This window comes from Sminthopsis crassicaudata, chromosome 1 (assembly GCF_048593235.1).
Source record: "Sminthopsis crassicaudata isolate SCR6 chromosome 1, ASM4859323v1, whole genome shotgun sequence".
NCBI lineage: Eukaryota > Metazoa > Chordata > Mammalia > Dasyuromorphia > Dasyuridae > Sminthopsis > Sminthopsis crassicaudata.
The window spans coordinates 261,702,061-261,990,418 of record NC_133617.1 but is presented as its reverse complement, the minus strand read 5'-3'; the positions used below and the strand labels follow the sequence as shown (position 1 = coordinate 261,990,418).

Here is a 288,358-nt window from a genome sequence, read left to right as displayed (position 1 = left end):
TGAAATTTATTTGTTTTTTTACTTTAACCTGTTGGGATCCAGCACTATATAAAAGCATTGATAAATATCTGAAAACTATCCATTAACACTTGGGAGGGCCTGGAGAACTCCTTAAAGATTGTTTTGTTGACTCCAATAGGTACTCCTAGCACTGAAAGCTTGGCAGCACCAACATAACAGGAAAATTTTACTATCTTAAAGAATTAGATGGCCTCTGCTATTCCTGCACTATGGAGAAAAGTAGAATAAATATATTTATATATTAATACCAATATTGTATTTGTATATTCTACCCTCATGTAAATTTCTTATTGAAGTCCTAGGAATTGTTATCTCTTAATTTCCTATCTTTCCCATTTCTCTCATCAATTAATCCATAAATCCTAAGCAAGTCTTATAACCTTTCTAGAGCATAGTTCTCCCCAAAGTAAAAATTAGGAGATTTTTTTCTTAGGGGACTAGAGAAATATTAAAATTCCTCATAATTTTAAAATCTTATACATCTAACATTAACCTAGATCTCCTTATACCTAAAATACAAAGCTGAAACAGGGAAAATGCTGGGGAAGAATGAAAGGAGGTAATTTGGAGCAGTATTTAAGTTGATTTGTGATTTCCTCATTAAGAAGCTTTTTTAAATAATGTACTTTGTACTCTATCCACATCTGCCTTGTTTGGCAGCTCTTACATGTCCTCTCATAGATCCATCTCAAGGGGCCCATTCAACATACTATTGCTTTTCTTGTGTTATATTGGCATTATATAAATACCAATAGATTGCCCACCAATTATCCTTCCCTTTTCCTAGATTATTGGCCCATTATGAATATCTGTTAGTACATTCTTTAAACCTTGAGTTTATTTGAATATAGTAGTGACAGTCACAGGGAAATAGAGAGCATGAATCTTTGAAACTGAATGCCTAAGGAATTCTGTATAATGGCAAACTATTAAATGTGTCTGATAAATTTACTGAGTTGCATTATAAAATGTCTGGTAATATAATTGTAATCTAGGGTTCAAGCCTAGGCATTTCATGTGATTATCCTCATGCCTGGAGAAAAGGCTTAGTCATGGTCTATGCTTGTGAGTTTTGAGGGATAGGAGGGATGTGGGGAGTATAACAAGAACTTGGAAAGAGGAGAGCTTCTTTTTCTGCCTTCCTACCTTGGCGTGCACACATACTCAGTTCTAGGCTTTCTCTTCATGAAAAGGTCTTTGGAGAGAGAGATAAACTCCAAGAAGTCAGTATGAAGAGGAGGAGCTGATACCTTGAGAATGTCCTCATTTATCACGTACCATATTAGAGATTGCTATCTTTCTTAAATTTCATTTCTATTATTATGAATATGGTGCTGTGTATACAGTGGATGCTTAATTCATATTTGTTCTATGATATATCAAGAGGCATGTCTCATATTTCTATTAGAGCTGTGTTATTATACAGTATTTAGAGACTGTAAATCCACAGCAACTTAGGGAATTTTCTGCGTTAAAAAATAGTGAAAAAGAATAACTACTTCATTTTCTTTGAGGCATGTTAGCTTTGTTTTAGAATAAAAAATGAAAGCCACAGAGCTTGATAAAATATGTGATTAAATTTGTGTTAAAATGATTATTTCTATTTCTAAGTAGTAGGATAACATCCCAGTATACTTAGAGCTAGGACTGGGTGCCATAGATTTCAATGAAGTTTCATTTTTTTACGGTAGTAGGACAGTGGACTCACATGTGGACTGTCACAGGGAAGAAGGATTTGATTGATTTTCTTTGGCCCTAATTAAATCAGAATTAAAATCACAGGTGGAAGTTGTTCAGATATAGCTGTGATAAGAGAAAAAGATATAAAATTCTGTTACCTAAAGTGCAATGGATTTCCTCAATAAGAAGGTTGTCCCTCCTTACTAGAGGTCTTGAATAAAAAAGTCTTTATGATTATCAGGGATGTGATAAAAGCAACTTATTCACAGAGGATTAAAAGTAAAACATCAGGATGGAAAGAACAACTAGAAAGTTCTGGGAAAGGCCTCCTGCAGGAATTGACAATTGATGAAGCCTTGAAGAAAGATGAATTTCTAAGAGTCTGAGTTGAGATGGTAGTTTCTTATAATATATTGATATTATATGGATACAAATGGACTGTCTTCATAGATTACTCATCTTTCTCCTTTCCTATGTTATTGGCCTATTAAAATATTTGTTAATATGTTCTTTGAACCATCTGGATATAGAAGTCAGTGTCACAGATACAGAAGATGGTACCTTCAGTTTGAGGAAAAGCAAAAAGGCTAATTTGGTTGGAAAATAGGGTACTGCCAGGGGACTAATATAGAAAGGCAGGTAGGAGCCAGATTGTGGGAGGCTTTAAATGAAGGCTGCGTTTATATTGTATTATAGAAGCAATAGGAAATCATTAAAGATTTTTCATGATGAATGACATTCTGGACTTCCTTTGCTTCAGAAATACTAATTTGGCAGCTATATGGAGAATACTTTGGAGAGAAAAGTGATTAAAAATAAGGAGACCAATTAGGAAGCTGATTGGATGTGTCGGGAAAGGAGGAAATCAAACCTGGGTAAGTGAGAGGATGATAAGGAATTTAAGGATAGGTTTTGCCAACTGTCTTCTGGACATCAAACTAAATATCTGGTAAATATCTCACACTCAAAATTCATTATCCTTCTTCCCAAGCCAACTCTCCTCTGTTCTGAACTCTTTCTTCCTTCCTTCTTTCCTTCCTTCCATCCTTCCTTCCTTCCTTTCTTCTTTTCTTCCAGATAAAGAACTGATGAACTCTTCCTAGCTGTGTGATCCTGGGCAAGTCACTTAACCCAATTGCCTCAGGGGAAAAAAAGAAGAAAAAAAGAACTGATAAACTCAATGCAGATTGAAGCATACTTTTACTTTATTCTTTTTCATGTTTTTCTCTTTCAACCAGTTTTCCTTTACAACTATGATTAATATGGGAAACTGTATCAGACTTCTTACCATCTATAAAAGAGGGGGAGAGAAGGGAGAGAGGAAGAAAAATTTGGAACTCAAAATCTTGTAAAAATAAATGCTAAAAATTCTCTTGACATGTAATTGAGGGAAAATACAATTATACAAAGAAAATGTGCTCTTTAAGTGAAGGGACTATTTTTTCCCTTTATTTATATCCCAACACTAAGCACTGTGTCTGCTGAGTACTTAATAAATGCCTTTCACTGACTGGAGTCCAAAAAAGAGATCAGAACTCTCTCAATTTGGGAAATAACTCTGTGGAGATAACCTAACCCATGGAATTGATGAGATTACTGAGGGATAATTAGAAAAAAGAAGGCAGTCTGGTATCTTGAGAAATACCCACTTTTAGTCTGCAAGAGGGATATAGATAAGGATTCACTGAAAGAGACTGTGGAGAAGAGGTCAAACAGAGAGGAGGAGACAATTACCAGGGGAAGGAGTTGACTGACAGTCAAAAGTTTAAGAGAAAAAAAGTCTTTTGTATTTGTAATCACTGTTAATCTTCCAAAATCTAGTTAATCGCTCTCAAATTATGAGGCTAGAAACTTAATTTCAAAGGATTGTGCAGTGAATGGAAGGAATAGAGGCAATGAGGAAATTTCATTCTTTCTGGCAGTTTAATTTTTAAAATGGGCCTGAATTCAAATGTGGTCTTAGACATGTAGTGGCTGCAAGACCCTGCATAAGTCATTTAACCTTAATATGCCTCAGTTTTCTCATCTGTAAAAATGAAGATAACAATACTATCTACCTCCCAGGGTTGAAGTAAGAACCAAATGAGATATTTAAAAAGCATTTTGCTTCATTCCTGAATCATAGTGGGTGATATATAAAATTGATATAATACTAATCATTATTATTACAAACATACGTATCTATAGAAAGATGGTATGAGAGGATGCCAGGATAAGGTGAAGGTGTTTACAGATAGAGGAGGTTCTACAATTGTTAGTAACCAGAAAGGAGATTGAAAGAGACTGAAGATGAGGGGGGAGAAAAAATAATTGAATAATCATGGTTGTAAGAACAAATAGAAAGTTATTCTTGGCAAGGAAAGGGTTACTTCCTGAGATGGGTTTGGTGTGTGGAGTAGGGTTGTATAGGGAACTTATGATTGATGGCTTCCATTTCTCAAAGTGGGAGGTGAGGTCCCTACTCAGTGGAATAGAGTCTAGAAGGGGAAAAAAAAACACTGTGGGAATAAGTTTTATGTGATATAAGCAGCCAGATAATCTTAGGATAGTCTCTTTTAAACTATGCTTGTAGTTTTTATTTTTCTTGGCTCGTGACTACTTAAAGATTCTTGAACAATTATTGTATTCCTCAGAATATCCCATATCATCTCTTTAAGTGTAAATGGATCATATGGCAAAATTTTAGATTTCTAATGTAAAATATTGAAATTGAACCTCAAATTATTTAATTTTTTATTGTTGTCATCATTTTTCTCTCAACAAGGTAATATCTAAATGAACCAAAGAAGTAGCTATTTTGGCTTGATTTTTTAAAGGCCTCCTAAAAGGGCTAGTCTACAACCTTTTTTTGTTAATCATTTTCCAATTCTTCTTTATGTTCTACCCTCTATGAAAATAGAAAATTATTAGTTAGCAAATTTCTTTAATAACTATTCTTAGGCTTTTGACTTTTGGTTTTCTAGACTAAACAACCATGATTTCTTTTATTTTCTATTTTTTTTTCTCTATTGCTAAAATAATATCCTCCCACATACCTTTCAGATTTTCCATGTTCAACATGAAATGTTAACGGCCAAGATTGGGGTTAGCCAACTACAAAGTGAAGAGTTTTGCTATCTCCATCTTTTGTGCAGTCCTTTCAATGACATTAACTTTTTATATGGTACTCATTATATTCTGTCCCCAGTTATTTTTAATTTTGTATTTGTGATTCACTTCATTTCCTCATCTTGTCACTCTTTATTTCTTTCCAGTCTTATATTTAATTATATTAAACTTCATTCTATATACTATTTTTCTACCTTTATTCTAAGGTGTTAACAATCTTACTCAATTTATTTTCATTTACTAACTCAACAGGAATATAATCCATTTGGATATCTGATGATTTCCGTATACAGATAACTCCCAAATCTGTAGCTCTTCCTCTAACTTCCATCAAGACTTATAATTCTGTATTTTCAAAAGCCTGTGAGACATTTGCCTTTCATTGCCCTATCATACATATAGATATAAAGTAAGAATAAAAAGATTACTACATAATCGTATCTGAAAAATATGTCTTTATTGCATTTTAAGTTCATTATTCTCAGAGGTATTGTGTTTTATCATTATTCTTTCCACTTGGGTTTTGTCATTGATCTGAATTATAAAGTCTCTCAAGTTTGTTTTTCTATAATGTTATTGAATGAATTGTTCCCTTAGTGCTGCTCATTTAACTCTGCATGAATTCAATAAGGTCTTTTCAGTTTCTTCTGAAATAGTCCATTTTATAACTTTATGGCACAGTGATATTCCATTAATTCTTGTACCACAAGGGTATTTACTTTCTGGGCATACTAATTCACAGTTAATCAACAGTGAACTAATGTGTATTTATAGCCCCTCCAAGATTCATCAATTCTTCTTTTTTTCTGTATGAGGTGGAGTTTCAAAGTTATTTTAATTCACATTTCTAGTTATTAGTGATATAGAGCATTTTTCATATGATTATAGAAAGCTTAGCTTTCTTTCTTTCAAAAATGTCTGTTCATATCCTTTAAGTGCTTTTCAATTGGAATGGCTCTCATTCTTTTGAATTTTGAATCTCCTGCTTATATATCTTGGAAGTGACACTTTTACCTAAGAAACATGTTGCAAAAATTTCCAGTTACCTGTCTCACTTTCAGGTTTATGGAAATTTTTAATTTTATATAATCAAAATTCTTTGTTTTACCTTGTGTGATCCTATTGCTTTAATCATGAACTCTTCCCCTGTCCACAGATCCTAGCTTCCTTGTTTCTCTAATTTTTTATGATATGATCTTTTATGCCTAGGTTATGTATAATTTGGAACTTGTTTTGGCGTATTGTGTGAAGTGATTGTTCAAAACAAAACTTTTGCCAGATTGCAGCCTAGTTTTCTAGCATTTTTTTTTTTTTTTGGTCAAATAGTGAGTCCTTTTCCTGGTGACTAGTGCTTTTGTTTCTTGTTTTGTCTTTTTAACACCATGCTATCGTGTTTTCTTGCTTTTCTATGATGTAGACCTAATATGTTGCACTGATTAACCTGTCTTTCTGCTTTTGTTTCTGTCTGCCTCTATCTCTCTTTCTCAGTCACTCTTTGTCTCTTCTGAGCTGGTAATAAATAGTTTTTATGATCACTGCTTTCTAATACAGTTTGAAATTTGGTGCTGAGAGGACTTCTTCCACTTATTTTTATTATTATTATTATCTTGAAATTATTGACATTTTGTTCCTCATGAATTTTTTTCTAGCTTTATAAACTTGGGAGTTTGCTACATGGATACTATATTTCAAGAAAAATTACACAAATCTATTAGAACAAGAGGACAGAGAAAAGATAGAAAATCTATTCATCACCTTCTGAAAAAACCCTTTAAAGAAAAGATTTCCAAAGAATATCACAGTCAAAATAAAGACCTCTCATATCAAGGGAAAAGTACTGCAAGCATCCACATAGAAGCAACTTTAGTACCAAGGAGCGTAGTCAGTATTATTCAAAACCTGGAACCTTCAGTTATAAATAAGAGATCTTAAAATATAGAATTTTTAAAGCAAAAGAGAGTCTTACAAATAAGAATAACTGGCCCTATAGACTTGAGTATCATCCAACATGAGAAAAAATGGATCTTTAAAGATCCATTAATGAAACAGAATTTTCAACCATTCCTGATGAAAGGATCAGAGCTGAATAGGAATCTTAAAATAAAAACAATTAAAAAAAAAATCAGAGAAACCTAGAAAGATAAATTTCCTTGAGCAAATGTGAACATCTATATGATAAGGTAATGAAAACATTCTAATAAAGGAAGCAGAAATAGATAATTTTTAAAAATCTTATTGTTTTCAAGATATCTTGACAAAGTTAAATAAGAAAAAGAGACTTAAGAGATAGATTGGTTCTGTTCTGAGGGTTTAAAGAAGGGCAAGAAAATGAATCACAAAAAATACTAATGTATAAAGGAGGAAAAGTGGGATAGAACTTTCTGATAATTATAACATATGAGAAGTGTATACAAGCACGGAAAAAGAGAGATACAGTGGCCTTATAGTGATGAATCTCATTCTTACTTGACACAAAATGGGGGTGAACACCACATACACACACAGTTTGATGTAGAAAAACATTAAACTCAGGATGTGAATTGTGGGAATAGAGAACATGGAAGAAGACAAAGGATAACATTAAAGAGAAAATACAAGCATAACAAACCATATGATCTTAAAGAGGAAAAAGTGGGGTGAAGAAAAGAAAACACAGATTATTATTATTGTTAATAATGATAATTGTTTTTATATAAGGGATTGCCTTAGATTGGCTCAGCCAATTAAGAAATAGCTGAACAAATGTAGTACATGATTATAATGAAATATTATTATACTCTAAAGAAAAAAATTATTTCAGAGAATCATGAATAATATGAACTGACATAGTGGTGTGAGTAGAACAAAGAATATCAACATTTTAAAAGAAAACAAATTTGAAAGACTTGAAAAATTTGACCAGCATAATGACCACTGCATTTTCAAAGGAACAAGGATGAAAAGCATCATCTACTTCCTGAGAGAGAGATAATGGCCACAAGGTATAGAAAGATGTGGCATATGGATATCTTTGAATGTGGCCACTGTATAGATTCATTTTGTTTGATCTTGGTTATTTGTTATAAGGATTTTGTTTACCTTTTAGTTTTATGAGGGTCTTGAGGTTAATAATAATAATTTCATATATATATATATATTTTATATGCATATATATGTGTATATATATATATATATATATATATATGTAAAGTGAGAGAGAGAGAGAGAGAGAGAGAGAGAGAGAGAGAGAGAGAGAGAGAGAGAGAAAGAGAGAGAGAGAGAACGAAAACCATCAAAATATTCTTTTAAATACACACAAGAGAACAGAAGAAAGCTCAGAAAGAAACACATATAAGCCGGAAAATTTTGAAAGTACTATGTTGAATTTGTTATGTATAGAATATATTATAATTTACCACATAATTATTTTATTGATTATATCTGAATTATATACAAATTTTATATTATATATTTCTAATTGTTGCTTTTAAATGTGTATTTAAAAGCATAAATAAGAAATGAAATTCAAAGTTTCATATAAAATCTTTTTCTGGGGGCAGCTAGGTGGCGCAATGGATAGAGCACCAGCCTTGAATTCAGGAGGACCGAGTTCAAATCTGGGCTCAGACACTTAACATTTCCTAGCTGTGTGACCCTGGGCAAGTCACTTAACCCCAGCCTCAGGAAAAAGAAAAATAAATAAAATAAAATAAAATAAAATCTTTTTCTGTTTTTTATGTGGAAATTCGTTTGAGTGTTTAATTTTTTTTTTTTTTTTAGCTCTGGATTTTTTTTTCTTTTTTATTAATTTTTATAATTATAACATTTTCTTTGACAGTACATATTCATAGGTAAAATTTTTTTTTTTTTTTTTTACAACATTATCCCTTGTACTCCCTTCTGTTCTGAGTTTTCCTCCTCCTTCCCTCCACTCCCTCCCCTAGATGGCAGGCATCCCCATACATATTAAATATCTTATAGTATATCCTAGGTACAATATATATGTGCAGAACCGAATTTTGTTGTTGTTGTTGCAAAGGAAGGATTGTATTCGGAAGTTAAAAATAATCTGGGAAGAGAAACAAAACAAAACAAAAAAAAACAATGCTCACAGTTTACATTGAGTGTTTAAATTAAAAATAAATTTAAAATTAGAAAATTCACAGATATTTGAGTGAATGAAAAAGATATATTAAGCATTTATTCTATGCTTAGCAATGAAGATATAGATACAAAATATAGATATAAAAACAAGTTCTTAAATTTTTCAAAGTTATTTGTCTTTCCAGTGTTGTTATTGTACAAATTATTCTCCAAGTTCTCACTTTACTTTGTTTCACTTCATAGGGTCTTCCCAGGTTTCTCAAAAATTATCTTTTTTTGGTCATTTTTTATGATTCAATGATGCTCCATTACAACCATCTAACAATTTTGTTCAGCGAGTTCTCAATTGATGGCCATCCCCTATTTACATTTTTTTGCCACCTGAAAAAAAGCTATAAATATTTTTGTAAATCCTTAGTTTTGTTTAGAGCTAATCTATCCCTTAATTTCTCCTATTTCCTTCTCACCTTTCCCTCCTGTTTCTTATAGAGTAAAAATATATTTTGGCACCCAAATCTGTTTTGGCTTCATTTGCCCCATTGATGAAAGTGAGGTTAAAGTATCGCCTATTCCCCCCTCCTTGTTGGTATAGTTTTCTATGTGTGCACCCAAATTACCCAAGATAAATTCTCCCATATTTCCTTCTCCCCATCAAAACATTAAAAATTTCCTAATCCATGTCCTATTCAACTCTTTGTGGTCACCATGACAATAATAGTGTTTTTATATTAGAATATAACATTTCATCCTTGATTAATTAATCCATTGTTATTATTTGTTCTCATTTGCTTTTTTCTATTTCTTTTTTTTTTTTTTTTTTTTTTTTTGTAGAGAGGACAATTTTTTTTTTTTCCTATAGAATTTATTTATTTATTTTTTTTTTATTGTATTTTATAATTATAACATTTTTTGACAGTACATATGCATGGGTAATTTTTTACAACATTATCCCTTGCACTTACTTCTATTCAGATTTTTTCCCTTCCTCCCCCAACCCCCTCCCCCAGATGGCAAGCAGTCTTATATATGTTAAATATATTACAGTATAATTTAGATACAATATATGTGTGTAGAACCGAATTTTTTGTTGCACAGGAAGAATTGGATTCCGAAGGTAAAAATAACAGTTTACATTCATTTCCCAGTGTTCCTTTTCTGGATGTAGCTGGTTCTGTCCATCATTAATCAATTGGAATTGGATTAGTTCTTCTCTATGTTGAAGAAATCCACTTCCATCAGCATACATCCTCGTACAGTATCATTGTTGAAGTGTATAATGATCTTCTGGTTCTGCTCGTTTCACTCAGCATCAGTTGATGTAAGTCTCTCCAAGCCTCTCTGTATTTCTCCTGTTGGTCATTTCTTATAGAACAATAATATTCCATAACATTCATATACCATAGTTTACCCAACCATTCTCCAATTGATGGACATCCATTCATCTTCCAGCTTCTAGCCACTATGAAAAGGGCTGCCACAAACATTTTGGCACATACAGGACCCTTTCCCTTCTCTAGTAGTTCCTTGGGGTATAAGCCCAGTAGTAGTATGGCTGGGTCAAAGGGTATGCACATTTTGATAACTTTTTGGGCATAATTCCAGATTGCTCTCCAGAATGGTTGGATTCTTTCACAACTCCACCAACAATGCATCAGTGTCCCAGTTTTCCCACAGCCCCTCCAACATTCATCGTTATTTGTTCCTGTCATCTTAGCCAATCTGACAGGTGTGTAATGATACCTCAGAGTTGTCTTAATTTGCATTTCTCTGATCAGTAGTGATTTGGAACACTCTTTCATATGAGTGGAAATAGTTTTAATTTCATCATCTGAAAATTGTCTGTTCATATCCTTTGACCATTTATCAATTGGAGAATGGCTTGATTTCTTATAAATTAAAGTCAATTCTCTGTATATTTTGGAGATGAGGCCTTTATCAGAACCTTTAACTGTAAAAATTTTTTCCCAATTTGTTACTTCCCTTCTAATCTTGTTTGCATTAGTTTTGTTTGTGCAGAAACTTTTTAATTTGGTGTAATCAAAATGTTCTATTTTGTGATCAATAATGGTCTCTAGTTCTCCCTTGGACACAAACTCCTTCCTCCTCCACAAGTCTGAGAGGTAAACCATCCCATGTTCCTCCAATTTATTTATGATTTCGTTCTTTATGCCTAAATCTTGGCCCCATTTTGATCTAATCTTAGTATGTGGTGTTAAATGTGGGTCCATGCCTAGTTTCTGCCATACTAATTTCCAGTTTTCCCAGCAGTTTTTGTCAAATAATGAATTCTTATCCCAAAATTTGGGATCTTTGGGTTTGTCAAAGATTAGATTGCTATTTTTATTCACTATCTTGTCCTGTGAACCTAACCTATGCCACTGATCAACTAGTCTATTTCTTAGCCAATACCAAATGGTTTTGGTGACTGTTGCTTTATAATATAGCTTTAAATCAGGTACACTTAGACCACCTTCCTCTGACTTTTTTTTCATTAGTTCCCTTGCAATTCTCGACCTTTTATTCTTCCATATGAATTTTGTTGTTATTTTTTCTAGGTCATTAAAATAGTTTCTTGGGAGTCTGATTGGTATAGCACTAAATAAATAGATTAGTTTGGGGAGTATTGTCATCTTTATTATATTCGCTCGGCCTATCCAAGAACATTGAATGTCTTTCCAATTATTTAAATCTGACTTTATTTTTGTGGCAAGTGTTTTGTAATTTTGCTCATATAATTCCTGACTCTCCTTTGGTAGATATATTCCCAAATATTTGATACTATCGACTGTTATTTTGAATGGAATTTCTCTTTGTATCTCTTGCTGTTGGATTGTGCTGGTAATGTATAAAAATCCTGAGGATTTATGTGGATTTATTTTGTATCCTGCGACTTTGCTAAAATTCTGAATTATTTCTAATAGCTTTTTAGCAGAGTCTTTGGGGTTCTCTAAGTATACCATCATGTCATCTGCAAAAAGTGACAATTTGATTTCTTCATTTCCTACTCTAATTCCTTGGATCTCTTTCTCAGCTCTTATTGCCAAGGCTAGAGTTTCTAGTACTATATTGAATAGTAATGGTGATAGTGGGCAACCTTGTTTCACTCCTGATCTTACAGGGAAAGGTTCTAGTTTATCACCATTACATATGATGTTTACTGAAGGTTTTAAATATATGCTCCTTATTATTTTAAGGAATAGTCCATTTATTCCTATACTCTCAAGCGTTTTTAGTAGGAATGGATGTTGGATTTTATCAAATGCCTTTTCTGCATCTATTGAGATGATCATATGGTTTTTATTAATTTGATTATTAATATGGTCAATTATACTAATAGTTTTCCTAATATTAAACCAGCCCTGCATTCCTGGTATAAATCCCACTTGGTCATAGTGTATTATCCTGGGGATGATTTTCTGAAGTCTATTTGCTAATATCTTATTTAAGATTTTAGCATCAATATTCATTAAGGAAATTGGTCTATAGTTTTCTTTCTCAGTTTTCGATCTACCTGGTTTAGGTATCAGTACCATGTCTGTGTCATAGAAGGAATTTGGTAGGACTCCTTCAATCCCTATTTTTTCAAATAGTTTACATAGCATTGGAATTAGTTGTTCTTTAAATGTTTGGTAGAATTCACCTGTAAATCCATCTGGTCCTGGGGACTTTTTCTTAGGAAGTTGGTTAATAGCTTGGTCTATTTCTTTTTCTGAGATGGGACTATTTAGACTACTTACTTCTTCCTCTGTTAATCTGGGCAAGCTATATTTTTGAAGGTATTCTTCCATTTCTTTTAAGTTACCGAATTTATCGGCATAAAGTTGAGCAAAGTAGCTCCTAAGTATTGTTCTAATTTCCTCTTCATTAGTGGTGAGTTCACCCTTTTCATTTTCAAGACTATCAATTTGCTTTTTCTCTTTCCTTTTTTTAATCAGGTTTACTAAGGGTTTGTCTATTTTGTTGGTTTTTTCATAAAACCAACTCTTAGTTTTATTAATTAATTCAATAGTTTTTTTACTTTCAATTTTATTAATCTCACCTTTTATTTTTTGAATTTCAAGTTTTGTGTTTGTCTGGGGGTTTTTAATTTGTTCCTTTTCTAGCAATTTTAGTTGTAAACCCAATTCGTTGGCCCTCTCTTTCTCTATTTTATGCAGGTAGGCCTGTAGAGATATAAAACTTCCCCTAATTACTGCTTTGGCTGTATCCCACACATTTTGGTATGATGTCTCATTATTGTCATTTTCTTGGGTGAAGTTATTAATTATGTCTATGATTTGCTGTTTTACCCAATCATTCTTTAGTATAAGATTATTTAGTTTCCAATTATTTTTTGGTCTATTTTCCCCTGGCTTTTTATTAAATGTTATTTTGATTGCATTATGGTCTGAAAAGGATGCATTTACTATTTCTGCCTTACTGCATTTGATTTTGAGGTTTTTATGCCCTAGTATATGATCAATTTTTGTATAGGTTCCATGAACTGCTGAGAAGAAAGTATATTCCTTTCTGTCTCCATTTAGCTTTCGCCAAAGATCTATCATATCAAACTTCTCTAGTATTCTATTTACCTCTTTGACTTCTTTCTTATTTATTTTGTGGTTTGATTTATCTAATTCTGATAGTGCAAGGTTGAGATCTCCCGCTATTATAGTTTTGCTATCTATTTCCTCTTGCAGCTCTCTTAATTTCTCTTTTAAGAATTTAGATGCTGCACCACTTGGTGCATACATGTTTAATATTGATACTGCTTCACTATTGATGCTTCCCTTTAGCAGGATATAATGCCCTTCCTTATCTCTTTTAATTAGATCAATTTTTGTTTTTGCTTGATCTGAGATGAGGATGGCTACTCCTGCTTTTTTGGTTTTGCCTGAAGCATAATAGATTCTGCTCCACCCTTTTACTTTTAGTTTGAATGTCTCATCCTGTTTCAGGTGTGTTTCCTGTAAACAACATATAGTAGGATTCTGACTTTTAATCCAGTCTGCTAACTGCTTCCTCTTTATGAGGCAGTTTGCCCCATTCACATTTATGGTTAGAAGGACTAATTCTATATTGCTTGCCATCCTATTAACCCCTGCTTATGCTTTTCCCCTTTCCTTCCCTTTTACCCTCCTATCCAGTATTAAACTGGTAAACACCACTTGCTTTTCACAGCCCTCCCTTTTTAGGATCCCTCCCCCACCTTAAAGATCCTCCCCTTATTTTACCCCTTTTCCTCGAAATTACTGTATTCCCTTCCCCTTAGCTTACTCCTTCCCTTTCACTTTTCAATGAAGTGGAAGAAGTTTCACCATAAATCGAATATGTCTATTGATACACGCTATGTTCATCTCCCTCCTTTCTTTCTCTCAGATATAATAGGTTACCTTTGCCTCTTCATGAGATGTAGTACCACCATTTTATACTTTTTTATGATATAATCTCCTTTCCACCTCTAGTTTCTAAGACAAATTGTACATATGTTCTTTACATATTTTTTTGACAGAAGTATAGTTCTCAAGATTTCTTTTTACCTTTTTTAGAAGTCTCTTGAGTTCTGTATTTGAAGATCAAACCTCTTATGTAGGTCTGGTTTTTTCATCAAAAATAGATGGAATTCATTTATTTCGTTAAATGTCCATCTTCTTCCCTGGAAAACGATGCTCATTCTTGCTGGGTAAGTTATTCTTGGCTGCATACCAAGTTCCTTAGCCTTTCGGAATATCATGTTCCAGGCCCTGCGTTCTTTTAATGTGGATGCTGCTAGATCCTGTGTTATCCTTATTGTGGATCCTCCATATCTGAATTGTTTTTTTCTAGCAGCTTCCAATATCTTTTCCTTTGTCTGATGGTTCTTGAACTTGGCCACTATATTTCTTGGCGTTTTGATTTTAGGGTCCCTTTCAGTAGGTGATCGATGAATTTTCTCAATGTCTATTTTACCCTCTGTTTCCAAAACGTCTGGGCAGTTCTCTTTGATAATTTCCTCGAAAATGGTGTCCAAGCTCTTTTTTTCCTCCCATTTTTCAGGGAGTCCGATTATTCTCAAATTGTCTCTCCTGGATCTGTTTTCCAGGTCTGTTGTCTTTCTGGTAAGGTACTTGACAGTCTTTTCAATTGTCTCATTTCTCTGGTTTTGCTTGACTCCCTCTTGGTTTCTCCTTGAGTCATTCATTTCTACTTGTTCCAGTCTAATTTTCAATGATGTATTTTCTTCACTCACTTTTTTTATATCTCTTTGTAATTGTCCAATTGAGTTTTTATCTTCTATGGAATTTTTTTCCATTTTATCCATTTTATTTTTTAGAGAGCTGATTTCTTTTTCCAGCTCTCTAATCCTGTTTTCCTTGGAGTTGTTTACCTTTTCCAGCTCACTAATCCTGTTTTCCTTGGAGTTGTTTACCTTTTCCAGCTCACTAATCTTGTTTCTCAATGATTTGATTTCTTTATCCATTCTGTCTTTGAATGCATGGGATGACTTCTCCAGGCTCTCTTGCCAAGCTTCCCTTTCCTTTTCCCATTTCTCTTCCAGCTCTCTTGTGAGAGCCTTTTTAATTTCCTCTATGAGGTTCTTTTGTATTGAGGAGCAGCTTATATCCCTCCCAGGGGATACATCTGGGGACAGTCTGTTCCTAGTCTCCTCTGCATTTGAAGTCTGCTCCCTCTCCACACAGAAGCTGTCAATGGTTAGAGCCCTTTTGAATTTTTTGTTCATTTTGTCAGAGTAGGAATCAAAGAAAACAAACTGACAAGAGAAACAATTGGTCTGTTTTGCGGGGGATAGGGCTGGATGGTATTAATGGGCTTCCTCTACAGACTGGGGGTAGGGCAGCAGAGAGCCACTAACAGAACAGCAATGACTGTACTGAGTCTGCGCTCTGAGGCTCCGAGAACGCACCGAGTCAGTCCAGGTGGGGGTTGGGGGTGGCCGGGCTCTGAGAGACGCTGGCTTTCTGGGGTTTTAATCTTCACCTCAGGTGTTTACACCCTCTCCGCTGCTCCTAGCTTGCTGCCAAGATGGAGCATCCACACTGGGGCAAAAGCCCTTTCGCAGAAACGGCAGAGATCACACCCCTCCCCCTCCGGTCTGAGCTGTGTGAGCTGCCTGTCTTGCTCTGGCTGTCTGCCCTCAGTCTGCACCCAGTCTGATTGACCCTCCCCCGAACAAACACAGACCTTTTCTGGCGACTTTCAAGGATGTCTTCTCTTGGTGATAATTTGTGGATTTCTTTCTGGGTCAAGCATTAAGTCAGAGGCTTGTCATGAAGTAAGTTCTGAGAGAAAACGAGGAGCTCAAGCAGCTGTCTGCCTCCACGCCGCCATCTTGGCCGGAAGTCCCCTGCTTTTTTCTATTTCTCTTGACTAGTATTTATATTTCAAGATTTCTATTTAATTCTGTTTCTTTATCAAGAATACTTGAAAATTCTCTTTTTACTGTAAATACATTTCTCTTTTATATGAATTTACTAACTTTTGTTTGATTTTTTTTGGTTATAAGATTATACCTTTTGTATTCTATAATATCATATTCCAAGGTTTTTGTTTTCATATGGTGAACCCTTTGCTCCTTTATAGTGAGATTGCTAGATCTTGTGTGATTCAGACTCTAGTTTCTTTATAATTGATTTTTTTTTTGCTAACTCCTTAGTTTGCTTAACTCCTTTTCTCTCTGGATTTTCTCTATTTTTCATTTTGAGTTTTCATTTTGAGATGTGTGTGTGTGTATGTGCTTTTCAGGAGGTGATTGGTAGATTCAATTCCTCCTGTTCTAAGAAGTATGGCTATTTTCTTTTGTGATTTCTTTAAATGCAATTTAGGATCCTTTTTTGGTAATAGTTTCTAGGTAGGTCAATAATTCTTCAATTATTTCTCCTTGTTCTAATTTCTTTCTTTCTTTCTTTTTTTTTTCCCTGAGGCTAGGGTTAAGTGACTTGCCCAGAGTCACACAGCTAGGAAGTGTTAAGTGTCTGAGACCAGATTTGAACTTGGGTCCTCCTGAATTCAAGGCTGGTGCTCTATCCACTGCGCCACCTAGCTGCCCCATCTTGTTGTAATTTCTATGTCACTTATTTTTGTTGAGTTTTTTTATACTTTCTTCAAATTTTTTTTTGTCTTTTGACTTTTTGCTTTAATTTTTCTTATTGTCTCGTAGAGTCTTTAATTTCTGTTTGGTATATTCTAATTATTAAGAAATCTATTGCTTAGATAAGTTTTTATAATTCTTGCACTAGGATATTAATTCTTTTTCTAATTCTTTCTCACATAGCTCTTATTTCATTTTCATTTTCCTCCATCACTCCACTCCCAGCACCTTCTCTTCTTTTCCAATTATTGCTTTTCTAGAAAATTAATTTATAAAATTATTTTAAATTTCTCTTAAAAAAAGATTTCCTTCATTTCTTCCCAATTAAACAAGTTAGTTAAACTTGTGCCCATGCTATGTTTTTCCTTCAGGCTCTGCAAATGCATTGTAATTAATTTCTTCTTTGGGGTATATGTCTTGACAGTTCTTGTTACCATAATAGCTTTTTATGCTGGGATTCTTTTTGTTTGTTCATTCTTTCAGCCTTCCTGGATTTCCTTTCTGCATTTCTGGAGATGATTACCAGGCTGTTTCTTGGTCTTCAGGGTATGGAGTGCTCTACTATTCTAGGATCTCAGAAGGCACATCAGGGTGGGAAATTGAAAATTGTTTCCACCTGTGTGCCCAAAGTGTTATGCTACAGTTTCCTTCAATTGTTCTACCTCAATTTCCCTGAATTGTTCTACTCAGTTTCCCTGAATTGTTCTACCTCAGTTTCCCTGAATTGTTCTACTTCAGTTTCCCTGAATTGTTCTACCTCAGTTTCCCTGAATTGTTCTACTCAGTTTCCCTGAATTGTTCTATCTCAGTTTCCCTGAATTGTTCTACCTCAGTTTCCCTGAATTGTTCTGCCTCAGTTTTCTTGTTGGCAACCCCCCCCCCTTCCTGACCATTAGGACTGATATAATTGTCAGGTGGGGAGTCCTGACAACTAGCATTCCATAGAGTTATAAAATGCAGATGGCTTATTTCAAGATAGGGTGGCACATCTTCTATTTTAGACATCCTGGCTCCTAGTCCTCCAAACTTATCAGTATTTATGATCCTTCCTTCCCCCTAATCTGTCAGAACCAAATTTATGGTCCATTCCTGGAAGTTCCTGCTCACCTGTACTCAGCTCCCCTGCCTTTGTTTCCCTTATCTCTGAAGCCCTATAAGAATCCCTGGAATCCCTTTCACACTGCTGGATACTTCAAGACATTAGTCCTATTCAGCCAATTAATCAAGTTATCTATTAAAAAATATTAAAAATCCTTTAATCTCTATCTTGCCTCAGTTTCTCTGGTATTACAAAAGCAGTCTGATCCAAGAGGAAGCTTAAGGAATGCCTTTTGGATATGAGCAACAGAACTATGGGTTTTCCCCTGGATGAAGCTCCAGTAGAATGTTGTTAGAAATTGTCAACTAGCAATTGTCAACTAATGTAGAAAGCTCTACATATTTAGAGTGAAGGAACTACAGATTGCCTTTTGATTTGGATTTCCAGTCCTAATTATTCTGCTAAAGGCTTTAGATGGGACTAGGGACTACATCTTAGAAGTTGTTTTACTTTTTATTGTCCTAGAGGCAATAGGAGCCATTTGGAAATTTTAAGTGAGGTGATTAGATATGTTATAGAATCATAGGATTAGATTATGTGACAGAATAATTAAGTAAAAGATGTACAGAAGGAGGAGATTGGAGGATAAATAAAAAAACAACCAAAAACATCAGAAGCAGCAGGCAATCCAACTTGATACATTAGCTTGACTTCTAAGTTTTCAATGACAGTGAAGAAGTATGTTGGCTTTAGTAAGAAGCCAAGGAATTGTGGAAGGATTATAAATTTTTGAATAAGACTGTTGCAATGTATTTCACCCTCAAATAATTGTTTCAAATTTTTCTTGGATTTGAAAAAAAAACAAAACAAAAACAAAATTTTCATACTGTAGATTATTCTCATTAAAGTAACCCTGTAATTCTGTTTTGAGAGGCAGTGTGAGAAAATGAATAGCAGGCCAGCTTTAGTATCAGAAAGATATTCAAGCCTTTCTTCTAACATATGTGCTCATAGCCAAGTGCTTAAGGCAAAGATGTGCTTGTAAACATTGCTTATAAACATTGAACACTTTGATTATACTGATACACTTTTAATTTTAGCCTGTATTAACAGCAACAACATTCAGTTCTGCACATATATATTGTACCTAGGATATACTATAAGATATTTAATATGTATGAGAATGCCTGCCATCTAGGGGAGGGGGTGGAGGGAAAGAGGGGAAAAACTCGGAACAGAAGGGATAATGTTGTAAAAAAAAATTACCTATGCATAGGTACTGTCAAAAAATGTTATAATTATAAAAATTAATAAAAAATATATAAATTTTAGCCTGTATTATTTACACTTTATCATTTTTTCAAATCTGGAAAACCAACAAAACACATTGATCACTGATTTGTAGCCTTTACTGATTTCTGCGGTAAAAATATTCACATTGAAATGTTAACAATGGTAGTAAGTAGAGTATTCTGATTTCAGAATATCCTGCCCCCAGACAACTCTCTAAGACAAGTTGTTGATCTGCTTAGGCAAAGAGAGTTTTTAAACTTAGAGCTACCCTCACCAATGAAGTCAAAAGACAGGAACAAAAACAATGTTATATTATTGATAATACAACTTAATATTAGCAAATTTAAATAGTTTAAGAATTTAAACTAACCTTAATGAGTTACACAGCCATACATGCATTTGTGCATATGTTTTAAGAAAATAGAATAACATACAGTCAAGAGTGAATTAAACTCTTTGACTTTTGGCAAATCATATTTTTGGAAAGTGCTTTGTTATTAAAACATTGTTCAATAGTTGGCTATATGTTTAAATTGTAAAATGACCAAAAAATGTAAAACTTTCATGAAGGATCTGAAGTAATTAAATCATAAAAAGTAAGCATCAGGAAGCACTGTGAGCTCTGTCCTCCCCAAAAAACTGTTTACAGACCTAGGACACACACTAGACTACATCCTGATCAGGAAATTAAAAAAAAAATCACAATGAGCCAGTTTTCCCACTGATTGGCTTAGGGAAATAGATGGAAAGGTATATAGATCTTTATAGGAGCATATCATGTTGAACACTCCAGCACAAGGGTAAAGCTATGTACCAGAGCAAGGGAAGTTGCTATATCCATACCAAAGCACTGATAGTGTCCACTATCCAGTTAGGGGGTAACAAATCCAGGGATGATTGAGAAGGATACAGGTACCCAGGTGTGTTATTCTGGGTAGGAAGCAATCACTGACCTTCAATTGGGTACCAAAAGCGAAGTTGAGAATCAAGCAGCAGAGGTATAGGTTAGGCCTTCTTTCCCCCAGGATTATCGCAAGGTCTCAGTTCCAGCTTCTAGCCTAGAATGAAGGCTGCAGAGGAACAATTGGAGCACAAATCTCAGGCAAAAGAGCTCTGCAATTAATTCTGTTCCTCAGAACCAGCTGGCTGCAAAGGGCTGAATCTAGCAGCAACAACTATTGCTTATTCCTAGATCCAGGCCAGAAATTTGCAGAGTTCAGACCAACAGTGTGGCAATCAGACTTTGTCCTGGATCTCAAATCCCTTTGGGATCACTGAAAGGTTGAGCTGTCTAGCTTGAGCTGTCCCTGAAATCATTAAATAATACGATGCAGTATTCCAAGAAAGCAGCCACAGGACCTCTTCAGAAGTGTGCAGACTCTATACTTAATATCAAGTATAAAGCCAGGAAGTGGACTGGAAGAATGAATAAAAAACCAAAAAAGAAAACCTAAAAAGCTGTGATGATGACAGAGACCCTGAAAGTACAAATAACACCAGGACATTTACAAATACTGCCTCGAAGAACATTATATTTTGGGCATGAATTAAACCTGAATTCCTAAAAGAGATGAAGCAAGAGTTTAAAAAATGTTAATAATGATTTTATAGTTCAGTGGATGGAGAATCAGTCCTGGAGTCAGTAGAATCTAGGTTCAGACATTGGACAGTTAGTCGATGTATGACCCTGGGCAAGTCAGCCCCAAATGCCATGCAAAATTTTTTAAAAACATATAAATTAAGTAAGAATGGTAGAGAAAAAATATTGGAAAAGAAATAGGAATTATGGAAGAATTGGAAAGGGGATTAACCACTTAGCACAAAACCTTGCCTAAGCAACAAACTCCATAAAAATTAGAATGGAGCATATAGAAACTAATGACTCCATTAGACAAGGCATTTTAAAACAAAGAAAAAAACTAGGAAAAATAGAAAGGAAATTAAGATATCTCATAATAGAAACAACTGATCTAGAAAACAAATCAGGGAAAAAATTAAATCATTATACTACCTGAATATAATGATCAAATCCCTCCCAATATCATAAATCTTAAAACTGCCTCCATCTTTTAGGATTAGAAAGCAGGGTAGAAGTAGAAAGACTCTACTGGTAACCTCCTGAAAGAAACCCTAAAATAATATCTCCCAGGAACATCATCACCAAAATCTAGAGTTTCCAGATCAAAGAAAAAAATACTTCAAGCTGCCAAAAAGAAAAAAAAATACCAAGAAGCCACAGTCAGAATCATACATTTAGCAACCACCACTTTAAATGAGTGGAGAGGTTGGAATATGATTATTCCAGAAGGCAAAAACTATAGTCTTACAATTAATAATAATTTACCCATTTTAAAGGAAGCAAAAATGTACCTTTAGTTAAAGAGAGGACTTTCAAGTATGTTCAATGAAGAGGCCAGAGCTGTGTAGAATCTTTAAAGTTCAGACGTAGGAGTTAGAAGAAATAAATAGATAAACACAAATGAACAAACATTAAGGACTCACCAAAGATAAAGGGTTTGTGTACAAATATGAGAAGATTATACATTTTCCCCTCTGAATCTAATTATCATGAATGGTCAAAGGAGTCTAATTAGATGAGTTGGGTATGTTTCTGTTATGTTTAGATGATCTCAGAAGAAGACCAGACAGGGAGGAATAGAGGACCACTATAAGGGGGTGGAGGAAGGAAAGAAAGATTAGGGAAATTTATCTCATTTAATTGGGGTGTACAAGTAGACCTCTATACCAGTGTGGAGGAAGTGGAAGGAGAGGCTGACATTTAAACTTCACTCTCAACTGGTTAAAGAGAGAAAGAAAACCTACACACAGTGTTTGCATATATACTTCAGTAATATATTTCACTAAACAGGAAATGGGAAGGAAAGTTGTCCAAAAATATTTATGGCTCTTTTTAAGGTGGCAAAAAATGGGAATTCAATGAGTTTCCATAAATTAGGGAATGACTGAACAATTTATGATATATAAATGTGATTTGATAGAATACAATTGTGTTGTAAAATATGATTAAAAAGGATGATTTCAGGAAAATTTGTAGGAATTTATGCACACTGAAATAAAAATAATCCAGAGAACAATTATATAATGACAACAATATGATAAAGACAAAAAACTCAGAGATAATTTTTTAATTTTGTTTTTTATTAATTTTTATAATTATAACATTTTCTTTGACAGTACATATGCATAGGTAGATTTTTTTTTTTTTTTTTACAACATTATCCCTTGTACTCCCTTCTGTTCCTAGTTTTTCCCCTCCTTCCACCCCCTCCCCCAGATGGCAGGCATTCCTATACATATTAAATATCTTATAGTATATCCTAGGTACAATATTTATGTGCAGAACTGAATTTTGTTGTTGTTGTTGTTGTTGCAAAGGAAGAATTGTATTCGCAAGGTAAAAATAATCTGGGAAGAGAAACAAAACAAAACAAAACAAAACAATGCTCACAGTTTACACTCATTTCCCAGTGTTCCTTTTCTGGATGTAGCTGATTCTGTCCATCATTGGTCAATTGGAATTGGATTAGCTCTTCTCTATGTTGAAGATATCCACTTCCATCAGAATACATCCTCATACAGTATCATTGTTGAAGTATATAATGATCCCCTAGTTCTGATCGTTTCACTCAGCATCAGTTGATGTAAGTCTCTCCAAGCCTCTCTGTAGTCCTCCTGTTGGTCATTTCTTACAGAACAATAATATTCCATAACATTCATATATCATAATATATCCAACCATTCTCCAATTGATGGACATCCATCAATCTTCCAGTTTCTAGCCACTACGAAAAGAGCTACCACAAACATTTTGGCACATACAGGTCCCTTTCCCTTCTTTAGTATTTCCTTGGGATATAAGCCCAGTAGTAGCACTGCTGGGTCAAAGGGTATGCACATTTTGATAAATTTTTGGGCATAATTCCAGATTGCTCTCCAGAATGGTTGGATTCTTTCACAACTCCACCAACAATGCATCAGTGTCCCAGTTTTCCCACAGCCCCTCCAACATTGATAGTTATTTGTTCCTGTCATCTTAGCCAATCTGACAGGTGGGTAATGATATCTCAGAGTTGTCTTAATTTGCATTTCTCTGATCAATAGTGATTCGGAACACTCTTTCATATGAGTGGAAATAGTTTTAATTTCATAACTGAAAATTGTCTGTTCATATCCTTTGACCATTTATCAATTGGAGAATGGCTTGATTTCTTATAAATTAAAGTCAATTCTCTGTATATTTTGGAGATGAGGCCTTTATCAGAACCTTTAACTGTAAAAATGTTTTCCCAATTTGTTACTTCGCTTCTAATCTTGTTTGCATTAGTTTTGTTTGTGCAGAAACTTTTTAATTAGGTGTAATCAAAATTTTCTATTTTGTGATCAATAATGGTCTCTAGTTCTCCCTTGGACACAAACTCCTTCCTCCTCCACAAGTCTGAGAGGTAAACCATCCCATGTTCCTCCAATTTATTTATGATTTCGTTCTTTATGCCTAAATCTTGGACCCATTTTGATCTTATCTTAGTATGTGGTGTTAAATGTGGGTCCATGCCTAGTTTCTGCCATACTAATTTCCAGTTTTCCCAGCAGTTTTTGTCAAATACTGAATTCTTATCCCAAAATTTGGGATCTTTGGGTTTGTCAAACACTAGATTGCTATTTTTATTCACTATCTTGCCCTGTGAACCTAACCTATGCCACTGATCAACTAGTCTATTAGCCAATACCAAATGGTTTTGGTGACTGTTGCTTTATAATATAGTTCTAGGTCAGGTACAGCTAGACCACCTTCATTTAATTTTTTTTTCATTACTTCCCTTGAAATTCTCGACCTTTTGTTGTTCCATATGAATTCTGTTGTTATTTTTTCTAGGTCATTAAAATAGTTTCTTGGGAGTCTGATTGGTATAGCACTAAATAAATAGCTTAGTTTAGGGAGTATTGTCATCTTAATTATATTCGCTCGGCCTATCCAAGAGCACTGAATGTCTTTCCAATTATTTAAATCTGACTTTATTTTTGCTCATATAATTCCTGACTATTCCTTGGTAGATGGATTTCCAAATATTTTATACTCTCAACATTTGTTTGGAATGGAATTTCTCTTTGTATCTCTTGCTGTTGCATTTTGTTGGTGATATATAAAAATGCTGAGGATTTATGTGGATTTATTTTGTATCCTGCAACTTTGCTAAAATTCTGTATTATTTCTATCTTTGGGATTCTCTAAATATACCATCATGTCATCTGCAAAGAGTGATAGTTTGATTTCCTCATTTCCTACTCTAATTCCTTGAATCTCTTTCTCAGCTCTTATTGCTGAGACTAGAGTTTCTAGTACTATATTGAATAGTAATGGTGATAGTGGGTTGTTTCACTCCAACTCAGAGATAATTAGGGACTCTCTTCAGGATAATGGTCAGTCACAATTCTAGAGGACTTTTCCTCATAGAAAAGTGGAGTCAGTTCAGAATTTATATAGATATAGATATATTTACACATAAAATATGTATATATATATATACTAGTTATATTGATAGAGAGATATAGATATGATCAATGTGGAAATTTGTTTTGCTTGACTATACATGTTTGTAACAAATGCTTTGTTTTTTCCCTCAATTTGTGATGGTGATGGTGGGGAAGGTTAGATCGAGGAAAAGAAAGAATGTGAAATTTTGCTAATTGGAAAAAAAACAAAATATAATTTTAAGAACCTCCCCAAAATAGATTGCATGAAAAAAATTTTTGATTTCCAGAACATAATTGTTTTTTCTTTAAATTATTTTGAATTGTTTTTTTAAGAAATTGTGATTTCTGGAAAGCTAAATTCTAGAAACAATCTTAGAAAAATGTTCATTATCCTTTGAGATACTTAAACTTGCTTTATTGCTGTGCTTTAAGTTTATTAGTGTCTTCAACTTCTGGTTGAAATATTTTGAGAAATACTGAGACTGTGAGGAAACAGATGTTTTGAATTTGTTTTATTGAGCCTCTTTCTTTACTGCCAAGATGTGGCTCTTGGTTATACCAGTTAAAGCTATCAGTTAATTGATTAGTTGCTATTCAACTAAATTAGATCTTTGGCTAACTGTGTCTTTTTAGGAATACCTTTAATCATGTAAACTTTCAGAAGTCTCTCTTGGCATTGACTTTTTAACTCTATAAAACCTGAGGTTGGTTGACTTCTACTAGCAATTTTACTTATTTTTGGGGGGGACCAGATACTAATAGGAAAACTGATGCCTTCATAATGAGAGTATGAATGGCTTAATGGATGGATTACCCTTATCACACTTTAAAAAAAAGAGAGATAGATAAAAATAATGAAGTTTTAAGGATATTAGAGATCCAAGTAGGAAATTGTTATGTTAAAGGTACACATAAAGACACATTCCTGAGCTGTTTTGTATAAAGCAAATTCATACACCAAATATGGAAGAAAGGAATAAAGATTTTTAAAATTTTATTTTAGAGATCCATTTAAAATAATCCATATTTGGTGTTCATTGGATGTTAAGCTGTTATTTTAATTGCTTAATAAGAGGTATGATTTTGAGGACCTATGGTGCAGTGGAAAGAACACTACCATTTATTCTCAGATAAATCACTTCTTTCTGGGCTTTAGCTTTTTTTCACATATAAAATGAAATACCAGGACTTAAAGTCTTTCCCAACTCTAAAAATCAAAAAAACTCTTATACACACACACACACACACACACACACACACATATATATGTATATATGTATAACTTTTACACAAGGGTCATTAACCTGAGGTCTTTGAACATGTTTAAAAATGTTTTTACAATATTTTAATTTAATTGTTTCCCTTTGTAATCTTATGTATTTTATTTTATGCCATTTAAAATCATTCTGAGAGGGGATCCTTAGGTTTCACCAAAATACCAAAAGGAGCCATGACAAAAAAAAAAAAAAGAGTTAGAATCTCTGATCTTTAAGAGCATTCCTAATAATATAACTGGGAAAGTAGACAAAGTCTTTTAATCTGGTATTTCTATGTGAAACTTAATGAGTGCTTAGATTCAGCATGATACTAAACTCAATGTTTAAAGTTAATTTTTTTCAACCTTGCAACAGTATTCAAGGTTCTGTGTTACAGAAATTTTAGATAAAGCAAGCTCTATGCTCTTGGAGCTTATAGAAAATGTAATCAATTCTGGTTTTTCTTGTGTAATATGATAAATGTATAGAAGAATTGCCCATGTTTAGCATATTGAATTGCTTGCTGTTTGGGGAAGGGAGGTTAGAAGGGAAGGAGAAAAATTTGGAACACAAGGTTTTGTAAGGATGAAGGCTGAAAACTACTTTTGCATATATTTTGAAAATAAAAAGATATTATTAAAAAAGAAATGTAAAAAATTGATAACTAAATATAATACAATCCATTTGAAATAATACATTAAATATAATATAGTCTCCTGAGATTAATTGATGCTGCTGAATACATAAGGGAGAAATAAGATGTCATGAGGATCAGGAGGAGTGTAGTCATTATTTGTAGAGGGAGGATCAAGGAGGCATCTAAAGAGGTGAAAGTTGTAGAAATTCATTAGTTAAGAGGGATTTGGAGGACAGTCTAAGAATATTGACCAATGACAGAAAAGCATAGGGGATGGCAAGTATTCACTCTGAGAGGAAGCAGTCAATAATCACTTATTAAGCATGTTTTATATGGCAGACACTGTGCTAAGCATTAAATTAAGGTAAAATAAAGTCAGGCCCTAGATAACAGGATACAGAATTTTCACTTTTTTCAGTCATCAATAGGAAGTCTCTGAAGATGTTTAACCAGAAGACTAACATATCCAATCTATGACTTCTTTGCCAATATTAGGAAGGTGAAAGAAGAAAGAAAGGAAATCTATTGCTAACTATTTTTATTCATCTTGGGCAGCTAATTGACCACTTGAAAGGAAGTTGAGTTTACTTCAAGGCAGTGTTGAAAAAAACTGAATTCAAGATCCTGGCAATATTTTTTATCTTTCTTTTTTGGAGGCAATTGGGGTTAGGTAATCTTTGTAGGATCAAGCAAATAGTAAGTGTCTGAGAGTAGATTTGAATCCAGGTTAATGCTCTATCCATTGCACCCTCTAGCTGCTCTGATTCTAACAATTTATAGTTGAATTATTTTCCCCAAATTTGGGATTTCTTTAGTATTATAAAATAAAAAAGTTTTTTTTTAACCTTTACATATCACATGCTATGTATCCATATTTTCAAGGTATCCTATTATACTTACATGCCTTTTTGCTTTTTTATTTTATTTTTGTTGAGGCAATTGGAGTTAAGTGACTTGCCCAGGGTCACACAGCTAGAAGTTAAGTGTCTGAGACCACATTTGAACTCAGGTCCTCCTGACTTCAGGGCTAATGCTCTATCCACTGCGCTACCTAGCTGCTCCTTTACATGCCTTTTATAAAAGTTAATCTCATGAAATTTCCAACATTTTGATTACTCATCTGTTGATAACTTTGCAATCAGGAAGAAGCCTCTTTAGGCATTCTCCCTTTCTAATGAGATATTTTGCATGCCAAACCCCTGGCACATTTATGCTCCTAAATTCAAGTTTTAGTGGATATAAAATGTAGGATCTTGGCTATAGATTTAATAATAATAATAATAACAATAGTGGAAATTTACAATTTGCTAAGCATTTTATAAATATAATGCATTTCAACCTCACAAAAATCATTAAGATAAGTACTATTGATATTATTATCTTCATTTTACAGAGAAGAAAAAGGAAGTCAGAGAAGGGAAATAATTTTCCTACATATAATTAATTAATGTTTGAAGATTCAAATCTAGGGCTTTTAAAATCCAGTGTTCCATCCACTTTGTCAAACTGAAGACCCCCTGATTAAAGAAGTACTGGGATAGCTCCCCCTCTATCTTTGTTTAGGTTGTCCAGATAGAACAAAAATTCTGAAATGGTAACCATGTGTCAGTGAAGGAGCAGCTAGAAAGTGCCATATCTGTAATCAGGAAGACTCATTTTCCTGAGTTCAAACCTGGCCTCAGACACTTGTACTAACTGTATGATTCTAGGCAAGTCATTTTATCCTGTTTGCCTCAGTTTCCTCATCTGCAAAGTGAGCTAGATAAATTACAAACCTTTCCAGTATCTTAGTTAGGAAAACCCCAAATTGGTTCACAAAAAGTAGGACATGACTGGAATTACTGAACAACAATATCAGTGATGTTCTTGGTAGATTCTACCTTTCAAAGTTTTTAGTGCAAACCAGATAGAGACCTGTTTAGGCTATCATTTATCCCTTAATCTGAGAAAAATTCTCAGAAATTTGTATACTTCTGAATCAGTTAGCCAAGGAATGGAGCCCTATCTGAATCACTGAAAATATAGATGTAAAAAGAAATAGATTTTGAGCCTTTTTATAATATCTTTGTTATGATAGTTTCAGTTCAGTGGTAAGCCTGGTCATGTTACCCAATTGTATATAAAAAAATTCTGTGGTGCTTTCCTAATCTTCTTCTTATTAGGGAAAGCTGAACTTCCAGTCGTGACAGGAGTCAAACAGTGATTTTAACCATGGTTTGCCCTGTAGTACCTCTCCCAGGGCAACTTGGAGAGCAGGGGGCATATTCTTGGCCCAAAAATACAATTCAGTTTATTTAAACTAAAAGTAGAAGAAAACTATCAAAATTTATGAAAAATTAGCAAAACTTTCAACAAAAACAAGTGTGATTTGGAGATGGTATAAGATAAGAATCTAAATTCTTCCAGCAACACCCTAACTGGAATTCTTAGAGAATGGAATGGAGTAGTTAATAACATTTATTTATTTATCTATCTACCTATTTATTTATTTTTGGAAGGGGGAAAGAAGAATTAGCTAAAGGCTAAATATTAATCTAATGGGTTTAGTCAAAAGTACAGTATCTTTTAATCTTTCTATAATTCAGAATTTGCATTGATTTCAGAGTTATCATAAAAACTAATTCTTATTATAAATTATATAAATATAGAAAGAAATTGAGTTGAATAAAAATGCCTGTATAATAGCCTAAAAAAACCTCAATGAGATTTTTCCTATTAAAAGCTGTTAAAGCTCAAATTTATATAGTTCTTTAAGATGTTTTTAAAAATATTGATATCTTTTAAAATATCTTTTCTGAATATTGCCTTTCCTTCCTCTTCCTTTTTTTCCTTCTCTTTCTTTCCTCTTCTCTCTTTTCCTTTCCTTTCAGTTTTTTTTTTCCTCATGAGATGGATCAAGGGAGCTATGTGACTGGAAAAAATCACCAACAAGTTTCCTCAACTGTAAAGGGGAATGATAAGAGCATCTGCTTTGAAAGGTCATTATGAGAATCAAATGAGATAAAACTTGTAAAGCTCTTAGCATAGTGCCTGACACATTGTAAGCACTCTATAAATGCTGATTCCTCTCCCTTTCCATATTCTAATCTATGGAAGAAGTCATAGAGTACTAGACTTAGAGTTGGATTTATTTTGAGTCTGAATCCAGCCTCAGCAATTTAAATTACTGTGTTATCAGCCAAGTCATATAATTGCTGAGCTTCACTTTACTGATAAAGAAAATGGGTCTAACAATAACTTTAGTACCTATCTCAAAGAGTCATTGGATAGGTTAAAGAAGGTAATCTATATAAAGCATTTTGCATACAGGAAAGCTCTATATAACTAATAGTTCCCATCTTTATTTAGATGCTATTATAGATCTAGGATCTGGGGCAAATCAGAAGTAACCTGATGTAAGACTCTGATGAGGAGGGGGAGATGGGATTTTATTTCTCTTCAGAACTGCTAGGGAAATTCTATAAATATGAATATATCTGATGTTAATCATTCCTATTATTGAAGTAGGACTTTCTGAGTAAATCAAAAGATTTAACCAGGGAGGTTAGTGGTTGTTTTCCAGCCACTCCCTTTCTTCATTGAAGACTAGGCCAAAATTTTGTAATGTTATTGGCCTGCCTACTACAAACTCCTGAGTCCTTGCTATATGTTCCCTAAAGGCACTATAAATAAAACTGAATTCTGACATTATTAACCTTATAGCAGTTCTACTATCTGGTCTATATATGCTCTGGGAATTCTATGAATGAATGACTTTTTAGATCCTGTATAAGGACTATATATTTTTCAATTTTACAATAGGTTTTTTTTTTTTTTATTCTTTCTGGTTTTGCAATTATTTCATGCAGACTTTCTCTCTCTCTCTCTCTCTCTCTCTCTCTCTCTCTCTCTCTCTCTCTCTCTCTCTTTCTCTCTCTCTCTCTCTCTCTGTGACTTGGCTGGATCAGAAAATTGTAATAAAATGCAATCCTTTGGAAGCTGACTAGAAGAAGCTGGGAACATTAATTACTTTCTTTTTATTCTTGGCAAGTGTTTTGTGGCACTAAAGCAGAGCAAGAATCCTGAGTGAGATTTTAAGAATAAGGACTTGGTTCCTGTTCATCTTAGCCTGACCTTGTTGTGTCTGTTTGGGGGTGGTATATACTAGTACAGCTCATTAAATCCTAGGTTTAGCGAGAAATAACACAATAGAGAACATTTAGCCTCACCCTCTCATATTAAAGAAGAACCTGAGGGGTGGAGAGGTGAAGAGACAACTAAAGTTACCTTGGCTGTAAGGGAATAGCTAAGATTTGAATCCACGCCTGATTCCAAATCCATCAGTTTTTCTGACAGCTATACCAAGTGGCTGCTCTTGTTAATTAATTAAACTTTTCATTTAAAAATGGGCCTCTCGTTTAATTTAATACACATTCTAAAAGCTAATTCTATTTTTCTCCACTTCTGTCAGTTCAATATTAAAAAGCATTGTAAATAAATGAGAGCATAGTGTGATCACACATTTATGCTTATCTTAAATCTGAAAGGACTCTAGAGATACAAATCATTGTTATTCCTAAAATAGTGATTTCTTTTTTAAAGTAATCTTTTCTCAAAATTGTAAAAGTTGATTTTTTTCCAAGGGTTGAATAAGTTGATATGTATATATTTTTGTTTTGGTTCATTTATATCTCTGATTTCAGCAATAATAAGAAAATTGTCTCTGCCATTGCCAATCTGGACAAATGTTCTTTTATTTATATACTCTTAGAGAGTGACTTGGGATACTGAGAGGTCAAGGGATTTTCCTAGGGAAACATAGCCAGAATTTGTCAGAGGTGGTAGAACTTGGAAGGCATCTCTCCACTTATTTTCCATGTTGCTTCTCAATGAAGTCCTTTGAATAAATGTATTTCTGTTTTAAGACTTAAAGAAAAGCCTAGAATACTGTTTTTGAACTTTTTTTTATTGCTAAGTAGAGAAACACATTTCTGTCATCTAATAGACCAAAACTAGTCCAGGAATCTGTTTTATCTCCTACTGTACCAGAACAATGATGTGCTCTGCACACCAGCTGGGTGTGCCATAAATACTCAAAGGGTAGTTGACAAAGAACCACAAAACTTAAATTTAATTTTTGAGTTGTGCCTTTACCTAACCTAGAGAAACAAAGGGAAATGCTACCTGTAAGTATGCATTTTATTTTTCTTAAAATATGCCTTTTTATTTAATTAATGGCTTTTAAAATTAATATTGTTATGGGCAAGTAGCTGTACTATATAGTTTCCATTTTTGAAAGAATTTCTGTAATATAGAAATTCTTTCAAACTATTCATCAGTACGTGTGTGATAATGTGAAAATATAGAGAATTCAAAGGAAATATTATTCTCAATTATAGTCCTCTCTTAAGTATATAGGAACTAATTATTCAATTTGTGGATTACTTAGGTATCTTTGTATCCTTTTGCCTGGTCATTATTATGACTATTATGTGTGCTGAAAGAAGAAAAATCCAAATTAGTTAAAATTGTTATTTCTTGGCAGCATTGAGAGAAGGGTGAAATTATTGACTAAGAGAAAATTACATGGCCTAAAGAGTTGCTTTGCTATTATGGTCCTTGAGTCCTACATTCCATCTAGGAGAGTCCTACATTCAATGCCGCATCATGCTCTGAGAAGAATGCTATATTAATTTCCTTATAAAATATTCTTTAATTCCCCAGGAGCTTCAGTAGCTCACTACATTTAAAAAGGCCCGAGTCTTCCTGCCAGAAATAAATTATCCTTAGTAAGTTTTGCTGCCATTGCCTGGTCCCGGATTGCATTCAAGAATTTTGCCTTGCTTTTTTTTCAGGGCCTTATTCAATGAGAATTAGAATATCCAAAGAAAGACTAATGCTACTACTTTTACTAACTACTAACTACCATCATTGCCACTTAGTTCATAATGACCATTTAAAGTAGGTGTTATTATTAATGCAGTTTTACCTATCAGGAGACTGAGGCTGAGAAAGATGAATTAACTTGGAACCAGGATCACCTAGCTTAAGTATTTGAGACAGAATTTGAACTCAGGTTTTTCTTTCTCCACCTCCAAGCACTCTACCTACTGAACCACTTAGTTGGGTTTTAAAATGAAACTTCCCTCTCTTCGATTACATACTCCCTCTACACTTCTCCTATCCCATTTTAAGAATCATAGATTCCTCTCTCTCTTCTCTTTATCCCTTCTTCTCATATATTCAAGTCCTATAAGTTTTACCTGAGTGATATCTTTTAGATAAATTCTCCTTTTTCCATTTCTATTGATACAACTCTATTACATTTATCCTTATTTCTAAGACCATCCTCAATTTGGCCCCCAGTTTAGTTTTCTATATATCTCCTTTTAATTTGTATTTTCATGCTATTCATGGCATATGAATATGCAAATGATCACCAGGGAAGTACTGGTTTGGGAACTCTTTTATTGACTTAATATTTACATCCCAGAAAGTTGCTTGAAACATAAAAAATAAAAGGATGTGCCCAGGGTTTGTGATACAGCTAATAAGTAAGAGAGAGAATTTGAATCCAAGTTTTTCTGGCTCCAACTCTGACATTCTACCCATTTACCACCATACTTCCTCTATTTTAAAATTAAAATTCTTATTAGTTATTACTTTCACATTTAACCTCCTTTTCTAAATAGTAAGATCTATGAGGAGGATGGAGATTTCTTCTCTGTAGCACCCAGCACAATAGACAAATAATAAGTATTTAATGAATTGCTTCTATTCTCATTATTTTAAAAGTACGATTCAGGTTTCCAAAATTTACCTATTTCCACAATTTCACTCAATGTTATAGTATGACTCTATTTGCAAAATCAACAGAATTATAAATCTGGATATTCTGAGCCACTCCACCCTCCTCCAAAGGGAAAAAAAAACAAAATAAAGCATATACCTATGTTTTGTTCATATACAAAAATGTATGTCTCATTCTGTATCTTGAATCCATGATTTTTTTTTTCTGGAGGTGAGTAGTCTACTGATCAAAATGACTAAGCTCTTTCAAAGTTACTTGACTTTACAAGGCTGTTGTCATTGTATAAATTCTTTTTCCAGTTCAGGTCACTTCACCCTGCATCACTTCCGACATGTCTTCCCAAGTTTATCTGAAGTCATTCCTTCATCATATCTAGTAGCCCAATTAATAATCTATTCTATTCTATTCATATTCCTTAATTTGTTTAGCTGTTCCCCAATTGTTGGCTATTTCCTTAGTTTTCAGATCCTTTCTACAATAGAAAGAGCTGCTATAAGTATTTTAGTCCATTTGGGTTCTTTCTTCTTTCTTTGAATTCTTTGAGATATCAACCTAGGGGTAATATCACTGGGCCAAAGGGTCTGCATAATTCAATAACTTTGGAGGCATAGTCCCAAATTGCTTTGAAGAATGCCTGGACCAGTTCAAAGTTTCAGCAACCATGCATTAATGTTTGCCCACAGCTCCTTCAGCACATTTGTCACTTTTTTTTACTTTTTTGGTCAACTTTGCCAATTTGAGGCATGTAGTAAAAACTTAGCATTTTTTTAATGTATATTGCTCTAATCAGTAGTGATCTGAAACATTTTTCACATATTTATTGCATTTCTTCCTTTGAAACTACAAGCTTATATCTTTGTTCCAATTTCTTCACTATCTTAGCTCAGCACCCCCTTCTCAGCAATGAAGCACTCTGATTGAAAATTAAAACAAATTCAAGAATAGAAGTCAAATCTCTAAATCTTAATCAGTTTTGTGCTTGCTAGCCATGTGACTTTAAACCCCTCTCTACATATGACACAATTAATTCAGCTGTCAAGGGCACTTGATGATTTTGAGGTTCTTTTGGCTGTACTATAGGGTAGCTTTTACAATGCCTAATCAAAATGATCTTTTTAACCTATTTTGCCTATAGTATTCTCCATTTCACTTCCTGTCATTTTCTTCTCACCTTACTTTTCAAGGTTTATATCTGTATCTATATTTATATCAATATTTATATCTATAAAATTTGTTACATCATTTCCTTCTACCAGTATACCTGTCATTGAGTTACAAAAACAAATTTATACAAAAGTTAAATGAGGGGGTTTGCATTCTTTTGGAAGGATGCTTTAAAAGACTCCTTTAAAGAGCAAGCTTTTCTTGTTTGTGTACAAAATGATTGCACATGTTTTATTAAGGTAAACCTTTCATTAAATACTAACCCATTTCTTTTACATTAAATGGGATATATGTTTGTTTAATTCATTAATACAACAAAAATATATTGAGCACATAGGTACTGGTTGAGATTTTTTATTTCTTAGAACATTTGTTTCCCTTTATTCTAATTGTGTCTTTCATTGGTCTCCATACAGATGGTTAATTTTTTAAAATTATGATATAGCAAAGTGTGACTTTTAAAAGTTTGTTCTCTACTTTAAAAAGTGCATACTTTCTTTTGGTTTTGCTTGTGAATTCTAATCATGATTTGATTACTGGAATTGAAATAGTGGTAAAGTTGGATAGAATGTTGGACCAGAGTCAGGCAGACAATTTCAAATCTGGCCTCAGATGATTGTTTTGTTTTGTTTTGTTTTTTTTTTATTTTGGACAAGTTATTCTTCTTCAGTTTCCTTGTCTATAAAAAGGACATAAAATAGCATCTATCACCAAGGTTTTTGTGAAAATCAATGATATATTATCTGGAAAACACTTGGCAAATGTTAAAGTGATATGTAAATGCCAATTATTATTATTGTCATATTTATAAGTTGCAATAATCTTTGTCATCAGTGTCTTTTAATTTTTGCTACTAAAAGCTCCTTCCTTCCACTTTTGAAGGAAAAGAAAGAATTTAACTGTCTGGAATACGTATAACTAAGCTGCTTGTTTTTAAACCCAAGAGACTTATGTAATTTTACATGGCAACATGTGCTAAAACTTTTGGAGGGCGGAGATAGAATGAAGAAACAAACATTTGTTCAAGCCTCAAAAGTGTGCTCTCCACTTTTCAAAAGAGCAATTTGTGAGCAAAACATATTCCAGGCCAATTTGGTCACTGTAGGATTCATAAGCTCACCCATTGGCCAGATTCTTCTCCACCCCAGACCTAAAGCTTATAAATATCTTGTTTAAATCATTGATTTAAGCAGCTCATTCCTTTCCAATATGGCTTTCATAGATGACATCTTTATGTGGCTAAATTCTTCCCCTTCTTCTTTCTCCCCCCCCCCTGCACTTTGGGCTTTCTTCCCGTTCCTGATGTTTTATATTGTAAATAAGTCCTTTAAAAAAAAGGTCCTTGCCCCTGAATTCAGGTTATTATGGAGATCAGTTCTTTCAAAATAATGCTGGAAAATCAAGAACATCCTTTTTCTTAAGATAAAAATAATGGTCTGGGTACATTTCTTAGTTGCATATCTGGATAGCTAGATCTATAATAATATCTTAGGATAATTTAGCAATTTGAATACATTGTTATTAAATGACATAAATATTAAGTTCTACCCCTTTCATTCTGTCTCAGTGGAGAAGATGTAAAAATATCTACATGCCTACTAAAATCATATCGATTTGAGCCATTGTTATATTAATATGCATTTTAAAATATGCATATCAGACTTGTCCTTGGGGGGAGATAGAATAGCTCATTTTTGATTAAGAAATTAGCACCACTTGTAATACTAAGTTATTTTCATTGATGCTTATTAAGTCAGCATATATTTCTTATAGATGAGCCAGAGTGCAACTAAAATTTTATGAAATTTCTTAAGTCCAGTCTTCCCTAGGCAAAATTTTCCCCTGTATTTTGACACCAATGCAAGATCTCTATCACTACAGAAAGCTGCCTTTCACATTATTATAATATTTCTTTCTTTCTTTCTTTCTTTCTTTCTTTCTTTCTTTCTTTCTTTCTTTCTTTCTTTCTTTCTTTCTTTCTTTCTTTCTTTCTTTCTTTCTTTCTTTCTTTCTTTCTTTCTTTCTTTCTTTCTTTCTTTCTTTCTTTCTTTCTTTCTTTCTTTCTTTCTTTCTTTCTTTCTTTTTGTTTCTTTAAATTAGCTTATCTAAAATTCTTCATCTAGATTTTGGGATTAGTCTATCACAACTATCCTTTCCATGATATAAGAAATTAGACAGGGATAATGATAAGCTTAAACCTTGGTTAGTGAAAATGAGATAGTAATGACTGTAGCAAATGATCAACTAACCAGCATTTCAGGAGAAACAATATATATACATACAGAAGTGTAAACAAACAAACAAAAAAGAACTTCCCCTTCCTTCCCGTAAGAGAGTCCTTGTATCTTTACAGAATGAAACAGTGCTGCAGACACCCTGGATATATTCATTAAAAAACATCACATAACTGGCTGGATGTTTAAGTGTAAATCCTGTGTAATGTTTTCTGTTAAAGTTTAACTTAAAATAATTTCAAGAGGATGAGACAGTTATGACTGCATCAATCCTTTGGCAAGCATTAATGATTTTGTATCATCTCTTCAGAATCTTCAAGTCTAAGGGACAGCTAGCTGGCATAGTGGATGAAGCATCAGTCCTGGAGAAAGGATGACCAGGGTTCAAATCCAGTTTCAGACATTAACACTCAGTAGATGTTCGACCCTGCCTTGCCAAAACAAAGAAACAAAAAGCAAACAAACAACAGCAACAACAACAACAACAACAACAAAACCACACACACACATAAACCCCTAAACCCTGAAATTTCAAGTCTATCCATGTTATACTTAAATAGCTGGATCCTAAACTACACAACAACCTAACAAAGTTCTAAGTGATATGAAAATAATTAACTAGCCCCAATGCAGCTACAGTTTGCTATTCAGAGTCCTTCAATTGCTCTCATATTGAAAATTTTAAAATAATATCATTATCATCAAAGGGAAATACTTCCAGTATTGTTCTTTATTGTTGTTTTTCAGTAGCTTCAGCTGTGTTCCATTCTTTGTAATCCCATTTGGGGTTTTCTTGTCAGAGATATTGGAGTGGTTTGCCACCTCCTTCTCCAGCTCATTTTACAGATAAGGAAACTGAGGCAAAAAGGTTAAGTGACTTTCCCAAGGTCACACAGCTAGTAAGTATCTGAGGCCAGATTTGAATTCAGAAAAATGAGTCTTCCTGATTCCAAGTCCAGTGCTCTAGCTCCATTGCTGTTCTCAAGCTTATAAAAAAATAAGATATCCAGACACCATTCCTGCTCATCCAAGTTTATGTTACAAAACACATTCTGATCTCTTTTTCCTACTATATTGGTTCAAATCTATGTTTTTCCCATCTGGTATTTTTGTAGGGTTTTTTACCCCCTCCCTCTCTGAATCATCTGGTATATCTCTGATATTTATGGCAATAGGGAAAACAGTTTGTTATATTGGAAAGATCACGAGCTCTGGACGCAAAGATCCGGAATTCAAATCATATCTCTAGTATTTACCTACTTATGGGTTTTGGAGCACTTACCTTTTCTCGAGCTTGGTTTCCTCATCTGTAAAATAAGATGTAAAATAAAACAGACAATTGATAAGGTCTTTTTAGCCTTATAACTAGGATTTTATGAGATTGGTGAGACCTTGGTTTAGAAGGTATCAGTCACATCCCTTCAATTTAGTAGCATTATTGAATTTCAGAACTATATTGACTATTCATTCAAGTCATACTTGGAATTCTCAAAAAAGTAATTGATGTTGTGCCCTAATTTCTTTTCATTTTCTCCAATATGGTACACCCTGATCATCTATTCCCTTTCTCTAACATTGCATTATTGCTACTCTTTTGTTGATGACTATTTGTGTGAAGTCAAATATGTGATTTTATAGACTCCATCTTGTCACTGATAAGTCCTAGGAGTATCTTTTCTATGTTTACCTTTAGAGAAAGTTTTGTAGAAGAGTGCATAGATTATGGAACCTGGAGTCAGGAAGAAAGATCTGAATTTAAATATGGCCCCAGATACTTCTTAATTGTGTAACCTTGGTCAAGTATTTAACTGATATCTGTTTGAGTTTCTTCTCCTGTAAAACAGAGATAGAACCTATCTCCCAGGGTTGCAGAGCTTATGTTAGTGCTGTAGGATAATTTTGTTCACTAGTAATACCGTGATGGGGTTGGATAATGTAAAAGGAATAGTTGTAGCAGCTTTAGCCTCATAAAGAATACCTATATTACTTGGAAATATGCTTAGAAGAATTGCACATGCTTAGCCTATATAGGATTACTTGTTTGGAGGAGGGGAAGAGAGGAAATATTTTGAATACAAGGTTTTGGAAAGGTGAATGTTGAAAACTATCTTTGAATGGATTTGGAAAAATAAAATACTATTTTTAAAAAGAGTATCTACATTATTTACTTGCTAGTATTCTGGAGAAATACCACACAGAATGCAGGATAGGAATAGATAGATAATCTTGTGATTTCATATACTCCCATGGCAGGAAACTCCTTCTACCAAGGCAAAAACCTAGAACAGTGAATAGGAAGGGAGGCAACAAAACATATCTAATGATGTCTGCTGGTACATATGGATTTAGATGGGAAGCTAGATGGTGTACTAGCATTGAATTCAAATCTGGCCTCAGACATTTAACACTTCCTAATTGTGTGACCCTGGGCAAGTCACTCAACCCCAATTGCCTCAAAAACAAACAAACAAACAAACATATGCATTTAGATAATGTTAATATGTGATTTTCTATGTCTTACTGATCTGGCAGCTAGGTGATACAATGGAGATAGATCACCAGGTTTATAGTCAAGAAGATTTATCTTCCTGAATTCAAATTGGCCTCAGATACTTATTAGTTGTATGACTCAGGAGAAGTCACTTAAACCTGTTTGCCTCAGTTTTCTCATTTGTAAAAATGAGCTGGAAAAGGAAATGGGAAATCACTCCAATTTCGATACCAAGAAAAGTTTAGTTAGGTTCATCAAAAGTTTGACATGACTGAATAATAACAGTCTTAATTAATTTGTTTAGTTAAATATTTTTATTTAAATATTTTATAATTACATTGTAATCTGGTTTGGTCTGCCCTTGGGAACATTATGGAATGCAATTTATAGATGTCATCTATGGCCCTGAGCAGTTTAGAGATTTGCTCCAGATTACACAGTCACTATGTGCCAGAAACAGGTTGTAGAAAGATATAAATGATAATGACTTTAAAAAAAAGTATTCACTAAAAACATCCGTTTATTTAGGCTATGGCATTTGGAACAAATAAAGAACTTTATTTGATGATGGGAACTGGGATAAATTCCAGGGTTTGGGATTAAAATGACAGAGTGGGTTGTAAAATATCTTTCCCTTCCCCCCCCTTGAAGACAAGAGTATAGATTAGAAATTCACAAGCTTTTTCTTCCCAAACCCTAATTTCAATTCTTCTGATCTTAAAATATTCCAAGTACTTGGCTTGACCTACTTCTTTTTGCTGAAATATGACATTACTGTTCATTTTCCCTCCCTTTAACTAATGCTCGTTGTTTTCTTTTCAAAAATGAAAGAGAGCTTTGTTCCATTCTGAGAGAGCAAACTAACTTGACTCTTCCAGCCATTCTTCTGTGGAAAAGGCAACACTTATGTGGTCACAAACATAAACCAATGAACCAGTGAATAAATTTTCAGGAGTATCCAAAGAAGCATTTGACTCTATCAGGTCAATGGGAAGTTAGAGGAATTTTGCTCCTTCCTGAGCTTTGGATTTATTATGGCTTTGAGAATATTTGTGAAACAACATGACTAATATGGAAATGTGTTCTGCATGACTGCACATGTAGAACTTATATCAAATTGCTTGACTTCTTAGGAGGGAGAGATGGAATTTGGAACTTGAAATTTAAAAAAAAATGTTAAGTGCTAAAATGTTTTTAAATGTGATTAGGGAAAAATAAAATATCATTTTGTAAAGGTATAAACTTAAGGATGATATCACAAATCAGCTGTTCTCTTATGCAGTTTTACCCTCCTCATTAATAGGTGATGAAGTTAAGCTGAACATTGAATTAGTATCCTAGCAAGAAATGGAGGTTAGGTGTGCTGGAGTCAGCTTGAACCAGTTTGCAAGATCTGAGTGTTAAATTTTTGGTGTGAATATTCACATCTCAAAAGTGGACAAAATGATAAAAATCAGGGCTTGATTTATAATTTTATTCATTTTTTAGATTTTTTATAAGTGATGGAAAATATTACTATAGTGCAGGTTAAATTTGAAATTGTATTTGAGTAATTTTTTTTTCTCTGAGAGCTTGTTATTAAATATTTGCCAGCATAGTACTAGTATATGGATTTTATAGGATATTGGGGCTGGCATGGTAACCTTAAAAAGGATCAAAAGAATAATATTTCAGAGAAAAATTTCACCTTTTGCACAATTTTATTGAGAGCTAAACTTGCCTTCTGATCAATGGAAATATGTATTCTTCCTTGACCAATACACATTCTTTTTTTATGGCACTTTGAAAAACCTGGACATAGGGGAAATTTAGCTAGGATGGAAAACAGGAATTGGGAAGAGTTTGAATACTAAGAGTCAAATCCTGATTTTGTTACTAAGCAACTGTAAGCCCTTGACAAATCACAATCTCTTAAACTCAGAGATTCCTCATGTGTAAAATGAAGGGCACCAACTAGGTGATACCTAAAACTTTATGATTCTGTGGTCTGCTATAAATACCTCTGATTTACTCAGGAAGTTAATCAGGATTTATTAAGTGTCTTCTATATGCAGGCAGTGTCTAAGCTCTGGTTATACAAAGAAAGGCAAAAAATAGCTATTATTCTTGAAAATTTCACATTCTAATGTATGAAAACAATTATGTACAAATAAGCTATGTACAAGATACATAAGAAGTAATCAACACAGGAAAGGAACAAAGATTTAGAGGGTTTGGGAAAGGCTTCCTTTTTCCATTTTGCTAAATCTATTTTTTTTTTAAAAGTAGTTTTCTTCAGTATATATATTTTCATATTTCACCATTTATAATTTTTAAAAGAATTGTTTTTTTCAGACAATTTCTGTGTTTCCTTTACAAAACTCTCATTTCCTTTCTCCATTTTTCTTCTAACTCTCTTTTAAGATCCCTTTTGAATTCTTCCAAGAGAGCGTTTTGAGATGGAGACCAGTTTATACCCCCTTGGAGGCTTCATCTGGAGGCTTTTTTGCCTTTAGTGTCCTCAAGATTTGGGTTCTGTTCTTCCCTCTCTCCATAAGAGTTATCTATGGTCAGAGATTTTTTTTTTTTTTTTTTTTACTCATTTTTAAAGGTTGAGGTCTGCTCCTAGGGCAAAAGAGAGAGATTGTCTCCAAGGCAACAAGGATTTTACATTGCCCTGGAGATGGTGCTGCCAACTCTTTTCCCACATTGGATGGGACATGGCCAAGTCATGCTTATTATTCTGGGGTTCAGGGACCCACTATTTGCATTCTGTAGTTGTATTGGAAGTCTCACAGCTAGTCTACTGATCCACTGGCTTCTGAACCAGGACAGAGTAGTCAATGCTAGCTTCCCACTGGATTCCTTGGCCTCTCTGCCCTGTTCCTCCCTGCTGCCACACATGCATTGAGTCATGTTCCCTCCCCTGCCCAATTGATACAGACCTTTTCTGAGGTCCTTCCAAGGTATCTTCTGCTGGAAATTTCTTACACTCCAAATATTTGAGGGTTCTGTCATTCCAAAATCTGTTCAGAGGCTTGATCTGGTGTTGATTCTGAAGGACACCAAGAAGAACTCAGACAAAATCCTATCTATTTTCCATCTTCTTGGCTCTGCCCCCCACTCTCCCTACAATGCTGAGAAAGTCTTGCTGTAGACTGCCAACTCCTCCAATTTATAGAATTCCCATTTTTCTCTCAGGGTACCATATGTGACACATGATCCTATAAAATAGGGGACAAGTGAGGAAGAGATTTAAAATTGGTATATTAGATATTACTAAAGTTTAACTTCTTGTTTATACAAAAATATAAATAGATCTAGTATTTTCTTCTGTGCCCTTGAGGTTTTTTGGAGAATACTTTGTAGTGTCCTACTTTGGAGAACACTAATGTAGATATTTATAGTTGTGAGAGAATTGTAGGAAAAGCACTTGATATGTTAGGGAACTTGGATTTGTGTGTGAAAACTACCATTTCTACCTTGTGTGATCTATATAGGCAATTCACATTTATATCCTGATTCTTGATCTTATCTATAAAAAGAGTTTAATAATATCTGTGCTCCTTCCCTCTCAAAATGGTTTTGAGTGAAGTGTTTTATGATCTTTAATGTACTGTAGAAAGGAGCTGGTGGTAGTATAGATCTACCTGTTACAATGGAGGTAAGGAATAGAATTGTCCATTTCTAACCTGGTAATGTTAGTTAGGCAAGGCAGAAGCAACAAGCACTTAATAAGTTCTTACTCTGTGCCAGACATTATTCTAAGCATTGGAGATGTAAATACAACTAAAAAAAATCCTTGCCTTCAAGGAGCATATGTTCCAATGAAGACAATATAAGACAAAATAAGGAAGCTGTAAAGTAAGGGAGGAGAGGGGAGGAAATAAGATGAGATGGGGATGATAACTTTTTACAATTTAAATAGATTTATTATTTATTTTAAACATTCTTTTCTTTTTAAATTTTGAGTTCCAATAGGCTTTCCCTTCTTTCCCTCTCCCACCCATTGAAAAAGCAAGAGAAATGACATCAATTACATACGTGAAATCATGTAAAACATGTTTCCATATTACCCATGTTAGAAAAGTAAAGAAAATAAAATGTTATACTTCAGTTTATCTCAGAGTTCATCAAATTCCTTACTGGATTTGGAAAGCATTTAAAATTTTTAAAAATTGTTTTGGATTACTGTAGTCAAGTCTTTCACAGTTATCATCATTTCAACATTGCTGTTATTGTATACAATGACCTCCCACTTTTCACTTTACTTTGCATCATTTTAGATGTATTTTTTTTCTGAGACTATCTATCACCCCCTTTGTCATTTCTTCAAGTACAATAGTATTCCATGACAATCACAAATCATAACTTGTTCAGCCATTCCCTAATTGTGCTAATCTTTATCCAGGGGGAACCCTGTTCTCCAGCAGCCATAAGCTCCATCTCTCCTTTCTGCCCTCAGAATGTGACCAGGTTCCCAGTTCCCTTGTGATCATCCACAAGCGTTCCTCTCAGCCCCTGTAACTGAGACCCAGAACTACTTCTGGGTAATAGAATTGCCAGTCAGTGCCAGGTGTTTAGTAAAGGGTCCCCTGTAATCTCTTTTTTGACCAGTTGTTTGACCCTCTTAGTGTCTCTCGCTAAGAGTTTCTGAAGTTGTTGCTGTTGCTGCTTCCTCCAAGGTCTGCCATTGGTGCTACTGTAATATTGAAGGGGCATGTGTTCTGAATAGACTTTATCCCTAATGCCACAGACCTCTCCTGCCAACCACCTAAGTTGTTTTAGGTTAGAAAAGTGTTTTATTCTGACCTTTTGTAGGCTCTGCTGCTTTAAAATTTGATTTAAGGTATTATTTTAAAGTTGTTTGGAGAGGAATATTGGTAGAGTTCAGATGGATTGTACTCTACCATCTTGGCTCCTGGGCATAGTGTTAGTGAAGTCACAAGCAAAGTTTGGAAGAGAATGAAATTTGGCCACTTGGACCCTTTCCCAAAATGGAAGCCCAAGGAAGTAACTTACCCAGTGAGGGACGGACAAGTACAATCTTTAGTTTTCTGAAGCATTAGCTTGGTCATGAATGACTCTATCCTTAGAGAGAAATTATTTATTGAATTGAGTTGAAAGATGTTGGTCCAAGGTATTAGTATTTTTGTTGATTTGCAGATTATTGGATAATTTTTCACCATGAGTGGAGGGGGGAATCAGAGGAGAAAGAAACAGTGAAGGAGAGAAAAAATGGAAAGAAAAGGAGAAAGGAAGAGGGAGAGAGAGAGAGAGAGAGAGAGAGAGAGAGAGAGAGAGAGAGAGAGAGAGAGAGAGAGAGAGAGAGAGAGAGAGATAAAGGGAGAGGAAGGGAGAGGAGAGAAATGGGGAAAGGGAGAGGGAAGGAGGGAAGGGGAGAGGGGGAGAGAGAACTGCAATGTAAAAATATCAGTTCTACCATTAAATTCCCCCTACTTTAATTTTTCATTTTTAGGTTATTCCTACTAGGTACCACAGAGCCTTTTCATTTTCCCACCAAACTTTCTAAGAAAGGTAATTTTGTTTTTGTGGATTTCACTGAAAAATATTTGTTGACGAAGTTCTCTTAAACTTAAACATCAATTACTGATAATGCACTTTTTAATAGTATTTTATTTTTCCAAATACATGCAAAGATAGATTTCAACAATAACCTTAGCAAAACCTTGGGGTTCCAAATTTTTCCTTCTCTCTCTCCCCTTTCTAAGACTCCAAGACAGCAAGCAATTAGATATAGGTTAAACATATTTCAATATTTGGCATGCTGCACAAGAAAAATCAAATTAAAAGGGGAAAAAAAAACATGAGAAAGAAGAAACAAAAACAAGCAAACAATAATAAACAAAGGTGATAATACTACACATTCTGTCTCTATAGTTCTCTCTCCAGATGTGGATAGTATTTTCCATTACAAATCTATTGGAATTGCCTTGAATCACCTCATGAAAAGAGCCAAATCTGTCACAATTAATCATCTCACAATCTCTTTGTTATTGTGTATAATATTCCCTTGATTGTTCTTGCTTCACTTAGCATTGGTTCACGTAAGTCTCTCCACAGGCTTTTCTGAAATCAGAATGCTCATCATTTTTGAAAGCACAATAATATTCCATTATATTCATAAGTTATAACTTTTTCAGCCATTTCCTAACTGATATGCTACTAATAAATTGCATCATCTGCCTTACAAACAATAATTAAAATTTTAAAAAAATAATAATGCATCATTTGTAAGAGATCAAAACTAGAGTCACCTGTTCCTGTTACTTTTGGCTTCTCTATTCTGGGTATCCAGGGTCAACCTTAATTCTATCAGGTTTACCAGTTACAATCTCTTCTCACTTTAACCTTAGTTCCAAAGCCCATTGATACGAGATTGTCTTTTACCAATGGGCTTTGGGATTGGCATTAAGAATTCTCTTCATGTTTGCTCACAAAACAAGGATTAAGCTCAGTTCTCTTAGGAAATAAATACTATTAGTCTTTTCTCTCTATCATGTCCTCATTCATCATAATTAACTGATTCTTCATTATTACAATTATAAAACATCAGTTAAATTGTAATTATTCATAATACTATTTCATCTTTGAGACTTCTTCACTAGATAACTAGAAGTTTCTTGACATTTTCACTTTTATCTTTGATTTTAGTAGGTTTGAGCAGTTCTGTCATTCACAACTTCTTGAAATATGACTTACATACATTCTATGTTTGAAGTTTTTGTGTTTTCTGATGATTTTGAGATTATAATCTATTAATAAATTGTCCTGGCTAATATGGAAAAAGAAAATGAACTTACATTGTTAGCAAAATATTGGCAAGTTGTGCTTGGCTAAAACTCTCATTGCCCTACTTATTAGTTTTTCTGAATGTTAGGAAGGAGTTTTAAAAAATTAGAGAGGAAAAAGCCGAATATGTTTTAGGTGACTGATTCTGTTTGAGGACGTTGATTTCAAAGATCTGTCTCTGTCTATTACTATTAGGAATTTTTTTATTTGCATATGTAAATCTTTCAATTAATATTTTGCTGCTTTTCAAAATATATATTAGGGAGAAGACTACAAGGGGATCTGAGGGGTATGTGCTATTCAAATGCATTTATTTGGGTCTGTTGCTCAGTAGAAAAAGCAGGTCTGTAAAATAGGGCTTTATTAAGAATGAGACCAAACCAAGATTGTAGAATGCCAACAATTTTTTTTAGCTAGTAAATATGAATGATTAATATAACATGTTTAAGGACATAAGTAATACTATTGAATAATCAAAGTTACAGACGAAGTTGCTGAAAAAAAAACCCAAACCATTTATTCCTTTTTTTGAAAATTTCAGTTATGTCTGTGTCTTTCTTAGGAGAACAATTCAAACAAAAGAAGTCCAATTATGTTGTTTTGGAATCTTATGGAGGACTGCCCAATCATTTATTTCATCAGGATCTAACATATACATATTAGGTGCTTAATAAAATGCTTTTTCTGTCTTCCCTTCTTTCCTCATCTCCAGTCCCCTTTGTTATGTTTAGATGGGCATAGAGGACGAATTCAGGTTAGTATTTGCTCTGAAGCTTCTTAGAGAGTTACTTGGTGGTTCTGAGAAGTCACGTCCTTGATCCAGAGTTCACAGCCAGTATGTATTGGAAACAGGGCTCTAACCCTTTCCAAACTTGTGGAATTGAATCTTTATTCAACTTTTTCTTGAAAACATTTAGCTTTCATCTCCAAATACTGAATATCAGATCAGCAGAGTTGCTGGCTGGCAAATTCCCTTAGGGAGAGACTGTGACAAAATATATGATTCAAAGGGTCTTAGTTCAGGGATACAGGATGTATAAAAAATAAGTAGAAGAATCCAGATGTCAACAAAACAAATAATTAGGGAAAGAAAGTACTGTCAATACAGTTTTAAGCAAGACTGTCCTTTTCCCACTGCCAAAATCAAATACATATCATTTGACTAATAAAGAAGTAATCTCATTTATTTAGAATTTTAAAGGTTTCTGAATGGATGTATTTTCCCCTTTTAATTTAAAGCAGATGGTGCAGTTCTTCAATATAAGTAGCAAGACCTTCATAAGATGCTGATTCTTTGGAAAATTAAAATTTCTGAATGATTCGTGATAGTGCTAGTGAGAAGTGCATTTTTTATTATCCTGCAGAATTGCCAAAGAATTTAATCTTCAGGTAAGCAGGAGGGGGAAGGATCCTTTAGCATTTTCTTTGCCATACCATGCTTCATTCAGGGCACCTACAACTCTGCCTGCTTTCAGCTCTGTGGAACAAGAAGCTCCTCTCTGGATAATCTCACCACCATAGTGCTAATTAAAGCTTTGTCTACCATCTCCTTCATCCTTCCTCTCCTCTCTGAAGAGTTGGAGGATAGAGTACTGAAATCTCAAAGCCTTCCTTTATAGAAATTGGACTTCCATTTTACTCTACTTCGTATCTGCAGATTTGCCGAGTTTCAACTCCACAGAACAAGGTGCCCCCACCAACTACAACCATCCCTCTTCCAGCTTCCTTTTGTGTGTTGTCTTCCCTCATTAGCTTGTAAGCTCCTTGAGGACAAGAACTGTCTTTTCTTTTTCTTATTTGTGTCCCCAGAATTTAGCCCATTTCCTGCTATAGAGTACGTGTTTAGTAAATATTTTTTGAATTGAATTGAATATAATTATAATCTTTACATTAGAATCACAGAACCAACATCATTCTTCAGTATACCACAATTCAGGCAATTAAGCACAGCTCTATTATGGTCCCAGGGTGGAGGCTATATTCATATTTGTTGGGAACATCTGAAAGAGGGAATTATTGCCATTTTCTGGGATCCACTTTCAATAACTTATCCTAATTGCCAGAATATCCAGTACAAGAGATCTTCAAACCTTTGACATTATAGACTATTAAATGACTTTAGAAGATATTGACAAAGTTATTGTTAACTCAAATGGTGCAAACGATTTTAGATTTAAATATGACTTTTCTTTGAATTCCATAACGCAAAATGCTTCTAAAATTATTTATCTTCTTTAAAGAATGCATTGTTCTCAAAGGTCTATTCTTGGACCTATTGTTGAATGTTGGTATACAAGATAATTAATTAAAGAAGAATAGAATAAAGTAGTTCAGTCATTTTCCATCATGTTAAATTCTTTGAGAGCCTATTGGAATTTTCTTGGCAAGACACTGAAGTGGTTTAGCATTTTCTTCTCCAGCTCATTTTACAGATGAGAAAACTGAAGAACATGGGGTTAAGTGACTTGCCTAGGATCATGCAGCTAAAAAATGAGACCAGATTTGAATTCAGAAAGAGAAATCGTTCTTACACTCTATCCGCTTGGCCACATAGCTGCTTCTTATAATATGATGCATGGATTTAGAGTTGGGAGTTCATGTAGTCCAACTCTCTCATTTTGCAGATTAAAAAAATAAAGGATACATAGAAAAGTGAAATAATTAACCTGAAATCACATAAGTTAATAAGTGACAAAGCTGGAATTTAAATCAACGTCTTCTGACTCTGAATCCATCAGATTTTCCACTACCATTTCTGTTCTTTTAAATATTCTTTGTACAAATTGTGGATAATAAACAAGAAGATACATACACATACACACATGCACACACACAAAGGTTTAATTTTAATACTGTAGATATCTCCAAGTTTTGATATGGCATAATTTATGATTAGGATGTAATTATAGTAGAAATCCCTTACTCAAAAGAAATAAATTAAATAAAAGTGATAGAATATCATTATATTAATATTTATCATACAATATGTAGGCATATTCATTTAGAGAAATTAAGGAATTATAAAGAGGAAAGAGGTGGATGTCAATAGAGGAATAAACAGAAGGAATTAACTCTCTTGCCCAAAAGAAAAAAAAAATAGATGATGAATATGGAAAGCAGAGCACAAATCAGAAATGGAAGGATAATATAATATTAATAAGAGGCTTCAATTAGCCTGCTAAAGCTATAATTTTATTCTTAAAAAATAGAAGAAATAATAAGAGGAATTTTTGAACTAGATTTTGTGCAACAAGAAAGAATCTAGAGATAAAATGTAAATGATGATTCTTAGTTTTTTTGGCTATATGAGGCTAGAGGAAATTAGTCACAATCTATAAATTTGGAAAATCATGTATCAAAGAATTTAAAAAGAAAATGGTTCCTTTGACCTAAATTTATTTTAAAACATTTTATTGATATATTTTATTTTTTATCTCCTACTTCATAGTACCCAGTGGTTTTTCTTCTTTGACATTAAAATGAAAAAAGAAGGAAAAAACCCAGAATTAATAAACACATGAACCGAAGTCTTTAGTATATGCAATAGTCATCTACCTTTGCAAGGAAGGAAAGGAAGTGCATTTTTTGAACTCTACCAGAATTTAGTTTCCTCTTTTGCTTATTTCCATTTACATTGTTGAGATCATTTTTATATTGTTTTGTTAGTTTTACTTATATCACTCTGCATCAGTTCATATATTTTCTATGCTTCCTTGAATTCTTTATATTTATCATTTCATATAATCCAGTACATTCCATTCCATTAATGTGCCATAGGTTAAGCTATTTCCCAGTCATTGATCATGGCCTAAAATTCTATGGTGGAAGTTTTAACAAGAAAAATGGTAGACTATCTAGAATGACAATCTGATGACATGGCTACAAATGAGAATGAAGAAAATGAGATGGCTATTTAACAGGATTATTATAAATCAAGGCTTCTTAAGCTTTTTTCACTTGCAACCCTTCTCTCATACATTTTTATGTGACCCCCATCTTGAATCTCAGCTAAGGTGTTTTTGGCAGAGTTTATACATACACAGTGCAAAGTGTGCATGTTGTGTGTTCAGAACTAAGGTTGCAATGAAGTCATTCAATGCAACACAGGCAAGTTCTGATAGAAACATCTCTGATTTATTATGCATTTGATTTATTTTTATTTGAAACTTAAACAGAAAATAGAAAAAAAACAGAAAAAATTATCATTTGCATAGCAGAACATATATGAGAGAATTCAAGATATGTAATAATAAATTTCCATTTCAAGAAAGCATATGTAATAATAAAACAGACTGTATTGAGAATTGTCCATCTTTTCTGTGCTTCCTTGTAGGTTTTCTTTTGTTCTATGCTATGAACTTTTATTTTTTGTTTATTCTTTCTCCTTCACTTTCTTACCTCCCATCCCTCCCCAAGCACAAATATATTTATGTTTACATATATGTTATATATATATATATATACACACACACACACACACACACACACACATAAACACAGACAGACAGACATATACGCATACATATATACACATTATATCTTTTCCCTAGCTCTGGTAACTCTTGTACTTTACTTCTGATTTTGCATTAATTTTTGGTCATTGCATTCAAAAACCTTTTACTGCTACCAGATTTTTCACCATCCCTACATTCAGTTACACAACCCCATGTGGGGTTGCGACCCATAGTTTAAGAAGCTTTAATGTAGATGACAAAAATATATTCGCTTTAGATTTTTAGAGAGATATTTCTAGTGGATGGAAGCAAAATAATTTTAAAATAGCATCCTGTTCCTGGAAAAGCAGTGCTAAAAATACAAAATCTTAATATGAACTAAGGCTGATGATGAATTCTAAGAAAAACAACAAATAAAAATTTTAAAAATCATTTTAAAAGCTATTCTGAGAACAACAATAACAAAAAGAAAAGAAAAAAAAAAGAAAAAAGAATAAGACTAGAACCTAGAGTGAATAGATTAGCATTAACAATGGGAGAAAAGTAGAACTATTCAACTCTTATTTTGTTTCTGTTTTGACTACCTGAAAAAATAATCTTCTAGGGGGAAAAATAGAGGGAAAATGCTGTGAGTTGAGAACTGAAAATTAAGATAAGTGAGATAAAGTTAAGAATCTCTTACCTGCCTTCAATTAATTAATTCCTCAAGCATCCAAGAATTACATTCCTGGGTTCTGAAAGAACTTATAGATTCCAACGCTAAACTGCTATTGATGACCTTTGAAAATCTGTGAAGAATGAGAGATATTGCAGGACTCGATATGGGCAAGTATTGTTTTAGATTTCAAAAAAGAGAAAAGAGAAAAGCCCTCAAACTATGAGGTAGTTTTAGTTCCTATTAAAATTCTGTAACATTATCTAAAGAAGATTGTTTATGAGCATCCATAAAAGGAAATTTGGAGATTTCTCAGTATGTATGGACTCATCATGGTCATGTCAGACTACATTTTCTCTTTTGACAGGTAGGTAAGTAGACAGGGCACTCAGTTTTCAGTAAAGCATTTGACAATTCATCATATATGACTTTCCAAAGCTGGGTAGTCCCTTACAATTCAGTCTGATATATTGCTCCCTCTGCTGTACAAATTGATGTACTTTTATTTCTCCATTAAGTGTCCCATCCTTTTCTGCTTCTATACTGTTGCTTATACAATTCTCTATATCCAAAATATCATCCCCCCCATCTTCAATTGTTATGCAGTTCCTACCTATCCTTTAACTTCATCGGACTTGTCACGTAATATTTTGCATTGTAGTCAGCGTTTTTGACTTATTCTCATGCTAAATTATGATTTCAAGAGGACAGGGATTGTGTCTTATGCAAACTTTGTGACTCCCTCAACACTTAGCATATTTATTAAGGATCACAGGAGATTCTTGTTCAGTGTTTCAATATATAAAATAACTAATTATTTTCTTCTTTTTGTTGTTAACATTTCTCTGCTTATTTCTGGATTGTTGGTAATTTTGAACTCGATGGGGTTCTTACCACCAGGAAAAATAGAATGTTGTGTTTGTTTGTCCAGAACTTCAGTAAGTGATCAGTACAGTGCCTGGTACATAATAAATGCCTAATAAATACTTGTTAATTTGATTTGTAGCTTACTTTTTTTTTCTTTTGAGGGCCACCAGCATTCAGTGTTTTTAATCCATCTAAAAAGTTTTACTTCACTAAATTGTTTTCCTTTTTTTGCAAAATATGCTTTTTTTTTTTTAAAAGGAAACTCTGTTTTGACCAGATCATTTTGAAAGTATTCCTCATAATAGTAAATCAGAACTTATTATGTTGTTGTTCAGTCATTTTCATTTGTGTCTGACTCTTTGTGCTCTATTTGGGGTTTTCTTGATAGAGATATTAGGGTGATTTGCCATTTCCTTCTCCAATTAATTTGATAGATGAGAAAACAGGCAAACAAGATTAACTGGCTGTTCCAGGATCACACAGCTAGTAAGTGTCTGATGGTAGATTTAAACTTATGAAGATGAATTTTCCTGGTTCGAGGCCCTGTATGCTATCCAATGTCCCATCTAGCTGTCCATTACTACAGAAGAGAATATAAATTTAATATTACTACATTATATAATATCAATATCCCTAGAACCATTTAAAGCTTTTTCTGTGTTTTTGTAGCTGTCTTTTTTTGGAATGAATTTTATGTTTCCATTCTTTTCAAAGTAAGACAATGATTTCTAAAAGGATATGATATTAGAGATTGGAATTCTGCATTAGGATTAGAGAAGGAGGACATTGAATGAATGAATAAAAAAAATTATGAAGTGCTACTATATTCAAAGCACTATGTGAGGTAATGGGGATACAAATAGAAAAGCAAGACAATTCCTTATTTTAAGAAGCTCCCACTCTAATGGGATAGGCAACATATATAGATAATTTCACAATTTTAATTTGAAAATCTTTGGCTATCTCCTTTAGGGTCTGGGGGGAAGTGGTTGTTCAGATAGTGGTGTGTATATTTTGTCTTGTAAGTATTGACTTGTATGGCCTATGTTTTCAAGGAACTGATATTTTTGGACAAGAGAATGACATACATGGCTATGCATTTATGAAAAAAAATCATTATCATTACTTGAATTTTATAATTTTCTCTCAATTAGTTTCATTGATATGCTATTTCCCCTTGATTGTGGATCTTTTAGTAAACAGAAAACATTAAGTTGTGAGAAATTTAGATGTCTTTAATGTATGATCATGGTATGGTGGAAAAAATGTTACTCATTGGGTCAGTAATACCTAAATTTATATCCACTTCTAACACTTACAATTTATAATTACAAGACCAATTAACCTCCAATTAATTAAGCTTTATAGCTTCTTATAACTTATCTATTTATTTTGATGGCACCACCATGTTTCCAGGCACCCATGTTTGCCCCATTGGAGTAGTCATCCATTACTCTTTACTGTCTCTCATCTACTCATTTGAATATTTAATCAATCACCAAATAGTGGTGATTCTCCTTGCTACAACATCTTTCATATAGACCATTTTCTCTCCATTCACACAGCCCACAATTCTACTTCAGGGAGTCATTAAACATCTCTAGACCTCAGTTTCCTCATTTATAAATCATAAATAATAATACTTGTAGTAGCTATCTCACAGAGAATATATGAGATTCTTCATACCATGACTTTGTCATTGGTTATACACAAATATCAGGTGGCATATTTACTTCTTCTTGAATAAAATGGCTACTTCTTATTATCTTTGCCTATGTATAATTTGTTTTTTACCTTGAAAGCGCCAAATTTGACATTATTTATATTTTTAAGTTACTATACAGAGTGTCCCAAATGTCATAGTGCAATTTAAGATTTCGTAATCTATAAAGTATACTAAGATATTTGGAACACTTTGTAAACAATAACAGCTCACAAATATGTAATGTTCTTAAGATTTACGTGAGAACTTTAGCAAGTCAGGTCAAGTATATTAACCGAATTTCATAGGTAAGGAGATAGAGATCCTAAATGTCTTTCTTAGTATTACATTATCAACATTTAAAATTATGACTAGAATTTGGGTCTTTTAATTCTTAGTCAAGTGGTTTTTCTATTATACTCAGAATTACAGTGTGAATAGGTAATCCATTGATAAAATTGCATTCTCAGCTGTTCTCACTTCTTGAGAAACAATAAAACACATGGTTTACAGTAGCAGTACCTTTAGCCCCTGGATTCCGTATGAGTAGAATGACCTGAGAAACCATACCTTTAGGCCTTAATAGAAGGATAAAGTTTATTTTAGTAGGATGATGGTTTTTTAAATTACCATGAAACTTGTCCCAAAGGCCTGGATCTATACCAGAAATGGGTAGTTGGATCAGCTAATAGATGAAGCAGTTGGATCTGATGAAAATATGGCCATAACATTTGTTCCCTCAGTGACTGCCAAGATTAATTGGACTTACTTGATGAGGTTGTACAAATGTCTCTTCCTCTATCTCTACTCCATACTCTTTCCACCTCTACTTCAAAGCCACATGCATCCTATCCAAAGTGATATGTTTGGTTTAGAGACTCACCTTTCCTACTTCAAGAATATTGTTGTTTTTTGGTTAACCCCTTCTTCAGTATATACAAAATAATGAATGAAATGGTGGAGCAACATGATGCATCCTTCCTACATATCAATATCAGCTTTGAAGGCAAAGGAAAAATAAGACAAAATCTGGGAAAATTAATCAGAATAACTTTGTGGATTGTGTTCCTCTACCTTAAGCACTGACTTAGCAGGAAAATTTGTTTTGATTCATAGAATTCAGTCTTCTGCCAAGTTGAATGGCATGCTTCTATTCAACATATTGAAGATTATCTGTATTCAGTTGTGATCAAGAAGTTCCAGCCAACATTTTCCAGCCTTCCAGTCTGTGGAGCCTTATTTGGCATAAATAAATACAATTTGTCTTTTCTTTTTAAAATTTTGAATTCTATTCATTATACTAAAATAATAATATCTTACATTCACATGAAAATTAATTACACATATATCTCATTAATATGACTCTTTTTAACCAGGTAGAGTTCTTGTGGAGGATTCATGCTTCATTTAACCTGTATGATAACCAAATATACTGACTCTAAATTTAATTCAATTCAATATTTATTAAGCACCTATAAAGTGTAGGATACTTTTTAAGGGGCTAAAGATAGAGAAAAGAACAAAACAGTTCTTGTCCTCAAGGAACTTAAAAATTTCTTTTTGGGACTAGGATGTATATATAGTATCCACATAAAGAAGTAAAGACAAGAAAATTTGAGAAAGAAGAGAATATTAATAGTTAGAAGGATCAGGGAAATCCATGGTGAAGGTAGGCAGTACCTGACTTTTGAAGTCAGGAATCTGTAAGACCAAATAAGGAATTACATCCTAGTCAATGGGAACAGCTTGAGTGAATGCATGGAAATAGGATAACTAGTTAGTCCAGTTTGGCATGAAAGGAAATAATGTGAAATACAGCTGGAAAGGTGGGGTGGAGCCAAACTGTGCAAGAGCACAAGCACAGGCTGAGGAGTTTATATGTTTTCCTAGAGGCAGTGGGGAGCCTTTGAAAATTTTCAAACTGGGAAGTAATAAAGTCACAGCCATGCCTTCGGAAGACTATTTTGGCAGCTGTGTGGAGGATGGGTTGGAGAGTTGAGATCAATTAAGAGGCTATTAAAATTGTACAAGTGAGTGGTAATGAGGGACTGAAATGAGATGCTGGCAGTGCAAGTGAAAAAGGAGATGGATGCAAGAATTGTTGTAGAGATAGAATTGTCACTGATGAGTGATTGGATTTGGAAAATAAGGTATAGGGAAAAATCTAACATGCCTCTGAGATTATGAACCTGATGACTAAAGGGTTGATGGTGTCCTCTGCAGAAAAAGGGAAGGGTGGCAAGAAGGCAGATGTAGGCAGCAAGATGATAGGCAGTTTTAGTTATTTTAGCCTGACATTGAAGTAATAGTCAGATGTGGTCTTTGAAAATGTGGGACTGGGGTTGAGACACATTAGGGCTTCATTGAGGGATGGATGATTATTGAACAAGTGGGAATAAATGAGTTCATCAAGTGAAAGCACACAGAGAGAGTAGGGTAGAAGTTCCAGGAAAGATCCTCTAGGATTGGTGGGAGGCAGAAATAATGGGGTAATGACTCATTCAGGAAAAGAACCTGAGAAGGAATGCTTAGATGGGAGAGAAGTATTGAGAGTATTCAAGAACAGATTGTGATCTATAGTAGAAGAAAGAACACTAGAGAGTCAAGAAGGATAAGGATTAAGAAAATGCTGGTGAATATTGAGCAACTAAGAAATAATTGATAACATCAGAGAAGAAATATCAATAGGTTGGATATCATGTTATAAGGAGTTAAGAGGTGAGTAAGGGTTGAATGAAAAAACTGAAATAAGTGTCTGTGTGAAGTTGACTAGGCCAGGACACAACTCTGAGGTACCACCTCACACCTAACAGATTGACTAATATGACAAAAAAAGAAAATAATAAATGTTGGAAGGGATGTGGGGAAACTGAGACATTAATGCACTTTTGGTAGAGATGTGAACTGATCCAGCTATACTGGAGAACAATTTGGAGCTTAGTCCAAATGGCTATAAAACTAGGCATAACCTTTGATCCACCATTTCTGTGACTAGGTCTATATCCCAAAGACATCAAAAAAAGGTGGGGAAGGCGGGAAAGAAGATATTTGTACAAAAATAGTTATAGTAGCTTTTTTGTGGTAGATAAAAATTAGAAATCAAGAGGATGCATATCAATTGTAGAATGGCACAGGCTGTGATATATGATTATGATAAAATATTGTAGTATAAGAAATGATAAGTAGGGAGATTTCAAAAAACCTCTAAAGATTTACAGGAATTGAACCAGAAGAACACTGTACACAGTAACAGCAATGTTGTATGAAGAATTGTGAATGATTTAGCTATTCTCAGTAATACAATAATCCAACACAATCCCAAAGGATTCATGATGAAGCATACTATCAACTTTGAGAGAAAGAACTGATACTGTCTGAACTGAAGTATGCTATCTTCCTTCTCTCTTTCTCTGCCTCCCTCCTGCCCTCCTTTCTGCCTTCCTTCTTCCCTCTTTTCCTTCCTTCCTTCTTCCCTCTCTCCTTCCCTCTTCCCTCCCTCCTTTCTTCTCTCCCTTTCTTCCTCCCTCTATCATTTCCTTCCTCCTTCTTTTCCTTTGTTCATCTATCCCTCCTTTCCTCTCTTCTTCCTTTCCTTCTTTTTTCCTTCTCTCCCTTCCTCCTTTCCTTCTTTCTTCCCTTCTTTTCTCCCTCCCTCCCTTCCTCCTTGTCTCTCTCCTTCCTTCTCTCCTTCTTTCCCTTTTCCCCTTCCTTCTTTCCTTTCTACACTATGTATATCTGTCTTCCAAGTAGTAACTTTTCATGATCTGTAATAGTTTATAGATTTCACATATTAATATTATGTCACTAAAGCACCTCCCAAAAAACTACTACATTTTCCAATGGGTGAAATTAAAATTGACTTTGGGACAGTCTCCCTCCATAGATCCAGCATTCTGAGACAAACCAGCCTTTTCTGTTTGCCAACAAGTTGTTGAATTGATACCATTCTTGTCCAAGAACTCTATTTCCTCTTTATTTTTTCTATTTTCAAAAAAAATGTTTTTCCTTACAGGATTTGTTAAAAGCAACCTACAGATCTGAAATCCAGATTTATTATGGAACAAAGAACAAACCACTTCTGGATTTTCAGGTTTGTAAAGAGTTGGCAGCAGCCATGTATTAATAACTACTGGATACATAGGAAGCTTAGAGGTAAGAAGATGAAAAAAACAAAACAAAACATGACCCTGGCTCGAGTATGGGTGCATTTCAAAGGAAGTGCATAATAATGGTGATTATCTAGACATTAGGAAAAATAGTAGCAAATGCTCTCCTAACTGTGGCCATCAATAACGTCCATTAAAAAAGCCAATGCTGCTCTGTAATGGAATTCTGCCTAACTTCATTAGTTTACAAAAAATTGAACTTTGATGTTTCATTTCTTTGCTAGCCCAAAATATTTTAAAGTATAGAGAAAGCTTGCTTTTAAAAAATGTAATAATTTACTTGTGTTCTTTGAGAGATTATGCCAAGAAAAAGGTTAGAGTAGAAACCCTGTGAAATTCCTCTTATCATTTAGATGCCTTCTGTCACTATTTCCTCTTCCACTCTTGTTTCACATGAAGAAGCAACATTTTTCTATTGTACTATTCATTGAACGAGTCTAGCACTCATGATCAACTCAAGTATCCAATAATCATTTATTATGGAATCAGAGAAATTCAGGATGCAAACTACTTAGGTCGAGATAAATTACAAATAAAGTCTCATATGGCAGATTTGAAATATTTAGCAGTCTCTTATTTCAAACTTCTAGGCTTTTGTGCCATGGTCACAACCTGGTTCATGATCTTTGGGGACCTGGGGACCTTGATTTTTAATCTTTTTCTCTATTCCTATTTCCAGGGTTGAGCCTAATTTTCCTTCAGCTCCCTACAACTGAAAAGCAAGATTTCTTTTCTTTTCTCCATGATGCTTTGGTTTTGATTCAAAACTTATATATAAACCAAATGACTCTCAACTTGACTTATGTTTTCCTAGACTATGCCCATAGGAAATATCTGACTAGTCTTTCTCTTGGCTCAATATTTTACTGTTTTCTTGAACTGTTCGTCTTCTGAATTTGGTTTCCTCCTAACTATTTTTTTAGCCCTTTCAGCTATAATTTCCTATCTTTAATACATTTTAAATTCCAAATTCTCTCAGTCTTTTCACTTTGGATCTATTTAGTGTGTGTGTCTGTTTGTGTGTCTCTGTATGTATGTCTGTTAGTTATTGTCAGTAGTAGCTTTTCTGCCACTAATTTTGATAAAAAGCCCTTTTAATTTAATCTTTACAACTCTGGTGTCATCAGTCAATGTAGGCTAGTCTAAGGATTCTCTCCCTTATTCACAATCATTTTTCATGGATACAAGTTGTTCAGATTCATATTAGTTTTGTTAAAAATAGCTATGGAATCATTCAATTTTTCTTTAAAAATACTTTTAACACATTTAAACTTTCTTCCCCATCCTCAAGCTTCTATCTCAAGCTATGATTGCTTTTATGGAAGGGTAGAGAGGGGAGATATGGCTCTGGTTTTGCAATTTTGCAATATACTCAAATCCATGACAATTGTTTTATAAAGAGTTTTTTTTTTTGCTTTAAGTGTATGTGTGTGTGTGTGTGTGTGTGTGTGTGTGTGTGTGTGTGTGTGTGTACACTTAGATAAATCTTGTTTGCTGGACTGGTAAAAACTCCATTTTCATATATTTTCACTATTCTAAGTATCTCTTAACTGGTAGGTGGTGGTGATGTTATTCAGTCATTTCTGCCTCTTTGTGACCCTATTTGGGCTTTTTTTGGCAAAGGTACGGAGTGGTTTACCATTTCCTTCTTCAGGTCATTTTACAAATGAGGAAACTTGGGTAAATAGGGTTGAGTGACTCATTGTTTGAAGTCCTATTTGGACTCAGAAGGATGAGCTTCTGCCTTCCTGGTCTGGTACTCTGTGCACTATGGCACCACCTCGCAGCTCCATCACTGGAACCACTGTTTCAGAATGTTTTCAGAATTTTCATTGTCTTGATAACCTAAACAAAGGTAATGCGTGAGATACCCCAGTGCTTCTTTAATATGGGGTCTTCAGTTTGACCAAGGGGGTGGGGCATTGGATTTGGGGTAAAAAAGCCCTAAGTTTGAATTTTACTTCTCACACTAATTGCGAGTAGACACTATTCTGATCTCTGTCCCCTTAACTGGTTCCTTCTGTCCTTTGGCATTGTCACCACTTTATTGTAGGATGTCATCACCTTATACCTAGGTGATAGAATAGCTTGGTGCTGAGTCTGCCTGCTTCGTCTCTCCTTATTACAATCCATTCTTCATTTAATCATCAAAATAATTTTCCTAAAGTACAGATTCAATCATGTCATTCCCTTATTCAATAAACTCCATTGGAATCCTTTTCCTTCCAGGATCAAATAGAAATGCCAGAGCATTCAAATCCCTTCATAATCTAGTCCCACTTCTACTTCTCCAGTCTTCTTACACCTTCTCTCCCAATGTGTATTCTTTGATCCAGTGACTGGACTCCTGACTGTCTCTTATTCTCCATTTCTTGGCTTTGGGCATTTTCTCGGAACACTCCCATATCTGCAATATTCTGTCTCCTTCCCTCCAAATGATGTCCTTGGAATTCTTTAAGTCTCAGCTAAAATTCCACTTTCTACACAAAGCCTTTCCCAGCCTCTTTTAAATTCAGTGGCTTCCTTTTGTTATTTTCTCTATATAGTTATTTGTATATATTTATTTGTATGTTGTTTCTCCCATTATATCTTAAGTTCTTTGAGGGTAGGAATTATCTTTTGTCTTTTTGTGTCCTCAGAACTTAGTACATAATAGATATATAATAAAGATTGATTGATGCTCTCATTCGTTATATAATATGGTGACATGGATTAAGTTGTAATGCCAAGAAGAGTGCACATTAAACCATTTGCAATACTTTCTCCTATCCACTGCTCTATCCACTGCACCACCTAGCTGCCCCCCATTTGCAATACTTTTTAAGGTAGCCTTGAATCAGTTTTAGGAGGAAATACATTTTGATGTTTTATCAGTTTGTGCTCCATATTTTGGGATGAAAAAATTTTGGGTGTTGTTTTTATATTTGATACAGTTTAATTTTTAAAATTCTTAGGAAACCATTAAAATGGGACAAAAAACTTATCTGAAATTTCATAAAATTGTCTGTCATCAATTACTTTTGAAGGAAAGTGGCTTGATTTCAGGAAATTTTCAGAGCTTGAAATCTAGCTGCTTCTAGGAAATTATTTGCCTTTAATGCTGTCTGAAAGGATATAATTTGTGTGATGGAAAGAATTACCTTAACACCCAATTGAATGTTATCTTTGTGGACAAAAGCAAAGAATGAAAACAACCAGGATTGATTCTTCTACATAAAATCAGGAAACTGTTATTTTTCTCCATCTTTTTTAGTATTATGGGTGTGCAGAAATACTTTTCAGCCATCCAGAAAGCTGGTATTGTTGAGTTCTTTGCAACTATTTGGATTCATGATATCAGTTATTTTCCTTTACTTTGATAGTGCATTTTTCAGATTCTGATTTGTCAAATATGTAGGAGCTAATCTTTTTTTCATCATTCATGTATGATCCTTTTAGATCTTCTCCATAATTTTCAGTATTTTATTCAGCTATGTACTGGATCCTAAGGAAAGTTTTTGTTATGTAGCAAAGACTTGAATTGAAAGGAATATAACCTTATTATATAATACAGCTTCTTTCCAATGTCAGAATAGCAAGTCTTTATGATCTGCATGATCTCTAGCACTGATCTTGGAATATAAAATCTGATGATTTTGAGATATCAGTTTTTTTTTTTTTTTTAGGGGGTGGGGGGGACAAGGGAAGTACAGGCAATCAGGAATGACTTGCCCAGGATTATGTAGTTAATAAGTGAACTCAGGAAATCCTGGCTCCAGGGCTCTATCCACTGTGCCATCTGGCTATCCCGACCTGTTACTTTTTATAAGTGATGTATAATATATAATAACATAATAAATCTTATGTATGTAATGTATGTAATTACATATTATATATGTAATATATAATAAGACTCCCTTGAGTTTTTAAATTATTTAATATGTGATTTTGGAGTAAGGCCCAGAGAATATAGAATTCCTAACTTAGAATATTTTGATGAAGAGATGAAAAATTTTACCTAGCCATTTGTTTATATCTAATTGCCCATTTTTCTGCTGCCATTTGGATAAATACATTTTTTGAACAGTTTAACTCAAATTGGACAGCTAAGAGGAAGAAGTATGGAACTGACACAATTGCTGAGGGATTAAAAAGAATTTCATAAATGTTTCTATTGTGTTTTTATTTTCTTTCTTTAAAAATCATTTTAAACTGTTATCTGTGAGAATTCAGAATGAAGATGGCTAAATTTAACCTTGTCATTAACTTGATTGAACACTAGATGGCGAAGTTCTATGAAGAAAAATTTCATGCACTTTTTTTTTTTTTTTTTTTTTTTTGGATCTCTCTCTAGAAGAGGGATAGTTTTGGCTTTTTAAATTTTCTATAGTCAAATGAAACTAGACTTGCTATTTTAAAATGAAAACTTTATTTCAACTTTTGCAAGATAGTCCAATAAATAATATTTAACACATCTTTTCTTTTTTTTGGGAGGGGCGTCTCAAAACACTGTCTTTATGGATAAGTAAGCACAGGAAGGGATAACATACCTCAGTATCCCATAGAGTCACCACAGGAAGGAAGAGTTATAAAATATGACAGAAACACTCTAAGGAAATACAAGTTCACACATATAGGACCTGAAGAAATAGCTCTCCTAAAAATTGTGACTGAGGAAAGCCTGATATCCACTACACTAGAGAGCAGATTTCGAAAGATTCTGAGGAGTTACTTGATAGGGGTCTTTGGCACCTAAGGGAAATCAATCCAGGAAGGATCAGAATCTTTTAATAAAATTCTGAAGACACAAAGGCACAAAAATTTCAATGAGAAAGAAAAAAACAAAAATTGTATAAAGATAACATGTCACAGTCTTGTGTACTGTTAGGAGTGCTAAATCAAAAGGGACTGAGGCTGATGAAGACACACAAGCAGCTCACCAACCAATTTATATTTTTCACATGACCTTTGCAGAATATGTAAATAAGAGCGAAAAAGAGTTATTGGACATAAAAAACATATTATGGTCCTGCAAAAAAGACTCTTAGGTGTGCTAAATTTCAAAAGGAGTTGAGGTTGATGAGGAAATCTAAAACCAACAACTAAACTAAACTAAAACCAACAACAACCCAAAGTTGTTACCTTAAGGAAAAGAGGAGAATCAAAAAAATACTGGGATCAATGAATGAATTGTCTGAATGGAATGACAAATAAACATCACAACAAAGAAAGTTGAGCTACCAAATTCTTATTTTATTCCTCTTTTATTTGTCAAGGTGAATGACTTTTGGATTGGAAAGCACAAAACACAGTAGCCAATTAGGATGTTGGCAATATCCAAAATAAGTAATAAGATAGTAAGAAAATACTTAGTTGACCATGACCAATTGTTCCTACTATGTGGCAGGAACTGTGCCGAATGCTATGAATACAAAAATGAACATGATGAATTCAGGTTACCTTGAGCAGATGAACTATATTCTTGGGAAAAGAGGGAAATGGCAGGTGTAACTGATCTTTGAAAGGGAGAGATACTACAGAACTGAAGAAAGTAAGTTTCCTGAATTTCAAAAAATTAGATCTTACAAGTTATTGTTCAGTGGACTTGAACTTTATTTCTGGAGAAATTCTAGAACTGATTATTAAAGGCATAAAGAACATCTGAAAAATAAAATAATCATAATGATCCAGTGCAGTTTACCAGAAGTAGGTCACGACTAATTATATTTTTTCTCCTGAGCTAGTATATTAGAGGAATTCTGCATGCATTGTTTGCTTGGACTTTAGCAGAGCATTTGATGGAATGGATCACATTCTTGTGCCAAAGAAGAAGAGATGAGAGGCAAAAGGTGATAGCTGAGTCTAAAATTAGTTGAATGGATGGGCTCAAAGAAGCCATTAATGATTCAATGTGAGTTTGAGAGATTTTTAGTGTAGCTCCCCAGGGATCTTTATCTTTTATCCTGTGCTATTTATCATTTTTAAGAAACTAATAACTTGAATAAATGTGTAGCTGGCATGACTATCAAATTTCCAGAGGACAAAAAGCTATGAAAGACTGACACAATGGATGAAAGAATCAGCTTCAAGCATAGAATGCTGGGCTGAATATAATGAAGAAGTTCAATCAGGATACATGTAAAGTCTTATTATTTAGTTAAAAAAATCAATGGCGCAAGTTTGTTTAACAAGATTGTTAAACCATAGTTGGAAAACAACTTGTTAAAAAAATTCTGATGGTGTTAGTGGATTACAAGTGTAATATGAGTAAATGATTTCCTCAGGCAGTCAGGAAAGCCATTATGATAGTGGCTGCTTGGAAAAACTTAGTTTATAGGAATAAAGTTGTGGTTTATAATCCACCCTGTTCAGACCACATCTGGAGTCTCCAGTTCTTGGATTGAATCTTATTGTTTGAAGATAAAAATTTAGAATACTTAATCTGGAAAAGAGAAGGGATAAACTGGGCATGATGGTGCATTCCTGTAATCCCTAAAATTGGGTAGTTGAATCTAGTAGATCAGTTGAACTTTGCTAAAACCGATCAGATGTTCACATTAAGTTCAATACCAACATGTTGAACTACCTCTTTGCGCTGTAATGGAACCACTGGACTGTGTAAGGAGGAGTGACTTGGACAAAGTGAAAAAAAGAAATTCAAGCCTTCTGTGCCAGTCAGTGGTGGGGCTGGGCCAGTAAATGATTGAGACACTTCCAGAGTAAAGACTGGAGGGAGAAGAGGGAGAGAGAAGTGAAGGGAGAGAAGGAAAGGGAGGAGATGAGGGATGTGAAGATGGGCGAGAAGGAAGGAAAAGGAAAAAGAAGGGATAGGGGAGAAGAGAAGTAAGATGGGAAGAGATGGGAGGAAGAGTGGGAGGAGAGAAAAAAAAAGAAAAAAAAAGAGAAAAGGAAAAGGAAAGGGGAAAGGGGAATGTAGAGGGAGAAAGAACAGAGCAGGCAAAAATTCTGGGAGGAAAATAATTGCACATAACTTTGAATTACTTTTATGTGAAGGTGATGAGATTTGGAAAGGAGATAGCTTAAGATCAAAAATATCAACAGGAAATTCCTTTTTTGGGAGAGACTGAAGGAGATAACAATAGAGAATTTTTGTCTTATTTACAACAACAGAGAATTCTTGTATTATTGACAAATATCTCCGGAACCTCTTGATAACTTTTCTGTGCAAACATTGTTTTGATGACTCTAGTCATCATGTATGTATATAAGGAAGGCTGAAAAATGAAATCTTTGCATTTGGTGTATACCAGCCAAATGCCCGTCAACTGACGTCCCCTTTTTCAGGCATTTTGGGTCTTCCTGAAGGCCAAATGCCTTTCTATCCCTTTATTATCAATAAAGACTTTGTTTCCATACAGCATTAAGTAGCAAATTCCTTTGCTGTCAAACCCCCGCCCTTGGTTACTTTGGGGAAGGAAGGAGAGAGAGAAAAGGAACTGATCCATCTCAGTTTAGAACCTCAGTTTACTCCTCATCAGAGGGATTGAATTTCTTCTGTTAGAATAGATTAAATTAAATGTATTCTGCTCTAGAAGCAGAATCAGGAATAATGATTTGAAGCTGCAATAAGGCAAATTTGGGCTTATGAGAGGAAAACCATGCTAACAATGAGAGCTGTCCAAAAGGGAAATGAATGGGCTGCCTTAGGAGGTAATAGGTCTCCCTTCACTGGAAGTCTTTAAGTAAAGAGATTAAATGGCCATTTATCTCTTATGTTATAATAGGATTTCCATTCAGGTATGAATTGAACTAATGTCTTCTGATGTTTCTTCCATCTTTCAAATTCTACAATGTGTGAATCTGTGAAATCAGGCTTTTTATAATAAATCATAGTTCTGATAATGAAAACTATAACATCCCACCTCAACACCTTATTTCTCTTTAGTCCTGTTGTTCAGTCACGTCCAATTCTTTGTGACCCTACTTGGAATTTTCTTGACAAAGACACTGGAATATTTGGTCATTTTGTTCTTCAGTTCATTTTACAGATGGGAAAACTGAGGCAAATAGAGTTAATTGACTTGTCCAAAGTCACAGAGCTAGTAAGTATCTGAGGCCATATTTGAACTCAAAAACATGAGTTTTCCTGACTCCAGACCTGGCATTCCATCCTCTGTGTCACTTAGTTGGTCATCTTTAGTCCTAGTTCTTACTTATTGATATCAGATATAGCATGGCTAATAACAGGTTTCTAAAGAGTTAATGGATAAAAACCCTGTGCCTAATTTAAAATAATTTGGTGGCATATTATTCCTTTGGATCTACTTATTTCATTTGCATTTGTGTGTCTTATAGTGTGTTTATGAATTGTTCATATTCATTATTTCTTAGTCTATGGGAATCACAGACAGTTTTTTTCAATCATTTCCCAAATGAGAGGTATTTCCTTTTTTTTTTTTTTAAGTACTCTGTTATTAGAGTGCTGAATCAATATTTTGATTTATGATGGGCTTTTGTTTATGTCTTTGATATCCCCGAGATCAAAGTAGTAGAATCACCTCATAGTAGGATAGGTGGCTCAAAGCTTTGAACAATTAAATCAATTTTTCGTGCTTAATTCCAAATCAGTAAGTTGAGTGATGTGCCACTTCCCAGATATGTTTTCCTTCCTGTTCTTCTATAGAACTTTCACCATTGAATAGTTGGGGGAGATGGGAAAGGGAATTTTTTTTGCCATCCTTCACAATTTGCCTAGTATGGCAAATCTCAGACTTGCTTTAATCTGGAATGTAACTCCTTATCAAATAAAGATAAGGATAAGGGCAGCTAGGTGGTGCAGTGATAGAGTGCCAGCCCTAGAGTCAGGAGGAGCTGAATTTGAATCCACATCTAAACACTTACTAGCTCTATGACCCTGAGTATGTCATTAAACTATGTTGACTTCGCTTCTTCATCTTTAAAGTGAGCTGGAGAAGGAAATGGCAAACCACTCTAGTATCTCTTCCAGGAAATCCCCAAATGGAGTCACAAAGAATGGACATAACTGAAGTAACTGGATAACACATTTCTTTTAAGAAACAATATGATGAAAAATTACCCATGCTTATGTTTTGTATATAAAAAAGTATAATAAAAAATAAAATAAAAAAGAAACAATATGATGTAGTGGACAAATTTTTGGATATATCAGGAGAACCTAAATTTAAATTTTCTCTCTGATACCTAATAGCTGTACAATATAGATCAGGTAAGTCATTTAAATTAATTGAATCTTACTGTATCAATGCTATTACTATTTGGATATCTGTTTTTGTATTTATGCATTATAGAGGGGAAACCATCACTTTTTATATCACACATATATTTTCCAGATCTGAATCAAGGATTCTTTGAAATGACCTTTGATCTTTGGCTAGAGGGAAAAAAAAATGGTTTTACACCTCTATTCTAAGTCTTTTTAAATATTCTTTGAGATAATTTTGAGCCTTCTAAAAAATGGGTCTATATCCATTTCAGCATGTAGCATTGTGATCAAATTTCAGAAGCACTAGAATAGTGTGTGAATTAGCTCACTAAGGAATAATGTTATCCATAAATTCTAGGGCAGATTTTTCCATGTCCGACTCATCTGACTCTTTGACATTGGGAATTTCAGACTTTTGTGTTTTGTGTCCTCAAAGGAAATGCGAAATTTGTGAATCCTTCCTCACATGCCCTCTGCTCCTTCTCCCCACCTACCAACCACTGAATAAACTTTCATGAAATGTTTTTGATATTTTTAAACATGTTGACAGATTAAGAGCTGCTCCTTGATGGGATGAGGATTTGGGATGTGATCTTCTTTGGTATGAAATTCACTCTAAATGGCCTGGATTTAGATGGATTAATAGTACAAAATTTCCCACAGTAAAAAGCCATTTCCTAGAGGATATTTGTATTTCTTTCTCATATACATAGGGAAGAATAGTCTAGGTACTTTTTAATATTTATCTTCCCTCACTTCTCTGTATTCATTGTTGTTTCTTATGCCATATCAATATTACATTTATGTACCACAATTTGTTTAATAATTCCCCAAGCAACAGATATCTACTTTGTTACCAGTCCTTTGCTACCAAAAAAGGAAAGGAACCTCTTGTAATGATTACTTATTTTTCTCAGCAGCATGTTATCCCAGGAACTTCTGCTATCAGATTTCCTTTTTGCCTGGTTGTATTTCCACCTTGCTTCCAAATTATCTCTTTTAGTTTACCATCAACAGCTTTCATATTTCCTTCAATATCAACATTCCCATTCAACAGACAATTCAACTAAACAAATTTGTCTTAAGTGTGTGTTGTATGGAGTGTAGTGTAAGAGAAATCAAATCTAGATATAGATCTCTGCCTCAATGGAACATGCAGTCTTGTAGGGAGATGTGTCATGAAATAACCGAATTAAAATAATCTAGGTTGATAATGTGGATAATGATGGAGCAGGAAGATCATTATTAATCTTTTAATAGCTTTTATAGAATGGCTTTCCCACATAAGTTTACTTTGTCTCCTTCCACTACAAGGTAGAGGTAGTGGAGAGAAAATATGGGTAGAATAAATGTCAGTTTTGCCTACTTTTACTACTTTTTTCCTATGAAATTTTTTGTTGTAATAGAATGTTTTCTGGGTAGGGGAGGCAGACTATATCTAAAAATGGATTGCTAAATAAATTAAAGCAATAAAGAATGAAATAAAATTTTAAGAGGATAAACCCGATTCGGGACATATTACTTTTGGGGTGCCAGCCATTCAAGTAGAAATGCTCTGAGGCAGTTGGAGATATGTAGTTCTACCCATGTCATTCTCCTCCTTAAACTTCTCTGGTTCCCTTTCACCTCCAGGATCAAATTTTGTTTTTGTCATTCATCACATAACCTACCCTCTTCCTATCTTTCTAGCCTTCTTATACTTTACTCCCAGCCACATACCTTTGGATTTAATGACAGTTACCTTCTTGCTGTTTCACAAAGATGAGAGTCCATCTCTGAGCTCCAGGTTTTTTCTCTGAAGGTTCCCATGCCTGAAATGTTCTTTTTCTATAACTCTATCTACTGAGTTTCCTGACTTCCTTTGAATTCCAACCAAAATCTTATCTTTTATAGCCTTTTACAATCCTTCTTGATGCTAGTGCCTTCACTTTGTCAATGTTTTCCTGTTTATCCTGAATTAAGCTTGTTTGTATATCTATATATACATATATAGATATATGTAGATATCTATATCTATATCTATATATATCTTGCATGCTGCTTCTCCAATTAAAATTGAAGGTCTTTGAAGGCAGGGGATAGTTTTTTTTTTTTTCTTCTTCTTTTTGTATCCCTAGCACAGCACAGTGCCTGGCACATATTAGCCACTTAATGTTTCCTGATTGACTTGGACTGAAACTCAGCTAAGTTATCATAGCTACATATACAAATTTGGGGATCCTAGGAATAGAGATAATAATTGATGCTATGTTACTAAGTGGTTTTACTAAGGAAAACAAAGAGAAATTCAAAGATTTATAACCTTGGGGAATGCCCACATTAAAGGAAAATGAGGAGGAAGAGGAGAAAAATTAATCAATTTGAAGAGGTTGATGAAAGCCAAGAGAAAGTGGTGCCCTAAAAACCAAAGCAGGAAAGAATTCTCCCAAAAAAGAGGCGAATAAGAACCATTGGACTTTATAATTAAGAGGACTTTGGAAGGACCAACTTACATAAAATAGTGGAAATAGGTCTGAGATTACAAGTCACTGAAAAAAGAATAGAAGAATCATATGCTCACATTTTCTAGCAATGGAGAAGAGGAGAAGGCAGATGCTATAGTTTGAGAAAGTCCTTGGGCAAATAGTTAAGGGAAGGTTTTCATAATTAAAAAGACCTTGCCAAGGAAGGATGATCTAGGAGATGATGCCTGGAACAGACTGAAGGGGATATAATCTGACCATAGGAATAGCCGTTTAGTAAAGAAGGGAAAGAAAAGGGGCAGCTAGGTAGTGCAGTGGATAGAGCAGCAGCCCTGAATTCAGGAGGACCTAAGTTCAAATTCGAGCTCAAATCTGATCTTAGATACTTAATACTTCTTAGCTGTGTGACTCTGGGCAAGTCACTTAAGCCCAACTGCCTCAGCCAAAAAAAAAAAAAAAAAAAAAAAAAAAAAGGAAAGAAAAGAAAATAGAGAGATTACAAAAGGAATTTGAGAGATTCCTTCTAAATGTACTTCAGAGTTTTTTGAAGTAGGAAGCCAAGAAATGAGTTGTTAACTGTGGGGCCTATAGAATGAGAATAATAGCACATCTTTTAAGGTTGTTGTGAGGCTCAAATAAGAAAATAGAAAAGTACTTAGCACAGTGCTTGACACATAGTAAGTATAAAAATGTTATTTTGATTTTTATCCCCTTCTAGTGTGGAACTTTTTGGCTGCAATCTATCTTGTCACTTTTTTAACCATCAAAGCTCTGCTTCAGTCAAGTTTGATGAAAGAGTTACATAGATTTTTTTTTGAATGACTGGATTTCAACCTAGTTTACCTCTGTTAGTGAAGGGGAAGTGGTCATACAACATGCCATCAACTCTCCTATGAGCAGAGATTTAGAACTAAGAGAACTTTATAACTTCATTTTATAAAAGAGGAAATTAAGGCACAGAGAAGTGAAATGTTTGCCTAAACCCCCAGAGCTCTTGATTCCAAATCTCATACTACTTTACAACACTAAATAGCAACATATTTTTGTTCATTTAAGGCAGCCATGTTATCCTGGTAGTGGCCAAAACCTTAGTATGGTGATGTTTTATGCTTTAAAAATAAAACTAGCCAGATGTCACATTTTTTGCTTTGTTTTATGGTAAGAAGCTACCCTGGGATGGTTGAATTGTACTGTTGACAACATTATACACCAGCTATTTCTGGCCAGAATCGTTCTGACAACAATGAAATGTAAAGGGTCAACATCATTTTCACTGTCAGCTTAACCTTCAAGAAGAAAAGATAGTCGATTGTGGCAGCTTTTGAAAACTTATGACATTTTGGGGGGGAATTTCTAGTCTTAAATATTTGTATTTATAAAAACACAGGAAATTAAATTGTGAATCTTTCCTCCTACACATGCCTCAGATTAAAACTCTTCTTGGGATAATATTGTATCAGTACCACATCTTTGGTGTGTATGGTTTAAACTCAAAACTGATGTTATCAAAACATTTTTGACAGTGTAGTCTCTCTGGACTGTGTATAATCTTCAGAAGTATGTGTGGAGGAGAGGACAATATGATTCTCATTCCAGATTTTCAAGACTCATGTCCCCCAAATCATCAATCTCTGAGCTCTTCCAGATTTCTCGGTGTGTTTTGTATGAACAACATTTGGGGTTTTATTTACTACTCCAGTATTTAGATTTACGAGTATCCAGTTGAACTAAGGAATTTTGGTGACAAGGATATTTTATCCACTTTAAAAAGGGAAGCCACTATAGCCTCTGCTTTAGTCCTGTAAGAATATTTCCATTAAACAAGAGCAAGAATTACAGCAAGATTCAATTTTATTCAACTTGTGGTTAAAGCTCAAAAGAATAAACTCAGTGGTATTGGATTCCACTTTTTTCTTGATGGACAGGCATGGGGAAGGGCAGAGGAGAGGCGGGGTAATGGTGAAAGGAGAAATTGAGGACGATATGCAATGTTTTACTTTCATAGGATCCTAAATTTAGAACAGGGAAGAATCTCAGAGTGTAACCTCTTCCTTTTATAGATAAGAAAACTGAGGCTCAGGGAAAATAAAAGACTTACTCACAGTCACGTAGCAGCAGAGCTGAGTTTTGAACCAGGTCTTCTGATATTAATTTCAACACCCTTGTTCCTTCTCCCCTAAGAGCTGTTCATAGCTGAGAAAGTTAGTAGCTCAGCAGTTGCCACAAGGGCGAGGACATAATGCCATAGAATTAAATTACATTTCCATTCTTCCAATTTTTGGACCTGTATGATTCAGATACCTAGGTGGTAAGTTCCTTCCAAACTACTTTTACCCTGTGTTGAATATACTCGGTAAAGGCAAAGGACTGAGGAAAAAGAGAAGTTGAAGTAGGTGATAAAGGCAGAATCTTGAACAAGTTTAAAAATTGTTAACATTTTATTAGGTACCCATGATATGGTTTGCCATGTTAGAATACAAATACAACTACTCCTTTTTTCAATCATATACTTTGCTGGGATAGGGCTCATTTACTCCAGGATTGTCAAAATAAAATACCAACAGCACCCTCTAAAAATTCTGCTTATTTCTGATATAGTGTTTGCCATAAAAAGAAGGGTCAATCTTTTTTTTTGGCTTTGAGGAAGAAGTGGGATGGGGCCAGGATGGCTATGCACCTAAGAGTTGTTTTGGAGCTCTGAATTACCTAGGGAATAGGGTTGTTATTAAAGAGGGTCTGCCACTGACTCAAGGAAACCATCAAGCCAGTTTTCATTCTGTGTTTAAGCCATCATTTTGTTCATCTAGGCTGGATCACCATTTCTTCCCAACTTAAAACATCCACTCTACCTGGGAACAATTGCAAGATTCCCATTCCAGATTTTCAAGACTCATATCCCCCAAATCATCAGACTCTGAGCTCTTCCAGATTTCTCTGTGTGTTTTGTATGAGCAACATTTGGGGTTTTATTCACTACTCAAGTATTTAGATTTACAAGCATCCAATTAAATTAAGGAATTTTGGTGACCTTATTGGTAAGCTAGGGCCCTCATCAGAGTAAATGCCAAGATAGAAAAATTTTACCAGAACATTTCCTCAGATGTAACATGTGTGTATGTGTAACATGTATGTATCCAGTAAATTATTGCAGATATCAGTACATTACACAACCCTCTCTCTCAGTCCCTGATTTTGTCTATCAGTTATGAACTACCTCAAAATGACATTCTCAGAAGCCTGGAAGAGATTTTAAGGAAAAGGAAGAGAATTGGGTTGTCCCATGTAAAGTAGGATGTTTCTCTAGCATATATGACAGACAGAAGAGTTGTAGGCAAGATAGAAAGGAACAAAACGGATGAAGAAGAAAGATCTTATGACAGGTCAGGTTTTCAGGAAAAGATTATCAGAAAATGAAAGGGGGAAATAATAAAAGGAGGAAGACCTGAAAGACAATGGAGCCATGGAGAAATATTAGGAAACCATGGATTATCTTTTAGAGGTTAGTAGAAGTGTTTTCACATTGTGAATCTCAACTTGATCTCCAAATTATTGTGCATTATTCTAATAGTGCTGAGATGACAATTACAGTATTTATGGACACAATAAATAAAAAGGTATTGGCTGTGAAAATCCTGCTTGAATGCAATACTATACCTATAAATATAGAATACATGCAGACATGACATTTGGAAATGTTAACCATAGAATGTTTTAGACAAGACATATTTTACAAAACCATTGGGAAAGAATGGAGATATAGGGTAAAAAAACAAACCTGTGATTGGACTACTGTTTTCCATTAATATCCAAAATTTAAAATGACAATGGCTCTCAGCAATTAATTTTGAAGCCTGTGGGAAAAGAAATGGTCTATTTTGCACTCATGAAAGGATATTTAGACCTCTAAGTGATCAATTTCTTTTTTTTACTTTATTCCTGATATTACCAAGTTGTATAAGTAGAATTGGAAATTAGTCACTTTAATCAAGCAGCTCTAGGGAATCAATGACATTGTTTTTTTTTTTTTTCTCCTGCCATTTGTCTTTTTTTTTTTTAATGTTGACAGTATTTGGGAAGGTAACACACATAGAAAATGTTGTTTTTAAAAAATGTTATCAAACCAGTGCATGTTGAAATAAAAACATTCAAACAATAGACATATTAAATATTTACATGGTAATATAAGTGAAATGTTATAAGAATGAGGTTTTCTTTTTTTTGGTCATCCAATGTTGATAGTAGAAAAATTTAGTAAACAAAAATATGTCTTTTCAAGCCTTATATCACAGACAGTAAATATAGCAATTCCCGAAACTTTGCTTCTGGCTACAAATAGTCCTATACAAATCTCCAATTACTTAAAAATCATAGTCTGAATCATGAAAAACAAATCAATCCATTTATGCAAATACTATGATGCAGTTAACATTAAACATTTGGTAATAAAAATGCCTCTTCAATCACTGTAAGCAGCTAAAGAAATAGTCTTTCCATTTTCTTTTCCAAAATATCTTAACTGAATAGCAAGAGTAAGTTCTTATAGACACCATAATCATATTGCTGTTTCTAATGCCCAGATCATCAAAGGTTATGAAAATTTCCATACATTGGGGATTATGGTTTGTCTCTAGAATATAGATCTTTAAAATATAACACTGACATTAAAATGAGAAATCTTGGTCCTTTCTACTGAAGAAAAGACTGCTGCTGAACTGTACCTGCAGCAGAATGATGTTTATGGGACTAGGCTTTGAGAGTGGGAATGGGTATTTCTCAGCCACTAACTTCATGTTGGACATAGGTAGTTTGATGATATTTCCCCATCCTTTTTAAATGAGTGCAAATCTATGGAAAATACAAAGCGGTCCTGCAAGAGTATAACCATTGATGGTGACATTATAAATGAATACATTTGATTTGAAAACAATTGTTGTGGGCCACAATTTGCTGATATGAATCACATTTAAAGTAATTATCACATCCCCACCTAGAAAGGCAGGGTTAGAATGTGTATATTTTAATTGGGATCTATTTTTTCCCTTCTAAGTTTGGATTCATATTTTGGCTTAGATAGATAAGGTTAGTAGTAGATGAGTAGTTTATCCTCTGAGCTAGTCAGTCCCCAGTTTTTTTTTCAATTCTGTTCCACCAGTCAAAAACAGGGTATCTCTTTCTGGGTAAAGTATACAGAATCTTCCTGAGTTATTTCAGCCTTTACTTTCAGGAACCAGGCGCAGTGGCTAATCCAGGCACATTGAAATAACTTGTGCAACCAGTTTTTTGGGTGTGTGTGTGTGTGTGTGTGTGTGTGTGTGTGTGTGTACACTGTGGCATCTGAATATGTCAATTGGGAAAAAAAGCATTCCTTTGTTCTAAGGCTGTTGTTGATATTGCCCCTCTGTTGCTGTGTAGAAGTCATCCAGCACACTCTGTAAATAATCAAATGTTGGCCTTTCTTCTGCTTTCTCCTTCCAGCACATTTTCATGATGTCATAGAGCTCGTCTGGACAGTTTTCCATGCGTGGCATCCTGTATCCCTGCCCCAGAGCCATCATCACATCAGCATTAGTCCTCCCTGAGGCAAACAAAACACACCGTTCAGAAAACCAGCCTAAGGATGTCTGCTCTCAAGTACGGCGCTGTTCTCCTGTTACCCACGTACTGCAGCTATTAACATAAGCAAGTTTTAAAGGCTAAGGAGACTGCTCTGACAGACTGAAAATATACATTTTCAGTCTTAGGTTTCCAAGGTAGTATTTAGCCTGCCAAATATTTCAGAATGAGGCATTGGGGAAATAAGACTGTGTGTGCCCCAAGAGCCAGCAAAGTTTGTAGAAAGCAAGCCTTTTTGCTCAGTCTCATCCAATTTCCTTTAATGATTTGAACTAATGTATGCTGGAGTTCATCTATCTGGGGCATTTGTTCTCTTTCTTTTAAGAGCCCACCCATCCATTCCCAGCTGTCAAAACTCTCCTCCTAGCCTTTTCAATTCTCTTGTTCCTTCTATCCTTCTTATTTACACTCTTGGGTTATATCAACACTTTCCAAGTCAAATCAAAGTTTGTAAAATTGCCCAGAAAAGTGGGGGGTTGGATTACTCTGTCAAACCTATCTGGGTCATTCAAACAAAAGTGGGTTCTTTTAATCCCTAGGATGAGTCCAACTTATCAAATGCCATGCATGGTATGGGTGCTGGATTCAGCATCAGAGGACCTGGATTCAAATCTTGGCTGTATCACTTACTACTTGTGTGACCTCAGGTAAACCACTTAACATCTCTGGTAAGTTTGGGCCTCTGGGCCTCAATTTGCTCATCTGTGTATTGAGGACAGTTTCCAGCTCTAAATTTATGATCCTATGATTTGCTTTCAAACTTACAGATTCTGATGACTTGGGTGAGATCAATTGTCTATATATAACACAATCTATAAACTCATCTATAAAAGTCATCTTTTAACAAAAGGGGATAGAGGTAAATGAACTTAAGTCATGTCACATTATCTATAGTCAGCCTTTTTCTATTAAATGATATTTTATTTCTTCTAATTACATGTAATTAAAATTTTTAACAGTAATTAAATTTATTTTTTTTAGTTTTGAGTTACCTTCCTCTCTTACTCTCCTCCTATGATGGTAAACAATTTGATATAGATTAAATATTTTCAGCTTTTTTTTTTCCAAATTAACTTCTTAGTCTATCTGGAGTATCTTTTACTTAAATTTGTTGGTAAATGGAATAGCAAGATTAAGAAAGTTTCACAAATACTGGAACTATGAGAATTTAGGAGAAATGGTTGAATCTCTAGGGCTATTTGAAAAGCCTGATTTGTTGATTTTTGACAATGAGGTGACTCTTCACACATCAAGGATTTAGTTTAGTATTTCCAGAAGAGATCATCCATTACTTGAACAAGGATCTGGCACCAGAAGCATAAAGGTGTTCACAGTCAGTAAGTGAAAGGTGCTAACAATGCAATTCAATAAACATTTATTAGAAGCTTACTGTGTGCAAGGCACTTTGCTAGGTAGGCACCAGGACTAAAAAGAAAAGAAAACAGTCCTTGTCTTTGGGTTTACATTTTATTGAATAGAATAGATGGATCAAGCAGGGTTGAATTCACTAAATATTGTTGAGAATCTACTCTGAAAAGACAACGGTCTAGACACTACAATGAGCTATCCTGGTGTTGTTCCTCACCAATGCTAGACATATAATATAAATTGAATTTTTTAAAAACTCTATACAGCAGCAATGGAATAGTCTTTAATTCATGTTTTTACTTTATTGTAGTTTACAAATTACTATAGTAGAAGTATTATTAACTCCATTTTACAGATGAGAAAACTGAGGCTTTATAATGTTAAGTGGCTCACCTAGGGATGCATGGTTATAAAGTACCAGAGCTGGGGACCAACCCAGGCTTCCTGACTAAAAATCCAGAGTAATTTCTAACAAATTATATCATTACCTAATAATTTGAAAAATCTAAATACTGGAACTGAGAAAATAGCCATGGCTCTCATAAAGATTCCACTTTTGGAGATATGGTTATGTATTGCTGGTATGCATTTCTTTGGTTTATTTTAAAACACATACATATATATTATATAAAAATTATATATATATACATATGTATATTTATGTATCTATGCTGTATACCTCTATCAATTGATTGATATATCTTTGATAGACCTCTCAAAAAATAATGGGCTTTACACTATTTTCCCTTCTTCCTTTCTTTCCCCTTTCTAAATTTCATGCAAGTGACAGATGAATCTTCCTACTGCACAGATCTGATCACAATACCCTTATATTAAAACAAAACAAAATAGTGTCAGTTACTGCCTTTTCCTACTAGGAAACATTTTCTTTAGTCTGACATTGAAAGTCCTTTGCAATTTGGCATAATTTTACTTTTCCAGTCTTTCTCCCATCCCCTGTCGTACACATTATGTGCTTTTATTTGTTTTATGTTCCAGCCACACTTGACTCCCAGCTGTTTCCCTATTTTGTCCTCCTCCCTCCTGCCCATGCATTTGCTCAGGTCATCTCCACACGTCTGGACTCGTTCACACTCTCTTCCTTTAAAGGCCCATCTGAGGCATTATCTCTTCCACAAAACCTTCCCTGAACTCTCCATTCCACTGAAAGTTATTTCTCCCTCCTCAAAATCCATTTGTCTGGATCATTTCTTTGTCCTACTCACATTCTATCCTTATTAGGTCACAAGACTCTTGAGGGCAAGAATTGTGTCATTTTTTTCATCTATATATCTAACACAATTCCTTGCATATAGTTAATCAATAAATGTTGGGGCAATGGGAAAAATGTGCTCAAATGATCTCACTAGAGAAATCAATCAAAGAAAAGGGAGAGAATTTATAATTTGAAAGCTAGTAAAGTAAAAAAAAAAAAAAAGACCAGTCTTTCAATTTTCCCATGTGCATAGTGCTTTATAGGAACAGCCTGTAGCTCCAAAAGACCTAGAAGGATTTTTTTTTTTAGTTTAATGACAATAAAGGTTTTGAGGTGTCTCTCCTCACTAGCTTGTAATTGTAGCTATTCACTTGCTAATTGTTAGTGATGTTTCTACTGCCGCTTCATTATTCTGATACATTTGGCCAGCTATGTTTTTTGTTTTTAATAGGAATCCACTACTTCTGGTATTGGTGTTTGGTCTTTTGCTGGCTTCTATTCCATTTAGCTGGGTTTTTAAAATTATGTATACAATTTAAAAAACTATATATTGTATTGGTGATGCTTTTTCTTCCGTATAAACCATGTGAAATATTGGCTTATTGTGTAAGCTTCTAGGGGTAAAGGCATGTACTTATGTACTATGTCAGAATTATGTTAGAATGTTGTAGCTGTAAAGCATCTTACAAATAATCTCATTTAAAAGCCTGGCTATAGAAAATGCTCTGTGTAGTAACAATCAGGTGGTGACAGCACAATTAAGACCACCCCTTATCTCTGCTATAGATTTACCATTAGAGGTTCTTGGGTAAACTCTAACAGACAGATCTGGGGAAGAAAGTTTGAGCAGTTTCCTTCAAACTAATGCAGCATTTAGGGATGTATGCATTCAATCTGCCTCCTTCAGTTACAATTCTGAGACATGGGAGACACTGGCATGGGACTGCTCAGCATCGTGTATGTGTATCAAACAAGGTAATGTGCTCTATAAGCAAAGTAGGATTGCATTAGCTCAAAGGAAATGTGAGATGGGCCAAGTGAGAGATAACTCCTCCCTAACTATGCATGTGGAGTATTTGTACCCAACCTATGGTACAGCCTTCCAAGTTGACATTGCTCTAATCAGCGATAGTTGGACAGACTGAGCCCAATATCATGATGTCATTGTAGTTCTCTTCAATCACTCAGGATAGCAATGCCAAGGACCCTTCTAAGGGATGAAGCCCCTGAAGGAGGCCACAGATGGTTTTCTGGAAAATCCAAACATTATAATCTAAGCAACACTTTGAATAAATGTTCTAGATCTTGACAGCAGTCCTAGATCTCAATAGTAATTTTTATGATAAAATTTTTTTTTTTGCCTACTCTTACCTCAGTAGCATACTATCTGAATATATACAGGATAGGAATTTACTTAATGGAAAGCTTCACAAAACGTCAATCTCTGAAACTCAAGGAAAAAATTTGCACAACTTTCTTTATTCGGGGTTTCTGTTCACCGCAGAAGAGCTGTGGTATTTCCAATACTCTAACTTTTGTATTTAACTTTATTCGCTTGGACCAATTTCAGAAGAAAGGAATGCTTTTACTTCTGTTAAGTTCCAGGTTTCCAGCTGGGGAAGTCCAATATTCAGTATAATATATGCAAAACAATTGCAGATTTACGTGGGGATTTCTCTTCCCTTTTGTTCTAGGATGTTCCTGATTAAGTAAATAAGGTCAGGAGGCTCCCATGGAAGCAACTTCCTCTTGAGGGTTTTCTGCTCCCATCCCCATCCCCAGCTCTTTTTCTCATCATTCATATGTACCCTCCTGACATCCATTTTTTGAAGTTCTTTCTTTTTTTTTGGCAGTGAAGCAGCAGCTTCTGAGTACCCAGACAGAATAAAACATAACTAGGGAGTAGCTGATGATCTGGCATGCTGTCACTGGCTGGTTTGCCACATGGAAGAAAAGAAATAATCTGGCTGACACAGTAAAAAAAGAGCACTTACTCTACGGTTATAAAATCTAGATTCAAATGTTTGTTTACATGCTTACTATTTATATAGGCAACCTTCTTGATCTCAGTTTTCTCATCTGTAAAATGAGTTGGTTGGGCTGGATGGCCTCTGAGATCCCTTTTAGGTCCAAGGCATCAAGCTGGCACAGTAAGAAGACTGGACTTCAGAGTAAGTAAGACAGTTCAAATTCTACCTCAGACACTTGGCTTGTGATCTTGAATAAGTCATTTAACCTCTCTCAGTCCCAGTTTCCTCATATGTAAAGTGAGCACGCATACCTCACAGAGTTTTTTGTGAAAATAAGATAATATAGGTACAAGGCTTTGTTTTGTTTGCTTTGCAAAGTGCTAGAAAAAGCGTAGGTATTATTAAATTTATTGTCCTACATATACTTTTCACATATGCCAGGCAAGCATGGAGGTTGGGATAGAGAGAGAAAAGAAAGAGGAAGAAGAGAAAGAGAAAGAGGAACAAGATCATGATGATGATAGCAACAGACTAAGGATGGAATAATGTAAAGACAGAAGAAGAAACAGTCCCTCAGATGGAGAAGTCAGTAATGCTCCTGGGCTCAGGAATCCTTAAAAGCATTCACGTTAATCACCTTTGCTCCAAGTACCTTTGTGCAAACATCCCTGTAAACCTCACGTTGTTACACAAAAGACTTTAAGAGAAGGGTGATCTCTCATACAAGAACTGGTCAAAACTTCTAATTCTATCATAATGTTAAAGGATCCACTTTTAATACCATTTGTGCCTAGAATGTTGTTCAAAGTAAACATATTAAGTCAAACTTAGAGAAATGGTAATCTGGTGTTATGCTGGCAGAAATATTATAATTTTCTTCTGATAAAGAATTTGGAGCTTTTGGAATAAGAACATTTCCCCAACATATCTTAGCACTGATTCTAGAATGAATCCCAAGGTTCATCCAGTCTAATCCCCTTCATTTTGTAGATAAAAAAAAGTCAGGTCCATGGACACTCAGCAACTTGACCAAACTCACACAAATAGTGTCAGTAGTGGGATTTCAACCCAGTCTTTACATCCCAGTTAGTGTTCTTCCCACTGTATCATATGCTTTTAAACCCCATGTGCCAAAATATAAGTGAGAGAGCGAGCATTGGATGAAAGTTGAGAAAGAGGTGCCTGTCTGGGCCATTGTTACTGTGATGTAGAAATAACAGATTTCTGTGCTTTGAATTATGCTGGTAAATCAAAGGATCTTGAGAGTGATAATAAAAAAGCATAAAATTTCTAGAAGCGGAAGGATGTTTGACCTTTGATTTGCTAAATGGTCTTGTAGAAATAGACATATTCGGATGCCCAAGAAGTCAGAAAGCTACAATTTTTTTATACTTTAACAAAAAAAGGCAAGTGAGCAAAAAGCAACATGATCTGGAAAAAATCTTAAAAAAAAAAAGAAAATCAGTTTCAAGACTAGTGCTGACATCAGTGTCCATTCATTCCTCTTCTATATATGTGTGCACATTACAATAAGTTGGTGCTTTCAAATAATTGAAGTACTCTTCTACTACTACTACTACTACTACTACTACTACTACTACTACTACTACTACTACTACTACTACTACTACTACTACATACTCCTTTTCATTATAAGACTCTTGTTACAATTCCAAGCCCAAGAAGTTGCCTTATTTATCTTTATCAGAATAGCTAAGCTACTGGTAGTCAAAGAAAGAGTTAGGAGGTTCCTCAAAAGTCACCCATTTCAATCTATGCCCAAACAAGAATTCCCTTTATGACATGCTAGTCTCCAACTTACTTTTCGAATTCTGTCCTGTTCTACTGCTCCTTTTAATTCATTTTTCTTTTCCACACATGCCAGGAAGCAAAACAACAACATATCAAAGAATGAACACATCTGAATGGATAACAAACAGGCTTACAGTACCTGGATAGGGAATTTTCCCATAGGTTACAATTTCATATAGGAGAATTCCAAAGGACCATACATCTGATTTAATAGTAAAATATCCAAAGTTTATTGCCTCTGGAGCTGTCCACTTAATAGGGAACTTCGCACCTATGGAACAAGACATATTTAGTTATGAGCAATTGGAAAAATGTTAGCCTATACCTAGGAGGAAATAATCCTTTTTTTTTTTTTTAAATATATTGTAGTTAAATATTTTTAAAATATAAACCATTGGAGATATTAGCTCCCTCAAAGTCTCCAAAAAAGATTGTTCAATTCTTTTACTTATAAGTGAGAAAGCAGATTTAAGTTGTGTATTAATAATTCTCAGCAAATCTTAGGGTTTCCATTGCCATAAATGATTTCTATAAAAGTGTTATAAGGGATGAAGATTTTAATATTCACAAAAGTCAAAGCAAAGAGTATTAACTTAGGAAGAACTGCTAATGTCTTTCTGCTGTCAACAAATCAAATGATTTAGGCTTGAATTATAATTTGGAGCACTTGAGAAACATTGAAGATGATGGAATTTTCATTAAGTATATTTTGCAGAGAGCTGACCCTTCAAAATACAACTTAACTTTGGTATTTTGTGTGGTACTAGATCAAAATTCAAAGTGAAGAGAGCACTATTATTTACATGACTAATTTCAATGAAATATGAAAGAATGAAATGAAACTTGAAAGTGAAAAAAATTCAAAGGGCTGTTTTTATAATGTAGCTAGTCCATCAGTCCAAGTTCAGCTACTTGTTTGTACTAGCCCCACCTTTAAACTTGATAAAATGTAATAGTGGAGCTAGAGAAACTACCCAAAATGAGTAGGTCTCTGTAGGCAGAGAGTTATCTTTTAACATAACAGAGGTAGATATAGAACAAAGTGCAACCAAATTTTGAAGTTATTTCTTTATCAATTAAGTTGGGCCAATTCTTCCAAATGGCATCAGAAACAAATACATATGGCACACTCTTATAAAAGAAACAATCTGAGCCAACTGAGATACTATCAAAATAGTAGTCCTTTTAGAATGAGACAAGATAATAAAAAAATAATCCTCATTTTGTTCATGAGAACATGAACAAATGTTATATCATATCGTATATCATATCATAGGAGTATCATAGTATGATAGAAGAACAGTTAAAAGGATATGGATTTTGTCCTAAACCTCACCTATGTCCTTATTTTTTTAACCTATATCTTTATTGATGACAAAGAACAGGTAGGACTCAAAAACAGTATTGGGCATGATGTACAAAGAATTTTTCAAGTTTTTTGTTCTCAATTTTTTAATGTGCTGGAAATTTATTTCTGCTCCTTGATCTTTAGTTAGTTAATATGCAATATCTGAACTAGGTTAGGAAAGCAGGTTAATTTGCAAGATTATGTTGAATTAAGTGAACATTATAGTAACAACTTCACATTTTGATTTCTTATATAAAGACTGGTTTAAATTATGCTTTTGGAGATAGACTTAATGTTAGTAACATTTCCTATGTAGTTAAGAAAAGATTGCTTTGATATCTAATTAAGCAAAAAACTTTTTAAGAAACCCCAAATTTTATTGTGCAAAAACCATTTTTGTTAGTTGCTTAATTAGAGGGAAAATTGTAGTTTGTGTTAAATTTCTAATTAAAATCATCTGGAGTCAATCAAGATGGCAATTTTAAAAAAGCAACTTATGACTTATAAGAATGGCAAATTAAACAGATGATTGTGGCACATCCACCAAGACGTTTTTTAAAAAAGACATCCACCTCATAATCTATATATGACACAAACTTGAAAATCATCACCATACCTTCTCTTGCTGTATACTCATTATCTTCAATAATCCGAGCAAGGCCAAAATCAGCGATTTTGCACATCAGTGAATCTGAAACGAGAACATTAGCTGCCCTCAGATCTCGATGGATGTAATTCTTCCTCTCGATGTATGCCATTCCTTCTGCTATCTGTAACAAGAAAAAAGAGCTCTCATTTTCTGTCCTTAGCACATTCTGCAGGACCAATAATATGAAAAAACAAAAACAGCCATTTCAAATTAATTATCAATATTTTTTTGATTATTATCAATAAACAAACCAGAAGTGATGTTGTAAAGACTTCTGGAAATACCATACTTTCTAACATTTTAATGAAGATAAATCTTTTCCTTCTTAATGTAATATTGCATTTTTATTGCTTCAGAGATTCTCTAAAAGTAGAAAACCTTCAAGCTACAGTAGTATTGTTCCTTTTCACAAAGGAAATAGAAGAAGCAGGAATGGGATGTGAGTAACTAGAAGAAATAAATTAATGGATAAAAATTAACTAATGAACCAAAATGGGTCTATCTAAAGAATCATTTGCTTAATACAATGGGCTTTATATTTTAGATTAGTAAACAGCTCTAGTTCTTTGTCTTTTAAAAGCTTTTACAGCTTACCTATTTTAAACAGAATTTTAGTTTAACAAAGAATGGAAACAGACATTGAAAATGTAAGTAAAATGATAAGATTAGACATATTATTGTCACTACAAATTTATATGATGACAACAACAATAATATAAAAAAATTTACAAAGCAGGGAATAATAGTAACTTCAAAAGGCAGATAACAAAACATACCCTTCCACTTCTTGAGAAGTAATGAACTTGAGATGTGTGTTCTCAAACATTGCTTATACATTGATTTATTTTGATAGATTATATGTATTTGTTACAAGGAAGGGGTGGAAAATGGTATTGCAGAGAGAATGTTAGTGTAGAAAGCTTTAAAAGAGCATCAATAAGACATTTTTAAAAATGCAAAAAAGAAAGAAAAAAAATAACATTTTTATCATCACCCTGTTAAATTATATATATATATATATATATATATATATATATATATATATATATATATATATATATATACACACACATGCATGTGCACACACACATAAACTTTTTTTAAATGTGCAGTATATAGTTTCTTACACAAACTTCTTATAATTCTTTTTAAAAATATATATGGAAATGTATGTGTTGAGGATTAAGTTCCCAAAACAAAATTACCAAAAAATTTTTCAAAAAGAAGAAAACAAAATCTGCTGTAGTCCCAAACATGATTTCCAAGAATAATAGTACCAATTCAAAAGTTAAGTAAAATCCTTGTTTTAAAGCCTTTGAAGAATGTGTTAAGCTCATTAATAGGCAAACTATCAAATTAGTTAGCTTACCATAATTCAGTTCAATAAAACACTTTATGAATTTACTCCAGAATGAGGTTTAGTATTTCATGATATCCTCTGAATTGCCTTTTTTTTTGAGTATTAACAAGATCCATGATTTAAAAAAACAACCTCCAATCTACTACATGCTGATGAGAATTAGGTAAGGGGTAACCCTTTTTGGTTTGGCACAAGAATACATAGTTAAATGCAGCCTAGTGACGGCGCTGAGTCCCCTGTAAAGGAATTTACAAGGCCCGAAAACCTAGATTGATAAAAAAAGGTTTATTTGGGGTTTGGAAGTAAGGATAAAGGTAGAAAGACGCTAGGGCCAGAGGTGGTTGCGGGCAGACAGGAACCCTTACATGGCCAGAAGGATACCATGTTTGGGGCTCCTGCAAAGAATGGGCTCCAGGGTCCCCTTTTTTATAATGGGGTTGTGGGGGTTGGGGAAACCTGAGCAGATCATTAGAATGGGGGTTGGGACAGCCCAAGTTAGCTCAGATCCAGTGGGGGCTGGGAAAGCCCAGATATCATTGGAATTCAAAAGGGTGCTTTTGACCAGGATTTGTGAATCAAAGATGCTAGCTTCTTCAGCCATGGAGGGGAGGGGTTGGGAATCAGAAAGGAATCTTAAAGGGACCTCAACCCACATCAATACTAGGCTCTGAAAATGTAAGTTTGAAAATGGCACAATCCTTTGGAAAGGAGATTGATTCAATATATATAAAAATAAATAAGATAACAGTTTATATCATTTTTAGCTAAAGGATGGGGAGTGAGAATAGAAATAGAAAGTGTGGAAAAAAAGTTTTAGATGATTACTTTACCCATAAATACTACTTTCTATGACAATTCACCCTAATTAAAAATATCTAAATGTCACCTTAATATATAATATGCAATTTAATTTATGGATAACTGATTATTTAATTTACTAGTTTATTTTTGAATAGCTCCATAGAAATTGTAGTTCTTATCTAAATTACCTTGTATTGTATATCTAAGGGTAAAAGCCAGAAAATGGTGTCATTGTGTAGAATTGGAAGCTTCACCTGTACCTGGCATTTGCAGCAATTCTTAACTTAGCAGAGTTTCATGACCTCACATCAGATCACTGACCCCTTCTTGATACAAAAAAAAAAGTTAAAAAAATTTCCAAGCAAGAGAGACTGATTTCCACATATTTTTTTTGGAAACTATCACTTAAAACAATTTGTATATTCATATCTATCTATTGACATATACTCATACATATACATGTGTATAGATATACATATACACTTTTCATTCTTGTAGTTTAGAACTGGCAGCTTTTTTGTTCCTGTATGAACATATTGAGTTCATATGGTTATTTGTTCATTTCAAATGAAAAGACATTTGAAATCAGGAATGTTATAATTACTAAATTAATCAATATCTAACATTTATATAGCAATGAAGCTTTACAAAGTGTTTTACATATATTATTCCATTAGATTTCACAACTTCCAGGTAACTGCTATTATAATTCTCATTTTACAGATGAAGCACCCAGGCACAAAGAACTTGGAGGACTTGCCCAAGGTCACACACCTAGTTAAGTATCTGAGGCAGGATTCAAACTCAGGACTTCCTGACTCCAAGCACAATTCCCAAATATTCTAATAAGTTTGAGAATACCCTCAAAAAAGGGATGAAATAAAAGAAAATATGATGATATGAATTATTTGATTTCTTTGATCTTTAGGCAAAAACTCTGGACAAAAATGATGAGTCACTAAGAGGTTGTGATCTACTGTGGAAGAGCCAGGGTTTTTCCCACTAATGGCTAATGAAATCTATTTCTGTTACAAAACATTTTACATACATTATTTCATGTGACCCATATGACTATTCTTGGATATAAGCAAGAAAGATAGTATGAATATAATTTTGAAACAAATAACTGACAGAGAAGTAAGATTCAGAGTAGAGTGCTGAAACCCAAGTTTTTTAACTTCAAATTCAATGTTCTCATTAGACCATACTGTTGCTAAAATGCTAAATAAAAAGTGTTCTATTATTCCCTTCTATTCTCCATCTCTGTTTCTATCTCTCCCTCCCTACCTTCTTCTCTCTCCTTCACTTCCTCTCTCCATCTCCCCCTTCCCCATTCTCCCCTCTCTTTGTCTCTCTATCCCCTTCCCCTCCAGATAAACATAAGCCATGGAAAAATTCCTCTATTTTTGGCTATCCTCCCTCAAGTACCATTTTAGAACTATTATTGTACAAGAAAGCCAAACTAATGATTTTCATTCACCCTCAACTATTAATTGTCTTAAGTTTCATTCACCAAGAAGAGATTGTAGATATTCCTAAATTAACTGCCAAGTACTCACACCCATAACAAGTGAACAATGATCATCCCTGTGGGGTTAGTTTGTCCTATGTAAGAACAAAAACAGAAATAGCAATTTATAGGTGAATCAATTCCTTTGAAATATTATTTATGTTTCCTTAACCTTTGAATAGTCTAAGTAGGGATTCCAAAGAAACTTTCCAAGAAAGTATAAAAGAGATTGATCTCTTTCCTCAGCAGGAAGTACAACTTAACAAAGTAAAAAACTTCTCTATCCAGATATGGTAGGTAAAAAAAAAGGGTGACAGCAATAAAAATGTTTTTTAAAAATAATGAATGGAAATTGGGAGGTAAGGCTAAAAAACTAATTTAGAAAAAAAATGATTTCATGTTTGGTTTAATAAAGTAGTTTTTTATGTTGAAAAGAATGATGGACTAGAGCCATAAAGAAAGCTGGTTTCTACTATTGATTCTGTGGTTAGCTATAGGACTTCAGTAAAATCACTTCAATTATTATATATCTGGGCCTCCATTTCCCTATCTAGAAAACGAGAAAGATAGACTAGAAAATTCTTAATGGTCTCATTCAGCTAAAATATTCAATTACTAGACACTATGTGATCACTAATGATCTTTCTTCTTTAAAATTTTAAAGATGAAAGATTTAAAGATTAAAATCTTTGATCTTTAACAATTTAATGGACTGGGGAGTGGACCCTGAATTACTAACCATTGAGGAATAAATGGATGGTGAGAAAACAGAGACCAAGATCTTGCAGGTGAAAAAGTTCTTCTGGGATGGATACAGAAAGAGAAATTTGAGATGGGTAAGGAGGCTTCTACCTTTTTTTAAATTTTTAAATTAATTTTTATAATTATAATATTTTCTTTGACAGTACATATTCATAGGTAATTTTTTTTACAACATTATCCGTTGTACTCCCTTCTGTTCCAAATTTTTCCCCTCCTTCCCTCCACCCCCTCCCCTAGATGGCAGGCATTCCCATACATATTAAATATTTTATAGTATATCCTAGGTGCTTCTACCTTTTTTGAAGGTGAATTGATGAGATGAAAGCTATCTGGAATAGGTTGGGGACTTGAAGAAGTTTAAGAAAAACTTTAATAGGTAATGTGGAATGTAACAAAGTCAATAATAGTTGAATAAAAAGGGTATGATTTTTTTTCCCAAGATAGCATGACTCTGAGGTAGAGTTGTATAAGGGTAACAGCAGTTAGCCTGGAAGTCAGTAAGATGTGAGTTAAAGTCTTGTCTGACTGGTGTAACTCTGGGCAAATCATATAGCCCCTCCGTGTCTTGAAACTAAGAGTAGAAGTACAAAAACAGGTGCTAAGCTGTATTTGTAGAGGGGGCTTCCCCCATGGTATTTTGATACATAAATGGAATCACATCTTACAAAAAAAAATACTCTATTTTAATATGTAGAAAAAATTCCTGTTTTAAATTACATTCATATTCTTAGAGTTGGATCTTTTCTGATTCTAATTGTTGGTCCAACTGATCAATTAGTTGTTAGAATTCGAGGTGGTACAGTGGATAGAGTGCAAGCAAATACAGAGTCAGGAAGACCTGAGTTCAAATACAGCCTCAGACACTAGCTGTGGGTGACTGTGGGCAAGTCACTTAACTCTGTTTGCTTCGGTTCCTCATCTGTAAAATGAAATAGAGAAGGAAATGGCAAACCACACCAGTATTTTTGCCAAGACAGCTCCAAATGAGGACATGACTGAAATGAATGAACAATAAAAGTGACAGAGCTGGTTAAATGCTTATCAGTTTCAACAGCAGCTTTAGTCTTAGTATATTGCCAAAAGTATAAAGATAGATAGCCTTAGAGAAAAAAAAAAAGAAAAAAAACTTGATTTTTACTCTAGATGCCTTCTTCTTTCTTATACTTCATTTCTAAATCTCTTGATATGGTAGTAATTACTTCATATCCAAATATGGATTTCAGATTTTTTTTTTCTCAAAAGAAATTTTTTTTAAAAGAAAAAAATAGCTCATCCACCATTTGTAAAGCCTTTTCAGATTTGCAAAGCACTTTTATGGATGTTATCTCAGTTGCTCCTCATAGCAACCTTATCAATTTTCAAACGCTAAGTTTACTATGCTCATTGACTAGTATGTTTTATGTACTAAATCTATTCACTCTATATTTTATCCAGCAGCAGATAACTTTAGATGAGATCTGGTATTGCCATACTACTTTCATATATATATATTTTCATTAATTCCCTTAATATTCTTGACCTTTTGTTCTTTCAGATGAATTTTATTGTTATTTTTTTCTAGTTCTATTAGATAGTTTTTTGATAGTTCAATTGGTATGGCACTAAGTAAATTAGTTTAGGCAGAACTGTCATTTTTATTATGTTCGCTCAGCCTACCCATGAGCAACTAATCTTTTTCTATTGTCTATATCTGACTTGATTTGTGTGAAAAGCATTTTGTAATTGTGTTATATAATTGCTAGTTTTGTATTGGCAAGTACATTCCTAAGTATTTTATTTTGTCTAAAATTAATTTAAATGGAATTTCTCTATTTCTTGCTGCTGGGCTTTGTTGGTCATATTATTCTATCAATTCTCAAAATAAAAAGGAGATCATGAGAGGTCACCTACATTGTTCTTGAGTTCAATTTACCAAGTTCAAATGAATTATATCCTGAAATTATTTAAAGAAATGGCAGATGTAATTATTGGCCCATTATGAATGATCTTTGAAAGATCAAATCTTTATTTTATTCCTTAAAAGAAATTGAGAGACAGCAGACTATAGGCCAGGGTTCATTTTTGATTCTGGCACAATTCTAACATATTAATACTAAGTGAAGGTTAACTGAATCTAGATAGAAGTGTTAGGCCCAGGCTCTTCCTAGTATGTCCTGAACAAAATTAATATGTAATTTGGAAGTGTTTAACAAAATACATAAAATTATAATAAAAACATAAATAATGCTCATTTGTGGTTTTCTAAGTCAGTCTGCAGGAATCAATTTCCATTTGTGTATGATGCCACTGATTAGAAAAAAAAGGAATGAGCTGATTTCAAAGTGGAAAGTCAAGTTACATAAGACTAACTAAACTAATTTTCTTTGTTGACAGAGTTACTAAACTATTAATCAGTGAAATGCAATATATATAGTTTACTTTTGTTTGCATGTTCACATCCCCATAGTCAGGGACTGTCTTCTGCCTCTCTTCATAGCTCCAGACCTTATTTAGAACAGTGCCTGTTGTGTAGCAGATGCTTAATATTTACTTATTAGCAATTATTAATATTAGCAAAGCTTTTTGACAAGACATCTCACACTATTCTTGTGGAATAGCTAAAGAGATGTGAGCTATAATTAAGTAGATTGGCTAGACCCAAAGAGTAGAAGTCATTGTTGGTCTGAAGTCAACTTCAAAGGAATCAACTCCAATAGAATGTACTTTGAGATAGGTAATGTAAGTTACCATTCCCATTTTACAGAGAAGAAAAATGAGGCTCAGGTTGAATGACTTGTCCACAAACAGTTAACAACTAATTTTATGTGTTTAGAGGAGGGAGCTAAAGCCAAGAAAGGTTATATGCCTTGTCCCAATTAACATAGTAAGCTTCTTCAGTGGAATTTGAATCCATGTGCTCTGACTCTAGTTGTTGTTCAGTCACATCTGATTCTTTGTGACCACATTTGGGGGATTCTTGGCAAAAAAAGAATGTTTTGTCATATCCTTGTTCAAATCATTTTATGGATGAGGAAACCAAGATAAATAAGGTAAAGTGACTTGCCCAGAGTCACACAACTGGTAGATATCTGAGACTGCATTTGAACTCATGCCTTCTGACTCCAGGCCCAAGACTCTGTCCCCTGTGCCACCTATCTGTCTTTGGGTTGTTATACATTAAAATAATAATGAATGAGCAACTATATCCAAGAAATTAAAAAGAAAGTCTTCTTCATGAATACAGGCCAGACAGAGTTGGTTTAGATCGCAGATTGGACAAATTGAATTTGGAATAGCATTAGAAAAAAGAAAAAGAAAGACCTTCAGTGAAACAGGGAAAGTAAAGAGGGTTTTGCCCACTGAGTCAAAGAATAAAAACAGAAGGGACTGGAGTGTTATACCTCTTAATACTTCCTGTGGTAATGAGGCTAGTGCCCTGTCAGAGTGAAAAGTATAAAACTAAAAATAAAATATAAAATCATACCGATCCTTTCATCCAAAGAGCACTGAGTACTTTGTAAAAAAATAAAGAAAAAGAAAAAAGAACAATTTGCAGGTGTGATTGTTTAGTTATTAATAATTTGGGGGTGGAATGGAATTATGAAGAAAGAGAAAAGTTCATGGGATTGAGAATGAGGAAGTATGCTAGTTTTTAAAATGGAAAATAAGGTTGATTCTTTAAATTATAGATCAGATTTTCACAGGGGCAACTTTATGAACACTTAGAAATAAAAGTAGTGTCCACTATTTAAAAATATGGTTAAGGATGGGACCAAACCTGGGACTTGATCACCTAATTGATACAAGCAAGTTAGGCTTACACCCTTAAGGGAATTGTTTATAGTATGAAGGGATTAAGTGTTTCATTTAGGTCAGAGACAAAACTCAAACCCAGGTCTTTTTGGTTCAAAGAACAATTCTCTATATACTATATTCTGCTGCCACATAAGGAAGTATGGTTCATTGATAAACAATCATATCAGACTAACTTCTTTGCTTTTGGAGTTTTATCAGAGTTACTTAGAAAAGTTAATAACATTTCTATAGACAAAGCATATCTAGGTTTCAGTGAAGAATCTGATAAAATCTTTCACAGTGTCCAGTGTAAGATACCACATCCTGACATATTTAAAGTGATTTGGCAATAATTCACAGACTGAATAGTTACTATGAGCCTTGGACTAAGTATTGCATAAGATTAAAAATAAAAATAAATACTAAGGTGGAATCCTTGCCTTGTGGTCAAGATGGACAGTTAAAGACTGGATGATGGTCCAGTTGGTTGGTTTTAGAATAGGAGCAATGACCAGGGCCAAAGGTCAATGTTTAATGAACTGAATTATTCTGAAGCTAGGTTTATAATAAAAAGCCTTTGGGCTTTATTCTTGGTCTGGTTATGGTCAACATTTTCATCAGTGTTATAGGAGATAATAAGCAAGCAATGCTTATATTTGTAGCTCATCCCAGCTGGGAAACATTGTTAATAATTTGACAGAATTGTTATCCCAATGGATCTTAACAGACTAAAATAATGTACTATAAATGATAAAATTAAATTCAATATTGATGGATACAAGATTCTGTACTTGGATTAGGAAACAGACACAATTCATTAAGGACAGAGTAAATGCGGCATGGCAAAAAAGGAGTTCATGGGAAAAAGATTAGAGAATTTCTGTGAACTGCCTACTCATTAAGTCAAAGGTGTGATATGGGAGCCAAAAGAATTAAGGTGATCTTAGCATACATGAACAGAAGGATTTGAGCCATGCTGCATTATTTATTGGTCTGACAATATCTGTTGTATTATGTCCAGTTTTGGGCATCACATTTTCAGAAATATATTGATTAGAAATTTGTCCTAGATCATCAGCCAAATGTATACACTCAATGAATCTTTTAAACAGAATAGCTGCACTATTGTTGAGTCAAGTCTTTTGTGTGACTTTTTATGTACATATATACACATTTATGCACATATTGATATTTATGTTGAAAACATTTATATGAATAGATATAGTGAGTTAGCATTCACTATGTATACAAAACATCCACTATGTGTATTCATGTAAATGTTTCCAATATAGTGTTAGAGTATGTATTTCACTTATTCCTTAGCATATTAGCCACTGGGGGACAAAGACAGTGTTTCTTCAATGTAGCATACTGAATGGAACAGTTTCCTGAAAGTAGCATCCATGTACAGCTACTGGCTAAGAATCCTGGAAGCATAAAAATTAACTGACTGTGGTTAGAAATTCTCTAGAGAACTTCAGGGAAGAAAAGCTGTAGATAAACTGTAAGATACCACATCCTGACATATTTAAAGTGATTTGGCAATAATTCACAGACTGAATAGTTACTATGAGCCTTGGACTAAGTATTGCATAAGATTAAAAATAAAAATAAATACTAAGGTGGAATCCTTGCCTTCAAACAATGACATCAGTATGCATAAAACAAAGAGGGCAGTAATCTATAATGAAGTACTCAGTGGTATGATACAGCAAAAAATCAAGTCATTGTGGGTGAGAATTATCAGAAAAGATTTTGTTGAATAAGAAGTGGTGCTTGAGCTGGATGTCAAAGGATGAGTTAGACTACTAAAGCAAAGGTGCTAGGAATGAGGGAAGTTTTCAGGAGAGGGCAATGGAGAATTCAACTAACTAGAACAAAAGTTCTGCCTTGGGAAGTAATGGTAAATAAGATTGGACAGATCATTGAGTCCATAATATGGAGGCTTTAAAAACCCTAGCTTCCTTTACTAAGATCTGAATCTGGTGCTTCACTAGGTCATGGAGGAGGTCCTGGATTCCATGCCCAGAGTGTTGCACTCATACGGCTATGGCTGAAATCACACCCAGTCCAGAAGGCTCCAAATGAAGGCTAAACAAGATTGTGATTCTGTTGTCAAAAAACAACTGCTGGCTCTGTCCAGCAGGATATGAAGGCTCATCATTAGAATATTGGTTGCTTGATCTCCCTTCCCACTCCCCTCCTTGTCATGAAACGCTTTCAAATCATGGAAGAATTGCAGTCCAACTGATGAAAGAATACTCATGGCAATGTAAGCTATTTAACATGCACAGAAATCATAAACTTTAACTGGAAGGCACTCAGGATTCATCCAGTCCAATGCATACATGAACTAGAAGCTAATCTTTCCTGTTGACTATGTCTAGTAGAATGTAAACTTCTTGAAGGGCCTACATAATAATAATAAGCATTTATTTGATTTTATGGTTAATGCTTTGTCTATCTTATCTAATGTGATAGATTCATAACCCAAATCTACCATTAGTGCTATAAAGTTCTCAAAGGAAAGCAAAAGAAATTCAATAAGAAAGACAGAGACAGTGAAAGTTAGAGACAGAGTCAGAGAGAGCTTTTAGACATAATGTGACACACCCGTGATAACTTCCTATATACTGATGTCATTCCAAGAATTTGTTTCCTTTTGCCCAGACAAAAAAAGTTTAATTTTACACAATTTTTCAAATGACTGTGTATCATGTTTTCCTGTTTTGTAATTATTACAACAATTTTAGCTGAATCTATCCATTTTGTGTGTCCATTTATTTTTCAGTCTCAGCAGGACTATAATAAAGAGATGGAGATTAAAATTATAATTTATATATTTAATGAATGAATTCTATATTAATTGTTTATACTTTTTATGTGTTTTAGTCAGTTTAATATTCTTAGATTAATATATTTATTATTTAATCAAACTCCTAGAAAGTAGTGACCTTGTCTTTTTAATTTTATAAAGTACTATACATATGGAAGCTTAATCAGTGCTTTCTAATGCAAATTGTCAACACAACTTGATCCTAAAAGAACCAGATTTCTTTTCACTAGTGATAACAATAGTAAAAATGGAACATATACTTAAGGTATCATAGCTACTAGAAAAGAATATTGGTCTTGGAATCTGAGGACTGGGCTGGAACCTTGTGTCTGCTATTTACTACCTTTGACATCTCAGATGAGTCACAAACTTTCTGAGCCTCAGTTTCCTCACCTGTAAAATGAAAGAGTAGACTAAATTTTCTCCATAGTCTCTTTCAGCTCAGCTCTAAATCTATGATACTGGCTATTTTACAAAAGGAAGTCAAATATATTCATACTTAGGCAAATTTAGAGCTGAAAAGGACCTTGGTGAAAATCTAAATTAATCCTTCCATTTTTTCATAAAGGAGGAAAGTGAGGTTTGCAAGAATAAAGTGTCTCACTGAAGTCATAATTTTGTAGTAAAGGCAGGACTAACAGGATATAGGCTATTTTCCATGCCAGTGAAGTTCTAATTTGAATGTTAGTCTCTATTACAAGTTCACTAAATGTTTAAAACAGACATTCCATTGAAAAATACTAATATGCTGTATAAAAAAATGAACTTGATGATATTAAAAATAGATTTGCACAAAATAGTAAAGAGTAAAGTAGACAAAACCAAGAGAACATTGTATAAAGTAAGAGCAATATTGTTTTAAAATTTTTGAAAAAGAAAAAATCCTAATGATAAAGGATATTCATTACAGATATTCTGTATAGGTAAAATTGCTAAATTCAGGTAAAAATAGTACAGCAGTGCTTTCATAAATTGCCTTTAAAAAAGATTGATTGACTGTTTCTTGCTAAGGAAGTTCCATTTGCTTGATAATGACAGTAAGGTCTGATATTCTGAACAGAAGGAAAACAAGCAGCTAAAAAGGGGAAGAAACACTGAATAGTCACTGAAGCATCACTTACCAGAAATGGTTTTCTATTGTACCTGGGAAACTGAATCACAAAAGGAGAACCGCCAATAGGGCTGAACACAGAGCTGGGGATTCATTCATTCTGGGTTTTTAGTTTGGTATCAATCTGACAGAGGTAGAGTCTTAGTATAAAGGTTAAATGCTTCCCTTCTGTCTCCACCCCCTTTTAGGTAAATAGGATAGTAACATCACTTCCCACATTAGGAACTTGTGAGAATTTATTTGAATCAATTTAATAAATATTAATTGCCTACCATGTGCTAAGTGCTGGGGATACAAAAAAGAACTAAAATACAATCCACGTTCTCATGGAGTTTACAGACTAAACGGAGAGAGAAATGCAAACAAAGATATACAAAGCAAGTTATATAGAGGATAGATGGAAATAATTAATAGAGAAAAGGCATCGGAATTAAAGAGGATTAGGGAACACTTCTTGTAAGAAACAGGATTTTAGATGGGGCTTAAAGGAAGTTAGGGTAGTCAGTAATTAGAGGAAGAAGGAGTATATTCCAGGCATGGGGAATAGGCAGAGAAAATGTCCAGAGCCAAGATATGGAATGTCTTGTTCATGGAAAAACAAGGTGGCCACTGTCACTACATTGTATAGGGGAGTCATTGTGTCAGGGAGTGAAATCCAAGAAGCCTGGAAAAGTAGTCTTAAGTTATAAAGGAATTTGAGCGCCAAACAGCATTTTGTATTTGCTTCTGAAAGTAATAAGAAGCTGCTAGAATTAATTGAATAGAAAGGTGACATGATAAGACTTGCATTCTAGGAAAATCAGTTTAGTGGCTGAATGGATGGAGTGGGAAAAGACTTAGGGCAGATAGATCCATCAAACAGGACATTGTAGTAATCAAGGTGTGAAATGAGGAAAGGGCTTACACCAGAGTGGTGGCAGTGTCAGAAAAAAGAAGGAGGCATATTTAGGAAATGCTACAAAGGTGAAATCAACTGGCCTTTTGACAACAGTTTAGATTGGGGAGAGGGGAGAAGGGTGAGAGATAGTGAGGAATCCAGAATGATTCCTACTTTGTGATCTTGAAGGACTGGAAAGATGATATTGCCCTCTAGAGAAATAAGAAAGGCAAGAGGAGGAGATTTTAGGGAGAAAGATGAAGGGCTGTGTTTTGAACATAGTGAATTTAAGATGTCTACTGCATATCTAATTTGATACGTGTGGAAGGCAGTTGAAAAGATGAGATTGGAGGTCAGCAGAGACTTAAGTAGGTAAGACAGATTTGGGAAACATCAACATAGAGATTATAGTTATGTCCATGGAAGCTGATAACATCACCCAGTGAAGTAATATAGGGAGAGAAGAGAAGAGGGCCCAGGGCAGAATCTTGAGGGATACCTATAGTTAGAAGGTCACCCAACTGCTTCAAGTATCTCTTCTTCTTTTTTTTTTTAACCATTTCACTCCAAACTCATTTCCCAATCAATGAAGTTACTAAACTTTTGTTATGTTCTTGAAGAAATATATCTTCAACTCACAAAGCTTTAATTCCATTCTCTGTGAATTAGAATTTTTCAATCCTGTTTTCAGTGAAATTCAAAGGAAGAAAAATTAATAGAACATGACATATAGCTATCTCTTTTAAAAATTATACCAAGATTGAAAAAATTGGTTAATAAGGAAAAAAATCAACCATCATATATAATTTGTCTATGTCAAGACCTTTTCTTGATGGAACCTTGGCCCACCAAAGTTATTTGATTTTGCCAGCTTTTGAGGATCTTGGCTAAGCTCCTCTCAATGACCCTATGGCACCACTGTATCACAGTCCCATCTTTAGTAACCAGCATTGACACAAGAGCATTTAAATTAACATCTTATTCTTGACTACCTTACTTTTTTCTACTTCTAGCAATGTCTTACCTAAGTTACATGAACAAAATCACCACAGTAGTGGAAATTATAAAGAATAACTAAATTCTTTGGGCAGGGAGGAGTTGGAGATGGGGGATAGGAAGGCATATTTGAGGAAAAAGCAGAAAGTCTCAGTGATTTGAAAAGGACATCAGAGTTAATAGGGAAACTCCATAGAATATAAAGAAGGAAAAGAAGGGAATACCAAAAGAAAGTAGAAATAGATTTTGTTCTGTTAATACTGGTGGAATTTATAAACACTTAAAAACAATTTTGATTTTCAGAGATACTACAGAAACAACTTCATAACATAATGCAAGGGGAAAATACAGATAAATATCATAGTGTACTCTAACCCTTAATGATAATATAGCAAACCCAACCTATATTGTTTTTAATACTTTTATTGCAATTAGGTTATGCTGACACTAGGTGGCAATATGGCTTTAATTCAGGTGGTATGAATCATGGTGTCAAATGCAAATAGAAATAATGGGTACTAAATCATACACAAAGATCTCTATGGCCTACAGAATGACTTAGAAAACATATTAACATTTATATTCTTTTGTATTTTTATATATCTTGTTAAATATTTCCCAATTAAATGCATCTAGAAATGAATTAACTGTCTTCTTTTCAGTGAAATGAACTTCTAAGTAAAAACTGATGCTTTTGATCAGTAATTCCCAAACATTGTCAATCACAACAAATCTCCTGTGTTTTTATCAACAGAATTCAGTTAGTATGTTCTTGCCTAATTCATCCTGAATCCCTTCTAGAAACCAGATTTCTTAATTTTGACATTTTTGACCTACTTGTAGTCAAAAGCCCTGTGTAGCTTTTCTCCATTGTTTGCTATGATACTTCAGCTTTAGGGAATCATTCCTTTAAATGATTGTATGACTTGGATCATATCACAGAATCTTGGACTTGGATTATATCTCAGGTACATTTAACACAATTCTAGATGACATTTCACACAGTCTGAAGTGAACCAGAATCCCTCTCCAACCATCAATGACAAATGTTCATCTACTTAGAATGAAGGAACTCATCACTACCTGATGGGCCAATCCTAAATAACAACAACATTTGATCTCATTTTATCCTCGTAATTACCTGGGAGGTATGTGCTTTTATTATTCCTATTTTGCAGATAAAGAAAGGTGAAGTGACTTTACCCAGAATAAAACATGTGAGTGTCTGAGGTAAGATTTAAACTCGGATCTTCCTCACTCTAAATATTACATGTTATATCCATTTCCCCACTTTGTAGTCACCTCTAATTATTGGGACATTTTTCCTTACTGAGAATTGCATCTCTGCCAATCTTGCCATTGTTTCTATTTCTGCCCTCAAGGACCAATCAGCATAATTTTTCTACTTGGAAATCCCTCAGTTACTTGAAAACAGTTATCTTATCCCCATTATTTCCCCCACCCCCAGTTCCTCCATTATGTGAGTAGGCTTTTAAGATTACATGTGGCTGTTCTTGAGCGTGCTACTGGTTATTAAGCTATAGATTCAAGAGATCGTGGCCAGAGACCTTTGAAGGCCTCAGAGGAGGTGAGCTGGATAGAGTTGACACTGCAAAGGTCAGTGGTCAAAGGTACTCTGTTGGGCCTAGGGCAGAATAGTAATTGTAACTGCCAGGAGGGCATGTTACAAATGGCCTAAAGTTTATTCTTCTCATTATTCTGATCACCATCTTCCGAATGAGCTCTAATTTATGAAGGCTATTCCTAAAATGTGATGGTGCAAATTGAGCATAATTCTTGAAATATGCTTTGACCAGATCAGATTTCAATAATCAATTAACATTTATTAAACACCTATTATGTGTCAGACAATATGTTAAGTGCTAGGAATACCAAAAAATGATAAAAGACAGTCTCAAGGAATCTATAATCTAATGAAGAAAACAATATGCCAATATATACAAAGCAAGCTTCATATATACAAGATGCAGAGGAAATAATTCATAAAGAGAAGGTTCGAGAATTAAGACAGAAAAAAAGTCTATCCTCTCATTCTATAAATTATGACACTCTTAATGATTAGTTTTATCTTTCTGGTCCATTAAAAAAGAGGAATACAGATAAGGTGATTTCAAACTTTTCTAATTCTATATAGCTTTGTGATTGTATGATTACTCTTTTTTTATCCCCTACTGCTTAAACAAGTCCTCACAGGTATTGAGAACCATGCTTATAAATAAAAATTAGAAGAGCTCTAAAATTTTACTTCATCCATATCATATTGGCAAAAATGATGAAAATGATAAAAAGAAGAAAATGATAAATATTTAAAGATCTATGATGTAGTTTGAAATTATTCCAAATAGTCAATAAAACAATTTGGAACTTTGCTAGAAAAGTAATTAAATTGTACATACCATTTGATTCCAATAAATATATTAGAGAAACACCTAAAGAGAGTCAAAGCTAGAAGGAAAGATTCCATATACACAAAAATATTTAGCAGCATTTTTGTTTTTACAAATAAGCAATCAAAAATTAGAAATTAAGATGCCCAATAGCTGTGAAAATGTTGAATAAATTTCAACCTATTAGTGTAATTGAATAATGTTGCACAGCAAGAAGATATATATGAAAAAATTATTTCAGTTTTTTGGCTTTTGTATCCCCAGTGCCTAACACATAGTAAGTGCTTAATAAATATTTGTCAGTTAATCACTTGAGCTGGTATTGATTGAAGTAAATAGACCAAGAGAACAATTTACACAGTGACTACAATAATGTCAAAAAAAAACATTATTGAAAAACACCACAACTCTAATAAACAATTTTGATGACAAAGAAAGCTGGTGAGGGAAAACTCATCCTTCTCAGCAAAGAAGTGATTCAAGAGAATGAATGGTGGATTTGGAGTTGACCAGGGTTCAAAGCCACGTATTACATATGTGGTCTTGGGAAAGGTATTTTACCATTCTAAGTTTCAGTTTTCTCTTCTGTTAAATGAGGAAATTGTATTCTACTAGCTCTAAATCTGTATGTTATTAAAAAGTACTAAATAAGACACATGTTGTCAACTATATCCAGGTTTGTACCTGACACATAGAAGAAGTCTAATAAATGTTTACAGATTGGGTAACTTGTACAAGAGAAGATTCAAAGGCAGTGGTGATAGGGGAGGAAGGGTTTCAGGAAGTGATAGTGATATAAAAAAGGCATCAATAAAGCATCTATTTTTAAAAAGGAGAACTAGAAGTGAGAAGTACATATAGCATCTATGTGCTGAGAACATAAAACTCCCTCAGGGCTTGGTCTCTCTAATAAGGAAATAATCTCTCTTTTCACTGAAAGAAGAATGAAAGTATCCCTTTTATTTGCAGGATAAGTGAAGCTCTATAGCAAATCTGATTAGAATTAGGAATGACCTAGTTAGTGTCATACTGGAAGGAAAAGGGTTTTGGCCAAAAGGGCTAGAAGTCAAGTTGGGAAGAGGTTACTCCTGAATATCAGAAAAGCTTTTCCTTCCCTAACTATTCAAAATCAGGAAGTGATGACATCATGGCTCATACAGTGTGATGTTGTAATGTGTATTCACCCAACTTCCTGTTTCCATTGGGGAGGGGAGGGGAAATTGTGGACTGAAGAATCTAAGGTTTCTTCTTGCGAGGAGGGTAGATGAACCATAGAGCTTTGGGGAACAGTTCTCTGCAACTCGCCCTATAATAGACAACCTCATCAAAATTATACTTTGTTTATTCAGACAAACCGTCCTCTTTCTTCCCATCACACTCTCAACTTGATATACTTAAACTTTTATTGGGAAATCTGAAAACATTTTGACTGTAATCTCATGTATGCTACAGAATTTCCCAATTCTATGTTGATGGTTATTGTGGAAGCAAAGAAAGACTGGTAAGATATTATGCAATCTAAATTGCTATGTATTAGTTTCCCCCAGAACTTAAGCACCATAATTTATCTAAGCATTTCTGTCTTTTCCCTGATATTTTTAGTGGGAAGACCAGAGAAAGATAACAAAGACAGAATTATATAAGCATCTGAGAATCTGATAAATAAAACATGAGTACTTGACAGGTATTCTTTAAGGACATATAAGAGTGAGTTCTGACTAGCTTTCCTTGCTCTTTACCCTATTCAGAAACAACCAGTAGGATGTTTCTGCAGTTTAACCCTTTATATATTCAGACAAAGTGAATTTTACTTATTTTTTTTATGGGAGACAATCAGGGTTATGTGACTTGCCCAAATTATATAGCTAGTAAATATCTGAGGCTGGATTTGAACTCTTCTTGACTCTATGGCCAGTGCTCTATCCACTGTGCCAAAATCACATTCTATTTAGAGAAACTTCAATTAACATTCTTCCATTCATTCAACAAGTATTTAAAAGCCTACAATGGTCCAGGAGTTGTAGTAGGTACCAGAGATTCAAAAAACAAAAACAAAATAGTCCCTGTTATACAGAGACTTACATTCTATTGGAAGAAAGTAACGTACATTAAGTATAATAAATGTTGAATGCTTGTTGACCTACTTGAAACTAGGAACAATCAGAAGAGGCCTTGTGTTAAACCTTGAGAAAAACCAGAGATTGCAAGAAGCTGAGAAGAAAGAAGAAGGTAGTCTAGGCATAGGAGACAATCTATACAAAGACCTAAAGTTAAGAGAAGGAATTTTGTGTGTAAAGAATGCAACATTCTAGAATATAAGGGAAGTAGTATGAAATAAGTTTGGCACGGTAGGTTAGAGGGCTTTAAATGTTCCATCTATTTACAGAGGAATTTGTATTTTGTTCTAACATACACAGGAACCCACTAGAATTTCTTGAGCATGGGAGTGACATGATCAGACCTCTGAATGAGAAGTATCTATCTGGAAGTTCTGTGAAGAACAGACCGGAAAGAAGAGAAACAGGAAGATCAATTAAACTATTACAATTGTCTAGCTGAGAGGTGACAAGGGTCGAAACTTAATGATGGTGGTATGAATGGAGAGAAGGCAAACAATGAAAGAAGTATTTAGGAGAGAGAACTGATGTGGCAAGGTGACTGATGGGACTTTGTAAAGGATAGGAAAAAGTTAGGAATAACTGGTACAGATTCTGCTCAAAGCAGAGGGAGGGAGGGGAATGAAATGAGAGGGAAATTATGAAGGAGAAACATTTTCTTGTTTTTTTTTCACCCAAAATATACTTGTAAGCTCCTTGAAGAGAGGGATTATTCCATTATTTCTGGATTTCCAGTGCCTAGCATTTTTCTATGAAAGACTGTATATAACTCCATCCTCCCACTTTAGCATGGCATCAAGGGGCTTTTCCATTCATCCCTTATGATAGCACAGATGTGTCCTGATAGGTCACCATCTCAGAATACCTACTTGGCCCCATATACCCACTGTAGAAGGGTACTGTTTATATTCTGACCTCTGACAAATCATTTCTCATTCAGATCTGAAGCTACTTAAACTAGGTCAGCAATGGTGGTATGTATGGCTGTGAAGAGAAGCAAGGTTTACTTCCTCTGTTCAACCCTAACCTACATTAATAGTGGTGATTCATTAAAACTTCCCAATCCCTTGGTTATAATTAATAGCTAAAACTCCTGTCCAATATTAAATTGCATATATTATTGAATTAAAGATGTTGGTAAAATGTATCCTGCATAGTAACCAACATCACCATATCATTTCCTATGAATATGATTTGTAATTTACAAAAGATCCTTTTCAGAGTTTTCCTGTAAAATGCTTTTGAGATGAAGGTCTTAAGGAGAAATAAAGGGGGACAGGGCAGGAGATAAAAAATGAAAAATATATTTCTCCCAGAATTTTAATAATTTTGTTTTAGGTTACTTTATACTTTCTTAAGATAAGATTGTAACAATTCAATATAAGGAAAATGGCCTTCCCTTCACACATCATCATATACATCAATACAGAGGATTAAACAAACACAAAACTCTCTATATATCTGAAAGACATAAGGAAACTGTCAGAAGTCAACAGTTATGGAGAAATCTTCAAAAATATGCTATGTTAACAGGAAGTCAGGTGTATTTGCAAATTGCTTCTGCTTTCATCTATACTCACATATATTATATTTAAAAAAAACAAGTAAACAAAAAATAGTGGCCACTATTGGAAAGATTACAGCTCAATTAAAATCTCTAAGAAACATGTGACTAGTCACTCTAGTATACAAGAAGAAATGGGAAAAAAACCCTTCAATTATCATTGTTTTCTTGAAAATATGAACTAGTCAGCTTGGTAGTACCAGTAGCAGACATGTGTTTGTATAATTTGGTGCTTTAATTGACTAGCATTCAATTAGTTCTCATAAATTCCCCATGAGGAAAGCAATTCAGTTCTATTTTTCTCATTTTTCCAGGTGTGGAAGTGACTAAAAAGAGGTTAATTGCCCTAAGGGAAGATGTCTGAAACTATGACTCTAAAAAAGCTCTTTATAAGAACATACAAAATAACTCTCATTTCCATAAAAATAAAATGAAATCATGGGTAATCCAGTTCTACTAGTCTGAAGAATAAGCATATTTAATACATTAATACAACCACTCAGAAATAACCATTTTTCTTTTCTCCTAAGGATTTGAATGTACATTTCCCCAAGGCCATTACATGGCTATTACATGGGGAAATACTGAAAGGAAATCTGGCTCCCTAGAATAATACATTTTACAATATCCATCACAAAATTCAAGGATAGAAAATATTCATAAACTAGCACATGCTTAAATTTTTAGTAAATTTACCTGTGCTGAAAAGTCAATTAGCTTTGGAAGCAGCAATTTTCCACCTTCATCACTCTTCAGGAAATCCAGCAAACTCCCTGTTTACAGAATAAGAAGTCAGTGCTATTTCTCCCTGCCCTGGGGGGGGGTCCACTCTTAAATTTTATGGATAGATATTCCCTCTGTCTCTGCTTTTCTAATACTATTTATGTGTCTCTGTTTCTCCATCTATCTATGACTATTTCTGTATCTTGGTGTTTCTTAGTTTCTGTTAGTCTTGTCTAAAAGCTAAATGACTATTAGCTATTACATTTTCTGAATGCTCCAATAAAAACAATACAAAAATAAAAATCATCATGTTTCCTTCTCCCACCCCTCCCATTTTTAATATTAATATTATTATTAGGGAATTATTATGATTAGGTAAGCAGCATGGTGAAGTGAACAGAGTGCTGAATTTAAAGCTAGAAGATTTGGGTTCTAATTCTGGTTTGGGTAAGTACTCCTTGACTCCTTCAAACTCCTTGTCAATAAAAATGAAGAATTTCAATTAGATGGGCTCAATTACCCATTTCTAAATCAAGATTTCTGTAAATTGATAGTTTTGTTTTCTGGTTTAGATTAAACTACTGAATTTCTACTAAAGTAAAATGAATCTGGTTTGAAGAGGAGTAGGATCCTGCAACAGAAGGGGAAGTTTTCCCGCCCAAAAAAAGCACAGAATTCTGAAAATTGGACTGATTTTGGTTGATTGATCTCTAGCATTATTAATATGAACAGTAACATTTCTGATTAGCTCAATGACAACAATTTAACCATTTCATCATTGTTCCCAGGACTTCTTAATTTCTCAATAATATTAATACATTTATTTCATTTTTCCCCTACAGCTGTTCTCTGGTCCATCTGACCATTTCTCAGTAATTTTATTTCTGGGTAGACATATGAAGAAAGCAATTAGGTGATTGCTTTATAGTTTTTCATCTTTTTTTTTTAATTTCACAAGAATAAGACTCTGCTGGATGATTAAAGAAATTGAAATTTTAAAATATTAGAGTTGCTTGCTACTTCCTGCCACCAAAGCTTATTTCTTAAAACATCAATTCTTCCAATAATATAATACAGCAATGAATCAGAGAACCCCACAAAATTCAAAGTAATCATAATAGGCAAGCCAAAGGATACCAGAAATATATCAAATATTGAGTTAAGTAAGCTTCAATAAGATTTACAACTATTACTAAATCATTAAAGGTTTTGAAAAGGAAGGTCTTGTCAAATAACAAGAACTAGGCATAATAAGCATGGGAACTTAAGTTTTTCACTAATACCTTCAAGCTACCTTGTCCTTTATCTAAGATTGATAAAAGAAAATGGATAAGGATTGCACAGAATGAAAAGATATATCTATATATCTACCTATGTTTATATATATATATATATATGCATGTATATATAGGTATGTGTGTATATTTTATGTATATATCTGGTTATATAGACAAATGGTTGAAAGCCTATATTAAGGTGGTAGAACCAGTGAATTATCAAGGTCCATAGATAATACAAAAAGATACAAAATTAACTAGTTTGGGAATATAGAGTTCACATTTTAAAACTATACAACAAAAATACTCCTATTTGGATATTAATCTAAGAAAATGAGTATCAGATTTTTCAATATTTCCAAATATACATGATTGTTACATGTCCCGCTACTTCATGTCTTAATAGATGGTCTTTGGGTTAGTCAACATAGATGAATCAATTCCCATAGCCAAGAAAACATTCATAATTTGGTAGGCAAAATAAGCTTCCCTCATTGGTACACTGACAATAAATACTTGCCCTCAAAACTGGTCCCACTTATTTACTGACATTTTCTAGAATTTGTGTATTACTAACTTGACTTTGAGAACTTGAGGTCTTTCCCATGTCATGAAGAGGGATCGATATGGGACTTTGGTGGAATTGTTTAATGCGATTTAAAATACACTTACTGGGATAAATTGTAGATGCTTACCTTTTGCCATGTATTCTGTAATGATATAAATGGGCTCCTCTTTGGTAACTACAGCATAAAGTCTCACTAACTTGTCGTGCTGAAGTGTTTTCATGAGATTGGCTTCTTCTAGAAATGCTTGTACAGACATGGTTCCTGGCTTCAGAGTTTTCACAGCCACTTTGGTGCTATTGTTATAGTAGCCTAGGGAGGGTAGAGGAGTGAGAGAAAAGGATGAGGGTGGCTATACTTATTCCACAAATAATCATGGAATTGTGTATTAATAGACTACAGTTAGATTAAAATTTTACTAACAATAACTTATACTTATTGTACTTTACAATTTACAGAGCACTTTTATGATCCTCATAATAATTCTGCTAGATTAATAGTGCAAATCTTATTATCCCTATTTTGCAAATGGAGAAACTGAAGTTAAGCAGGGTTAAGTGATTTACTCAAGGATGCACAGCTTAATAGCAGAAATAAAATTCCAACTGATACCTGCATGACAAGCACAGTGTCCCATTACTAACCTATAGTTACTAACCTATATACACTCATATAAGTAGACAAATATAGGTAATATTGAAGCTAGTTATATTTTACTTGGGATTCTTTTTTTACTATATATGTAGAATGAATAAAAATTTACCTAAGTTGAATAGATAAGCTGTATTTGGTTTTTATTTTCTAAACCCGAAATTTGGAAAAAAGAAAAAGAAAAAAATAACCCAATGGAAACAATATCTATATACAACTTTATTATATGAACAATTCAATGTTCCAAAAAATTTGAAAGATAGAGGTGATTAAGAAATAGATGCTATTGCTGTTATTGGGATTATATCCCAAAGAAATACTAAAGAGTGGAAAGGGACCTGTATGTGCCAAAATGTTTGTGGCAGCTCTTTTTGTTGTAGCTAGAAACTGGAAGTTGAATGGATGTCCATCAGTTGGAGAATGGTTGGGTAAATTGTGGTATATGAAGGTTATGGAATATTATTGCTCTGTAAGAAATGACCAGCAGGAGGAATACAGAGAGGCTTGGAGAGACTTACATCAACTGTTGCTGAGTGAAATGAGCAGAACCAGAAGATCACTGTACACTTCAACAACAATACTGTATGAGGATGTATTCTGATGGAAGTGGAAATCTTCAACATAAAGAAGATCCAACTCACTTCCAGTTGATCAATGATGGACAGAAATAACCACACCCAGAGAAGGAACACTGGGAAGCGAATGTAAATTGTTAGCACTACTGTCTATCTGCCCAGGTTACTTATACCTTCGGAAGCTAATAATTAATGTGCAACAAGAAAATGGTATTTATACACATATATTGTATCTAGGTTATATTGTAACACATGTAAAATGTATGGGATTACCTGCCATCGGGGGGAGGGAGTGGAGGGAGGGAGGGGATAATTTGGAAAAATGAATTAAAAAAAAAAAAGAAATAGATGCTAGCTATTATAACTAGCAAAAAGTAATTAAATTTTTCACATTTTCCTTACTATTTCATTTTGCTTTTTTTGTTTATTGAACAATGTTCAACATTCAATTTAGTGTTTAATAGTAGCTCACTGACAAAAACAGTTTAACTTCCCTATCTATAAAATATTTTAAATCTGATTTGTGTTCCAGTATGCAGTAACTGTGGTAAAATCTGTTCTGGGCTTTTCCCCAGAATATTCATTTTTCTCACATTCCTGAAATTTTATCCAAATATTTTTGGGATGTTTTGGTGGCTAGATATCAGTAATGCAGCTCTTCTGCCTTTCTGAAAATAAACAGAGCATGCTCAGGCTCCTTGAACCTATGACCTCCTTTTCCATTGACATACAGTTCCTGTTCCTTTCTTGTTTCTGCTTGGCAGCCAATAACTGTCTGCATAGAAGACTTCACATTTAAATTCCTTATGAAGATATTTCGGAAGTATTCAGGAAGGTAAATATAACTCAGGTTTTTATTTTTCTTATGAGTTACTGCGAACCTTTATAAAGCCCGTATTTTGGCAGACCCAGAACAATACTGATTGATGGAAGTGAACTCTGACCACCCAGATGGAATACATAATCTATAGAATTTGGCTCAAAAACCATCCATGGGAAACAAAAGCCTAAATCTGCTTGATTTCACTGCTCACAGTTTTCAAAACCATTTGTTCTACTAGTAACTCAAAAGGAGGATAGGATTCAGACTGGAAGAAACTTTAGGGATAATCACAAGTTATTGCAAATTGGTTCAAATACTTCTCATAGTGTCACTTGGTATATTTATTTCTCTAATATAAAAGAATCTTTTGTTGATACCAAGATAGCAGAACACAAAAAGGTACTTCTAAGGAGCAAGGTTAGTAGTCTAGTTTAACCAGTCCTTGAAAGGATGGGTAGTAAACTCTACTTTCTGCATAGATTCTTGCACATTAACTCTATTAATACAAATGGATAGCAGCATTTGCCCAGGAATAAAGAAAACATAAATAAAAAGTATAACTTCCAACACATATTTAGATTTCTTAGTCTTTGCTTCTCTGGGGTGACTAACTTAATTCAATTCACTAAGTATTTATCAATAACAATAGCTAATATTTATATAATATATTGAGGTTTTAAAATCACATGCACACATATGTAAAATCTCACTTGAGCCTCATAATAACACTGAACTAAGTACTATTATCCCCATTTTACAAGTGAGAAAACTGAGGCTGAGAGGTTAAATTATTTACCCAGTATCACACAGCATCTACTACATATACAATGCTATGCTAAGTACTGATAAAGATACTAACATAAGGTAATGGTTCTGACTTTATATGACTAAGGAGAGGCATTAGAACTTTTGTATATGAAAACAATTCTATATTGCACCATATTTTCATAGTTACACAACTGACAAAGATGTGGAAGATGAAATATTGAATAATTTATTATGTGTTTATTATATTTAAAAATTGACTCAGTAGAGCCAAATGAAGTCTTAAAAGCTCTCTTCCAATAAGAAGTCTCCTATAAAAACATTAAGATTTTTTGATAGATACAATCATAGAGATAAATTTGTTTGCCAGCCCTCTGAGTAAGAGGGACATAAAAGAATAACTATGTTGGCCAAATAGCATTGCCCAAATAGAAGAGATATCCTCTATAGAAATTTACTTTGTAAGTGACATTGTACAAACATTATCAAGTCTCAGGACACACCAGAACCTCTTCAATATAACAGAATCCGCCATCCAGAAAATCCTGTTTTATTTCCCCAAAAGACAAGTAGGCAAAATCAAAATAACTTTTTGTTGATTGATCCCTTCCAAAATTTTTTTTTCTTATAGATTGTACAGTTCCTAAAGCACAGTGATTACTTTGTTTATATCTGGGTATCATCAGAGTCAAGCTTAGTGATAAAAACTTAGTATTGAATGTTTTCTGTAAATGTAAACACCACTACACTACACCACACCAAACCCACCTAAAGAAAGGTAACTGGGGATTTGGTGCAGAAGGTATTCAAAGAATGTAAAACAGACTACAGAAAGGAGACTACAAAGTTTATATAGGGACAGCAAGCATGAAATTCAGCTCAAGTGGTTTATATACCAAGGGAAGTAGGAGATAAAGATGACTAGGTATGTTGGCTTAAGAAATTTCTAGAGAAATTTTTAATGATCCCAGATATATAGGTATATATGTGTGTGTAAGTATATATATATATATATATATATATATATATATATATATATATATATATATATATATATAAACATTTATTGATTATAAATCATAGTTTTGTGATCCCCACATTCAGTTATAAAACCCTATATAGGGTCATAATTCATAGTTTAAGAAACTTTGCTCTAGAGATTGGAATGCCAACCAAAGAATTTGAACTTCACTCAGAAAATAAATATGTGTAGACCCATTTGAGTTGCAGTGAATTAAAATAAGATACCATTTAAGGATTCTGGACAGAGGAATGAGAAGTGAGAAGTCTAACTGATTTGTGCATAATGAAGACAATCTGATAGCAATGTGTAGATGTTTTGAATGAGGAAGAGAATGGAAATAGAAAAACCAGGTGAGTGATAACTAAGACTATTACTAGGATGATAGCAGGGGTAACAGAGAGCAGGGGAGTAGATTTGACTCAGTTTGTGGAAATGGAAATTAGGCTTGATAACTGATCAGACATGAGAGAAAGAAGAATAAAAGATAACAAGATTTCAAATTTAGGGGTTCTAGCTGAATGACAATACTAGTGACAGAAACTATGAAATCCAAAGAAGAGCAGATTGAGGAGAAGGAGGTAAAAAGTTCAACTTGGAGTCTGTTATGTTTGTGATGTTAGCAAAACATTTATATAGAGATGCCCTGAAGATGGTTGAAGATGTGAGTCTGGAGCCTGAGAAAAAGAAGTCAAAGATAGAGATAAAGATTTTATTGTTGCTCAGTTATTTTCTATTCCTGTCCAACTCTTTGTGACTCCATTTGGGAGTCTTCTGTGATAGTCATGGCAGCAAATTAGATTGAAAAGAGAGAATGAAGAAAGAGAATTTGGGGTTGGGCAGAAGAAAAAGGGTCAGTAAAAGACATAAAGAACTAACTAAAGATATGGGAGAAAAACCAGTGACTGTTGGTATTTGAAGTAAATTGGGGAGAATATCTAGAAAAATTGTTCATCAACTTTAGAAAGTTTAAGGATAAGGACTCAAAAAAGGCTATTTGATTTCAAAATTAGGAAGAAAATGATACCTTTGAAGAATAGTGTGAACAGAATTACTGGAGTACAGAAATGAGACTTCAAGGACTTGAGAAGAGAGTAGACACCTTTTTAAAGGAGTCTGGTAATAATCTCAGAAGAGGAGAGGAATGAGATTGTAGCTTGCTGGAAAATAGCATAGCACAGTAGAATGCTAGGATTGAAATCTGGATGACCTCAGTTTAAAACTAAAACTATATGATTACAGAACAATTTCCTCACCTATAAAATGAGGATAATGTCTAGAGTATCTACCTCATAGAAATGAAAGTTAAATTAAGTAACTTGGTATAACTTTAAGGTGCTATGCAACTATTAATTATAATTAAAAGGCTTTTTAAGTATTGGGGAGATCCAATACTATTTGCAGCAAGATGAGGAGCTATTGGAGGAAGGGCAAGAAATTGAAGAATCATAAAAGGTTCCTAGGAAAAAACACCAAAGGAAGGAAGTCACAGGTGGGTGATAATGCTCAAGTCCCATTTATGCATTTCAATTCATTCAATTCAATGCATTCAATACATTTATATATGTATGAGGCAATATACTAGGTCATAGTGAAGAATGAAAAAAAATCCCTGTGATTCAGAGGAAGATTGTTTTCAATCTATTAAAAAAATCATTAAACACCTATTATGTGCCAGGTATCCTCCTAGGCTGAATTTCTCATTTAGTCATTTCTTAATATACAATATTATTATATTTTATAGTCATATGCCACAGTATTTTTTGTCCATCCCTTCATTTATGCTGACATCAACATTTACTGTCACAAAGAATATTATTAATATTTGGGGATATATTGGATTTTTGTATCTGTCTTTGACTTCCCTGTGATTAGCTGTAGGGATGCTGGATTAAAAAGTATAGATAATTTAGTAATTTCTCTTAGATAATTCCAGATTTATATCCTGAATAACTAGATAGTTTCAAAGCCCTCTCAAGAGTGAATCAAAGCTTCTTCAATATTGACTATTCCCATTTTTTATTTTCTTTGCAAGTTTACATAATGAAACCTCAGGTTTTTTTTTTTTATTTCCATTGTTCTTACTCTGGTGACAAAGAATTAGAAACTGAGGGAATGACCATCATTTGGGAGATGACTAAACAAATTATGGTATATGAATACTATGGAATACTTTGTACTGGAAGAAATGATAGAGGGGAGAGCTTCAGAAAAACCTGTGTGAGCTGATGCTGAGTGAAATAAACAGAAGCAAGAGAGTAGTGTGTGTGTGTGTGTGTGTGTGTGTGTGTGTGTGTGTGTGTGTGTATAAAACTATAATAATATAAAAAAAGGTCACCAAAATGAAGGTTGAAGACAGGGATAAAAAAATGAAAGTCCTAAAAAAGGGATAACAAAACATACATCTTCTCTCACATTCAGGATACAGGCGGACTACTAGGATGTACTATTGTTACAGTTTGATATTTTTACGTAGATGTATTTCTTTGTCAAGGGGAAGGGATCATTCTGGAAAGGAGGAAGAAATGAAGAAAAAAGAAAGAGGAGGAGGAGAAGAAGAGGCAGAAATAGTAGCAGTAGCAGCAGCAGCAGTAGTAGTAATAGTATTAGAGTAGTAATACAATTTGCAGTCAGAAGACCTAAATTTTCTCTTCTTCCACTAATTACATGCTCTCAAATAATTTACCTCATTGAGGTTTCAATTTCTTAATATGTGAAATGAGAGATCCTATTAGTTGATTCATTCACTTATTCATTCAACCAAAAATATATACTGAGCACCTACAAGCAACTATTAAATACTGACAAATGAGACATGGTTCCTGATCTCAATGAGTTTTCTATCTCATAAGAAGAAATATAACAGATATAAAATAAGTAAAATAATGATGGAATGCATAAGTATATAAAGAACTCTGCTGTTAAGAATGCCTTCCATCTTGAACATTCAAAATTTCCAACTCATCAATTATTATTGTGTTCCAAACTCTATTTTACTGACATAAAATTAGGCAAAATTTTATTAGCTCAATAAGGACGACATTTCTCAGTAGGCAAATCAACACTGAGAATAAAAGTTTTGAAATTGATTAAAGCAAAACAAAACAAAATAAAAAGCCTACTCAGAAAACCCCAAAATCTACCAATTTAAAAACTTACTCCTGCAAGTAAAACATGCAGCCCCTCCCTCCCTCCCTCCCTCTCTCTCTTTCTCCCTCTCTCTCCTCTCCTCCTTCTCTCTCTCTCTCTCTCTCTCTCTCTCTCTCTCTCTCTCTCTCTCTCTCTCTCCCCTCTCTCTCTCTCCATCTGTCTTCCCCTTTAAATATAAAAGGCTTTTCAACAACTTCTAATTTGTATTTCAAGTTCTTAATGAAAATAAGTAGCACAGAAAGTAGTACCTGCAACCAAAATTATCAGTTCTGTCTTCACTTAGACAAATATCTCCCCTATCATTCAAACTAGAATTTAATTCAATTAATTCTGTGACCAGAGAGATTTTTTCCCAGGGACTTTCCCCAATTCTTTCCTAGTTCTTCAACTTTCCCATTATCTACTCTCCCTTAATTCTTAGAGCTGATGAATTTCTAGAGTCTCTGATTACTCTATTGCCAGAAAGACAATGTTTTCCTACCTTCTGAAGGGGAAGGACATTGTCTAATTTGAACTAACATCAATTGCAACAACGGTTTTCCTTTTTATCTAATTGTTTAAAGTCTATATTCTTTTCAACAAATATTCCATTCTAGATTTTTTTGTGTTGAGGAAGAAGGCCTGGGGAATGTAGAAGAAGCAGGAAGAATTAAAAACAAGAAGGGCCTAAATGGCCAAAGCAGTGACTGGAACCTATTTAAGGAAATTTTAGAACTCCACAAGGTCATCCCCTAGTGGGGATGTATAGTGTATTCCAAATTCTCATCATTAGAATGATATTGAGTGAAAGAAAAATAGAAATGATAATGCCTTGAAGGACTTTTAGAAATTATCTGGTGCAAGGTTCTTAACTTGGGGTCCAAGTACTTTTTTTGTAAAAAACAAAAAACAACAACAACAAAAAACCCTTACACCTATTTTAGTATAATCCTATGTACTGGTACCCTATCCTTGGTAATAAGTATTTTATTGCATAAATTTAAAATATTATTCTGAGTAGTGGTCAATGACAAAGAGGTCCAGATTAAGAAGCACTAATCTAATCCAAATCCCTAATTTTACAGATAAGATAGCTAAAGCTTAGAGAACAGGAGTAAAATATTATTTACTGAAGATAATTGTTAAAATGCACACATCATTTAGGAAAGAGAAAAAGCAAAAACCTTTATTATGTAATAATTTTGCTAATATAGATATTGGAAAAGATTTGAGACATGAGTTCAAGATGCATGAAATGGAAGAAAAGAATCCAAGGTAAAAATTCTAGAACAAATGAGATTGGGAAAAAGATGCATAGATGAAAGAAGATTGGCCTCAGGGAAGAATAAGGATAGTTAAAAAATTTAACATGTATTATTAAGGGTTTCCTCTGTATGTAATGTAGAGATAATAAGACATTAAGCTTTTTTCAGGGATGGGGTTCCAGCATTTGGTGATGGAAGAGAGAATCATAAGCAAGTGCAACACAGGTTTATCCAGTTTATTTTCAAGGAAACAATTAATCCCATGAGATGGGGACATGTCTGTATTGCTACTTGGTGATTCTATTTTCTATTTGTCAGCTAGTGGACAAAATTATTTCTCTACTGAAAGATTTCCTTTTATGTTCTATTTTGATTCAGTATGGCTTGCTGCTATCAAAAAGTCAAGACTATTCTGCAACATAAGCCTTAACACACGGGAAAGATAGAAAATACAAAATCAATAAAATCATGTCCTAGATTATTTTCTCCCAACAGCCACCTAAAGAAAATAATAATTCATGAGATTACAAAACTGATTTGTATTATATTAGGAAAATCCATAAAACATAAAAATATGGTCTTTTCCCTAAGAAATAATTTTTCCCCACCAAAATTATAATAAAAGAGAGACAAAAGCAAGATACAAAAAAGGAATCTTTTGGTGTTATATTTCAAAACTAGAAGAGATTAAGTTATAAATTCTTTTAAAATGCTTTGCAGAGAGTTGCCAAAAGAGCCAGAGTTACATGATATTAGTTAGCTAAAAAGTTTGATGGGAGATAAACTATGTTTCACAAGGTCAGAAAAAAATTATCAGAAAATACTGTAACTGCTAAAAATATTAACATTTGCTAATAAAGCTTATAGTTAAGACAATCAGTAAAATAGTTAATTGCATGTTTCTCAGGGATATTGTCACCATTAACATAATAACAATAATTCAACATGATGAGATATGAGTTCATAATCACGCCTACATGGCCTATTTATATAGCACTAAGAATCAAATATTACTTTTGCCAAGGTTATTTACTAGAGGCCTCCAGTTTCAAAAACAGTAGTCACTGGACTTTCAACATCAACACAAATGGAAGATGGATTTTTTTGATCATTCCAAGATGTGATAAAAACTTTCTTTCTGAGTGACACTGGATGATAGTTAAAAATGCAAAAGGAAAAGCCTACACTGCAGTTTGAATGTACTTGTTAAAGATGGCCTATTTATATTTGCTAAACACTGGAGTCAAGAAGACCTGAGTTCAAATATGCCCTCACACACTAGTTGTGTGACTCTGGGCAAGTCACTTAACTCTGTTGACCTCAGTTTCCTCATATATAAAATGAGCTGAAGAAGGAAATGGCAAAAACCATTCCAGTATCTTTGCCAAAAAAAAAAAAAAAAAAAAAACAGAGGTCACAAAAAGTCAGACATAACTAAAAAGTGACTGAACAACAAAACACTGAAAAATGAATTTTTTTTTTGTTTTTTAAGCATGTAGTTGAGTTAGAAATTTGATTAAATTTACAGAAATAATAGAAACTATGTATATGATTTCTTTGACATAGGGAAATTCTAGGATAAGGAAAACCCCTTTACCATGGCAGGTAAGTACCTTTTTTTTTTTTTTTTTTTTTTTTTTTTAAACATAATCTTAGTGAAGGTCATTGAAAGGTGAAGGGGATATAAACCCAGACAGCAAGAAATCTGATATAGGTTAAACACATGCAATCCTTTTAAACATATTTTCATATTTGTCATGTTTTGTAAGAAAATCATACCAAAAAGGAAAAAAACAAACATGAGAAAGAAAACGCAAACAAAGGAAAAAAAGGTGACTAGCTCTTCACATGACAAGGATGCAGTGAAAGTACCAAAACGTTTCCCAACCAAATTGAAATTTTATCTACAAGAATTTCTCTTTCTTCAGCAAACAAATCTCAGAACCAAAGAGTGAGAGGAAATGTAGTGCTTAGCTTCACTATACAACAATTTTCCCCAGTGTAACAATCCACAGAGGAAAACATTTTGCCCCAGTTAGACGTCAAGAAGAACACATAAACAAGAGGAAACATCTTGAGGAGAAATAGTCTCTTTATTCTTCCCCCTCCCCCTGAACTGGTCACTTCCTAGTATTTATTAATTACCTTTTCAGACAAAAATATTACAAACTATAACAAACTACCCCTGTTTCAAGCATATTTTTCATTTTTAACAAAAATATTTGTTTATTCATTTGACTCAGTAGGAAATTTTTTAATTTTTGCTTATAATAAATAAGAAAATATTACCTTTCTCCATAGATTCTTTTAAAAAACACATTACTCAGATCCTCAATTGAATATATTTTAATGTGTTTAATTTTTTAAAAGTATTCATGTCCTCAATAGGAATGAGAAATTAAAAAATACATTATTAAATCATATTTTCTTACCTACATTAAATCATATTGCTATATTCATTGGATGCTATTTCTATGTTAAATGTATTCAGTATATTTGTTAATTTCATTGCTTACAAAAATGTATCCTGAGTAAAGGCCAAAATCACAGGAGTAAATCAGCAATAATTTCTAAGTCTCATTTTTAGTGGTATATTTTATAATATTGTCTCCTCCCACTTTTTAAAAACAAACATCATATGCACAATATACATATACACACATATATGTTGATATACACATATGTGTATAAACACATGCAAAAATAATTTCCTTGCCTGAACCCATATTATCTTCAAGATAGGGTGTGCCAGATAAAGAAAATCCCTCTACTAACTGTGTGCAGGAAATGGGAAACTACTCCAATAACTTTGCCAAGAAAACTCCAAATGAGGTCATGAAGAGTCAGACATGACTGAAATGACCGAACAACAATGCAAACTGACAACTATTTTGCAATTTATAATATAAAATATAATATATATATGTATATATATAAATATATAATATAATATAATAATATAATATAAAAAGCAACCTGAGCACTGAAAAGTTAAGTTAAAAAAAGGTAAAGTAAAAGTTAAGTATCTTGTCCATGGTCATATAGCCAGTAATAGTGAGTTAGAGCATTTTCGTATGTTTATAAGCAGCTTGATTAGTTTATATGAAAACTGTTCATATCTCTTTATCATTTATCAATTGAGGAATGGCTCTCATTTTTTTTTTTTATAAATCTGACTCAGTTTCCTATGTTTGAGAAATCACTGTTTCTTATCAGAGACACTTTACTATTGCTAACTGTATTTTCCCCATTTATTCTGTTCTTTCTCCTTTTATCCTCTCTCTCCTCAAAAGTATTTTTGCTTCTGACCACTCCCGTCTCCAATATGCCCTTCCTTCTATCATCTCCCCCATCTCCCTTTTCTTATGCCCTTTCTCTCCTACTTTTCTCAGGGAAAGGTAGATTGCATTGAGTGTGTATGTTATTTCCTCTTTACACAAATTCTGATAAGAATAAGGTTCACTCCCTCCCCTTCATCTCCTCTACCCTTTCTCTTTTTCTTCTCTCACTTCTTAATTTCATTTTTAAAAGGTATTATCCCTTCATATTCAAGTTAACATTTGTGCCTCTGTCTATATATACACTCCTCCTAACTGCCCTAATAATGAGAAAGTTTTTATGAGTAACACATCATACTCCCATATAGGAATATAAACAGATTAACATTATTAAGTCCCTTAGGATTTCCCTTTCCTGATTATTCCCTTATGATTCACCTGAATCCTATATTTGAAAATCAAATTTTTTTATTCAGCTCTGGTCTTTTCATCACAAATGCTTGAAAGTCCCCTATTTCACAAAAGACCCAACTTTTTCCCCTGAAGGATTATACGCAGTTTTGCTGGGTAGGTCATTCTTGGTTATAATCCTTTGCTCTCTAGAATAACATATTCCAAGCCCTCTGATTCTTTAATGTAGAAGCTGATAAATCTTGTGTATCCTTTGACTTTGGTTTCATTATACTTGAATTATTTCTTTCTGATTCTTGCAATATTTTTTCTCCTTGATTGTGACATCCTAAGATTCAGTGCCACATGGCATCACTGGGAGAACATGAGTACTAAAACTGGATTTTTGTGGCTATAATATTCTTTTTTTTCATCTTGGAACCTCATTCAAGAGTGATCAGTGGATTCTTTCAATTTCTATTTTACCCTCACATAGTTTTCTTTAATAATTTATTGAAAGAAAATTATGTGAGGGTAAAATAGATTTTTTTAAATCATGGCTTTCAGGTTTTTAAATTATCTTGCCTGGATTTATTTTCCAGTTCATTTGTTTTTCCAATAAAATATTTCACATTGTTTTCTATATTTTCATTCTTTTGGTTTTATTTTATTGTTTTTTGATTTTGTATAAAGTCATTAGCTTTCATTTGCTCAATTCTAATTTTTAAGGAATTATTTTCCTTGGTGAGCTTTTGAACCTCCTTTTCCATTTGGCTAATTTTGCTTTTTAAGTCATTTTCCTCTTCATTAGCTTTTTGTACTTACTTTTGTATCACTCTCATTTCTCTTCTTAATTTTTCCTCCACCTCTTTTACTTGATTTCAAAGACCCTGTGCAGCTCTTCCATTGCCTGAAACTAATTCTTATTTTTCTTGGATACTTTGGATGTAGAAGCTTTGACTTTATTATTTTCTTCTGATTGTGTATTTTGATCTTCCTTGTCATCATGGTAATTTTCTATGGTTGGAATTTTTTTCTATCATTTGCTCATTTTCCCAGCCTATCACTCAGCTTTTAAGACTTTGTTAAAGTAAGACTCTTTTTCTAGGGTAGAGAATGCAGTGAATCCAGGTTCAGGGGTTTTGTGCAGGTATTCAGAAATCCTTTTAGGAACTTTTAATTTTTCAGTTTTTTCACGATGGTATGACTCAAGAAGAGGTATATTTGCCTATACTCTGGTCTGTGAGAGACCACAAGTACTTCTTTCTTCCCTGGGACTGTGAGGAGGATCCCTGATCCACACTGGCTGTAAGTTCTAGTGTACTAATGCTCCCCTTTGCCCTGGAACTGTGAGCTAGGATCATGTCCTACATCTGAGTATGAGAAAAGCAATAAAGTTTTGTTTCAAGGCTAGTAAAGTGACCTCTTTGTCACCAGATGCTTGAGCCCACTCTCCTGTGCCAGGGGAGTCTGTAGGCTGAGATTTCCAGAAAATGTTGTTCCTGCCACAACCTTTACTACCTCTGCTGCTGTTGATTCAGTGGCTCCCAAGGCCTAGTGCTGCTTTGCTGGGACTACTATGCTCTCCAATCCTGGTACAATATACCTTTCCTGCTGACTTTTTTTCAGTTGGTTGAAAAATTGCTTGACTTTTTACTAAAATTTGTTTAGTCATTACTTATTTCAAGGTATTTGGAGGGGTTTAGGAGAAAATTCAGGTAAGTTCTTTCTTTACTCCATCATCCTGGTTTCATCTCTTTCCAGACTCTGATTTTTGCTAATTATATACATCCTTGATATTGTCTTCCTTCCTCATAACTACTTCCTCACAAGTTACTGTCAATTATATACTACACAGCCTTACCCTACCTATGTATTTTTCCATTATTTTTGGAAATCAATACAACCTTGATTATTCTAAAATTGTGATATCCTAAGATTCAGTGCCACATGGCATCATTGGGAGAAGATGTACTAAAAATGGATTTTTGTGGAAAAGAGCACCTTGAGACCATCAAGAGTGCCATGAAGTTTCTTCCTTAAAACCTAGCCTTTCCTACTATCCAATTCTGGGCCCAGTTCATTGTCCATATTCATAGTTGAAATAACATCCTTTTGTATCCGCTTTGTTTTTACAACTGTGGAAGATTAGATTAATCTCTTTTGCATTACTGTGAATTTTTACTGAGGAAGTTTTGCTTTCTCTGACCAACTTCATATTCTAAAGTGCCACTGTCTCTTCTTCACAATATGGACAAAGGAGCTAGAACCCAAATGTGGTTCTTTAAATATTAATAATGTAATCACATCTTTCCAGAAATTCCAGAAGATTAGTTCCATTTTGCATCTGTAGTCTTTCTGATTTTATTTACAAATGGTATCTAGAAGAGGGATTTAAGTGGATCTCACACCAAGTTCCTTGAATTCTCATTTTTTTCCCTGTTATGCTTGTAATGTTTTTTGAACTGATTCTACTCATAATCCTAATCCTCAATTAATTTTACAAATAATCTTTTCATGAAAATAGATGTTCTTCTTTGCTACCCTCTCTTTCCAATTGGCGAGGAAATTAATCTTTTCTGATTGTGTGGTATAGGGGACTTTTTCTATTTCCTCAAGTGTTTTGTATTGATTACCTAAGAAATGATAAGGATCAATGTTTCTACTTTTATATACTCATTTTTCAGAGCAGATAACACTTGGAATAGTTGAGACTGGAAATGCTGCAACTGCACATTGTTTCTTCTGCCTATCTTTATAATACCTTCCATTTTAATATTTAATTTGATCTCTCTTTTGACCAGTCAATAATAATTAAAGTATAGATCAAAGTAGGGAAGCATTAATAAAAAGAGAAAAGAGGTAAATAGGAGGCAGTTTGGTATAATAGAATTGATGTTACCTTCAGAGTCAGAGAACAGCGATTAAAACCCTATTTATACTATTTATTATCTATGGCTTTGGCCCACTCCCTTTATTTCTCTGGATCTCATAATTCTGATTTGTAAAATGAGAGGTTGAATTATATGATCTCTAAGATCCACTTCCTCTTTAAAACTCTGATTCATATGACCTGTGATCCATGTTTTACAGACTTATTCAAAATGAACTTTTATCTCTTAATAGTATTAAATTTATTGCTTCCTGTCACTCACATTGGAACCCTCAGTCCTATTTTATGCTTCTCAGATTGAGTAACTAGAAACCATTAAGGCTAATACCATGAACAGAAGAGCTAATTAGCTGAAAAATAAGTTTATAGGTTTAAGGAAGAAAAACCAGCAGGAGTTAGCATGACAGAATGGTTAGCATGAGGTCAGGAGAATTGGGTTCAAATAATTCTTTTGCTGCTTATTACCTATATGATCTTAAACAAGTAACTTAAAACTTCCTTAGCCTCACTTTATTTATCTGTAATGTGGAGACAGAGGGGACAATGGACAATTTCTAAAGTTCCTTAAAATTCTAAATTTATAAACTTATGAAATAACTGAAAGAAATGACATCTAGGTAAAGATAATTAAGAATTGGGAAGGAAGAGTTAGTATAGCTGATTTTAAGAAAACAGTTGGGTTGTCTAGATCCCTGACAGGACCAAGGAACCTGAGCTGCAGATAGTTAGTCCTTAACATAAGCAGTATATATGGAAGATGAACTTTTAGAGGTTAAAAAGGTCCATATGTGAGAAGCAAGAGAAAATTAATTATAACCCTAATAATCCAGAGCCTTTAGAATAAAAGAGTCAAATCAGCAAATTAGAACATCTGGGAACAATCATAAAGTTCATAAGGTTTTTGGACTTTCTTAAAAGCTTGACAGAAAATTTGGGGAAAATATAATATATAGTTATCATATCTCCTTAAATTGCTAATCTTATATATTGGCAGAACTTCCTAAAAACAATTTTCTTTTTTCATCATTTATACCCACAATCTCACTGATACTTGTTCCTCCTGACTGATAAAAGTCTGTACACAGAATGCTTGCCCCAGCTCCTCCCTTTTCTCTAGTAAGTGACCTAGATGCTTCTTTTGACAAGTGTTATCAGTCACATCTCTAACACCTAATGCTCCATGAGTAGTGGAATTTGGATGCCACTTGTTTTAAATGGTGATGGCTAGTCTTGTCCTTCCTACCGACATGCAAAATTGTCATTTTGTGTGCTTTTAGTCTGACTTCAATATTGAATATCTTTAAGTCCTTTATGAAATCAAGAAAAATCACTTTATACATTTTACTTAAATTGCCATTTACTGTTTTCTTCTTTGATAATTATATTCTTCCTTCCCCTCAGCAAATAGCTAAAGCATATATCCAATCTGGATATTAGAACATAATTCCACCTATCACTTATTGAAATGGGGGAAAATATATTGAGAGAGAACTGCTACTTGTGCAGAATTAGAAAGGAAAGATGATCTTGAGATGCAAAGGCCTCAGTGCAAAATGGCAACAACATAGGACTTGGAGTCTAGAAAGGCCTATGTTTGTAAACAAGAGAGATAGAAATTCATGAGAATAAAAGGGATAATTTTTATTATATAAAATAATGTTTTTATAGTAACAAAACTAATGTAGTTAAAATTAGAAGAAAAGAAAGAAACTGGGAAAAACTTTATTGGAAGTTTCTTTGATAAATTTTCAAATAACATAGATAACTAAGCTGAGTTTATAAAAATAAGAGTCATTCAGCAATTAACAAATGGCCAACGGATATGAATAGGCAGGGGAAAAATTTTTCAGAGGAGGAAATCAAAGCTATTAATAGTAATATGAAAAAATACTCTAAATCATTAATAATTAAAGAAATTAAAATTAAAATACTTCTGAGATGTTATTTCCCATGAGTTAGATTACCTAAGTTGACAGGAAATGAAATAATAAACATTGGAGGATATGTGGGAAAATAAGTACACTAAGTCACTGTTGGTAGAGTTGTGAGCTAGTCCAATGATTCTGGAGAACAATTTGGAACTATCTGCTTGATAGATGGCAATAAAGTAAGTGGTAGTGATCTAGCAGAAGATTCTTCTTTTAGAATTAGTCCCATTAAAAAAAAAAGACCTTAAAGAAAGTAAGAGTTTGTCTTGAAACTCCCTCCTCTCCTTTTCTATTTCATATTCCTTCTCTTCAGTTATCCAGGGTCTTTTACTCCTCAAAGTCTTTTACAAAGCTAAAGTGATCCAAAAAAAAATTCTTAGTTTCAAGCCTTCATATATGACTTTTCTGTATCTCTGCAATATTTTATTTTAAAAGAATTAAAGGGAGATAGAAACGATTAAGACAGAATTACTGAAGTTCTATTAATGTCAAAATTCTGTCATTTACTCCCATTGATCATTGGCATATTACTTACTTAAACTTCTCTCAGCCTCAGTCCCAGTTCTCTGAATGTGCTCCTACTTTACTGCATATAAAGCCTGCTCTGAATTCATATAACCTTTATTAATGACATAGAATAATGTTAAATATTTCTTCAGTTCATCTAGTTTAGGGAAAAATAGTCATTCAAAACTGTAGCACAACAGTCAAAAACAAAATTTCCTGTTTTTTTCTCTTAACTGGTTATTTAAAAAGAAAACTATTCAAAGGGGAAATGGATACAAGATAGGAATCATTTTGCCCCTGTATCTTATCAGCTAAAGAAGGAAAAAAGATGTATTTTCCAAACTGTTCCTTATCTTCACAGGGAATAAAGGAAGGCAACTGAAGTGTTGTCACTGAAACTATTTAATATTTTGTATTATCATATGCTAAAACATATATAAAGAAAGTTCTCTTATTCTTATTCTCATTACATTTTTAACATTCCAAATAATATAATCTACAATGTGGGAGAGATTTGTATATGATCCTTTGACCACTCACCCATCCAGACTTCTCCAAATTGTCCAGCTCCAAGCTTTTTCACTAGCTTAATTGATTCACGGGGAATTTCCCAAGCATCTTTATCCCATGGTTTTTGTGGTTTTGGACTAATACATGCCTTCTCAAGCCTTCTGCACAGACCATCTGGCTGCTCTAAATTTTAAAGAAAAAACTCATTAAAATAGGATTTTGCAGTTGCATCATATTCAGAAATTCTATATTTTAAATTGGAAGTATTTACCTCAGAATTGCCCTATCCTATAATTATAAAGTTTTCCTTTAAGTGGGTATTAATTTGGGAAGTTTCTAAATGAAAAGACTTTATTTTTCTTGTTATTGTTTTAAAAATTTTTGATAGTTATTTTAAAAGATGGAGGGTAACTATTCTGTGGCTCTCTCTTGATGGAGATGGATTATGACAAACCACACTGAAAATATACAAATACCTATTCCAGTGTATTGTGTTAATGAGAGCATTCATAATGCCGTAATAACCACTGACAATGGTGATATCCATAACTAGGACACTAATAATAATGACATATACTAAACATATAAATAATATAATAATTAATATATAAAACATATAATAATAAGGACATAATAATGACAACAATTGCACAGACATGAAACAGACAGAGAACTGAAGTAAACTAATAAAAATGGTGAAGTAGGATAGGTGACCAGAATTAAGACAGATGCAAGAAATGAGAAGAAATTTGAATGGACAAGACTTGGCAACTGAATGTGGGATGAGGAAGATGAAATTGTGAAGCTAAGTCATTAAATAGTTGTGTCCTCAACAGAGAGAAGGAATAAACAATGTGTACCACAATGATGTACACTGATTGTACAGAATATGTGTTCATTTGTATTTTCTTCCCTTAAAAGAAAATATTAAAAATCTTTCTAAGGTCCATCAGAAAAAGAATACTTTAGATAAAACTCAATCAACTTGTCTCTCTGATAATTGAATTAGGACAGTATAATACTTAAACATTAGTGTTTTCTTATTAACAGCAACAGTATATGGGATATTAACTGATAGATATGTGTATCCCAAGATATTATAAATTACCAAGATCATTAAAAGTAAAGAAGTATTTGCTTTTTTAAAGATAAGTAGCTAAAGATTTAAATATAAAAAGCATTTTCTATTATTAACTATTAAAATACTTGTGTTTTCTTTCTCTACTTACTTTGATAATGCTTAATCATGTCACTGATACAGGGGAAAGTAATTCTTGGAGATATGTAATAACCTCCATTGTCCAGACTTCTAATTTTGTAGTGCTTAATCACATCACCATGCAGTGGGTCATAATCTCGGACAGAGAGAGAGTAACTTCCTATGGGAAAATAGGTTAAGAAAATTTCATTTTATTTTACATTATAGAAAATATATGTTATTACATATAATAAATGTAAATTAAACTTAAAACTTTTCCCACTTATCCTTTAAAAAATGAAATTTTGTCAATCTTTTATCTTTACATTGTTTTCCCCAATAGACTCCTTTTCTTTATGAGGGCAATTCCCTCATAATAAAGAATTTTTAACCAACTTATCCAGAAAAAAAAAAGAAAAAAAAAAGCCTGACATTATATTCAGTGTCCCACACTCATAGTTCCCTTGTCTCTGCAAAGAAACTGGAGCATTGCTTGCTGGCTTTTTCTTTCTCATTTCCCCCCTTTTTGATCTAATTTTTCTTGAGAAGCATGATAAATATGGAAATATATGTAGAAGAATTGCACATGTTTAACACATTGTATTATTTGCTGTCTAGGGGATGAGGGTGAGGGAAAGGGAGGGAGAAAAATATGTAACACAAGGTTTTGCAAAGGTGAATGTTGAAAACTATCTTTGCATGAATTTTGAAAATCAAAAGGTATTAAAAAAGAAATTGGAGGAAATATATTCTCGTATATGTTCTTTGGGTTAAATTTTGGGTATTATAATTCCATGAGATTCAGTTTTGATTGTTATCATTTTGTTGTTCTTTCCAACTGCACTAGTGTAATCATTGTATACTTTGTTTTCCTAGTTCTGCTTACTTTACTTTAGACCATTCTTATGGTCCTTCAATACTTTGCTATAGTCATCATATTCATCTTTTTTTAGAGCCAAGCAACACTGTATTACATTTATGTCTTACATATTTTACTGCTCTCTAAACTGTGTTTACTTTGCTTCTAGTTCTTTTCTATTAAAAATATTGTATAATATTTTCATACACACACACACACACACACACACACACACACACACACACACACACACACACACACACACACGGCTTTTAAAAAAACTTTTCACTTCTAGGATATTTGCCTAAAAATGGGCTCTCTAGATCAAAAGGTTTAGAGACATTAGCATATTTCTTAGTATAAGTTCAAATTGCTTTATGTTAATGATCAAATTTTAAGATCTAGATGTTTTAAAATATTCTTTCAAAATATTTGAAAGATAAACAGTATCAACTCTTTTAAAAAAACTTACCTAACATATTATTTTTATTCTCTCATAAAGGATTTCTTCCATTTCTTTTTAAAATAAATAGAAATATAACTTCCTGATTTATTTTCTTTTAATAATAATAGCTAACATTTATATAATACTTACGATGCAACAGGTATTGTTAATTTTACTTTATTACTTTTTATTTACTTTGTTTATAACTTTATTACTAATTTTACTAATATTACCTCTTTAGGCTCTCACATCAACCTTTTTTTTTCCCCCCCCCTGAAGCTGGGGTTAAGTGACTTGCCCAGGGTCACACAGCTAGGAAGTGTTAAGTGTCTGAGAGCAGATTTGAACTCAGGTCCTCCTGAATTCAAGGCTGGTGCTCTATCCACTGCACCACCTAGCTGCCCCTCTCACATCAACCTTGAGAGTAGATACTATTATTTCTCCCATTTTACAGATGAAAGAACTGAGGGAAATGGTTTTAAAAAATGAGTAAATGTCTAGTTCTGTATTTGAACTTAGATATTCTTGATTCTAGTTCCAGCACTCCATCTTTTGTGTCACCTAGTTACCTTTATAAAATATTTGAATGTTTGGAAAATATTTTAAAGACTCATACATTGTAAGAAGTAATCACCTTTATAAAAATGGCTTATTTTTATTGTTTTTATACTATGCATAACAATTCAATTTTTTTTATTGTAATTCAGAACTATTTTCAAGTTCTGAATACAAGAATTTCTTAGAAAAAAAAAGAGCAAATTGTACATGGAGCTTCAAATTTCCATCATTTATAACTGGTTTTTAAAATTATATAATAAATTCAGCACATAGTTCCAAAGTTCCCCTTTGCCTCCCCTAGTCTCCTTGCTTTCCTTCCAAATCTCAGTTTTTCTGTTCATCTTTAAATGTTTTACTGACACATTTAAAAAATGTATCACCATTACTAGCTCTCTTTTTCAAACCATTTTTCTGTCTTTCCTTCCTCCCCCATTTTAAACCTTCTTTTGGGGACCAAAAAAACTCATATTATCTCTTCTCAAAATAACATTGTAAAAGCCTACTCTTTCTATAATCTCCCAAATTTTAAAGTTTTAAGCTTTTGCTTGTTCTTCACTTAGTTAAGTTTAAAATAGCTTCAGTAAACTGCTTCAGGAATACTTTTTAAAAAATAAAATAAATGTGTCCTACCTTTTAATGTTTCACTTTCTCGGATAAGAAATGCTCCTGCACTATTTCCTGGTGCCAGAAGTTGTCTTTCAGCATCTTTCCGGGTTATATCCTTAAAGAACCATCTGAAAAGGAAATTTGAAACAGTTTATTGATGTTATTTCCTTGGGAAGGAATGGTATAAATAAAGTACAAATACAATAATAATGCATCAGTTAAATGAAATTTTGGAAGAACTTACTCTTCTGTTTCCAAGGTATTGAGTTTTGCTACATAATTGCTGGGAATGAAACCTTCTTTCTTGGATATAAGAGATCTAGCTTTCCACCATTCTCCATGTCTAGAAGAAAAAGATGTATAAAAGAATGTTCATATCAATAATTCAAGAACTAGTTATTGCTCTTTTTGGTAGATTAAACTAGAACTCCAGAATTTGAGTAATAACATTATTCTCCTCTTTCTTGAGTCCAAACATAAGTTGAATATGGACTTTATGTAGAGCATTGATTCATAAGCCCAAATATGAGTCACTTTATTTAGTGTTACACAAAGCAGTTTTAATGGATCATACTACCATATTTTAGAAACACACATACATACATGTATTCAGGTATAAATCAGTTATTTAGTTCAATTCAGTTGAGAGATGTATCACTATTCTTCTGACAAATTTTAAAAATAAAAGGAAAATGAGATAAGTGAGCAAATGTCACCCTTTTGTGTTATATTAACTCCATTATTTACCTGGTTTTTATTTTAATGTTCATTGTAGGAAAACTCTGAATAAAAAAATTCCAATGTAATGAGTCATTTCCTCCTTCTCCAATTTTTATAAAGAAGTTATATATAGAACCAACTATATGTTATGTGTGTCTGTGTGAGGGGAAACAAATAAAAGATGAGAACTAATTTATATAATTTGCTTCCTCTTGGGATCATTGAGAAATATGAACTGCCTACTCAAATGCCTTCATTCTATTATAGAATAGGGGAAAAAGTCTTTGGCTACAATATGCATGGCAATCTTTACAGTTTTCCCTCATCAAATCTATTCAATAATTGAAATGATGAGCATATATATACACCAAGCAGGTTGGTATGTCCTAGAGATAGCTAAGATTAAAACATGTGGAATGTAATTCTCAGGTCAGGAGCTAGTCTTCTACTACTCTAAATAAATGAGATAGAGTAGGAGGGGTTAGGGAAATGAGATACTAAGTATCTATCAAAGTTACAGTATTAATGCTAAGTATGGGCTTCCCAAATAAGAGTGGTTGGTTTTTTATCTTTATTTACTTTAAATTTATAAAACCAAGTTAAGGGTTGTTTTTTTTTTTTTAAGTAAAAAGCAGTATCCTTAATAATGCTTGAAGCCTGCTCAAGCAAAAAAAATTCCTAAAGTTGTACAACAGATGAAAACAAATGACATTTTTCTACAAAGTAAAACTAGCTAGAGAGTTCTACCAGTCAAACTTAAAATTCAAAAACAGTTACTTTGACCTTGCACTATCTGAGTACCAAACTGCACTAGTGGTAAAAGACAGAAAGTTTCACTTTCACATGACCAGATTCAGATTAACATTGAGTTACTATAAGATAAAGGCTGTGGATAAAATGGGTATGGGAATCAAAGGCCAGAAGTTGCAATGGGAAAATACTTACTCTTCAAGGATTTTCAGTTTTTCTCCTTTCTTGAAAGATAAATCATCAGGGTGAAGGCCCTCATAGGCATATAAGGCTACTACCACATTCCCTTGCTCTTCCGGATCTGTTAATGAATAACTCAAGTGAAAATACCTAAAAGATAAACCCTCAGAAACATTGATCAAATGCCTGTTCTGTGCACAATAATGAGTCAGTAACTATACAGAGGTATTTTAAAAGGAATGACACATAATTCCTACCCTTGGGGAATAAAGGAATGGACAGTCTACAAGGATCCACATGAAGAAGTAGATGTAATTATTTGCAACAGCATAGGGCATATACAAAAACTAAGGGGAAGTTACTTTATAATGGACCTGAAGACATACCTTTGTTTTGAAACCTTTGTCCAGGTAAAAGTTGAGTGCCTTGATTGAGCACCTACAAAGAGAATATGTGTTAAGCATCTCTTCACAATAATGCTTTTTCTGGATCATATCTGTGTTCCATATAGTGCTTTTATACTAACAGTGGCAATTGGGATGTAAATATGATGCTTCTATTTTAAAAAAAGAGAAAACCATAACTGCAAATTCTGAAAACTCATGTTCAATAACAGCTTATGGTATTGAGCAGAACTGGGGTAGAAGGTGGGACTTGAGAGGGATCCTTTGAGAAGACAGGATAAAGTGCCAAATGGAGGTTCTCACCAGTGTGAAGCAATTTGCCTGTGATGTCAAAAATCCACAGAGAAATATTTGATGACCACTGGTCTCCAGGATGTTTTTATTTTCTTTGTTTGGAAGTGAAAAAAGTAGAACATAGTGATGGGAAGGAATGGGTACAATGATTCAGGAAGCCTCTAATGCTTCTTGAAAGATAGATTGAGTGTAAAGTGATCACAAATCCTTTAATTTTATTTCATTGATCATTTGATTAAAGTGATTTAATATAAATTGTATGAAGTATGGACTGTTAAAAAACGAAAGAACCTACCATCCCCAGGCTGATGGAATTCTATCATGAATGCTAAGGCTTTGTTGGGTTTTTTTAACCTGTCTATAATAATTAAATTAGCTTTAAGTATACTTTTTCATTTGGAATCCCTTTTATACTAATTTCTTGATTGTTAAAATTTGTAGAATTAATGCAGTGTTTGTTTATATAAGACTTGAAGAAAATAATCCAAAAATAAAAAAGACTAAAATCTTGAGACTAGAATAACTCATGTTATACAGCTATTATTATTTAGTTGCCTCTTTGAATGATTTTCAAATAGGTCATTAATTTATACTTTTAAAATGAGACAATCTGAATTTTATATGCATTATTAGCTGTTGACATCCTATTTTTAGTAATCAGAACACAATATGTATATAGAGTACCTAAAATGTATAAAGCCTTTACATTTATTGTCTCACCTGATTTTCTCAATAACCTTATAAATGTCCAGTTATTATTGCCATTTTACAAATTAGGAAAACTAGGCTCAGAGAGATTAAGTGATCTGTGCTAATCTTACCATAAATGTCAAAGTTTAGACTCAAACTCAGCACCCCACATCTAAAACTTTCCTTGATCCTATGCTGTCCCACCTTTTTTGACATAAGTTATGACTATTAATTTTTAGTTGATTTTTAAATTTATATTACATTTCTATTTCTATTTTTTATTTATATTGTAGTCTATTATTTTTCTATTATATCTATTTCTATTATTCTATTATATTTCTATTACATTCTATTATTTATTCATTGATGTTTTTGTTCATTTACTCTTTTGACCTGTGGTGTATATTTTCACGATTGGTCTAGCATGTAAGTAATTACCATGGTCATCAATTAGAGAAAAGCCACTTGATAATAAGAAATAGAAATCATGATCTTTACCTCCATAGTCAAAGGTGCCAACTGAAACACCATAGTGCATTGTAAATTATTATTAAATTTTCAACAATATTTAGCTATTTGTGATTTATAAATTAAGTGATTTTTAACCTCATTATTAATGAAAAAAATTTATAAAGCAGTTGGTTTCTTCCTATTAAAAATTAAATTAAGCACATTTCCATATTCTCCTTTACCTAGTAGTTGCAGTCCAACAGAATTGAAAATGCAAATACAATTAAAAAGCACTTGATTTAAAACATTCAATTTATGTTGAATGTGCTAAGAAAGAAGGATGTGATTTTGCATGGGAATTTTAATATCTCATAATGAGAGAAATAGGTATCATTCACTTTTATCCCCATATTTCTTTGGCTTTCTATTTATAAAGACAATGATTTGACTGTGGCAAATACAATTCCATGAGATTTGTATTCATAGGAGAAATATTATAACTTCAAAAAAAATCCAAGACATGCAATCTGTTTAATTTTTGTACCTTCTCACCTTCTATCACATCTCACTTTAGTCACTCTTAACCTTCCTCTCAAAAAACTTTCCTCTAACTCATAAATCCTCAAAAAACTTCTATACATGTCTAGTACCTGAAAAATTACCAACTAAAACCAAAATATTTACATTTTTACATAATGATTGTAGGAGACAGGAAACTATAAAAATTGTATAGCTCTCCAAAATATTTTATATTATAGAGATATTGTTTAAAATGTCCTTAGTGGTTAGGTACTGAATGATGCTATTAAACTATACTATAAAAGAATATGTGATTGATTTTTTTTTGGTGGTGACAGGATATGAAGAGGAGGACATAGAAGGTTTAATATCAAGTACATTTAAGGTCCCTATTCCTATTTTTTTTTCTTCCCAAGAAATGTAGTTTAACTTCTTTCTTAGCCAAAACCTTTATGGAAAGAATGAAAATGAAACATCATTGATTCTATTGTTATAAAAGCTTGACTAGGGCTTCCAGTAACAAAGAATGAATATATTTAATTTTTTAAAAATTCAATAAAAAAAAAGGCTTCTGCCCTATACTAAAAATTAAATTCTTTTCTTTAATGAGCTTGAATGGGAGGGGAGAATACAAGGGAAAGATAGGTAGGAAAGAAGGGTTGCTTGATAATATTTTAGATGTATTTTGCATTTTAGCTACACCTTGCATTAGGGGTATTGTGCTAATCTCACTATATAGTCTAATACAAACTTTTTTCCTTTACAGAATAGCAGGTTCATTCTCTTGAGTTTAAAGTGTTTGGTTTGGTTTTTTTTTTTACCATCAGTGACATAAATTTTTTTCTCAATGTACAAAAAAGAATGGAATTGTCATTACACAATAAATGGCCAGATATCTATATATCTGCCTTTTTACATGCCTTTAGAAAGGTTGAATTACAAAACAAATCACTTGAGAACCAATCAATCAAGATGACATCTACATTCATATGTTCTCAATTGAATTTTAATTATTCCAGTCATGCTTGGATCTTGTTCTTGGAATTCTCCCCTGAGACTATCTACTTACTGGCCTTTGCTGTTTATTGGACGTTGGATCTCTCACATAAATAGTTCGGTCAGTATTACGTACTGGTTGGGTCTTCAAATCTATTCCATCGTGAGGTGGATTGTCTTTTCTTTTTGATTTTATACATCCCATATTTCCTGTTGGAACAAAAAAGCATTTAACTTTTTAACCCTACTAGAACTGATTTTTCATTTAATCATCACATATGCAATTAATGATATTATCAATTCACAATTCTCCATTTATATCATAGCTGGTCAATAAAGTTGTATATGGATACTACCAATAACATTAGTAAGAATGTACTTGCTCAAATTACAAAACACTTGCCACAAAAATAAAGTCAGACTTAAATAATTGGAAAGACATTAAGTCTTGGATAGGCCGAGCGAATATAATAAAGATGACAATACTCCCTAAACTAATCTATTTATTTAGTGCTATACCAATCAGACTCCCAAGAAACTATTTTAATGACCTAGAAAAAATAACAACAAAATTCATATGGAAGAACATAAGATCGAGAATTTCAAGGGAATTAATGAAAAAAAAAAATCAAATGAAGGTGGCCTAGCTATACCTGATCTAAAACCATATTATAAAGCAGCAGAAACCAAAACCATTTGGTATTGGCTAAGAAATAGACTAGTTGATCAGTGGAATAGGTTAGGTTCACAGGACAACATAGTGAATAAATATAGCAATCTAGTGTTTGACAAACCCAAAGATCCCAACTTTTGGGATAAGAATTCATTATTTGACAAAAACTGCTGGGAAAACTGGAAAGTAGTATGACAGAAACTAGGCATGTTCCCATACTTAACACCACATACTAAGATAAGATCAAAATGGGTCCATGATTTAGGCATAAAGAACGAGATCATAAATAAATTAGAGAAACATAGGATAGTTTACCTCTCAGGCTTGTGGAGGAGGAAGGAATTTGTAACCAAAGGAGAACTAGAGATCATTATTGGTCACAAAATAGAAAATTTTGATTACATCAAATTAAAAAGCTTTTGCACAAACAAAACTAATGCAAACAAGATTAGAAGGGAAGTAACAAATTGGGAAAATATTTTTTTACAGTTAAAGGTTCTGATAAAGGCCTCATCTCCAAAATATACAGAGAATTGACTCTAATTTATAAGAAATATATGAGGATGTATTCTAATTGAAGTGGATATCTTCAACAAAGAGAAGATCTAACTCAGATCCAATTGATCAATGATGGACAGAATCAGTTACACTCAGAGAAGGAACATTGGGAAATGAGTGTAAACTGTTTGCATTTTTGTTTTTCTTCCCAGGTTATTTTTACCTTCTAAATCCATTTCTTCCTTAGCAACAACAACAACAGTTTCGGTTCTGCACACATATATTGTATCTAGGATATACTATAACATATTTAATATGTATGGGAATGCATACCATCTAGGGGAGGGGGTGGAGGGAAGGAGGGGAAAATTCAGAACAGAAGGAAGTGGAAGGGATAATGTAAAAATTACCTATGCATATGTACTGTCAAAAAAAAGTTATAATTATAAAATTAATTTTAAAAAAAGAATGTAATTGCTCCTTCTGTAGGGATTATCAAATAAGCAGAAAAGCAAATTCCAGGCATTAAGAAGCACATAATAAAATTTTTAAAAAGTAATTTAATTTAATAATAATTTTAACTTTACTAGGAGCTTACTAAGAGGCAACATGACTTAGTGATAGTGTATTGTGAGCTAATAAGTACTGTATTCAATCCCAGCTCAGATATCTCTTAAATATGTGCCATTGAGCAAATCCCTTAACCTGTGTTTGCCAGTTTTCTCATCTGTAAAATGGTAATAATAATAGTACCTACCTCCCAGGGTTGTTGTGAGGCTAAAATTAGATGATATTTGAAAAGTTCTTAGTAAATTTTAAGATATTATAGAAAAATAAGCTATTATTATTGATGAAAAGTATTCTGATATTAGGACTCCCCTAGGTATTAAATCACAGATTCCTGGTTGTGTTACAATTAAAAAGGTTATTTTGAAAATAATATTTTAATTTTTTCATAATGGTAAAAATAAAGATATAGATGTTATTAATTTTGAAGAATGACTAATAAACACGAAATTCACATATCATTACTTTTAGAGATAATTTAGTCTAATTATCTCATTTTACAGATGAAAAAATTGAGGTTCAGATTGAGAAAGTAATTTGTAGGAAGTCAATAAGACTTAAACAAAATTAGGATTAGAACTCAGGTCTACCAATTTTTTTTTTCAATCAGCACTCTTTCCAATATGCAACACTGCCTCTCTTCTTGGATCTACATTGAATTTTTGTCCAGAAACCATTTCCTTTTTTTCCCAATAGTATTTTATTTTTCCAAATACATGAAAAAATAGTTTTCAACATTTCATTTTCTAAGACTTTGGATTCCAATTTTTTCTACCTCTCTCTTACCTCCTCCCTCCCCAAGACAGCAAGCAATATGATATAGGTTAAATATGTTCAATTCATTTAAACATATTTCCATATTTGTCATGTTGTACAAGAAAAATCAGACCAAAAGAGAAAAAAACCACAAGAAAGAAAAAAAAACAAAAAAGATGAAGATATTATGCTTCAATCCATATTCAGTCTCCATAGTTCTCTCTCAGGATGCAAATGGCATCCAGAAACCATTTCTTAAAAAATTGTAATCTTCCTCTCTGCCAGATATTAGGGTTTGCTAATTTTCATTAAGGTTATCATCATATTAAAAGTCACTGTTAAAAGCCTACCATAAGGCTTTGGCATAAAGAAGTAAAAACAGGCTTCATTTAATTCTTCTTCCATTAGTTGGCACACACACATATGCATAAATAAGGATTACTTGTTCTAAATGTTTATTTGTTCAATGAAGAAATCCTTCCATTGTGAAGAGAAAGGGAATGATTATGGTATCTCTGGAATTTTTATAGAAAATATATCTTGGGATCCTCAACAGCTATCTAGCATCTATTATAAGATAGGCACTGTACTAAGTATTGGGGATACAAAGAAAGTTCAACAACAACAAAAAAACCTCAAATCTATTCTTAAGGAGCTCAAGTCTAATGGACAAGACAAAATGCTAACAACTATGTAAAAATACACTATATAGAGAATATATCAGAAATAATCAACAGAGAGAAGGCACACGAATTAGCAAGGGGGATCAAAAAGGTCTTCTTCAGAATATAAGATTTTAGCTGGGAGCTCTGGAAATAAACTGTTTGTTTGGAGGAACAGCAAGGAGACCAGTGTCACTAGAGCAGAAGATGTGAGGAGTGGTGTAAGGTGTAAGAAGACTAGAAATGGGGTGGTGGTGGTACAGATTGTGAAGGATTTTTGAAAGCTAGAGAATTTTATACATTTCATCCTGAAAGTTTGTTTACTAGGGAGGGTGCTCCATTCAGACCTATGTTTTAGGATCACTTTGACAGCTGAGTGGAAAATAGAATGGCAGAGATTTGTATCAGGTAAACCAACACTATTTCAAAATAGTTTATGCCTAAAGGGAAGCACCAGTGTCAGAGGAGAATAGGGAGCAGAAATGCTCTGAAGGTGCAATAGACAGAAGTTGGCTACAGGTTGGATATGGGACTTGAGAGTGAGGAGTTGAGGATGACATTTAGGTTGCAATCCTAGCTTTGACAGGAATAGGGAAATCTGGAAGACCATGGATTTGGGGAGAAGTTAATAAGTTCAGTTTTAGACTTTTTTAATTTGAAATGTCTACAAGACATCCTATTTGAGATGTCAAATAGTTGAAGAGATAAGACTGGAGATCAGCAAAGAGGTTAGGGATGGAAAAGTAGATCTGAAAGTGATTGGTATGGGAACAATAATTGATCACTTCATCATGACACTAAAGCCTTTAAATTATTCATTTTATTATTCAATTTGTTTCAATTATTCAATTTATAGAAAAACAAAGAACTGAATATTTCTTTCCTAACAAACCCCAACTCAAGTAAGCCTTGAGCACATGACCAATACTATTCTCCATATTCCTAGATTTAAAACACTTAAAAACAAATTGCCAACTCAGAACTTTCAAGAGTCTTACTAATTTAAACCCTGAGTCTTCATCTCTTACTTCTAATGAGAAAAGAAATGAAAGTTTCTCTCTTTTTTAACCTAAAAATTGCCCTTTATCTCAATTACTAAATGAGAGATCGCCGAAAACAAAACTACTGTCTTACCACAACTTCCTAAAATTCAAAAACTGAGCCTTCTTAGGAATGACAACCATCCATCTTGTGCCCACTAGAAGCTCAGAACTTTCCCCTTTTGTAAAGAGAGGTATGGCCTTATTGATGTAACATGGTTAATCACTCAATAAGCACAGAGTAAGTTTAATATACTGTTCCACAATTTTTTTTTAAAAAGCAATACAAGAAATTGGTTAAATTAGGCCAAAGAGAAGTATGGGAAAACCAGATTTGAATGATGATATTCCTAAATGAAAATGATCTTGAAATTCATTAATAGGTTTAACTATTTAAAGAGTTCCTGCAATGAAATTTTATCTGTAGAATGCCATACTGGCTTTTAAAATTTCTTTCCATTAGCAGTTTGCATAATTCAGGTTTTGCTTTTACTTACTCAAATAGAAAAAAAAAAAGGTATCCATAATAGCATACCATTTATTTTCCTGTTAACCACTTATTTCTGCCTAATGGAATATAAACTTCTGCATCATTAATTTCCAACTTCCAGACAATATGCAAATTAGAACTCATAAGAACTTGCAGAAGATTCTTAGGAAATGATAGGTTCCCATAACTTCCAGAAAAACAAAAGTGGGGCTAGTACCCAGTAAACTTTTTCAATGAGCATGCCAGACAAAGAAAAATTATCTGCAAAATCAGTCCTGTCTCCAACAGCTAAAAGTAGCCAATCATTCTCTAACCATCAAGTCCACAGGGATAGACAAAATCACTATTTTCACTACCAGTGCAGACTTTTGAGGTAGGGTCTGGGATAATGGAAAGCAAGTTACCTGGGGCTGAATAGCAGGTATGAGAATGAAAGCTAAATCAGATAGAGATTGACTCATAGTTTTATTTTGGGAATTTCACATTTAATGCAAAGGTAGGAAGTTTAGAATGGTGTGCTTAGAATCCAAAGATATTATTAATCATTATGATACTTAATTCTCAAGTTAGTTCTGAATGCTTTAATCATTTTCTGACATAATATTTCTATCTTTTTTTCTTGAGAAGGCAACGTGATACCATGGAACAAGCCTAACGTGGATTCAGAGGAACTGGCTTCAAATACTTCCTCTGGTGTTTATGAGTCTAATTTGGGGTTTGCTTAATTTATTTTAGCCTCAATTTCCTCATTTGTAAAATGAAAGGGTTGAACTATGCATCTTATAGTTCTATAAGGTCCTTTCAAGTTCTGGATGAATCTAGATTTGATCTTAATATTTGATCTTAAGTTTCTCATTTACTTCAAGAATGTGTTTTGGACAGACTTCTTTTTACTACCAGAGGAAACAAGAATTTGTTATTGACATTCATCATCTTACTTAGCTTTGAATGCTGTTCAATTATTTTACTAGTGCAGTGTATTGGAGAGACCACTGGAAATACATAAAAATATTATTTATTATGATTAGGTTAAGTGTATACCAGAAACAGAGAGTTAGTTCAACATCAAAGAAACTAAACATAAACCATATTAATAACAAAAACAATAAAAATTACATATTTATGTGAGCAAATAAAAACATTCTGATAAAATGCAACACATTTTCAAAATACTATTTAAAATCAAGAGCTAGCATTAATTGTAAAGAAGAAGCAAGGGTATAATTATTTGATTAAGTTTTAGAAACAATAGCTAGTACAAAAAGTAAGCTGAAGGAATGAACATTAGTAAATATAACTTCAAGATTTTTTTACTGGATGATACCATAGTTTATTGAAAATCTTAGATATTCAATGAAAAAATAATAATTGTCATAAGGTATCAAGATATGGAATAGATACACAAAATCAACCTTTAGATATATTACTAGCAAAATCTAACAAGAAAGAGGAAAAAATTTCCATGCAAAATCATAAAATACGTTAGCTATCAAGAATCGTTTCACAAAGATACACTCAAAACCATGAAGCACTTTACATACATAAAGGAATACAAGAAATTGGAAAGAAATTAATTGTTTATGATTGGACAATACCTTACAGATTTAGTGCCATATCGAACTACTAAGAGTTTTACTTGAGACACTTAGATAAAATCACAACAAACTACATCTGGGGGGAAATAAAATAATAAAATTGATGGGAGGAAATGACTGAAGTCTAGTATTACCATAACTCAATTAGATGATAGAGCAGTAACTAGTAACTATTTGGTACTGGATAAAAGTTAGAAAAGTTGATCAGTGGAAGAGACTGGAAAAGCAAGATCTCGAAGTGATAGAACAGAGTCATTTGGTATTTGACAAAATTAAGATACCAACTATAGAGGATCAAGATTTCCAATTTAACAAAAACAGCTAGGAAAACTAAAAAATGCTGTTGTCTGAAATTAGGTTTAGATAAATGTCTTATAACACAATAAATTCCAAATGAATATATGATCTAAATGTCACATTATTTTAAAAAAGATGACTATAAGATGGGACCTAGCAAAACTGTATGTGAGTGGACAATTCTTAACTTTTTAGTTCTTAAAAAATTGATAAATAAAAGATAAAATGGGCAATTTGAATTACATTAAATAGAAGCACTTTTGCACAAATAAAATCAATGCGTCTAGAATTAGAAGAGAAATAGTTAATCAAGAAGAACAATTTGGAGCAAATATCTTTGTTAAAGGTCTGATATTCAAGACATGTAGGAAACTTATATAAATATTATGAACAAGAATCGCTCTCCAATAGATGAGTGGTGAAAAGATATGAACAGGTAGTTTTCAAGAGACAAAATGTTACCTGTCAATAATCATAAGAAAATGCTCAAAATTACTATTATAATTAGAAATGTAAACAAAATAACTTTGATATTTTACTTCATTTTCAACAGATTGGAAAAGATGAGAATAATTTAATGATAGTGAAGTTGTGGGAAGATACATTCATTAATACATTGTTAGTGAGAGTTGGTTGAATTGACCCAACAATTCTAGAAAATTAAAATTCTAATTTTAAAAGGTAAAACATACATATCATTTGACCCAGTAATACAAGTACGTATATAACTCAAGAAAGTCTAAGAAAAAAGGGAAAGGTGTTTATATTTAAGTTTTTTATCTGACAAAATTATATCACATAAATGTAGTTATTATGCATTAAGAAATTACAAATATGAAGAATTCAGAGAAACTTGGGAAGACCTGTATGAACTGATGCAGAGCACAGTAATTAGAATTTGGACAATTTTCATAGTGACCATAATAGTGTAAAAGAAAATAACACTGAAAAGACTTCATAATTAAGCATCTAGTCATTTACATCAAAGGACTGATGATGAAGTATGTCTACTACCTCTCAATAGAAAGTGTCAAACTATTTAAAGTAGAGTAAAAAGGATAGAAGTAAAGTTAGATTCTACCACTTATTACCACCTCTCTGATACTGAGCAAGCCACTTAACCCATCTATGTCTCCATTTCTTCATCTGTGAAATTGTGGGTTGAAGACTTGTAATGTCTCTTCATTTGTTAGATAACAGTAAATATATTTGTTAGATGAGAGCAGAGAAGGCATACATTTCATATATGACTAATATGGCAATGTGTTTTGCTTGACTATGAACCTATTTGTTACAAGAATAAGATTCTAATTGAATAGAGGTAGAAGTCATTGTGAAGTTACAGTGATAATAAAAAAAGACTTCAATAAATATCTGCATTTTTAAATGAAAGAAAAATAAGAAGGAATAGTGGACATAGTCAGGAGAGCTTTGGATTTGAATCTCATTTTGGACACCACACATAACTCAGTTGATTCATCTTTAAAAAAAGGAAAAAATATCAATCTCTCTCTCTCTCTCTCTCTCTCTCTCTCTCTCTCTCTGTTTCTCTCTCTCTCTCTCTCTGTTTCTCTCTCTGTCTCTATCTTTCTCTCTCTTTCTCTCTCTCTCTCAATATATATATGTATATATATATATATATACACACACACACACACAGACATGCGTACTCATATATTCACTTTTATGAACCCACATCTACTCAACATTAAGTCCAGTAATCTTATAGATTACAGCAGCTTTTTCTCCTAAATGATAAGGTGCTTATGTATGTAATGTGATTTAAGCCCTAGATCAGATGATATTTTTTATTCTTTAATGGAATGGAGATAGGTCTGGTTAGAACAAATCCTAAATCTGTACTCTGACACTCCCAGTAAAGAACTTGGTCCTTTGGTGTATAGGTTGATTTCTTTTAAATGCTACAAGAGGAGGTTTAGAAAAATAGAAAAATGGGATGCTATAACCAAAACAAACTAAACCAATACCAAAAATCCCATAAATAGTAATAGAAGGAAGAGAGAAAAGATATGAGAGAAGAAATATGCTATAGAAATCACATATTTTGGGTAATTCCTTGGTTCTCCCCTACCCCAAAAGAGCAGCGAGAATAGAATATCTTTAAAAGAGAGACTACTTCTGGCTTGTTCTCTTCCTTTGACTCAACTTGTGGCAAATAGCTCTTTCCCTCTAATGAGGAATATGAGAGAAGCCATCATTCTTTCACCCAGCCCAAAATGTCATACTTAGCTCAAGGGGTTAAAGTACATATGTTGGTTTAGGTGAGTCCCTAATTCTCCATCTGTTTTGTGTTTTTGCCTTAAGTATAGGTTATGGAACCTATATACTTATGATTATCTATACACTATATAGTGATTCCAGGATAAATGTGTCTAGACTTGAAAGAAAAAGAAATAAACAGATAAAGATTTTCATGTGGATAATTTGTGTAATTATCATCTATAATCTAGACTGAGCCAGACAGTAACAAGAGAAAGGAATTTGCATATTTTTATCTAGCTGTTCAGAATTTTTAAAAATCTTTCCTAGAAGTATGATGCTAGAATAAAGAAATAACTCTAAAGTTAGTGAGAAGAAGTAGGAATATGAGAAATTAAAAGTGTAACAATGAAATAATTATATTTCAAACATCTTCTCTCCTAAAGCCTTTCACAACATCCCAACCTCATCTTCCCAGCTGAGGACCACCTATACTCATACTTTTAAAAAATAGAGCATTCCCAGAAGTTCTATCTTTTTCTCTTCTCATTTCCTACCTTCCCAACGTCAGTCATTCTCCTTCTTTCATCTCTAAATCTTTTACTCCATCCTCTAAAGAAGTGGTCCTTCTCTTTACCAAATCTAATCCCTGTATATATACTCTCAATACTCTCCCCTTCTATTACTGAAAGATACTTTTTAAAAATTCCAACAAATTTCATTAGATTGCTGACCTGTTTTAAATATTTACATAACTCTTAGTTGGGCAATTTTAAACAGAGGAAGAGAAATGTAGATTGCTGAAACAATTGGGGATTTTTGGTTTTGTTTTTCTCAATAAAAAGGAACTTTCAAAATTTAGCTCATGAAAACTAACCAATGAGAGAAATATTTAAAGTAGCAGCCAAATAATCTATATTAACTAGCAAATATTTATATGTTACATTTATCCTATCTTCCTTTTCTGCTGGTACTCCTTGACTACTAAACCTCAATTGAATCCTCTTCATGCTCACACCACAGTTGTGTAATTTCTCTCCTATAATGTTCTAAAGGGCACCTGTTCCAATCTTTCTCTTCATTGTTAAGAGATGGCCTTTTTATCTTACTAAATACACTCATCAAGATGGGCAACTTCCTCAAATCTCCTCCTTCATTCTCCTAAATCAATGTGCTCAAATATGTTTGGAACAGTAGGGATGGCATATAGGAATTAGATACCTAATAAGTGAATAGGGGAAAGATTTGACCACAACTCTCCTGATTCTTAGCATATCAATTAAACTTGCTTTTATAATATCTTTTTTTTTTATAAATTTCAATTAAATGCATGTATATATTCTATATAAATTGCAAATCCAATTAGAATTCTATGTTATGCTAGTAAAATAACCACAAAAATCATGCAGCTTAAACTTGCTTTCAATGAGAAGAAAGTTAGAATAGATTCCATTTTCTTGGACATAGTAGCAGCTTCTTAGTGTATCTCATGAAATTTCCTTGTAAAAAAAAAGAGCTCCTTACTGAAGTTAATAAACAAATCATGAAGGAAGCACATAGAAGTATCTCAAGAAGTATCTTGGTGGTGGTTCTCATTTTTAAAGGTCTTATACTACATACATATATACTATTCATAGTATGGTTTCTTTTTCAAGGATCAGCTCAGGGGTCATTTTTTCCCTGACCTTCTTTCTTCAAACCCCCATAAAAAGTGTTCTCTTTTCACAAATCATCATAAAGTACTTTTTTCTGGATTTATCAATTTCCCCTATCATAATCTATATTATATTTGTGTACACCACATCTTTTTGAACAGACTATAAGCTCTGTGAAGGCAGATTTGATTTGTTTTGTTTTAACAGCAATCTTTTAATTTCCTGCCTCTAGCATCATATCTTACAAATAATCAATTCAACAAATGGTTTTAAATATACCTATTGGTAGGATGCAAATCAGGCAGTCAGAAAATAAATAATTGTCAATGAATTCTTTTGTTTCTTAGAAATTAAATTAAATTAAACCTAAATTCTTAGCTTTCTAGAATTGCAAGGAACCTTTACAGCCATTCTATAAGACTCTACATGAACCACTGAATTCTTCTACTTCACAATTCCTCAGTAAATAAAGACAAAAATCCCACAAAAGTTAAATCGGTGTGCATGTGCTATTGTTGCTATCATAGTCAATTTTTTTCAAGCAGCATTTTGAGCTAAGATCATATTTGGGGGAAAGTAACGATCAACAATGGTTTGTAGTACATAGTGATATTTTTTTCCTTTTTGATTCAGATCCAGAATCTTAAAATTTTGCAAAGAGTTTTTTGTATGTCATTTCATTTGGTTCTTACAGTTAACCTGGGAGGCAAGTACTATTATTATCTCCATTACAGATGAGGCCAAGTGAAGGTCTCATGATTTGTTCAAGGTCACAGCAGATAAGTGTCTGAAGGAGGATTTGAACTCAGATCTTACTGATTTTAAATGACTCTAAATATTGAACATTTATTTATTGGCTTAAGGTTTGCAAAGCACTTTACATATATTCTCATTTGATCCCCACAATTATCCTCACCAAGCTTTCAGATAAATATTTATCTTTCCCATTTTACAGATGAGGAAACTGAGACTGAAATTAAATGACTTGATCAATATTATCTATTAGATCTCCAAGACAATACTACAACTCAGAGCTTCCTTATTTCAAGTCCTATAGCGTAAGCTCACATCACCCAGCATGAAGAATTGCTACATATTTATCTCAATCTAGATAAAGATGTAGGGGCTTAGAGTATAACACTTATGCCTCCAATTCCATGGAAAGAATATTTTTCAATACAGAAAATTTTAACCTGAGGTCTTTAAGTCCCCACTCCTATATTTTGGTAACTATATTTGAATATATTATTGTAATTGGTCTTCTTGATAATCCTGGCCTTTATCTGATGCATTTGAAACTTTATTCTGAGAAGAGGTATTTAAGGTTTACCAGACTGCTTAATGGGTTCAACACACACACATATATGCGTGTACATACACATATACTGTCACTAACACATACATGGTTAAAATTTTTTGCTTTAATATATATTCTTTGGATACTTAATTCTTGTGCATGGATTTCCTTTTCATTTACTGATGTAGATGTTTGTTTTCATTTATTTAGAGAGGCATTTGCTACCAAATGAAAGATAAAGAATGGGCAGAAAAATTGATCATTTTCTCCTAATTTTTAAATTAGTCTGAGAAAGCCTTAATTCCCATTGCTAATTGGGAATTGGCCCTAATTTAATTAACATATTCCATGGTTAGCACTGAAATTTTCATAACATGTTTTCTGACAAGTTTCAATTAAATGCATATTTAAATTTTAATACCATATACTATAAGTGGCTAATTAGATAAAAATTATATATTATGCCAGTAAAATAGCTACAAGAGTCATACAGATTATAAAAGAGTGGGGGAAAGTTTGATTTATCAAAAGAGAATTAAGATAAAAATTTAAAAAGAGCAATGTACTTAGGGTTAATGAAAAGCTCCTATAATCAGAATAAAAGCTCCTATAATCAGATAAACTTGACTCATAAGAACAAACATTAAGTAAATGCTACCTCAATAGATCATTTGTTTAATTATGTCAGCTTGATATTGAATAGTTAATAATTCATCAGCTGTACCTTGAATTTTTCATTATAAACTATCTAAATCACACAATTTTACATGACTTTTAAGAATGAGGTTTAGTATTAATGCAATTATTCAATAATAGAAAACAGAATTTCCAAATATATCAACCCCTATTTTTATAGAGCCTACACGCATAGAGTGTAAGCAAATGCCACACTAAAAAGACAAATCTTCAAAACTCCACACAAGAGCTGCAAAATCAACTTTAATTTGAGGAATAGATTCAAAATAGCACTCAGGAGGTAATAGGAAATGTTTTGTAGTCAGAAGAACAAGGTTATCAAAAGATAAAAACCATAAATTAAAATACAGAGATAAAACTAAATGGCTATACCAAATATGGTAAGAACAGTTCACAGTACAGAAATAAAGGAAGTTAACTCCCTTTTCATAGCAATCAATAAGGGCCATAATTTTTATTATTTATTTTTGACATTTCTTTTCTTTTTAAATTTTGAGTTGCAAATTCTCTTTCTCACATTTCTTTCCTACCCACTAAGTAGACAAACAATATATTATCAATTATATATGTGAAAACATTCAAAATATATTTCTATATTAGCCATATTGCAAAAAACAAAAAAATGGAGAAAAGTATACTTCAATTTGTATTAAGAATTCATCAGTTCTCTCTCTAGAAGCAGATAGCATTTTCCCCCTCATGCATCCTTTGGAATTGTCTTAGATCATTGTACTGATCAGAGTAGCCACGTCTTTCACAAGGGATTTTTACAACATTCACTGGTGCACAACGAATGACCTCTTGATTCTTCTCACTTTACTTTGCATGAATTCAGCTGTATCTAAATCCAGCCCCCTTAATCTCTTTCTGACCAGTTGTTTGACCTCCTTAATATTTCTGGGTTAAAAGCTCCCAAAGTTGTTTCTGTGGCTGATGCCACTACATATGTGCAATTTGGACAGATCTCCACACTGGAGTCACAGTCCTCTCTTATGGACCTCCTAAATTTTCTTAGGCTGAAAAAAATGCCATCATCTTGGTGCTACATCTCTCATAATCCTTTTTGCATTTAATGGGTTATGTGGACTGTTGATATTTTAAATGCAAGATAATATCAGATAGTATGAGGTAGGTTTATAGGAAGGAGAAATACACCAGTAATAATGAAGAACAAGAGAAAAATAGTGGCTTCTTATTCAGAATAAGCAGCACTTGGACAAAATGTGATGTATAAAGGGACAGGTCAATTCTCCGAGAGCCTCCACAGCTTTGGATCATAACATCTGAAGGAGTTGCAGGGCGGCCTTTGCTGACAGAGGTGTTGTGGCCTGGGAATGAAATAAATTGGAGGCAGAGGGAAAAGGTCAGAGAAAAGCAACTGCCTCTCAGTATCCTTGTATCATCCTCTCACAAGGAGATCCATTCTGGGTTGGATGTCCAGCAGCCACTGTCAGATGGCTCCCATATATTCCAACAGTAATGCAACTGTATTAGAAAGTATTCTGAAACAAAACTGAAGGACATGAGAGAGTGCTAGTAGTTCATTAATGTTTGAGGTTTAGTGGTATAGAAAGCCAGTTGTTATTTTGTCTTATAAGTTTATAGAGGTCAGTTACTAAGAAAGTGGAACTAGTGCTTTATAGGTTGACCATAGTGCTATGTTGTATGAAAGCAGTAAATAAATGTTCTTGATGATTATGACTGTGAATATTACAGAAGGGTTTTGATTTGACAAATTAAGTATCCAGTTTCAAGGACTTAAGTAAACAAAAATTTGTTCTTTGGCTTTCAATTGCAGGCTTCCTAGGGAATATTTTGGCTGTTTGCCTTTCTTTTCAGGATGACTGATTTTCAGAATTAAATTTCCTTCATTCTCATCATGAAAAAACTTACATAATACCCACACCTATACCATGCCACAAAAAGAATCACATAGTCTCTATTCTCTAGAACATGGCATCACTCCCTGACACATATTAACATCTCTTTCCTTACTTTAAAGTGTCACAGTTCTTGGAAAAATTCCATGCTTACACTTAGTCACTACTCACTTCTTTTCTCTACTCTTTGTCATCTGGCTTCTACCACTACCATTCTTTTGAAACTGTTCTCTTAAAGCTCATCTAATTTAGCAATCTCTCAAATACCTGAAGCCATTGGTTTTTGCCAGTCCTCATCCTTCTTAATTTCTCTAGAATGATATCTTGTCATTCTTCAATTCAATGGTAATCAGTAATTCTGAGCATAGTTCAAAGTCTGAAAACATAATACCTTTTCAGTCTTATATTACTCCTCTCTCCTCTCTTCTGAGCCCCCTATCCATGTTATTTCTTATTCCTGGAATCCTGAATTTTTACATATATTTTAAAGTCTAGCTCAAAACCCACACACTCCAGGAAGCCATTCCCTAATCCAATCTGTCAGCAACAATTTTAGCAATTTATCCTTTAATTTCATAAAATACTTCATTTTTAAGCATTCTTATGTATTCACCATACATTATATTTATTTGAACTTCATCCTTCAGTACATAGGACTCCTTTTCAGTCTCTTTTTCTGCATCATCATTCATATCAAATTCTCTTATAGATGTGCCCACAGATGTGCACTGGGACCTTTTTCCTCTTCTTTTTCTATGTACTTCCTTTTGGTAACTTCACTGGCTTAATTATCATCTCTATAAAGATGAATCCTAGCTGGTCTTGAATATTTTATTAGCATCTAGAATTTAGCATGTTTAAAACAGAATTATCTTTCCCCCAAAACCTTCTTCTCTGTAGAATGTTTCTATGAGCAACAACAAGATTATGTGATGATCAACTCTAAAATTTGGTTCTTTCCCCAATTTTTGAAAGCATTTTCTTCAATTAATTTAACTCCATGAAATTTATCCTTTCTATACCAAGGTTTATTTTTTCAATTGACTTTGTCCTCTTCTCACCTAGTTCTGTTACAATGAAATTTTTAAATGAAGTACTATTCTTTTCATACTCAAGGCATTTGTTTAAAGGGAAAAAGGAAACTAGATAAAAGAATCAGAGTGAAGAGAAGAAAATTTTACTTAAGATATATATGAATATTATGTATATGCTTATATTGTATATATATACGTACACAAGTAAACATAATTCAAACATTCAGTTGAGGTGAAAGAGGAAATAGTTGCTCTAATGGTTTCTAGCTGCTAAAGGAGAACAAATATTAAAATTCTGAATTCTCTAAAATTCCATGCTTATGTGGAGATCATGGATCAGTTTATTTTAGTAAGCTCTAGAGTACATTCTTATTGTGACCAGTCAACATATAGGGTACTAACAACTAGATACATATATAATATGCAATATAATATATAAAATGCATATCTACATATCTACATATATGTGTATGTATTTGTATGTATACATATGCAGGTATAAGCTACATTACTGCCTGAAGTTTATTCCTAGGGCCAAAATAAAAAGTGGCTAAATAAGTCCATATTCTTTTATTCTTTCAGTGAAACCTATGTCTCCTTATTGCACTCTATTCTCCATATAGTCATTACAATGAATTGTAAATTGATTCCAAATCTCATGAGAAGTTATATGTTTTTCAAGGAGAATTCAGAGGAATTGTTCCTACCGATATGGTGTATGTGCATGTGTTTTTATATAGTTCTCCTTTCTGAAATCAGGAAGTAAACTTCATCCATACTGTGTGTAACTTAATCCTAAAGGTCAGATGGTAAATAGGTACATCTTTCACTTATATCATTAGAGACATATTTTGTTTTAAAATTGTAACTTTTACAGATTTCCATAAGTATAAATGGCACTTACACATTAAATATTTTACATGTTTAGAATTTTCTAGAAAACAAATGAAAATTTGAAACTTAAATTTCATAACTATCTTATAAATACAAATTCTTTTCATTTTCTCTTTTATTTTATCCCCCTCTTTTCTCAAAGTATGCTTTACTCTCCTTCAACAACTTCTTTGGGAACTCCCTCTACTCTTCCTCATTTCATATCAATAAGATGCTTTCTGCACCTATCTCCTCCTTTCATCTCTATTTCACATGAAAAAGTGGCCCTACTCTTTACTGAGGAGCTAATCCCTTTACCTGCACAAGTGAACCTGTTAGACCCCATCTTCTTTAACACATTGTCCCTCTACTATCTCCACTTTGATTCATTTTAATGTGTCTCTATTGGTTCCTTCCTACAAAAATGTCCATGTCTTCCCCACCCTCAAAAACCCCTCACTTCCATCCCTACTAATGATCTTCCTATATCTTTTCTGTCATTTGCAGCTAAACTTCTTGACAGGACCATCTATATAATAGACTTCACTTTCTTTCCTCTCATATTCTTAACTTCTCACAATTTGGCTTTGGACTTTATCATTCCATCAAACTGATCTCTCTAAAGTTACCAATTATTTGCTAAATCCAATGTGTTTTTCTCAACCCTCATTTTCCTTAACCTCTGGGTAGTATTTTTTTTTTTTTTCTTCCCCTGAAGCTGGGGTTAAGTGACTTGCCCAGGGTCACACAGCTAGGAAGTGTTAAGTGTCCGAGACCAGATTTGAAATTCAGGTCCTCCTGAATTCAGGGCTGGTGCTCTATCCACTGCACCACCTAGCTGCCCTTATCTCCCTATAGTCTTTTATGCTGCTAATCACTCTCTCCTTGATACTCTTCTCATTTTGGGACACTACTACTTCATTCTCCTGACTGACTGCTCTATTTCTATTTCCTTTATTGGTTCCTTGTCCAGATCTTGCCATAGGTGTCCCTCAGAGTTCTGTCCTGAGACCTTTTTTTAACCCTTTTATCCTATTTTACTTGGAAATCTCAATTTTCATGGGATTAATCACTATTTCTATGCTGACAATTCTCAAGTCTACCAATCCTGCCCCAAATTTTCTTGATTTCCATTCTCAAATCTCCAACTGTCTTTCAGATATCTCGAACTAGATGTATCTTAGCTCAATATTTATTATTTATTTCTTTTTATTTATTAACTTTTCCCAAAATTCTTCCCCTTGATACTTCTTTTTTTACTATCAAGGCACCATCTCACCAGTTTCTCAATCTCACAAACTAGGTGTCATCCTCCATCCTGATTATTTCTCAATCCAAAATCCAATCTGTTACCAAAGCCTGTTGATTTGTACCAATTGAATAGACCCCCTTTCCCTATCTCCAATACTGCCCCTCTCTTGGGAAGCCCTTCATCCTCACATACCTGGACTGTTGAAGTAGCCTGTTGATGGGATTGCATGCCTCAGGTCTTTCCCCATTCTAATTCATCTTGTTCAATTAGCCACCAAAGTGATTCTCCTAATGTGTATATCTTACCATGTTACTTCCTATCCAATACATTCTAGAAGCTCCCTATCTCCCTCCTCCAGGACCAAATACAAAATCCTGTTAGGTATTCAAAACCTTTTATAAACTACTCTTCTCCACTCCCAGTCTTCTTACATCTTACTTTCTGCCAAGCATTCTTCAATACAGGGTTACTAGCCTCCTTGCTGTTTCCTGTCCAAGATACCCTTTCAACTCTGCATTTTCTATGGTTGTCCTTAACACATATCTTATACTGACCCCAGATGGATCTGGAGGAGAAAGTGGGCCAGGTGACCTTACACAGTCCTCTCTAACTTAAATCCAACTCACTTGCATGCCATAGCCCTGAAGACATGGTCCTCTTTGATAATGAAGGACAAACAATATTTAGCGTGTTTGTACATATTTGTTTGCTTGTTGTTTCCCCCATGAGGTTGTGAGTTTTTGAGGTCAGAGTGTCTTTCACCTCATTTTTCATGGCCAGCATTTAGCACTATGCCTGGATAATAGTAACTGTTTAACAAATACTTATTGACTGACTAAATGACTGATCTTCTGACTCTTTTATGCAGTTAGATTTTTTAGCATTTGTTTGCCCATAAAGCCTCTATTCCTGTAGTCATGAGTCTTTGTTCTTCCTCATTCCCTTTTAATAAGATCTCTTACTATGCAGCCAGAGCTTTCCTCTTCCCTCACTCTCTTGCCAATTGTTCTTCCTTTAATAAGTTCTTTTTCTTTGTAATAATAACTTACCTATTATTTACCTTCTGAATGGTTGATCTATACCTTGGTAATTTCCCAGTGCTATTAGAAAATCTTCATTATTATTTTGTTTTATCATTTGAATACAATTCCAGCAATTTTAGACTATAGAGTAAATAGAATAAAACAGGCAAGGTGGAAAATAACAAAAAATAGACTCTCGATTTAATTTTGGAACTCATGATGAAAATGTTTGAATTAAGACATAAACCAAACAATGAATGATTTCTAGCTCCCAGGAAGTATATGTATTAAAATTCTATACTCTTCAAAATGTCATGTCCAGGGCCATATTCCTGATAATACAAATTTAATTACTGCTTTAAAAGATTCTCTTGGTGACTTTAGTCAGGATTTAGAATAAAAATCACATTATAAACATATTTAATATTTATAATTAGATACCCTTAAGTCACTGGGAGGAACTTTTATTTCCATGTCAATAATTAGGAATATCTACAAGTGACAATTTGGGAAGGAAGAAAATACAATTTTGAAAATCAAGGGAGTCTTTTGCTTCTATATTTGAAGGAACTAACTCTTAAGTGGTCTAAATCAGGTATAGATCAGGTACAGAATTTCAAGGTTGTCTGTTTCAAGAGTCTAATCCAATTTCTCTTATTAGGCATCGTGTTCCTTCTTTCCTGCATGCTTAAAATGTTCTCCTTTCTTTGGCTTCTTTCAATATTTAATTAATATCCTGTCTTCTGCAAAAACACTTTTCCCAGTTCTCCTTAATGCTTTTTCTTAATTGATTATCTCCAGTTTATGCTGTATATCTCCTGCATGTTATCTTCCCCATTAGATCCCTTTGTGGGAAAGGATAATTTGTGTTTCGTGGTATCCCGAGTCCTTGGCACAATGCCTGGTACATAGTAACTGCTTAATAAATTCTTGTTGACTTGACTTTTTAAGGAAACCCTGAAAAAATGTCCATCCCTTTCAATTAAATGCTTCTCCTCTCTCACCATGAGGAGTAAATTCCTACAATCAAAGTCTGTATTTGATTTTAAGATTTTGTTGTTGTTGTTGTTGCTGAGTTGAAATTGAACTCTTTCTGATTTCTATTTTCTTCAGCAACATAGAAATAGATCCTTTTTCTAATCTACATGGTTTGTCTAATAACTTAAAAAGACTCCGTTTCCCCTTTTATTTTTTTCTCTAATCTGATTATATTCAGAGTTCCTGTAACCATTTCTCACAGAACATAGTTTTTCAAGTTCCTTTACATCTTAATTTTTGCAAAACACATACACACATCTATATGGCATAACATATGAGAACACACTGGATTAAAAAACCGGTATTTTTATTTCAGTTCTAACAGGTTTGTGTTACCAAGAGAAAGTCATTTAATCTCTGTGAGTAAAATTTTCTTCTCTATGGAATGTGGGTTATAATACCACATAAGATTACCTTAAAGTACCATAAAATTGTAAGCTAAGCCATGCACATTAGAGATGCAGAGTCTTGAACCTAGAGTCAGGAGTACCAGAGTTCAAATCTGCCTCAAACATTTGTTAGGTATGTAATCCTAGGCAAATAATTGCTCAGCCTCAAGTTTTTTTCCCCATGTGTAAAAGAAAGATAATAAGAGCATATATATATATATATATATATATATATATATATATATATATATATATATATATATATATATATATGTATATATATACACACATATATATACATATATGTATAGGTGTGTGTGTGTGTGTGTGTGTGTGTGTGTGTGTGTGTGTGTGTGTAATATTACAATTAATGAGATAATGGAGAAAGAAACTAGGATAGAAAACTGAAACTAGAGTCAGAAAGAATCTTCTTCCTAAATTCAAATCTCGATTCAGACACCTACCAGCTATGGAACTCTAAACAAGTCACTTAGCCTTGTTTGTCTTGCTTCCTTCAGCTTTAAAATGGACTGAAGAAGGAAATAGCAAACTGGTCTAGTATGTTTTCCAAAAAAACCTTGAATGGGGTCACAAAGAGTCAGACACAAATGAAATGAGTCCGGAAAGCTTGAATTCAAATCCAGCTTCCTACACTTTCTAGCTATATGGTCCTGGGCAAGTCACTGCATTTGTTTGCCTCAATTTCCTCATATGTAAAATGGGCTGGAGAAGGAAAAAGTAAGGCACTGAAGTATTTTTGCCAAGAAAATCCCAAATGGAGTCATAAAGAGTTAGCCATAACTGAAACCACTGTACCACAATAACTAACTAGTAGTGTTTTGCAATGCAGGTCAGTAAAAATCTAAGCCTAGGTTTCTTGATCTGTAAAATGTGAATAATAATAGCACCCACCTTGCCTAGTTATGAGGATCAGATGAGATAATCTGTGTGAAGCACTCTATAAAAGTTTAAGCTACATGTGTGCTAGGTAGTGACTACAATAAAGTTAAATAGATGTCAAGAGGAAGATGTCTCTCTCCAGCCATTTGGAAATTGTATTGTTTAATTTAGCACAGAGGGAAGGATTTATGCCTTCCTCTGAAACACCTGGCATTAATTAATCATTTTCAGAGACAGAATACTAAAACAGAACAAAAGCTCCAAAAGAACAATTTACATGATAGCACTTATTCAATTACAAGCACTTTCCTAAATCTGAATGTCTCTCTAAATTCAGATTTATTGGATGGATGGATGGATGGATGGATGGATGGATGGATGGATGGATGGATGGATGGATGAATAGTGACTGTATGTGTGCCTTTATTTCTATATGGAACTTCTATGTGAAGAAATTCCTTCTTATGAATATAGATGAACATTTATTGAGCAATATATAATCTTAGAGGATAGAGCTTGGAGCATTATAAGTTAAGTGACTTTCCCAGGATCACATAGCTAATATATGTTCATATATGATATTTGAACCTAGGCTTTCCTAATTTAAAGACTCAATCTCTATCCACCATACTATAATACCTCTTTATTAGAAAATTAGCATTTAGAGTTCTTTTAGATTTGAATGGGTTTTATATGCTTACTCATTTGATCCTCACAAGAATCCTGTGAGTTAGATGCTATCACCCCCATTTTACAGATAAGAAAACTAAGGCAAAGAGATTAAGTGAGAAGCCCAGGTTCTGAGACAGGATAGACAGGCTGACAGAAATAGCCAGATAGCCAAACAAGAAGATACTGGAATATATGTTCACAGGGATAATACAGTCTTCTAATTTGGCCATTTTCCTATTCATTAACATTTCCCCAGAGGGTTTCCTCAGAGAAGAGTATGCTCAAACTATTGGCTTTTTTGTCATTATCATAGACTTGGTGGAATAATGCATTTGAGGACTACCTATAAGATTTATTTCAAACTATAACCTCAATCTTGCTCTTCCGAAACAAACTAGATTAATCTGACAAAGATCAGAACAAACAAATTAATTACTTGCATCATTTTTATATTATTTTTACTTCTCAACTGGCTTCCTAGAAGGATACTTATGGAATACAACAACTAATCTTACACCGTTAATATTTTAACATAAAAACCAACTATTATTACATTTTCTCTCAGTGTTTTTATCTTTTCTCTCAGTATTTAGATAATTTCTCATTCTATACCCACTCTCTATACTTCCTAAGGAGGAAAAGTAAATGTGTGATAGTATTCTTCAAGAATTTTGAAGGGCTTATATAAAGAAAAGGGATTAGATTTGTTTTGATTGGCTTGAGAAGGCAGAACTAGGAAAAAAGTAAATGTAAGTTGCAAAGAAACAAATTTAGGCATGGAATAAGCTGCTTCAGGAGGAAGTTAGTCTTCTGGCGGTCTTCAAGTAAAGATCAGGCACTCTCTTGTCCAATAATATAGAAGAGAATCCTATTTACTTATGGACTAGGATAGATAGTCTTTAAGTTAACTTCCAACTCAGATTAAATTATGTTATTTTCTTCAATGAGCAATCAGTTAAGTACAATAATTATTGTTGTTGAAGTAATTTCAGTTTTGTTTGACTTTTCATGACCCTATTTGGGGTTTTCCTCAACAAAGATATTGGTTTGCCATTTTTTCTCAGTTCACTTTACAAAGAAGGAAACTGAAGCCTACAGAGATGATTTATTTTCCCAGGGTCAAATAATAATTAAGTGTTTGAGGCTGGATTTGAATTCCAGAAGAGGAGAATTCCTGACTCTGCCCTGGCTCTCTAACCATTTTGCCAGCTAGCTGTCCCTAGTGTTAAATCCCTCACTATAACATTGTTGGTCAGAAACTAGAATGCAAATTGGGTACCTCTCAGGATATAGCTTTTTCTATTTTGTATGAGCTGTATGAGCTCTATCCTATTTTTGCAAAACACCTTTATACCTTGCTCTTTACCTGTAAGTCTCCTCATCTTCTTTAGAAAGAAGGCATGTGTACTTTAGATAATTTAACTTGAGTGGAATTTCACATAGCAGGAATATGAATCTTCTCCCAGTGCAACACTGTTATTCACTTCTGGCCCCCATCATTCTTGTGTCATAGATGTTTGTGAACAGCTAGTGCTACTCCACCCCACAAAGCTCAGGGAAGCGTGTGACCTGTATAGTCTGGCCACAAAAGAAATAGGAAATAGAAAGGCAAGTCATTTTTGAGCCTTTTTCTGAACTGTACAAAAAATAAGAAAGGAAAAAAAAACCTAACAACTCAGTGTAAGCTTCCTCTTGAGAGGCACACTATCCAGGCCCTGAAAAATAAAGGGACACATAGAACTCCTTCACCTTATATTGTCCAAAATTGAAAACTGGAGCCATTAGAGAAAAGAAGTAAGTTCCTTCAGCTATCTGAAAGAACCTTTATATGGAAGGTAGGGAAGCTATGAGCCTTAGATGAAATAGCAGAGTAAAAAAGCCCAGAAAATTCAGACTTTACCTGAAATTATTATAAAGTTCAAACAGCCCAAGTTATTTCATTTTTTAAAAAAGTAATACAAAGTATTACCCTTCCAATGTAATGTTTCCATGATGTAGTTTTCTTGAAAATTGGCACTATACTTTGATAAATGGGACGTGGAGAGCAGTGACAGCAATGGAAAGAGACATGAGAGTGAGCAACTGGGAAATGCGTAGGAAGCAGCTGGGAGCCACAATGATGATATGTGGGAAGAAGAAACAGTAAAGAAAAACATATGCTGCCTACTAAGTACAGATAACAGTGGTAGTGGACTGATGAAATATCTAGAAGAGAACAGAGAACAGACCAAAGACTGGAGGATGGTCTGATCAAGGAGCAACAAAGCACCAGACCCCAATGTGAGAGAGCAAATCTAAATCTTGCCTCTTGTTGGCATGTCCATAGGCAAGGATTAAATACAACATGAGAATGGGAATGACCCACTGGAAGAAAGAATGGCTTTAATCTTGATTCCTTGGCAAACACTAACTTATTTCAATTTGTGAAGGTAAAGCCCAGCCCATTACCAGCATTTTGTAATACTACATAGCTTCTCTTGGAAAGGCAAAAGTCCATTGCAATGAAGAGAGCTTTTTGACTTAATGAGTCCAATGTGCATCTTTAATTTGTTAAATAAAATCTGTTCTAAGTTTAATATCCTATGAGCCTGATGCTTGCTTTAGGAAAGCTGATAATCATCCCTTAGGGAAGGGGAAACATTAATGTTCTTGGATACCATCTGGGTGAGGGCAGATAAGCCAAAAAGAAAAATGAGAGATTCCCCAAAATATAACAGGTCATTCATATCAAAAGTTGACTCAAGATGAACAAATTTTTCTTGTATCTCATGAAAGGGATTTGCTATTCTGATGAAACAAACAAACAAACTAGAAGCAGCTTCCAATCTTTCAAGTAGCTTATATTCTAAAATTCTGTTTATACATTAACTTTTAGAATTTGCCTGAATTATGGGGGAATGAGCACTACAATTGGGAATTAGGAGGACATAACTTTGAGTCCTGTCAGCCACTGTCATAGACAAGACAACCTCTTTCTGAACTTATTTCCATATCTATAAAACAAAAATGATAATAGTTCTACCACTTACCCCACAGAGCTGTTGTGAGGAAACTACTCTGTAAATTGAAATGGATTTATATATCTACATAGATCTATCTACATAAATGTGATTTATAATAACTCATTATCCTATATATCATATTAATATATTATATTTAGGTATGTTTCCATACTGCTTTGGTATTGGAAATGATTAGCGGGTTGATTTAGAAAAACATGGAAAGATTCAGACCTGTGAAAGAAAATGCTACCCACCTTTACAGAAATAGATGATCATAGCATGTTCTTACATATATGTGTATATTTATAAGTATCTATGTAGGGTGTGTGTCCATGCTTAATTGTAAATATAGAGTGGGGAAGGGAAGAAATAAAGTAAAAAGTGCACAAAAGAAAACCAACTAGGAAGCAAAGAACCAGGCAGCTTTGAAAATAATATGTAATATTTTTGTATACGTTTTCTTGAAATTTTTATTTTTTTTTATATTATTTTATTTTAAAATTTATTTTTATTTTATATTAAATATTAAATTAAAATTTATTTTTATTTTATATTAAATCCTCTCTTATGGTACATAACAAATTTTCTCATTTTTTACTTAAGATTAAACTTTAAAAATTACTTTATCTTATTTTATAACACATTGTTTTATGAATCATGTTGGGAGAGAAAAATCAGAGCAAATTGGAAAAACCATGAGAGAGATTAAAAAAAAAAAAAACCAGAAAAAAGTTAATAAAGCATGTGTTGATTTATATTAGTTGTCTTAGTTCTTTTTCTGGATGTGGATGGTATATTCTGTCCAAAGTCTGTTGGGATTTCTTTGGATCACTGAGATCACTGAGAAGAACCAAGTTTTTCATAGTTGGTCAATTGTACATGCTTGCTATTATTGTGTACAATGTATTCCTGATACTGCTTGTTTCACTCAGCATCAGGTCATGTAAATCTTTTTAAACCTTTCTAAAATCAATTTGTTCATAATTTTTAATAGAATAACAATATTCCATTATTTTATATACCATAACTTGTTTAACCATTTCCCAAATGATGGGTATCTACTCATTTTCCAATTCTTTGCTCTCACAAAAAGAGCACTACAAATAGTTTTGCATATATGGATTTTTCCCCTCCTTTATGATTTGCTTGGGATATAGACCCAGTAATGGAACTGCTGGATCAAAGGCTGGATCATTTCACAATTCTCCAGCAATGCATTAGTGCCACAGTTTTCCCACATGGCCTCCAAAATTTATCATTATCTTTTCCTTTTATCTTAGACAATCTGAGAGGTATGAGATGGTACTTCAGAATTGTTTTAATTTGCATTCTCTAGTCAATGGTGATTTAGAACTTTTTTTTTTTTCATATACCTGTAGGTGGACATTGCAATTTGAAAATTTGAAAATAGTCTGTTCATATCTTTTGACCGTTTATCAATTAGGGAATGACTTAAATTTTTATACATTTGTCAGTTCTTTATATATTTTAGAAATGAGACCTTTATCAGAAATACTGGCTGTAAAGATTTTTCTCCCAGCTTTGTACTTCCCTTTTAATCTTGTTTCTGTTGGTTCTGTTTGTGCAAAACCTTTTAAATTTAATATAATCAAAGTTGTCTATTTTGTTTTGCATGTTCTCTACTTCTTCTTCAGTCATAAATTCCTCCCTTGTCCAAAGATCTGATAGGCAAATTATCCCTTGTTCTCCTAATTTGTTTATGGTATCATCCTTTATGCCCAAATCAAGTCATGACATTTTTTCTCATGTCACATTCTCCTATTAAACAATTTTCAGAAAATTAAAAAAAAAAACACCAAAAGGCAAGGGAGAGAACCATGTGTTGTGTAAGCAGGCTGGGCATGTTAGTGTAGACAGCTACTAAAATATGAAAGAGTCCAGAGGATGAAAAAGGTGATCAGAATACTTAAATCATGTATTGATTTGCCTTATCTCCACTAGAACATAAACTACTTGAGCAGGGATTACTTTCTTTTTTTTCTTTGTATCCCCAGGAACTAGCACAGTGCCTATAAGTTAAACAAGCATTTAAGTGTCTATTATGTGCCAGACACTGGTGCTAGGCACTAGGGATATATTTTTTAAAAAGACAAAAACACAGTCCCTCCCCAAAATATGTTCACAATACAAAACATGCAAAAAACCACATAGAAACAAAATACAGGCAGAATGAATTAGAGATTAAAAAAAAAAAAAGTTAAGGCACTGTAATGCAGAAAGGCTTTCCATTCAAGGAGGGACTTTAGCTAAAACCTGAAGGGAGCAAAGGGGCTAGAAGGGAGAGATGAGGCAGAAGAGTATTCCCGTCATGGAATTCAATCCATGAAAACTCTCTGAGTCTGGAATATTCTTATAGAAAGAAGAATAAGTAGATTAGTATCAATGCATTATGGAGTGTGTGAAGAGGGAAGTAAAGTATAATAGGAGAAAGAGATGGAGAGGGTCAGATTATAAAGGGCTTTGAATACCAAACAGAAGATTGTATGAACCAGGAAGTGACAGAGCCACTGGAGTTTACCAAATTGGGGGACAATGGGTAGAAGGAAATATAGGTAACTAACAAGTAGCTCATAAACACAAATCATGATAACTTAAAATTTTGTTGATTATCAAATCCCACTGATCACTAACTCATTTGGCTTTTGTACATTTGAAACTTCTCTCCATTGTTAATGACAAAGTGACTTGATCAGACCTACACTTTAAGACAATTTGCCAACTAAATAGAGGACAGACTGGAGTGGGGAGAGACTTGAGTTAGGGAGATTGAGAAGCTATTGCAATGTCCACTCATGAGGTAATAAGGGCCAAGAGAGAAGTGGCCAAATAAGAGAGATGTTGCAAAGAATCAACAAGACTTGACAACTGACTGAATATGGAGAGTGAGAAATCAAGGATGACACTTAACACTTAACCCTTTTTCTGGGACTTAGCTATTTACAAACAGCTCTGTGGTCTTAGATAGAGCACAGTCTGGAACCAGGGAGACCTGAATTCAAGTCTGGCCTCAGATATTTGCTAGTTGGACAAGTCATTTAACCTCAGTTTGCCCCAGTTTCCTCAATTATAAAATGGACAAAATAATAGCACCTACTTCTCAGGGTTGTTATAATAATCAAATGAAATATTTGCAAAGTGCTTAGCACAGTGCCTGGCAAATACATACTATATAAATACTACTTATAAATAATAATAATAAATTTATTCACTTAAAGCAAATGCCATTGGCATAGTAAATAAACTTTCTTCTGACTTGAAGTCACAAAGTCCTAGGTTCAAATACTGATTTAGACACTTTCTAGCTCTATGACCCTGGTTAGGTCACTCTCTCAACCTTAGGTTTCTCATCTATAAAATGGGGATAAAAGTAGTATCAATTTCACAAATTGTTATATGAAATTAAATTTGTTAATATCTATAAAGTGTTATAAACTCAAAGTGACATATAAATATTTATTATTATTATTATTATTATTATTATATGTCAGGCAGTATGATAGACTTTGGGTACAAAGAATTAAAGAAAAACATTATTTACCTTCAAGGAACTTAAAGTCTACATTGCCAGATAAATAGATACAAAAATTGTCCAAAGTAAATGACAGACAATTTGGGAAACTGGGAGAGAGTACTGACACTTGGGAGCATCAGGATCTCCTAACCCTCACTCCAGAGGTTGCATCTGGAACTGAGTTTTAAAATGTCAGGGATTTCAAGAGATAGAAGTGAGGAGATAGTGTATATTCCAGGCATAGGCATAGAAGACTATATCTGAGATTAGCTAATAGATCTATATGACTACAGTGTTTAATGAGGGAAAGAAAGCCAAAAAATATTCTGGAAAGCTAAATCCATCTAAGATGACCAGCAACCACATTCAAGTTAAACATAGTACAATGCAAGTATCAGATTAAATTGATGAAATGAAACATAAGGCAGCACCATCTGTTCTTTAGTGACTGATAAGAATTTTTAAAAACCATGCAACTCCAAAAGTTTCCAAAAATGCTTCTGATAACAGTCAAAGTAATAGATTAAAATAGTCATCACAAAAACATGAAGAAAATCTCATAACCAACTCATCTAAATTTAGAAACTTATCCCTATTCCCCATCTTGATTATTATTAAATTATTACTAAATCAACTCAAGTGATATTCCTGGCACAGCTAGGAGGCTAATAGCTTAAATATGAAAATTCTAAGTTATCTTTGAATTCTGTTGGTCACCAAATACCACTGATCAGTAAGTAAGTGACTCAGCTAGCTTTTGCATATTTGAAAATTGGCTCCAGTTAATGACAAAATGAATGGGAAGAGGTTGAAAAAGATTACTTGACATTTTTCCTTCCTTTTTCTAAAGAAAATTTTTATATCTCTTGCTCTAAAAATAATTCCTTTCCAGGTCTAAAAAATTATTGGATACATATGACAAGCTTTGTGATGATAGTATGTATTTCAACCTTGGATTTGATTCTCATTTAAACTTTCATTAGAATGAGGTAACTAAAACTTGACTCCAGGGAACCATCATTTAAGGTTAAAAATAGTATGTTTCCTATCTGGAGCAGTCCAAAGACCACCATCCTCTTGCCTTGCACTTCATTACTCTCCACCATTTGGGAATTCAAGGGATAGGACAGATGCCCTCAAAAGAAGGAATTAATTTTAGGACTTCCAAAGGACTGGGAGAAGGAAGTGGGTTACACCCTTTTTTTGATGGATTGCACTCAAAGTCCTCTGTGTATCCCTCCATTCATAATTCAGCTGTTTTTGCTCACAAGTGAAAATATTCCCAATCTATCTCTGACTCTCACTCAATCCATTAGAAATAAAAATAAATTAAAAGACTAACCCAGAATGCTTCCTTGGTGCATCATAAACAGTGAGAACCAGAAGGTTGAAAGCAATCTAAGAGATTTTCTAGTCTAAATCAACTGATGGTTTACATATAAGAGATCTGAAGAGCTTGTGTGATTTGCTCATGATCACACAGCAATCATATAAAAAACAAGAGTATATCTAAAGTCATGTCTTTTAGGTCAGAATCCTTTGCACTCTACTCAATGCCCTGAAGTTGAATGACATTGCAAAATGTATGTACCCCTCCTAAAATCTATTTCAAAGTGCTAAAGAAAATTAATCTTTCTATCATCGATAATTTAGAATAAGAATGTTTCCTCCTTTTCCCTACATTCTTTAATTTGTTGGATAATTTATGGAAATAACTGATTGTCTTATTTTTGTCTTTCAATAACATAACATTTGGCACGTAGTAAGAGCTTAACAGATACTTGTTGAGTATAGGAATAAAATTAATTCATTTTCAGTGTGCATACAGATGTAAGATGTCCCTAAGTAACAGTAAAGCCATAGACAGCCTTACATTATAGAACTGTTGCTGTTTGCTCAATTGTTTCAGTCATACCCAACTCTTCATGGCCCCATTTTGGGAATTTTCTTGGTAAAAATACCGGAGCATTTTCTTCTCTGGTATATCTTACAAATAAACAACTGAAACAAATAGGGTTAAGTCACTTGCTCAGGATCTCAAATCCAGCAAATATGTAAGGCCATATTTGAACTCAGGTCTTCCTGACTCCAAATCCTGTATTGTATCCACTGTGCCACTTAGCTGTCCTTCTGAAGGAGGACCTAAAAGCAAGCCCATCCAGTCATTTTGTCTAAAATTCCCTTGGTCACCTTCTTTGGGTAAATGGGTAACATTTGTATCAATGGGCTAAGTATGCAATAACAGTTGCTATGTCATTTTCTTCGAACTAAATGGGTATAACAAGATACTGTACAGTGTCCAAAACATAATAAGAAATAAGTATTAAATATCTATCAAGTGATTCATTTGGTCCTCTAATAGAATGCAATTCTTCTAAGTGACCTACTAAGCCATTAACAGGAATTAATCATCCAGTTTCACTGGACCTGAAGTTTTCCTAATTTGCACAACGAAAAAACCTCCAAGATTCCTTCTATCTCTACAATTCTATGGTCAAATAGCCACTTAGACTTATAATTACATAGACTATTGCAGCTAAAAGGCTCCTGTGAGATCTCTAGAACACAGCCTCATTCCATCCCCAATATATGTCACATATAGAAATCTTATAAAGTAACAAAGGTATGTTCATTATTTTACAGCCATATTTCATAGAAACCCTAGGACCAGAATCATACTTTTAGGAAAATAAGGACAGCTCTTTGGGTTTTAATATCTGAGATATTAAACTATTGAAAAAATAAAATGTTTACCCTAGTAGTCCAGTTTTTGAATGTTTGACTTCATGGTAGAACAGGAAACCACACGACAAATGAGGAAGGGAAAGTATCTGTCATCTTACATATATGAAAACTTCTGTCTATTAGGGCAACTATTTCTGAGATGATTGAACTTACAAAGTCTTCCCCTGCTATGAAAGATAAATGTATTTATAATACATGCCACTATTGTTTAAACTATTAGCCTGACTCTTTAGGATTGAGAAATGATCTGCTCTTTCAATCAATAAGCGATTGTTAATCACTTACAAAATGACCAGGCACTTTGTTCTTCGCACTCTTCAGAGTTATAAACATAGGTAGAGAGAACATAAGAATGATTTCACTTCCCACAATGAAAAAAAATCCTCCTAAACCCTGCTACTTAACAATTAGACAAGGGGTAGCCAGGTGGCGCAGTGGATAGAGCACCAGCCCTGAAGTTAGGAGGACCAAAGTTCAAATCTGGTCTCAGACACTTCTAGCTGTGTGACCCTGGGCAAGTCACTAAATCCCAGTTGCCTCAAAAAAAAAAAAAAAAAAAAAAAAAAAAAAGCAAACAATTAGACAAGAAGAAAACCAGTAATCATGGCTCTATTACTTAACATTCTTTCAAATTTGGGAAGCAGTGAAGGGAGAATGGACAGTTTGGACAAGAAGGTATGATACAGAAAGGACCTCAATTTAATTTAATTTAAAATACCGCAATCCAAACCCTCCCTCAGTTATTACCTGTGAGACCTAAGAGGTTACTTAATCTCTCTGGAAACAAATTACTTATTTTGAGAGTCAATGTGCTGTAGATAGAATTTTGGACTTGGAGACTGAAAAATTCCATTAGATTTGGGTTCAAATCTCACCTCAGATACTTTTTAATTGATCCTGGGAACATTACTTAACCTCTTTGCACCTCAGTTTCTTCATATGTAAAACAATGGGGTTGTGGCAGCTAGATGGTGCAGTGGATAGAGGGCCGGCCCTGAAGTCAGGAGGACCTGAGTTCAAATCTGACCTCAGACATTTAACAATTCCTAACTGTGTGACCCTGGGCAAGCCATTTAATGACATTTCAGCAAAAACAAAACAAAACAAAACAAAAATAGGGTTACACTTGATATTCTCTAAGGTTTATTCCAGGAAATCTATGATTCTATGATAGTATATTCCTTTGGATTTTTCCAAGATGCCCCTACACTAGACAGCTTTCTTTCCCTTCTCCCTGCTTTTCAGCTTCCTCTTGTGTGTTGTCTTCCCTTATCAGACTGCATGTTTCTAGAGGGCAGGAATTCTCTCTCTCTTTTTCATATTTGTACTTTGCAAATCTTAACTGCATACATGATAATTATTATCATTATATTTTATAATATATTCCAAAGAGCAGCTTATATTTATTTGCCTTTTTCAAATACTATAAGTTTTTTATCCATTACAAAACTTTTTGTTGTTTCCCTTATTTAGAAATTCTTTCTACCTTGCTGTTTACAATAATTTTTTAAAAGATCAAATATTTTATTATTGATAACTAGTGTTACTTTGTTAGCTTTGTATAAAATGTACTCCTTGTAAAAGCCTCAGGATACAAATGTACAAGATCAAAAAATGATAATAAAGGTCTCCTAACAAAAGATTTCCTGGCTAACTAGATTAGACAATACAGTAAAGGAAAGTAAACATACTAATTACATAAGTACAGGACTTTACATTGACAAATTATTTAACTGTAATCTTTTAGAATCTAATCCTTGCAAAGGTGAAATTCAGAACTCTTAGCAGAAGGCTTTATTACAAAGTCCCTTGATCTTTCTCCTCTGTATTCTCTTCATAAAATTACCTTATATATTGAGAAATATTTGATGAAGATCCTGCAGGAGAATTGGGAAAGGAAGGAGGACATCAGGTCCATAAAATGGAGTTGCCTGAGATCCTGGAGCTCTAGTAGGTCCAAGTGATCCTAAGCTAAGAGGCCACTTCTGAAGGAACAATTTTATTTCAGGCAGAAATAGAAACTGTCTTCATGAAGCTAGGAAGCTGGTAGCCTGTGTTTAAATGGGAAAGAGGTAGAATCTTACTAGAGGAATACTCAAAGATGAACACTGAACAGCCATATAACAAAGCCAAGCTTAGATGCCAATTGGAAGAAGGGGTAAACAAGTCTAGCCTTACTTAAGGGTTGAACCAGTTAAGAACTTGGTTAACTTGTGAATATAGGTATATATTAGGGGTATAACCAGTAACTTATGAGTATATTACTTAAGAGTAGAACTAACTTGAGTAGTGGTACTCAGATTTAATTTTTAAATACTTATCAAATGATTAATTACTCAAAAATTACAGACATTTCTGAGATACTGAAGACTAAGTAAATGATCAAGTCAACAAATAAAAAACATTTATGTTCAGGGTACCAGGCACTGTACTCAAAATACAAAGAAGGGCAAAAATAAGCCCCTGTTCTCAAGGAGTTCACAGTTCCAATGATGGAGGCAATAGATCAATATCTGTGTAAAACTATATACAAAATAAATTGGATATAATCAAGAGAAGGAAAACACTAGCATTAAAGGAGATTGGGAAAAGCTTCATGCAGAAGGTGGACTTTTAACTGAGCACTGAAAGAAGTAAGGAGATAAAGCAGGAGTGAATTCCAAGCAGAGGGTGGGGGGGCAGTAAGTTAAAAAGAAGAATCAGGAAATGAAGTGTCTTATTCAAAAAGCAGGAAGGAGGTCACTGCTTGGGAATAAGATAATAAGCTTCAAAAGGAGGATGAGAGGTTATGAAGAACTTTATCAAACTGAGATTTTTATATTTGATCCCAGAGGCATCGGGAAGCCACTGAAGTTTATTGATTAGGAAGTTTGATTCAGTCTTTAGAAAGATCAATTTGAGTTTGAGTAAAGGATGTATCACAAAAGATTTGAGGCAGGGAGACCAATCAGGAGGTTATTGAAATAGATGATGAAGCCCACACTAAGATGCTGGTAGTGTCAGATGAGAGAAGAGGGCAAATTGAATGATGTTAGGGAAATAGAATCAACAGGACTTGCCAAATAATTAGATATGAGGGGAGGAAAGGAGAGTTAAAGAGTTAAAAAATGGCACATACATAGAAAGGTTGGGTGACAGGGCAGAGCATAGCACCCTTGTCAGTAATAGGGAAATTAGGAAGAGGAAGAGGAAAAGGGGAAGACTGAAAAATAAATTTTTAGTTCCACATTAAGGTGATTTGGAGCTCATTTGACCTTTGCTTGAAGATCCTTTTTTTTCTCTTTTGGTATAAACTAATAGTGATTGTTCCCTTCTAGATTCTTCCAATTTCTTCTCAGAACTAAAATATATACTTCTAATAACAACTTTACTAATTCTGAACTGAGTGGTAAAACCACATTTTCTTATTTTTTCTTTTCTGATGAGACAAACTATATTTATTAAATTAAAAGATTACATGTTAGTTATTTTGACCAGTAAGAATTATCCAATATTCCACAAGGTATTGTCTGTAGTTTTTAACTTTTCCAAATGCAATTTATTCAAAAGGAAACCACATTTTCTTGTAAAACAATATGCTACTACTTCATTTATGGTACAATATGAACCCACTGAGTAAAATATTTACCAATATTTGTAAAGTGCTTAACACAGTGACTGCCACATAGTAGGCACTTAAATATTGTTTATTACCATCATCACAGTGCTTAGTATTATACCTTGTGAGGAATATGGACAATCTGAACATGTCTAGAGAAAATGATGAACAGCATGATATCATGTGGAGGAAATGGAAAAAATAATGGCAATATTTCATTTAAGGGAGAGAAGACTTAAGAGAGAAAGTTGTGTAGAAGTAGTCAGAAGTCACTCAGATGCAAGAGGGATTCAACTTACTGTGCTTGACATGTGCAGATTTAACCCAAAATATTGGTCTCCATTGTTTTCTATGTTACTTTGGGTAAATCATGTGATCCCTTAAGGCTTTAGTTTATTTATATTTAAAAAGGGAATAGAAATACTCATATCACCTTTCTCATAGGGTTTTTTTTGTGTGTGTGTGTGTGTGAATAAAATACTTTGAAAACCTTAGAGTTCTATGTAAATTTATCATATCATCATTATCACTACCATAAATATTATTAAAATGCCCAACACCCTGCTGAATCCAATAGTGGCAAAATCTATACTTTTTGAAATTTTAAACTCCTTCCCTCTTTTTAAAGAAAAGGGATTTTGGTCTTTTTCTCTATAAAAAGAATAATAACTCTAGGAACTATGAAATTAGAATTGATAAGGTTTAATACAATTATAAATTAAAAAATTATTCCAACTTCATATTATAACCTGGAAAATAGACATTTAAAATCCTTTTAAAAAGTATTTTAAAAACTTTCCCTAATTAGGATGTAACTTATAAATTGTAAAATGGAACACTAGCTGAAAGCTATTTTAGGATGTGATTTAGAAATACATTTAGTGATTTGCATGTTGGTCCTTTGAGAATAGAGACCATTTGAGAGATTTTTCCACTGGGTTAAGATTTTTGTTTTACTCTTTTAAAGCTAAAATTTAGCATCTGTAAAAGAAGTTAAATGATACCATTAGTAATAAAATAAAAATAAAAGAACTTAAGATTCCTCTTTTCTGACAAAGATAGAAATTTCCCATATTTACAATAAAACAACAATGGATCTGTAGTAAAAAGTTTCCATATCTGAGCCATTATAAGATTTACTTTTTCATTCAACAATCATTAATTCATCCAAACTAGGAGGATATAAAAATGAAGGAGACATGGTTCCTGCCCTCAAAGAGTTTATAATTAACAGATCATGTTGTCATAGAGTTATTAACTATATTGTGATATGATGAGAGGTCCAATCAGTTTGGGTTATGGGAGGCAATTAGAAGTAAAGATTTTCTGAGGGAGATAGTTGAAGGAAAGGTTATTCATGAAGGAGCTTTCATTTAAGGGGCATTTTGAATGATGGATAGAATATTTCAACAGATAGGAAATGGAAGATGCATAGATGAAGATATAGAGGAAAGAAGATTCCACCAAAAAAACTATGCTAAAATCTGAGAATATAAGACTGAAATGCTAGGATTTTATTCAAATGTAAACGAGTCATAAAGGTTAATGAGCAGCAAAGTGATATCACCAGCTCGAAAATGATTATTCCAAATCAAGGAGTAGTTTAAAACACAACAGGAAGTGACTGGAGATGGATAGAGCAGCTAAAAACCCATAACAACAGTATGAGGGAAAACATACAAAATGATTCTGTAATGAGTTATATAAATTTCAGTTATTATTTGAATAGAATATAAGATTATTAAGGTAAAAGATTATTATTTTTAAAATTTTGTCTTTTAATTATTTAATAAATGTGTGTTGGATTGGTTTAAATAGGAGTCATCCAGGCAGAAATAATTAGTGAATTAAGTAGAGTTAAGTAGAATTCCCCATTCCATGGGAATGGAATAATTAAATGAATCTGTGATGTCATCAACATGTTTTCTACCCCTATGATACAGCTTGCAACCCATCTATGTCTGACCATTCTTGTTAATGTCTTCTCATAAGTTTACTATTGGGAATCAATGCAATGTATTAGGACACTTTCTTGTTCCCTCCACTGACAGGATGGACACCAGTGGAACATTCAGGTTGTCCCTGTTAAGACTCACGTTCCTCACATGACCAGTTCTTTTTTCATTAGATATTTTCCCTTCCAGTTCTTCTTCAAAGCTTCATATTTCACAGTCTTATTATTAACACAGATAGTATGTGATTGGTTTTTTTTTTTTAATGGTGTTTGGGGGAGAAATTTAGTCATTAAAGGGATTCCTTAAAGATGGCATAAAGTCCTCTAGATATTAATGTTTATGGATAGTACTGTTCCTACCATTTGAAATACTCTAACATAGCAGAGCTTTCCAGAAAAGATCTATAACCATTCAAAAGTGTTTGGAATAACCATTTGCACAGGAGAAATCTAGTGGACGAAAAATGATCTGTTCTAACATATTGCTAAATGGAAAAATGTATAGATCTTTTTCATCTATATCTGTATCTATATCTGGAACAGATATAGTACATATGAATGAGTGGGAGAACAAGGTAGAATGCCTTTAGAAAATTACAATGCTTTAATCACCCAAAAGGGTCTAGAAATAAATTGAAGAGGCACTGCTGAAGTAAAAAGTGAGAGACCTTTATATTTTAATTTGAAAGTCATGGGAAAGGAAGAAAGCAACTCTTATTAAGATTTGGTATACAACTACAAGATTCTGTATATACTCTGAAAGAGTTAAATATTTCTGAAAAATGGATATAAGCTAATTGCTATAATTTTTACTTACAAAAAATAACATCTATGTGAACTAAATAATTTTAGAATCAAAATCATTTGCTTGTGTATTTTTTTCTGGTGCAGACATTCTTTCCCTTCCAGTAACGTACTGTATTTTTAAGCTGCAACATTTCAAAATGGCATTCATAGTGATTCTGGCTTAATTCCAGATTTATACCTAGGTCCAGCTGTCATGTGTATCTACTATTTCTGCTTTATTAATCCCTATCAGTCTTTATGCCTCAGACTTTTCCCAAAATGCAATCTTCCTGAAGGTGCTGTAAGGGCTACAGATCATCTTAGAGGGAAGAGATGTTAAAGCTAAGAAAAAAGGGAAGGCAGAGGGGGGGACCAAGAAAGTAGAGTAGATAAGCATACTATTTCCCTGTTATGTAACATGCAATTCCCCTTCTGGCCCCATAAAACAGCTGTTTAAAGTTTCCAACTCTGGCCTCCAAGCTCCTTAGAACTCTTCAAAGAATTCTTCTGAGGTCTCAACCTCTTTCATGATAAAACCACTGCTTTATGAATGCTAGAACAAAATGCATGAGGACTTTTTTTAGCAGAAGATAGAGAAAAGAGGCAAAACTACTTCAAATAAATGGACTTTTATGCAATTATTTTAATAATTGTATTTAAATTGATTTTCTGATATGTCTTCAAAACAGAAATCTTGTGCCAAGGGGAAAATAACTTTGGCAACTTTAACTCCACAGTCTAGGACACCCAGAATCCAAAAAATAAATTAAATTAAATTTTAAAACCTCCAAACTCAGGACCTTGCATTCATTCAGCACTTTTTCCCATCTTTCATGCTACCTGCAGCAAAACTGCACCAGCACACCCAAGAATGTATCACAGGTTTACAATAAAACCCAACCGTATACTCCCTTATATTTCCTTCCCTCAGGCTGGTAGAGTTTGAATAGCTAAGAAAGCCAGTCAGTAGTCATAATCCCTTAGACCAATGCTGCAAAGCTCTAGACTGCTAGTGCCAGAGCAGACAACCCTAGAACACGGGTGGAGTAGCTGAATTACCACTGTGGGACAGGAAACCTCATAATACCAGAATGGTTACTAGAGTAAAACCCCATCATGCCACCATGGCCACTCTTTGAACTGCTGGTGATATCAAAGAACAAGGGGCAGAGAGACAAATACAAGATAGCAGGGCAGAACACTTTCTGTGGTGAGAATGGTGTTTTTGCAGCATTCCACTAAACATGAGGAAGGTGATTGAGGTATTTTGAGATATAGCTCCCCAGGAAACTATCATCAGAAAAAACAAAGTCAGAAAGTGAAAAGAAGATAATTTGGGAATGAGGGGGAGAAGATTAAAATTTCTAAAGATATCAGGGGAAAAAATCAAAGACTTTTAACATAAGCAGATAATGTAAGAGAGAATACATTAGCAAAGCAATTCTTCAGATTTAGTAAACAAGTCTAAGCATCTATGAATAAATACTTCAAAATAAAGGAAAATGATTAAACATTTAATGAGACAGAGAAACCTGTGGAATATGAGGATATGGAACAACAACATGGCTAAAATGTTTGTTGCAGCCCTTTTTGTAGTGTCAAGGAACTATAAACTAAGCGGATGCCCATCAATTGGGAAATGGCTGAATGAGATAGTATGTATGGCTGTAATGGAATATTATTGTTCTATAAGAAATGATGAGCAGGCTGATTTTAGAGAGGCCTGGAGAGATATAAAATGATGCTAGGTGAAGTGAGTAGAACCAAGAGAATTTTATACAAAACAACAAGATTATATGATGGTCAACTCTGATGGACATGGCTCTTTTCAACAATGAGGTGATTCAGTTCAATTCCAACATCAGAGAGAGGACTATGGGAATTGAATGTGGATCAATCACCTTTTTTGCTATTGTTTTTTTTTTTCTTTTTTTCTTTTTCTCTTTTTCTTTTCTTTTTTTTTTCCTGGAGGCAATTGGGGTTAAATGACTTGCCCAGGGTCACACAGCTAGGAAGAGTTAAGTATTTGAGGTCATATTTGAATTCATGTCCTCCTGGCTTCTGATGCTCTATTCACTGCGCCCCTCTTTTTATTTTCTTTCTCATTTTTTTTGACCTGAACTTTCTTGTGTAACATGATGGAAATATGTATAAAAGAACTACACATGTTTAACATATTATTGGATATATTGGATTACTTGCTAAGGGGTGGGGAGAAGGGAATGAGCAAAAATTTGGAACACAAAGTTTTGCAAGGGTGAATATTGAAAACTATCTTTGCATATATTTTGAAAATATAAAGCTATTATTTAAAAAAAAAGAATCACAGCATATTATTCTTGAGTGTTTTTTTCAAAGAAACATGAGTAGAATATAATTTAAATAATAGACAAAAAGAAAATGAAATATCAATTGAAATAATTTAATTATCACTTCCAGAAAAAAAAGCCTATAAACTATAGGTTTTAAATTTAACAATTCAGTTCAGAAACAAGTGCTACATATGATCTAAGGAAGAGAAGAAGCATTTATATAGCACCTATTATTTGCCAGGAACTATGCTAAAATATTTATTAATATTATCTAATTTGGTCCTCACAATTGTGATAGGTATTGTTATCTCCATTTTGCCACTGAGAAAAATGAGGCAGAGATGAAATGACTTGATCAAATCACTTGTGTTAAAGCAAGCATTTGAGCTTGAATTTGAACTCAGATCTTCTTGACTCCAAACTTAATACTTTCTCAGCACTTTATCCATTATACCACCTTATACCTTACTGCATTATTGGAAGAAAAATCTTTAAATACAAAGAAAGGGAATTTAAAATTAAACAAGACTATTATGTGCATACACAAAAACATATAGGAAGGAATGAAATAATGTTTTCAGAAGAGCAATGTTGCTTAGGATTCAGGTCAGGATTCATGTACCACCCAGCAAATCAGAGTTTAACAATACTTGAAAAAGATGAACTTCTAATGCAAATGTTTTTTGAAACATTTTTAGGAAAAAAAAAACAGAACTGAGGAGATTATTTGCTTCTTGAATATCCTAAATACTAGAAAAAAGAAATAGTTTTTTTTTTAAATGCAGCAGCCAAGGGCAACAACAATGGTGACAGCAGGGTGACCACGAAGAAGCTTTCTTCTTAAAAGTACATTAGGAGACAAGGGTGAAGGCACAAGTCTGATGGGATATAACAGTTAAAAATGGGCATGGGCATTATAAACACAACCTGATAATACCTGCCTACAGGTGAGACTACATTATAGCATGGGAAGGTTCAGGAAAAAGGAGAAAGTAGAAAAAGGGTTTTGAAAAGAATATGTTATATATTAGGGTTGAATCAAGGTGTAGTAATGAAGGGGAAATCTCTGTTTTCAGAAGGAGAACCTACAAGAGAATAAGTGAAGAGGATGTAGAAAAGATTGAAAAGGTGGAAGGGGAAGGAAGAGACTTAGCTTTGATGGTAAGAGGATGTTTCACTGATGAATGCTCCCATGGGTGAAAAGAAATGGTCTATGAAGGGATTTGGGTATCTTGTGTTACTTATGGCCTAGGAGATTTGGTATGTGAAAAACCTAATTATTCTTTATGGGAGGGAGTGGGGAGTTAAAATTCCTGGGAGCAACTGGCAACTGTGGCATGGGAGAACATGGGCTCAGGGAGAAAGTTTTGTGGTAAATGGGCTGGGGGAAAGGCAAGAAGGAGAAGGTTGCATGTCAGGAATATAAGGTACGGGTCAATACCCTCTGTGATACCAGCAATAAATAATACTGTTCTGGGAAGTAAGCACAATGGGAAAGGGAATTCACTGGGCAAGCTCTACAAGCTCTACAGAAACTGTCTTGAAAAGCCTACCTAGAACAGATACCTCGAAAGCTTTGCTTTTGCTTTTGCTTTTATATAAGGAATATAAGGAAAAAACAAGATTCCAAACAATTACAGAGATCAAGAACTAGAGAATGAGGGTCTGGAATAGACAGCAAGAGAGGGTAAATAATTAAGGGAATAAGAGAAACCCTCTTGCTGAAAGGGGCACAAAGAAATGAAACAAAAAATCTAATGATTAAGAGCACTTGAAGGGAGGAAAGGAATAAGAAATTTAAAGTATATGGTCAAATAAAATCAAGAGACAAAAAGGAACTAATAAGCAATACCCCAAAGAAAAAGGGGGCAAAAAATAATAGTGGATTAGCTATAAGAGAAAGTGAGCTAGTATTAACAAGGCTCCCTTTAAAAAAAAGTAAAGGTAAAATAATTGAAAGAACATATTATTGTGCATTTAGTAGAAGAGAGGGCAAAATCATAACTTAAAAACAACAATATTAGAGAGTGTGAAATATAAACCTTACTCTCACAATTTAAAATCTGAATGGATTAAATGACACAATAAAGCAAAAAAGAATAATAGACTAGATAAAAAAAAAACAAAATCTTACTATTGGCTGGCCATACATTAAAAAAAAAACCCAGTATTTAAAGGAAGTCTCAGACCCCAAAATGCTCTCTTAGCCACAGACACAAGAAAAGATCCAGATTCCAGACTCCATCTTTGACCAGCCACATGACCCCTCTGACTCCTTCACTCCTCCACCAAGATCAAGGTGGTCTTGAGGTCCTCCAGAGAGCTAGTCCAGACATTACATGTCACAGAAGTTGAATCCTTTAATCAATTCATTTTCCTATTACCTTTGAATGCATCACTATTGAAACTTGCATTGGGTATATATAGCATATAGAAATAAGCTCCAGGCAATGTAGAAGACAAACAAGGACTCCTGACGCAAGCTTAGCTAAACATGGAAAAAGGTAATGATGAGTGAATGAACTAAAAATGAATGAATGACAAGGCATTTAGGCCACTTTTGACCTACACATAGAAAAAGATTATGATGAATGAATGAACGAGTAATTTCCCTTCCTCAAAGAACTTATATTGTAATTGACACAGCATATATATATATATATATATATATATACATATATATATTAACCAGGGAAGGATATTTTGGTTTTGAAATGAATATCTTAAAAAACATTATCTCATGTGAATTTCACAACAGCCCTGTCATAAAGGATTCTTATTTACCAGATTTGGAAACTGAGATTCAAAGAGACAAAGTGGCTCATCCAGAATCTTATAACTAACATAGTTGGGATCCAAACTTAAGTCCTTTTCCAGCATAGCTAAAGGCCAGAAAATTGCTCAAGTATGCATAAGAAGGAGCAGCATATAATAGTGCCAAGAAATTAACCAATAAGAAGAATATCAAGATTGAAGAATGTAGAACCAAGTCAACAATCAACATCAGAATGGGAAAAGAAGCAAAGAATTCAAAAACTCTACTCTGACTACTGATCTCCCTGACTTGCTTTAAGCTCCAACTAAAATCTCACCTTTTGCAGAAAGCCTTCCCTAACCCCTCTTAATTCTAATGTTTTACCTCTTTTAATTATTTCCTATTTCTTCTGTATACAGGTATACCTTACTTGATTGTGATCCACTTTATTGCACTTTACAGATATTTCATTTTTTACAAATTGAAGGTTTGTGACAATCCTGAATCAAACAAGTTTATTGGAGCCATTTTCCCAACAGCATCAGTTCACATTGTATCTCTGTGTCACATTTGGGTAATTCTCATGGTATTTCAAGCTTTTTCATTATTTTTAGTATCTGTTGTGGTGATTTGTTATTGGTGATTTTTTATTTTATTATTGTATCTGTTTTGGAGAATACCAAACTGAGCCTATATAAGGCAGTAAACTTGATTGATAAATGCTTTGTGTGTTCTGACTGCTCACTAACCAGTCATTCCCCATCTCTCTATTTCCTCCGGCCTTCCTATTTCCTGAGACATGACAATATTGAAATTAGGCCAATAAATAATCCTACAATGACCTCTAACTGTTCAAGTGAAATGAAGAGTTAGTTTGTCTGTAATGCAAAATTCATTGTTGTCATATTTTGAGCCACCTCATCCCTCAACAACCACCACCTTAATTCCAGGCACCATGACTCTCAAAGAATATCACTTTTTTAAGTTGCAATTTTTTAATTTTTTAAGTTGTATTTTTTGGTTGCAATTAAGAGGGATTGTGATCTACATCCGTTTATTTGTTTGGTATTTTCCAATTTTAAAAACAGTTTCACATACTAGAATGTTTAGTTTATAGTTTATCACAAAAGAAAGTCTCCTATTAAGGAGACAGGGCTAGTATCACGATCTTTATTTATTTATTTTGCAGATAAGGAAACTAAAAACTTAGTAAAGATGAAATGACAATCAATAAATACTGACTGAAGTGGGACCAGACCTGAAGTTGACTCAGATCTAATATGCTGCTAATCAGCAATTAGTCAAAAGCTTCTAAGATCCCTTTTAAGCTGTAAGTCTTTAATCCTATGATCCTAAAAATTTCTACTGAAGGGATATAATATGTAAATAAGTGTATCAGGTATTTTCAAAGAAGAAACAGGGTGGTCAAAAAAGACATTAGTGGGGGCAGCTAGGTGACACAATGGATAGAGCACCAACCCTGAATTCAGGAGGACCTGAGTTCAAATCTGATCCTTAACACAGAACACTTCCCAGCTATGTGACCTTGGGCAAGTCACTTAACCCCAATTGCCTCAGGGGAAAAAAAAAGACAGTGGAGTGGGTGGTATCCAGCTTGATTCTTGGAAGGAAAATAAGGGTAAAAACAGGATGAGAAAGGGAGGGACCATATTCCAGGGTTAGAGGAAATGGAAATGCATAGAAACCTATGAAATATTGATATAATGATGAATTAGCAAATGAGCATCTAGTTCTAAGAGCATGTTCAGTGAACTCATAGATTTTTGGTGAGTTAATCTAAATTAATCTAGCAATTGCAACTACTCAACTAAACACAAGAGTGACCTCTGTTCATCAGCAATGCTGAGATTGAGAGCAAACTGTGAAGCAGTAGTGAGGGGATGGGATTTTGTACAGCAACCTTTTTAAGTCTGAGCTGATTTTTCCCTAGGAACGAGTTGGTAAAGAAGACAATATGTTCCACATTTGGGAAGGGTGTTTTTATATTCCTGTTCTTGCTATACATTCTCAGGAAATGTCATTTCGTAAAAACTAGTTGATATTAATGAATTAAGTGATATAATTGGATAATTAAACACCAGGTCACTCAAAAATATTAGGAGATTGTTAGGATTACTAAGTGAGAACTCAGGTTGTCTGGATGGTGACAAGGTGAGAATTCAGGTTTTCTGGACAATTACAAGGTGAGAACTCAGGTTGACTTGATAGAGGGGGCAAGCTCATTGGCTGGGGTGGTTCTTCCCAGAAGCCCTTGCATTATCCCACGCCCATTCTCTGGGAGGATAAAAAGAGACAGCACTGGGCGCAGAGAGCAGATCGGCCTGGAGAAGGATAAGAGCTGGAGGAGATTCAGAGCCAGGATTCAAGAAGAGAAGACTCTGAATTGCATCAGGCTTGACGGGGCTCTCTGCAGGAAGGGAAGTCACTTCTTTGGACAAGAGTTAACAGCAACTGCCTGGAGACAATGGTTCGTTACAGGAAGAAGAATCTGTCTGAGAGATTTGAGTAGACACAGCAGATCTCTTCCCAGAGAGCGATCCAGCAGCTTCTAGAGACGACAGCTCGCTACACTTGGCGCCCAACGTGGGGCGCCAATTGTTGCGAGCTGTCGTCTCTAGAAGCTGCCGGATCGCTCTCTGGGAAGAGATCTGCTGTGTCTACTCAAATCTTTCAGACAGATTCTTCTTCCTGTAGTGAACCGTTGTCTCCAGGCAGTTGCTGTTAACTCTTGTCCTTAGAAGTGACTTCCCTTCCTGCAGAGAGCCCCGTCAGGCCTGATGTAATGCAGAGAGTCTTCTTCTTTCTCTGAGAGTCCTCTCTTTTATTCTCCCAGAGAATGGGCGTGGGATAATGCAAGGGCTTCTGGGAAGAACCACCCCAGCCAATGAGCTTGCCCCCTCTATCAAGTCAACCTGAGTTCTCACCTTGTAATTGTCCAGAAAACCTGAATTCTCACCTTGTCACCATCCAGACAACCTGAGTTCTCACTTAGTAATCCTAACAGGAGATAATTATGTGATTAATATTGGGTACTATATTAGAAAGATACCCCAAATCATTCAGGGCCATCCCTAGCATTCTGAGAAAGAACTATAAAACTTTGGGTAGCCAACTTCTTAGTTAAGAGAGGTAGTTGAGATAAGGATCCCGAGTCTCACTACACTGAACCAAGGAACATGTTGTCATCTAATTTGGCTGGAATGCTATGAAAGAGTAATGTCAAATCTAGAAGCAATAGGTAGTCACTAAAGTGGTATGTCTAGAGACACAGACAATCCTGTACCTCAGGAAAATAAACCAAATGACAAAAGAAGGCTATCCATACAAAAAATAAAGATGAGGACAGTGTATTTAACTTGGAGAAGACAGTCATCTTCAAGAATTTGAAGATCTTCCTATCACATAGAAGAGGAATAAAATTTTCTTAGCTCCAGAGGGAAAAACTAGTAGTAGTGAGAAAACTTCAGAAGCAAATTTAGACTTATCATAAGGAAAAAAGTTTCCTAATGTTTGGAATTACTCAAAAGTGGAATAAAAGCCTTAAAATGTAGTGGGTTCAACTGGGAAGTGAATGTAAATTGTTAGCACTACTGTCTATCTACCCAGGTTACGTATACCTTCGGAAGCTAATACTTAATATGCAACAAGAAAATGGTATTTACACACATATATTGTATCTAGGTTATATTGTAACACATATAAAATGTATGGGATTACCTGTCATCAGGGGGAGGGAGTGGAGGGAGGGAGGGGATAATTTGGAAAAATGAATACAAGGGATAATATTATAAAAAAAAAATAATTAATTAAAAAAAAGTAGTGGGTTCAGGGCACCTAGATGGCACAGTGTAATAAAGCACTGGCCCTGGAATTAGGAGGACCTGAGTTGAAATGTAGCCTCAAAACTTTAACACTTCCTAGTTGTGTGACCTTGGGCAAGTCACCTTAACTCCATTTGCCTCACCAAAATAGAGAAGGAGTGGGTTCCCTTTCAAAGGAAGCCTCTTTATGTAACACTGAATAATTACTTTTCAAGTATATTTCAGAGGATATTTTTGTTCAAATCAGGACTAAGTGACTTCAAATATCCCTTCCTATTCTGATATTCTATAATTCTACAAAGATTATTTGGGCATCAGTGTGAAGGATGAAGAAAATCAGAGGAGGAAGCTTAATGATAGGAAAACCAATTATAAGAAAAGTACAATAGTCCAGGCTAGAGTGCTTAATTAAAGGCTAGGTAACAGAGACCTACAGTGTGTGAGATCATGATGCCAGCAGAAAGGAATTTTCCCTAATGATGTTTCTACTCTTAAATTATGACCATATTTATTTATGGCTGTTCATAAAATGCATATCTCTTTTTCAATCGTAGCTTTTATTTACCAGATATATACATGGGTAATTTTACAGCATTGACAATTGCCAAACCTTTTGTTCCAATTTTTCTCCTCCTTCCCCCCACCCCCTCCCCCAGATGGCAGGTTAACCAATACATGTTAAATATGTTAAAGTATAAATTAAATACAACATATGTAATGTATGTCTCTTATAAGGCAAATATTATCATAAAGAAATAATGAATCAATAGTTCACATATTACTGACAACCCATTTATTATTTATACTTTACATCTAAAATATATATGATATAGACAAAATAAAAATAAAATAAGAATTCATATGAAATTTATATAAACAATTTTATTATATTTAAAAACAAGAACAATGTGACCTGTTAAATACACATACTAGAACCATGTTGTAATGAAAAAATGGACATGAATATGGTTTACAGAGCAAATTTGTAATCAAAGGTAGCTCTAATACTAGTTATGTAACATTGTCATTTAATTTTTCTGATTCTCTTTTTCTATATTAGTGAAAAAATATGTAAACTTTCTACATGAGTAGAGTACTACTCTACGGAGGCAACTATTTTTTAAATTGTGAAGAGCTATATAAATGAGTGATTTATTACTAGTACTATTATAATTATTGCTATGGCCCTTAAATATAGATGAAAAAATGTTACAAATCAAGTTATGTCCCTTTTCCAAAATAAAATAAAACTCCTACAGGTATAGTAAAAGCCCAACTGCACTTTATACTGCTAATAACATCTAGTACCAATAATATCAATTAAGCCTACTCTGGTAAAGAAGATCAAAGAAGATATATTTTAAACAATGTGTTTAAATACTTACAATATTTTAAACAATTTAAACAATAGTTTAAATATTACTTTCAAATATCTTATTAGAGATTTGCGGTGAGTCACAATTATCACATATACATTCTACTTCCCCCCACAAGACTCACACATTTTAATTTGTAAATCCATCATACTATGCCTAGATATGAATGGAAAATAAGATAAATGACTTCAACATTTACTATGCCCACCTACTAAAAGGTATCTTAAAATTATTATTATTATAGCTTTTTATTTACAAGATATATGCATGGGTATTTTTTCAGCATTGACAGTTGAAAAACCTTTTGTTCCAACCCCTCCTCTAGATAGCAGGCAAATCAATACATGTTAAATATGTTAAAGTATATGTTAAATACATTAGATGTAAATAGTATAAGATTCTAAATATCATTGAAATTGAATACTGCAAAATTATGAAGAACATACTTAACTCCCAAAAAAAAGAGAGATAAGAATACATCTTTCCTTGTGCCTTTGAAAAGAATATAATACATAGACATGGAACACTGCATGTAATATCATATTTTTAAAATATATTTATTAGTTTTGCTGATTTTTACCTCTTCCTCTATTCTTTTTGCTTCTTTTTCAAATGAATTATTACAAAGGATGGTTTTCTGGGAATAAATACCCAAGGAAATTTGTTATTCTTAAGTCATTTTTCAGTCTTTTCTTTTCTGATTCTTTGTGACCCCATTTGAGATTTTCTTGATAAAGATAATGGAGTGGTTTGCCATTTCCTTCTCCACTTCATTTTATAGTTGAGGAACTGAGGTAAACAGGGTAAAGTGACTTGTCCAAGGCCACACAGCTAGTAAGTGTCTTGAGTTCAAATCTGAACTCAAGAAGATGAATCTTTCTGACTTCAGGCCAAGTGTTCTATCCACTCTCCCACCTAGCTGCCCAGAGAAAATTTAGATGATGTAAAAATAAAAGATATCAATTAAATATTTTTTAAAATGTACACGCACATAATTACAAGGCATTTGTTTTGCTGCAAGACAACTGCCCTGGAGAGCTTTTAGAACCTATACAGTTTGTATACACATATATAGAGAGAGCCATATGTGTGTATACATACACATACACACATATATATGTGTATGCCTATATTTATGTATGCTTTATACATACATATCAATTCCCATTTTTCAAAAAAACTCTAGAGGACACAACAATATTTCTTGTATAAGAATTAAAAAAAAATAAACTCCTACTTTCATTACCTTATCTTGTACAGATGATTTTTTTCCCCCTTAACCACAATAATTAATAAAACTTTTCTCTTAAGAACAGAACTGGGCAGCTGGGTGAAGCAGTGTATAGTGTTCCATGCCTGGAGCTAGGAAAATGTGTAAGTTCAAATCTGGCTTCAGAGACTTATCGGTGACCCTGAGCAAATCACTTACTCCCATTTGCCTCAGTTTCCTCACCTGTAAAACGAGCTAGAGAAAGAAATGACAAACTACTCCTATATCTCTACCAAGAAAACCCAAATGGGATCACAGAGAGTCAGATATGACTAAAACAACTCAACAACAACAACAACAACAAAAGGACAGGATGGATATGACCTATATGGACAAGATATCTGAATAGAAAAAATTGTAGGTCTTTGTTAAGTATCAGCATATTACAAAAACACAAAAGCAATTTGCAGAAATTCTTGAACACCTGAATTTGTTTTTTTGTATTACTTTTAATGTTCTTTGAAAAGCAACCAACCAAGAATTGTTTATGTTCTTAACCTCAATTATGTCTAGTATTGTGCCCTGCACATAGGTGCCCAATAAAGAATTATTGACTGAATCAATATGAATGACTAGATTTTTTTTTTTAAAAATCTCTTATCATTTAAATAAAGCTTGGTTTATTATAAATAAAGTCTATTTATTATACAACTGGTTGATTAGTCCTAGGAGGACAGTAGATTGAACAAACCTAGTAATTCAGCCAGAAAAGTCCTCCTAATAATAATCTTTACAAACTCTGAGCAAAATCTGTTAAGAAAAATATTTTGCCTCAATTCTCTGTCATGGGTTGACAAGCAAAAAACTAAACAATATGCTTCAAATACTTGCACAGGCATAGAAAATTATAGCACTGGTGACATTAAATAGCATCAAAGGCAATTCTCCATTTTCTGGACAATTCTTTCCTTTTCCTCTACCTTCCATCTCAGTTTCCTTTGTTTCATTTTTTCCTTTGATTTTAATTTTTATCTATGTAGTCTGTTTCTTCCTCTCATCTGCTTAGGACATAGCGAGAGAGGGGAGAGAGAGAAAGGGAGCGGGAGAGGGAAAAGGAGAGAGAGAAGAGAGAGAAGAGAGGAGGAGGGAGGGGCAACTTCTCTTTTTAATCCAGATCTGTCTGTTTAGTTCTGGAGTTTGTGATTTGTAATTTTAAACTGGTGTTTGGTCCTTCTTTTTCAGTTGGGGGAGGTCAATATGGTTTTAGGATATTTACAACTGCCATAGCTGAGATAAGTAGGAAATGGGAGAGGGAGAGAAAACATTTAATTTCAGTAGAATAAGAAAACTGTGAATAACTTCTGCCTTTCTTCTCTTTCTAACATGCTAATTAAGAATTCCTGCAGGCTACATATTTACTTAGTTTTAAAATATAAAATTATTTAATGATATATAATTAATACAATGAATATGATATATAACATTTTTATTTATATATTAATAGTCATTATTTCATATATCATATGACACGTTAGTATATAATCATCATACTTATAACATTTTTATAACACATTTCATTAAATATTTCCCAACTACATTTTAAGCTGACTCAGGATACACTAACAGTGTTGGGTGCCTGCAGTCCCAAGTTTAGTCCTCTGAACTAAACAAGTTTCTAAAATTTTAAGTTGCAGAGAAGGTGTCTGACCTGCAATGGCAGAGGGAATTTCTTCATTAAGGAGTACTTAACACCAAAGAAATAATGGGTCCAATCCCTATCCCTAGCCTTATGAAATAAGTCAGCTTTCTCAACACTATGGTAAAGTGATTTTATGTTGTTGTTGTCTGTCTTTGTTCTCAAAGAGGACCATGATATATCAGGGAGGTGATGTCATGACTTGCAAGTAATTTGGATTTAAGTGAGGGAAGGCTGTGTAAGGTCACTCTGCCTTACTTTAACTATTCCAAGCAAATAATGCATAAATTTCCATTAGGGCAGAAATTTGGCCCACTACAATGTATCACTCTATTCCACATAGTACCTAATCATGTAACACATATTGTATTATGTGTATATGTGAAGCAGATAGACTTATATTTTGTAACTCATTTTAGTAACTCTACTTAAACAGAGCTTTTTAATGAATTTATTTTGTTAATTTCAGTAGCTCTAATAACAAGTGTTTATACCTTCTACCCACAGAATATCTTCAACAAGCCAATAAACCTCTTTTGAACCAAAGGGTAGATAGATACAGCTAATAACAAATTTTCAAATTGTGTTCCTAGACCTCTACCTGGACAGTTTCAAGAGGAATTCTGACAAATATTTTGGTCCAAAGCTGAAAGAAATTCTGCCCAAAAATGATATTAACATCCTTTAAGCTAGATGTTAAATGATGATTTCACATTAGCCCAGGGAAACTTTTTTATGTGATACTTCCATTATTGATCTTCCTCTATCCAAATTAGCTTTGGGTAAACTTTGTTTAAAAATATGTTCTAATAATCCACAAATATATAGGAATAGTGTAGATATTTATTTGAGTTCATCACTAGAATCTAACTCGCAAATGAAGAGAGGAGGAAAATGAACAGCTATGGACAAATTTTCTGGATTGGCAGGTTTATTTTTGATTAAGACTAATACATAGATCTTTGTTGCCACTCTCTGATTGCTAAATTTCTTCTTCAGTAATAACTTTTAGAAGGCATTGGATTTATCATTAAAGGATCTGGGTTTGACCTAGAGTTTTATTACTTACTAACACAACATTAAACAAATCTGTATCTCTTACACTTCTCTTTCCTCATCTGTAAAATGGGAGGACTGAATGAGATTATCTTTTAAGTGTATTCCAACTTAAAATTTTGTAATCTTAAAATTAAGGCACAATTTAACCTGTAAAATGAGAATAATTCCTGTAACACCAGACATCATAGGATTTCAGTTAGGATCAAAAGAAATAACACCTGTGATTTGCCAAGGTCATATAACTAAGTGATACAGGGTTTAGATTAAACAATAAGGGAACTCAGTTGTATTCAAATCCCATCTTTATTACTTTTATGACTTTGGACAAGCCACTAAATTTCTCTGGTCCATTTTCCTCATTTTTAAAATAAGAGGGCTGGGCTGAGTAAATACTAATATTTTGAAGTAACTGGCACAATTTATAGACTGCTGGATCTGGATTCAGGAAGTTTGGTTGTTATTTAGTCATTTAAGTTCTATTTGACTCTTCCTGGCCCCATCTGGGTTATTCTTGGCAAAGATCCAGAAGTGGTTTGTCATTTCCTTCTCCAGATCATGTTACAGATGAAGAAACTGAGGCAAATAAGGTGAAGTGTCTTGCCCAGGGATCACAACTAAGGTTTAAGAGCAGATTTGGACTCAAGAAGATGAGTTTTTCTGGACTACAACAGATGAATATTACTCAAGTAGAAGTAGGAGCTCAAAAAAAGATCGCAGAACATCAGATGCAAGATTTTAGTCATTGAAAAAGACATTCACAAATGTTACCTTCCACAACCTAACTGACAAAGAAGGCAGCAACAACACAATCCCATATTTACATCTGTCCTTCCAATTGTATTTAATCTGTGATACAGACCAAGCAGGAAATAAACTATAATAAGAACTTCTACTCTTGCTCAGGCATTCCTTAAAGCTTTGTTCTTTTTGTTGTTTTGTCTGTTTTCTCTTCCTGATTATCTCATCTGTTCTTTTGTGCAATTGTCTTTTAAATCTGTATCTTCATTCCCAACCTCTTCCCTTGAGTCCCATATTTAAATTCTCCTGATGATAGATCAGATTCAAAGCCTATCACTTCTTCTACCATTTCCTCCCAAAGCCCCATTTATCTACCTCTCCCAACTTCATTATTTCTGCTCAGTTCCCATTACAAGATTCAGAAAACCTTTGAATCTTCCCTCTTACTCTTGACATTTACCTCTTAAATTCATCTACTTGGCTTCAACCCACCTATCTGGTCTTATTTTATTACATTCTTTCTCACATACTCTATGATCCAGCCAGACAAGACTAATACTGTCCCTGATCTAATCCTTCTTCAGCTTTTGTGAATTTTGTGAACATTTAATATATATTCCCACTTTATTTCTACTTGTAGAACTCTTTTCTTCCAGTGCAGGTGCCACATGTGCTAAGGAGGTAATCCATCTTTCTCCAAATATCTTTGCAACCTCCATTCATTTAACTCACATTCATTATAACTACTTTTGTAAATAACACATTCCTCACCCACTTCAGGTCTGAAAGCTTATTTAGTAAATGAGACTGGGTGCTTTAGAAAACATTTTGACATCTTCAGAACCCACAACTTAATAAATACTTTTTTAATTGAAGTTTTTCCCAATAAACTTCTCCCTTAGCCATTCTGCTTACTCCACAATCATTCCTCATGCCCATGTTTCCCTTCCTTTTTTGGTTTCTCTAACTACTGAGAGAGGAAAAAAAAAGAGTTTTGGGGACAGTCTAAAGAAGGTAATTATAAGGATACTCAATGAAGCATATTTTTGTCAATTCTATAAGATGAAAGATGACATTTGGAAATGAGACACATTTTTTCTTCATCAATTTAGATACAAAGTTCTCCTATGTTGAAAGGATGCAAAGAAGGATATCCAACAAAACAAAAAGATGGAAGATAAAACAGTAATAATAGCTATATCCAAAAGAATAAAATATGCCTCCAAAAGGTCATAAAGTGATTCATCCCACCAAAGGAAGCATATAACAAAACCACATGGTACTGGCTAAGAAACAGAGTGATGAATTACTGAAATAGGTTAGATACACATGACACAATAACCAATGACTATAGTAATCTAGTGTTTGATAATCCCTCAAACTCTAGCTTCTGAGATAGGAACACAGTAAAGTTGCTGGAAAAAGTGGGAAATAATGTCAGAAATTTGGCATAAATCTATATCTCACACCCCATAGCAAAACAAGGTCAAAAATGAGTACATGATTTTTGTGTAAAGAGTAAAAATTCTATAAGCAAATTAGGAGAGCAATGGATAGTCTACCTATCAGAATTTTGGAAAACGAGGTGGGGGTTGGTGGCCAAAGAGGAACAATAGAACATTATGAAATATAAAATGGACAATTCTGATTACAATAAATTAAAAAAGGTTTTGCACAAATAAAATCAATACAGCCAAGATTAGAAGGGAATCAGAAAGCTGGGAAAAATTTATTTTACAGCCAGTGTATATGATAAAGGTCTCACATATATAAAGAACTGAATCAAATTTCTAATACAAATCATCCCCCAATTGGTTAATGGTCTGATATGAACAGACCATTTTCAAATGAAGAAATTAAAGCTCTTTAGTGTAATATGAAAAAAATGCTCTAAATCACTATCCAGTAGAGAAATGCAAACTAAGAGAACTCTGAAGTACCCCCTCACACCTCTCAGATTGGCTTTGTAGCAGTTATTTTTGTGGTGACAAAGAATTGCAAAATGAGTAGATGCCCATCAATTGGGGAATGGCTAAATAAGTTATGCTGTGTAAATGTAATGGAATAAATCTGATTTAGAAAGACCTGGAAAGATTTACATGAACTGATGCTGAGAAAAACAAACAGAACCAGGAAAACATTGTACACAGCAAATAGTAAGCTTGTGTGATGAACAGCTATGACAGACTTGGTTCTTTTCAGCAGTTCTGTGATTGAAATCAATCCCAAAAAACATTGAATGGAAAAATACCATCTGCATCCAAAGAGAGAACTGTTTCCCTCCTATTCTTCTGGATTTTTTCCTCGTGTTTTTCTCTTTTATTCTAATTTTTCTTTCTCAACATTATCCATAAGGAAATAAGTAAAAAAATGGAAGATATATGTATAATCAAAAATGTTGTGTTTTTTACATGTAACTGGTGGAGATAATTAAAAAAAAAAAAAAAAGAAGTATATTCCCAGGTTTCTCTAAAGAAGAAAGCTACAATGATTATAATCAAAATTTTGGAAGCAGACATTTTGGGTTCTCTGTTCCTATTTATAGTTAGGTACACATGAAGTCATTATCCCCTATTTCACAGAATTACAAATCTGAAAAGTAGTCTCCCTAGCAAGTAAGCTCAGTTGTCCAATCAATAAATCAACAAATTTATGCTAAGATTTTTTTTTATATATATAAGGCATCAATTCTATCGAAGGAATACTAACTGCCTAGAAATGAACATTTCCTACTAAAGAAGGGAAAGGGTCCTGTATGTGCCAAAATGTTTGTGGCAGCCCTTTTTGTAGTGACTAGAAACTGGAAAATGAACGTGCAATTCTTCTATACACATTTTCACAATTGTGCTGTTCAAGAAAAATCAGATCAAAAAGGGGAAAAAATGAGAAAAAAAATTCAATGAAACAAAATAAAAAGTGAAAATACTATGTTGTGATCCACACTCAGTCCCCATAGTCCTCTCTCTGGGGGCAGATATCTCCCCTCATCATAAGGCCTTGGAATTGGACTGAATTACCTCACTGTTGAAAAGACCATCAGAAATGATCATCACATAACCTTGCTATTTCTGTGTACAATGTTCTCCTGGTTCTACTCATTTCATTTAGTATCAGTTCATATAAGTCTCTTCAGGTCTCTCTGAAATCATCCTGCTAATCATTTCTTATGGAATAATAATATTCCATAACATTCATATACCATAACTTATTCAACTATTCTCCAACTGATGGGTATCCACTCAGTTTCCAGTTTCTTGCTACTATAACAAGGACTGCTACAAACCTTTTTGCACACAAAGGTCCTTTTCCCTTTTTCATGACCTCTTTGGGAGACCCAATAAAGATACTGCAGATCAAAGGGTATGCATAGTTTGATAGCTCTTGGGGCAGAGTTTCAAATTGCTCTCCAGAATAGTTGAATCAGTTCACAACTCCACCAATAATGTATTAGTGGAGGAAGGAATACTTGATTTCAAATCTGATTTCAGATACTTAATAGTCTGAGCAAGTCATATAATCTTTACCTAGTACAGTTTCCTCACTTGCAAATGGAGACACTAATGGGACCTACCTCCCAGGTTGCTATAAGGGTAAAATACAACAATATTTGTAAAGCACTTTATGAATTATAAAATGCTATGTAAATGTTGACTATTGTTATTAAGATATAAAAATATATGTGAAGCTTTATAAATCTTAAAGGTTTACTGGCATTTATATAACCATCTAACAGCAAGAGGCACATATATTCATTTTAAAATTTACTGAACAGTTTACAACACTAATGAATATTATTGTCAAGACACTTCTCATTTGAAGAAATGACTTGCCCAGGGTCCTAAGTAATCAGTATCAAGTGAGGCATTTTGATGCAAATTTATTCTGCCTCCAGGATCAGCACACCTTTTTTTTTTTTTTTTTTTTTTTTTTTTTAAATCTAATTTGAATCTAGGATCCTAGAATTGTAATCATAACATACCTTAAAGTTCATATAATCTAACCTCAATAGAGCAGTCAGTGAATAGAGTAGTTAGCCTGAAGCTGGGAAGACTCCTCTTCCTGAATTCAAATCTGGCCTCAGATATGTAACAGCCATAAGATCCTGGGCAAAACACTTCACTCTATTTGCCTCAGTTTCCTTATCTGTAAAATGAACTGGAGAAGCAAATGGCAAACTATTCCAGTATCTTTAACCCCACAATCCCAAATGGGATTACAAAGACATGACTGAAAAGCAATTGAAAATCTAACCTCTTTCATTTTGCAGGTTAGGAACCTGATGCTCAAAAATGTTAAGTAATTTGTCAATTTGAATCGAAATTCTTTATTCCAAATCTTGTAGTCTTTCAACTGTATCATTTTTTTCTATTCCCACATATAGTATTGCTTCTTTAATAAAAAAGAGAATTTTTTGTGTAATCACTTGTCCTCTTTTTCCTTGCCAAGAGATGGTAAGGAAGAAATGAAAAAAAATATAAATATCAGAATAGTAAGAAAGGTGGTACTTTACTAATAATTATTCAGGCCATCCTTTTGAGGCCCAAAGCTTAGGAGGAAGTGTTACTTCCTCTGACTCTTGGGCACCAATTCCTCCTCCTCCAGCTTTGGTTCTGATTTGAGCAACATATTTTAACCATGGAAAGGAAAAGTGGCCTAGTCAATCGCTCTCCTACAATCTCCCTATCTATAGTATAATTGACCACAATTTAAAGTAAAAATATAATAGTAGAGAGATGCACCAAAGTTTCAACATGCTCAAAAGCCCCAAACAACCAAAGAAATCATCCTGCTGCCACTGAATATAAAGTACTTTGCAGACTCGGTTTATATGTGGTAGTTTTTTTTTTTTTTTTTTTATTATAGTTATTGTTGGTGTATTGATTAAACACACAATACAACCACTTCTCCCAACGGCTATCTGAACATTATAAATAAGAAAGCAAGAAAGAAAGAAGGGAGGGAGGGAGGGAAAGAGGGTGAGAGAATGAAAGAAAAGAGGGCATCCCAATTCCTGCCTCTTAATCCTATGTGAGGAAATTCAGATACTTTGCTTTGTACCTGATTCTGCCAAAAAGAGGGGGAGTAGAAAGAGGAGAGAATTAAAAACAAAGATTTATACCAACATATATTAGGATTACAAGAGGGATTCATAGGCCCTATTAAAAACAAAACAAAAAACAAACAAACAAAAAAAAAAAAAAAAAAAAAACCCACTGCCAGGAGTCTCCTCATATGGAAATCTGAACTATGAAAGAGAAAAGACTAGAACTATCCTAAAGTTTTCTGACTACAAGAAACATTTTACAAATCCAACAGGTAACATTTATTTAAACTCTGATTCCATAATTTAGAGACACACATGCCCAAAATTCTGGAATATAACTTCTACATGTCCTGACAATTTTCTCTATATCGACCTTTTTATCCAATTTGCTTTTCCTAGTTCTTCACTTAAACAGAAACATGGGTGTTTATTGAGGATACCACATCATTTACAATCTTATATAATGGAGGTCCTTTCTTCCAATTCACAAAAAAGTAAAAATAAAAATAGAAAAGCCAAGTGTTAAGGGAAAGAAAATCAGCAAACACACTACACAATGACCACTGCAATGTAAACAGAACTATAAAACATCCAAAAGTTAATAGTGCAAAATAACAACAACAACAACAAAAAAAAAAAAAAAAAAAAAAAGCACAAAAAAACAAGTATAACCTAAAAGAACTTTAGGCACTTGGTAAATATACCATTAAAATGACAATATAGAAACATTATCTTCCATTGCATATAGAGGTAAAAAGCACTGTATTTTGAGATATAAGACCTAAATTCAAATCTTGAATGTTGTATCATATTCTAACTTTTCTGGATTTTATTTTCCTCATTTATAGATTAGCAGGCCTAGACTAGATGACCTCTCATCTCTTCCAGCTTTAAATCCTATCAGCTGTTAACTTCCTTCCCCAAATTCCCAGCTGGTCAGATTAGGAGGCATATAGGTTTTCCAAAAGGCAGGCAACAGAAGAGTTTAATTAAGGAAACATTCAAGGAAGTTTCATTCACCCACCCATCCTCGGCGCAGCTGTTCTTAACCTGGAGACCAAGAACTTGATTTTTAAAAATATAATGGTATTTCATTTTAATTTGTTTCCCTTGTAATACTATGTCTTTTACCTTATGTTTTTACAAACATTTTAATGAGACTATAGGAAATGGTCAATCTCTCTCTCTCTCTCTCTCTCTCTCTCACACACACACACACACACACACACACACACACACACACACACACACACATTGAGAACCCATGGTCTAGCATAAGATTATGAACATAAAAGCACTTTAAAAATTAAGTTTACAATACAAACATAAGAAATTAACATAATTTGGGAAAATAAAAAAAAACTACAATAATCATATAGATATGTTTTTATAAAGAACTTTAAGGCAAAAAGATGATTTATTGATAGAACACAGATGGGCTCACTGAATTACCACGAAAAGAGTTAGGTGGGCAGCAAAGAGCATAGAGCTGAACTAATGAAACTTTTTTCTTATTAAGCTGGCCCCCTCCCACCCCCCAAAAAACAAAACAAAACATCACAACTCTGTTAATAGAGAAGTACCCAAGATGAATAATGCCATAGGCCAATTTTAAAAATTACTTTTTCTACAACTTTGTTAAGTAAAAGGAAAAGAAGTCTGTGAAAAAATAAATTAGGAATGAAAAAAAAATACCCAGTGACATAAAAATGGAAACTCTTGATGCCCCTTCAGTATTTGCTGAGAAGGGCAGAATCTGTTGGTTATCTAATTTTATGAGACTTAACCAAGAATGTTTCACCCAGAATTTCTTCATTGTTCTTCCAGTTAACTGAGGTCAAGAAATTCTGGGGGAAGGATCGAAACTCAGAAAATTTCAAACGAGGAAGTTCAAATTTCTCAAACCAAAGACTCTCACTCCTCTTTGCATTTTCAGCCTCCTTCCCAGTCTTGCTCCCTTCCCTATTACAGATTTATATTTTTAGAAGATGTGAAAGAGGTAAAGTGAAAACCAAAATGGGTTGTCTCTAACCCAGATGAACTCTCCCTACATTTCCCTCCAAACAATTTTAAAATAATACCTCAAAACAAATTTTGGGATAGTACAAACTATACAAACATTTTTCTTGTCTAAGAAATTTTAAAATGTCAGCAGGACTTTATGAAATCTGGGTGGAAGTCTCTCCAGATCCCATACAAACTACGAAAGCAGCATCAATCTTTGGAAAATCTCAGCTCAGATTACAGTAGATTTTTTTGTTGGTCCTGGGGATAGCTGGAATTGATTGGCAACTATATTGCTATGCACAATTCTTGGTCACAATTGAGGATGGAAAGGAGCCTTTGGGGGTCAGTCACAAGGAATCAGGGGTCATGGTTCCAGTTCCAAGGCAAAGAGAGTGTTACTGCTTGTGGTTGCAGGGAATCAGGGCCTTTTCCTGAGTAAAGTTCAGACCAGTATAACAATGACTATACCTCTGCCAAGGTCACACTATCTTGGAAGCACCAAAAACTTTCAGACTTTCAGGATTCATGTCTTCCTACCCCCATCATGAGCAGAATTTAATGTTAGCATAAAGTTCAAATTCAAGGCTGGAAAATGAACAAACAGCAATAACAACAAAAAATTACCATAAAAGTTACTTTGGTGGCAAAGAAGATCAAAATTAAACTTATAAGAAAACTTTAATGAAAAAACACCTACAACTAAAGCCTCAAAGAAAAATGCTAATGGAGATAAGAATTCCTGCGAAAGATAGAAAGTGGTAGAGGAATAATTGGGGGGGGAAAGAGTGATACAAAAAAATTAAGAAAAGAGAAATTTGGTAAAAGAGGCAAAAAAAAAAATTAACTGAAGAAAAGGACTCAAATAGAAAAATAGGTCAAATGGAAAAGAAGGTATAAAAATTCCCTGAAGAAAAGAGCTCTTTAAGAAACACAAAAAGAGGTACAAAATCTCCCTGAAGAAAATAATTCCTTAAAAATTAGAATGGGGCAATTGGAAGCTAATGATTTCATAAGACATCAAAAAAACAACAAACAAAATAAATAGAATAGAATAAAATACCTCATAGGAAAAACAACTCATCTGGAAAATGAATGAAGGAAAGGAAATTTAAGAAGTATGACTACCTGAAAACCATAATCAAAAAAAGAATCAAGATGTCACATTTCAAGAAATTATTAAGGAAATTTATTAAGGAAACTATTAAGGAAAACTTCCTTGATATCTTAGATCCAGAGATCTAGAAATAGAAACTGAAAAAAAAATACATTAATCACCTCTTGAAAGAAATCCCCAATAAAACTCTCAGCAATATTGCAGCCAAATTCCAGAACAAGAGGCCAAAAGGAAACAACTCAAATATTGTGGGGACATAATCAGGAAGGATCACACAAGATTTAGCAACTTTCATGTCATAGGAATGAAGAGCTTGGAATGTATTACTCTGGAGGGAAAAGAAACTAGGATTATAGTCAATAATAGCCTACCCAGCAAAATTTCTATTTTGGGGGCTAGGGAAATAGATATTTAATAAAATGGAGGACTCTCAAGAATTTCTGATCAAAAGACCAGGGCTAAATATAAAATAGGACATTCAAAGACAAGACTCCAGAAAAAGCATAAAAAAGTATCATGAAAAAGTAATCATAAGAGTCTCAACAAAGTTAAACTATTTATATTCCTAAATATGAAGATGATTCATGCAAATCCTAAGAACTTTATTTTTATTTTGACAATTAAAAGGGATTTATATAAACAAAGGCATAGATTTGAGTCTATTATATTGGAATTATCTCAAAAAACTAATGAAGGAATGACAGAAAGAGAGATGCACTGGGAGAAGGGAGAAGGAAAAAGTAAAATGGAGAAATTTTTCTCTCATAAAAGAGACATGAAAGAAGAGCTTTTATAATAGAGGGGGGAATAAGGGACAGGTAATGCTTGATCCTCACTGTCATAGAAACTGGTTCAAGGAAGAAGGAATATAAGTAGAGATTCAGTTGTATATAATACTGTAACTTAGTTAATAGGGAAACAGGAGGTAAAGGGGGATAAAAGAAAGGAATGCAGGATGATAAAGGAGAGGGCAGATGAAGGAAGGCAGTGTTAAAAGCAAAATAGAATTTTAAGGGGAACAAGATAAAATGAGCAGAGGAAGAAATATAAGCAAAAAGGATGGTACAGAGAAATTGTAAGCTGTGAATGTGAATGGGATAAGCTAATCTATAAACCAGAAGCAGATAGCAGAATGGATTAGAAAACAGAACCAACAATATGTTGTTTACAAGAGACACACTTGAAACAGAAATATATAGACAGAGTTAAAAATAAAGGACTGGAGCAGAATCTAATATGCTACAGCTGAATTTTTTTAAAAAGGCAGAAGTAACAATTATGATCAGACAAAACAAAAATAGACCAAATTAAATTAAAAGGGATAATCAGAGAAACTGCATTTTATAATAAGATACCATAAATAATGAAGTAATATTAAAATTTCTTACAGTAATTTTTCTGATAGAGGCCTCATTTCTAAAATACATAGGGAACTTATTCAAATTAAGAGGAATAATAGCTATTCTCCAATTTATAAATGTTCAGATTATGAATAGGTAGTTTTCAGAAAAAAAATCAAGCTATCTATAGTCAAATTTCTAAAAAACACTCTAAATCACTACTAGAAAAATGCAAATTAAAACAACTTTAAGATACTATATTACCTCACACCTATCAATAAAGACAAATGCTGGAGGGGGGAAGAGTATGTTCAGGAAATGTTTGTTGAGTGGTGAATCAGTTTAATAATTCTGGAGAATAATCTGGAATCAAGCCAAAAGGACTATGAAACTGTGAATGTCCTTTGATCCAGCAAGACCACAACTAGATCTACATCCCAAAGAGATCAAAGGAAAAGGACCTATCTGTCAAAAATATCTATAACCACTCTTTTTGTGATGGTAAAGAACTGAGAATAAAGGGAATGTTCATCAATTGGGAAATAGTTAAATAAGTTAGGGCATATGATTGGGATGGAGAATTGATGGTGCAATAAGAAAGAATGAGAATGCTTTGATTTCAGCAAAACATGATTGTGAAGTGATGCAAAATAAAGTGAAAAGAACCAGATCATTGTGCACAATAATAGCAATGTTGTAATGGTAATCAACTGTAAAAGACATTATTTCTCTGATCAATACAATGAGCAACAATTCCAAAGACTCGAGATGAAAAAATGCTGTCTACCTTAACAAAGACCACTGATGAACTCTGAATGCAAATTGAAATATAATTTTCTCACTTTCTTTTTTTGCTTTTTAAATAAATATATCTAATGTAGAAATGTGTTTTGCACGATCTAACACATATAATTGACATCTTATTGCTTGCTTTTTCAATGGATGGGAAGGAACTGGGAGGGAGAGAGAGATTTTGGAAGTCAAAATAAAGTAATGATAAAAAATTAATAAGAAATAAATCAGGATGGTGGAGGTTTGAGAGAGGAGAGAAAGTACCCATAAAGCTATGTAACTTAATTGTCAGAAAATGCAGAAGTTATATGTTTAAATTCCCTAAAATTGCTGAAATTTTCACTGTTAGTGACATTAATAAGAGATGCTTTCAATATTTTCTTTTAGAGTCTTCTGCTAATTTTGATACATTTTACCCTGATTCCAGGATCACTACCACCTCTAATTTTCCTCCATTTAATCTATGGGTCATCATCACCCTTCCCAAATATATGATAATACATTCTCTAGAATGACAGAAAAGTGATTACAGCCCAAGAGAAGAAACTGCTTTCCAGGTATTTCAAGGGAATCTATAGTCTGCAAAAGATACAAAAAAAGGCTCTATAGGCCAGGGAAGTGCCATGGTAAAAATGTCTGCTTAGAGCAGTATCTAGGGTCACCAAATGCCATGACCCATAGGATATTCTATACAGAGGTATTTAAACTTCTGTGTCTTGGACTCCTTTGACAATCTGGTGAAACTTATGGATCTCTTAACACACACACACACACACACAAGCACACATACACTATATGAGTACACACATGTACACACTATATATATATATATATATATATATATATATATATAGACACACACATTATTGCATAAAGGCATATATGTACTATATATACTATATATACACATACATATACATGTTATATATACATTTCTATGTATGATTACAAGGGAAATCAATTAAATTTTAGTATAGTTGTTGAAATAACTTTAAAAATTAGTTCATGGTTATACTAAGTAAATTCAGTAATAAAGGACAGCTAATTAGGAAGGAGTAGTTCCTGAATTTGTTGAACACAAGAATTTAGTGTTTCTCAAACTAAGTCTCCCTAACTTCATCATATTCCCTATTAATCAATTTCTCTTTCAAGCTTCATTTAATTAATTTGTTTCCTGCCCATCCTATCTCTCCTTTCATCATCTCTCCTCTTCTTTAAAGACCTCAAGCTTAGATAGATGAAGCCCAGTTTAAAATAGACTTCTCATTTTGGAAACGTAGAATCAGGGGAAGATGTTAATACTATGTCCTCCTTATGTAAAAATGTGATAAATGGTGGTTGAATTAATTACATCTTAATGTACTTTTTTAATAGAAGAAAGGGATCTTTGCTAGAGCCTTGGAAATGGAAATAATTGTCTTAATTGCTAAATAGTTTTATAAATATGTATGTATGTAATATATGTGATATAATATTTTATATATCAGAATTTATGTGATACATATTACATGAGGAGAATCAGCTTCCATTTCCAGTTCTGCTATGATTCTCTAGGTAACTTGCAATTTAGAGTTAGATGAGACTTTAGAAATAATTTAGTCCAAACCTGTCATTTTAGTAATGGAAACCAGTGACAGGGAAGGGTTTGTAACTTGTGCTAAGTCTCACAGTAGGTAAGAATGTGTCTTAGCTAAAATTTCTATTTCCCATGATGCTTGCTTTGCACTCAGCAACTATTAATGAATATTCATTGAATTGAATAACTAGAAAAAAGTTTAATATCCACAGATTCTCATTGTGGCAAAACTAGAAAGATGGATTTTCATTGTTTATGTTGTTGTTGTTGACTGTTCTTCCTTCTTGAAGAGGACCATGACATCAGGGAGATGATGTCATAACATGCAAGTGAAGTGGATTTAACTGAGGGAGGGCTGTGTGAGGTTACCCACTTAACTTTCCCCTCAAGAACCATCTGGGTCCAATGACCAAATATAAATCAGGATGACTGGAGATGGCCCTGAATGCAATGAGAAACCTTGACCTTTTTAAGCTAAGGCCTTCAACAGGTCTCAGTTTGACTGAGGCCACACCCATTTAGTGATTAAGGCTAAGTAGCAACTGAGGCAAAGAATCTCTTCTTTCACCTAGATCAAAAAAAAAAAAAAATCTATAGTGTCTTTTAGCAGTAGATTGATTCTGTAATCCCATAAGCAACTAATGGAAGTCAGTTCCTAAGATTATTTTCAAAACAGTCCTTTTGAGTGTACAATAGAGGCTTATATAGGGGTAGAAGACTTGAGAAAATCCCTCTGAAAAGTTTTTCTGATAATATCCAAAATTAATAACAATAATAGACAGTACTCTCATTGTATTTTATTGTTGTTGTCATCCATTCATTTCAATTGTGTCAGAGTCTGTGACTTTATTTGGGGTTTCTTTGGCAAACATATTGGGATGGTTTGCCATTTCTTTCTCTAGTTCATGAGGAACTGTGGCAAACAACTTGTCCAGGGTCACACAGTTAGTAAGTGTCTGAAACTATATTTGAAATTAGGAAGATGTTTCCCTAACTTCAGATTCAGCTTTCTATTCATAGTTCCATGTAGCTGCCCATATTATGCCTAAGAGTTTGAAAACACTTTACAAATATCTTATTTTATCCTCAGCACAACTCTGGGAGAAAGGTGATACCATTGCTATCCCTATTTTGAAAATGAGGAAACTGAGGCTAGGGAAGCTTAAGTGAGTTGTCTAAGACCACAAAGCTAAGTGAATGAGATAAGTGCTATTATCACCCCCAATTTACAGATGAAAAAAAAAAAAAACCTGAAGCTAGTAGACATTCTACAAGGAGCAAAAGTTCATACAGCCAAGTAATTGTCTGAGGTAGGATTAGAGCTCAGGACATTCAGATTCTAGGTCCAGAGCTCTATCCACATTACTAGAATAGATTAATATATGCTAACTGAACAGGCTGATTTCAGAAAATCCTGGAAAAATTTACACAGCAACTTCATGATCATGTGATGATCAACTATAATGGACTTGATTCTTTTCCTTTTTCTGAGGCTGAGGTTAAGTGACTTGCCCAGAGTCACACAGCTAGGAAGTGTTAAGTGTCTGAGATCAGATTTGAACTCAGGTCTTTCTGAATTCAGGGCTGGTGCGCGCCACCTAGCTGCCCCAAGGATTTGATTCTTTTCAACAATGAGGTGATTCAAGGCAATTCCAATAAACTTGTGATGGAGAGTTCTATGCACATCCAAAGTGAGAACTATGGAAACTGAATGTGGATCAAAGCATAATATTTCTACCTTTTTTTCTTGTTTACTTTTTTTTTTCTTTCTACCATTTTCCCCTCTCTTGATCTGATTTTTCTTCAGCAGTTTGATGAATAGGGAAATATGCACATGTTTAACCTATATCAGAATTTCTGCTGTCTTGGGGAAGGGGAGGAAATTAAGAGGAAGAAAATTTGCAACATAAGGTTTTGAAAAGGTGAATTTTGAAAACTATCTTTGCATGTATTTGGAAAAATAAAATATATTTTAAAAAGACATGCTCACTGAGTGTCTTTTCTGTGGCCAATGATATGGTACAGTGGAAAGAATACTGGATTAGAAGTTAAAAGACCTGAATTGTAGTCATGTGACCTGGCTTATTCTTTCTACCACTGTGACTCAATTTTCTTCCTCTGAAAATGTGGGAAATATCTGTCTGCCTTTCAAATTTATTCTGAGGATCAAACTAAAATGAAAATGAAAACTCTTTGAAAAAACAAAAAAGCATATAATAACTAATATATTATTACTATTATGGGTCCAGTGGAAGATACCAAAGCAGTTTCAGATACACAGCTCCGTCCCTGCTGAATATTTTTGTCTGATTTATCAGCTTTGGTTAATATTGTTATCTTATCCCTGATGAATACCTGAAGAAAATATAATATTAAGTGATCACTATCTGTGCATACAGATTTGGACAAATTTGTTAACAATTAAATTCAGCAAACTTTTAAGTACCAATATTCACATCTTCTCATTATATATAATACATGTTTAGGGATAAGAACTGGACCTTTGATCATTCCATTGGTATCCAGAATTATTTGATAAAGAAACAGCTTCAATGGTAGGTTAACACACCTTCTCTGAAACTAATAGTCAGAGAGTGGCATAGATTCCCAAGCCATTAAATGAGGTTGCACAACATTCAACTATGACAACACAGCCAACATGTGGTACAGAATAGACTTGAACCCAAGTCTTCCTGGCTGCACTCTTTGTACTTTAAAGTAGATAGCTTTACAAATGTTAACTCACTGGATTCTCACTATTATTATAACCATTATACAGATTAGGAAATTTAAACTTTCTAATTTAGAGGCACAGAAGGCTAAGTGTCTAGAGTCAGATAGCTAATAATTGTCTATGGCCGAATTTGAACTCAGGTCTTCCTGTCTCCAAATCCTATCCACTTTAAAAATCTATTTCTCCAGATGTGTATATTTATATTTATATTTATTTCAGATAAACAAATTTTCATGGAGAATATTTGAAATTATAAAATTTTAAACTTTTTTTTTTAGTATCCTAATAACTTGAATCACTTTAAACCATTGAAATTCCAAAGAATTCCTTTCCCAATAAAAAAAAAAAGTAAAGCAATATAAGCACAATGATTTGTTTACTGATCTGACCAGTCTTTCCATCGAAAAAAAATTTTCATTCAAATAAAAAGGGAACTGATCCTGAGGTCTCTTTCCATATCTTTACAACTCAAAGACCTAATCTGATTAGCTGATTAAAGGTCAACTGTTAGCATTTGGCACCAAACTTTCATAGAATAAGAAAAAAAAAAACTCAAGTAGATTTTTGGATAATCAGGAGCTTATGAAATTAAACCAATACCTTTCCTACACATGAGATAAAGAAAATGGTCAATCTGACACTTCACTCTTTCTATATTTCCATTATTTATATGTGACTCTTTTCTACATGTTCTTTTCTATATGCAATGCTTTTTCAGGCAAAAATATTGTCTTTATTCTCCGAATAGTGACAGCAACTCTAGAGCATTTATTATTGGGCATTAGTTAGAGGGATTAGATTATACAATGCAAAGACTGCTTTTATTAAATAGTGAATACAAAATAGCTAATATTTGTGCAACATAATCATGTCACAGACTAAATACTGAGTTAGAAAACAACAAATTGAACAAAAATCCTACCACTCTATTATCTTGGAAATCAAACAATTTGATTGAATTTGGATGCAATTTGAATCTTTAAAATACCTCTCACCTTCTCTGCAAAAATTGACTTAAAAATCAAACCAAAAAAAGTTCAAATGCATTAATTGCACTCTGGAAAAAGCTAAAGCAAACGAGATCATGCAGGAAAAAGTTGGGACTGGAGCTACACACCCTTCCCCCCAGTGCAAAGGAAAAGCAAACCTCTGAAGTCTCAAAATAACTCTCGCTTCCTTTTCACTTAAAGGGCTGGAAAGTTTATCAGATGTCCGAAAGCCCTGCTCCCCAATAACTGTGTGACCAGCAGCCCTGAGGACATCCCACATAAAACTGTGTTTCCTCTCTAGCCCGAAATGCAGTTTTAAAAAAAAAAAATAAAGTTTACGTTTGGTATCGGTTCAGAGATCGAGTAAATCATGTTCAGAGGATTTGGGAGTAGAATGCTGGCTTTGCTACTCGTTACCTATGAGACTTTCCTTTCTCTGGGCCTTGGTATCCTTATCTGGAAACGGAGATGATCCCTTCCAGCTCTAATAGCTAACTCTGCTACATTCTCTGGGGATCCCAGAGTAGAGGACTGATTGGATTTCTCAAGCTGACAATTACCTTACTAAACTTCTGCCCATTTTCGCCCCCACCCCTCTAATCCAGCGCAGAGAAAGTGAAGGGAACTTCTCCTTACTTTCTGGAAGGGCACCCAGGAGGCGGAGAAAGCCCAGCAACCTTTTCAACCTGTCGGAGGGACGTTCCACAACATCCACTCTTCTCTCCCCACCCTCCACTCAGAGCCCAGCACACAGCCCCAGAGAACAGTGTTCAAACTAATCCTACTATCCAACTCCGCACCTCAGACCCAAATAACACAAAAACAAAAAATACCTCACCGAGGCTTCCCCCGCCCCCCGCTGTTAGCGAACCCCCCCCCCCAACACCACGCCCCTCCTGGGCTAGGAGCCTGCTACAGGTAAAACACCTGCAAAGATTTCTCGCCCCGCCTCCCTGCCCCCCCACTCCTTCCTCCCTCCCGCCCTAGTTCTAACAGTCCGATTTGCAGCCGCCCACGGTTTTTTTTTTTTTTTTTTTTTTTTTTAATATAAGTGGCCAAGAAAGCGAGGTGGGGGCCTGTAATCAAGAAACCTAAGGGTACCTTAGTTAAGGGCTGAGTGAAGGGGCACTCCAGCTGGCTAAGGGACACTGCCCCCACCTTTCTGTAATGCCGGGCACTTTTCCCGCGCCCCTAAACACACACACACACACACACACACACACACACACACACACACACACACACACACACACAGCCGTTCTTAGGCCACTCGCCAGCTTTTCGGCCCTGGTCTCAGCACAGTTCTCCCCGCACACAGTAAGCGCTTGATAGATGGTTTGCTGACTTGTGCAAATCTGTGTCCCGCAGTTAGAGCCCAGACCGAAGGCTTTTACTCTCTAAGCAGCTCGGGGCGCCACTCCCAGAGACACCGCCTCCTCCCATCCCATCCCGATCGACTCACGGAATCCCACGATCCCGCTTCGTTACTCACCCTCCTGGCTTGGAAAGTTGGGGTGCCGCGCTTGAGCTCCACGGTGACTTCAGCCCAATCCTAAGAAGGGATGGGGAAGGGAGTGAGGGAGGCGAAGCTCAGGAAGGCTTTGGGGAAGGGGAAGAAGGGAGAGGGAGGAGAAAAGGGAACGGGGATCGGGGGAAGGGTTTCAATATTTCCCGACAGAAAGGGGAAAACCCCTACTTTTTTGTAGCTGTCAGAGGCCCACCAGAGAATGAGGGGTGGTCACTTTTCCCCGCGTCAGAAAGAAAGTATAGAGCAGCCCCAGAGTTTCCAAGCAAGCTCGCGCACCCAGCCCCTGGCAGCCAGAGAGGAACTAAGCTGGGTTTCTGGGGGTTGGCTGAGAGGTTCCCGGCTACTTCCTGGTATTTCGATTTGCATACACAGCCTTCAATGGGGGAGGTGTCCGTTGGGTCTTCTTCTCTTGAAGTCTTACTCTGTGAAACTATCCCAAGGAGCTTAAAGAAAAAAGAAAAAAAGGGGGGAGAGGGAGGGAACCCGCGCAAAGCCAAGTGAAGACTGGTCTCTGGATTGGAGCTGCAGCTCCGAGATTTTCAGTTTAGTTGGTGGGGGAAGAGGGGAAGATATCTATAGGATTGGCGCTGGCTAGGGACCTGGGAGAATAATTTACCACTTAATACCCCTCATTTTACAGATAAAGTTGCAGAGAGTTACATTGAGTAGTTAGTGTCAGACATAGGATTTGAACTCAGGTTTGATGATTTGGGGCTTCTTTCTGCTATACTGTTACCTCTGATACAGGGAAAAGGAAAGGGGGCTTGACATTGGAAACGCGAGATCCAATATTCTGGCTAGAGAGCTGGTCTAGGAGCGGGAACACCTCTATTCAAGTAGTGTCTGACACTACTAGACTACATAACTCTGGGCAAGTCACTAGCCCCGGGCAAGTCTCGAAGACTATAAATTGCTAAGCTACTCAGGTGAAGCAAAGCATCTTGTGACAAGTTCCCCAAACCAAAAACAAACCAAAAACAAAAACAAACAACAACCAAAAAAAACCTCCAAAACCAAAACCAAAAACCAGATAGATTTTTAAAAAGGAAGAACGTGAATGGAATTTAGGATGCTAGAGCACATGAAAATCCTTTTTACAGAGAAACCTGAGGCCCAAATAGTTAAGTAATTTGTTTATCATTTCACAAGGGAAGCAGAATCCATGTTTCACTTCAATTCCCTAGATCACATCCCAACCTCCTTCCAGGAGCTAGTGGTGGGATTTCACTTTGAAACAGCCTTGCCTATGTCCTTTACTCATTACAGCCTAACACGACCTCAGCTGTGAAAACTCTAAACAATCCTACCCCTTCAGGACAATTATAACTTAATCCCAAAGGCACCAACTGCACAATGGGGCCTTGATGAAAATCCTTCTCCAACTTCTTAACATATCCTCACCCTTTTCCTTAGGGTCCTTTCCATAGACAGAAGCTCCTAAGTCTCACAGACTCAGTCTCACAGACAGTCTCTCCACTCCAAGGAAGTGTAATAGATAAACAAAAGCCCTAACCTCTTCTTTTCTTCTGGGATAGAACAAATCTCACAGTATTATCCCAAATGAAAGGGTTGCATTTTGCATTACATTATCTTTCTCCAGAAATCCAATCCTTTTTCTATCTTTCCTATCTCTGTTGAGGGCCATCACAATTCTTTGTCATCCAGGTTTGAAACTTTGGAGTCATCTTTGACTTCTCACTTTCATTTATCCTACACATTCAAGAAGCTGGCAAATCTTGTCATTTCTAAATCCACATCTCTCATTTTGTTCCCTTCTCTATTCTCTTCTCTCACACCAACCATTACCCTATTTTTGGCGCTTATCTTCTCTTACCTGAACAGTTTAATGGGATTCTGATTGGCTTCCTTGCCTCATCTCTCCCTATTGCAGTTTCTACTCCCACATATGTCAAAGTAATTTTCCATAAGTTTAAATCTGACCAAGTCATCCCTAGTACCCTATAAATTCCAACAGCTCTCTGTTAATTTGAGGATCAAGTATCAAATCTTCTGTTTGGTATTTAAAGCCCTTCACAACTTGGCTGCAGTCTACCTTTCTAGCCTTATTATACATTACTCCCCTTCAAGTATTTCAAGATCTTGCCAAACTGGTCTTGTTGTTTCTCATGTTCATACAAAAAATACAACTAAAATATCCAAACATGAATAGAAAACTAAGCTCGGATGTAATACATTAAGCAGAATCAGAGGAAAAAAGAGGAATGAACTTATATGGAAAGCTCCCTGCTAAGATGAATTAAAGACAATTCACTTTTGCTTTTGTTGTTGCTTTATTTATAGTGAATATCAATATACCAAGAAACATGACTCCTGATGAAAAACTGTTCTGCTTATTGACAGTTATGACCTATAATTAAATTGTGGCATTGCATATTTTTCAATAAAAAAGTATACAAACATGAAATTCACCAGTTTGGTTAGCCATATAGATCACGCATTAATTTAATGAATACTAACCATTACAGGTTTATCCTATTCTCAATGTATATACAAGTTTATTTTTTTTAAATAATGAAGCATATTCAATCATATTCTCAAAAATGAAAAGGCTTTTATGTCATTAAGAAATAAAGTTTAATAAAGAAGATCCAACTCACTTCCAGTTGATCAATGATGGACAGAAATAACTATACCCAGAGAAGGAACACTGGGAGGCGAATGTAAATTGTTAGCACTACTGTCTATCTACCCAGGTTACTTATACCTTCGGAAGCTAATAATTAATGTGCAACAAGAAAATGGTATTTACACACATATATTGTATCTAGGTTATATTGTAACACATGTAAAATGTATGGGATTACCTGCCATGGGGGGGAGGGAGTGGAGGGAGGGAGGGGATAATTTGGAAAAATGAATAAAAAAAAAAAGAAATAAAGTTTAAAATATTGCTTGTTTCACCTTCTTAATTTTTATTTACCGTGTTTTATGTACATATTAATACAATAGTATGTACATTTAATTTATAAACGTGGATACTCATAATATATATCAAAGGCTTAGTGCAGTTTTAAGTTTTAATAACAACTTTAATAGCTTAAATTAGGAATGCATACTGATTTTTTTTTTGTACCGATAAAGGTGCATAATAAAAACTGTTTGGAGACCATTGTGGTAGAGCCCAGCTTTTTAAACTGTGGTTCATTATCCCATTCTGTGAATGTGGAGGCCAAGAAATTATTATTTATTATCAGTAAATGTTTGATTTGTATAGTTATACCTAAATATCTGTGATATATCTATATACCTGGGATCAAATAAAAATTTCTCAGGCTAAAAAGGGTAGTGAGTGGAAAAAGTTTAAGAAGCCCTGTCTTAGACCATCTGTACCTGTTTTTCTTCCTGTTTCAATACTTTAAATTTTTCTGCAAGAGTTTTAAAGATATATAGTTTTAACACCACCAAATCTATTATGTGAAAGGCCTCTGATAAAGGAACTGGGGTTAGAAAAGGGAGTTTAATTATGACAAAGATTCTGCTTTCAATAGCTAACAAGTCAATGGATTTGAAAAGTAACTAAAATTTCTATAGTCCTTTAGGATTTGTGGAACACTTTACATAAATAATCTTATTATTTCCTCACAATAACCCTGAAGTAAATACAACTTATAATTTTCCTCATTTTCCAAATAATGAATCTTCCCAATAACCCAGTGAAGTAACCATGACAGATATTATTATGCCATTTTTACAGGTAACAATACAGGTAAGTCTGAGAGAAGTTAAATACTTTGCTCAGCATCACATATATAAAGTGTTTTGAGGTCTAGTGTTTGACCTTAAGTCTAATTCTGTAACCACCATACTTTACTGCCTCCTAAGTTATACAAAGAATAACCTCAGAATCTGAGTTGAAAGGAATTTCTAATATCTTACTAATAATCTCCTGCAAAACCTAGGTATGGAACCTTCATCATCTAGTTTGTTCAATTTTAATTCAATTCAGCAAACATTTATTAAGCACTTGCTATCTTAAAGACATTCAGTAAAAGAGAATCTGAAACCTTCAGAGATAGCCTATATATTTCTGAAAGTAAGGATGTTTTTCCTCATATCAAGCCAAACTTCCATTCTACAATTTCCACCCATCATTCCTTGTTTTGCCCTCAGGTCAAAAAGAATAAGTGTAATCTGCCTTCCACCTGATAATCCTTCAAATGCTTAAAGAGAGATATCATGGTTCTCTAAGTGTTCTCTAGGCTAAACCTCTTTAGAGTCTAACATTGCATGATTTTCTATCCCTTTAACATCCTGGTTACTTCAATTCAACATATTATTCAAAAATGTGATGCTCCTACCCTTTTAATCTAGCAGTGTTTCTACTGGGTTTATATCCCAAAGAGATCTTAAAGGAGGGAAAGGGATCCCCATGTGCAAAAATGTTTGTGGCAGCCCTTTTTGTAGTGGCTAAAATCTAGAAATTGAATGGATGCCCATCATTGGAGAATGGCTGAATAAATTATGATATATGAATGTTATGGAATATTATTGTTCTATAAGAAACAACCAACAGCATGATTTCAGAGAGGTCTGGAGAGATATGAACTAATGCTAAGTAAAATGAGTAGAATCAGCAGATCATTGTACATGGCTACAACAATATCAATTCTGATGGATGTGGCTTTCTTAAAAAAATGAGATGATTCAAACCAGTTCCAATTCTTCATTGATGAAGAGAGCCATCTACACTCTGAGAGAGAACTATGGGAAATGAGTGTGGATAGCATTTTCACTCTTTCTGTTGTTTGCTTGCATTTTGTTTTCTTTCTTTCTCAGGTTATTTTTTTTCCTTCTTGATCTGATTTTTCTTGTGCAGCAAGATAACTGTATAAATATGTATACATATATTGGATTTTTTATTAATAGCTTTTATTTACCACATATATGCATGAGTAATTTTACAACATTGACAATTGCCAAACCTTTTGTTCTAATTTTTCCCCTCCTTCCCCACTCCCCCCCAGATGGCAGGTTGGCCAATACATGTTAAATATGTTAAAGTATAAATTAAATACAACATATATTGGATTTAACATATATTTTAACATATTTAACATATATTGGACTACCTGCCATCTAGGGGAGAGGGTGGGAGGAAGGAAGGGAAAATCTGGTTTTGCAAGGGTAAATGTTGAAAAATTACCCATTCATATGGTTTGTAAATAAAAAGAAAAGAAAATGTGATGCTCCACAACAAGATTATACAATAATCAATTCTGATGGAGGTGATTCAGGGCAGTTTCAATCATCTTGTGATGGAGAAAGTCATCTGCACAGAAAGAGAGGACTGTGGCATGGATTGAGTGTGGATCACAACGTAGTATTTTCACCTTTTTTGGTGGTTGTTGTTTGCTTGGGTTTGTTTTCTTTCTCATTTTTTTTTCCTTTTTTGATCTGATTTTTCTTGTGCATCATGATAATTGTGGAAATGTGTATAGAAGAATTGCACATGTTTAACATATATTAGATTGTTTGCCATCTAAGGGAGGGGGTGGGAGAAGAGGAAAAAAAAATTGGAATACAAGGTTTTTTAAGGGTGAATGTTGAAAACTATGCATGTATTTATTGAAAATAAAAAGCTTTTAAGATAACAGGAAAAGATAAGGATGGATGTTGGATGGGATGTAGGAAAACTGGGACCCTAATCCATTGTTGGTGGAGTTGTGAACTGATATAATCATTCTGGAGAGCAATTTGGAACTATGCCCAAAGGGGTATCAAATTGTTCACACCATTTGATCTTGCAGTGTTTTTGCTGGGCTTATATCCCCAAGATCTTAAAGGAGGGAAAGGGACTTATGTATGCAAAAATGTTTGTGGCAGCACTTTTTGTAGTGACAAGAAACTGGAAACTGAATGTATGCCTATCAGTTGGAGAATGATTGAATATGTTATGGTATATTAATATTATGGAATATTATTGTTCTGTAAGAAATTATCAGCAGGATGATTTCAGAGAGGCCTGGAAAGACTTACCGGAAGTAAATGCTTCCTGTAATGATGTTAAGTGATGCTAAGTGAAATGAGCAGAACCAGGAGACCATTGTACACAGCAACAACAAGATTATACGTCAATCTATTCTGATGGATGTGGCTCTTTTCAATAATGAGATGATTCAGACTAGTTCCAATGATTTTGTGATGAAGAGAGCCATCTGCACTCAGGGAGAGGACTATGGGAACTGAGAATGGATTACAATATAGCATTTTCACCCTTTTTGTTGTCATTTGATTGCATTTTATTTTCTTTCTCATTTTCCCCCTTTTTGATTGGATTTTTGTACAGCAAGATAATTATATAAATATGTATGCATATATTAGATTTAACATATACTTTATGATGTTTAACATATATTGGATAACTTGCCATCTAGGGGAGGGGTTGGGGGAAGTGAGGGAAAAAATGGGACACAAGGTTTTGCAAGGGTTAATGTTGAAACATTATTCATGCATATGTTTTGAAAATAAAAAGCTTTAATAAAACAAAAAAAAAAAGAAAAGAAAAGAAAAGGCTTTATAAAAATAAAAGGGAAAAAACAAAAGAAAATGTGAAGTGCCAGACTAAACATGGTACTTCAGATGTGGTCTTTCCAAATAAGAATATAAGAGAACATTTAGGTATTTCAATGTATTTATCTCAATATTTCACTAAAATCATTAGTTAAGATGACAACTTGTCCCTATATTCTCATTCTATATATGGTTTGTATATATCCAAGATTTTTCACAGAGCATCATCTCAATATTCTGGAGGCTTTCCTCCAGGTCTTTTTGAATTTCATGAGTACCAGTTAAGCATCTATTTTCCCTTATCTGATTGGCCTGCCTTTTTTTCTTTCTGTTCCAACATGTGATCAGATTTCCTCAATTTAATAAGTTATTCCACTTCAACATATTTGGAATATGTTACAATCTACTTCTATGTATTTCTCCATTGGCTTTTGTGTTACTCACCATGTTGATTCTTTGGAGATTATTGTATTCAAGATTTATAATCATGTAGTACCTCTAAGAGAATATTTGCCTTTTAAAAAATGGATTTTTTTAACTGAAAATCAACTTGGGATTCTTCAAAATACCATTCGATTTATCAGACACAATCTATTAAATCTAATATTTTAAATAAATACCTGTTGTTTAGAAGGTATTTAAACTATCTAGTTTACTATCATCTCTAATTTAATTCTGGGCCCTACAATAGTATACATTTTTAGTTCCTGCCTCAGGTTTATGTGTTGATGAACTAAAGGGACAAACAATTCTACTGACTTCCTTCTTCATAGTTGAGAATGGAATACAAACAAGTATGCATTCTACACTACTATCACCATTAACTGCCATTATTCATTTAATGTCCAAACTATTAATAGAGTAGCTCTCCATTCTTTAGTAAGTAGTTCTCAGCAGCAAAAAAGACAGTAACAGCTGAAGATCCAGATCTGTGGGATGCTTTCCCAGGGACTTCCCTCAAGCTTACATCAGCTCATTAATGATCATCCATCCAATCATCCATTCAGTTCCAAATCCATATAATTTAATAACATCTAGTCAATTCTCTCCCACTTGAGCACAAGCATGGCATTGGAAACTCCATCAAAAGCTTTGTTAAAATTTAAGTATACAATGCATGGCATATTCTCTCCATCTGCCTATCTATTGATCATATACATTTAAAGGCAATTGGGGTTAAATGACTCGCCAGATCACACAGCTGAGAAGTGCTAAGTATCTGAGGTTGGATTTGAACTCAGGTCCTCCTGACTTTAGAGCTGGTGTTCCATCCACTGTGCCATATAGCTGCCACCAGTATAGCTATTTAAAAAATTTTGTTGTTGTCATTGCTTACATAATTTTTTCAGGATTATGACATTTTTATGTATCTATGCTTCTTTTTTATCTTCCATGCAGTTTAGTCAAACACCTAAATTGGCTAATTGGTTCTTTGTGCATCAATATTAGTCTGTGGGAGGTTCAGGCAGTTCTATGAAAAAGGTGAGGAAATAAAAATCAATTTCATCTTGAGGACATATCAGAAAGAGATCACAGAAAGCTTCTTGGAGGAAAATGCACTAGAATTTGACCTGGAAGCAAGAAATATCAGCAAACAGAAGTGGAAAGGGGGTGTTTGTTCTACTGCATGGGAGTGGGATGGTCGGTATAAGCCAGGACACAGGGATAGGAAGGAATGAGATAAGACTTGGAGAAAGAGACCAATACAGATTGGTTGCAATGCTGAGTACTCTAGAGTAGGAGTTTAGAGGAAGTCTGGAGATGTAGATTGGATTCAAATTGTTAAAATTCTTCATTCTCAGAATCAGGATTTTTAATTAATCAATATATAATAGCACTAATTTGGAGAGTCATAATGCCAGTTCCATTCTTTATAAAATGATTGTGGCAAGCCACTTGATCTCTTTGGACCCCAGATTCTCTACCAGCAAAATAAAGGGGAAAGAGGGAAGTTCGGATCCTTTACCTTTTTCTATAAGATTCCATATAGTTTCAAGGTCTTTTTAAATAAAGGTCTTAGCTAAAAGATAGAAAGGATGTATTTCTGAAGCAGATAGACTGAAGGAAATGGGATCAATTAGAAGACCAAATCCTTTTGCCTAATTTACAAGTAATATAGGATAGAATAGATAGAATCCTGGATGAATGTGAAATTTGAGGGAGTGAGGATATATGTGAGAGATATTTTAAAAGTAGAAATTACAAAAGTTGAAACCATTTGGATGTGTTAGCCTAAAGAAAAAAGAGCAAAAAAAAATTATCTAGCCCAAATGACTGGAAAAATGGGATGCCATCTTCAAAAGTGTGAGTTGGAGTAACAGATTTCATGAAAAAGATGACAATGAATTTATTTTAAATGTATTAATTTTAGAGACTAGTAGGATTTCCATGTAAGACTTTCTAGTAAGTTGTATATAAGGAATTAGTACTTTCCTAAAGATTGGAGAAAAAAATTATAGATCTCCAAATCATATGCAGAGTTGGTAAACAAAACCACAAAAGTAAACGAGATCATCAAGAGTGTGAATATTACAAAGGCAGAGAAAAATGCCAAGATCAGAGACTTGGAGGATACTCATATTTCATGGGTTGGAGGAAGACAAGGACACACACACACACACACACACACACACACACACACACACACACCAGTGCAGCAAGTCTCATTTCCAAGATTTCACTTTTGTCTCCTTTTCTGGAACATCTTCCTTTTTTCACTATCTATCCCAAATTTATTCTGAAAAAAAAAAAAGCATATCATAATATAAAGAACAAGACACTTGGAGTCAAAGGCATTTATTTCCTTCTTGCTACCATTTTGACTTTGGTATTAACTTTTCTGAGCCTTGGTTTCCTAATCTCTAAAATGAGAATATTCAAGGTAGCTATGCTGGAAGGGCATCAGGAAGGTAAGTGCTTTATAAACTATAGTTATCCTTTCCACATCACTTGGATTAGAATTGCTCCCTTCCCCCTCCCCCAAATCTGAAAAATTCATGTAAATTTTTTTGTTCCTTCCTTTGTGCCAAAGAAGAAATCTAAATTATTATAGTATAAAGAGATAAAATGTTGATATTATATAATACTATAGATATATTTTATGTATTTCTAAGCTTCTAAACATTTTCTGTGTTATCTGCTGACCTTTGCATGTAATCTGAAACTTCCACAAAACTCCCAAAAATTCTACTTAATTTCTTATGCCAATCCTTGATATATCAAAACTGCAATGGGGAAAGTTGCAATGTGGAAGGAATAACTATATGAAATTCTATATAAAAGTGAATTCATATAAAGTATCATTTTTAATCCTACTGAAGTGCTTACTCTTGTGCTTCATCATGGTAGAAGAATGACTCTGGATCTTTTTTTTTTTAAAGGCTATGATTATAGAACAAAAGCTTTGGCAATTCCTGCACAGTCATAAAGACATTGAGTTTGGACCAGAATTGTAGGATATTTCAGTAATCCTCAGATTACCATAAAATAATTCATCACCCAAGGGTTTTTCTCCAGTTAATAAATTGTTTCTGGCCAAGGCACCTCATTAAACTGTCTGCTAACTCAGAGGTTCTTAATCTTTTCTTTGTTATGGAACAAAGTTTTGCAAGGGTAGATGTCAAAAATTATTTATGCATATGTTTTGAAAATAAAAAGCTTTTTTAAAAAAAGTAAGTTGGGGAAAAAGAGGTACACTAGGAATTGATACATAATATAATATAAAATCACAAGTTTGATTTAAAAAATTATGCACAAGATTAAAAAGGAAACAATTTTTATAAATTGGTTATTAAAGTATTTTGAATCAATTTCACAAGAACCCCTATCATCTATCTAAAGTTAACTTTGGGGTCTATAAAGCTCAGGTTAAAAATCCCTGAATTAATGAATGAATTTCAATCCATATCATTGGAGGAATCACTTATACCAATGACATCATGGAGACTTAGAATGGTTATTTGTGATACTGAAGTCATTGTTACTCTATAGAAAAGCCTTCCTTTACTGTTTCCAACCTCATTTAACTCTTTCTCTCCTTCTGAATGGGATAGACAAGTGATATAAATAATGGGATAGATTGCCAAGTCTGGAGTCAGGAAGACTCATCTTCCTGAGTTCAAATTTGTCCTCAGACATTATTAGCTATGTGATTTTGAAAAAAGTCACATTGTTTGTCTCAATTTCCTCATTTTTAAAATGAGTTGGAGAGGGAAATTACAAACCACTCCAATATCTCTTCCAAGAAATCCCCAAATAGGGATCATGGAAAGTCAAGCATGTCTGACCACCTCCAACAAGTTCTGAATTTTTCCTGTCTCATCTGCAGTCAGTGTTGCCTAATTTAGCACTTAATCATGTGTTGTCTTGTATTGTTTATATCTGTCAATGTGGAATAGACCTGGATGTTGAGAACAGGGATGATACCATTTTGGTGTCTCCACAGCACCTATGCTGAGCAGAGGGCTCATCTACTACCGTGTTTCCCCGATAATAAGACCTATCCTGAAAATAAGACACCCACATACTCTTTAATATTCCGCTAAAATAAGCCCTCCCCCGAAAATAAGCCCTATCGAACTTACTATGAAAACGGTCATCATGGTGATCCCCTGCGCTATATGCTGCGTAGCGGTACCTTCAGTAAGCAGCGCCGCCCTCCCCTCCCGGGTGAAACGCACGTCGCGCTCCGAGCTGCATCCAATCAGAGCTGCAGCAGTGAGCGCGTCATCCTCTTCTTCCCTGGTGATTTGCTTGCTGGCGCTACTGAGAGCAGCGCCGCGGAGTAGAGCTGAGACAGGACCATCTAAAAACTCGGTAAGTTCAGTAAGCGATGGAGAATAAAATAAGCACTCAGGGGGCATGATGGAGGCTAAAAGGGGCATGATGGAGGCTAAAATGGGCATGATGGAGGATAAAAGGGGCATGATGGAGGCTAAAATGGGCATGATGGAGGATAAAAGGGGCATGATGGAGGATAAAATAAGCCCTCCCCTGAAAATAAGCCCTCTGGTGTTTTTTAGTCCCAAAAAAATAATAAGACAGTGTCTTATTATCGGGAAACACGGTAAATATCTGTTGATAGTTTATTGGTTGAAACAATATTAACATGTGGAACACAGAAGGTTTGCAGAATGCTTAAGAAAAAGAATCAAGAAGTCTTATAAAGCAATAGGTAAATAATAAGTAACAAATAAACCCACAAGAGAAGACCAGCTGTATTCTATAAATCAGAGAAGACTTGCCTTGGACCATCAAACAATTAATCAGTTGATAAGCATTTACTAATCACCTACCTATGTGCCAGGCTCTGTGTTAAGTGCTAAGGACACAAACACAAGATGAAATGGTCTCTGACCTAAAGAAATTTATAATCTGGTAAAGAGAGACAAAATGGTCACCATCAATAAACATTCAAATACTAAAGGCATTGTGCTAATGTGGAAGCAAAAAATTACAGAAAATAGTCCTGCTCTCAAGGAACTTCTAATTCTAATGGGGGAAACAATATGTAAAGAATGAAACCCACATGATATATATGGAGTAGAGCAACTAATCTGAAAAGAATTCATTAATAGCTGGGAGCATTGATAGAAAACTTTAACAAAAAGTGAAATTTGAACAGACTCTTGACAAAAGACAGAGAAACTAAAAGGCAAGGCAAGGGAATGGAATAGGTTATTTCAGGCATGGGAGACACTCAATGTAAAGGCAAAAGAGAAGGGAGATGCAGTATTGTGGGAGAGGATCACTAGTATGACAGAGTTTGACCAGATGGGATTCATGAAAAGGACTGGGTATTACTACAGAAAGTGCAACTAATATTGGAAAAAATGTCAAGGGATGCTAGATCTCTGTGAGTACAGGAAAATGAAAGGAATATGAATGAAACAGGCCCAAGATAAAGGGAAGCTTATTTATTATGGAATTTCAGAGGGCACAGTGGAAGAAACATAAGTAGGGCATAGATGGGATAGAATTGAGGTAAAAGAACAAGTGAATACATAGCAGGTGTTAGGGAGTGGAATGGCTTCCTCTTAGGAATTCAGAGATTTGGAATCAATGAGATTGTAAAAATAACTAAAAGTCAAAAATTTCTAACCACTATTGAGGAAAAGTCTGGGAACTTAGGAGTAATTTCACTGGGTGATAGTAGATTTTATAAATAGAACATTCTCAGGATCAATGCCCTATTAATATTCTGGTATGGCTCTTGGTCATCTTATGAGAATTTTTTGTTGGAATTATTAGGCATAGGCTGACTGGCATACTCCTCTACTCCTTTAAGTTAAGTTTTTAGTATGACTTTATGAAAGGTAGTGAGGTATATAGAATGATATGCTAAAGATTCATTTTTTAGCAAAGCTTAAACTGTGGGTTGCAACTGTACATGGGGTCATATAGCAGAAAAGGGGGCATCCCAAAATTGTAACTTATTATCAATAACTGTTTGGTTTGTGTACCTATTTTATATGGCTATATACATAAAATTTCTCCAGCAAAGAGGGATAGCAAATGTTTAAGTTTAAGAAGTTTAAGCCCTTCTCAAGCAATGATGGAGGGCCAGTTATCAGTGTAGCATCAGTTTGTTCTAATTATAGCTGCATCATAGAGGCTGACTTGTTTCATGTTAGTCTCTTACATGATTATCCTTCAGATTGATAAAATAAGTAGTAGTTTTTCTAGGCTCACACATCAGAAAGATAGCTGAGGAAAGAAGGATCAGAATGAAGAGAAAAGAAGAAATGTGTTCTTAGGAGCTTATAAAGGTTTTCAGAAATAAAGATCTTTGGTAGAAAAAAAATTGAATACCAGTAAATATTTGACTTGGATCATTTCTAGTCTATCAGATGCAGTTTGGAGGTCACAACTTTATCCTGTCCTTTTTCTCCCCTGCCCTGTCCCTGTGTTTGATTAAATGTCATTATAGAGATAGTGATTTACTCATTCCCATCCTTCCACTACTTCAGGTAGAGAAAATGACATTTAGATGGGAAGAATAGGCAAAGTATTAAATGGCAATTGTATAAGGAGTAGAATAGGTAAGGCTAGCTCTAGACAAAACATTAAATCAAGTGAATATTTTCTTTAGTACTTTCCCTTTCTGAAATTATTTCTCCTGGCTCTTTTCCCATGACTTCTTTCCCCATCCTTGCCTTCCCCATGCTTCCCCATCCTCTTGCTTCTGATCCATGACTTCATATGTTGGGGACTTAAAAATCTATCTTTTTTTCCTGTAATATGTCCTCTCTTATGAATGACTAACTCTCATGGTCAGGAGCATAGTAATTGAGTATGAGGAGGCACTCTACTGGATTGATGGAAATAAGATATGAGACCTATCAGTACAATTTTGTGTATTTGAAATGAAGAGAAGGATAAGTAATAAGCTGAATAAATGAAAAATTAATGCTTTTTTATGGTCACCAGAAAATTAAAGAAAATTGAATTCGTATAATATAATTACCATGGGATAAAATGGCAATTATGTGGATTGTTGACTATATAGCCAAATTAACTTTCTTATGTTATATTTGATTATGATGCTACTCATAAATGTTCCAACCACAAGTTTTTTTTTTTTTTTTGTTTTTTTGTTTGTTTTTTTTTTTGCCACACAGTTACCTGCTCACAACCTTCAAAAGAATAAAGGAAACATTAGTTGTATTCAGCAAACATTTAACATCTATTCTATCACTATGCTAGGTCCTGAAGGAAGAGTTCTGGATTGAGCTGAGTATATGAAGGAAATTGATACTGTTCCCATTTAGTAAACTTACATGAATATAATTTATTGATACTAAAGCAAACCAGTAGTGAAAAGGACACAGCAAGGGCATATTAAAAGTGTATATATCCCTGAGTCCTACACTGCTCTCATTTAGGGATACACAGTAGCACAAATCCAACTTAGAGACTCTGCTTGGGATTCCAGATTGATTTGAGTAGAATGACTCATGAACAATCTTACCTTCTTTTGTAATTGGGAGTAAACAAATGTCTCAGATGTGCTTTACAAATTTACCACTTTCATGTAACAAAATCCTTTATGTTGCTATGTTGGCCTAACTCCAGCATTCTGATCTTGGCAATGCCATGACAGCACTAAGGCTGTGAACAAAAACAAAAATAAAAATCATAAATAATCCTTATAATAAAGATTGCCTGAATTATTATAATCTCCTTGGTGCCTTATAATTTGGCAGTTTATATCAGTGTTTCTATCCTATGATCCTATCCCAGGTCCTTTTTATTAGAAAGGTCAAAATTTGGCTATGTGACATTGGGTGATAAAAACTTTGATAAAATATGCTCCTGACTCTGGGTGTGTCTTGCATTGTTAGTTCAATAGTTTATATATAATGTTCCTTAGAAGTTCTATTTATTTTTATATGTTATTATAAAGTTCTAAGGATGCTACTATACTAAAATAACTATTATATCACAGATTGTTCCTTGTTTACACTATTTGTAGTTCATTCAGCTACATGTTAAAATCCAATTCTACGTGATGGATCAGAATTACTAAGTGGAAAATAAGATCCAATAAGTTAAGATGTATTCACTTTTACTATCAGAAGAAGCTTGATTGCCATTTGAAAACTAAATTATTCATTTGGTTAAAAACTGAACTTCAAATGGGAAGTACTATGGGAATTTCAGAAAATATTTCTAGACTTGCTGAAAGCATAGCAAGTATATATGCCATATGTAACTAAGCTTCTGTAGACTAATACCTCTCATGTGAGGATTTGTCGATTCATTTAAGGGCTGCTCATCCACTTTTAATGTTCACTTTTACATAACTCTCACCTGTGCCTCCAAGAAGCTGTAGAATTCACAATGGCCATATCTCAGTAAAACCATCTTAGCATGATGAGCTAAACCAGGTTGAAGGTAACCAATAGATCTCAAACCTATTGGTGAGTTAGGGGAATGTGAATAAATCACCAAACATGTGAATACTTCTCCAGAGTGAGTGGATGAGAACAGTTTGTTCAAACAGCCATGAAGGCAGCTAAAGCAGACACTGTGGAATGCTTAGAGCATGGTCAGACATTGAAGATATCAAGGTCATCCCCTGCATCCTGGGCCATCACCAATCATCTTAACTTTTGTCTTGCTATTGGACTTCAATAACTTTGTAAGAGAGAGGTTGATGACTGTGCAACTCTACCCATTTAATCCAATTCACATTGGAGTCATAACCCATGATATCATTGGTCCTTTTCAGAAATTATGGATGGACAATGACAACCTAACATAGAAACCTATGAGGATCACTAGACCCAGCTCTTTTTAAACTATGTAAGAGGGGATGGGGTGTTGGTGGTGATAATTAGTATGGGAGTGATGTGATTAGATAACTTACGAAAAATGAAAAGTATTTATGTGTGCCTTTTTAGAAAAGGTTAGGAGAATGAATATTTCTCAAAACAATTGGTGACAAGGGGGTTTGGGGAAGATGGCACACTAATTATATTGTGACAAAACTATCAATCAGTCCCATTGTTCCAGAAAATAAGTTGGAATTGTGCAAGATAAATGACAAAATTATTCATATCCTTTGATCTTTGAATCATGCTGTGGTGTGTATATCCTCAAAGAGATCAACAATAAAAACTGTCTCTTTCAATAGTAGCAAAGAATTAGAAATAAAATGGGTATCTATCAATTCATAGATGGGGGAATTCTAGACAGACAGAATATCACATATACTATATCAGTGTTAGACATGGTCACTACAATATTGTTATAGTTACTTGGTAAATAAATTGTTAATTAAATTGACTGATTATTGTTGTTACAAGGAAAGATTCATTTGGTGGGGGATGAAAATAGTGGAGAGAAACAGCTAGGAATGAATATAATTTAAATATAAAAGATATCAGTAAAACATTTAAAAATATTTTTAAAAGCAAAGTTTTGTAAAAGGCTAAGAAGCCTATATGATAAGAGTTAACAAACACTGCATTATGCCTCACATATTTTGCAACAATGCCTACTTATTTTAAAACAATGGATATTAAACTATGACTACGAAACATGTCCTTAATATAAGGAAAGATCCTATAAATTCTCTGATGTTGTATAGTATCTTTATTTGAATATTTGTTTAGACATGCTCACTTTCTTTAAGATTGCTTTGTGCTGGAGGTCTAAGTGACTGTTATTGGAAACATATTTTTAGATTATTTTATAAAGAATCATTGAATCTCAGGAATTAGAGTAGGAAATGAGGAAATCAAACTATCACTCTTTGCAGATGACATGATGGTATACTTAGAGAACCCTAAAGACTCTGCTAAAAAGCTATTAGAAATAATTCAGAATTTTAGCAAAGTGGCAGGATACAAAATAAATCCACATAAATCCTCAGCATTCTTATATATCACCAACAAAATGCAACAGCAAGAGATAAAAAAAGAAATTCCATTCCAAACAAATGTTGAGAGTATAAAGTATTTGGGAATCCATCTACCAAAGAATAGTCAGGAATTATATGAGAAAAATTACAAAACACTTGCCACAAAAATAAAGTCAGATTTAAATAATTGGAAAGACATTCAGTGCTCTTGGATAGGCCGAGCGAATATAATAAAGATGACAATACTCCCCAAACTAATCTATTTATTTAGTGCTATACCAATCAGACTCCCAAGAAACTATTTTAATGACCTAGAAAAAATAACAACAAAATTCATATGGAAGAATAAAAGGTCGAGAATTGCAAGGGAACTAATGAAAAAAAAGTCAGAGGAAGGTGGTCTAAGTGTACCTGATCTAAAGCTATATTATATAGCAGCAGTCACCAAAACCATTTGGTACTGGCTAAGAAATAGAACGGTAGATCAGTGGAACAGATTAGATACAAAGGACAAAAAAGGGTACATCTATAGCAATCTAATCTTTGACAAACCCAAAGATACCAACATTAGGGACAAAAATTCATTATTCGGAAGAAACTGTTGGGAAAACTGGAAATTAGTATGGCAGAAATTAGATATGGACCCACACTTAACACCATATACCAAGATAAGATCAAAATGGGTCCATGATTTAGGCATAAAGAATGAGATCATAAATAGATTAGAGGAACAGAGAATAGTCTACCTCTCAGACCTGTGGAGGAGGAAGGAATTTATGACCAGAGGAGAATTAGAGATCATTATTGATCACAAAGTAGAAGATTTTGATTACATCAAACTAAAAAGTTTCTGTACAAACAATACTAATGCAAACAAGATTAGAAGGGAAGTAACAAATTGGGAAAATATTTTTACAGTTAAAGGTTCTGATAAAGGTCTCATTTCCAAAATATACACAGAGAACTGACCCTAATTTATAAGAAATCAAACCATTCTCCAATTGAGAAATGGTCAAAGGAGATGAACAGACAATTCTCAGATGATGAAATTGAAATTATATCCACTCATGTGAAAGAGTGTTCCAAATCACTACTGATCAGAGAAATGCAAATTAAGACAACTCTGAGATACCACTACACACCTGTCAGATTGGCTAAGATGACAGGAACAAATAATGATGAATGTTGGAGGGGATGTGGGAAAACTGGGACACTGATACATTGTTGGTGGAGTTGTGAAAGAATCCAGCCATTCTGGAGAGCAATTTGGAACTATGCCCAAAAAGTTGTCAAACTGTGCATACCCTTTGACCAAGCATTGCTGTTATTGGGATTATATCCCAAAGAAATAGTAAAGAGGGGAAAGGGACCTGTATGTGCCAAAATGTTTGTGGCAGCTCTTTTTGTTATAGCTAGAAACTGGAAGTTGAATGGATGTCCATCAATTGGAGAATGGTTGGGTAAATTATGGTATATGAAGGTTATGGAATATTATTGCTCTGTAAGAAATGACCAGCAGGAGGAATACAGAGAGGCTTGGAGAGACTTACATCAACTAATGCTGAGTGAAATGAGCAGAACCAGAAGATCACTATACACTTCAACAACAATACTGTATGAGGATGTATTCTGATGGAAGTGGAAATCTTCAACATAAAGAAGATCCAACTCACTTCCAGTTGATCAATGATGGACAGAAATAACTATACCCAGAGAAGGAACACTGGGAAGTGAATGTAAATTGTTAGCACTACTGTCTATGTACCCAGGTTACTTATACCTTCGGAAGTTAATAATTAATGTGCAACAAGAAAATGGTATTTACACACATATACTGTATCTAGGTTATATTGTAACACATGTAAAATGTATGGGATTACCTGCCATCGGGGGGAGGGAATGGAGGGAGGGAGGGGATAATTTGGAAAAATGAATAAAAATTAAAAAAAAAAAAAAAAGAATCATTGAATCTCAAGTTGAAAGTGACCTCAGAGCCTTTGCTGGAAGGTCATTAACTGGAAGGAACCCCTTATATCTAGAGGCATCCTGAGTCCTTTTTTAGGAATTTTAATTATGAGGAAAGGGGCAACTAGATGATACAGTGGTTGGAATACTGAGTCTGGAGTCAGGAAAACCTGATTTCAAATCTGATCTCAGATCTAGTTGTCCCTTTCCTCATATTGCTATAACCTTGCATTTAAAGGCAATTGTACTCCTGCTGGGCTGAGGCAAGAGCCCTTTCTCCCTCTTTTCCCTTTCACCCTGACACCTTTATTTTCTTTGACAACTATATTTAGTGCTTAATATATTAGACAGTGTATATGGCAGCAAATAGGTAGAGGCCATTATGATCAAGAGGCTGCTTAAAATATAAGCTTGAATAGCTGGTTTAACCTAATTTCATTTTAGCCACAATAGACTATCTCAGATCCCTACTAGCTGTGTGACCTGGGGCAAATCACATAATCCTATTTGCCTCAGTTTCCTCATGGGAAAATGAGTTAGAGAAGGAAAAGTCAAATTACTATAGTATCTTTGTCCAAATGGGGTCACAAAGAGTTGGACATAAGTGAAATGACTGACGAGAAATACAACAAATTACTAGGAAGTTTTTTTCTTTTATTAAACCAAAATTTGTTTCTGACCTTCTTTGCATTGTTCCTAGTTTTGATCTCTGGAGTCAAATAAAACAAGTCTAATCCTCTTCCACAATAGCTCTTAAAATATTTGAAAAGAATATCTCCCTTTCAAGTCTTCTCTCCCTAATTTTCTGTCTCTGTTTCTGTGTCTCTTTTTCCCCACTTTCTTTCCTCCTACTTTGTGAACTTCCTCTTCCTTTCTCTTCTCTTTCTATTGTGGCTAGGATGAAATTAGCTTAACCCAACTATTCAAGCTTATATTTTAAGACGCCTCTTGATCATAATGGCCTCTGCCTATTTGCTGCCATACACTGTCTAGTATATTAAGCATTAAATCTAGTTGTCAAAGAAAATAAAGGTTACAGCAAACCAGCTAATTATAAAATCAACACAGATCCCTCTCATCTTCTCTCTCTCCTCTCTTCTTTCTTCTCCATAAATACTTTTTGGAAATAATTGGTTGGTTCTTCATCATCACCAGTTTTTTTTTTCCTCTAAATGTTCACAGGTCATACAAACCATCCTTTTAAAAATATTTAATCCAGGGACACCATAGACTTTCACTCACATGGTCTGGATTCAATCCTGGAGGCTCATCACCCCCATCTCTAGTTCTCCAGAAAAATCTTTAATTTATGCTATAGCTCTTGTTTAAGTTTGCTCAAATGAGGTAATAACAGGTTTCATGTCATGCTTAAATATGGAGGTCACTAAATTCATATTGAGTCTGGGACAGCCTTTATTTCACCCTACAGAAAATGCATAAGGCACAAAGGACCTACAGAACGTCCAAGGAGAGATGCAAAAACACAAAATATTAGCTCTCCCTCATAAGATAAATGCATGTAGGGGTTTTTGAACAAACACCTCATTTATACCAGATCTGCATTATCCAAGAAACTCATGGCAATCACTGGAGGTAGGGGGGAGGTACTAGCAAGATCTAGATTACCTACTCTTCCCCAGAGCTTTCCAGAAACAGTAGCCATATATGCAATTTCTCCTAATTATACTGCTTAAGAAACTCTATCTTTGCCTAAACTCTTGAACTTGAAAACTATTGAATTTTAAGTTAGGGAGATGGAAAATTTCCTCCAAGTATATGTATACCTCTGCCATGTACTTCTGCATTATTTCTATCAATATCCTAATTGTTTTGAGTGTTTTGACTAGGGAATGTTTTTCTACAGGAATCCTAGTCTCCAAACTATGTTCAGAAAAAGAAACAAAAGCAAAGCATATAAATAACTTGAGGTATGAGAACCTCAGGACATCAGAAGTACAGACAGCTTGCCTCATCTGCTTTATCAGTAAGTCACCATTAATTGTTCTTGTTAATGGAAGAAAGAAATCTCATCCTTTCTTGTTGCCCACTTGTTATAAGAACTCATAAGGAAAAAGACAGAGTCCTGAGAAGCTAGCAAGAACCTTTTATAAGGTTTGGGCTTGTTCGCGATGATAAGTAATAGAGAAGGAGGCAGCTGGTTACTGGGAATCAACCAGAACACTTCCTTGTGTGGTCTCAACAAGACTTCAGTGGATATACCTATTCTGAATTAATGTCCTCAGATGCCAGCCAATAAAGGTTTAAACCTTGTGATTTGTCAGTTTGATTGGAAAACTCATAAATTTGATTGTTTCTTCTGAACGATCCCTCAACCCTCTAACAACTAAATTCTAGAATTTTCCCAGGTATATAAGTCAACTTTGGCTAAAGTTGCCATTCTGTTCCTCCTGTATCTCTTCTGTTCTTCATATCTTCCAAATAACACTGATAGTGATTCAGAATCATATCTAATGGTTCATTGAGCATCATGGAATGTTTTGGTTTGGTGAGCTGAACCCATCAAAGGAAAACCCAGAAGCTTTTGCTATTTTCCTATTTATCTTAGATTTTAACTCCCCATTAGCTGTTGCTTTAAATTCTATCCTTATCAATTGAAAAATCATTCTCCTTAGTGAGAAAACTGAAGCAAAATTAGTTAAGCATTTTTATCTTCTCTTTGTAGTTTTTCACTATTATATTCACCCTGAAAATTGATCCTATCCCATCTTTGATCTTTCTTGCACCTCCAATATAGATTTTATTTTAAAAGCCCTTGTTTTCCTAGATAGGTTCATGTTATAAGAAAATCCTGTTAGCGCATTTATAACTTTAAGCACTTGACTGACAAGAAGATACAATTATGCTGAACAGATTAGTTTACAGTAAAAAAAACCAAGACAATTCATCGAACACAAAATCTGAGAGTTGAAAGGGATCCAAAGTCCATCTAGTCCAATCCATACATTAAGAATTCATTAATATGCTGGACAAAAGGTCTCTTTTCCTTGTTGAAAGACTTAAAACAAGAAAAAAAAACCTGTTCCCAGAACATTTTTGGACAGTTTTAATTGTTAGGAAATAATTTCTTGTATAAAATTTAAATTTTCCTCTTTGCAGATCCTACCTATTTATACCAAGTTCTACTCTCTGGCACCAAACCAAGCAAGTACTTTTTCATGAAAGCCCTTTAAATGCTTGAAGACAGTTATCATGTTCCTCTTTAACTTTCCTCCTTTACCCACCCCCTCTTCTTTTCCTGTTCCTTATTCCTTCAATCTATTCTCTAGTGGCATGATCTCAAGTTCTTTGCTATCTTGCTTGTTCTTCCTTCCCAATTTATCAATTTAAAAATGTTTGGTTTCAGCCTGTGAACTCTTATGTGGAAACCTCTTCTAAGAAAGCAAGTGGTAAATGTTTAGTAATTTATCATCCTAGAGAGCTGCCTGAGATACTGAGATTAAATGACTTACCTATACTTGCATAATTAATTTTTATCAGAAGTAAGATTTGAACTCAGGTGTTCATTACTCATGATGCCTTTCTAAGTTTCTACTCTATCCTAAAATGAGGCAATCAAAAGTGACACAATAATCCAAATGTAGACTGAAGAAGACAGAGCATAGTGAGACTACATTCATTTGTTCAATATGATGTGAAATATATAATAGGGAATAGTGAGGATATAGTCTTGAGGTTATTTTAGATTGAGAGGACAGAGTTATTGAAAATGATATGGATTACTTTTCCCATCACCAAAAATCTACTTCAACTCTTTATTGCTTTATTGTTATAATTGTCTAATTCACCTTCATTCTTTCCTTCTCCCCTACAACACATACTATGCAGGTAATTTTCTTAATCTAATTTCTGTTCAGACACCCTAAATGGTTTCTCATTGCTTACTAAATAAAATTCCTTAGTTTAATATTCAAGATTTTCCACGTCTGATCCCAACTTCCCTTTGTAGCCTCATATCAAATTATTTCCCATCATGTAGTCTATGCTCCAAATTGGACTATTAATCATCATAGGAACTAATTTCTTTGGTCAGACCTCTTCTCTTGAATTACCCTATAACTAAAGCACCCCCAATCTCTTTTTAAAAATATGTCTTTAAAATTTCCATAAACAAGTATGAATATTTGAATGTAATATGCTTGAACAAGAGAGCAATAGAAAAATATTAAGAAAATGAAGAGAAATCAATAAGCATGATTGTCTATGCCTATATTTGCTCTTATCAATAACTAATCTATAATCAAAAGATGTTTATATTGTTTTGGATGTAGTACTAATCACATCATCTTTGTTTTTCTATTATATTATTTGATTTATTATAAAGATGTATATATTTGTTACCACAATTGTTTTTAGCTACTTAATTATGACAAGTAAATATGTATGTGTGTGCATGTTATTTTTGGTTCTCCTTTTTTCACTTCACAATGTTTAAATATATATATATATATATATATATATATATATATATATATATACATATATATATATGATTCTTTAAAATATTTATATTTATTTTTCTTATGGTATAGTACTATTCTATTATATTCATATCCCTTAATTTACTCAGTTTGTCCAATCAATGAGCACTTGCTTTTTTTTTCATTTTTCTTTCCATATTTCTACCTGTTGAAATGCTCCTCATATTTCCAGTCCCAGTTCAAATGTCATCTCCTCTATGCAATCTTCCCTGTTTCCAGAAACTCAGGGTCATGAGCTTGGAGTCACCTTTTCATCATAATGCCCTGTCCAATCAATTCATAAAATCGGCTGATTCCATAATATTTCTGACATTCATTATCCTCTTTATTCTTACAATGCTAATTCTTCAGATCAGGCCTTCATTGCCTGGGTGACTATTGTAGCCCCTAACTAGTATGTTTATCTCAAATCCTTGCTCTCTACCATAGAGACTAGAAAGTTTACAAAATAAGCTTGCTAATGTACCCTTGTTCCACAGGATTACTCTTGAAATAAAGGAGTTTGGGCACTTCTTAACTTCTTTTGATTCGTTTGATTTCATCTAGATAAAGCTTGAATATATCAGTATATGGTTCTTTTCAATGCTAACTCCAGCTTTCCTTATAAACTCTTAGGCTCACAAGACAAAAAGCCTAGATTAGATTTTATTTATACAGTAAAGAACATAAAAACCACTTGTATCTGTGCCTATTGAGAGACAGAAGGGTCCTTTGCCATATTTTAGTGGGTAACTCTTTATGATCCTTGCAACCACTACAGTAATGATAGCAATGCTTCCTACTTGCAAGTTGGCAGCTAAATGGATAGATCATTGAGCTTGGAATCAAGAAAACTCATCTTTCTGAGTTTCATTCTAGCCTAAGATACTTATTAGCTGTGTGACGCTGGGCAAGCCATTTGCCTTAGTTTTCTCATATGTAAAATGATCTAGAGAAAAAGATGGAAAACAACTTCAGTCTCTTTGCCAAGAAAACCCTAAATGGGATTCATGAAGAGTTAGACATAACTGAAATAACAGAACAACAACATCTAGCACCTTAGTAGGTGCTAGGAATATAAAAATGAATATTGGTGTAATTCCTGACCTCAAAGAGCTTAAAATCTAATAGTGGGATAAGATTTGCAAATAAATAAAATCTCATTTGAAAGTCACAACAACCTTAGGAGATAAATCTTATTATTATTCCCATCTTATAGTTGAGGAAACTGAAGCAAGTAGAAGTTAATGGCTTATTCAATGTCTCACATCTAATAGGTGGAGTTGAACTCAGTTCTCTCTGACTGATTAAATATGCTTCCACTTAGCTGCTGGTATCTCTCTAGATAGGACTCCCGTGATGCAGTAGATAATTGGTTGTTCTTGGTACCATTTATCCATCCTTGCATCTTGCTGAACTCTTTGCTCTTTGTTTCATCATGATCCTTGCCAATGTCCCTGCACTCAATTCTGCGTCTTTCCATTCAGCTTATATTTCTTAATACATTTTCCTCCTATTCTGTTCCAGAAGATATCAATGATCCTTCTCACTGAGGTCTGACTTCCCTTCCATAGATGCTTTCTGAAATTTCCTCCTTTTTCTGTAGGACATTATGACAGCTTTTAAACAGTATAATCATGGTAGGATTATCTGGAATCCCAGCTGATCTTCTTGTAGTTCTATTTACTTCTGTTGTTGTTTTACAAAAGCTTTACATCTTTCAGACAAAGGGCTTGTTCAGGTGTTCTGGGAATGTTTTTTTGCTCTGGGAATTTTTTACTCACTTTCTTAGTTTCTATTTTTCTATTCCTAGCCAAATTTAGATCAATCATCCTATCAGTTTCCTCATTCCTCTAAGCCCTGAGAAAATAGGCTTTTTGCTCTTAGTCTTTGGATAGAAACACTCTAGCTCTTCCAGTTGTCTTTCTATTCCCAAGTTCCATGAAAGAAATTGGTATGGGACCTGCAAATTAGCTCATTTGCTTCAAAAAATCATTTCCCAATGCCTACCAATATTGGCAGATTCAGTTCCTGAAGTTATACTTCAAAATTTAGTAAGATCCCTGCACTCTAGGATGTAGAAAGAATTTTCTTCTTTTTTTTAATCATTAAGAAATTTATTTTAAAACAATTCTTTCATATACATATACTTTTACTATCTAAGATGAAAACAAATTTGCCTACTTATATGTGTGCTTTTTATTTTTTATTTAGGAAGAATTTTCTAATGCTATAGATCATAAGCCCCCCCCACCAAGTCACCACTACCACCATGACTACCAATTGATATCAGTTAGTTAACCAAATTTAATTAGCTTTTAGAAAGGACTATTAAGGTGATATAATAAAAACATTTAGAGAATAAAACTTCTATAAACTAAAGGTACTCCTTCACATAAATATATTCAGATTCCAGGGAAAGTGATTTCAAACTTAGAATAAAGTGGCAAAAGGTAACACATTTTCTGGTAGTCCTTTTGATGGAAGCCTTTTTTTGTTTCCTCTTTATGGGGCCTCTAGAGACTCCCCATAGTTGCAGTATAGTTTTCTGCTGGGAAATTTCTAGTGTTCTTAAATAATTTTCTCCAGCACACTGTTTATCCTTAGTTCTTGACACAAATACTACTACCAGTCATTTATCTTTTGGAGAAACTACTAGGATGTCCAAGGAGAAGTCAAAATTCTTTGTCCCTCTAAAGTTCATAAAGTTGCTCTGCCCCCCTCTCTGATCAAAATCAGAGAATAGAGACTCTACCCTTCTCTCTACCCCCAAGGAACATCCTTTCTTGGTTAAAATTATTCTCTCTTTTAAGCTTCCAGGTATTCAGGAGCTTGGGTTCTGAATAAGCTTGTTTTTTTTTTTTTATAAGACCATAGAGATTAACTGAAGTTTTCTTAGCAAATACTAATATACTTTCTATGTAGTATAACATTACTTCATCTATAACATCATTTATTCCTTTCAAAATGATTTAGATTGCTAAAAACTTAATTTAATATCTTTGATTGATTGATTCAATAAAGGTATTCTTGACTGGTTAAGGTAATAAGGGTTTTCTTAGTTACTTTAAGTAACAGATGGTCATATGGTTCAATCCAATCTTACTTTTACATACTAGAAAAGGTAGAGTCAATTGTGTATCCTGAAAGGCCAAGATTCTTCACATCCCCATCCAATTCAGGTCTGATCAAGTTATCATTCCTTTCTTCAAAGAACTTTGTGCTTTCCCTTCTTCTGATAAGATAAAATGCAAAGTTTGGCTTTATGCTTCTTCCTAATCTGGCATTAACAAATGCCTTATTTTACTCTAATTCTTTTCACACAATTTATTTTTCTGCCATAATATGCCATGTCATGTTTATCTTACTCTTTGCATTTACTATTCTTTGTGTCTGAAATGATTCCTTCCATGTCTATGATTGTTGAAATCTTTTTTTTTTTTTCCAAGGTATCACCTTCTCTATAAATCTTGCTCAGGTATCACTAAGCAAAAGTGATTTTTTACTTTTAAGATTTCTTATGGGACTTTGCCTGAACCTCTTCTTTTTCATCTGTTTCACCTTATATTACACTTGCTTGTGTATCTTATCTCATTAGATTTTAAGCTCTTTGAAGGCAAAGACTGTGTCAATATTCATCTTGGAATCCTTAGTACCTAATATCATAATGCATATGGGAGGTGCTTAATAAATGTTTATTGATTTTTTTTTTCCTGAGGCAATTGGGGTTAAGTAACTTGCTCAGGGTCACATAGCTAGGAAGTGTTAAGTGTCTGAGGTCAGATTTGAACTCAGGTCCTTCTGACTTCAAGGCTGGTACCACCGTATTGAAGTTGTTAAAGAATAAATCAAGGAATTTTTAATCTGAGGTCCCAGAATTTTGTAATTTGTTTTCATTAATTTTTTTAATTGTGTTTGTGAATGTTTAGAGAATTTAAATGTGCTGAACAAAGAAGTCTCTTCTTAATTATTATCATAATAAAAATAAGTAGCATTTATATGGCACCTACTATGGGTCAGATCCTTTGCTGGGTGCTTTACAAATATTATTTCATTTGATCCTCACAAAAATCATGTAAGGTAGATATTATTATTATTATCCCAATTTTACAGTTGAGGAAATTGAGGTAAATAGAGATTAAATGACTTGCCAAGTTAAATTTGAACTCAAGTTTTCTTGACTCCAGACACAGAGTTCTATTTATTGATGCACTTAGCTCTATCCCATCCCTTTCCCAAAAACTGTGGGAAATTTCCCTTGAATATCAGAGTGTTGCCATATTGTGTATCCCAAACTCCCTCCCCCCCCTGCCACAATGAACAGCTTTTGGATTATTGTTAGTACTTTATGCATTTCTTTTATCTTTTTATGAGCTCTTGTGAGTCTTTGCTCTGTCTGCAGTTTTCTAAAGGGATAAATAAAAGCTTCCTCCATGTGACATATTTGTTGTATTGCTTACCAGAATTGGGGACCCCAGTAACCACATTTACTGAAATATAGACATGAACTACATTTGGAATGTTTCCCAGACTAAATTCTGATTAGAGATGATAAGTCAAAGAAAATTGTGTTTTATATTAATTCCAGTCCATGTGAAATCAGAAGGCTGATGGGACTAGTGAAATGCTAGATTATGCAGCCAGAATGCATATGCAAAGTCCAGAAGAAAATGGCCTTCAGTTTAGAGAGTAGATGTAGCAAGAGAGTAATTTATAGCTCTTGTAAATCCTTTTGCTAAAGTCCTCCCAATATTCCCCTTCCATATAATGTGACTTTTCTATTGAGCTCTTTGTAGAGCCTTGAATCTGCTTTCCTCCTTTGTCCCATCTGTTCACAGCTTTTGAGGCAGACAATGATAACCACCAGCTGCTGATGTTCCAGGGATGCTTCTAGAATATCAGTGAAAGTATCCAAACCCTCAGTATCTTCCTAATATATAAGGCACTCCTCCAAACAAGGGTGAGTAGGAGGACAGGGCTAAAGGACTTTCTTTTTTCCTCTTCCATTCCCAAGAAATTTGTTCTCACTGGAAAGCTCTCTCCTAATTCAGAATTTACTTGAATTCCTCTATGTTGGCAGATATCTCCAATTTTGACTAGCTTGAGAGATTTAGACAAGTGCCAGAGGGTAGAACCAAGTGCCTTAGACAATCTGAACAGATTTCTTGTGGCACTTAAGGAAATGTCCAGGCCTTGTCCACACTTATTGATCAATACAGATACATTCTCACCTGATAAATTTATTACAGGTTAAGTAGGAATCGGGGATGGATAGGATTTCCATCTTTACATAAAAGTAAGTTTGAAAGAAAGTATCATCTTTGTTTATAACAATATAATAATACTTAAAGGATCTATAATAATCTTATGAGTATAGATTCATTAGTGAGAGAATATTCTTTTGTTTCCTTCTCTTCCCTTCCCTTCCCTTTTATTCTCCTCTCTTTCCTTCCCGTCCTTTCTCTTGTCTTTCATCTTTCTTTCTTTAATATTTTATTTTCCTCCAATTACATGTAAAATTAATTTTTAACATTTTTAAAAATTTTGAGTTCTACATTCTTTACTTCTCTCCCTTCTTTCCCCCTTACTCAAGACAAGAAGCAATCTGATACAGGTTATATATGTGCAACTGTGTAAAACATTTTCATATTAGTTATTTTGTGGAAGAAAACTCTTAAAAAAAAAAGAAAGTGAAAAAAGTAGGTCAGTCTATATTCAAACACCATCAGTTCTTTCTCTGAAGGCAGATAATATTTTTTATCATAAATCCTTTAGAATTGTCTTAGATCATTATATTGTTGAGAATAGCTAAATCATTCATAATTCTGCATTGTATAATATTGCTGTTACTGTGTACAACGTTTTTCTAGTTCAGTTCACTTTACCCTATAAATCCTACATAGAGGGCTACCATATATATAACCTGCCCAATTCAATAGCTATATACTGATAATTTTAATATATTAGAATATTTTCAACACATCAGTACCATCTTTTTTGATTGATATTATCTTTTATATCACATTGTTGGCAATGTGGTATAATCTATTTATACTCATCACGCTTCTTTTCATTATCCTTTGGGTTACTTGTAATTTTATTTTTTCCAATTTGATTGCATTTCCTGACTTGCAGCTTCATAGTCTCATGGGTAGACTATCAATATTTTAAAAGATTAGCTTTTGCAAAAGAATTTACATTGGAGATAATTGAAAATGTCCTTTTCTCAAATGAAATGTTCTTTTATTACTTAACTCTTGACCCAATTCAGGGTTGCATTCAGTTATAGGTGCCACATTTTAGGAATAAAATTTAGGATAAAAATAGAAGGTAAATAGGAATGTGAAGGACTTTAAAATTATCTATCATGCCATTTTAGGAAGTCCATTCAACTCTCTATATTCAAATCATTATGCTATGTTAGTTTACCATCATGGAGCTGTTTTTTTTTTTTTTTTCTGTTATTGTTTGAAAGTTCTTTAAGGAAGCTTTATCTTAGAGAGGGAAAAACTCCATATGTGTTGAGTATATAACAATAGAATGGTAAGAATATCACTGATAACAAAATGAACATTGGGCCTTCATCAGCTGCCAGACACATTCCTAAGCTAGTCTAACTAGAACAGCTAGGGAATGACAGCAGGAGAAAGAGCAACACAGTTGGAGTCTGAAGATATAAGCTTAGATCCTGGCTCTGCAACTTAATTACTACCTGTGCATTAATCAATTTTTTTGTATTGCAATTTCTTCACTTACAAAATGAGATGTTTAGATTAGATAACCTTCCAGTTTTTTTCTATCTTGAGTTCTCTGAGCCCTCTAGTATACTTTAAGAAATACATGTTTATAGAAACAAAACAAAACAAAGCCCAGTCCAACTCAAGAGAAAGAGATGAACACAAAAGGGTCATACAACTAGGAAGTGTCTAAAGCTACCCCAAAGATCAAATGAGAGATTATTTTTTAAACTGGATGTTCCATAGATATCCTGACACATAAAAGTCTTAACATATAACTTAACATATTAAATATCTAATCTACTATTTTTCTCCTAAAACCATTCCTTCTTCCTAACTTCCTATTTCTGGTAAGGGTACCACAATCTTCCCAGTCACACAGGCACACAACCTAGGTGTCATCCTCAACTTTTTTTCTTTTTCCTCCTCTGATATTTACCACTAATTGCCAAACCCAGTCATTTCTCCCTTTATATATACCCCCCATTTCTCCCCTCACACAACTACCATCACCGGTCTATGCCTGCCCTATTATGATAATCTTCTGTTGGGTCCTTCCAGAAGTTTCTCCTCACTCTAATTCACCCTTCATTGAACAAATAGATTAAGGTCTGATCATGCTGCCCTTCTGAGACTCAGTAAATCCTAATAGCTCCCTTTTCCTCCTAGGATCAAATATGAAATCATCTACTTGTCAATGAAAGCCCTTCATAACCTAATCCCTTCCTATTTTTCCGGTCTTCAGACTTTACTCACCTCCACATACTCTGTGATCCAGGGGCACCGGCCTCCTTGCTCATCCTTGCACACAACACTCCATCTCCATGGAAACATTGCATTTTCATGGGCTGTCCCCTCTGCCCTGAATGTTCTCCCTCCTCAACTCTTTTGACTTGCCTGCTTTTTTCAAATGGGAGTTAAACTCCCACCCTTTGTAAGAAGCCTTTCTCTGTTCCCCAATACTAATATCTTTCCTCTGATATCACCCCCAAATCTTGTTTGTACATAATTGTTTGCATGTTGTCTCCTCCCTTAGACAATGAACACTGAAGATATTTTTTTTTTTGCCTTTCATGTCTCCAGTACTTAGCACAGTGTCCAACACATAAGAGGTCCTTAATACATGCTTGTTGACTCACTAATTAAATGTGTATTAAATTGAATTTGGGATTAAAGGAATACGATGAAACCCCATATCTAGAAGTATGTGCAGAATGCTGCATGCCACATCTCTTGATTGACTTGTTTCTTCTGAAAACATTTTTGGGACCATCATTTGAATTGCCCACACAGAGTAAACTACATAGAAGCTAAACCTCTGAAAGCTAGGGAGCTGACTCATTGTGAGACTAAGACAATTGTAGCAAGACCAGTTCTGAATCAGAGTCCATCCCTTGCTCTCTATAGACAAACAAATAAAACACAATCCTAAACCAAAACTCTGAGAAATTATAGCAGTCTTTCTTTTTAAAAAGAAGCTCTAAAAAGTCATTTGGGAATTTTGAAAGTACAGTTCTTTGACTGCAGATATCTATTCATTTACAAAATTATTTTGTTTTGTGAGGTTTTTTTTCATGTTTCCATTACATATGAATGACCATAGGAACAACCCTTCATTCCCTGATTGTAATTTATTCTTGTCCTATTTTTTCACAACTGGGATTCCCTCATCCCTTCTTACCTCAATTTTCACCTCATGCCAGGTATCATCCATTAAGTTAGAGAGAAAAAGCGAGCTATGGCAACATATATAATTGTGGCATGATGGAAAGAATACTAGTTCTGGAGTCCTTACTATTTCATGACCTTGAACAAATTGCCTGAGCCCTCAGTTTGCTCATTTTTGAAGTGAAGGCCTTGGATTATATGACTTCTCCAAGCTTTAAGTGCATGATACTGTGATAATGGATGCTAAAGGAGAGATTGTGGATTAACACTTGATGCATGGAAATGGGTGATGAAATATACTTAACCAAGCAAAACAACCAACCTCAGTATCAAATTTCCAACTAAGACATAAGCATTAAAATAAGTAGTTGATTACTTTGTGGTCTTTGGACTGCCTAGCCAGAGCTCAATGCATTTTAAAAATTACCTGGCCAGGGCAGTCTCATTTGCTACTTGTATTCAGGGATGAAGGACTCCTTCAAACACAATGGATGATAATATGCAGAGAAGGTTTTTTTGGGTCACTTTCCCCTCTCCTCAGGCCATGTGGCTCCAAATAATGGCTTAGGGTACTCATCTGTTTCATTTGGTCTTTTGAGTTTGAGGGGCAGAATACAGTCTAGGACCAAGATCTGGAGCTATGAGGTTTTTAGAGCCTGTTATTTCAGGATAGATATGTAGTCAACATATCAAGAAATCTCTAAGAAAGCCAAGATCCCAGAGACAACTCAAAGGAAGGATAGAACTCAAATTTATGGGATTAATGCTATGTTGGATCTAAATTAGGCTCTGAGACTAATTCCTCTCTCAATATTATGCTCCTATGTAATGGGGGAAATGTTTGTTCATACTACATCTTTGAAATAATACTGCTTTGTAAAAGCTGATCTGACTGTTACGTAGTTAAGTGGAACTAGAATGATACTTTGAATCTTAAAAATGGGGAAGAACAGTTAGGGGAGTCCTATCTAATGAGAGAGGTTGAAATCCTTTCCTAACTCCTTGGGGGAGGGATGAAATGTAACATGCCTAGAATTCTGGTAATGGATACCAGACTACACTCATGCTATATAATCTTCAGAGAAGGTTCTAACTCACATGGATAGAATGAGTTCCCTTACCTAGGAGTATTCTAGAAGAGTGAAATAACAGAATCAGTTCCCATTCCTGAACTTATTATAAGAATGTATTTTCTTTATTATATTTAGAGTTTTTATTTCCCCAGTTAGCATTAATTATATTCTGCTTTTGAATAAAATGCTCAAAAATTTGACATTTCTTTTATGTTTGTGGGTCTATAAAGAAGGGAGGAAACTTACCCAAGAGATTGATAGATGCCAGTAAAGATATTATTATGTTCTGCTTTTGAATAAAATACCCAAAAATGGACATTTCTTTTATATTTGTGGGTCTATCTACAAAGAAGGGAGGGAACTTACCCAAGAGGTTGATAAATGCCAGTAAAAATATGAACAATCTACACAAAATAGTGATATGCTAAAACAAATCAAGCATAGATTCGGAGGTACTGATAATGTCAAGTGGATTATGAAATTTTGTGAATATTTGATAACTATAAAATATATAAAAATATTCTGGTAACTAGATTGAAAGGCTAAAACAAGTGTTATAAAAATGCAGGGTTTGCTTTTTACTATGTAGCCATCCCATAATTTCAGCTTCTTAATATGCTAAATTATATACATATATATTTGACAGAGACAGAGATCAAATTCTAAGCACTTTTTCCAAAACAAAATAGAGCTAATGTTTATAAGAGAGATGAAAAAGTGCAGAAAATATCTTTTTAAAAATAATATACTATAAGTAAATGCGAATCTCATGCTATATCCATGTTCAAAGCAGAACAAATTCTTCTCAGAACATTTTATTTTATATGTTTACATAGAGAAAAATATATAAAATATATAGAGCACATATACATGATATATGTATAAATATAAATATATATGTATGTGAAGTTTAGGTAGTTTCATGGGAAAAATGTACAGTCAAAGATAAGAATAATGCCAGAAGTCAACAATCACAGCTTATATTTAAAATAACATCAAGATTATACTATATAATTATATTTCATATGATTTTATCACTAAAAAAAAAATCCACAAATAAGAAAGAATTATTTATGACTTATCCTATTGTTTATTCCTAAATCCCCTTAGGTTAAACTAAATAGGCTTAACTGATTCTTTAAACCTGGATCACATTTTCAAAATGACATACAGCCTGTTGATATGAAATTAAAATATATTTGTGGTTTAATTTAATAAATAATAATCATTATTAATTTTATAAGGAAGGTAAAAGCTAATATAATGGCAATAAAAGTAACCATAATGCTCCTTTGACATATAAGCGAACTAAAATAATTTGAACTTGCTAATTGTTCTTCACTATTATAACCATTAGCTAATATTTAGTCTTTCACCCTTCATCTATATGTGTATGTATGTATATAAATATGGATATCACATATATACATGTATAGATAGCACATTCTCTCTCTCTCTCTCTCTTTCACACACACACACACACATACACACACACACACACACACACATACACACACACACACACAGACACTAACTCCTGTCTTTTTTACTGGTAGCATAGAAGGCTGTATATATTTTAGCTTGTTGTGAATTGTTCATGATTGCATTTGAAGCATAAAGGGGAAAAACATTCTTTTTAAGTTCATAGTTATAGATTGGATACGAAATAAAATTAACAAATTGACATCTAGTAGGAACATTAAGTACTTTAAGTCTTTAAAAGAAAAGTTCTTGATTTGCCTTTAAATGCTAAAAATGTAGCAAAAAAAATCAAATACATCAAGAAAGGGTGAAACTAAATCAACAGCAATAAAAACACAAAGATCAATTTTTTTTGTTATTTTAAAAATAATCAGAAATAGTATTCAAAATCATCATAAGTCAAATTACAAATAAAATAGGAATTAATTCCAAATATGGTGCTTTTTAGAGGTCCTCTGCTACTTTTTTTTTTTTTTGCATTTTATTGCAATTACAAGTTAATCAGGTTTTAATATTTGATTAAATACCTTTCAATCTCATGAGGACCAAAAAAATTTTAGATGGGTTGGAAAAACTATACAGTGACTACAGGATGTAGTAACATTTATCTTGTTAGACAGACCCATGACTCACTATGAAACTTTAAAGATCGGAAACCGTTTTATTGTGCCTGGTTCTTTTTCCTTCTCATTAATATTAAACATAAATTTGATGCAAAGTTCAGACAACATTTGGGTCAATAAAGAGGTAACTCTTATCTAATGTTAGCATATATTTTAATAGGATTTATAAAGAAGAGAAATAATTTAGGACACGTAGATCACAATATAATAAAATAAGTATAAATGACATCAAGTGAAAAATGTTGCATTTCTCTCAATAGCTTTAGTAGTTCCTCTTTCTTAAGCTAGCATCAGATAACAAAATAGTGGAGGGACAATTATTTCTAGATGAGAATTTATTTCTTAACCTCTTTTTTTCTTAAATCTGGGGAACTGATGAGCAAGCTCACTTTGAAAACTACCCAGGGACTGAAGAACTGTAGACTTATATAGAGCAAGAGCAACATGGCCTAAAATTTTATAGGGGCTTATAACAGCGATAACAATTTTCATCTGTTTCATTCATTGCTAAAAATTTTCTATGTTTTACTATTGATTGTGATGTTCTCAGTATAGTGGTGTTGAGGTTCTTGCTAAGATCCAAATTGCTTATGGCATTGAAATGAATAGTATTAAGACATGGAAAACCACAGACTTCAGTAAAATCTATAATAACGTGAAAAAGATAATTCTAGACATTTGCATTTGGCAATTAAATGAAATACTAATGAATGAAAGATACATGTTATCAAGATTTCTACATGCATCTGGGTTGAATTAATTCACCAATATGATGAGTTCAGCATAGAAATGAGTAGTAGGAGAAGTCAATGAGGGGAATTGCATAATATTTTCAATGATACTAACCTGTGTGCCACTAATGATAAAGCCCATCTTGTTATATCATTAGTCTCCTGGTACTACTATATTGCATTGAAAAAAATACTAGTTTGGATTTCAGAGGGCAAGCCTTTATTGCTTATGTAACTATGGACAAGTTATTTAGCTTCTTGGGACTTTAATTTCTTTATCTCTAAAATGAGATGGGTGGACTACATGATCCCTGTAGTCTTTTTCAGCTGTACATCTATAATCTTGTTTCCATTTTATTACAGATAAGAATCATGAAAGATAAGAAGGGGGAAGGGTTGTGATCTCTTACGGGGTGAAGAGCCCATAGTGATAAAACAAAGAGCACCAGTTTTGTAGTCAGAAAAACTTGGTTCCAATCCTGCCTCAGACAAAGCAAGTCATAACATCTCAGGGCCTCAGTTCCTCATCTGTAAAATGAAAGAGTTGGACTAGACAGCCTTTGTGGCCCTTTCTAGTTCTAAATCTATGCTTTTATGATGATTATTAAGCTAAGTAGGGACTTTTTTTCTTCTTTCAACAAAATAAAGTGAAATAAATCTGTATGAAACACATACAACTTGACCCTGCCCTCTCTTTTCAAACTTATTATTCATTATTCTCCTTCCCATGTTCTTCAAACAAACTGCACTGGCAGAATATGGTGGAGGTAATGGAAATAAGCATTTATATAATACCCACTATGTGCCAAGCTTTGTGCTAAACGCTTTATGAATATTTTCTCATTGGATATATTTATAGAAAGTACTGTTTGAACTGAGTTTTGCGGCATATGAACAATGTTAAGAGGTAGGGAAAAGGTGGTAATGCCAGGGATAAAAGATGCCAACCAAGTTCACTGGCATGATATAAGAGATTAAATTACAGCAAAGAATAGGGCAGTGATGAGTTATGTTAAATGAGGTAAGATTTATAAAATTTATAAATGTGCTTTAGTAAGTACTTTTAGCAGGTGCTTTAGTATCTGCAAAACTTCATAAAGACTTCCCTAACTTTTCCAGGATTTTTCCTGATTTCCATCCCACAATCTTTTATGGTCTATCCTGATTAAATATAAATTCCTTGAGGGTAGGAACTGTTATGTTTTCCCATCATTAAACATAGTATCTTACACATAATAGATACCTTTAACATAACCTATGATTAATAAATAAATAACAACTTAATGATTGATTTTTAGGTATGATTTGAGCTAGTTGACCTCTGTGTTCCTTTCCAATTTTATGATTCTGTGAATGTAATTGGAGAGAGTGGAATTTGGCATAACAGAAAATTAGATGAATAGCCAATGTACAAGACAATAAGAATTTCTTTATGTTTTGAAACTATCAGCAAAAATGGAAAATGGATTGATGGATGAGAAATTTTGAAGTAAGAATGCATGGACTGTGAGAGGGTGAAAGAAGGATCCAGGAAAATGAGAATACTATAAGCAAAACCAGAAAGTTAGGAGGAAGAATTGGTTTGGTGATGAAGGAAGAGGGAAGAAAAAGATGGTAAGTGTGATTGTAGATGTAAATTGTACACTTCAATGTCTGGCATAAAAATATTTTCTTATTTGCTAAAGTGGTTGAGAATCAAAACAGAAAGTGATATAGTGTTCAACTTAGATTATTTTAAGAAAATGTAATTTTCAAAGGAGATTTGAAGGATGAGTATAGTTTCTGGGGACAGGCAGACTATATGAGTCTCCAGTCTGAGAAAAATCTAAATATCAAGACTCATAATTATGTGATGATCTTTCAACTACTGAAGCTTGTGATGACCAACCTTTTAAAGCCCAAACCAAATGCCTACTCTTCTAGGTTCTAATGGAATTTCAATATGCATCAAGGAGGGAATACTCACACTGAGAAAAATCATAGATCTTAAAAATATTAAGTATTACAAGATAGAAAAAGTAAAAAAATATATTTTTCTCATAGCAAAGAATTGGAAGCAAAGTATTATATCCACCAATTTGGGCAGTTTCAATAGCATGGTATTAAGATGGTCAGGAAGTAGCATCTGTGTTCTGAATCTGAATTAGAATGATTACAGTAACTTCTCACTAATGAAAAGCCCAGAGATACAGGACAGAATTTACTTTGAATGTTGGGATGGAAGGGGAGGCTAGAGAAAAAGATGAAAATGCTGAGGTCTGGAGAGTTCAAGTAACTTGCTTGAGTAAACACAGATTGTAAATAAGAGAAAGAAGATTTGAAGCCAGGCCTCTGAATCCAGAATCACTGCTTTCCCTACTGTTAAGAAGAAACAAAAGGGGAAAGATTCTGGGAAGAAGGCAGAGTGGCTTGGTAAAGTTCAAGCTCTCCCAATTTCTCTCATAAATGAAACAAATTTGTGCCTCAGGGTAAGCGTACACTGGTGAAAAATCAAGAAGACTTGGGATAGAACCGGAATCTTCCTGATACAACCCAAGAAGATCCAGAGAAAGACCCCGGGCAGGGATTAATCCATGTGAGGTGCAAATACCTCTAGGCTAGCTCCACTGAAACACCAAGTGGGGAATTAGAACCTTAGCTGGAACCACAGAGACTTTCATCTTCTGGACAGTTTGTGGAGTTGGATCTGAGTCAGGGAAGGCTAAAAGAACCTCAGGTTATTGGGAATGCGAGATCCAGCTGTGCTGCAGACCTGATCATGGGAGAGAAGGAATCAGCACACCAGTGAAGGCAGTGAGGCAGGGATGTTGCTGGCTGTGGGTACTTGCAGGATGAGGGAGCTTATGGTTTGGGGTTCCTGGTCAGAGGGGAGAGCAGAAGGAAAGCTTGAGGCACCATCTCCCCTACCCCACAATTAAAGATGCTTATATAACATCTCATTTTTAAAAATTTTTAAATTAAAAAAAAATTAAAATTTTTTAAATGAACCAGCAAATAAATAACTGACATAGAAACCTACTGTGGGAACAGAGAAGACCGGAATTCATCTTCACAGGAGGAGACTGAAGTAAAAAAAAAAAAGTTAAAAAAAAAAGCTTCTACCCCCAAAGAGAAACATGAAATGGCTCCCTGCCCAGAGATAATTTATAAAAGAACTCAAAAAAGAATTCAAAAATCAAATGAGAGACATTGGTGGAGAATTTTTAAGAAAGAATAAAATAAAATAAAGATAATAAAAACAAAAAAGTTAATCAATTAGAAAAGAAGCTATAGATTCTCAAAGATAAAGTAACTCAAAGATAAAAATTAGAATTGGGCAAGGGGAAGCCAGTGAAGCTATGAAAGACCAACAAATAACAAGCAGACTATAAAGAATGAAAACAATAAAACAGAATGAGAAATATAAGAAAAATGACAGATCTGAAGAACAGATAAAGAAGAGAAAATATAAGAATAATTGGATTGCCTGAAAGTTGTGACCAAAATAAAGACCTTGACACAATAATGCAAGAAATAATCCAAGAAAATTGTCATGAAGTGATAGAACATGACGGGAAAGTAGAAATAGAAATAATTGATTGATCTCTAGCTCAAAGAGATCTTTTGTGGAAAACATATAGGAACATTATTGCCAAATTTCAAAAACCCCAGATCAAAGAAAAAATTTTGCAAGAAACAAGAAAAGCAATTCAAATACATTGGAGTTATAATTAGAAATTTACAAGATTTACCAGTAGCCACAATAAAAGACCACAGGTCAGGGAATCATCTATACCTAGAATCAAAAGAAGTAGGCCTGTGGCCAAAAATATCATATCCAGCAAAATTATCTATAATATTGAACAAGGAAAAAATGGACATTCAATGAACTTGCAGATTTTCAGGACTTTCTACCAACCAAAACTGAACTTAATAGAATATTTAAGAACCAATATCAAAGATCAATTTCAAGGAACTCATTATGAACAAACTGTTTTTTTTAATATGTTAAATGTATAGCATACATTTAAGATTGACATCAGTAATAAGGCAGCTCAAAAGAAAGATTGGGGCAGAGTTAAAGTAAAAACAGTAATTATTTCATACAAATGAGGTATAGAGGAAGAAAAATAGAGGCATTGGAGGGGGGATGGGGGCTTGAACTTCTGAAAACCTCTCATTGGGAATGAGTTAAATAGATAACATTACATATATGAGATGAAGGGTATAGCATCCACCAAAATCTATAGAGAAACTGGGAGGGGGAAGGATGGGTGGACAGGGGAGCAAAGGGTTCAAGAAAAAGACAAAGTAGGGATCCATGGGTAGGGGGAGGTTAAATAATAGCAAAGCAAGTTAAGAGGAGAATTAAAGTAAAGGGTCAGCAGGGATAGGAAAGATATGTGTGTGTGTATGAGGAAGGGGGGTATGTGTGTGTATATAGGTATTAGTATATATCTACACATGTATATATAAATGAATCTTTTCTTAACTATATCCTGTTTGGGGGTAGTGAGGGGGATGAAAGGGGGGGAAGAATAAAGTAAAAAAGGTGCCTATCAGAGAACAAAAGAACAATTTACAAAGAAGTAAAAAATAAATGGACACTCAGGAATATAATTTTTCTACTAATATATATTATATAGAAGTTATATTTATTAATTATTATAATATATAATTACTACATAATATACATATATAATATGTATATTATATATAATTTTTTAAAAGAAGCAACAAAAGGAAGGAGAGAACAAGGGCATTATATAGGGTCACCTTATAAATTTATTTTATGTTTAAATTAATTTTGTTTCTGATCTCTATGACTGACACTGATGAAGAACTATTATTAGGTATCTTATGTTTAATCAGTAAGAATATGTGAAAAATGAATAACCACAAGAAGTAAGAATAAGCAAATCATTAAATGATCATTCAATTCAACTCAAAGGAAGGATAAAACTCATTAGAAAGACACAGAATTGAGAATATCAAATTTGGATATTCACAGGCTAGTTTATATGATAGATTTGCTAGCATCTCCTTGTGTGTGGTGGTGGTAGTTGAACTATCTCTAATCATGTCTGACTCTGTGACCTAATTAGGGGTTTTCCTTTTAAAGATCCTGGATTGATTTGACATCTTTCTCATATCCACCCAAACTCAAATGAAATGAACTAAGAAGGCTACACTTTCCCGCTACACCTTATCAGACCCTTACTCGTTATGTGACTATAGACAAGTAACTTAACTCTGTTTGCCTTGGTTTCCTCATCTATAAAAATGAGCTGGAGAAGGAAATGGCAAACCAACCAGCCAACCAACCTTGGGATGTAGGGTGTGTTCAGGGAAGACTAGTACCTTTGGCATGAGGGCTTCTTTCTATCTTTGATATTTATTTACCTGAACTCTCACCTGTGGTTCCAAGAAGCTCTAGCATGCACAGTGGTCACACGGCAGCAAACCCTTTTGGCAGATAGGGTAACCAAAGGTGTCAAGTCCTATAGTGAGAAAGGGGCATGTAAAGATTTTCTCTGGTAAAATGAGCAAATGAGAACAATGTGTTCCTTCATGGCCATGCACTGGACGTGACTTACAATCCTGCACACAGGCAACCCATGTTATAGGGTTGTCTTCTCACTGGAAGTAGCAGTGTGATTAGATAGACCCTTTTAAGGATCACACTACTCACCTCCATTTGTGAGGAATGGGCTAGAAAAGGTGCTGTAAAACTTGTCTGCCTACCCAACCCTGACCAGACAACTGCAGTATGTGGGGATCCCATGTGGGGACAAGACACTAAAAAATATACAAAAACTTCTGAAAAGTTTATTCCACTCACCATCAGCACAGGAAATGTGTGCACACTTCTAGAGAACACAAAATCCAAACAGTTCCTGTTATAAGAGAACACATTCCATCCAGATAGCAGTCCTAAGTGAAACAAAGCTGGCAAATGAAGGGCACTTGGAGCTCAATATGCATTTTTCTGGAGTGACCACAATGAAAGGAAATGCTGTGAAGCTGGTATAGGTCTTGCAATTAACCCTAATCTAGTAAACAAGCTCACATGTCTTCCAAAAAGGAGTGAATGACAGGATCATGATAATGTGGTTGTTACTTGGAGTAAAATGCCATGCTATCATCAGTAGTGCCTATGCTCCCACCATGATGAACTCTGATAAAATAAAAAAAAATATATATGAAGACCTGGAGACCCTCATCATCAACGTGCCAGAAGAGGTTATAATTCTGGGGGACTATGCTAGAGTTGGCTCAGACTATCAGACATGGCAGAAAATCCTTGAGAGGAATAGAGTTAAAAAAAATAGCAACAGTAGTGATCATTTACTATTAAATACCTTGTGCATCTCATGACCTTCTTATCACTAATACTGTATTCTCCTGACCTAAACTCAATAAAACTTTTTGGATGTACCCTTTCAGCAAATGTTGTCATTTAATAGACTATGTGATTGTAAGGAGAAGAGACAGACAGGTTGTGAGAGTGCTGGACTGATCATAAACTTTGCCTTTCAAAATATCAGATTCCAGGCCCTTTGATCCTTTAAGGTGGAAGGTGCTAGGTCCTGGATAATCTTGATTGTGGCTTCTTGGTATTTAAATTGTTTCTTTCTGGTGGCTTGCAATCTCTTTTCATTGGTGCGATAGTTCTGAAATTTAGCCATGATCTTCTTTGGAATTTTAATTTTTGGATCTCTTTCAGAAGGTGATCGGTGAATTCTTTCAATGGCTATTTTACCTTCTGAGTCTAAGACATCAGGGAAGTTTTTCTTTATGATTTCCTGTAAGATAATGTCTAGGTTCTTTTTTTTTTTTTCTTTTTTTTTTTCATCATGGTTTTCAGGAAATCCAATACTTCTTAGATTGTCTTTCCTAGATTTATTTTCCAGGTCAGTTGTTATTCCTAGGAGGTATTTCATATTTTCTTCTATTTTTTCTATTTTTTTTTTTTTGGTTTTGTTTGACTGATTCTTGAAGTGTTATTGAGCCATTCACTTCCATTTGTTCAATTCCAATTTTTAGTATATTATTTTCTTCAATTACTTTTTTTAGCTCCTTTTGTATTTGGCCAATTGAATTGTTTTATTCATTGTATTTTTTCCGTTTCACAAATTCTGTTTTTCAATGAATTGGTATCTTTTTCATATCTATCTTATAAGGAGTTATATGCTTTTTCCATTTCATCAAATATATTTTGTAGATTGTTATATGCTTTTCTCAGTCCTTCTTGCAAAGATCTCATTTCCTTTCCCTATTTTTCTTCTACGTTTCTTTTAAGATCCTTTATGCAATCTTCCAAGAAAGCCTTGTGAAATGGGGACCAGCTCATATCTCCCTTTGGTGCTTCATCTGGAATTGATTTTCCTTTAGGAACCTTAAGATTTAAGGTCTTTTCTTTTCTTTCTCTCTATAAAAGCTGTCTATGGTGAGAGTTCTTTTTGTTTTTTGTTTTTTTTGCTCATTTTTTAAAGGCTTGAGGTCTGCTCTTAATGCAAAGGAGCAACAGCTGCTTAATTTACCCTGGGGCAGTTCTGCCAATTGACTTCCAGTACTGGGGAACGTTGGCTAGGCCCCATGTTCTTCCAAAGCTCAGTGGTTTACAATTTGCCTTTTGTAGCAAATCTGCTAGATCACATACTTGCAACCAGGTCAGAGTACCCTAAGAGGCTCACAGAAGTTGCATGAAAGCTGCAACTCTGATTCCCCACCCTATCTCCTTGCCCCAGGCTCCCTGTGCTGTAATCTGGGCTCAGCAGACTGTCCCCCTGCCCATTTGAAACAAACCTGTTCTGAAGTTTTTCTTCTGGGAATGTATTGTACTCCAAATATTTGTGGGTTCTGTGACTCCAAAACCAGTTTAGAGGCTTAATCTACTATTGGTTTGAGAGAAGATCAGAGGAGGTCACAGAAAGTGAGGTCTGTTCTCTGCCATCCTGGCTGGGCCCCCTCTCCCCTATCATAAACATATCTTCTCCAAGCTGAATATTCACATTCAACAAAAGTGGTGGCCCCAAAACAAAAAAAGACTACTAGAAGAATTAATGTCAACATTAGAGTATTTCTATGAGTATTTTGTGGACAACTTGGAGGATAAATTGAGCCAAGACACATTTAGCAATAATATAGCAAAAAAGGAGTGGGCAGCTTTCAGAGATTTGATATACAGCACTACATTTGCTCATCTAGGTAAGAATAGCCACAAATATCAAGACTGATTTGATGAAAATTATGGGGAAATTCAGAAGCTGATAAATGAAAAAAACAAGAACTCTATAGGGTATACCAAAAGGATAGTTCATCTACTTCTAAGAAGGTAGCATTCAGATACATCAAAGTAAAATATAATCAAAACTTAGAAAAACGCAGTATTCTTGGTTCAGTAAGAAAGTGATGAAATTCGATTTGATGCTGATAGTAACAATCCAAAGAGTTTTTTTGTTTGTTTGTTTTTATGATGCACTGAAGGCTATTTATATGGCAAGAGGAGGTTATGCACCAGGAATTCAAGGACTCCTCCACTGTTCATCTTTACAAAGGTAAAAGGAATATGTTGTCCTAAGACAATCACGAGGGGTCTCTTTCTTAGTCATTGCTGGCAAGATTCTTGCCAGAGTCCTCCTTAATAGACTGACCCTACATCTGAAAAAAAGGTGATCTAAGTGAGTCAGTGTGGCTTCAGAAGGGACTGAGGAATAGTTGATATGGTGTTTACTGCCCAACAACTCCAGGAAAAATGCCAGGAGCAGAACTAAGGTCTATATACAACCTTTGTGGATCTGACCAAGGCCTTTGATGTTGTCATTTGTGAGGGCTTATGGAAAATTATGTCAAAATTTAGTTGCCCAGAGAAGTTGATCAGTATCAATTTCATGATAGCAGGCTTGCCTAGATTTTGGACAACGAACAATACTCTTGAGCTTTCCTAGTCACCAATGGAGTGAAACAAGACTCTATGCTTGCTCCCATGCATGATATTTTCATCCACATTGTCAAACTCCTTCAATGAGGACAAACATGGAATCAAAGTCAGCTTACCACATTGGTGGTAAATGTTTCAACTTGAAAAGGCTATAAGCCAAAATTAAAGTGGAGGGAGTGTTAGTGCATGATTTTTTTTGGTTGCAGATGTTTGTGCACTCAAAGCAGCCTCTGAAGCCTGAGATGGAACAAAATATGGGTCAATTCTCTATTGATTGTGCTAATTTTGACCTAACAACATCAAGAAAACACAGGTGCTCCATTAGCCAGCTCCACACCGTCCACATATAGAACCATCAGTTACAGAAAATGGTGAAGTTTTGAATGCTGTGGAAAAGTTCTCATATCTTGGCAGTGTACTTTCCAGGAATGTTCATACTGATAATGAGATTGACACACATTGCCAGAGCTAGCTCAGTGTTTGGGAGCTCTGAAGGAAAGTGTGGGAAAGGAGAGGTATTAGACTCACTACCAAAATGAAGAACATATTGTGCTAACTTCATTGTTAGCCTGTGAAACCTGGACAGTATACCAACACCATGCCAGGAAAATTAATCGCTTCCATTTTAATTGTTTTAAGAAGATTCTGAAGATCACAAGTCAGAGTAAGATACCAGACACTGAGGTCCTTTCTTGATCTAAACTGCTAAGCATTCCAACTCTACTGCAGTGTGCACAACTCTGTTGGGCTGGCCACATGTTTAATGTCAAATGAATGCTTGCCAAAAAGATTGGAGAACTCACCCAGGGCAAGTGCTCACAAGGTGGTCAGAAAAAACAATACAAGGACACTCTCAAGGCATTTCTTAAGAACTTTAGAATTGATTGTATGACGTGGCAAACACTGGCACAGGACTGCCCACATGGTGTACTCTTATCTGAGAAGGTGGTGTACTATATGAGCAAAGTACAATTAAATTAACTCAGAAGAAATGCATCAAAATTTGTATAGCTCTTGTCTCTCAGCCTCCAGAATATTTATCTTCTTTCCTCAAATTCAGTGCCTGATTCAGTCTTTTTTCTCCTCTTCAATTTCTGTCTTTATATTAAGAAATTTCAACCTATATATTAATACTCTATCAAACATGCTAACCTCTTAGCTTCTAAACTCAGTCGTTTCCCATGAACCTCCACCTTAACTTAACCACATATATTAATGGTCATATCCTTGATCTTGCCATTATCTACAAATATACCACCTTCAATTTCATGAACTCTGAAATTCCCTTATCCAACCACAATCTATTGTATTTTTTACGTTTCCCTCTGCCTGGAAACTCGATGCCCTGTTCTTTTGTCCTTTCTGTGATTTCTAATCTCTTCACACCTTGGTTTCCCAGTCCATCATCCTTTACCAGGTCCACTCTTCTTCTTTCCCCATACTTATTCCTTGCTGAACCAGCTCAACTCTACTGTTTCATTCTCTCAAGTCCCTTGTCCCCTTATATTTTTCCAGTGTGGCACTGCCAAATGAATCCCTCCCACCATCTGCTGCTTTCACTCTACACATGTGCTGCTGAGTGAATCTGGAGAAAATCATGAAACCATTTTGACAGAGTCTACTACAAATGTATGTTACATACTTCAACTGTATCCTCACAATTCCAAGGCAATTCTTTTACATCTATCTGATTAGCTCACTATTCCGTTCACCATCTTGGCTCCTCCAGATCTTTTCCTCTTTCCTCAAATCTCCCATAGTTCTCCCTCTTTCTACACTCTTAGCTGAGAGCTACACCTTATATTTCACTATAAAAAATGAGGCCATTCACTTAGAATAATACCCTCTTCTCATCTCTCATCACTTAGGAGCCCTCTGCCATTATCTCTCTTTCCATCTAGTTAATATATATGTCTAATTTATATATGCATATATATATTTTATATTTGCTTATTATTTTCATGTTGTCCCTATCTACACTATATTCACAGTAAATTGTAAACTCTTTGAGAGCAGGGAACATTTTTTGCCTTATTAAAAATATATCCCCATTGGTGCTTAATAAATGCTTATTGACTAAATTAGGAACCAACATGTAAGGAAGCATGATGAGGGACATTTTAAAATGACTTTTTGTAAGTACATAAATATCTTAGGTCAGAAAAAGGCTGTTCTTTGTAGTACACAAGTATTTATTTTGTGACAAGGTGAGTTAAATGTTTTGGTCTACTGAAGGTTCAAAGACTATAGTGGGTAGCAATACACAAGGATAGCAATTTTTCAACTTCCCAGGGTGAAAAAGGAGTTTATTTTAGCTCTGATGGGAGACAAATAAATTATGAGGTGAGCAGAGTAGAAGGAGGTTGACAAGAGTGGCATATGTTAGAATTCTTACAAGGTGCTTAGTCAGTGGAATTGATAGAGACAATGGTTGTTTAGCAGGGTGCTTAACAGTTCTCTAGATGTACTTAATACTTATTAGAGTTCCACAAGAATTCACACCTTTAAGAGAGCATATATAAGCAAGGAGCCTCAACCAGGATTGACTCTGGTTGATTCACAAGCCAGGATTCAGTCAAGCCAGAAGATTCACAAGCCAGAAGATTCACAAGTCAGAGATGGCAGTCGGGCAGAACAGAGGAAGACAGAGAAATGGTGACAGGCTGTTCTGTGGAGAACACTGAAATCAGGTCCGGAAGGCCTTCAGAAAACTAGCCAAGCTCCAAATGAAGGAGATAAGATTTTGGAAGAAATAATAAAGGATCTAGACTTTAACTCCTGGCTGCATTTAGGGTGATTTTACTGAACAGAAATGAAGGCTGCTCCAAGAAGCCCCCCAAGAAACCTGTTCATAGAAAAGATTACATTTTGGAGAAGAACATTACATTTTTGGCACCCGAATGTGGGACATGGTCCTGATTTCAGTGGAAAAGTCTCCTCGACCCAGAAATTAGGGTGAGTACAACAAGGAAACTTTGTTACAGGGCTACAATAGTATTTCAGCTAAAATGGGACAGATGTTTAGAAAATAGCCTTCTGTTTCTCTTCAAGGAAAATGTGTAGAGAGCATTTTCAGGGTTATGAAAACCCAAGGTTTGATTATAATTTGGGAGCAAATCACTGAACTTTTAGAAACTGTCCAGTACACATCTCTTTGGTTCTCTATGGAAAAAGAATTGGATCTAGAGAAATGGAAATTAGTAGGAGAGCAACTATGTCAATTATACAATAAAAATGGACCTGACTCAATTTCCAAAGACACACTTAATACATATAATTTAATACAACTGGCTTTAGGAAATTATATAAGTTATAGAATAAGGAAAAAAGAAGAAAGAGCAGGAGGGGGAGATGCCAAATAAACTAGGTGAAAAGGATGAAGAGTCAGATAAGAATGGAGTTAAGTACAATTCTGAGTGTGGCACTTCACAACAGGAGCATTTCCCATCCCCTGAAGTACTTCCCTCAATTAACCCTTCATGGGTGGAGGGAAAAGGAGGAGGAGGAGAAGCAGTAACACATTCAGGACTTCCTATGAAGCAGCCTATGACAAGATTACAAAAGGCATTGGTCAAGGCTAAGAGAGAAGGACAGGATATATCTGATTTCATCAATACCCTGTGAATGAAGAGCTTGACCTTTCAGATCAAAAAAAGAGAAGATATACTCCTTTTGATTTGGAAAAAAATCAAGGATTTGAAAAGAGGTTGCACTCTTTATGGGGCTACATCCTCTTATGTTAAAATGTTACTAGATAATTTGGCTTATGAAATCCTAACCCCCAGTGATTGGAAATCCATAGCAAGGATATGTTTAGAACCTGAACAAAACTTATTGTGGCTTTCAGAGCATTATGAATTATGTAGGATTCAAGTGAGATGCAATAGGCAAACAGGAGTTAATGTACAATTCACTTTTGACCAACTAGCAGGTGAAAGTCAATATGGAGGGAATTCAGCACAGATTAATTATTCCATAACAGTGTATGAGAAAATTTCTAAGGCTGCAATAAAAGCTTGGGGTTCTCTCCCAGAAAAAAATGAAGGTAAAGCCTTCACAAAAATGGAGAAAGATCCCAATGAACCTTTTGCAGATTTTGTGGGATGTTTGTAAACTGCTGTCACAAGAACCATTGGAGAAAATGCAGCTACAGAAATAATGACCAGACATCTGACTAAGGAAAATGCTACTGAGATTTGCAAAAGAATTATATGGGGACTACACAAAGATGCTCCTCTAGAGGAGATCATAAGACACTGTGCCACAGTGGGCACAAATTGGCAAGGGACTTCTAGTGAAAATCATCAATGCTTTCAGTGTGGAAAAGTTGGACATCTAAGAGATCAGTGTAGATATGGAGATAGAGTGAAAAACATGCTGAGAGAAGACCTAAACCCCTATGTCCAAAATGCCACAAGGCAGCTTGGAACCCAGCTCCAAGATATCATGCTAAAGACAGGTGGGGCGTGATGGCAGCTGAGTTTACACCAGAGAGTCTTTAGAAGTTCAGGACTCTGATGTGAGCTATCAGCCAAAAAGCAATCACATGGCAGAAAGGGATTACATGATCAACCAACAGAAAAGCAATCAGATAGCAGAAAGGGATTACAATTGGGGAGAATACAGGCTTTTTAAACCAACAGAGCAGTGTCCAGTGCAAACAACTCCAATGTAATTGCCAAATGATGAAGAGAGATTTAGAAAGTGGTAATAGAAGGGACTAGATAGGTTAATTGCCTGGGAGAGAGGGTTTGCTTGTATTCCTACAAATGGAGAAGGAAACAGATGGGTGGCAATGAGCACCTGGAGAGAGACAGAAAAGGAGAAAAACCTCAAAACAAAGGAGAAGATGTAAGAAACATTTGACACTGAAAGAGCATGGCTGATAATGAGACTGTTACAGATGAAAACCAGCAGGAATGATTGGATTCCTTGAGATGGAAAATTGTTGATAAAGACTGTTGAAAACCATCAGGAATCATTGGATTCTCTAACACAAGATGAGACTATTGTAGGACTTCAAAACTTGCAGGAATTATTGGATTCCTGGCACATAAACTAATGGACAATGGATTCCTTTTGGACTCTTTCTAGGACTTATGGGCATATATAATCCCTCATGTTGATTCATGTTATTTGTTACATCACTACTAGCCTGTGTTATGTTACTATGTGCTTATGCAATATATGTAATTAGGTATAATACCTCCCATATTGATGGAGTTATGTATACTTATTTCAAATGAGCCTCTTCAGAAACCCACTAACTTGATTTGATTTCCCATTTCCTTTGGTGTTTTCATCTTCTTTCCTGAGCAGTCAGGGAGGGTGTGATCACCTCTTTTTATGGTGTTTTCACTCCTTTTTTGAGCAGTCAGAGAAGGAGTGATCACCTTCTTTTTTGGGGTTCTCATCTCCTTAAGAAGTCAGGGAGGTCATGACCACTTATGTTCTAAATCAAAAGAAAGCGGGAGATGTTAGAGTTTTTATAAGGTGCTAAGTCCATTTGGGGATGATAACAGATAACACACTGCACATGCTTAAAGGTTTCTTTGACCATTCCAATGTTAAAGTCAGTAGTGCTGATATTTTGCAGTTTTTTTTATTGATTATGAAAGATACTTGGTCCTTACAATAGCTTTTGGAAAGGTGAAAAGTTGGTTCCAAAGCTGAGATAGAAGGGACCTTGAAGATACTAAATGTGTTGTAATTTAGTTTTTGTTTTGTTATTTGTTGTCATTTTCAATCATATCTGACTCTTTGTGACCTTATCTGGAGTTTCTTTGGCAAAGAACGGTGTGCTATTTCCTTCTTGAGCTCATTTTCAGATGAGAAAAGTGAGGCAAACCAGGTTAATTGACTCATCTAGGGTCACACAGCTAGTAAATGACTGAGTTCAGATTTGATTAATCTTCCTGATTCCAGGTCTGGCACTCTATCCACTGTATCATTTTTATTATTATATTATGTATTATAAGCTACCTTATATTATAATGGTAGAAATTAAAGAACTTAATAGAACATCAAACTAATAAAATTTTTGAGGGACCATTTTGGAGAGGAGTATAAAAATGCAATGAATCACGAAACTTGACATACTTCATGAAGTTATGAGTTCATTATTAAGATATTTTCATAAAAGGAATAAAATTTCATAAGAGAGAAGAGGTATTCTACCTGTACAAAGATATTCATGGTTACTTCATTTATAATAGAAAAAAATAAATAAATCTATTTGTTTGGAAAATGGAAAATTGTATAATGCATCAACTTATTTTAAGTAGGGATTTTCCTGTCTTTGTACTGTTATCTCCAGTGTACTTAGCACAGTGCCAAGTACGTAGTTAATATTTAATATATACATATCGATTGATCATAATGTCATTATTAAAAATAATAAATCTGAAAACACACAAAGTTGTAGAGAGCTCTTGACAGAGTGAAATCAGCAGAAACACAACATGTGCATTTACTTTGACTATATAGACTATTTTTACATATACATGTAAATGTGTGTTTGTGTGGTGTGATATAGAGTGTGTGTGTGTGTGTGTGTGTGTGTGTGTGTGTGTATGTAAAGTAAGTAAAACCAAAGGTAATGAAACTTCTGATAGACTTAGGAACAGAGAGCAAGCATTTTTATTTATCCATTTTTTGTTAACTGAGTCAGTTTCACCTTGTAAGTGGTAAGATTTTATGAAAGATTGTATTTTTTTGTTGTTTCTATGATTATTAGTCTTTTTAATGTTTACTAACTTTATAATAAAATTTTTAAGAATCTAAGTTTATGGAATGGAGAGAATTATGGAGACTGAATGTGGATCAAAGTATGGCATTTTCATCTTTTGTTGTTATTATTATGTTTTTTTTTTCTCTTTTTCATGTCTTTCCCCTTTTTGATCTGATTTTTCTTGCAGAGCATTACAATATAGAAATGTGTTTGGAAGAATTGCACGTTTAACTTAGATTGCTTGCTGTCTTGGAGTAGTGAAAGGGATGGAGAGAAAAATTTAGAAGTTTCACAAAGATAAATGTTGAAAACTATCTTTACATGTATTTGGAAAAATAAAATGCTACTTTAAAATGATGTAAAAAATAAAAAATGATGTAAATCTGACTTCTTAAAGCAATACAGCAATTTTAAATTTGTACCTTGAAAAAGGCTACATGGGAAATACCTTTCTTAAAGATGAAAGATCACAGAATTTCTTTAAAAATAATATCCTTTCTCATTTTTTCCCATTGTACAATATCAATGGGTGAGAAAAGAACAGACTTTCAAACTTTCTGCCTATGACTTGCTGCCAATTTACTAATTAGCAAAGCTGAATACCTTCAATATATGGCTCCTATCCTGGTACCAGTCTTTTTATTTATATTCTTTAATGATTCTTCATAGACTATAGCCTACTCATTCATCCACTTAGATACAATAATATAAATTTAGCCATTATCTTCTTTTCATTTATTTGTGCATTAAGTATGCATTAGACATACATCTTTTGCTCTTCATTATAGCTACAAAGTCATCTCTGTTCCCCACTCCAACATCCTGATCAAAAATGGGCAAAGAGAAATTAAAGAACACAAGACATTCATTCATTTGTTCAAAAGGCATTTATTAAGCACCTACTATGTCAGTCAATGAGCATTTTTTAGGCACTTACTAGGTGCCAAGTTAAGAGCTTGAAATATAAAGGCAAAAGATTTTCCTTGTTCTTACAGTCTAATAGGGGAAAGAACATAAAAACAAATGTGCATAAACAATCTAAGTACAAAGGGAAGACCCTAGTAGTAAAAGTGATTGGGAAAGGCTTCCTGGAAAAGATGAAATTTTAGATAAGACTTGAAGGAAGTAAAAAGGAAGGAGAGAAATCTAGGCATAGCTCTGGGAATATAAAGACAAAAGAAAAAGACAGTGCTTGCCCTTGAGGAGTTTTTGGTGTTCTGAGGGAAAGGAGGTTGAGATAAATACAAGATCATTTGAGAGAAGGTAGGTGATTGATTGATTGATTGATTTTATAATTATACATTTTTTGACAGTATATATGCATGAGTAATTTTTTATAGCATTATCCCTTCTATTCATTTTTCCAGATTTTCCCCTCCCTCCCTCTACTCCCTTCCCATCTCATACATTTTATATGTGTTACAGTATAACCTAGATATAATATATGTGTGTAAATCCAATTTTCTTGTTGCACATTAAGTATTGGATTCCAAAGGTATAAGTAACCTGGGTAGATAGACAGTAGTGCTAATATTTTACATTCACTTCCCAATGTTCCTTTTCTGGGTACAGTTGTTTCTGTCCATCATTGATCAGCTGGAAGTGAGTTGGATCTTCTTTATGTTGAAGATTTCCACTTCCATCAGAATACATCTTCATACAGTATTGTTGTTGAAGTGTATAGTGATCTCCTGGTTCTGCTCATTTCACTCAGCATCAGTTCATGCAAGTCTCTCCAAGCCTCTCTGTATTCCTCCTGTTGGTTATTTCTTACAGAGCAATAATATTCCATAGTCTTCATATACTATAATTTACCCAACCATTCTCCAATTGATGGACATCCATTTATTTTCCAGTTTCTAGCCACTACGAAAAGAGCTGCCACAAACATTTTGGCACATACAGGTGACTTTCCGCTCTTTAGTATTTCTTTGGGATATAAGCCCAATAGCAGCAATGCCGGATCAAAGGGTATGCACAGTTTGATAACTTTTTGGGCATAGTTCCAGATTGCTCTCCAGAATGTTTGGATTCTTTCACAACTCCACCAACAATGTATATATAAGTGTCCCAGTTTCCCCACATCCCCTCCAACATTTATCATTATTTGTTCCTGTCATCTTAGCCAATCTGACAGGTGTGTAGTGATATCTCAGAGTTGTCTTAATTTGCATTTCTCTGATCAGTAGTGATTTGGAACTCTCTTTCATATGAGTGGAAATAGTTTCAATTTCATCATCTGAGAATTGTCTGTTCATATCCTTTGACCATTTATCAATTGGAGAATGGTTTGATTTCTTATAAATTAGGATCAATTCTCTATATATTTTGGAAATGAGACCTTTATCAGAACCTTTAACTGTAAAAATATTTTCCCAATTTGTTACTTCCAGAAGGTAGGTGATTTAAAAAGAAAGCTAAGAATTTGAGAAGATAGAAAAGAAGATGGAGAACATTCTAGCGAGATGCAAAAGTAGAGAGGCAAAAGATGGAATGAATGCTTAGTTCAGGAAACAGCAAGTTTGGCTGGAACATAGAGTGTGAAAGAGAAATAATGAGAAATAAATCTATAAGAGCAGACTGGAGTCAGACTGAAAGGCATTAAATGACAACTTAAAATACAACAATCTGTAGTAGATTGAAAGAAGAGGCTGAAGTCAAGAAAACCTAGCTTCATGTATCACCTTGGACATTTCCTAATTGTGTGATGCTGGGCTCTGTCCTTCAGCTTCCTGTAAAATGAAAGATTGAACTGAACCCTAAAATCTTTTCTAGTTCTCAACCTATAATCCTATTTCATCCTAAAATGATGGTACAGAATAATATGATTCCTGAATTCCTAAGTTGGAAGCGGAGAATCTAGTGTTACAAAAATAAGAAGTCACTCAATTATCTTTTTTTTTTTTTTGGCAAGGAGGTGGGGTGGATAAGGAGCTTCATTTCTCTCAATTTTTGAAGGAAAGTGTGCCAAATACAATTCTTAGTTGAGTCATTCTGAAGAGATATTTGATTGTTTGAAATTCTGTAAACTTTAGTGATAGGTCAAAAACAGCTTTGAGTTTGAAGTCTGAAAATAAATAATTTCACAAGGCTGTTTGTTGAGTAGGGAGTGGCTTATGTTTGAAGTTCTCTGTTTACACTTCTTACTAGGCAAAGGAAAATGAATAGTAAATATTATTCTTTAGACTTTATATCTCTCTGTGCAAATCACATTTCTGTTTTTCCTGTCTTCGTCTATTTTATTTTGCCCCATGTCCTATGTGATGGAGCTTCATGATTTACTTTCTATTCCTCTCTCATGAATGTCATTCAACATCTCTTTAACTTTTCATGGACTTCCCCCCAGGTTTGGAACATTGTTCCTTCTCACTTCTATGTCTAAATCTCCCTGATCTCCTTCAAATCTCAGCTCAAATCTGACTTTCTATAGGATACCTTTCCTATCCATCTATAATGCATACTAATTTGTTTATTGTACATAAATGTGCTTATTATACACATAAATGTGCATACACATTTATGTGTATAATAAGCACATTTATGTACAATAAACAAATGTATATAATGGATACTTGACTTTTCCATACTAAGTCTACTGTACTATCCACTACATCACACTGACTGCATGAAAATATTGATACCTGCTTGGGATTATGCTCAGTGTTTCCGATGAATGGTAGGCTCCCCAAAATTCTCTCCCCATACCTTGAAGCCAGCCTCAGTTTCTCTCTAGATGGGAATCTCCTGTATCCCCAACTTCATGAGTTCCTAAAATTCTCTCAAGTATATAGAAGGGTGTGGCCCTTTCAGTTTCTCCTCTGTATATACTTCCCCACCCTCTTCCTCTCCAGACAGAGACTGCCTCCAGGTGGTTTGTGGAAATTTGAGATCTTTTGTACCTTAATATCTTTCCCTTTTCCCTTCAAATGAATAGACCATGGAATAAGAGAACCCTTAACTTAATTGCGGAAAATGTGACAAAACTATATCCAAAAAAAAATCTGTTCCATTGCTGAAAAACTGATTTTTCTTGCATACTTTTGCATCCAAAGTAATTTATATTGAATGAGGAAAGATACAAGTAATCTTTTGTATTTTTATACCATAGTACATTTTAAAAATTTTGCCACTGAAAGACATACACCTGTGTTATAGAAACATATAAATATTTTAGCCATTCATATTAATTCTGAAAAAAGATCTAATTCTCAATTAGATTATTTCAAATTGATTTCCATCAATTATCAGCTCATCATTTTAGCTTTGAAAGGTATCTCTCCCTTTCCCACTGAAAATTGTGATCCTTTTCAATATATCCTTTTGGCAGGAAGAACACCTCCTTGTGACTGAAAACTCTCTATAGGTTTTTCCCTTTTTCTCTCCCTTAGAGAGCCTTGTGGAATCTGGCCTGACTAATCTGGATAAGATAATTACTATTAACTAGTGCATGCTAAAAGTGTGAACGTATTTATTCTGGTATAAGATGTGTGCAAATATGTAAGTATTATCATTGGAAATTTAAATCTGTATTTGATTTGATTGTAAGCAAAAATTGAGTCACCTATTTGTATCTCCTAATTGGATGAAATGTATTTAGGAACCTAAATGTTGCTTTCTAAATTGTATATTGTGCAATTATAAAATGTTTTGAGCTATATTTTAAAATTTTGTTAGCCCTGCTGGACATGCGTCTACTTAGTTTTATGAAGTTTTCTAACTAAATAGTCTAACTAAAAATTCTAACTAATAACTAAAATTATTTATAACTTGTGTTTTTTCCAGTAGCTAGCAAGGTCATAAGCCTTAGGAAATGAGCTTGGTATGGAATGTTAAATTCCCAAACAAGAAAGAAAATACAGGTGTAATCTGAAATTTAAGACTGAAAATTGTATCAAAGTTTTATTTTAGATCAGTTATGAAGGAGGGCCTGGTCCAAGCTTCTCTTACTGGTTGTGGCTACTCCTAATCTTCTCTAAACCCTTCCCTCACTTCACTGATTATTGGGGGCAGTGGAAAGAATCCCATTCTGCTCAGCCTTTCTTTGGGCTCTCCCGCCTGAAAGAGATAGCCTGTGTTTACATGGTGTTAATAACTGAATATTTATATTTATTTTTCAATTCTGTGGTGGTTAAGAACAAAATCATTTCTATAATGCTAAAGATCACTTAGCTAAGATGTGTATCAAGGTGGTACTGCTTAGTAACGCAAGAAACTTCTAAGTTTGTACTGCTTAGTAACGCAAGAAACTTTTCTAAGAGAACTTTGTTGAATTTCTGGTTAACTGCAAATTCTCTGAAAATGGTTATTTCAAAATACATTCAGTAAATTATCTAACATTTATTAAGTGCATTATGGTCTCATTGTTTACTGCCTTCCACCATATCAACCCTAAGATAGTTTTAGGCACAATGATTTTTAAGTTTTCTTTTCTTTTTAGAGCTAAAACTTCTGATATAGGATTGGGCTATTTGAGAGAAAACTAATGTTATTTCTTGAAGTTTGAATCCAAGTATGGATAAGAACCAATAAATCAGAAAATTCACCATCCCAGAGAAATGCCAACTTCAAAAGGTAGAGAGTTGTTAATCTTGATAAAAGGAGTTTGAAGGATGGCTCTTTGAGCTCTACTTGAGGTCAGATTTGATTTCTAACTTGATTTCCAAAATAGTGTTTCTTTCTATTGGAATTATTTCCACCTGTTACTGAGTTTGACAAGAGGGTGGAATTCTTACCCTCTGTAGAAATTTCAGTCATGTCCCTGAGGTTAAATTTTTTCCTATAAAACCTACTTGAGAGCCATCTCATGGCTGTGACCTTCCTTTGAGTCATCCTGCCACAGCACTTTACCTTGTTGTGTCTTTCCCCTTTTCTTTCCCCTTCCCTCATGCCACATAGTAGTTCCCCTAAGTCCACTTCTCCTTTCAGCTTACTCAGTCTTTTAGGGTGCTAAGTCCATTCCAAGATTTATCCTGCCAGCTAAGGGCAAGCCCCAACCTCATGGGATGCTCTCTTTCTACTGGGTAAGTGTGAGTTCTGCTGAGGAACTTGTCTTTAATATGCACTCCCTACTCTATTTCATGTTTACCATTCCTGGTGTCTATTGTATTCCTTCATTTTGTCTGTGACTTATTCCCTAAATAAATCTACCTTTTGCCCAAGAGAATAGCCACTATGAATTCTTCCATTTTTTGGTTCCTGCCATCATTTAGTGAATCCAACATCATAGATCACATAACTATTGTACCTAACTTAGTCAAAATAGTCCATTTATTTGTAATGTTTGGCACAAAGAAACATGACATTCTATAGAGTCTCAACAAAATATTACATTTGATTAATAATAGGACAAGAAAAAAGTTTCTCATAAATTGAAAACTCATTTAATGACAGTTGTAGTATAGGATTAAAAGAAACTTTTCTGAAAGGAGAAATATTTATAGTGGTATTTCCTAGATTTTGATAGTCAGACCAACTTTACTAAAATATTTTACCAATAATTTTGAAGGAATTAACCACTGAAATTCTTTCTTCTGGGCTATAAAAAGCAGAGATGACTAGGAAAAAACAATTCTTAGAGGAAACAAATTCTTAGAAACTAATGTAAATTAGACAGCAAGAAGTTGCTAATAAGCCTTTGTGTGGGCCATAACAAAAACTCAGATTTATGTAGTAGTTTGTTTCATGGAGCACTTTCCTTTCAACAATTTAGCATTTTACAGCATCCCCATTTTATAGGTGGGGAAACTGAGGCTCAGAAAAATTTAAGTGATTTGGTTCAGATCACATAGCTTATAAGTATTGGAGCCAAGAATTAAATCCAGATCTTTCCTTTCTGCCACAATTTTCATCACACACCATGGCCTTTATTATTCAAATTAGGGAGAATATAAGTGGCATAGTAGATAGAATTCTGTACCTAGAGTCAGGAAGACCTGGATTCCTTTCTTTTATTATTCATTCATTCGTTTTACTTATTGGCTCTCATTTAAAAAATTTTTTTTTATTTTGGAGATTTATTTCTGAGATTGACCCTGTTCTTTTTTTTTTTTTTTAGTAAAAAATTTACCAGATATTTGCATGAGTAATTTTACAACATTGACAATTGCCAAAGCTTTTGTTCTGATTTTTCCCCTCCTCCCTCCCCCCTAGATGGCAGGTCGACCAATACATGTTATCATTTGATAAATTTTGAGTTCCAAAATCTTTCTCTCTTTCTACCCCCTTTCCCACCTATTGAGAAGGCAAGCAATATAATATCCATTATACATGTAAAGTCATGTTGCAAAAAAATAAAGCAAGCAAAACAAAGAGGAGAAAATATGCTTTTATCTGCATTGAGAGCTCATCAGTTCTCTCTCTGGAAGTAGATTGCATTTTTCATCATGAAACACTGAAATTGTCACAGATCATTATATTGATCAGAATAGCTAAGCCTTCCACAGTTGATCATCATTATAATATTGCTATCATTGTGTATAGTGTTCTGGTTCTTTTCACTTAATTTTGTATCAGTTCATGTATTGGGAAGATCTGAATTCTTTTTAAAATTATTTTTAGTAAAGCTTTTTATTTATTAAGTATATGTATGGGTAATTGTTCCAACATTGACCATTGCATAAACTTTTGTTCCAAATTTTTCCCTCCTTCCCCCCACTCCCTCCCCTAACTGGCAGGTAGTCCAATACATGTTAAATATTGTTGAAATAAAATATATGTATACATATTTATATAGTTATCTTGTTGCACAAGAAAAATCAGATCAAGAAGGAAGAAAAAGAAAAACTGAGAAAGAAAATAAAATGCAATCAAATAACAAGAGAGAGAGAGAGAATGTTCTGCACTCTGTTCCCATGGTCCTCTCTCTGAGTGCAGATGGCTTTCTTCATCATTGCACAAATGGAACTGATTTGAATCATCTCAATGTTGAAGAGAGCCACATCTATCAGAATTGGTCATCATATATAATATAGTCTTGTTGCTGTGTACAATGATCTCCTGGTTCTGCTTATTTCACTTAACATCAGTTCATGTAAGTCTCTCCAGGCTTCTCTGAAATCTTCCTGCTGGTCATTTTCTTACAGAACAATAATATTCCATAATATTCATATACCACAATTTATTAAGCCATTCTCCAATTGATGGGCATCCATCCAGTTTCCAGTTTTTGGCCACTACAAAGAGTGCTGCCACAAACATTTTTGCACATGTGGGTCCCTTTCCCTTCTTTAAGATTTCTTTGGGATATAACAGTAGTAGTAGTAACACTGCTAGATCAAAGGGTATGCAAGTTTGATAACTTTTGGAGCATAGTTCCAAACTGCTCTCCAGAATGGTTGGATCTGTTCACAATTCCACCAACAATGCATCAGTATCCCAGTTTTCCCACATCTCCTCCAACATTGATCATTATCATTTCCTGTCATCTTAGCCAATCTGACAGGTGTGTAGTGGTAGAAGATCTGAGCTTTTAATCCAAATTCATTCTTCATTATTCTAATCCAACTTCATCCAATTTATAATTCTGTATGCTTGGGCAAATCACTTAATCTTCCTGCCTCAATTTCTTCATCTTCAAAATGAAAGTAATAATAGTACTTACCTCCCAAGATTGTTGTGAAGATTAAATGAGATATTACTTGTAAAGCACTTACCATGCTGTCTAAAACATGGTAAGCACTTAGTAAATTCTTCCTCCTTCCCTCCATTCCTTCCTTCATTCTTCCTTTCTTTCTTCCTCCTTTCTTCCTTCTCTTCTTCCCTTTCTTTTGTCTTCTCATTAGAACTACACTTATTTTTAATAATAGCCTTTTATTTTCAAAATGCATGTGAAGATAATTTTTAACCTTCATCCTTGCAAAATCTTGTGATCCAAATTTTTCTCTCTAATTTTCCCCCAGACAGCAAGTAATCCAATATAAGTTAAAAATGTGAAATTCCTCTATGCATATTTCCACCTCTATCATGTTGCACAAGAAAAATCAGATTAAAAAAAGGGGGGGGAAAGATAAAGAAAAAAAGCAAGCAAATAACAACAAAAAGGGTGAAAATACTATGTTGTGATGCATATTCAGTCCCCATAGTCCTCTTTCTGGATGCAGATGGCTCTCTCCATCACAAGTCTAGTGGAAATGGCCTAAATCATCTTATTGTTGAAAAGAGCCACATCAATCAGAATTGGTCATCACATAATCTTGTTGTTTCTGTGTACAATGTTCTCTTGGTTCTATTCACTTCATTTAGCATCAGTTCACATAAGTGTCTCCAGTCCTTTCTGAAATCATCCTGATGATTGTTTCTTATAGAATAATGATATTCCATAAACATTCATCTACCATAACTTATTCAGCCAATCTCCAGCTGATGGCATCCACTCACTTTCTAATTCCTTGCCACTACAAAAAGGATTGCTACAAATATTCTTCCACATGTAGGTCCCTTTCCCTCTTTTATGATCTCTTTGGAATACAGACCCAGTGGACACACTGATGAATCAAAGGGTATTCTCAGTTTGGTAGCCCTTTGGGCATAGTTCCAAATTGTTCTTTGGAATAGTTAGATCAGTAGAACTACACTTTCAAAAAGTTGTAATAATAGAGCAAGATCCATATCCCTTGTTTGCTCAAAATGATACTGTGTTATCTTTCTACTAATCTGTTTAGTCTATTGAGTTCTTGAACTTGGATTTACTTACAAGGCAGTCCCTCACTCTTGAGTTAGCCAGAAAATATTCCTTCCTTTAAATAGGAGATTTGAGGTTCAAGAACCATACTGTCCAAGAATGTTTCCCTCCTCTGTTTGGGAAGTTGGTGTTCAGGAGATACACACACACACACACACACACACACACACACACACACACACACTTTTACTCCTACTATTCTCTTCAAAATAAAGGGAAAAAAAGAATAAAAGGGGCTGAACAGAATTGTCTGCTTCCCTTTTATAAGCTCTTCCAGAAGAGTCTGTCCTTCTAAAAATCCAAGTCCATCAATTCATGGAAGTAATGGGAGATAGCTCCAGACACTGAAACTTAATCAGAAAATCTCTTTGGAATGAAGATTATTTCTCTCAACAGAGTCAATGATCATGTTCACATCAATAGAAGAGACAAGCTTTCAAAAATCCTGAACAAAGAATGATATGATGATAAGCTTATCAAATTGATTTTATTGACCCCATTTTTAGCCTCTAAGTTACCACCAACATTCCATTGATGGGAAAGAAACTTAGGACAGCTAAATGTCTTGGTGGATAGAGTCCAGGCGATGAGTGAAGGAGACTCCTTTTCCTGAGTTCAAATCTGGCTTCAGACACATACTAAATATGACCCTGGGCACTTAGCTCTGTTTGCCCCAGTTTCCTCATCTGTAAAAATGAGCTGGAAAAGGAAATGTCAAACCACTCCAGTAATTTTGTAAAAATAAATAAAACAAATAAACAAAAACCAAAGCAAGCAAACAAACAAATCCAAAACCCAAAACATCCCAAATGAGGAGAGTCAGAAATAATCTATAGAAATAATCTTCCAACAAAAAAAGATGGTATAAGGGACAATGTCTTGGGTGGAGATTCAAGAAGACCTGCAATCAAATTCTATCTCTGAACTTTACTAGTCAAGTTACCATGGATACATCACTTAACTCTCTGAAACTCTCAACTGCCATGGAATCATGGATTTAGATTTGGAAAGTGCCTCAGAGGTCCAATACCCTCTCATTTTAGAGATAAGGAAACTGAAACATAGAAAGGCAAAAACTGGGATTTGAACACAGGTCCTCCAATGCCATATCCAACATTCTTTCTGAACAATGCTTGTCTATAAGTTAGATATGTTGCAATCATTGGAGGAGACAGTTTCCAAAGCAAAAACATCATAGTGAATTAGGATTGTTGGTTTTGAGCTAGAAAGAAAATATAAAGGTTATTTAGTCTAATCACTTCATTGTGCTCAGAGACTCAATCATGCAAGTGAACTGATTTATGCATAACCAAGCAGGTGTGGACTGCTGGAAGTGGGATTTGAATCCAGGTTCATTAAATTTAGAACCAGCATTCTTTATATTGTCTCAGGAGAACTCACATTTTAAATGAATTACAGGAAGATCCTCAGATTCCTAAATGAATTTTCTATGAAGGATGTTAGCATCTGTCATCAAAGGCATAAAAAAAAGTCTTTTGAGGAATCCTGAGATGGAGCAGGTGGATCCTGATTTTCAGGCTCTGGATGGGGAGATGATATAGTATCTTCTTTCTTCTATGTAGCCAGAAACTCAAGAATTGCTCACATTAATTGTGGCCTGAAGATGTGGTTTAGTTTTAGATCCACCACTTGTGAAGTAATTCTGTTCACTTTACCTTCCAGCATTTCTGATTGAACCATACTCTATCTCAGTCCATTTCTTAACTGGTTTTTGTTCATTGCTGAATTCTACTCCTATTTGTCCAGATGAGCTGACAAAAAGTTATCTACTTTTTTATGAATAATTTACAGGAAAGTATAAAGAAAATTGGGCAAGATAAGGATGTTAGAGAAGTTGTAACCTGCACAGATGGGTGGAGTATCCATTCCAATGAAATCATGGAATTACTGAGGTACTGAAGAAAAGATTACTCACAAAGAACTTGAAAGTTACTTAATCCAATACATTCATTTTATAAATGAGGGTTGGAAACTTCAGCTTAAGATGGTTTTCCTGTCTATAGTTAATTCCTAGCTGAGAGGTTACACTACCACCTCTCCAAGCTCAGGCTAATTTTCTCATCCTAGTTCACATGGCTAAGAGTATGTTTGCTCTCCCCTTTGTTTCTGTTGAGGGAATGGAACCCCATGAAGAAAGACAAAGTAAATTACCCATTCTAACACAGATCTAGGTCTTAACTGTAAGTTTTCAGACTCTTGGCCCACTGATCTTTCTTCTCTATTCCCATAGTATTTTTAGGGTAGCTAACTTATAGCAGATAGAGCACTGATCTTAGAATCAAAAAGATTCATTTTCATGAGTTCAAATTTGGCTTCAAACAGTAGCACCACCTTGGAAACACTGAAAGCTTATAATTTGGGGCAGGTAGATGGTTAGATGAATCTGGATTTATGACCTCCTGGGTTCAAATATGGCCTCTGTCACATACTAGCTGTGTGATCCCTGGCAAATCACTTAATCTTTTTTCCTCAGTTCTTCATCTATAAAATAAGCTAGCGAAAGGAAATAGCAAGCCACTCCAGTATCTTTGCCAAGAAAATTTCTTAAAATTAGTCAGAGTTAGATGTGGCTGAAACAACTGAACAGCAACAATAGTAGTGTTCTGAGTAGGTGTTCTGAGAACTGGAACATCCTAAAATTCAGTTTGACACTTGGGATGAGGGACACAAAATATCTCAGAGCAAGAGCTCAATAACTGAAGTTAGAAGACCTTGTTTCAAAATCCATATACTTTACTTACCATTTGTGTGACTTTGGACAAGTCATCTAATATGGGGATCTTGATTTTCTCTTCTATCAAAGGAGTTAATTGAACAGGATAACTTTCCAGAGCTCTTCCAACTTTAAGTCTATAATTCTATCATCTTATAAAGATTCTGATAGTTCTGCAAAGCTCCTTTTTTCCCACAGGTATGGGAAACAATAACAGAATTATGTATTACTTGTCATGTAGAAGATTTTAAAAAACTCTTCCCCAAACTACTTCAATCAGATCTATAAAGCACAAATCCTAATGGGAAAATTAGGGGGAAAAATCACAGTGAGTCATTTTTCCAGCTCAAGTCAGCATAGATAATTCTCTCTCTTTTTTTTTAGGTTAAATATGTGCAGTTCTTCTAAGAATTTTTCCATATTCATCATAGTGCACAAGAAAAATCAGATCAAAAGGGAAAGAAACACAAGAAAGGAAAAAAAACCAAGCAAACAACAAAAAAGAGAAAATACTATGTTGTGATCCATATTCAGTCCCTATTGTCCAGTTTCTAGCTACAGATGGCTCTCTATTACAAGTCTATTGGAAATGGCCTGAATCACCTCACTGTTGAAAAGAGCCATGTCCATCAGAGTTGATCATCACATAATCTTCTTGTTGCTGTGCACAACGTTCTCTTGGTTCTACTCACTTCCTTAGGGATCAGTTTATGTAAGTCTTTCCAGGCTTTTCTTAAATCAGCTTTCTTATAAAACAAATAATATTCCATTACATTCACAAACTATAACTTATTCAACTAATCCCCAACTAAGGGGCATCCACTCATTTTCCAGTTCCTTGCCACTACAAAAAGGACTGCTATAAACATTTTTTACATGTGGGTCCTTTTCCCTCTTTTATGATCTCTTTGGGATACAGACTCGGTAATGACACTGCTGGATCAAAGGGTATGCATAGTTTTATAGTCCTTTGAGCACAGTTACAAATTGCTCTCCAGAATGGTTGGATTATTTCACACTCCACCAACAATAACATAGAGAATTAAAGATGTCTGAGGACACTGGGGATGTAATATCGTCTGTGGAGCACTCCAGGGCAATGGAGAGGCTGTATACCTGAGCAGGCAGAAGTCCCAGATCCATGTTAAGGTACCTTAATCCTGTTCAAAATAAGGAAACAGATGAGAACATGCAGCTTTGTCACTTGCTATTTCCATTTCTGAGTCACAGTTGCAAGGCAGAACTACGAGGAGATTTGTGACAAGGAGTGGTATTCAGGGGTTTTATACCAAGATAGGAGCACAAGACTCAGTATTCCAAAAATGCAGCAATAAAATCAACCAAAATTTCATCTCCAGAAACATATATAACTTAAAACTAACCTCAAATTTAAAGTCAGTAAGTTGAAAGAATGAGCAAACAAACAAAAAGAATTTTACTACAAAAATCTATAATGATGACAGGGATGCTCTAGACACAAACTAAAAGAAGAGTATTATTCCAAAAATCTACAAGCAAAACCTTAAAACAATAATAGGTTGGGCCCAAATTCTATTAGAATTCCTGGAAGAGATGAAACAAAAAATCTAAAAATGTTTTTTTGTAAATTAAGTGAGACAACTAGTGGGGAAAGTGAAAAGGAAATGAGAGCTATGCAATAAATAAGGGGAAATGGAATTAACAGATTGGCACAAGAAGTACGAATCTTTACCCAAGCAACAAGCTACCTGAAAATTAATATGTATCAAATAGAAGCTGATGACTCCATGAGACTACAAGAAAAATTCCTTAAAGCCAAAATGCTAGGGGAAAATAGAAGTAAATTGGAAGTATCTCATAGTAAAAAGAATTAAACTGGGATACTAGTTTAAGGAGAAAAACTTAAAGTCTACCTGAGTTCCTTGATTTAAAAAAAAAGAGCCTAAACATCACATTTCAAGAAATCTTAAAAAAAAAAGCTGCCCCAATCTCATAGAATTGAGAAGCAAAGAGAAATAGAATCAATCTATCATCTCCACAAAGAAACTCTAAATAAGAACTAGTAGGATGGAAGATTATAGTCCAAATCCAGAGCTTCCAAGTTTAAAAAAATCAGCCAGAAATAAATAATTCAAGTATTGAGGAACTATAATCAGGATCCCATACAAATTAGCAAATGATTAAGGAGTAGATAGCTTGATGTTTAATACTCTAGAAGGCAAAAGATAGAGATTTACAGCCAAGAATACTTGTATAATTGTAGTATAAAACTGTATATAACTTTATAGGGAAAATTAACTTTTTTATGAAATAGAGAATTTGCAAGATTCCTTATGAGAAGAGTAGAACAACATAGAAACTTTGAAGGAAGAAAATATCCCATTTGATTCTCACACCAATCATGGGAGATGGATGTTTTTATTAGCCTCATTTTTATTTCAAACACTGTAGTTAAGATAAATATAAAATGGTAAATATGAATGAACAATCCTAAGGGACCAAGTAAGAATAAATTGCTTGCATTCTATCACAGTGAGATGATACATGTGTCCCCTCTGAAACTTGTCATCATCAGGTTCAGGGAGGGAGTCTATTTAGACAGAGAGCCTGGGAGTGGTTTTATGTCATGATAATCTTTTTTTTTTTTGCTGTTGAATTTATTGAGTTATCACTACTGACATTTTACATTTTTAATTCAATTTGCAACTGTACCCAGTTCCCAGTAGCAAAGATGGAAAGAATGGAGAAGGGAAAGAAATGAGTTTAAGGTCTAAGCAGGCAATGATGTAAGTCATTATGCATTTTTTTTTGTTTTGACTGGAATTATCCTATTAGCTAAACAAAGATGTCCCAATATGTCATGATAATCTTAAAAGAACAATGGAAAGAGTTGAGGAAGAAGAATATACTGGTGAGGGGTAAAAGGAGAAGAAAAATGGGGAAATTTATCTCAAAAAACTAATATGGTCAAGTAGATTCCATATAAATAAGGAGGAGGAGGAGGTGGGGGAGAGACTGACATGACAATGGAACTTCACTCTCATCTGAACTGATCATTGGAGGAAATATGTACACACAGTTGGGTGTAAAGCCACATTTTGCTTAACAGGGAGAAAAGGAAATTTGTAGCAGATTCAAGAAAATAAATTCTAAGAAAGTACAAAAATATGTATAACTTTTTAAGATAACAAAGAAGGAAAATCTGAAGGATACCCAATAACTAGGGAATGGTTGAATATGATGGAATGATTTTGTACTATAAGAAATGATGAGGAGGATGGTTTCGAGAAACCTGAGAAGATACAAGTCTTATGGATTAATGTAGAGTAAAATGATCAATGAGAACACAATTTACAGTGACAACAATATTGTTGGGAAGCTATGTGGTACAGTGAATAGAGTACAAAAATTTGGCCTCAGACACTTACTAACTAATGACCCCACGAAAATCACTTTATTCTGTTTTCCTCAGTTCCCTCAAATGTAAAATGAGCTAGAAAAGGAAACTATTATCTTTGCCAAGAAACCTCAAATGAGGTCATGGAGAATTGAATCCAACTGAAATAATTGAACAACATCAAAAACTTTGAAAAAATAGGAATTCTAATTAGAGAATTTCCCAACAATGATTCCAAAGGAATAATGATGAAGCATGTTACCTACTTCCTGATAGAGAAGTAAAGGACTTAGAATGCAGAATGAGACATATGGAGGCAAGGCAAGGTGGAGGAAGAGGAGATATCTTTTGGATGTGACCAACAAGGAAATTTGTTTTGCTTGATTATACATGTTTATAACAGGTGGTATGTTTCTCTCTCATTCTCAATTGTGGGGGAAGGGGAAGAAGATGAATTTCTGCTGTTTAAAGAAAGTAAAATATAATCTTAAAAGTAAGCAGTGCCACATACTAGGTTTATTTCCTTATCTGATTATTTGATATAGTTGCAGGAAGTTGACTAGACTCAAGTTCATAAAGTAAGGAAGCATGGAGTTCATTTCATCCATCTCCTTTCATTTTATAGATAAGGAACCTAAAGCCTATGGATCAGAATCTGGGTTTTCTGACTTCCTATTTATCATTCTTTCCAGATGATGCCTTTTATCTGGTCATCAGCTAGAATGAGTGAATGAATGAATGGGATTCTTCCCCAGAACTAAAGCTAATCCTTGTTAGACCACATTGCTTATATCCTTCATGTTAGACACAATGGAGACATGGCAGGGGGCCCAGTCATTCATCCATCTGTTAGACTGAAGGCTAATTTTATAATGTAGCAGTTTTTAGTTCTTCTTTTGGGGGTTCTGTTACATTTTCATTCAGCTGTTTGTGGGGAGCTTTAGGTAATCCAAATTTGCTGCCAATTCTTAATTTGTAGAACTTTATTGACTGCAGTTTATTATTGACCAAGCCAGTCTAACAGAAAAGTTCTGTACAATTTTATCAGATGGCTTTCTTGGTGCTTTGTGCCAGAGATTAACTTTCTGGTCACATGGAAAGAACATCATCAATTATCTCATGCCATCTGTATATGGGCTATGGTACCACAAATTCTACAGATGTAAGTTCTCATGCTATTTCATAATCAGACCTTGGTCATCAGAAATGGTCCAGTGACTGACATAAATTATTTTTGCCCATTAAAAATTCCTATTTCTTTTTCAGATTTTACAGATACTCAAGTCAATTAAAAATCCCAATTCAATATACCTAGATGATACCACAAGATCCAGATGAAAAGAAGAAAATTCAACATTTTTTTCAGCTACTTTTGTCAGGGTAATCCTGAATATTTGCACATTTTCAAATATCTAATCATAGTTGTATATGGTGTAGTGGATAGACAGTTGGTCTATGAGCTCAGAAAACTTGGGCTCAGACTCCTTCCCCAATACCATCTGGCTATGTGACCCCAGGGAGGTCACTTTAACCAAAATAATTGCTCTAAGATAATTTTTTAAGGCAGCAGAAATTGCATTTATTTTGGAGGTCTTTAAGTCAGTCACATTTTACAAGCAGTATTGAAAGCTAGCAACATTATGATATCTTTAAGCATCTGTCCATGAAATAGAACATTTCATTAGTTATTGCTTCTGACTTTCTTTCTTTTTTTTTCTTGCTTCTGACTTTCTAAACTGTTGCTTCAATTGTCAGAGGAAGTCTGAGAAATTATTCAAGAAATTGTTTTCAGTTAATTGTTGCTTTTAAAAATTGAAACTAGGATAAATTCTTAATTTTCTAAAGAATGTGATACCATTACATTCAAGTTGTCATCATTTTGAGAATCACATACACAAATGGTCAAGAAACAGCAATATTTGCTTTACTAGTTTAACACTTAATGCCAGAGTAGCTAATTAAAATGTGAGTCTAGGGATTATGGTTCAAAATCTATTTCACTTTTCAATATTTGATATAAGATGCAGAAGTTAGTTTCTTGGTTTTCAAATAAGTAAGAAAAGCACAGTCTAAGATTTGATGGTGCTGGAAAAGAACAACAAAGCTTGTAGGACTGTGCCACATTATCTAATTTATGTAAAGAATACATACATACATATATATATATATATATATATATATATATATATATATATATATATATATATATACAGAGAGAGACAGAGAGAGAGACAGAGAGAGAGAGAGACAGAGAGAGAGAGAGAGAGAGAGAGACAGACAGACAGACAGACAGACAGACAGAGAGAGACATACACACTTATTACACATTTCTTAGATACTTGCAAACTCCTGCAACAGATGCAAAGGGCTATAACTTTGCCAAATCCTTATATATGTTGTACTGTTCAAGGTATTGGTGATTCAGAGAGCTGATTATGATTTATACCTAAGAAAAGGATTCCTATTCCTCTCTTCAGTTTGTTCACAAACAGTTGGATAATGAACTGGAATGCTTCCATTTGACTGGCCATTAGAAGCAATACCAGTCTGAGTTCCAGAACAAATTTCTATACTGTTAAAAACTCCTGTTCACTCATCTGTGTTTTTTCATCTATCATAATCCCTTAAAGATTATTGGCATTTCTAAATCGATTATCCTTTTTATAGCCTCTTCCTACCACACTGAATCTGTTTCAGTAATATAAAAAATGCAAAAATAGAAAGGTGAAAATTCACCAGTGTCATTGTCTTCCTGAAAGGTAAGTTCAACCTTTCCTTACATTTCTTAAACTAAACTTTTCTTTTCACATCCAACAATATGTCCAAAAAGAACACATATAAGATCCATGCTTGTAAGTATGGATTCCTTTTCTATCAGAGACATTCTGATTCAGAGTGATGATGCTGATTTACTATTGAGGGATGGGGAATCAGGAGTTAACAAAGTGGAAGCCAGAGTTGATTTTGAGAATTTAGAGACATAGCTGTACTTGTGGAAGCTTGGGGCCCTCTGTCTCACTATCTGTGCTTTTTCTCTTCTCTCTTCTCCCACTCCTATCTTACCTTTCACTCTCATGCTCTTCCTTATACTCTTCCTCTCCTTACTTCCTCTTGCCCTCTAAACAATTTAAAATTATAAATCAAAGAAAAGATGCTGATCTGAATTGGTAGAAGCAATTTCCTGATCCAGGAGATCTTTGCAACAATAAAACATTGATACAATTGCTGTCTCTAGCTCACTTAAAAATGCAGCCACAGATCTTAGTGTCTTTCATATTCATTGGAAATTCTGGTCCCTAGGAGGTTTAGGAAGTCTCCAACTGACAAACTAGTAATGACTTAAATATAAATGAGTTTGTACAGCACAGAAATGGAAGGCTTACTTTTTTATCCTATATTTAACTCTCAGGGAGGAAAACAAAAATGATTAAAATGTATCAGGTACTTGATTTGATAAGTATTTCCAATGATTCACTGTGATGTACTCCCTGATAAGGGGAGCAGAATTTATCCTGGATGCTTAAATTTCCCTTATAAAGACATGTAAATATTAGTAGGGAACAGAATTATATGGAAGCTAATGGAAGGAAAGAAATATAAAAGAGGGGTAGATGGGAGTTAAGAAGAGCCTTGCTATTGAGATTGTCACTAATGACAAACAGCAGAAAAGTCACAAGCTGGGAAAATCTCTCCATGAGGCACAGATAATCAAAACTGTGGAACAAATTATTTGAAGAGATGGGGAGAAACTTAAAAAGCAACAAAAGAAAGGAAAACAACCATCTCATTATGACATATAAGTAAGTTCCACTGCTTTTATAGACAATGAAGGAATAAGTGGACCCAGGGCAGCCTGTCAGCAAAAGCCTTCAGAATTATAATTACCACAAATAAAGAGAGTAATCACATCAATCAATTGGCTTGAGAAAACCCAAAGACAGCCCCTCCATTATTTAACAGCAACATTGATATAAATTATTTAAAGGATAAAAACATAGAGATCACTAAACAGCAACCTTTTTTTATTAATACTAGAAAAGAAAAAGCTTAACCCTTTTGTATGTTCAAAACTTGTCTCCAGTTCAAATACTGCCCCCCCAAAATTCTCACATTGTTTAAACAGCTACTTAAAAATTTTCTCTTTAGTAGACATTAAAATTACAGAACACATTAGGAAAGCCATAATTTAGAATTGAAGAAATTTGTTCAAAAATTCAAAATTCAAAATAAAGGTCCCATAGATCTCATGTTGGAAATGGAACATTTCCCATTTTACCTTAATATTTGCCCACCCAGACATTGCTGGCTAGATTTACTGGTGTATTTCTTGGCAAACGTGTCTGCCTATAGTCTTCTGACAATGGATACTCCCTTCTGGTTTGAGCTGAAGCTCTTTGGGTCTTTTCTTCATTCACTGCCTATATAACTCTCCTGAATCCATATTCAGGAGAGAACAACAGACCCCTTGTACAGTAAGTCACAATAGGGAGCTTGTAAGAATGACAGATACCACATTGGGTGGTTCTCCCTTTGAAATATTTCTGTGATCTGAGATGGAAAACAGGAATAAGGATGAAGATCTCCCAGAAAGAGGGGGAGGAACAGTATACAGAGGCGATTAGAAGCTGATACTTACCTAATAATGCCCTCCATCTTTACCCTTTAAGTGAAAGATGAAGTTCTTTAAGTTAGCTGTAAAGGTGTTCTCTCTCTGTGTGTATGTCTCTTTCTCTCTCTCTCTCTCTCTCTCTCTCTCTCTCTCTCTCTCTCTCTCTCTCTCTCTCTCTCTCCTCTGCCTTCTCTCTCTCTCTCTCTCTCTCTCTCTCTCTCTCTCTCTCTCTCTCTCTCTCTCTCTCTCTCTCTCTCTCTCCTCTCTTTTTCTCTCATTTCTCTTTCTCCCCTCCCCCCTCTCTCCCCTCTGCCTTTTTCTCTGTCACTCTGTCTCTGTTTTCCTACTTAGGCAAGTTGGATTGGATGAGGTTAAAAGCACAGACAAAAAGTCATTGTGCAGCTATTTTTTTCAAAATAAATTATCATCTAGACATAAAGAAAGATATTATAAACAAATTAGAAGAACATAGGATAGTTTACTTCTCAGATTTGTGGAGGAGGAAGGAATTTGTGATTTTAGACATCATTATTGATCACAAAATAGATAATTTTGATTATAGTTTTTGTACAAACAAAATTAATGTGGACAAGATTAGAAGGGAAGTAATAAACTAGGAAAACATTTTTACATCCAAAGGATCTGATAAAGGCCTCATTTCTAAAACAAATAGAGAATTGACTCAAATTTATACGAGTTCAAGCCATTCTCCAATTGATAAATGGTCAAAGGATATAAACAGATGATTTTCAGATGAAGAAATTGAAACTATTTCTAGTTATATGAAAAGGTGCTCCAAACTATTGATCAGAGAAATTCAAATTATTATCAAACTGTCACATTGATTAAGATGACAGAAGATGATAATGACCACTGTTGTAGGGAATGGGGAAAACTGGGACACTGATACATTGTTGGTAGAACTGTGAATGGATCCAACCATTCTGGAGAGCAGTTTGGAACTATGCATACATACCCTTTGATACATCAGTGTCTCTAGTGGGTCTGTATCCCAAAGAGATCTTAAAGGAGGGAAAGGGACCCACATGGGCAAAAATGTTTGTGGCAGCCCTCTTTTTTGCATGAAATCGCAAAAAGTTTAATGAACAGAACCAAGAAAACATGATACACAGTAACAGCAATATTCTTACTAAGAACAAATTTAAATAATTAACTCATCTTGATCATTATACATATTCAACTCAACTACAAAGGACCTATGTCAGAAAGAACTGAACAGTAGAGGTATGTATAGTATGTTTTATACACATATGTATTACACACATATTTTGGGGAGGGAGAAAAAATAAAAAATGCACAGAAGAGGAAAGAAGAAAACTTACAACGAAGCCCAGAAAAGCAGGGTATCTTTGAAAACAATATGTAGTATTTAGTACATAGTTTTTCAGAAGTAAACAGTGTGAAATGAAATTCATGATTTTATATTGAATCTTCTTTTTATGTTGTACTGCATACATGGAAATATTTTTTGTAATTAAGTTCAAAATTTGAAAAATAAAAAAGAGAAATACTAATAGAAAGGAATATTTAGTAGAAATTTTTGTGTGATGTTTTTATGAAGGCCCAATGTATTTTAAATTTGCTAGCTAATTAATTGCAACAACTTGAGTGTTAACAACAATGGTGTTTAGCCTTCTTGTGTTTAATGAGAATTTGCTTTTTTTTAAATAGCTTTTTATTTACAAGATATATGCATGGGTAATTTTTCAGCATTGACAATTGCAAAACCTTTTGTTCCAATTTTTCCCCTCCTTTCCCTTATCCCCTCCCCCAGATGGCAAGTAGACCAATACATGTTACAGTTCTTTTGCTGCACAAGAAGAATTGGACTTTGAAATAATGTACAATTAACATGTGAAGGAAATAAAAAATGCAAGTGGACAAAATCAGAGGGATTGGAAATGCTATGTAGTGGTTCACACTCATTTCCCAGAGTTCATTCTCTGGGTGTAGCTGGTTCTACTCATTATTGAACAAATGGAACTGATTTGGTTCATCTCATTGTTGAAGAGAGTTTGGCAGCCCTCTTTGTAGTGGCAAGAAACTGGAAATTGAGTGGATGCCCATCAATTGGAGACTGGCTGAATAAATTATGGTATATGAATGCTATGGAATACTATTGTTCTGTAAGAAATGACCCGCAGGACAATTTCAGAGAGGCTTGGAGAGACCTACATGAACTGATGTTAACTGAAATGAGCAGAACCAGGAGATCATTATATATATAGCAACAAGAAGACTATGTGACAATCAATTCTGATGGATGTGGCTCTCTTCAACGAGGTGATTCAAACCAGTTTCACTTGTTCAGTGATGAAGAGAGCCAACTACACCCAGAGAAAGAACAGAATGTGGAACACAAGATAGCACTCTCACTCTCTCAGTTGTTATTTTGTTTTCTTTCTCAGTTTTTCTTTTTCTTCCTTTTTGATCTGATTTTTTCTTGTGCAGCAAGATAACTATATGGGATTTAACATGTATTTTAACATATTTACCATGTATTGGAGTACCTGCCAATTAGGGGAGAGAGTAGGGGGGAAGGAGGGGAAAATTTGGAACAAAAGGTTTTGCTAGGGTCAATGTTGGAAAAATTACCCATGCATATGTTTTGTAAATAAAAAATAGATTACCAGATAAAAGAAATAATATAACATATTTCAATTCTATAATAAATACATAAAACATATTATTGTGATTATTCTGTGATAAGTCTACTGTCATAAAACTTAAGAGTTGTAGGAGACCACAGAAGTCTTGTAATCTATCTCATACTTGAAAAAGAATCCCTAATATAAAACACATAAACTGGTCATCTAATTTTTGACTAAAGACCTCCAGGAAATATAATATATTGACTGCCTCCAATGGCAGCCCATCTCACTTTTATATAGTTCACTGATTATATATATAATAAAAAAAGGAATATTACATGATAAGGAGAAATGAGAAAATAAAGGATGTAAGGATTTTTATTTATTTTAAGTTTTTATTTTTTTGTTTAACATTTTTTAAAAATTGAGTTCCATATTCTTTTGTTCAGTTATTTTTTGTGTCTATTTTACTATCAAGCCATTTCTACTTTTATAGTATTATTTTCTTCAGTATTTTGGACTTCTTTTACCAAACTGTCTTTTATTTTCATTATTTTCTTGCATTTTTCTCATTTCTTTCCACAATTTTTCATTTACAATTCTTAGGGCTCTTTTTTAGGAATTTTTGTTGGATTTGGTTCTGAATAGCATTTTCTTTGAGGCTTTGCTTATAGTGATTTTCACGTTGCTGTCTTCTAAATTTGTCTTGGTTTTCCCTGCCACCACAATAACTTTTTATAGTTAAGATCTTTTGTTGCTGTTGTTTTTTGCTCATTTCATTTGTTTCAGTTCTGTTTGAATCTTCACAACCCTATCTGGGGTTTTCTTGGCAAAGATACTAGGGTGGTTTGCCATTTCCTTCCCTGGTTCATTTTATAGATGAAAAAACCAAGCCACACAGGGTTAAGTGACTTGCTTAGGGTCACACAGCTAGTATATGATTTGAACCCAGGAAGTTCTGGCTCCAGGTTCAGCACTCTATACACCTAGCTGCCCCAAACTGCAACCTTTCAGTGCTTCCAAAGTGATGTTATTCTGGGAGATGTGTGGTCACTGCTGTCCTGTCTGCACTCTGATTTTTATTCAAGGTCCCCTGTACTCTTGCAGTTGCAAGTGCTAGTGTTCCTCTTGGCCCTAAAACTGTGATCAGGAGTCCTTCTCCTTTGAGATTGATCACAAGCACACTCCTCTGACCTGGAATTGTGACCCAAAACTACATAGGGCAATAGAGTTGCCATCAATACCAGTTTCACCCAGAGCCACCAAATGGTCTTTTTGACCAGTTTTCTGACCCTGTTCCTGTTTCTGGGCTTAGAGCAGCTACTGTTGCTGCAGAGGATCTGCAAGGCCCAATATGAGTGTTCCATTGAACTGCAGGCTAGTGCCCACCTACAAACCCATTTTGCAGATCTCCTAAGTGGTCTTAATAAGGCTAGTTTAAAATGGTAGGCCACAGGGAAAGATTGGCTAGTAAATTCTTTTTTTTTTTTTAATTTTTTTTATTATATATATATATATATATTTTTTTTATAATATTATCCCTTGTATTCATTTTTCCAAATTACCCCCCCTCCCTCTATTCCCTCCCCCCGATGACAGGCAATCCCATACATTTTACATGTATTACAATATAGTCTAGGTACAATACATGTGTGTGAATATCATTTTCTTGTTACACAATAAACATTAGAATCCGAAGGTACATGCAACCTGGGCAGACAGATATTAGTGCTAACAATTTACATTCACTTCCCAGTGTTTCTTCTCTGGGTGTAGCTACCTCTGTCCATCATTGATCAACTGGAAGTGAGTTGGATCTTCTTTATGTTGAAGATTTCCACCTCCATCAGAATACATCCTCATACAGTATTGTTGTTGCAGTGTACAGTGATCTTCTGGTTCTGCTCATTTCACTCAGCATCAGTTGATTTAAGTCTCTCCAGGCCTCTCTGTATTCCTCCTGCTGGTCATTTCTTACAGAGCAATAATATTCCATAACCTTCATATACCACAATTTACCCAACCATTCTCCAACTGATGGACATCCATTCATCTTCCAGTTTCTAGCTACAACAAAAAGAGCTGCCACAAACATTTTGGCACATATATGACTCTTTCCGCTCTTTAGTATTTCTTTGGGATATAATCCCAGTAGTAGCGCTGCTGGGTCAAAGGGTATGCACAGTTTGATAACTTTTTGGGCATAATTCCAGATTGCTCTCCAGAATGGCTGGATTCTTTCGCAACTCCACCAGCAATGTATTAGTGTCCCAATTTCCCCACATCCCCTCCAACATTTATCATTATTTGTTCCTGTCATCTTAGCGAATCTGACAGGTGTGTAGTGGTATCTCAGAGTGGTCTTAATTTGCATTTCTCTGATCAGTAGTGATTTGGAACACTCTTTCATGTGAGTGGATATAGTTTCAATTTCTCCCTCTGAGAATTGTCTGTTCATATCCTTTGACCATTTATCAATTGGAGAATGGTTCGGTTTCTTATAAATTATGGTCAGTTCTCTATATATTTTGGAAATGAGACCTTTGTCAGAACCTTTGTTTTTAAAAATATTTTCCCAATTTGTTACTTCCCTTCTAATCTTGTTTGCATTAGTATTATTTGTACAGAAACTTTTTAGTTTGATGTAATCAAAATCTTCTATTTTGTGATCAATAATGATCTCTAGTTCTCCTCTGGTCATAAATTCCTTCCTCCTCCACAAGTCTGAGAGGTAGATTATCCTCTGTTCCTCTAATCTATTTATTATCTCCCTCTTTATGCCTAAATCATGGATCCATTTTGGTATGTGGTGTTAAGTGTGGATCCATATCTAATTTCTGCCATACTAATTTCCAGTTTTCCCAACATTTTTTTCCGAATAATGAATTTTTATCCCTAATGTTGGAATCTTTGGGTTTGTCAAAGATTAGATTGCTATAGATGTACCCTTTTTTGTCCTTTGTATCTAATCTGTTCCACTGATCTACCGGTCTATTTCTTAGCCAATACCAAATGGTTTTGGTGACTGCTGCTATATAATATAGCTTTAGATCAGGTACACTTAGACCACCTTCCTCTGAGTTTTTTTTCATTAGTTCCCTTGCAATTCTCGACCTTTTATTCTTCCATATGAATTTTGTTGTTATTTTTTCTAGGTCATTGAAATAGTTTCTTGGGAGTCTGATTGGTATAGCACTAAATAAATAGATTAGTTTGGGGAGTATTGTCATCTTTATTATATTCGCTCGGCCTATCCAAGAGCACTGAATGTCTTTCCAATTATTTAAATCTGATTTTATTTTTGTGGCAAGTGTTTTGTAATTTTTCTCATATAATTCCTGACTTTTCTTTGGTAGATGGATTCCCAAATATTTTATACTCTCAACATTTGTTTGGAATGGAATTTCTCTTTGTATCTCTTGCTGTTGCATTTTGTTAGTGATATATAAAAAATGCTGAGGATTTATGTGGATTTATTTTGTATCCTGCCACTTTGCTGAAATTTTGAATTATTTCTAGTAGCTTTTTAGCAGAGTCTTTGGGGTTCTCTAAGTATACCATCATGTCATCTGCAAAAAGTGATAGTTTAATTTCCTCATTTCCTACTCTAATTCCTTGAATCTCTTTCTCGGCTCTTATTGCCGAGGCTAGCGTTTCTAGTATTATATTGAATAGTAATGGTGATAGTGGGCAACCTTGTTTCACTCCTGATCTTACTGGGAAAGGTTGCAGTTTATTTCTATTGCATATTATGCTTACTGAAGGTCTTAAATATATGCTCCTGATTATTCTAAGGAATAGTCCATTTATTCCTATACTCTCAAGAGTTTTTAGTAGGAATGGATGTTGGATTTTGTCAAATGCTTTTTCTGCATCTATTGAGATGATCATATGGTTTTTATTAATTTGATTATTAATATGGTCAATTATATTAATAGTTTTCCTAATATTAAACTAGCCCTGCATTCCTAGAATAAATCCTACTTGATCATAGTGTATTATCTTGGAGATGATTTTCTGAAGTCTTTTTGCTAATATCTTATTTAAGATTTTAGCATCAATATTCATTAAGGAGATTGGTCTATAATTTTCTTTCTCATTTTTCGATCTACCTGGTTTAGGTATCAGTACCATGTCTGTGTCATAAAAGGAGTTTGGTAGGACTCCTTCATCCCCTATTTTTTCAAATAATTTATATAACATTGGGGCTAATTGTTCTTTAAATGTTTGGTAGAATTCACATGTGAATCCATCTGGCCCTGGGGATTTTTTCCTGGGGAGTTGATTAATAGCTTGTTCTATTTCTTTTTCTGAAATGGGACTATTTAAGCAATTTATCTCCTCCTCTGTTAATCTAGGGAGCCTATATTTTTGGAGGAAGTCATCCATTTCACTTAAGTTATCAAATTTATTGGCATAAAGTTGGGCAAAGTAACTCCTTATTATTTCTCTAATTTCCTCTTCATTGGTGGAAAGATCCCCCTTTTCATTTGTAAGACTATCAATTTGATTTTCCTCTTTCTTTTTTTTGATCAAATTTACCAAAGGTTTATCTATTTTATTGGCTTTTTCATAAAACCAACTCTTGGTTTTATTTATTAATTCAATAGTTTTTTTTACTTTCAATTTTATTGATTTCTCCTTTTAATTTTTGTATTTCAAGTTTAATTTTTGGTTGGGGGTTTATAATTTGGTCTTTTTCTTTGGCTAGTAAATTCTTAAGAATTAATTCTATACCTTATTCTTAGCATCATAACTTCAAGTGCTAGAAGAGGTCATTTGCCTACAAAACAACTAGGTCCAAAGAGGAGAATTGTTTTATAAAGTCAAAGTCACAAAAGTAGAATTTGAGTCCAGTTTGTGCAACTCTGAAATCCAGGACTCTTTCTTTCATAACCTTCACAATCATATTGGGACATTTTGGGGAAAATGATAGAGCTGGCATATACTTGCTTCATGAAAGCTGATTGTCAAATTTCCAATGTGAGCATTTACACCTCAAAAATCAGCAAAGGCTACAAATTAGGGATTGTTTTTATCATTTTATTGAATATCCAGATTTAAGATATTGTTGAAGAAAATGTTAATAATAAAAATTAAACTTTAAAATGTGTCTAGCATACCCCTGTCCCCCGCAAGCCAATTTTTAAACATTTATAAGCACACTCCTGAGTACTGCACATAAGTGTTTAATAAATATGTGTTGACTGATTACTGAGAATTTATTATAGTATGATAACTTTTGCGATGTAGTTAAAATAATTCTTAGAGAAAATTTTTGATGCAGAGATTTCTTTGACATCTTACAACATATACAGTAAAATCCCAATTTTTGTTCCTTGTGGATTATCTGTTTTTGTCTGGGAGTTATTTCTTTTGACTCACTTAGCTTTTCATTACTCACCTATGGTTGTGACCTTAGGCATGAGTGTGAATGCAGGTGTGCTGGCACACCTTGGGGTGAGCATTATCAATAGCCCCTCCACTTTCCCTGAAGGAATATAATTCCCTCAGTCAATTACTTAGCAATTAATTTATAACTGAACAGGGATGTATGGGTTATTCAGGAGGAATGACTAACACCTCTGGTGTGAGAGCTTGCTGAGCCCTTTTCAGGGTGGATCATCTGCTCTTGGTATCCATCTGATTTACCCAGATCTCACTTGTGGCCCCCAAAAGCTGTAGCATGCATAGAGACCACACTTCAGTATACCAGGTTGAGGGTAGATTTGTTGGGGAGTTAGGGAGATGTCTGCCCCAAGCATGTGAAGATTTTCCTTACAAAACGGGCATCTGAGTACAGTTTGTTTCTATGGCAATGAAGGCAGCTAAAGTAGACACCACTTAGAATTTGGTCAACATCAGAGATCAAGGTCATTCATTGCATTCTGACTCATCACCGGTCTTACTGATTTTTGTCCTACCACCGGACTTGGATGATTCAACAACTGAGAATGTGGCTGACAATTATGTGCAGCTCTGCCTCTTTAAATCCAATTCATTTTCGAGTCAAGACATCACCCATGATGTTATTGATTTTCTTTGCAAATGAAAGATGAACAATAAATACAGTTGGACAGTCACATATATTAAGAATTAGTATTTACATGGTGCTAAATTATAAAATGTTTTTCATAAGCTATTTCATTTGATATAGTAATTCTACAATTATTGTTATCCCCATTTTATAAATGAGGAACCAACTGAGAGTCACATACAGCTAATAAGTATCTGAGGCAGCATTTGAACCTGGTTTTTCCAGACTCTAAAGCCAACAATTATACCACTTAGCAGTCTCTAAAAGCCATATTCTATGCTCTCAATCTTCCTCAGAGAAAGGTAATTCCCACCCATAACAGAATAGTCACTTGATTCTATTCACCTCCTTGGATTATGACTCAGATGGTATAGGGGAGAACACTAAATCTGTAGCCAAAGGACCCTGGTTTGAATTCTGATCCTTCCTTACTCACTAGGAGAGTTCAGGCAAATCACTCACTGCTCTTGCCCCCCAACTTGGCTTTGGTTTTCTTATCGGTAAAATGAAAAGATTACTATTCCTTGATGAGGAACATACAGAGATATTTTGTAGCTGGCTCTGGTCTGCATAAGATGTGATGAGGGTAGGAACTGTTGCTTCTCTTTATAGTTAGAATTAGGGTGTTTTCAAAAGGCACTGGTCAGCCAGGATGAATCTCTTAGCTCTGGCTCTTTTAGGACAAGAAACATTACTGTAAGAGGGCTAGTTGTGAGCATCTTGAATGAGGCAGGGACTTTGAACTGTCTCTGCCCCTGTCTCTGTCTCTCTCCTTTTCTTCATTCCTCCTCTTCCTTCTCTCTCTCTCTCTCTCTCTCTCTCTCTCTCTCTCTCTCTCTCTCTCTCTCTCTCTCTCTCTCTTTCTCTCTCTGTGTCTCTCTCTCTCTCTCTTTCTCTCTCTGTCTCTCTCTCTGTCTCTCTCTCTGTCTCTCTGTCTCTCTCTCTCTTTCTCTCTCTGTCTGTCTGTCTGTCTCTCTCTCTCTCTCTGTCTCTGTCTCTCTGTCTCTCTGTCTCTCTTTCTCTCTCTCTCTCTCACACACACACACACACACACACACACACACACACACACACACACACACACACACACCGCACAGAGTCAGCATGAAGTGTAATAGACATAATTCTACTGTTTTCTTGCTCTATGTTGTATCTCTTATTGCTTGCTTTAGAAGATTGGGGTGGCTATCTCCTTGGTGCTTAAAAATTTCTGGAGAGCAAGGCACCAAAAAGCTGATAGCTAAAATCTGTGTCAGAATTTGCCACAAGCCAGACAATGTAAAGTCCCAAAGACCTTGCTAATTTGGCCCAGTCTAGCATTACTAATAGTAAAGACTGTTCTAGGACCTAGTCCAGTAGTAACAGATATGAATGCTCAGCCATCCATTCACCATGCAGCATTTAGAAATGAACCCGATGAGTTTGAAGACCATATATAAATTGCATTAAAATATGCCTACTCTTGGAAGGAACCAAGGTGGTATGGGAAGAATGTGCCTCTATTCACACCTGGAGTGAAATAATTTTCATGTTTGCTGTACCTTGTAAGTAAATGTCCTTTTATAAAAGCTTTTTTAAAGAGGATATTCATATGAAAAATGCTCTAAATCAATATTGATTAGAGAAATGCAAATTAAGACAACTCTGAAGTACCACTACACATCTCTCAGATTGGCTATGATGACAGGAAAAGATAATGATAAATGTTGGAGGAGATGTGGGAAAACTGAGACACTATTACATTCTTGGTGGATTTAACCATTCAGGAGCACAATTTGGAACTATGCACAAAAGGCTATCAAACTGGGCATACCAGCACAGTGTCTCTACCGAGTCTGTATCCCAAAGAGAGCATAAAAAAGGGAAAAGGACCCACATGTGCAAAAAATTTTTGTAGTAGTCCTTTTTGTAATGACAAGAAACTGGAAACTGAGTGGATGCCCCTCCATTAGAGAATGACTGAATAAGTTATGATATATAAATATAATGGAATATTGTTGTTCCATAAGAAATCTTGACCATGATGATTTCAAAATGCTTGCAGAAACTTACATGAATTGATGCTAAGTGAAGTGAATAGAACCAAGAGAACAATTGTACACAGAAACAAGATTATATGATAAATTCTGATGGACTTGGCTCTTCTCAATAATGAGGTGATTCAGGCCAGTTCCAATAGACTTGTGTTGGAGAGAGCCATCTACATGCAGAAAGAGAACTATGGGGACTGAGTATGGATCACAACATAGTATTTTCATCTTTTTTGTTGTTTGTTTACTTTTTTCTTTCTCATTTTTTCCATTTTGATCTGATTTTTCTTATGCAGCATGATAAAAGTGGAAATATGTACAGAGGAATTGCACATGATTAACCCCTTGGTGGTCTATGGTCCAATCAACTAAACTGAGGCTCAGCTCTAAAGGTAATCATATTGGAGGCAGCTGTACCTTCTGCTGAGCTAGTGTTGCTAAGAAGTAGAAAGCGGCAACTTCAGGATGATCTAGTGACTGGTAGCATGGAACACTTTACCTATGAACTAGTGACATTAGAGAAATCCAAGTATAATGGAAAATATGTTAGATATGGAGTCAGAAGTTTCAATCATGGCTCAGACGCTATTGCCTATGTGAGTTTGGACAAGTCACTGAAAATGGGGGTGTTGAGGGATGGGATGGAGTGGGTCCTGCTAGCATTCCTTCCAGCTCTAAATCTATAATCTGCTTCTTGAAATAAAATTGGGCTTTTACAGGCGTGGGAAGCAGTTTGCTATAATGGAAAGGGTATTAGATTTGGAGTTTGAAGACATGGGTAGACCTTTTGCCTATAAGTAAAAGGCAAATTATTTAGACTTGTTGGGCTCCTTATCTATAAGAAGTAGGAGGGGAATGATTAGATCTACAGCTAGAAGAGACCTCAGAGACCATTTAGTTCAACCCTGTCATTTTATACATCAGAAAACTGAGGTGCTGGAAGTTGTGTTTTGACGAATGTCCTAAGCATCAGAGTCATAATTTGAACTCAGGTCCCCTGACCTTTCCATAGTGCCCTTCTCTTTAAGGTCTCTTTCAAATCAAAATCTATGATCCTCTGTGTATGAATAAGTTCAGGAATCAGATTCCCAATTTCCTATTAAAAGGGCACCTAAAAACATGAAATAGAAACTACTAAAGGATCAGAAATTTTACAATGCATTTTAAAATTTGTATGAGTTTATCTGTGACCTTGTTGATGTGGGTTTTCCGTACAGCAGCATTATTCATAACCCATCTGGATTTTATTCTGTGTAAATTTTCTCCCTATCTTCTGTGTAGGAAGGGATGGAGAGTGAATGAGAGCAGAGTCCTGCCAATGTGCAGGACTTCTAGCTCTCTGACATTGAATAGATACCACTGGATTAATTTGTAAAGTATCAATATCACATTTTCTAAGAAACTCTGCAAATGGCTATTCTATAATTCTGTCTCTTCCAGGTGGCTGCACTATGTCTTTAGGGTATGTCAATACTCATGATTTTATCAGTGTGGGAATTCCTTCCATTTATGTGACATCTTACCTATAATTTATAGTTTTAGAGAACTATCTGAGGTTCCAAGGGCTTAAGTGAATTCCCATGGTTACTTACCAGAAATAGAATTTGGCATCTTGACTTATCTAGTACTGTCAAATAGTTTTTTCCTAGTGCAAGTTTCTTTATTTTTCCTACAAGAATTGCATGAGATATTCTCTCAAGTAGTTTCTTAAAATATTGATGTAATTCTCAACATTTTCTTTACTTTATAGTAAAATAGCCTTGTCTAAAAAATTACTTTGGTCTAACAGAGGAATTTTTTTTCCTATGAGGCAATTTTTATTTTATTTTATTTATATGAAAACTTAAGTTATGGATATAGTATGATAAATTTTCAGTTTTAATAATATTTTATTTTTCCAAAAACATGCAAGGATAGTTATCAGCATTCACCTTTGCAAAATCTTGTCTTCTGAATTTTTCTCCCTCTCTCCTCCCCCCCATTCCCTCTAGCAAGCAATCTGATATAAGTTAAACATGGGTCACAATGCCTTTCAGCAGCAGTTGGTGTCTCCAGTAAATAACTGAAATACTGAAATTGTAAAAGTTTCACTGAGTTGTTCAACATGTGGAACAGGAAGTCAAAAATGGAGCCAAGAAAAATCTAGGACTTTGGAACTCTATTCATAAAATCATCTTGCCTCTCCAGTAGACACTGCCATCAACATGAGGATAATTTCTCTAAATGTTTAAATAATAAAAATAATACCTCTTTGATGGAGTCCCTTCAATTTAGTGACTATAAGTAATATGACAGCTGTTAGCCAGCTGGTCAGTCAGGAAGAACACCAGAGGTTAGAGAAGTGAGAAAATGTTAGCAACCTAACTAAACATAAAGCTACTCTGCCCATGGCCGGAAAACCACAAATGGAAAAAAAAAGTACGTAGAAAACTTTTTAAGTACTTGTAATAAGTGAACAATTTTGATACCAGAGATTGTCATTTCCTCAACTTAAATTTTAAAAAATTAAATAAGTTCTCTCCTGATAATTAGTTAAATAGTTAAATAGAGTCTGAACCACAAGATAGCCTCAGTTTATTTCTTATGGAAACGACTAACATTGTCTCTCTAATTTTCTTTTTCAGGAAGCCATTTTTCAGGTGAGTTGCTAAAGGTCCATAGAGAATTGTGATTGTTGCTTAGTTGTTTTTTAATCATATCTGATTCTTCATGACCCCTTTTCTTGAGAAAGATATTGAAGTGGTTGCCAATTCCTTCTCCAGCTCATTTTGAGTCAGCTAATGAGGTTGCTGATGCTTGAGGAAACTGAAGTAGAGTAAAGTGACTTGCCTAGGGTCACACAGCTACTAAGTGTCTGAGGCCAGATTTCCTGATTCCAAGTCCGGAATCATATCCATTGTACTATATAGCTGCTCCAGAATTGTGATTACTTGGTTTTTTTTTAAAGCTAAAATAATCTCTCAGCCATACCACTATCCAGCTATTTTCATCTGCTATTGCTCCTTTTTTCTTTTTTTTTTTAAATTAATAATTTTTATTTACCAGATATATACATGGGTAATTCTACAACATTGACAATTGCCAAACCCCTTGTTCCAACTTTTTCTCCTCCCTCCCCCCCAGATGGCAGGTTGACCAATATCTGTTAAATATGCTAGAGTATAAATTAAATACAATACTAAATAGTTGTTTTGCTGTACAAAAAGAATCGGACTTTGAAATAGTGTACAATTAGCCTGTGAAGGAAATCCAAAATGCAGGCGGACAAAATTAGAGGGATTGAGAATTCTATTTAGTGGTTCATAATCATCAATTAGAGTTCTTTTACTGGGTGTAGCTGGTTCAGTTCATTACTGCTCTATTGGCACTGATTTGGTTCATCTCATTGTTGAAAATGGCCTCATCCATCAGAATTGATTATCATATAGTATTGTTGAAGTATACAACGATCTCCTGGTCCTGCTCATCTCACTCTATTGCTCCTTTTTCTTGAAATCAGTCAATCAGGATTGTAATCAATCAAAAATATTTATTGAACATACATTAAATTCAGAATTCTCTGCTAAACTGTCCCTTTCAATTCTGAGATCCTGCAATTCTGTGATTCTCTCTCTCTCTCTCTCTCTCTCTCTCTCTCTCTCTCTCTCTCTCTCTCTCTCTCTCTCTCTCTCTCTCTCTTTCTCTCTCTGTGTATATATATATATATACACACACACACACATATATATATATATATATGAGATTCAGTGAACATTTTAAAAAAATGTTTTGACAAATGAATTTCAGCAGTTACTCCATGTGCCCACTCAGGATTGTTTCAACAACCTAGTTGCTAGAGAGCTGTGCCGTTAATGTGTTTTTTCATGAATAAGTAAGTTTTACAAAATTTATACTTTTAGCAAGAACAAAAAGGAGCAAAAACACTCAAGAGTTATTTTGTAATTCTGTGTATTTTATTTTATATCTAGGAATGTTTCTAAGAAGAACTTCCTTAAGTTGGTTCTTGGGGAATGGATAGATTCTGGATAAGAAATGAAT

General features: G+C 34.1%; 1 protein-coding gene, 1 long non-coding RNA gene and 1 pseudogene across 3 annotated transcripts; 1 reads left to right on the top strand and 2 right to left on the bottom strand.

Annotated features, from left to right (window-relative positions):
- Positions 1 to 72,058: 72,058 nt before the first annotated feature.
- Positions 72,059 to 202,243, bottom strand: LYN (LYN proto-oncogene, Src family tyrosine kinase). 2 transcript variants are annotated; one of them, XM_074278535.1, is made up of 14 exons: positions 202,105 to 202,243; positions 201,901 to 201,960; positions 132,775 to 132,911; positions 129,735 to 129,786; positions 129,364 to 129,469; positions 127,943 to 128,041; positions 127,723 to 127,826; positions 125,262 to 125,411; positions 124,063 to 124,215; positions 106,427 to 106,609; positions 104,428 to 104,504; positions 83,583 to 83,736; positions 81,758 to 81,889; positions 72,059 to 75,214 (listed from the first exon to the last, which is right to left on the bottom strand). In XM_074278535.1, the coding sequence occupies exons 3-14, from the start codon at positions 132,904 to 132,906 to the stop codon at positions 75,012 to 75,014; spliced, it is 1,545 nt and encodes a 514-aa protein (XP_074134636.1). In that variant the 5' UTR covers positions 132,907 to 132,911; positions 201,901 to 201,960; positions 202,105 to 202,243; the 3' UTR covers positions 72,059 to 75,011. The 2 variants fall into 2 exon arrangements, with proteins under 2 accessions (XP_074134636.1, XP_074134645.1); XM_074278544.1 differs by having other exon boundaries at positions 132,838 to 132,911; positions 201,901 to 202,228.
- On the top strand, positions 78,641 to 79,857 carry LOC141549157 (uncharacterized). The gene is made up of 2 exons (XR_012484260.1): positions 78,641 to 78,811; positions 79,690 to 79,857. It is a non-coding gene; the product is annotated as an uncharacterized LOC141549157 (long non-coding RNA).
- Positions 202,101 to 271,916, bottom strand: LOC141549692 (Fanconi anemia core complex-associated protein 24 pseudogene; annotated as a pseudogene).
- Between the last annotated feature and the right edge of the window lie 16,442 nt (positions 271,917 to 288,358).

What these genes read in the sequence shown, in the direction of transcription:
- LYN (XM_074278535.1), bottom strand. Translation starts at nt 132,906, where the DNA reads ATGGGATGTATAAAATCAAAAAGAAAAGACAATCCACCTCACGATGGA. An exon ending in CCAATAAACAGCAAAGGCCA is followed by an intron (nt 129,787 to 132,774) that starts GTAAGTAGATAG and finishes TTCTCTTTGTAG; the next exon opens with GTGCTCAATCAAGGCACTCA. An exon ending in TACAGAATACATGGCAAAAG is followed by an intron (nt 104,505 to 106,426) that starts GTAAGCATCTAC and finishes TTCTGTAAACAG; the next exon opens with GGAGTTTGCTGGATTTCCTG.